The sequence below is a fragment of the Anolis sagrei genome, chromosome 9 (genome assembly GCF_037176765.1).
Source record: "Anolis sagrei isolate rAnoSag1 chromosome 9, rAnoSag1.mat, whole genome shotgun sequence".
NCBI lineage: Eukaryota > Metazoa > Chordata > Lepidosauria > Squamata > Dactyloidae > Anolis > Anolis sagrei.
The window spans coordinates 8,350,877-8,635,876 of NC_090029.1; the positions used below are offsets into that span (position 1 = coordinate 8,350,877).

The following is a 285,000-nucleotide window of genomic DNA, read 5'->3' on the forward strand; positions in this document are numbered from 1 at the left end:
AATGCCCTCACTGTGGAAGAAGATGCAGAGCAAGAATAGGGCTCCGCAGCCACATACGGACCCACAAGGAAATCCATAATGGAAGACCATCTTACTCATCCAACGAGGGATCGCCTAAGTAAGTAAGTATATGTATATTGTGTAGCTTGCTGTCAACCTTTGCAGCCTGAAAGACAGTTGCATCTGTCAGGTGGGAAATTTAGGTACCGCATATGCGGGGAGGCTAATTTAACTAATATACAACGCCATAAAAATCTCCAGCAAGCATGCAAAGAATGAGGAAGTAGGTTCTTGTGGGTTTTTTCGGGCTATAGAGCCATGTTCTAGAGGCATTTCTCCTGACGTTTCGCCTGCATCTATGGCAGGCATCCTCAGAGGTAGTGAGGGTGCTTGCCATAGATATAGGTGAAACGTCAGGAGAAATGCCTCTAGAACATGGCTCTATAGCCCGAAAAAACCCACAAGAACCTAGTGATTCCAGCCATGAAAGCCTTCGACAATACAATGAGGAAGTACTTCATCAGTGTCACAAATGGATGGTGATACTCAATATCCCCGGATGTCAACCCTGGTGGAGTTTGGGGAAAATAGTCCTTGACATTTGAGACATTTGTAGTTGCTGGGATTTATAGTTCACATACAATCAAGGAGCATTCTGAACCCCACCAACAATGGAATTGGGCCAAACTTGGCACACAGTTCTCCCATGACCAACAGAAAATACTGGAAGGGTTTGGTGCGCAGTGTCCTTTGGTTTCGGAGTTGTAGTTCACCTACATCAAGAGGTCACTGTGGACTCAAACAATGATGGATCTGGACCAAACTCTACACGAATACTCAATATGCCCAGATGTGGATACTGGTGGAGTTTGGGAAAAATAGTCCTTGACATTTGTGAGTTGTAGTTGCTGGGATTTATAGTTCACCTGCAATCACAGAGCATTCTGAACCCCACCAACGATAAAATTGAACTAAACTTGGCATACAGAACTCCCCTGACCAACAGAAAACACTAGAAGGGTTTGGTGGGCACTGACCCCCATGACCACCAGAGTGGGCCACAGCAACGCATGGCAGGGGATGGCTAGAGTTAGAATAAAAGTGTGTGCGTGATATACACACACATATACACACATGTGTGTCTGGTCAAATTTAAGGCTAGGACCTTGGATATAGCAGGTCCGTGCCTGGCAAGTGTTATGCTAAAAGCATGAAGATTGCATTTTATTTCAGTACCCTTTGAGAAACTATACATCATTGGGATAGGGGTGCTATGTTCAACGACATATAGATATAATATTTTTTAAAGGAGTTGACATGGCGGAAAGGTCGGCCAATGGAGGAAATGAAGGGCAATGGGACAATGGTTTCCCAGCGACGGCGGAAGCTGGAAGCAGAAACATTCCTTGGGTTGGACTGGAATTGCTCATTGACTTTGCTGGGAACATGAGCTTTCTTCTGCGGCTCTGTTATGATTGATCCCACCCATTCTCCATAGCTTCCAATGGTGGATCAATAAGTCCTATTTGGGGCCAAGATGTCACCTGGCTTCTCACTGACTGGCTGAATTCTCTTTGCAGAGGCAGGTAGGTATGTGAAATAATAATAATAATAATAATAATAATAATAATAATAATAATAACTATGTGCCATTAATGAGCAGGAAAGCGAAAGAAATGAATCCAAACTGAGGCCCCTTCTACACTGACATATAATCCAGATATAATCCTGGATTATATGAGTCTACACTGCCATATAATCCGGTTCAAAGCAAATAATCTGGATTTTATATGGCGGTGTAGAAGAGGCCTTAGATATGGAAACCCCACTTGAATGTTTATTATTATTATTATTATTATTATTATTATTATTATTATTATTTTAATAATCTTTATTCACATTTTTCATATACATATAGTTAAAAAAAGAGTACAGTCGAGATTATTATTATTATTATTGAATCTAAATTGAGATATGAAAACCCTACTTGAATAATATTAATTAATTAATTAATCTAAATTGAGATATGAAAACCCCACTTGAATAATAATAATAATAAATTAATAAATTAATCTAAATTGAGATATGAAAACCCCCCACTTGAATAATAATAATAATAATAAATTAATCTAAATTGAGATATGAAAACCCTACTTGAATAATATTAATTAATTAATTAATCTAAATTGAGATATGAAAACCCCACTTGAATAATAATAATAATAAATTAATAAATTAATCTAAATTGAGATATGAAAACCCCACTTGAATAATAATAATAATTAATTAATTAATCTAAATTGAGATATGAAAACCCCACTTGAATAATAATAATAATTAATTAATTAATTAATCTAAATTGAGATATGAAAACCCCCCACTTGAATAATAATAAATTAATTAATTAATGAATCTAAATTGAGATATGAAAACCCCACTTGAATAATAATAATAATTATTATTATTATTATTAATGAATCTAAATTGAGATATGAAAACCCCACTTGAATAATAATAATAATAATTGATTAATTAATCTAAATTGAGATATGAAAACCCCACTTGAATAATGATTATTATTATTATTAATGAATCTAAATTGAGATAAGAAAATCCCACCTGAATAATGATAATCATAATAATTAATGAATCTAAACTGAGATATGAAAACCCCACTTAATGATAATTATTATTATTAATAATGAATCTAAATTGAGATATAAAAACCCCACTTGAATGATAATAATTGTTATTAATAAATCTAAATTGAGATATAAAAACCCCACTTGAATAATCATAATAATAATTGTTATTAATGAATCTAAACTGAAATATGAAAACCCCACTTGAATAATGATGATAATAATAATTATTATTACTAATGAATCTAAATTGAGATATAAAAACCCCACTTGAATGATAATAATAGTTGTTATTAATGAATCTAAAGTGAGATCTGAAAACCCCACTTGAATAATGATAATAATAATAATTAATAAATCTAAATTGAGATATAAAAACCCCACTTGAATGATAATAATAGTTGTTATTAATGAATCTAAAGTGAGATATAAAAACCCCACTTGAATGATGATAATAATTGTTATTAATGAATCTAAATTGAGATATGAAAACCCCACTTGAATAATGATGATGATGATTATTAATAAAACTAAATTGAGATATGAAACCCCACTGGAATGATAATAATAATAATTATTATTCAAGTAATTAGTATTATCCATTATGATTTGATGGGCCTGATTGAAGCCATTGAAATCCACAAGCATGTGGACAATTTCAACAGAAAGGAAGAAACCATGAAAATGAACAAAATCCGGCTACCAGTATTAAAAAAACTCAAAAATTACAACAGCAAAACGACAGAGAGTAAACAATGAGGCACATCAAATCGCCTCCCAATAAAAGATTCCCCCAGGCACTCCCAAGCCATTAAATGCTAATCAAGGTGGTCAGCTGAAACATTCACACCTAGCTCCAGCAGACAAGAGTCCTTTGTCCCACCCTGGTCATTCCACAGATATATAAACCATTTTTCCTAGTTCCAACAGACCTCACTACCTCTGAGGATGCTTGCCATAGATGGAGGCGAAACGTCAGGAGAAAATGCCTCTAGACCATGGCCATATAGTCTGGAAAAACCGACAACAACCCAGAAGTTTTGGAAGTTTAACAAACTTTTCCCATGTTTTTGTGATAGAACTAATTAGGAAATGGCATGTATAACCCAGGACCAATATAATAAATCATATTACATAGTGTATTGAACTTTGTTTTGGATGTAGTAAATGAAAATAAAGTTGCCGTCAATGGAATCCAAAGAGAAATCAAAACCAAATGTAGATTCTGGAGAAGATGGGAAAACGAATCGGAAATCGACGGAGGACAAAAGTCCTAATGAAAATCCCCGAGAGGATGATTCCGCAAAGGAGAAATCGACGGATACGGAGCCCAAGGAAGACAAGGAAGGAGGCAACAATGGGGTAAGAGGAATTCCCCTTTAAGAGAATATATATATTTCCCCCTTTTAATTCTAAGGTTTGGAAGGTTTGAATTCATTCCAGACTTAGATCATTTACATGCAGAACATCAATATTAAATAATAATAATAATAATAATAATAATAATAATATGTTCTATTTGTGATTTTACGAAATCAGGATATATATCTCGTTTGCTGTATTTTCGTGTAGGTAAAGTAATAATAATAATAATAATAATAATAATATACCCAAAGCATATATCATGTATATTTTATAGTAATAATAACCAAAGCATAGCTCATTAGTAGTAGTAATAGTAGTAGTAGTAATGCTCAAAGCATAGATAATTTGTAATAAAAATTAATACCCAAAGCATAGATCAATTATATTAAATAATAATAATAATAATCATACGCAAAGCATAGATAATTAGTAATAAGAATTAGTACCCAAGGAATAGATCAATTACATTAAATCATCATCATCATACGCAAAGTATAGATAATTAGATAATTAGTAATAAGAATTAATACCCAAAGCGTAGATAATTAGTAATAAGAATTAATACCCAAGGCGTAGATCAATTACATTAAATAATAATCATAATAATAATCATATGCAAAGCATAGATAATTAGTAATAAGAATTAATACCCAAGGCATAGATCAGTTATATTAAATAATCATAATAATAATAATAATATGCAAAGCATAGATAATTAGTAATATGAATTAATACCCAAGGCATAGATCAATTATATTAAATAATAATCATCATCATCATACACAAAGCATAGATTATTAGTAATAAGAATTAATACCCAAGGCATAGATCAATTATCTTAATTAATAATAATCATACGCAAAGCATAGATAATTAGTAATAAGAATTAATACTCAAGGCATAGATCAATTACATTAAATAATAATAATCATCATCATCATCATACACAAAGCATAGATAATTAGTAATAAGAATGAATATCCAAGGCATAGATCAATTATATTAAATAATAATAATCATCATACCCAAAGCATAGATAATTAGTAATAAGAATGAATACCCAAGGCATAGATCAATTATATTAAATAATAATCATAATAATCATACGCAAAGCATAGATAATTAGTAATAAGAATTAATACCCAAGGCATAGATCAATTACATTAAATAATAATAATAATAATCATATGCAAAACATAGATAATTAGTAATAAGAATTAATACCCAAGGCATAGATCAATTACATTAAATAATAATAATAATAATAATCATACGCAAAGCATAGATAATTAGTAATAAGAATTAATACCCAAGGCATAGCTCAATTATATTAAATAATAATAATAATGTTCAACTTGTGATCTCGTGATATGAAATCAGCATATATATCTCGTTTGTTGTGTCATACTGTGTTTTTGTGTCAGTAAAATAATAATAATAATAATAATAATAATATACCCAAAGCATATATCATGTGTATTTTATAGTAATAATAAACAAAGAATAGCTAATGAGTAGTAGTAGTAGTAGTAGTAATACTCAAACATAGATAATTAGTAATAAGAATTAGTACCCAAGGCATAGATCAATTATATTAAATAACAATAATAATAATAATAATGTTCAACTTGTGATCTCGTGTTTTTGTGTCAGTAAAATAATAATAATAATAATAATAATACCCAAAGCCTAGATCAATTGTATTAAATAATAATACCCAAAGGCTAGATCATTATTAATTATAATAATTAATTAGTAATAATAACAAGAATATACCCAAAGGCTAGATCATTGGTATCAATAATAATAAAAATAATACCCAAAGGCTAGATAATTATTAATTATAATAATTAATTAGTAATAATAATAACAACAATATACGCAAAGCATAGATCATTGGTATCAATAATAATAATAATAATAATACCCAAAGCCTAGATCATTATTATTAAAAATAATTAATACCCAAAGCCTAGATCAATTGTATTAAATAATAATAATAATAATAATAATAAGCATATATCATTAGTAACAACAACAACAATATACCCAAACCATAGATCATTGGTATCAATAATAATAATAATAATACCCAAAGGCTAGATCATTATTAATTATAATAATTAATTAGTAATAATAATAATAACAACAACAACATACCCAAAGCATAGATCATTAGTATCAATAATAATAATAATAATACCCAAAGCCTAGATCATTATTATTAAAAAATAATTAATACCCAAAACCTATATCAGTTGTATTAAATAATAATAATAATAATGTTCAACTTGTGATCTCGTGTTTTTGTGTCAGTAAAATAATAATAATAATAATAATAATAATACTCAAAGCATAGATCATTAGTATTAAATAATATAATACCCAAAGCCTAGATCATTGGTATCAATAATAATAATAATAATAATACCCAAAGGCTAGATCATTATTAATTATAATAATTAATTAGTAATAATAATAACAAACAAGAATATACCCAAAGGCTAGATCATTGGTATCAATAATAATAACAACAATAATACTCAAAGCCTAGATCATTATTAATTATAATAATTAATTAGTAAGAATAATAATAGCAACAACATACCCAAAGCATAGATCATTGGTATCAATAATAATAATAATAATAATAATAATACCCAAAGCCTAGATCATTATTATTAATAATAATTAATACCCAAATCCTAGATCAATTGTATTAAATAATAATAATATCCAAAGCATATATTATTAATCATTTATATTAAACAAATATCTAAATATAAAGGTTTAATCTATAAAGGATATATATGATATAAAGTATATATTAAAATTAAATTAAATAGTTTGTCAAATATGTTGCCAAAAAAAGTATATATTAAAATTAAATAGTTTGCACAAGACTATTGTCAAATATATTGTCCAAAAAGATGGGCAACATCTGCCTTGCAAGCTGTGCCCTGGCCCTTTAAGTAGAGGCCATTTAAGGACACGAATGCGCATGCGGCCCAGGGATTTGGGAGAGGAAAAAAAATTAGAAGTGGGAGACACGCCTTCGCCTACGTCACGATCACATTCTACATAAGCCCCGCCCAAGCTACGCTGTTGCTTAGCAACGGAGAAAAGGCTTTCACTCCTCGGGAAGAAGAGGGGAGAAAGGGAAGAGAAAGGGGAGGAGCTTCTTCTTCCCTCAGCCCCGCCTTTGCTCCTGAGTTCTGGCGTTCTGATTGGCTAGCTGGTCCCCCCCTTGCTTCTCTCTCCAACAACCGACGCGCATCCAGACGCTTCCAGAATCGGCCGTGACGTCATGGCGGCGTACGTCACGGCGGCGCCTATAAAAGGGCCAGAGCTTCCGGGCTCTGTGCCAGTATCAGTTAGTTGTGTTTGGTGACGGGTCTTCTTCGACGGAGGAGTGAAGCCGGGTTTGGCCAGCAGGGGGCACCTCAGGTGGGATTTTCTCCTCCCAATGAGTGGCTTAGTTCTCAATACTGCCCAAAAATACATAATAATAATAAAGTAAAATAATAATAAAGTAAAATAATAACTTTAATAATGCAATAATGTTATTATATATTTTATTTTTTATTATTTAAATACAATAATATAATATAATAATAATATAATAATATTATATTATAATATAATAATATTAATAATATAATTGTATTACATATAATCTTATGAATAATATTCCATTTGAATATATATTATAATAATTGACATTATATTTAATCATTTAAATAATGTCAATTATTATAATATATATTCAAATAGAATATTGTATAAGTATGTATTATAATATAATTGTACATTCTATATTATATGTAATCTTACAAATAATATATGTAATCTTATGAATAATATTCTATTTGAATATATATTACAATAATTGATATTATTTAAATAATTAAATATATAACTATATATTAAATATAATTGTACATTCTATATTATATGTAATCTTACTAACATGTATTCTCTTTGAATATATATATCTTAATATAATATTCTATATTCTATAATATATTATATATATTATAATATATAATATAAGTATATATAATATAATATAAATGTACATTCTATATTACATGTAATATTACTAATATGTATTCTATTTGAATATATATTTTAATATTATATTCTATATTCTAATATATTATATATATTATAATATATAATATAAGTATATATTCTAATATAATTGTACATTCTATATTATGTGTAATATTACTAATATGTATTCTATTTGAATATAGATTTTAATATAATATTTTATATTATTTAAATAATATTTAAATATATTTATTATTTAGATAAATATATATTATGCTATAATTGTATATGCTATATTATTAATGATATTGTAGTATAGTGATGTAGTAAATACCAATCTTATGCTATGTTAATATAATATATGTACATATATTATATTGTAACACAGTATAATACTAATAATATTGCATGTAATATTATTTGTATTATACTGTATTACAATATAATATATGTACATTTATTATATGTAATATAATAGTACTATATTGTACTAATATTATACTAATAATGCAGTATAGTGTTAGTACAATATAGTAATATATAATACTGATATTGTGCTATGTTAATATAATATGTTGTCTGTACATATAATATTGATCATATTGTAATACAATATAATACTAATAATACGGTATTATATATTGTATATTACATGTAATATTACTAATAATATTACAGTATAGTGTTATATACTATATAGTATTATGTTAATATAATATATGTACATATATTATATTGTAATACAATATTATACTAATAATATTGCATGCAATATTACTAATAATGCAGTAGAGTGTTATAGTACAATATAGTAATATATAATACTAATATTGTGGTATGCTAATAATATAATATGTTGTCTCTGTATATAATATTGATCATTTTATAATACAATATAATAATGTTAATAATATGTTATAATTATATATTGCATGTAATATTGCTAATATTGCAGTAGAGTGTTATAGTACAATATAGTAATATATAATACTAATAATGTGCTATACTAGTAATATAATATATTGTATGTACATATATTGATCATATTGTAATACAATATAATACTAATAATAATACTAATAATAATATAATAATTATATATTACATGTAATATTGCTAATAATATTGCAGTAGAGTGTTATAGTAGAGTATAGTAATATATAATACTAATACTGTGCTATACTAATAATATAATATATTGTATGTACATATAACATTGATAATAATATTGTAATATACTTATACTAATATATTAAATGTAATTACTACTGATAATATATAATGATAGACTGTTTTATTATTGTATATTTGTATATTTTGAGTTGTAATGTTTTAGATTGTGAGGTGCGTAAAGTCTCCATAGGGAGAGCTAAAGCAGGATATAAATATGTGTTGTTGAAGGTTTTCATGTCCAGAATCATTGGGTTGCTGTGAGTGTTCCGGGCTGTCTGGACATGTTCCAGAAGCATTCTCTCCTGACGTTCCGTCCACATCTATGGCAGGCATCCTGAGAGGTTGTGAGGTCTGTTGAAAACTAAGCAAGTGGGGTTTATATACTTGTGGAATAATATCCAGAGAGGATGCTTCTGGAACATGGCCAGATAACCTGGAGAACTCACAGCAACCCAGTGATTGCCTTAGACAACACAAATCCGATGATGGATATATCATTAGATTGTCATTATATAATATTATTTATTTATAATGATGATAATATTATTATAATAATACAACATGTTATAGTAATATAAACAATATATTATTATATATTGTTTATATTACTATAACATAATATGTTGCATAATAATAATAATCATCAACTAGTTTCCTTGCCAGAAGGTCATGGGGGACCTTGTCGATTTCAGGAAGGACTCCGACAAGGTCCCCCATGACCTTCTGGCAAGGAAACTAGTCCAATGTGGGCGAGGCAAAACTACGGTGAGGTGGATCTGGAATTGGTTAAATGGATGAACCCAGAGGGTGATTCTCCCCAATGCTTCCTCTTCATCTTGGAAAGAAGTGACAAGTGGAGTGCCGCAGGGTTCCGTCCTGGGCCCGGTCCTGTTCAACATCTTTATTAATGACTTAGACGAAGTGCTAGAAGGCAGGATCATCAAGTTTGCAGACGACACCAAATTGGGAGGGATAGCCAATACTCCAGAGGACAGGAGCAGGATTCAAAACGATCTTGACAGATTAGAGAGATGATTGGCCAAAACTAACAAAATGAAGTTCAACAGTGACAAATGTAAGATACTCCACTTTGGCAGAAAAAATGAAATGCAAAGATACAGAATGGGTGACGCCTGGCTCGAGAGCAGTACGTGTGAAAAAGATCTCGGAGTCCTCGTGGACAACAAGTTAAACATGAGCCAACAATGTGATGTGGCGGCAAAAAAAGCCAATGGGATTTTGGCCTGCATCAAGAGGAGCATAGTGTCTAGATCTAAGGAAGTCATGCTACCCCTCTATTCCGCTTTGGTTAGACCACATCTGGAATATTATGTCCAATTCTGGGCACCACAATTCAAGAGAGATATTGACAAGCTGGAATGTGTCCAGAGGAGGGCGACTAAAATGATCAAGGGTCTGGAGAACAAGCCCTATGAGGAGCGGCTTAAGGAGCTGGGCATGTTTAGCCTGAAGAAGAGAAGGCTGAGAGGAGATATCATAGCCATGTATAAATATGTGAGAGGAAGCCACAGGGAGGAGGAGGGAGCAAGCTTGTTTTCTGCTTCCTTGGAGACTAGGACGCAATGGAACAATGGCTTCAAACTACAAGAGAGGAGATTCCATCTGAACATGAGGAAGAACTTCCTGACTGTGAGAGCCGTTCAGCAGTGTGGTGGAGGCTCCTTCTTTGGAAGCTTTTAAGCAGAGGCTGGATGGCCATTTGTCAGGGGTGATTTGAATGCAATATTCCTGCTTCTTGGCAGAATGGGGTTGGACTGGATGGCCCATGAGGTCTCTTCCAACTCTTTGATTCTATGATTCTATGATTCTATCATCATCATAGTATTATTATTATTATATGTTCAAAAGCAGCCCCAGACAGAGTGAGAGTTAATGGGAAGAATATCTCTTCTAGGAATCTTCTGGATTAAATGCATAATGTGAGACCCCTGAGCCTTCTGGTCCATCTCATTCAATATTGTTTACAATGAGAATGGTTTTGGACAGTCACAGAATAGTTGTCAGTTGATTTTCTGACTTTTTTGTGGTGAGCGTCGGCTTCAGTGTGTGGGCTTCATGTATGATTCAGAAGCTATAATAATAGATCCAGACGGATATACAACACGCTTAGCAGGTTAGTCCTGCTTCAGGCACATTGCAAGGGTGGAAGGCCTTCCTCCCATGATAATATTTCGCTGCTCCATGCGCTTCCCTCGCTTTCATCCCGTCATCCCTCCACATTTGCAGTTTTGACTGTTGCGGATTTGATTTCAATCTCTAGGTCCGCCATTACAGGGCTTCTCCGGCTTTTTTTCACCCGCGTGTCGCACTCCAGGCCAGGAAACACCTCTGTACTTAACCACCACACTCCAGTCCAAGTTGAGTCAGCAAGGCATTTATTAAAGATTATATAAAAAGCACTGAAGCCAAAACATAGTAGCAACTTCAAAGTCTATGTATTTTAATACAAGGTACATGTTGCAACCCAGAGCAGGAAACGAGACCCTAAGACAACAATCCACCACACGACTGTGGGAAAAACAATCCTTTTTTATTGATGAAAAATGGTTACAAAATAGAGGAAAATGCAAAGTCAAAAAGCCACAGTAAAAATCAGCAATCAGAAATGTCCATGAACTAGATCAAAAACCCAAAGCAACACTGTAAAATCCTGGAACCTGTTAGCAATTCACTAACCGTACTTGGAGCACTAGAAGCCTCTTGGGATGAAGGCCACGGGAAACGGGAGATCTGCCAAGGTAATGCCTCAGTCTAAAACGATGCCTGACCCGGCGAGAGGCACTTAAAGCCAAGGAATCTGTTTCGCGACACACCTCCAGGCTTTGAAGCCCTTGTTTCTTTTTCTTTCAATCTGGCTGACCTTCGCAAACTCTGTGATTCACCCCTGTTCTGCCAAATCTGTCCTCTTCTATCCTCATTAAGGATCCCAGGTGTTAGCTTCTCTGGAGAGCTAGAAGGGAGTGAAAGGTCACTGCTTGGCTCTGAAACATTCTCATGAGAATGTGTACTTTCACTTTCCAAGCCTGCAGGAGTTTCTTCTACACTGACCTCAGAATCAACATTTTCATTAGCATCAGGAAATACATTTTCAGTAGCATCAGGAAATACAATCAGAGAATCAGGTTCAGGTTCACACCCAGGCTGAACCCCAACAGTACAATTGTAATCCAAAATCCCAAAGCACGGGAATACAAGAAAACCAGGAACTACAAGGTAGCATAGAATCCAATACAAAAATCCAGAAACGATCCTTCAAACTTGGAAACATGAAACAGGAGCAAAGACATGGAACTAGAATTCCCTCGGAAAGCTTGACTACGGCTTAGCAAGAGCTGTTGCCTCAATTATCAACGTTGACTAGATTGACTAGAAAATCCCCCCGGCCTCTCTAATATACACATGAAATCATACCTTAGAATCATAGAATCAAAGAGTTGGAAGAGACCTCTTGGGCCATCCAGTCCAACCCCCTGCCAAGAAGCAGGAATATTGCATTCAAATCACCCCTGACAAATGGCCATCCAGCCTCTGCTTAAAAGCTTCCAAAGAAGGAGCCTCCACCACACTCCGGGGCAGAGAGTTCCACTGCTGAACGGCTCTCACAGTCAGGAAGTTCTTCCTAACCTTCTCCCATGACTTCCTGATATGTGTCTCTTCTCTAACAAGTGCTGTGACCTTTGGAGATTCTCTTGAGCAGCTCGAAGGTTACGAAAAAAGAGTCTCATATCAACCAGCTCAGTATCTTGTAACTCATTCCCTCCACCCGGGATTTCAGCCTCTGAATTCAACCTACCCCTGGACCTCTCTAATATACTCATGAAATCATACATCCTCCCATGACTTCCTTTCCTGATATGCGTCTCTTCTCTAACAAGTGCTGTGACCTTTGGAGATTCTGTTGAGCAGCTCAAAGTTTACGAAAAATGAGTCTCCTATCAACCAGGTCATTATCTTTCAACTCATTATTCCCTCTACCTGGGATTTCAGTCTCTGAACTCAAGTGCTGTTAACTTTTGGAGATTCTGTTGAGCAACTCGTAGTTTACGAAAACTGAGTCTCCTATCAACTAGGTCAATATCTTGTAACTCATTCCCTCCACCTGGGATTTCAGCCTCTGAATTCAACCTACCCCTGGACCTCTCTAATATACACACATGGAATCATACATCCTCCCATGACTTCCATTCCTGATATGGGTCTCTTATCTAACAAGCGCTGTAACTTTTGGAGATTCCGTTGAGCAGCTCGAAGTTTACGAAAATCGAGTCTCCTATCAACCAGGTTATTATCTTGCAACTCATTATTCCCTCCACCTGGGATTTCAGCCTCTGAATCCCCCGGCCTCTCTAATCTACACATGAAATCATATCTCCTCCCATGACTTCCTGATATGGGTCTCTTCTCTAACAAATCTGAGTCTCCTATCAACCAGCTCAATATATTGTAACTCATTATTTTCTCCACCTGGGATTTCAGCATCTGAATTCAAGTGCTGTTAACTTTTGGAGATTCTGTTGAGCAGCTCGAAGATTACAAAAACTGAGTCTCCTATCAATCAGGTCATTATCTTGCAACTCATTATTCCCTCCACCTAGGATTTCAGCCTCTGAATTCATGCCCCCCCCCCCCCCGGCCTCTCTAATATACACATGAAATCATACATCCTCCCATGACTTCCTGACATGAGTCTCTTCTCTAACAAGCACTGTGACCTTCGAAGATTCTGTTGAGGAGCTCAACGTTTACGAAAACTGTGTCTCCTATCAACCAGTTCAATATCTTACCTTCTCCCATGACTTCCTGATATGAGTCTCATCTCTAACAAGTGCTGTGACCTTCGGAGATTCTGTTGAGCAGCACGAAGTTTACAAAAACGGAGTCTTCTATCAACCAGCTCAATATCTTGTAACTCAATCCCTCCACCTGGGATTTCAGCCTCTGAACTGCCCCCATCCTGGGCCTCTCTAATATACACATGAAATCATACATCCTCCCATGACTTCCTTTCCTGATATGGGTGTCTTCTCTAACAAGCGCTGTGACCTTTGGAGATTCTGTTGAGCAGCTCAAAGTTTACGAAAACTGAGTCTCCTATCAACCAGCTCAATATCTTGTAACTCATTATTCTCTCCACCTGGGATTTCAGCCTCTGAACTCAAGTGCTGTTAACTTTTGGAATTCTGTTGAGCAGCTCGAAGTTTACGAAAACTGTGTCTCCTATCAACCAGCTCAATATCTTGCAACACAAGCAAAAAGTTGACAGATTGATTCAGGACAGTAGTTGTATCACTCAGAGAGAAATTTCAAGCATAACTGGCATTTCAATGGATCTGCACCAAACTTGGCACACTACCGATATGGCCAATATTAACTACTGGTGGGGTTGAGGGGGGGGGGTTGTTTTTGAGTTCTGGGAGTTGTCATTCATCAACACCAACAAGGATGAGGGCAGGCAGAGAGATCTTCAGCCTTCTCTGCCAAAAGGGTTCCTAAGACCATCAGAAATAGGTGTTATGTGATGGTCTTTGGCGACCCCTCTGAAACCCCCTTCCGACCCCCAGGTTGAGAAACACTGGTATAGTGCAATATAGTAATATATAACATTGATATAGTACTATGATAATGATATTATATATTGTATGAAAATATATATTGTAAGTCGATCTGAGTCCCCTTCGGGGTGAGAAGGGCGGCATATAAATGCCATAAATAAATAAATAAATAAATAAATAAATATTTGGGTCGACTTATATTTATTTTTTTTATTTAGGTTATTTCTACCCCGCCCTTCTCAGGCCCCGAAGGGGGGCTCGGGGCGGCTTCCAACTGGCATACGTTGATGCCTACAATTCACACAGTAAAATACATAGTAACAATAAATTATAACAGTTAAAACATTACATTAATACAATAAAAATACAATAAAATGGCCAGCCTGGTGGCCATCGTTTCGCCAAGTCCGTAATTAATAAATTCATTCCGTTTATCATAGTCCGTTTCCGAAGCTTTAGTCGTCATTGTCCATTGTCAGTCTGCCAGATTACCCAAAGGCCTGGTCCCATATTCATGTTTTTAATTTCCTCCTGAAAGAGAGGAGGGATGACCTACAAAACCCTATACGGTTCCGGCCCAGTGTATTTGTCCGAACGGATCTCCCTCTACATCCCATCTCGAAATTTAAGATCGTCTGGGGAGGCCCTGCTCTCGACCCCGCCACTATCACAAGTGAGGTTGGCGGGGACGAGGAGCAGGGCCTTCTCAGTGGTGGCCCCTCACCTGTGGAACTCACTCCTCGGGGAGATTAGAACAGCGACTTCCCTTTTGGCGTTCAGAAAAAAATTGAAGACCTGGATATGGAACCAAGCTTTTGGATATTCTGGCAGCTAAAGAAAGATCTGACGATAAACAAGGGCGAACGGAATGGAATGGATAAACGGACTCGGAACACTGAGCATGAGATTGTTTTGCTATTTTACTATGTATTAATGTTTTTAACTTGTTAATCGTTTAAATTGCTTTTATGTATTGTTTGTTTATTGATTTAAGCATCGACTTGTGCCTTCGTTTGTAAGCCGCCCTGAGTCCCCCCTCGGGGGTGAGAAGGGCGGGGTAGAAGTAATTGAAATAAATAAATAAATAAATAATGACGATGATCTAATTTCCCCGGGGAGTGAATTCCACAGGCGGGGGGCCACCACCGAGAACACCCTGTTCCTCGTCCCCACCAACGTCATTTGTGACAAGGGTGGGGCCAAGAGCAGGGCCCCTCCAGAAGATCTTAAATTCCTAGGTGGGATGTAGAAGGAGATACGTTTGGACAGGTACGCTGGGCCGGAGCCGTATAGGGTTTTATAGCTCAAAACTCGAGTACACGGTAAACTAGGCGTCCCCTTGAGCAAAATGTTGGTTTTCCACTTTCATGGAGATCCTAACCCCAGTAAATCTGGAGGTCTGACTCTTTGCATCTGGGTCAGTTTGGCCAGAGATTTCTAGGACGGTTGCAGCAGTCGGGTGTGGAAGAAATCTACGAGTACGTCCACTGACTTTGTTTTGATTCTTTCAGGCCACCATGGTGAAGGAGACGGGCTACTACGACACTTTAGGGGTGAAGCCCAATGCCACTTCAGATGAGATCAAGCGGGCCTACCGCAAACTGGCCCTGAAGTACCACCCGGACAAGAATCCCAGCGAAGGAGAGCGGGTACGGGCTGCGGATGGGGGGGAGGCGGGGGAGGCGGTATAGTGCTCATACAGGATGGGTCAGGGTGGGACCCAAGCTAAGGCCGAGCAGTTTTGTATTCCACGAGTACAGTACATCGTGGAATACAGGTAGTCCCCAAACAATAACTCTTCCATACACACACGCACATATACATACAACAATGTAACAACAACAACAACAATAACTTTTACCATGTCAGGCACATATACATACACATAGATACAATATATTATATTATTAGCATAGTACAATATCAGTATTAAATATTACTATATTGTATTATACCATTATATTGTAATATTACATGTAATTTAAATATATAATTATAATATCATATCATTATTAATAGTATTATATTGGCACAAATACCCCATACGCCCAAATTTGAATACTGGTGGGGTTGGGGGAGGGATTGGTTTTGCCATTTGGGAGTTGTTGCTGGGATTTATAGATCACCTGCAATCAAAGAGCATTCTGAACTCCACCAGCAATGGAACTGAACCAAACTTGGCACACAGAACTCCCAACTGAAAATACTGGAAGGGTTTGGTGGGCATTGACGTTGAGTTTGGGAGTTGTAGTTCACCTACATCCAGGGAGCACTGTGGACTCAAACAATGATGGATCTGGACCAAACTTGGCCCGGATACTCAGTATGCCCAAATGTGAATGCCGGTGTAGTTTGTGGAAAATAGACCTTTGTAGTTGCTGGGATTTATAGTTCACCTACAATCAAAGAACATCCTGAACTCCACCCACAATGGAATTGAACCAATCTTGCCACACAGAACTCCCATGACCAACAGAAAATACTAGAAGGGTTTGGTGGGCATTGACCTTGAGTTTGGGAGTTGTAGTTCACCTACATCCAGAGAGCACTCTGGACTCAAACAATGTTAGATCCGGACCAAATTTGGCACAAATACTCAATATGGCCAAATGTGAATACTGGTGGAATTTGGGGAAAATAAACCTTGACATTTTGGAGTTGTAGTTGCTGGGAATTATAGTTCCTCTCCAGTCAAAGAGCATTCTGAACCCACCAACGATATTATTGGGCCAAACTTCCCACACAGAACCCTCATGCCTTTAAGGGACCCGTTGCCATGAGCCTCCCTCCAGCTTTGCACGCTGGGGGAGATGGTGGCAGCGTACGAATAAAGTTTATTATTATTTATTATTTATTATTAAGCCGCTCTGAGTCCCCTTTGGGGGAGATGGTGGCAGGGTACAAATAAAGTTTATTATTATTTATTATTAAGCCGCTCTGAGTCCCCTTTGGGGGAGATGGTGGCAGCGTACGAATAAAGTTTATTATTTATTATTATTTATTATTAAGCTGCCCCGAGTCGCTGTTGGGGGAGATGGTGGCAGGGTACAAATAAAGTTTATTATATACTATTATTATTATTAAGCCGCCCCGAGTCCCCGTTGGAGGAGATGGTGGCAGGGTACAAATAAAGTTTATTATTATTTATTATTTATTATTTAGCCGCCCTGAGTCCCCTTTGGGGGAGATGGTGGTGGGGTACAAATAAAGTTTATTATTTATTATTATTTATTATTAAGCCGCCCAGAGTCCCCGTTGGGGGAGATGGTGGTAGGATGCAAATAAAGTTTATTATTTATTATTATTTATTATTAAGCTGCTCTGAGTCCCCTTTGGGGAGATGGTGGCAGGGTACAAATAAAGTTTATTATTATTTATTATTAAGCCGCCCCGATTCCCCGTTGGGGGAGATGGTGGTGGGGTACAAATAAAGTTTATTATTTATTATTACTTATTATTAAGCTGCCCCGAGTCCCTGTTGGGGGAGATGGTGGCAGCGTACAAATAACGTTTATTATTTATTATTATTTATTAATTAGCCGCCCCGAGTCCCCATTGGGGGAGATGGAGGCAGGGTATGAATAAAGTTCATTATTTTTTATTATTTATTATTAAGCCTCTCTGAGTCCCCGTTGGGGGAGATGGTGGCAGCGTACAAATAAAGTTCATTATTTATTATTATTTATTATTAAGCCGCCCTGAGTCCCTGTTGGGGGAGATGGTGTTGGGGTATTTATTTATTTATTTATTTAAAAGTTTTCTATACCGACCTTCTCACCTCTCTTGAGGGACTCAGACTGGTTTCCAACCATAATATCACATACAATCAATAAAACATCATAATACATATTACAGTAAAACATTAAAACAGCAATTACAATCAATAACTATAATGGTCAGTCGTCATACTAAAATCGTTGCTCATCATCCTCCATCCATATCTCAGGGTGTTGGCTCACTCGTCTCCATAACCAAGTCTTCACTTGTTTCCTAAATGTCAGGATAGACGGGGCGGTTCTGATCTCCAGTGGGAGAGAGTTCCAGAGTCGAGGGGCCACCACTGAGAAGGCCCTGTCCCTCGTCCCCACCAGACGCGCTTGCGAGGCTGGTGGGACCGAGAGCAGGGCCTCTCCAGACGATCCAGGGTATAAATAAAGTTTTTTATTATTATTACTTATGATATTAGCAATGTATTCCTAATTTTTAAGTTTTGGAAGCTTCCTTTCTCGCTTATGAGTCAGTTATTCAGAGGGTCTCTTTCTCTTATTAGTTTAAGCTCATATCACAGGCTTACGAAGTCCTCTCTGACTCGAAGAAAAGGGACCTCTATGACCAGGGTGGGGAGCAAGCGATCAAAGAAGGAGGCTTAAGTGGCGGCAATTTCTCTTCACCCATGGACATCTTTGACATGTTCTTTGGTGGTGGAGGCCGAATGAATAGAGAGAGACGAGGTAGGCCTTCGTGTGTGTGCGTGTGCAGTGTATGCTTGCTTACTTAGTTGTATCAATTCTTTTTTAAAAAAATATTTTTATTAAGAATATATAGGGGAGGGAGCCAAGGGTGGGGAGTGCAAAGGAAGAAAAGTACTGTATATGCTCGAGTATAAGCCTAGTTTTTCAGTCCTTTTTTTAGGCTGAAAAAGTCTCCCTCGACTTATACTCGAGTCAAGGTTTTTTATTATTTTACTCTATTATTATTATTATTATTATTATTATTATTATTATTATTATTATTACATTAATCATTTTACTCTATTATTATTATTACAGTTATTATTTTATTCTTTATTATTGTGATTATTACATTTATTATTTTACTCTATTATTATTATTATTATTATTATTATTACATCATTTTACTCTATTTTTTACTCTGTTTTACTCTATTATTATTAATACATTATTTTACTCTAGTTTTTCAGTCCTTTTTTTAGGCTGAAAAAGTCTCCCTCGACTTATACTCGAGTCAAGGTTTTTTATTATTTTACTCTATTATTATTATTATTATTATTATTATTATTACATTAATCATTTTACTCTATTATTATTATTACAGTTATTATTTTATTCTTTATTATTGTGATTATTACATTTATTATTTTACTCTATTATTATTATTATTATTATTATTATTACATCATTTTACTCTATTTTTTACTCTGTTTTACTCTATTATTATTAATACATTATTTTACTCTAGTTTTTCAGTCCTTTTTTTAGGCTGAAAAAGTCTCCCTCGACCTATACTCGAGTCAAGGTTTTTTTATTATTTTACTCTATTATTATTATTATTATTATTATTACAATTATTATTTTATTCTTTATTATTGTGATTACTACATTTATTATTTTACTCTATTATTATTATTATTACATTAATCATTTTACTCTATTATTATTATTACAGTTATTATTTTATTCTTTATTATTGTGATTATTACATTTATTATTTTACTCTATTATTATTATTATTATTATTACATCATTTTACTCTAGTTTTTACTCTATTTTACTCTATTATTATTATTATTATTATTATATCATTTTACTCTATTTTTTTCAGTCCTTTTTTTAGGCTGAAAAAGTCTCCTTCGGCTTATACTCAAGTCAAGGTTTTTTATTATTTTACTCTATTATTATTATTATTACATTAATCGTTTTACTCTATTATTATTATTAGTTATTATTTTATTCTTTATTATTGTTATTATTACATTTATTATTTTACTCTATTACTATTATTATTACAGTTATTTTATTCTTTATTACTGTTATTACTACATTTATTATTTTATTCTATTATTATTGGAAGGCTACGTAAACACATTTACACTGAAGAAGGTTAGAATAATGCTTTAATCAGAGGACAGTCTTATCTTATTTATTCAAAAACATTTAACCTACCGATGCCTTAATTAAGGCAATTTTATTGGTATCTATTTTTATTTTGGAATATACTAGTAGCTGCTGCATTTCCCACCTTCGGCTTATACTCGAGTCAATACGTTTTTTTCCCCAGTTTTTTCTTGTAAAATGAGGTGCCTCGGCTTATATTCGGGTCGGCTTATACTCGAGTATGTATGGTATTTTTTTTCTTATACAAGTAAAGTGGGAGAACAATGAAATACTACAAAAGTAGGAAAACCTATATTTAGGAAGAAAAATGAAAGAGAAAAAAAAATTAAAAAAAATTGGTGACTTCCATCTCGTCCTTTGCCTCTTTACTTTTGTTTTTACCTACATAATTAATCTAGGCATATGCAAATCCATGCTTCTAAATGGTTCTAAAGTACTTACAATTGATAATATTATAATCTATATAAAAACGTAATGTTCGTTTGTGGGATTAACAGAACTCAAAAACCACTGGATGAATTGACACCAAATTTGGACACAAGACACCTAACAGCCCAATGTATGTTCTTCACTCAAAAAATTGATTTTGTCATTTGGGAGTTGTAGTTGTTGGGATTTATAGTTCACCTACAATCAAAGGGCATTCTGAACTCCACCAACGATGGAATTGAACCAAACTTGGCACACAGAACTCCCATGACCAACAGAAAATACTGGAAGGGTTTGGTGGGCAGTGTCCTTTGTGTTAGAGTTGTAGTTCACCTACATCTAGAGAGCACTGTGGACTCAAACAATGATGGATCTGGACCAAACTCTGCATGAATGCTCAATCTGCCCAAATGTGAACACAGGTGGAGTTTGGGGAAAATAGAATCTTGACATTTGGGAGTTGTAGTTGATGGGATTTGTAGTTCACTTACAATCATAGAGCATTTTGAACCTCACCAGCGATAGAATTGGGCCAAACCTCCCACACAGAACCCTCATGACCACCAATGCGTGGTAGGGGACGGCTAGTAATGCAATACAATATAATACTACTACCAATAACATGATATTGTAATTATAAATTTTATATTAAATTTAATATTACTAAAAATATTACAGTATAATGTTATAGTACAATGTAATATATAATATTAATATTGTGCTATGGTAATAAAATAATATATTGTATTTACTTGTTACTTGTAAGCCGCTCTGACTCCCCTTTGGGGTGAGAAGGGCGGCATATAAATGTCGTAAATAAATAAATACAAAATTAAAATTCTGGTGGTGAAAACTAGGGGGCGCTGGTACTTTGCTTTTGCAGTGTTACTAAAGTTCTGGTGATGAAAATTTCAGAACTCTTAACAAAACTTTCAAAATTTCATTATTACTGTATATACTCTATTTTTTCAGCCCCCTTTTTAGGCTGAAAAAGCTCCCTTCGGCTTATATTGGAGTCAAGGCTATTTATTATTTTTCTCTGTTATTAGCATTATTATGGGGCAATCAGCAAAACAAAAAATTACAACAGCAAAACAACAGAGAGGAAACAACCAGGGACATCTAATCACCTCTCAACAAAAGATTGCCCCAGGCACTAACAAGCCACACCAAACAACAGCCAGGCCATCAAATGCTAATCAGTTGAAACATTCACACCTAGCTCCAGCAGACAACAGTCCTTTGTCCCACCCTGGTCATTCCACAGATATATAAACCCTTTTTCTAGTTCCAACAGACCTCACAACCTCTGAGGATGCTTGCCATAGATGCAGGCGAAACGTCAGGGGAGAATGCCTCTAGAATAGTGATGGGCAACCTTTTGAGCGTGGTGTGTCAAAATTCGCCAAAAAACTGAGCATAATTCAGGTGGTGTGTCACTTCAAGAAAAAAACCATAATTTCGCAATATTTAGTTTAAATAACCAAAAATATATAATTGTAATTCCCACTTTCTCTCTTATCATGTTGTTCTACCTCTCTTTATGTAGATAATATCCTTTTTGGAGTGTTTAATAAAAATATAATTTTAAAAACCCAACAAAATATTATTTATTTTTAATTTAATTTAAATGTATTTCTAGCATTTAATATGCTATTTAATGTATTTCTAATAATAATAATAATAATAATGCAATAACAGTAAAGTAACATTGCAAAATAATATTTTGATATTTTTATTTATATATATATATATATATATATATATTAAGGCATATATTAAAAATATTTAAAATGCATTAAATTAAATGTCAAATTAAAATTCAATTTACCATTTCATTTAAGGCATTCTGAAACATTTGAGTAATATAGCAAAGTATTATTTATCATTTAATTTAATTTAAATATGTAACTCCTTAATATTTAGGAAACAATGCAAAATAATATCCGTTTCCTTAATAATTAAATAAATCAATATTATTTTGCAATGTTACCTAAATATTAATAATAATTAAATATTTTTAAATTTGACATTTAATTTAATGCACTTTAATATTTGAATAATATCGCAAAGTAATAGTATTTATAATTCAGTTTAAATATGAAACTCCTTAATATTTAGGTAACATTGCAAAATAATAATTTCTTTCCTGTTTATTTTTTTTAAGTGGCATAAAATAAATAAACAAATAATATCTGGCGGGCACGTGTCAGTAGAAATGGCTACGCGTGTCAGTACTGTCATAGGTGTCATAGGTTCGCCATCACGGCTCTAGAACATGGCCGTATAGTCTGAAAAAAACGACAACAACCCAGTGAGTCTGGCCATGAAAGCCTTCGCCAAAAGGAAGAAATACTGTTTACCCACAAGCATAAAGAAATTACATATATTAGAAACCAACACTATTTTCCAGATCACCAGACTGGGCCACAGCAAAGTGTGGCAGGGGACGGCTAGTATACATATATAGCATCCCTACTTCGTGGATTTTCACTTTTCGCGGGTGGTCCTGGAACGTAACACTCACGATAAGTGAGGGAACACTGTTTACAATCAGAGACCTGGGTTTGTGCCCATAGAAGTCTTTACTTGGGGGAGTTGTTTGGTTCTTCCTGGTTTGAGTGAATGGGGAGTGTATCTGGAGCACAGATATTCCTTAGGAAGCTAAGCCTAGGCTCGTGGAATTCTGCACAGATTGTCGCGACCTGCCAGAGGCATTAATACATGCAAATACATTAATTTCCATTCCAGCTAACTTTAGGGAATGCTGGGAAAAGGATACATTAATATTCTAGAAACAGACACACACAAATGCATATTATTCCAAATTGGAGAGCGGCTTATTAGGTTGGCAAGAGGGAAGACCGGGGGAAAAAAGCCACGATCTTATTTGGATGTTCCTATTCTCTTAAGGGAAGAACGTTGTCCATCAGCTGAGCATATCCCTTGAAGACTTGTACAACGGAGCTACGAGGAAGCTGGCCCTTCAGAAGAATGTAATTTGCGACAAGTGCAAAGGTAAACAACTCTTTGAGATTTGAGTTGGTGTTGCGTCCCATGTTTCCATCAACAAGGAAATTAATTCATTGAGATGAGATGTTATGTTTCAAAATGAGTTTCCATCTGATTCGTATCTTCTGGGAACCGCAAAAATATACAGGAAACAACACTTTCAAGTCAGGAACATAATTTCTTTTCCAAATGTTGTAACATAGTGCAATCTGTTTATGGGGCAATATCAGTCCCTATGGAAGAGAGCTAACGTGATAATGGAAGTTCTAGATCAGTGGTTCTCAGATGTTTTTGGCCTACAATTCCCAGAAATCATAACAGCTGGTAAACTGGCTGGGATTTTTGTAGGCCAAAAACATCTGGGGACCCCAGGTTGAGAAGCACTGTTCTAGAGGAACTTCAGAGTTCTAGGTTCCCTAATGAAATGTGCAACTAATTGGGTGACATTGGGCCTATGTGCAAATGTCTTTGGACGTTCATAGGAAGGAGACATGAACACCATGTTGAGCTCAAAATCAAGACCATGAATAGGATTCATGTCTTGATAGATAGACAGGAAGGAAGGAAGGTAGATAGGAAGAGATAGATAGATAGATAGAGGACAGTAGATGATAGATAGATGGGTAGATAGATAGATAATAGAAAATCGATAAAAGGTAGATAAATAGACGATAGATAATAGAGGTGGATGATAGGTAGTTAGAAGACAGACAGATAGACAGTAGATAGAAAGATAAATAGATAAGTAGTAGAAGATGATTGATAGGTAGGTAGATAGATAATAGAAAATCAATAAAAGGTAGATAAATAGACAATAGATGGTAGATAGATAGGTAGTTAGAAGATAGATAGATAGGTAGATGGTAGATTGATAGACAGTAGATAGAAAGATAGAGAAATAGATTAGTAGAAGATAGATAGATAGATACATGGATGGATGGATGGATAGGATAGGATAGATAGAAAGATGGATGGATGGAGAGATAGATAAGAAGATAGAGGTAATTTTGTCAGCGCCAATTGTTTTTAATTGCAGGCCAAGGTCTTTAGGCACTGCACCCAGTGTGCCGATCACCACTGGGACCCCCTTGCAGCATCTGAGCTTGCTAATTATGATAGTACTACTACTATAACTATTACTACTACTAACAATAATAATAATAATTATTATTATTATTATTATTATTATGGAGCACAATACTCCTGACCTTTGGCTTGTGGCAAAGTCTTTGCAGTTCGATCTTTAAATCCTTGTATTGTGTCAGCTTTTCCAGTTGCTTGTCAATTTTGTTGTCACCTGGGATTGCAACATCGACGATCAATGTTTCTCCCCCCCCCCCCCCGCGATTTTGAGGTCAGGAGTATTTTGCTCCATTATTATTAATAATATTGTTAGTAGTAGTAGTATCATGATTATCAAGCTCAGATGCTTCACTTCACTTCACTTTATTTCTTAATTAGTCGCTCTGGATGTTAAGAATTGTGGGAGTTGAAGTCCAAAATTTATTATTATATATTATTTATTTATTTTTACTATATTTGTGTACCGCCCTTCTCAGCCTTTCAGGTGACTTAGGGCAGTTTACAGAGGCAACAATTTGATGCTCAAGAACATCATAAAATATTTAAAACACTAAACATGATATAAAACCATAACAAGAGTAATAAGAACATAATCATTTATGTCTCCTAATTAAAAACATGCCCAATCTTGCATGAAACATGTCCAGTCCAAAAATTCCTGATATTTTACACTGCCCTATCTCCCATAGTTTTGAAATTTTAATCTTTGAACTGGCGCTGCTTATTGTGTTCATTTTTAGTGGTTTAATGTTTTGATTTTATATTGTTGTGCTGTATATTTACATTTTGTATTTTATGTTATTTTATTTTCTGATTTTCTGTTGTGTTTTTGTGTTATATTGTGTTTCTGTATTGACGGGCATGGCCTCATTTAAGCCGTCCCGAGTCCCCTTTGGGGAGACTGTGGCGGGGTATAACTAAAGATGATGATGATGATTATTATTATTATCTCGTCGGTCGTTCCGTATTCCTATGTCTTTTACCCTGCATTTTCAAACACTTGCTCAAACAACCAAGTCTTAACTTTTTTCCAAAATGTCAAAGTGGGAGGGGGCCAATCTCATGTCCCTAGGAAGAGGGGCCACCACTGAGAAGGCCCTGCCTCTCATCCCCGCCAAATGTATTTGTGATGCAGACGGGATCGAGAGCAGGGCCTCCCCGGACGATTTTAAAGTCGTAGCAAGTTCATAAGGGGAGATGCGTTCAGACAGGTAAGTTGGGCCAGAACCGTTTAGGGCTTTATAGGCTAAAGCCAGCACTTTGAATTGTGCCCGGTAGCAGACTGGCAGCCAGTGTAGCTGGCAAAACAGAGGAATTGTATGCTCCCTGAACGTCGCTCCTGTTCGTAATCTGGCTGGACCATTTGAAGCTTCTGGACAGTCTTCAAAGGCAACCCCACGTAGAGTGTGTTGTGGTAGTCTATACCTGTATAGACTACCTGGAGGGGGGGAGGGGGGGGCAAAGTTGGACCCCTGCCTGGCAGGAGCATATGCTGTATTCCTGGGACGGGTTGCTGTGGCTTGGTGTGCTGCCACCGCCAGCAAAGGGCATTCATCAGCATACCTATGTTCCCCCCTCCCCAGGTTACGGCGGGAAGAAAGGCGCCGTGGAGAAGTGCCCCACCTGCAAAGGGAGAGGCGTGCAGGTGATTGTGCAGCAGATTGGGCCCGGCATGATGCAGCAGATCCAGACGGTCTGCCCGGATTGCAAAGGCCAAGGCGAGAGGATCAACCCGAAGGACCGGTGCATCGTCTGCAACGGCAACAAGGTGGTGAGAGAGAAAAAGATCATCGAAATCCACATTGACAAAGGTAAGAAGCCGAACCGTCTCTGTGCCCATCCCTGCCTACTTTTCATGGGAATGTTTCATTTGCAGCTCTGTAACGGTCATTTGTCCACGTTCCTGCATGATCAAAGGCTTGAGAAAACCCCAGGGCTTGATGAAATAGTTTCCAATTCATAAAAGTCCTTGAAAACCATTGACACATTGCACATTTTCTATTTAAGACTAGCTGTCCCCTGCCAGGCGTTGCTGTGGCCCAGTCTGGTGATCTGGAAAATAAAGTAATGAGAAAGTGTTGGTTTCTAATCTATGTAATTCCTTTCTGCTTGTGAGTAAACAGTATTTCTTGCTGTTTCTTTGTCAGTGTTGATGTGGAGAGTGTGTGGTTTGCCTCCTCTGCAACATATCAGTCCTTCTTTAAGGGTCTCTTTCAAATCTGTGATACTATATCTCTGTGTGTGAGAGAGAATAATATCTATCTATGTTTATGACTGGATGGCTCTTTGTCAGGAGGGCTCTGATTACATTTTCTTGTCCTGGTGAAGAGAGTTGGACTGGATAGCCTTAAGTATTTTCTGTTGGTCATGAGGGTTCTGTGTGGGAAGTTTGCCCCATTTCTGTCATTTTTGGGGTTCAGAATGCTCTTTAATTGTAGTGAACTATAAATCCCAGTAACTACAAATCCTAAATGTCAAGGTCTATTTCCTCCAAACTCCATCTGTGTTCATATTTAGGCATAAGGAATTTTTGTGTCAAGTTTGGTCCAGATCCATCATTGTTTGAGTCCACAGTGCTTTCTGGATGTAGGTGAACTACAACTCCCAAACTCAAGGTCAATGCCCACCAAACCATTCCAGTGTGTTCTGTTGGTCATGGAAGTCCTCTATGCCATGTTTGGTTGAATTCCATCATTGGTGGAGTTCAGAATGCTCTTTGATTGTAGGTGAACTATAAATCCTAGCAACTACAACTCCCAAATGTCAAGGTCTATTTCCCTTAAACTCCATCTGTGTTCATATTTGGGCATATGGAATATTTGTGTCAAGTTTGGTCCAGATCCATCATTGTTTGAGTCCACAGTGCTCTCTGGATGTGGGTGAACTATAATTCCCAAAGTCAAGGTCAATGTCCACCAAACCCTTCCAGTTTTTTCTGTTGGTCATGGGAGCCCTGTGTGCTAAGTCGGGCCAATTCCATCATTGGTGGAGTTCAGAATACTCTTTGATCGTAGGTAAACTATAAATCCCAGCAATGACAATTCCCAAATGATACAATCATTTTTTTTTTTAGTGGAGGACATAAATTTGACTGTTAGGTGTCTTGTGTCCAAATTTGGTGTCAATTCCCCCAGTGGTTTTCGAGTTCTGATGGTAGCACTGTGTTCTGTGCTGGATGGGGTCTGTGCTGGTCGAGTTCTGTGCTGGATGGGGTCGCACTCCCCTTGAAGGCGCAGGTTCGCAGCTTGGGTGTGACCCTGGACTCATTGTTGAGCCTGGATCCCCAGGTGTCAGCGGTGACCAGGGGAGCATTTGCACAGCTAAGGCTTGTGCGCCAGCTGCGCCCGTATCTCGGGAAGTCTGACTTGGCCACGGTGGTACACGCTCTGGTCACATCCCGCCTTGACTACTGCAACGCTCTCTACGTGGGGCTGCCCTTGAAGACGGCCCGAAAGCTTCAGCTGGTTCAGCGCGCGGCAGCCATGTTACTAACTGGAGCGGGTGGCAGGGAGCACACAACGCCCTTGTTGTCCCAGCTCCATTGGCTGCCGATTTGCTACCGGACCCAATTTAAGGTGCTGGTTTTGGCCTACAAAGCCCTAAACGGTTCCGGCCCAAAATACCTTTCGGACCGCATCTTGGCCTACGAGCCCACGAGGACCTTGAGATCGTCTGGGGAGGCCCTTCTCTCGATCCCGCCTGCCTCACAGGCACGTCTGGCGGGGACGAGGGAGAGGGCCGGCTGTGGAACACTCTCCCTGCACACATCAGACAGGCGCCCTCCCTCATGTCCTTCCGAAAAAGCCTCAAGACATGGCTGTTCGAGAAGGCATTTAATTAAGTGCTATAACAATGTGGTAAAGATGACTGGAATGGAACAAGGAATATGAGATTGGCTACGATTCCACTATGAGACGAAGCGGATTTTTAGTGTAGTTTTGCAATTGTTGTGTAGTTTATAGGTTGTTGTAATTGCCTCTTTGTAAATTGTCTTGTATATGTGTGTACACCGCCATGAGTCGCCCTAAAGGGCTGAGAATGGCGGTTAATAAATGCATCAAATAAATAAATAAATAAATAGCACGAACTAACATTACATTTTTATTTATGTAGAAGCTGTGATGGGCAGCTTCTTAAATGGAAAATGTGCAATGTGTCAATGGTTTTCAAGGTATTCCTAGCATGCACATCCGATCCTCACTGTGATGGCACGCTAGGGTAGAAGGAAAACTATATGTCTGGCTATTCCCGGTGGCTATCGGTATATCCTCTGATGTACTTCAGTTCTTTAAAAATAGAGACTCTTGAGACAGGATTAAAGTTAACCAAATAAGTTTCCTGGAAACAAAAGGCAAAAGTAGCTTCAGTCAGAGTTCTTGAAAGGCGAATCAAAATATTACAAAGACGAAGTTTGTTGATTGAATTTGGTCATGGTGGTCCAGGCTCTTGTTACATCAGGAATAGACTACTGCAACGTGCTCTATGTGGGGTTGCCTTTGAAGACTGTTCGGAAGCTCCAAATGGGCCATAGTGAAGAGAGAGGGGGCCAGGGGACAGTTCCATCTTGTCTCCTGTGCTATGGTAATAATATAATATGTTGTTGTTCATTCGTTCAGTCGTCTCCGACTCTTCGTGACCTCATGGACCAGCCCACGCCAGAGCTCCCTGTCGGCCGTTACGGCCCCCAGCTCCCTCAAGGTCAGTCCACTTCAAGGATGCCATCCATCCATCTTGCCCTTGGTCGGCCCCTCTTCCTTTTGCCTTCCACTTTCCCAAGCATCATTGTCTTCTCTAGGCTTTCCTGTCTCCTCATGATGTGGCCAAAGGACTTCAACTTTGTCTCTAGTATCCTTCCCTCCAGTGAGCAGCCGGGCTTTATTTCCTGGAGGATGGACTGGTTGGATCTTCTCGCAGTCCAAGGCACTCTCAGAACTTTCCTCCAACACCACAGCTCAAAAGCATCAATCTTCCTTCGCTCAGCCTTCCCTAAGGTCCAGCTCTCACACCCGTAGGTGACTACAGGGAAGACCATGGCTTTGACTAGGCGGATCTTTGTTGCCAGTCTGATGTCTCTGCTCTTTACGATTTTATCAAGACTGGACATTGCTCTCCTCCAAAGAAGGAAGCGTCTTCTGATTTCCTGGCCACAGTCTGCATCTGCAGTAATCTTTGCACCTAGAAATACAAAGTCTGTCACGGCCTCCACGGTTTCTCCCTCTATTTTCCAGTTGTCAATCATTCTTGTTGCCATAATCTTGGTTTTTTTGACGTTTAGCTGCAACCCGGCTTTTGCGCTTTCTTCTTTCACCTTGATTAGAAGGCTCCTCAGCTCCTCCTCGCTTTCGGCCATCAGAGTGGTGTCATCTGCATATCTGAGGTTGTTAATGTTTCTTCCAGCAATTTTCACCCCAGCTTTGCATTCATCCAGCCCCGCACATCGCATGATGTGTTCTGCATACAAGTTAAAGAGGTTGGGTGAGAGTATGCAGCCTTGCCGTACGCCTTTCCCAATCTTGAACCAGTCTGTTGTTCCGTGGTCAGTTCTGACCGTTGCTACTTGGTCCTTGTACAGATTCCTCAGGAGAGAGACTAGGTGGCTTGGGATGCCCATCCCACCAAGAACTTGCCATAATTTATTATGATCCACACAGTCAAAGGCTTTAGAAGAGTCAATGAAGCAGAAGTAGATGTTTTTCTGAAACTCCCTGCCTTTCTCCATTCTCCAGCATCCGGATATTGGCAATCTGGTCTCTCATTCCTCTGCCTTTTCTAAACCCAGCTTGAACATCTGGCAACTCTTGCTCCATGTATTGCTGGAGTCTTCCTTGCAGGATCTTTAGCATTACCTTACTGGCATGAGAAATAATATTATAATGTAATGCAATATAATACTGATACTAATAATACGATATTATAATTATATATTACATATTTAAATTACATGTAATATTACTAATAATATACAATATAATGGTAAAGTAACAGTTGTGTTGTTAAAGTGCGAAGTATGGAACCCTGCACAGACACTCAGTCAATGCGACTTAAGCAACATGCAGTCATTGAATTCCTGACAGCAGAAGGTGTCACCTCAACATCTTTAAACTTACTCGCCCAACGACGCACAGTACTCACATCAACACAATCACCATAAACAGCTTGCATTCTCTGATTAATCTCCTTTGGGGTGACACCTTCTGCCGTCAAGAATTCAATGGCTGCACGTTGCTTAAGTTGCTTTGACTGACCGTCTGTGCAGGGTTCTATACTTTGCACTTTAACAACCGTTCAATGCTAAGGCTTCCTGCCAAAATGGAACTGTAGAGGAGAGTCTACTGAACAAGCCAGTACCTGCCGCATACCAGTACTGCTATCTGTTGAGGAGGTACGAATGTGGAGGCATTACTTTGCACTTTAACAACACAATCGTTCAATGCTAAGGCTTCCTGCCAAAATGGAACTGTAGAGGAGAGTCTACTGAACAAGCCAGTACCTGCCACATACCACTACTGCCATCTGTTGAGGAGGTACGAGGGTGGAGGCATTACTTTGCACTTTAACAACACAACCTTTCAATGCTAAGGCTTCCTGCCAAAATGGAACTGTAAAGGAGAGTCTACTGAACAAGCCAGTACCTGCCACATACCAGTACTGCCATCTGTTGAGGAGGTACGAAGGTGGGGGCATTACTTTGCACTTTAACAACACAACCATTCAATGCTAAGGTTTCCTGCCAAAATGGAACTGTAGAGGAGAGTCTACTGAACAAGCCAGTACTTGCTGCATACCAGTATTGCCATCTGTTGAGTTACGAAGGTGGAGGCATTACTTTTCATTCAACCCTCATATGTTGGCATTGAATTTTTGCCATTAGTATGTTGTAAACCACCCTGAGTCCACCACCCCCCCCCCAACCCCGGGTGAGAAAGGCAGTATATAAATATAGTAAGTAAATGAATACATGATATACCATTTCTTGCTTCTGTGTTTTAACCGATCTGCTTTCCTTTCCCGAAAGGCATGAAAGACGGCCAGAAGTTAGTGTTCCACGGAGAAGGGGACCAGGAGCCCGACTTGGAGCCCGGGGACGTCATCATTGTGCTGGATCAGAAGGACCACCCGGTCTTTCAGAGGAGAGGCCAGGACTTGATCATGAAAATGAAAATCCAGTTGACGGAGGCGTTGTGTGGCTTCAAGAAGACCATCGAGACCTTGGATGATAGAGTCTTAGTCATACAGTCTAGGGCTGGTAAGGCTGGGGTCTGCCTCGCTTGTATTTTAATGTAATTGCTAATATAATTTTTGGGCAAAGTCCTGAAACAGCGTGGTGGCCTCACAACTCCAGGTATTCTTGGAAGACACGGATTATCTGGATCTGGCACAGTCTGGTTTCAGACCGGGACATGGAACCGAGACAGTCTTGGTCGCCTTAGTGGATAATCTGCACCAGGAGCTCGACAGGGGGAGTGTGTCCCTGTTGGTGCTGCTGGACCTCTCAGCGGCCTTTGATACCGTCGACCACGGTATCCTTCTGGGACGCCTCGCGGGGATGGGTCTCAGGGGCACTGTTTTACAATGGCTCCGGTCATTCCTAGAGGGCCGATCCCAGAAGGTGTTACTGGGAGACACCTGTTCAACCCCACAACCTTTGTTTTGTGGGGTTCCACAGGACTCAATATTGTCCCCCATGTTGTTTAACATCTACATGAAGCCGCTGGGGGAGATCATCCGGAGTTTTGGGGTACGGTGTCACCTGTACACAGATGATGTCCAACTCTGTCACTCCTTCCCACCTGCTACTAAGGAGGCTGTTCAGGTCCTGAACCGGTGTTTGGCCGCTGTGATGGTCTGGATGGGGGCGAACAAATTGAAATTGAATCCAGACAAGACAGAGGTACTCCTGGTCAGTCGCAAGGCCGAACAGGGCATAGGGTTACAGCCTGTGTTGGACGGGGTCACACTCCCCCTGAAGACGCAGGTTCGCAGCTTGGGTGTGATCTTGGATTCATCGCTGAGCCTGGAACCCCAGGTTTCGGCGGTGACCAGGGGAGCATTTGCACAGCTAAAGCTTGTGCGCCAGCTGCGCCCGTACCTTGGGAAGTCTGACTTGGCCACGGTAGTCCACGCTCTGGTTACATCCCGATTAGACTACTGCAATGCTCTCTATGTGGGGTTGCCTTTGAAGACAGCTCGGAAGCTCCAATTAGTCCAACGTTCGGCAGCCATGATTCTAACAGGAGCAGGACACAGGGAGCATACAACTCCTTTGTTGCACCAGCTCCACTGGCTACCAATTTGCTACTGGGCCCAATTCAAAGTGCTGGCGTTGGCCTATAAAGCCCTAAACGGTTCCAGCCCAAGATACCTATCTGATCGCATCTCTGCCTATGAACCCACTAGGACTTTGAGATCACACCTAGCTCTCGGTCCCGCCTGCTACACAAGCACGGCTGGCGGGGACGAGAGATAGGGCCTTCTCGGTGGTGGCCCCTCGACTGTGGAACACCCTTCCCACAGACATTAGATTGGCCCCATCACTAATGGTATTCCGGAAAAAGTGAAAACCTGGTTATTTGAACAGGCATTTGAATAGACAGTGCAATGATTGTAATGAACATAGGAACGGAACAATGGATGACTAATCTGGATCATGTTTTAGTTATGAGACGTCAGTGAATTGTTATTGTTGTTAATTTGTCTAATGTGTCTATGATGTTAATTTGTTTTTTATATACTGTGTGTTGTTGCATTGAATTTTTGCTGTTCTGTTGAGAACAGCGGTATACAAATAAAGTAAATAAAATAAATAAATAATAAGAATTTCTCGGGTTGTAAAGAGTTTAAGAAGTCTGGCCCATTGCCGTCTTGGGGGGGGGGGGGGTCTTTCTTTCCTTTTTTTAGCAAGGCAATAACTTAACATGTTTCCAAACAGGCGAGGTGATAAAACACGGAGACATCAAGTGCATCTTAAACGAAGGCATGCCCACTTACAAATCCCCCTTGGAGAAAGGCTCCCTCATCATACAATTCTTGGTAAGTCGTGTTATTAAGTATATTGGGGACTCCTCCCAGCTGTTAGGAATTGCAGGAGTTGAAGTCCAAAACACCTGGAGTGTCAGAAATATTAAAAATTAACTAGGTATTTTTAGTTACAAAAATGTAAGTCAAGCACTGAAAGGGTTAAATGGATGCAATTACTCAGCAAAAGCTGCACTTCAATATAAGCAGGCATGCCTGTATCTTAGTAGCCCTCAGTCTGAGAGAGGTCTCTGTGGGAGAAAGGCCTCAGTGTGTTTGTAGGCCTCAGTATGAGGAGGCCTCAGTGTTAGTTTACCTCAGTGGGAGAAAGGCCTCAGTGGGAGAAAAGTCTGAGTAGGCCTGGTGTGAGAAGCTTCAGTGAAAGAAGTCCATCGTGTGTGAAACTCCAGTGTGAAGGCTGCTGTGTTAAATGGATGCAATGATAAGGCAAAAGCTGCACTTCAGTATAAGTAGGGATGCCTGTATCTTAGCAGCCCTCAGTCTGTGAGAGAGGTCTCTGTGGGAGAAAGGCCTCAGTGGGTTTGTAGGCCTCAGTATGAGAAGGCCTCAGTATTAGTTTGCCTCAGTGTGAGAAAAGCCTTGGTCTGAGTAGGCCCGGTGAGAGAAGCCCCAGGTTGAAGGCCATCATGCGTGGAGCTCCAGTGAAAGCTGCTGTGTTAAATGGATGCAATGACTGGGCAAAAGCTGCACTTCAGTATAACCAGGTATGCCTGTAGCTTAGTGGCCCTCAGTGTATGAGAGTTCTCTGTGGGAGAAGGACCTCAGTGTGTTAGTAGGCCTGGTATTGAGAAGCTTTGGTGAGAGAAGCCCCAGGTTGAAGGCCATCATGTGTGAAGCTCCAGTGTGAAGGCTGCTGTGTTAAATGGATGCAATGACTTGGCAAAAGCTGCACTTCAATATAAGCTTAGTAGTCCTCAGTCTAAGAGAGGTCTCTGTGGGAGAAAGGCCTCAGTGTGTTTGTAGGCCTCAGTATGAGAAGGCCTCAGTGTTAGTTTGCCTCAGTGGGAGAAAGGCCTCAGTCTGAGTAGGGCTGGTGTGAGAAGCTTTGGTGAGAGAAGCCCCAGGTTAAAGGCCATCGTGTGTGAAACTCCAGTGTGAAGGCTGCTGTGTTAAATTGATGCAATGACTTGGCAAAAGGTGCACTTCTATATAAGCAGGTGTACCTGTAGATTAGTAGCTCTCAGTTTATGAGAGGTCTTTATGGGAGAAGGGCTTTTTGTGTGTTGGTAGGCTTCCATATGAGAAGGCCTCAGTTCACCTCAATGGGAGAAAGGCCTCAATTTTAGTATGCCTGGTATTTTGAAGCTTCGGTGAGAGAAGCCCATCGTGTGTGAAGCTCCAGTGTGACGGCTGCTGTGTTAAATGGATACAATGATTCGGCAAAAGCTGCACTTCAGTATAAGCAGGTGTGCCAGTAGCTTAGTGGCCCCCAGTGTGTAGAGGTCTCTCTGGGAGAAGGGCCTCAGTGTAAGAGAAGCCTCAGTGGAAGAAAGGCCTCAGTATTCAAAGGCCTGGTATTGAAAAGTTTTGGCGAGAGAAGCCCCAGGATGAAGGCCTGTGAATCTCCAGTATGAAGGCTGTTGTGTTAAATGGATGCATGACTGGGCAAAAGCTGCACTTCAGTATAACCAGGTGTGCCTGTAGCTTAGTGGCCCTCAGTGTGTGAGAGGTCTCTGTGGGAGAAGGACCTCAGTGTGTTAGTAGGCCCGGTATTGAGAAGCTTTGGTGAGAGAAGCCCCAGGTTGAAGGCCATCATGTGTGAAGCTCCAGTGTGAAGGCTGCTGTGTTAAATTGATGTAATGACTCGGCAAAAACTGCACTTCAATATAAGTAGGTGTGCCTGTAGCTTAGTGGCCCTCAGTCTGTGAGAGGTCTCTGTGAGCTCAATATGTTAGTAGGCCTCCGTATGAAAGGCCTCAGTATGTTAGTAGGCCTCAGCATGAAAGGCCTCAATATGTTAGTAGGCCTCAGTATGAAAGGCCTCAGTGTTAGTTCGCCTCAGTAGGAGAGAGGCCTCAGTGGGAGAAAAGCCTCCTCAGTGTTAGTAGGCCTGGTATTGAAAAGCTTCAGTGAGAGAAATCTGAGGCTGAAGGCCATCATGTGTGAAGCTCCAGTGTGAAGGCTGCTGTGTTAAATGGATGCAATGACTCGGCAAAAGCTGCACTTCAATATAAGCAGGTGTGCCTGTAGCTTAGTAGCCCTTAGTGTGCGAGAAGCCTCAGAGGGAGAATAGCCTCCTCAGGGTTAGTAGGCCTGGTATTGAGAAATTTCGGTGAGAGACGCCCTCAGTTTGTGAGAGGTATCTGTGGGAGAAGGGCCTCAGTGTGTTAGTAGGCCTCCGTATGAGAAGGCCTCTGTGTTAGTTTGCCTCAGTGGGAGAGAAGCCTCAGTGGGAGAAAGGCCTCAGTGTTAGTAAGCCTGGTATTGAGGAGCTTCAGTGAGAGAAAGCCCTGTTTGAAGGCAATCATGTGTTAAGGCTCCAGCGTTAAGGCTGCTGTGCTAAATGGATGCAATGACTTGTCAAAAGGTGCACTTCAATATAAGTAGGTGTACCTGTAGCTTAGTAGCCCTTAGTGTGAGAGGTCTCTGTGGGAGAAGGGCCTTGGTGTGTTAGTAAGCCTGGTATTGAGAGGTTTTGGTGAGAGACGCCCTCAGTCTGTGAGAGGTATCTATGGGAGAAGAGCCTCAGTGTGTTAGTAGGCCTCCATATGAGAAGGCCTCCGTGTTAGTTCGCCTTAGTGTGTGAGAAGCCTCAGTGGGAGAATAGCCTCCTCAGTGTTAGTCGGCCTGGTATTGAGGAGCTTCAGTGAGAGATGCCCTCAGTATGTGAGAGGTATATGTGGGAGAAGGGCCTGAGTGTGTTAGTAGGCCTCCGTATGAGAAGGCCTCCGTGTTAGTTCGCCTTAGTGTGTGTGAGAAGCCTCAGTGGGAGAATAGCCTCCTCAGTGTTAGTAGGCCTGGTATTGAGGAGCTTCAGTGAGAGACGCCCTCAGTATGTGAGAGGTATATGTGGGAGAAGGGCCTCAGTGTGTTAGTAGGCCTCTGTATGAGAAGGCCTCTGTGTTAGTTCGCCTCAGTGTGTGAGAAGCCTCAGTGGGAGAAAGGCCTCAGTGTTAGTAGCCCTGGTATTGAGGAGCTTCAGTGAGAGACGCCCTCAGTCTGTGAGAGGTATCTGTGGGAGAAGAGCCTCAGTGTGTTAGTAGGCCTCCATATGAGAAGGCCTCTATGTTAATTCGCCTCAGTGTGAGAGAAGCCTCAGTGGGAGAAAGACTTCAGTAGGCCTGGTATTGAGGTGCTTCAGTGAACGATGCCCTCAGTCTGTGAGAGGTATCTGTGGGAGAAGAGCCTCAGTGTGTTAGTAGGCCTCTGTATGAGAAGGCCTCTGTGTTAGTTCGCCTCAGTGAGAGAAAGGCCTCAGTGTTAGTAGCCCTGGTATTGAGGAGCTTCAGTGAGAGAAACCCCTGTTTGAAGGCCATCATGTGTGAAGCTCCTGTGTAAGTTCGATGTGAGAATGAAGCTATTTGTCTGCATGAGAAAGAAGTCCTTCATGGAAGCAAAGAAGGAAGTAGAAAGAACTTCATTTGTGTTATGGAAACCTTGTTCTCGTAAATATTATTTGACTACAAAGAAAATCCTCCTATGGAAGACGTAACATTGGTCTGTGTGTTTGTTTTTATCACGTTGGGCTACTGGTGCTGGGTCACGCTACTGCTAATACTTTATGAGGAGGAGGAGGATCTTTTGCTCATAAGGCCACTTGTTCCAGGTGGACTTCCCCGAACACCACTGGCTCTCCCCGGACCGACTACCCCTCTTAGAGGCGCTCCTTCCTCCCCGGGAAGAGGTCACGATCACCGAGGACATGGACCAGGCGGAGCTGGTGGAGTTCGACCCCCGGGAGCGGCCTCACCGCCACCGTCACGGAGGAGAGGCCTACGAGGAGGACGACGACAACGGCCCCCGGACAGGCGTCCAGTGCCAGACGTCTTGAACCCAAAGCGAGAAGCACGACGTACATTGGGACTTTCTAGGGCCCGTTTTTTGAAGGCCCGTTCTCATGTTCTGCACTGTGTGTTAACTCTATATATTTTCTAAGGAGTTCCATATTGAAGTGTTTTCTGTAAACTATTAAGCATGTGTAACCGAAGACTTGAACATCCTAGAACTTGATAGAGCGAGCAATTCCTGGGACTCTTAAAAGGAATAAGGGAGGAGGGAAGAGTTCGTCTTGCACTGTATGCTTTTGAAGTATTTCTTCAAATAAAACTTGAAAGGACCATTCTCATATTTTGGTTTATACTTTCAACATGCCCCTCCTTATGTACGTATACTTTTCATTCACTTCTGAATTCCCCTCTAAAATAAATTACCATTCTTTATTGGATTTACTGTATATACTCGAGTATAAGCCAAGTATAACCCCCTCGGCCTATACTCGAGTCAAAGTGATTAATCATTTTACTCTGTTATTATTACTTACTTTATTAGTTTTATTTTACTCTATTATTATTATTAAATTAATTATTTTACTCTATTAGTATTGTTATTACATTTATTATTTTACTCTATTATTACATTTATTATTTTACTCCATTAGTATCGTTATTACATTTATTATTTTACTCTATTATTATTACATTTATTATTTTACTCTATTAGTATTGTTATTACATTTATTATTTTACTCCATTAGTATTGTTATTACATTTATTATTTTACTCTATTAGTATTGTTATTACATTTATTATTTTACTCCATTAGTATTGTTATTACATTTATTATTTTACTCTTATTAAATTTATTATTTTACTCTATTAGTACTGTTATTAAATTTATTATTTTACTCTATCATTATTACATGTATTATTTTACTATTATAATTAATACATTTATTATTTTACTCTTGGAGTCTCTGGCAGTGCAGCGGATTAAACTGCTGAGCTGCTGAACTTGAAGACCAAAATGTTGGCGGTTCGAATCCACGGAGCAGGGTGAGCTCTCGCTGTTAGCCCTAGCTTCTGCCAACCTCGCATTTTGAAAACATGCAAATGTGAGTAGATCAATAGGCAGGAAGGAAACAGCGTTCCATGCAGTCATGCCGGCCACATGACTTTGGAGGTATCTATGAACAACGCCGGCTCTTTGGCTTAGAAATGGAGATGAACACCAACCCCCAGAATCGGACTTAATGTCAGGGGAATTATTTTACTACTATTATTATTGCATTTATTATTTTACTCTGTTTTTATTATTATATTTATTATTTTACCCTATTATTTTATTACATTTATTATTTTACTCTATTAGCATCATTATTACATTTATTATTTTACTATTATAATAAATACATTTATTATTTTACCATTGGAGCCTCCAGTAATGCAGCGGGTTAAACTGCTGAGCTGCTGAACTTGCAGACCAAAAGGTTGGCGGTTCGAATCCAGGGAGCAGGGTGAGCTCTCGCTGTTAGTCCTAGCTTCTGCCAACCTCGCATTTTGAAAACATGCAAATGTGAGTCGATCAATAGGTACTGTTTTGGCGGGAAGGAAACAGCGCTCCATGCAGTCATGCTGCCCACATGACTTTGGAGGTGTCTACGGACAACACCGGCTCATCAGCTTAGAAATGGAGATGAGCACCAACCCCCAGAGTCGGACTTAATGTCAGGGGAATTATTTTACTATTATTATTATTGCATTTATTATTTTACTCCGTTTTTATTATTAGATTTATTATTTTAGTATTGGAGCCTCCGGTAGTGCAGGGGGTTAAACTGCTGAGCTGCTGAACTTGCAGACCAAAAGGTTGGCGGTTCGAATCCAGGGAGCAGGCTGGGCTCCTGCTGTTAGTCCTAGCTTCTGCCAACCTCGCATTTTGAAAACATGCAAATGTGAGTAGATCAATAGGTACCGTTTGGCAGGAAGATAACGACGCTCCATGCAGTCATGCCAGCCACATGACTTTGGAGGTGTCTATGGACAACGCCGGCTCTTCGGCTTAGAATTTGAGATGAGCACCAACCCACAGAGTCGGACTTAATGTCAGGGGAATTATTTTACTATTATTATTATTGCGTTTATTATTTTACTCTGTTTTTATTATTATATTTATTATTTACTCTATTATTTTTATTATATTTATGATTTTACTCTATTAGTATCGTTATTATATTTATTATTTTACTATTATAATTAATACATTTATTATTTTACTATTGGAGCCTCCGGTAGTGCAGAGGGTTAAACTGCTGAGCTGCTGAATCCAGGGAACACGGTGAGCTCTCGCTGTTAGCCCTAGCTTCTGCCAACCTCGCATTTTGAAAAGATGCAAATGTGAGTAGATCAATAGGTCATGCCGGCCACATGACCTTGGAAGTGTCTATGGACAATGCCAGCTCTTCGGCTCAGAAATGGAGATGAGCACCAACCCCCAGAGTCAGACACAACTGGACTTAATGTCAGGGGAATTATTTTACTATTATTATTATTATATTTATTATTTTACTCTATTATTTCTGTTACATTTATTATTTTACTCTATTTTTATTATTATATTTATTATTTTACTCTATTATTTTAATACATTTATTATTTTACTCTATTATTTCTATTACATGTATTATTTTACTCTGTTTTTATTATTACATTTATTATTTTACTCTATTTTAATACATTTAATATTTTACTCTGTATAATTATATTCATTATTTTACTCTGTATTATTATATTTATTATTTTACTCTATTATTTCTACTACATTTATTATTTTACTCTGTTTTTATTATTATATTTATTATTTTACTCTATTATTTCTGTTACATTTATTATTTTACTCTGTTATTATTACATTTACTCTATTACTGTTATTACATTTCCATTAATTTACTCTATTATTATTTTTATTACATTTGTTTTTTTATTCTCTTTATTATTACTGGAAGGATACGTAAACCCATTTACATTGAAGGAGGTTAGAATAATGGTTAGATCAGAGTTGGACAATCTTGTCTTAAATTACAGTTTTTTGAAAATATTGAAAAACACTTAACCTAATGATGCCTCAATTAATCTAATTTTATTGGTATATTTTTTATTTTGAAATTGACCAGCAGCTGATGCATTTTCCACCCTCGGCTTAGACTTGAGTCAATATGTTTTCAGAGTTTTGTGGTAAAATTAGATGCTTTGGCTTATATTCGGGTCGGCTTATACTTGAGTATATACGGTATATCCTATATAATTTTTATTTACTACTCACAACTCTTCTAAAATAAATTACCAGTCTTTATTGGGTTTATATTGGCTGTGGTTCGTCCACTCTTCAAAAAGGCTTCCCTTGACTCCACGGTGCTGAACAATTACAGGCCAATCTCCAACCTCCCTTTTTTGGGCAAGGTGCTGGAGCGGGTGGTCGCCTCCCAGCTCCAGGGTTTTCTAGATGACAACAACTACCTAAATCAGTCACAGTCTGGTTTCAGGCCTGGTCACAGCACCGAGACAGCCTTGGTCGCCTTGGTGGATGACCTCCGTAGAGAGCTGGACAGGGGGAGTGTGACTCTGTTGATTCTCTTGGACATCTCAGCGGCTTTCGATACCATCGATCATGGTATCCTTCTGGGTCGACTCTCTGGGATGGGTCTCGGGGGCATGGTTCTGTCGTGGCTCCGGTCCTTCCTGGAGGGACGAACCCAGATGGTGAAGCTGGGAGATGCCTGCTCGGATCCCTGGCCTTTGACCTGTGGGGTCCCACAAGGCTCTATTCTGTCTCCCATGCTTTTTAACATCTACATGAAACCGTTGAGAGAGGTCATCCGGAGTTTTGGAGTTGGGTGCCCTCTCTACGCAGATGACGCACAACTCTACTACTACTTTCCACCTAATTCCAAGGAAGCCCCTCGGGTGCTGGACGAGTACCTGGCTGCTGTGTCTATCTGGATGAGGAGGAACAAGCTGAAGATCAATCCCAACAATACAGAGGTCCTCCTGGTCGATCGTAAACCTGACCGGGGTATAGGGTGGCAACCTGTGCTGGATGGGGTTACACTCCCCCTGAAGCCACAGGTCCGCAGTTTGGGAGTCCTCTTGGACTCATCGCTCACGCTTGAAGCTCAGGCATCGGCGGTGGCCAGGAGGGCTTTTGCACAATTGAGACTTGTGCACCAGCTGCGACCATACCTCGCGAAGGCTGATCTGGCCGGGGTGGTCCATGCCTTGGTCACCTCTAGATTGGACTACTGCAATGCGCTCTACGTAGGGCTGCCCTTGAAAACGGCTCGGAAATTCCAACTGGTCCAACGGGCAGCGGCCAGGATGTTAACTGGGGCTCCTTACAGAGAGAGGTCAACCCTCCTGTTCAAGGAGCTCCACTGGCTGCCATTTATCTTCCGAGCCCAATTTAAGGTGCAGGTGCTTACCTACAAAGCCCTGAAAGGTTTGGGACCAGCCTACCTACGTGACCGCATCTCCGTCTATGAACCCATGCGCTCACTCCGGTCATCTGGAGAGGCCCTGCTCGTGATCCCGCCCATGTCGCAGGCGCGCTTGGTGGGGACCTGAGACAGGGCCTTTTCTGTGGTGGCCCCCCCGACTCTGGAACGCCCTCCCGAAAGATCTTAGACAGACCCCTTCGCTGGCAGTCTTCAGAAAGAACTTGAAGACCTGGCTGTTCCGATGTGCCTTCTCAGATTAGGAACCCCAATACCAAGTCATAGAAGCACTTTAATAGAACTAAGACCACTGCACACCGCACACTGCACTACTTTATAATCCTACATACCTCCTGCCACATCAGCACTTTTAATCCTGTACCCATTACTCTGGCCTGGCCCAGTTTTATAGTGTCTTGATGTTTCAATGTATTGTTTTGCTGTTGTTTATTTCTGCTTAACTGTTTTAATTTGCTTTAGGTATTGTATTGTTGTATTGTGTTTTGAGGCCTTGGCCTTTGTAAGCCGCATCGAGTCCTGCGGGAGATGCTAGCGGGGTACTAGATAATAATAATAATAATAATAATAATAATAATAATAATAATGATATCTTATCCCCCCCCCCCCTTTTAAAAGTCTTAGATCCTCCCGCACACACTTTTAAAAGTATTTTGATTTACTTTTAAATCAAAAATAAAATAATGAACATTATTTTTGAAACATTATTTCATTTTTAATTGGGGGTGAAAAATCAACTGCATCTTAATAGGATAAGCATTTGGTTTTAAAAATGAGACTGCAAAATTCCCAATTACAATTTGACTTCTTAAAATCTAAAATAAAATTGAATTATGAAAATAGACACTTGTGAACTACATACACAGCCTTCAAACCACAACGACGGAGGGGACGATTAAACGGGACAGTCGTAAATATGGATTTCTTGGTCGTCGCCCACTGAGACGATTTTGGAGCCGTTCCCGTTGTATTGCACTCCCCAGACCTGTGAATGGAAAAGAAACAAATCCCACTTTAGGTTCAGTGGGTTCTAATGTTGGAAGGGGGGATTATGTTTAAATACCAAGACTCTCTTCTGATATATACCTGGTCTTGATGATCAAAGAAGGTATGGACGCAGGTTCTTGAAGGCACGTCCCACACTTTGACAGTTTTGTCTGAGGAACTGGAAAACACAATTAGATTTATTTATTTATTTATTGTTCTTATACCCCGCTACCATCTCCCGCAGGACTCGGTGCGGCTTACAAGAGGCCAAGCCGCACAACATCACAAAACAACCACAACATAACAATGAATAACTTAAAAGCAAAAACAATACAGTAATAACACGACACATTTTAAAAACATGAGGCAGGGCCAAATGTAGACATTTAAAGTTAAAAACTGGGGAGTTCAAGGGAGATAGGAGGAGTGTTTTGGGATAGGTAAACGTGCAGACATTTCTAAATCTCTCATAAGGTGCATGAGGGACATATTGCTTAGGATTCCTTATTCTGGGAAGGCACACTGGAACATCCATGTTTTCAAGCTCCTTCTAAAGACTGCCAGTGTTGGGGCATGCCTGATGTCCTTAGGGAGGGAGTTCCAGAGTCGAGGGGCCACCACCGAGAAGGCCCTGTCCCTTGTTCCCACCAGTCGTGCCTGCGAAGTAGGTGAGATCGTGAGCAGGGCCTCTCCAGATGAACGAAGTGATCGTGTGGGTTCGTATACAGAAATGCGGTCGCGAAGGTAGATGGGTCCCAAACCGTTTAAGGCTTTGTAGGTAAGCACCTGCACCTTGAATTGGGACCGGAAAATGAATGGCAGCCAAGGGAGCTCCTTAAACAGAAGGGTTGGAACCTTGCGAGACCCCACAGGTCAAAGGCCAGGGGTTCGAGCAGGCGTCTCCCAGCTTCACCATCTGGGATCAACCTTCTAGGAAGGACCGGAGCCACGACAAAACCGTGCCTCCAAGACCAGTTGCTCACTGAATTGCTTATTTCCAGATAGTCTTTGGCACTTAAAGGCAGGAAATGGAGCCCTGACTTTCAATCAAGGGATAAAACCAGGATATCTATCTTCTATTTATATTTTTAAAGTGAAAATATTTTGTATGTGTATATATACATATTTTATTTCCAAGATGGCTCCCACTTCCAGAGATGATTATATAATATATTGTATACTAACTATACCCGCCACACATTGCTGTGGCCAACCTTCCCTCCCTCTTTCTTTCTCTCCTTCCCTCGTTTTCTTTCCCTTCTTCTTCTTTCTTCCTTCTCTACCTGTTTCTTTTCTCGCTTCCTTTGCTCTTTGGTTCCATCCTTCCCTGTCTCTTTCTTTCTTTCCTTCCTTCCCTTGTTTTCTTTCCCTTCTTCTTCTTTCTTCCTTCTCTACCTGTTTCTTTTCTCGCTTCCTTTGCTCTTTGGTTCCATCCTTCCCTGTCTCTTTCTTTCTTTCTTTCCTTCCTTCCCTTGTTTTCTTTCCCTTCTTCTTCTTTCTTCCTTCTCTACCTGTTTCTTTTCTCGCTTCCTTTGCTCTTTGGTTCCATCCTTCCCTGTCTCTTTCTTTCTTTCTTTCCTTCCTTCCCTTGTTTTCTTTCCCTTCTTCTTCTTTCTTCCTTCTCTACCTGTTTCTTTTCTCGCTTCCTTTGCTCTTTGGTTCCATCCTTCCCTGTCTCTTTCTTTCTTTCCTTCCTTCCCTCCCTCTTTCTCTCTTTCGTTCCTTCTCTCCTTCCTTCCCTTTTTCACTTTTTATTTCATTCTGTCCCTCCTTCTCTCCTCCTTTCTCTACCCTTTTCTTTCCTTCTTTCTCTCCTTCCCTCCTTCTTTCCTTCCTTCCCTACCCTTCTTTCTTTCCTTCTTTTTCTCCTTCCCTTCTTCTTCCCTTCCTTCTTTACCTTTCTTTCCTTCCCCCCTTCCTTCCTTCTCTACTTCTTTATCTCCTTCCCTCCTTCCTTCTTTCTCTCCTTCCTTCCTTCTCTACCCTTTTTTCCTTCTTTCTCTCCTTCCCTCTTTCTCTCCTTCCTTCCTTCTCTACCTTTCTTTCTTTCTTTCTTTCTTTCCTTCTCTCCTTTCCCTCTTTCTCCCCCTCTTTCCCTCCTTCTCTAGTGTTTTATCTCCCAAATGAAGCAGAGTGTGTTTGAGAAGAGCGGAATATAAATACTGTAAATAAATAAATGCACAAAACTAGTAAATACAGTAACAGATTACTCCTTAAGTCTCACTAAAAAGAGATACCATGAGTATCAACCCCTCAATTCTTCACAATATAAGCATCAGTTACAAACAGAGAGAGAGAGAAATCACACTTTGATCAGAATCCTGTTAAATGCAATGCAGCATTGTTTACTCATCTTAAAAAATTGTTACGAGGAAGGAAAGTGGAACAGAAGGTATGTATAGAGTGAACAGAGGAAGGCTAGAATAAGGTAGTGAGAAAGAAATAGAAGATTAAATTTTGACCTACCTGGAAACGAAGTGGCTGTTGTCAGGACAAAATGCAACATTTAGTACCCAGGATGCATGGCCGCTCAACGTACCTGCCAGGTTTGCGTGTTGCCTGCAAAAAACCCACATTTTTTTATTTTAGAGAAAACTAAATACCTGACAGCAGCAATGCATATATATATATATATATATATATATATATATATATATTACTAGCCATCCCCTGCCACACATTGCTGTGGCCCAGTCTGTGTATAAGTGTTTTATGTGTGTATATATTTGTGTATATGTGTTTTTGCACATATGTGTGTGGTTTTGCGCATGTGTTGTAATGTAATTTTTGCTTTTTTGGCTTTTTAAGTCCCTTCTGCTGTGTTTTTCAGTGTTTTTATGAGCGATGGTCACTCATTGGCCTCTTACGTGTCTTGTGTCCAAATTTGGTGTCAATTCCCCCAGTGGTTTTTGAGTTCTGTTAATCTCACAAACGAACATTACATTTTTATTTATATAGACTAGCTGTCCCCTGCCACGCGTTGCTGTGGCCCACTCCAGTGGTCATGGGGGTTCTGTGTGGGAGCTTTGGCCCAATTCTATCATTGGTGGGGTTCAGAATGTTCTGTGGTTGTAGGTGAACTATAAATCCCAACAACTACAACTCCCAAATGTCAAGATTCTATTTTCCCCAAACTCCACCAGTGTTCACATTTGGGCATATTGAGTATTTGTGTAGAGTTTGGTCCAGATCCATCATTATTTGAGTCCACAGTGCTCTCTGGATGTAGGTGAACTACAACTCCAAAACCAAAGGACACTGCTCACCAAACCCTTCCAGTATTTTCTGTTGGCCATGGGAGAACTGTGTGCCAAGTTTGGTTCAATTCCATCGTTGGTGGGGTTTAGAATGCTCTTTGATTGTAGGTGAACTATAAATCCCAGCAACTACAACTCCCAAATGTCAAGATTCTATTTTCCCCAAACTCCACCAGTGTTCACATTTGGGCATGTTAAGTATTTGTGTAGAGTTTGGTCCAGATCCATCATTATTTGAGTCCAGTGCTCTCTGGATGTAGGCGAACTACAACTCCAAAACCAAAGGACACTGCCCACCAAACCCTTCCAGTATTTTCTGTTGTTCATGGGAGAACTGTGTGTCAAGTTTGGTTCAGTTCCATCATTGGTGGGGTTCAGAATGCCCTTTGATTGTAGGTGAACTATAAATCCCAGCAACTACAACTCCTAAATGACAAAATCAATTTTTGAGTGAAGGACATACATTGGGTTGTTAGGTGTCTTGTGTCCAAATTTGGTGTCAATTCCCCCAGTGGTTTTTGAGTTCCCACAAACGAACATTACATTTTTATTTATATAGATTATGGGATTATTTGCCTCAAACATTTACAATATATCACAATAGCTTGGGGGGGGGGAGCAGGGAAATGAGGACCAAAACAAGAGAATTGAAGCAGATGATGGAGGAGAAAAAGTTACTTTTGGTTTCTGAGGAAGAAGGATTACTTTGGGCCTTTACTCTGCTTTCACTGTCTTGCCTGCATCCTGGGATTTATAGTTTCGCAAGAGCTCCCCATCTGATAATCTTAAATATTCCCTAAATTCCAATATTTCACATAATGGAGACATGATCGGTAAAAGGATATGCTTATATCTTTTAAATTATTACATTTGGCCCGGCCACAGGTTTTTAAATGCTTGTATGTTATTGTTTATTTTTGTTTTGAGATTTATTTTACTCTTTTGTATTGATTATTTTGTTATTGCCTTCATTTTATTGATGTACTGCGGGCTCGGCCTCATGTAAGCCGCACCGAGTCCCTTGGGGAGATGGTAGCGGGGTACAAATAAAGTATTATTATTATTATTATTATTATTATTATTATTATTATTACAACTACATACTTTCATAGTAAGGGCTGCACAATTAAACAGGAAATCAGACTTTCAAACCAGGAACAAAACATCTGTCAAATTTTCTTACATAGCGCGATATACAGTGCAGAGCAAGTGGAAGTTCTCATACTTTAACTCCAGCTATTAAATCCTAATGGTTCAAGTTGCACACAAAACAAATACTTGCATGCAGAACATACAAAATTGAGTAGTGTTCTATTGCCAAATGCAGCAATGGCTGCCAACTGGTTCAGTTTTACGCTCCTATGTTATTGGTCCAAACTTTTCCTACTTACACATCATAAATCTTGATGTAGCCGTCGTCTGACGCTGTGACCAGCAACTGAGAGTCGGGGGAAAACGTTAAGGAGCGGATTGGCATGGCGTGGCCTGAAATTAGAAAAAAAATAATTATAATAATGCCAATTTTATCTATTGTGTACCTTTGAATTGTTCCTGAACTATGCCAATGCTATGGCGAAGCTATCAAAGGGTTCTCTTGGCTAGATGTCTTCAGAAAAGGTTTGCTTTTGAGGCTGAAAGTCACAGCTCTTTCACCTTTATCTATTGACTATTTTAATATACAGTCCCTCCAAATGTGCTGCTTTGCAAATTCGATTATTCACGGATTTGATTGAATATGTTTTTGGAAAATTTAGACATCCCTAGAGAGAATTTCAAAAAATAGCATTTCTTTATTTGTTGTGTTGTTGAAGGCTTAAAATGGCCGGAATCAATGGGTAGCTGTGAGTTTTCCGGGCTGTATGGCCATGTTCCAGAAGCATTCTCTCCTAAGCTTCTGGAACATGGCCATACAGCCCGGAAAACTCAGAGCAACCCACCTTTATTTATTGTTTTCACAAATAAAACACTGCCTGGTGGCTCAGTGGGTTAAACCCCTGTGCCGGCAGGACTGAAGATGGACAGGTCACAGGTTCGAATCCAGGGAGAGCGCGGATGAGCTCCCTCGATCAGCTCCAGCTCCTCATACGGGGACATGAGAGAAGCCTCCCACAAGGATGATAAAAGATCAAAACATCCAGGTGTCCCCTGAGCAACGTCCTTTGTTGTTGTTGTTCATTCGTTCAGTCGTCTCCGACTCTTCTTGACCTCATGGACCAGCCCACGCCAGATCTCCCTGTCGGCCGTCACCACCCCCAGCTCCTTCAAGGTCAGTCCAGTCACTTCAAGGATGCCATCCATCCATCTTGCCCTTGGTCGGCCCCTCTTCCTTTTGCCTTCCACTTTCCCCAGCATCACTGTCTTCTCTAGGCTTTCCTGTCTCCTCATGATGTGGCCAAAGGACTTCCACTTTGTCTCTAGTCTCCTTCCCTCCAGTGAGCAGCCGGGCTTTATTTCCTGGAGGATGGACTGGTTGGATCTTCTCGCAGTCCAAGGCACTCTCAGCACTTTCCTCCAACACCACAGCTCAAAAGCATCTCTCTTCCTTCGTTCAGCCTTCCCGAAGGTCCAGCTCTCACATCCGTAGGTGACTACAGGGAAGACCATGGCTTGGACTAGGCAATGGATCTTTGTTGCCAGTCTGATGTCTCTACTCTTGACTATTTTATCGAGACTGGACATTGCTCTCCTCCCAAGAAGGAAGCGTCTCCTGATTTCCTGGCCACAGTCTGCATCTGCAGTCATCTTTGCACCTAGAAATACAAAGTCTGTCACGGCCTCCACATTTTCTCCTTCTATTTTCCAGTTGTCAATCATTCTTGTTGCCATAATCTTGGTTTTTTTTGACGTTTAGCTGCAACCCGGCTTTTGCGCTTTCTTCTTTCACCTTGATTAGAAGGCTCCTCAGCTCCTCCTCGTTTTCGGCCATCAGAGTGGTGTCATCTGCATATTTGAGGTTGTTAAGGTTTCTTCCAGCAATTTTCACCCCAGCTTTGCATTCATCAAGCCCCGCACATCCTCGCATGATGTGTTCTGCATACAAGTTAAAAAGGTTGGGTGAGAGGATGCAGCCTTGCCGGACGCCTTTCCCAATCTCGAACCAGTCTGTTGTTCCGTGGTCAGTTCTGACTGTTGCTACTTCATCCTTGTACAGATTCCTCAGGAGAGAGGGAAGGGGGCTTGGGATGCCCATCCCACTAAGAACTTGCTACAATTTATGATGATCCACACAGTCAAAGGCTTTAGAGTAGTCAATGAAGCAGAAGTAGATGTTTTTCTGAAACTCCCTGCCTTTCTCCATTATCCAGCATCGGGATATTGGCAATCTGGTCTCTCGTTCCTCTGCCTTTTCTAAACCCAGCTTGAACGTCTGGCAACTCTCGCTCCATGTATTGCTGGAGTCTTCCTTGCAGGATCTTGAGCATTACCTTACTGGCATGTTGAGAAATAAGGGCCACTGTACGGAAGTTGGAGCAGTCTTTCGCATTTCCCTTTTTTGGTATGGGGATATAAGTTGATTTTTTCTAGTCTGATGGCCATTCTTGCGTTTTCCATATTTGCTGGCAAATGGCATGCATCACCTTGACAGCATCATCTTTTAAGATTTTAAACAGTTCAGCTGGGATCCCGTCGTCTCCTGCTGCCTTGTTGTTAGCAATGCTTCTCAAGGCCCATTCCACCTCACTCCTCAGGATGTCTGGTTCTAATTCATTCACCACACCGTCAAAACTATCCTCGATATTATTATCCTTCCTATACAGATCTTCTGTATAGTCTCGCCACCTTCTCTTGATCTCTTCAGCTTCTGTTAGGTCCCATCTTTGTTTCTTATCATACCAACGTCCTTGCAGACGGCCAATTCTCTCACACCAGAAGCGACTGGCAGTTTCTCAAGTCACTTCTGACACAACAAAAAAAACAAAACAAAACAAAAACAAATAAAGGCTGACTAAAGTATTGAAAGCATTCCCCACTTCACCTTCCAACGTATGGAGAAGCTTTCCTGTTGCGATATCAAAAATATTGATAATGCCATCGATGGCGCCACTGGCTAAATATTTTCCATCTGGGCTCTGCAAAGGAAAAGACTCAGATCAGCATCGATAACAGTCCTTCTGACATCCCCAAAACAAAAGCTAAACAATCAGGTGCTGGATTATCTATATAAATAAAAATGCAATGTTCGTTTGTGGGATTAACAGAACTCAAAAACCACTGGGGGAATTGACACCAAATTTGGACACAAGACACCTAACAATCCAATGTATGTCCTTCACTCATAAAAACACTGAAAAACACAGCAGATAGGACTTTAAAAGCCCCCAAAAAGCTAAATGACAGAAAGCTAAATGACAATACAGAAAAAAGGGAAGAAAGAGGGAGGGAAGGGGAAAGAGAAAGGAAGGAAGGAAGGAAGGAAGGAAGGAAGGAAGGAAGGAAGGAAGGAAGGAAGGAAAGAAAGAAGGAAAGGGAGAAGGAAGCATGGAGGCAAAGAGAGAAGGAAGGAAGGAAAGAGGTAGAGAAGAAAGAAAGGGGAGAAAGTGAGAGGGAAAGAAAAAGGGGGAAGGAAGGAAAGTTAGAAAAGGAAGGAAGGAAAGAAGGAAAGAAAAAAGGGAAAGAAGGAAGGAAAGAGGGAGCGAAGGAAGGGGAAAGATGTAGAGAAAGAGGGAGGGAAGGAAAGTGAGAAAGAAGAAAAGAGAGACAGCAGAAGAGAAAGAAAAAGGGGGAAGGAAGGAAAGAGATAGAGAATCATAGAATCAAAGAGTTGGAAGAGACCTCATGGGCCATCCAGTCCAACCCCATTCTGCCAAGAAGCAGGAATATTGCATTCAAATCACCCCTGACAAATGGCCATCCAGCTTCTGCTTAAAAGCTTCCAAAGAAGGAACCTCCACCACACTCCGGGGTAGAGAGTTCCATTGCTGAACAGCTCTCACAGTCAGGAAGTTCTTCCTCGTGTTCAGATGGAATCTCCTCTCTTGTAGTTTGAAGCCATTGTTCCGCGTCCTAGTCTCCAGGGAAGCAGAAAACAAGCTTGCTCCCTCCTCCCTGTGGCTTCCTCTCACATATTTATACATGGCTATCATATCTCCTCTCAGCCTTCTCTTCTTCAGGCTAAACATGCACAGCTCCTTAAGCCGCTCCTCATAGGGCTTGTTCTCCAGACCCTTGATCATTTTAGTTGCCCTCCTCTGGACACATTCCAGCTTGGCAATATCTCTCTTGAATTGTGGTGCCCAGAACTGGACACAATATTTCAGGAGTGGTATAACCAAAGCGGAATAGAGCATGGGGAGCATTACTTCCTTAGATCTAGACACTATGCTCCTATTGATGCAGGCCAAAATCCCATTGGCGTTTTTTGCCGCCACATCACATTGTTGGCTCATGTTTAACTTGTTGTCCACGAGGACTCCAAGATCTTTTTCACACATACTGCTCTCGAGCCAAGCATTGTCCCCTATTCTGTATCTTTGCATTTCGTTTTTCCTGCCAAAGTGGAGTATCTTGCATTTGTCCCTGTTGAACTTCATTTTGTTAGTTTTGGCCCATCATCTCTCTAATCTGTCAAGATCGTTTTGAATCCTGCTCCTGTCCTCTGGAGTATTGGCTATCCCTCCCAGTTTGGTGTCGTCTGCAAACTTGATGATCATGGAAGAAGAGACGGAAATACGGGAAGGAAGGAAGGAAAGAGGGAGTGAAGGAAGGAGGGAAAGAAGAAGAGAAAAAGGGGAAGTTGGCCACAGCAATGCGTGGCGGGTACTAGTATATATGTGTGTGGGTGTGTGTATGTATATATATTCATTCATTCCCATCATAGTCAACTGTGAATCGCACATATGGTAGTTTCTGCGCCTGAGCAGAAACTACCATATGTGTGAATTCACAGGTGACCACTCGGGAAACTACGGTTACAGGTAAGCAACCTACACACACACACACACACACACATATATATATTTCTGGAGGATCTAGAAACAACCTAGAGAGGACCTATTTTATCAGAGGCAGGTAAATGAAGCCCACACATAGGTTACATTGTATCTCTGGTACTTTTTATAAAATAACAACAACAATATAATAATAATAATAATCCTCATCCTCATCATCATCATCATCATCATCATCTATATAAATAAAAATGTAATGTTCATTTGTGGGATTAATGGAACTCAAAATCCACTGGACGAATTGACACCAAATTTGGACACAAGACACCTAACAACCCAATGTATGTCCTTCACTCAAAGAATTGATTTTGTCATTTGGGAGTTGTAGTTTCTGCGACTGATAGTTCACCTACAATCAAAGAGTATTCTGAACCCCACCAACGATGGAATTGAACTAAACTTGGCACAGAGTTCTCCCATGACCAACATAAAATACTGGGATTGGTGGGCAGTGTCCTTTGGTTTTGGAGTTGTAGTTCACCTACATCCAGAGATCACTGTGGACTCAAACAATGATGGATCTGGACCAAACTCTACACGAATACTCAACATGCCCAAATGTGAACACTGGTGGAGTTTGGGGAAAATAGAATCTTGACATTTGGGAGTTGTAGTTGCTGGGATTTATAGTTCACCTACAATTGCAGAGCATTCTGAACCCCACCAACGGTAAAATTGGGCCAAATATCCCACACAGAACCGCCATGTAGGCCACAGCAACGCATGGCAGGGGACAGCTAGTAATAATAATAATAATAACAATAATAATAATAAAAGATGGAAGATTGAAAAAATAAAATAAAGTAAAATGAAAATACTGTTTAAAACAGGTACGGGCACACCCAGGCCCGGGGACCAGATGCGCCCCCTTCGGCTCTTTTCTCAGGCCCTTCTCTCTCTTAGCATTCTATCCTGCCAATGGAGCTCCTTAAACAGGAGGGTTGACCGCTCCCTGTAAGTCGCTCCACTTAGTAACCGTTGTACCAATTGAAATTTCAGAGTCTTCAAGGGCAGCCCCACGTAGAGTGCATTACAGTAATCCAATCTGGAGGTGACTAAGGCAAGGTACAACATTGCTATAACAAAGGGGCACTATTAAAGGGCACGATATACAGAGTTAGAATGCAAGTACAGACGTACTGATTAATGCAGATTAAAATCCATACTCTAATAAATACAGGCAGAGAGAAGATCCTTACGTATGCAATACTGAGGATGAATTTGCCCCTGGTGTCCAAGGAATGTTCCTTCTTCCCAGTCTCAACGCCAAAAATGTTGACTTTCCCGATGTGGCTCCCAGTTGCGACATACTGGGAATCGGGCGAAAAAGCCAGAGACCAGGCGTCGACTGCATGAAGGGAGAGGAAAACAGTGAACGTCCAACACTCGCTTGGATTCACATATTGATACAATGCAATGCAAAATGTTCTCAGTTGCTCAAGGAGGCAGAAGATGTGTTCATCTGGAAGGAGGAGCTTTGCATCCACTCATCATTTACTCAGATGCAAATAATAAACACATTTTTGGGGAAATGCATCTTTTGTACAGAGCGCACCAAGCCTTACCTGGCCCAGCATCAATAGACTTGATCTGTTTGCCAGTGTCCAAGTCCCAAATGCGGATGTGCGCGTCTAAAGAACTGGACGCCGCCACGGTGCCGGTGTGGCTGATGTCCACCGAAACCACTCCCAGCTGATGACCTTCCAGGGTCCACTTCACGTCCAGCTTCTCCTCGTTCCTTTGCAAAACATAAATGGGAGAGAAGAAAAGGGAAACCAAACAGAAAGGTTTTTTTGAAATGTGTGTTATTTCAAGCAACTGAAATAAAAACTGTAAGAAGAAAAAGGAGAAGAGGAGGAAAAAGGGAGGAAGAGGAGGAAAAAGAGGAAGAAGGAGGGAGGGGAAGAAGAAAAGGAGAAGAGTAGAAAGGAGGAGGTGAAAGAGGAGAAGAGAAAGGTAGGAGAGGAAAAGGAAGAGAAGAAGAGGAAGGAGGAAGAGACAAAGGAGAAAGAAAAGGAGGAGATGCAGAAAAAGGAAGAGAAAATGAGGAGGAAAAAAGGAGAACTGGAAGAAGGAGATGAAGGGGAAAGTGGAGGAGGAAAGGGAGAAGAGGAAGGAGGAGGAGGTGAAGGAGGAAGAGAGAAGATAGAGTAGGAAAAGGAGAGGAGGAAGAAGGAGGAGGTGAAGTAGAAAGAGGAAGAGACGCAGGAGAAAGGAGGAAAAGATGAAGCGAAAAGGAGGAAGAGGAGAAAATGGAGAAGCAGAAGAAGGAGATGAAGGGGAAAGAGGAGGAAGAGAGGAAGGAGGAGACAGAAAAGGAGAAGAGGCAGAGGAGGAGGTGAAGGAGAAAGATAGAAGATGGAAAAGGAAGAGGAAAAGAAGAGAAAGCAGGAAGAAGAGGTGGAGAAAGTGAGAAGATGAAGGAGGAAAAGGAGAAGAGGAAGGAGAAAGAGGTGAAGGAGGAGTAGGAGAGGAAAAGAAGGAGAAGAGGAAAAAGGGGGAGGTGAAAGAAGAGAAGAGAAAGATGAGAAGACAATTGAAGGAGAAGAAGAGGAAGAGATGAAGGAGAAAGAAAAGGAGAAGATGAAAAAGGAATAGGAGGAGGAGGAGAAAAAGGAGAAGCAGAAGAAGGAGATGAAGGGGAAAGAGGAGGAGAGGGAATAGGAGGACGAAAAGGAGAAGAGGAAAGAGGAGGAGGTGAAGGAGAAAGAGGGAGAAGATGGAGGACATGAAGGAGCAAAAGGAAAAGAGGAAGGGGGAGGAAGAGGTGGGGGAGGAAGAGGAGAGGAAGAGAAAGAGAAGAAGAAAAGGAGGAGAAGAAGAGGAAGGAGGAAGAGATGAAGGAGAAAGAAGAGATGAAGAAAAGGGAAGAGGAGGAGGTGAAGGAGAAAGAGGGAAAAGATGGAGGACATGAAGGAGCAAAAGGAGAAGAGAAAGGGGGAGGAAGAGGAAAGGAAGAGAAAGAGAAAGAGAAAAGGGGGGAGGTGAAAGAGGAGAAGACAAAGGAAGGAGAGGAAAAGGAAGAGAAGAAGAGGAAGGAGGAAGAGATGAAGGAGAAAGAAGAGATGAAGGAAAAGGAAGAGAAGAGGAGGAGGTGAAGGAGAAAGAGGGAGAAGATGGAGGACATGAAGGAGCAAAAGGAGAAGAGGAAGGGGAGGAAGAGGTGAGGAAGAGAAAGAGAAGAGGAAAAGGAGGAGGTGAAAGAGGAGAAGACAAAGGAAGGAGAGGAAAAGGAAGAGGAGGAAGGAGGAAGAGATGAAGAAAAAGGAAGAGAAGAGGAGGAGGAGAAAAAGAAACGGAAGAAGGAGATGCAGGGGAAAGAGGAGGAGGGAGGAGGAAGAAAAGGAGACTAGGAAGGAGGAGAAGGAGGTGAAGGAGAAAGGGGGAAGATGGAGGGGATGAAGGAGGAAAATGAGAAGAGGCAGGAGGAGGAGGTGAAGAAGAAAGAGAGAATATGGAGGAGGAAGAGGAAAGGGGGAAGAGGAAGAAGGAGGAAGAGGTGAAGGAGAAAGGAAGAATATGGAGGAGGAAAAGGAGAAGAGAAAGGAGGAGGAAAAGGAGGAAGAAGAGACGAAGGATAAAGTGAGAGGATGGAGAAGGAAGGAAAGTAGAAGAGGAAGAAGGAGGAGACAAAGAAGGAAGAGAAGGAGAAGATGAAGGAGGAGGAGAGCAGTTTTGAGTACATGCTTAACATTTCTCCAGTTTGAAAATGAAGTTGATGTTTATTTTCTCTTGGTTTTATATCCCGGTTTTCTTCTGCTCACAAAAATCAGAGAGTTGAAAGGCTATCTAGTTCAACCCCATTCTGTAATGCAACCAATCCAATTCACTGAAGAATTTTTTAAAGTCTATTCCACAACTTATTTTACTCGTTTCTATTCTATTTCTATTCTTCCCCCAACCCCACCCCAAACACACACACTTTTTTTCTGGGACTATGTTTCTGATTTCTTTAGACGTCAATGAAAGAACTAGGAACTTTACCATTTCCAGACTTTCACGAGGTCATCCAGAGATCCAGAAATAACCGTCTCCGTCCCATCATTCCGGTTTCTCCCCCAAGCAACGGACCAAATGGCGTCATCGTGTGCTGGGAGAAAAACACAACATTTGAAAGTATAATATAGTTGGCTCTCCGTTAACCGGAACTCTCAAGCAACTGGCAAAAAAAGAATCACAGAAATAATACTGAATTCATAAAGCTCTTCTGATGATACAGTAAAACTTACATTGAATTATGTTTGCCTTTATTGGTTGTAATTTGCTTTTAATGACTGTATTTCAACATAATTATTAAGTCAATGAAGAGTTTATGGGATAGTATAGTATGGGATATATTATTATTATTAATTAATTACCATTCAGTTTTATGGAATGACATAGTATGGGTTTATTATTACTCTGCAGAGTTTAAGGGATGGTATAGTAAGCGGTACGTTATCATTATTCTGCTGAGTTAATGGAATGGTATAGTATGGGAATAATAATAATAATAATTATTATTATTATTATTAGAAACACAAGATGAGTCAACAGCAGACACTCTGCTGGCTGTTGTATTGGATCACACGTCGGACACTTCCCAAGTGTCTAGGACTGTGTGATGTATTATTATTATTATTATTATTATTATTATTATTATTATTATTATTATTATTATAAACACAAGATGAGTCCACAGCAGACACTATGCTGGCTGTTGTATTGGATCACACGTCGGACACTTCCCAAGTAATGTATCGGCGAATATTGTGTGCAGATCCCAGCAAGGTGGCCTTCTGAAGCTGGCAGATGGTAATTTTGTCAGCGCCAATTGTGTTTAAGTGCAGGCCAAGGTCTTGAGGCACTGCACCCAGTGTGCCGATCACCATTGGGACCCCCTTGACTGGTTTGTGCCACTCTTTGCAGTTCGATCTTTAAATCCTCATTTTATTATTATTAATAATAAAAATTATTTTTATTAATAATAAAAATTACCATCTGCCAGCTTCAGAAGGCCACCTTACTGGGATCTGCACACAATATTCACCGATACATTACTTGGGAAGTGTCCGACGTGTGATCCAATACAACAGCCAGCATAGTGTCTGCTGTGGACTCATCTTGTGTTTCTAATAATAATAATAATAATAATAATAATATCCCGCTTTATCTCTTCCAAAGACTCAAAGTGGTTCACATTAAAAATATTACCACACAATTCAGATATACAATTAAAACATAATTAAACAGAACAGTATTTTAAAGCTCACAGTTAAAATCCATGTTTTAAAGTCCATTAAAACATATTCAAAGCTCTTAATATTACTATTACGAAGAGCTTATGGGATAGTATAGTATGAGGGAAGCACCACGTGGCACAGCGGGTTGAACCGCTGAGCTGCTGAACTTGCTGACTGAAAGGTTGGTGGTTCAAATCCAGGGAGCAGAGTGAGCTCCCATTGTTAGCCCCAACTCCTGGCAACCTAGCAGTTCGAAAACATGCAAATGTGAGTAGAGCAATAGGTACTGCTCCAGCAGGAAGGTAACGGCGCTCCATGCGGTCATGCTGGCCACATGACCTTGGAGGTGCCTACGGACAACACCAGCTCTTCAGCTTAGAAATAGAGATGAGCACCACCGCCAGAGTCGACTAGACTTAACGTCAGGGGAAACCTTTATCTTTACCTTTTATATTATGGAGTATATTATTATGATTCCGCAGAATTCGTGGGATGGTATAGTATAAGGTATATTGCTATTATTATTATTATTATTATTATTATTATCATCATCATCCATTAGCATAGAATAAAACACTGACAGCATCAAAAATAAATAGCGAAACCCATCCAAATAAATGATTTTGGCCTATTTTCAAGACGTAATTCTCAAACAATCAGATACTACATTTATCTGGCACTGACCAATCTCCATGAGTGCCAGGTAACCGAGAGTCTCCTGTATATGGAAAGTAATACAAATAAAAACAGTTGTCATTAATGGGTAGTTGTGTGTTTTTGGGCTGTATGGCCATGTTGCAAAAGCATTCTCTCCAGATGTTTTGCCTGCATCTATGGCAGGCATCCTCAGAGGTTGTGAGGTTAATACATCAACACTATATATTGTCGAAGGCTTTCATGGCCGGAATCACTGGGTTGTTGTAGGTTTTTTCGGGCTATTTCTGGACCACTCTCAGCACCATTAAAGCCTTGGCAGACCGTGCAAAAAGAATCTGCGAAGCCCACCTCCTTCAAGAGGAACTGAACCACCTCAACTGGGCTCTCCAGGCCAATGGAGACTCCACCTCAGACATCAGAAGAGCTGCAAGACCAAGAACAAGCCACGAGAGTCAAGACAAAGATCCACCCAGAGGAAAAGTGTTCTTGCCAAACATCAAGGGAACCACTGACCGCAGAGGGAAGCTGATGAAGAAACACAACATACAAACTATCTACAGACCCACCAAGAAAATCCAACAAATGCTACGTTCAGCAAAGGACAAGAGGGATCCTCTCACTTCTGCAGGAGTCTACCGTGTACCATGCAGCTGTGGACAAGTCTACAGAGGGACCACCAAACGCAGCATTGCCCAGACACGCATCAAGGAACATGAAAGGCACTGCAGACTACTTCAGCCAGAGAAATCAGCTATAGCAGAGCACCTGATGAACCAACCTGGATACGGCATATTATTTGAGAACACAGAAATGCTGGACCACACCAACAACCACCATGTCAGACTACACAGAGAAGCCATTGAAATCCACAAGCATGTGGACAATTTCAACAGAAAGAAAGAGACCATGAAAATGAACAACATCTGGCCACCAGTATTAAAAAACTCTAAAAATTACAACAGCACAACAACAGAGAGAAAACAAACTAGGACATATAATCACATCTCAACAAAAAATTTGTTCCAGGCACTGTCAGGCCATTATATGCTAATCAAGGTGGTCAGTTGAAACATTCACACCTAGCTCCAGCAGACAAGAGTCCTTTGTCCCACCCTGGTCATTCCACAGATATATAAACCCTTTTTTTCTAGTTCCAACAGACCGCACTACCTCTGAGGGTGCTTGCCATAGATGCAGGCGAAACGTCAGGAGAGAATGCCTCTAGAACATGGCATATAGTCCAAAAAAACCTACAACAACCCATCAATACTATGTTGTTTAGCACTCTGTTCTCACCTTGTTCTTGCTTGAAGAGAATACTGTACTGAAAAGGGGGAGAAAAAGAGAGATATCTCTGTTATGAAGGAATAGAAATTTAATGAGGAAATGAAATTGGGATTTTTGTGTTACTCACCTGAGTCGTCATGTCTTCATTAGAAGAGAATAGTCATGGAAATAGACGGGAAGAGGACAAATTCTCAGCTCTGGGTGCGTCTGTACTGTAGAATTAATGCAATTTGATGCCTATTATTATTATTACTTCATTTATTTATATCCTACTTTCTTCTCTTAACGAGACTCAGGTGGCTCTCAAAATATTAAAACCAGTGGAGATAATATAAAAACATTAAATCCACAAGTCTGCTGTGCTAATAATTGTAATATAGTGTATGTATATATAATATCGATCATAATATTTTTAAAAAAAAAATTTTGTCATGTCAGGAGCGACTTGAGAAACTGCAAGTTGCTTCTCGTGTGCAAGTTGCAAGAAACTGCAAGTTGCTTCTTGGCCGTCTGCAAGGATGTTGCCCAGGGGACGCCCGGATGATTTGATGTTTTATCATCCTTGTGGGAGGTTTCTCTCACGTCCGCATCAGCTGGAGCTGATAGAGGGAGTTCATCCGCCTCTCCCTGGATTCGAACCTGCAACCTGTCGGTCTTCAGTCCTGCCGGCACAAGGGTTTAACCCACTGCGCCACCAGGGGCTCCATGATATAATGCTAATAATAAAACAATATAATATTATATATTATATATTACATGCAATATTACTAATAATATTGCAGTATAGTGGTATAGTACAATATAGTAATCTACAATACTAATGTTGTGCTATGCTAATAATATAACATATTGCACAAAAATATAATATTGATCATAATATTATAATAAGATACAATATAATACTAATAATATAATATAATTATATATGATACATTACATTTATAGTAATAATTGGGGCACCCAATGGCACAGTGGGTTAAATCGACAGGGTTTAACCCACTGCGCCACCGGGGGCTCCTATCATAATATTGTAATACAATAAATAATAATATTGCATTATAGTGGTATAGTACAATATAGTAATATATAATACTAACATTGTGCTATGCTAATAATATAGTATACTGCATGTACATATAATTTGTAAGCCGCTCTGAGTCCCCTTCGGGGTGAGAAGGGCGGCATATAGATGTTGTAAATAAATAAATAATAATAAGTGTTACAAATAGATAAAGTCAACTAAAGCTGTTTAAAACTACTAAATATAATATATATATAATATAACCTATATTAATTACATAAAAATAAACCAATAGGAATATAAAAAGTATATAAATGATATAAAACATAAAATAATGTAATATATACAGACACACATACATACCAATAGGAATATAAAAATAATATAAAACATATAAAACATAAAATAATGTATGTAGGTGTGTGTGTGTGTGTATATATATAATATATAAAACTATATAAATGATATAAAACATGAAAACATAAAATGTGTTATATATGTAAAACAATATAACATATATAATATAATATATAATAAATAAAATAATATATATAATATATAATACATGGAATATTGTATACATATAAAATATATGTAATAATAATATAATATACATATAAAATATGTATATTATATTATATTGAAATAATATAATATACATATAAAATGTAATACATGAGATTATTTCTATATAGCATCTCTAATACATAAAATCATATAGAATTATATACAAAAATAAAGCTAAGGCTTAAGAGACCAAAGGGGAAAAAAGCATGGCTCCGTTGCCATGGCGACGAGGCCTAGCACACCCCGCGAAGCCTGCCCTCCCAGGCTCCGGCCCTTACGGTTCTCCTCGGCCCCTTCTTCCCTCCCAAAGCGTCCTGCCAACATTTGTTTTACCTCCCAAGGATCCCGCCACGGCGTCTCTGCCCCCTGCCTGGCGCTTCCGGCGCCGTCTAATGACGTCAGAACCAGAGCGCGCCCTTTTTTTGCGTAGAGAAGTACAGCTGAGCGCTCTTTGTTGCCACCTGATGGGCGGGAAGGACACTGCAGGAAAGGAATGAAAGGAAGGAAAAGAGGAAAAGCATGATTTTACATATACATATGCAAAATACATATACACATTTATATATACATATACATGCTCACATATACATACACATGCTTACATATACATACATATACATATGCACTTATACATACATACATACCTATACACATGCATGTACATGTTTACATGTATTTACATACACATGCATACATACATATGCACATACATATAGACATACAAATACATGTACATGCACATACATATACTCGCATATACATGCATATACATATATACATACATATGCATACACATGCCTATATACATGTATACATACATATACATGCATATATACACATATGTGCATATACATGTATACATGCATACACATACATATATACATGTATACATTCACATACATATACATGCATAAACATATATACATGCATAAATATGCATACACATGCATATACATGCATACATATACATATATACATGCATACATATACATACACATGGATACACATGCATACATATACATTCACATATATATATACATGCACATGAATATACATGCATACATATACATTAACATACATATATATATAATATACATGCATATATACACACATATACGTGCATATACATGTATACATGCATACACATAGAAAGAACCAGGCTCTGAAAGAACCAGGCTCCATTTCGGCTCATCCTGGCTCCAGCAAAACCTAGGAAGCTTCATTTCATGTATACATACACATTCACATACTTATACATATACATGCATAAACATATATACATGCATAAATATACATTCACATACATATACATGCATAAACATATATACATGCATAAATATACATACACATGCATTTACATGCATACATATATATTCATATGCATATATACATGCATATATATACATACACATATATAGCTACATATACATGCATATACATATATACATGCATACATACATTCACATATGTATACATATACATATACATGCATATACACATATATACATGCATACATGCATATACATACACATGCATATATATAATATACATGCATATATACACACATACACATATATATATGCATATATATACATGCTTACACATATATATATATACAAGCATACATACATATAATAATATACATAGATATACACATCCATACATCCATATCTCTATCTATCTATCTATCTATCTATCTATCTATCTATCGAGTAGTTTAGAACAATCCACAGGCAATTCATTAAAGTATATATTAAATATTTTTCAAAAACATGAAACAATGGCGTTATAATGCATGTTAATATTGTCATGTTTACTGGTTTGAAAGGTATACATGGTTTAGTTGTGTGGCTTTTTAAAATGTCTATATTTTAATACATTTCTATAGTAGATTATTTGGTTTTGCATTCCATCAAGGCCTCCCACGGGCACGTCAGCCGGCCGTCATCCACCTGGCTTTCATGCGCCCTAGAGGACCCTTCAGAGTCCTTTTCAAAGGGAGAAAGAGACGTGGTTATTGTGCTTCGGGAAGTGACGAGTGAGTCCTGCAAGCATCCCGTGCAACTTTTATGAAGCGGATCGTCTTTCGGGGCTCTGAAAGAACCAGGCTCCATTTCGGTTCATCCTGGCTCCAGCAAAGCCTAGGAAGCTTCATTTCACACAAGGCTCAAGCCTATGAAATACCTGGAAGATGTAGTTTTATAAGGTCTTTGGCTCCAAAGAGGTTGAGCTCAATCCAAGGTCAGCTGGGAATTCGTTGGAGGTCAAGCAAGACCTTACTGTGGCCCACATGGGGGTTCTGTGTGGGACGTTTGGCCCAAGTCTATCGTTGGTGGGGTTCAGAATGCTTTGTGATTGTAGGTGAACTATAAATCCCAGCAACTACAACTCCCAAATGTCAAGATTCTATTTTCCCCAAACTCCACTAGTGTTCACATTTGGGCATGTTGAGGACACTGCTCACCAAACCCTTCCAGTATTTTCTGTTGGTCATGGGAGAACTGTGTGCCAAGTTTGGTTCAATTCCATCGTTGGTGGGGTTCAAAATGCTCTGTGATTGTAGGTGAACCACAAATCCCAGCAACTAAAACTCTCAAATGTCAAGATTCTATTTTCCCCAAACTCCACCAGTGTTCACATTCGGGTAGATTGAGTATTCGTGTAGAGTTTGGTCTAGATCCATCATTGTTTGAGTCCACAGTGACCTCTTGATGTAGGTGAACTACAACTCCAAAACCAAAGGTCAGTGCCCACCAAACCCTTCCAGTATTTTCTGTTGGTCATGGGAGAACTGTGTGCCAAGTTTGGTTCAATTCCATCGTTGGTGGGGTTCAGAATGCTCTGTGATTGTAGGTGAACTATAAATCCCAGCAACTACAACTCCTAAATGTCAAGATTCTATTTTCCCCAAACTCCACCAGTGTTCACATTTGGGCATGTTGAGTATTTGTGTAGAGTTTGGTCCAGATCCATCATTGTTTGAGTCCACAGTGACCTCTTGATGTAGGTGAACTACAACTCCAAAACCAAAGGGCACTGCTCACCAAACTCTTCCAGTATTTTCTGTTGGTCATGGGAGAACTGTGTGCCCAGTTTGGTTCAATTCCATCGTTGGTGGGGTTCAGAATGCTCTTTGATTGTAGGTGAACTATAAATCCCAGCAACTACAACTCCCAAATGAGAAAATCATATATTTTTAGTGAAGGACATACATTGGGTTGTTAGGTGTCTTGTGTCCAAATTTGGTGTCAATTCATCCAGTGGTTTTTGAGTTCTGTTCATCCCACAAACGAACATTACATTTTAATTTATATAGATAGGGTTCAATGCTATGGAATGCATGGAAGTTGTAGTTTTACAAGGGCTTCCAAACTGGAGAAGCTGGGCGCCATTTGAATTCTTCCGGGCTCAAGCAAATCTTTCATTTGCACAAGAGTCAAGGCTATGGAATGCCTGGAAGTTGTAGTTCTACAAGGTCTTTAGTTCTACATAAGTTGAGCTCTAATAGGACATCATTGTAGTTCAAGCAAGACCTAGATAGCATCCTTTCACATAAGGCTCAAGGCTATGGGATGCATAGGAGTTGTAGTTGTATGAGGGCTTCCACTCTGGAGAAGCTGGGCTCCATTTGGGTTCATCCAGTCTCAAGCAAAACTTTCCTTTGCAGAAGGCTCAATGCTATGGGATTCTGGGAGTTGTAGTTTTACAAGGTCTTTAGCTCCTAAGAAGCTGGGTTTGATTTGAGACCAGCTGGAGGTTCGTTGCAGATCAAGTAAAACCTGGGAAACTTCCTTGATCCTTTTGCAGAAGGCTCAATGCTATGGGATTCCGGGAGTTGTAGTTTTACAAGGTCTTTGGCTCCGAAGAAGCTGGGCTCAATTCGAGATCAGCCGGGGGTTCATTGCAGATCAAGTAAAAACTGGGAAACTTCCTTGATCCCTTTGCACAAGGTTCAATGCTATGAGATTCTGGGAGTTGTAGTTTTACAAGGTCTTTGGATCCGAAGAAGCTGGGCTCGATTCAAGGTCAACCGGGGATTCATTGCAGATCACGTAAAACCTGGGAAACTTCCTTGATCCCTTGGCACAAGGTTCAGTGCTATGGGATTCTGGGAGTTGTAGTTTTACAAGGTCTCCAAAGAAGCTGGACTCGATTTGAGATCAGCCAGGGGTTCATTTCAGATCAAGTAAAACCTGGGACACTTCCTTTTGCTCAATGCTGTGGGATCCTGTGACCCACTTTATGTCTAGGTGCATTTTGGGGGAGGGTGGACTACGAATAATGGGATTTGCAGTACCTTAACCCAATTCACAGACCACTGCGACCCTCGCGAATGATGAACCTGGACCACAGTTGTCACATAGACTCCTCATCACTAACAGAACATACTGGAGACATTTGGGAGAAGTTGACCTTGATTTATGGGAGTTATAGTTCACCTGCATCCAGAGAAACTGTGACACCCACCAACAATGGACCGGGACCACACTTGGCACAGAGAAGCCTGAAGATCAACTGAACATACTGCAGAGTATTGGGGATGTTTGGCCTTAATTTTGGGAGTTGTAGTGAAGTCGATAGGAATTTTAGAAGGAGGAGAGACCCTGCGGCCCCACCAAAGAGGGATCGTTACGTTGGTGAGCAAAGAGAAGCCTAATTTTAAGCAATTTATTTTCCCTAAGTTCCCAAAAAGAATCTCACCAAAGTTGAAGAAAGCGCCACCGAGATGATTTATTAGCGATTCAGCTGAAAAGGATGCAAAGCGGCAATCTTTCACCAAGTTAAGCATACATGTACACAAATAAATGCCATTTTTATAGGAAAAAAGAGTGTGTGGTTTGAATCTCCCACCCCCCACCCCCGCCGCCTAGCTTGAAGGTGATTGGCTCGCGCCTCAACAGCTGGGAGGAGGCTTGTCTGCCCCTTGAGCGCCTGGGCCAATCACAGAGCTTCTGCCGCCTTGGCGTGTCGACGAATCAGGAGGGAGGGAGGTAGGACAAGGGAATACAATGCATTCTTGAATGGATTATGGAGTTACAGGAAATGTCCAGGGGGCCAATCTATTGTGTCGTGATTGATCTGAGATAAGCATCAATGTACTGCAGGATATTGGGGATGTTTGGCCTTAATTTTGGGAGTTGTAGTGAAGTCGATAGGAATTTTAGAAGGAGGAGAGACCCTGCGGCCCCACCAAAGAGGGATCGTTACGTTGGTGAGCAAAGAGAAGCCTAATTTTAAGCAATTTATTTTCCCTAAGTTCCCAAAAAGAATCTCACCAAAGTTGAAGAAAGCTCCACCGAGATGATTTATTAGCGATTCAGCTGAAAAGGATGCAAAGCGGCAATCTTTCACCAAGTTAAGCATACATGTACACAAATAAATGCCATTTTTATAGGAAAAAAGAGTGTGTGGTTTGAATCTCCCACCCCCCACCCCCGCCGCCTAGCTTGAAGGTGATTGGCTCGCGCCTCAACAGCTGGGAGGAGGCTTGTCTGCCCCTCGAGCACCTGGGCCAATCACAGGGCTTCTGCCGCCTTGGCGCGTCGACGAATCAGGAGGGAGGGAGGTAGGACAAGGGAATACAATGCATTCTTGAATGGATTATGGAGTTACAGGAAATGTCCAGGGGGCCAATCTATTGTGTCGTGATTGATCTGAGATAAGCATCAATGTACTGCAGGATATTGGGATTGTTTGGCCTTAATTTTGGGAGTTGTAGTTCACCCTTATCCAGAGAGCACTGAACCCAGCCAATGTCAGATCTGGACCAAACTTGGCACATAGACCCAACATGGCGAAGTGAGCATACTGACAGGGTTTGGGGAGGATTGCCACATGATTTTGGGAATTGCAGTTCACCCACATCCTTATGCATTTTCTTACTAAACTATTATGACCAAATACCCCAAAACAAAACAAAAAAAGCCTCTTTAAAAAACAAAAAAATGGCACGACCGGGTCCCCAAGCTAGTAATAAATAATGTGCATGCACTCCGGACTTGGCATTGTCGAATGAATGTCGTTGGTGTTTCAAACGTTGGAAAGCGACTCGTTTGCCGCAGCATTTGCCTCCTCGAATCACGTCACATTAGCCATCGCTACGCTAGAAGGGAGATCCCCTCGAAGGTATGAAACCATATGGAAAATCCAGAGATGCTTCGATGCGCCAGCGATGTGCGAGGGACAGAGAGATATATGAAACACCTTCGAATTACCGTGCCACTCTATTCAGTTCGCAGTGTAGACGCAGTTCACAAGCTGCGTCTACACCGTCAAATTAACACACTTTGACGCCACTTGAGCTGCCATGGCTCAATGCCATGGGGTCCTGGGAGTTGTAGTTTGATGCACTCTTTGGGAAAGTAGGCTATAGATATTTCCCAGGATCCCATAGCATATAATGCAATTTGACCGCAAGATATGGGGCTACACTGGCCATATAATGCAATTCAACAGCAAAATATGGGGCTACACTGACCATATAATGCAATTCAACCACAAGATATGGGGCTACACGGGCCATATAATGCAATTCAACAGCAAGATGTGGGGCTACATTGACCACATAATGCACATGGGGCTGCACAGACCATATAATGAAATTCAACAACAAGATATAACACTGGTTTATAATGCAATTCAACCACAAGATATGGGGCTATGCTGAACCATATAATGCAATTGAAACACAAGATATGGGGCTACACTGGCCATATAATGCAATTGAAACACAAGATATGGGGCTACACTGGACATATAATGCAATTGAAACACAAGATATGGGGCTACGCTGACCATCTAATGCAATTCAACCACATTATATGGGGCTACACTGGCCATATAATGCAATTCAACTACATTATATGGGGCTACACTAGCCATATAATGCAATTCAACTACATTATGTGGGGCTACACTGGCCATATAATGCAATTCAACCACAAGATATGGGGGCTACACTGACCATATAATGCAACAACAAGATATGGGGCTACATTGACCATATAATGCAAATCAACCACAAGATATGGGGCTACATTGACCATATAATGCAATTCAACCACAAGATATGGGGCTACACTGGACATATAATGCAATTGAAACACAAGATATGGGGCTACACTGGACATATAATGCAATTGAAACACAAGATATGGGGCTACACTGGCCATATAATGCAATTGAAACACAAGATATGGGGCTACGCTGACCATCTAATGCAATTCAACCACATTATAGGGGCTACACTGGCCATATAATGCAATTCAACTACATTATATGGGGCTACACTAGCCATATAATGCAATTCAACTACATTATGTGGGGCTACACTGGCCATATAATGCAATTCAACCACAAGATATGGGGGCTACACTGACCATATAATGCAACAACAAGATATGGGGCTACATTGACCATATAATGCAAATCAACCACAAGATATGGGGCTATGCTGACTATATAATGCAATTCGACCACAAGATATGGGGCTACACTGACCATATAATGCAATGCAACTGCATATGGGACGACGCTGATTATATAATACAGTTAAGATGCAATGTATGGAGCTACACTGACTATATAATGTAGCTAAACTGCAATATATGAAACCATTCTAACCATATAATGCAATTCAACTGCAATAAATGAAGCTACACTGAACATATAATGCTGTTAAGATGCAATATATGGAGCTATACTGACGATATAATGCTGTTAAGATGCAACATATGGAGCTACACTGACCATATAATGCTATTAAGATACAACACATGGAGCTACACTGACCATATAATGCTGTTAAGATGCAATATATGGAGCTACACTGACCATATAATGCTGTTAAGATACAACATATGGAGCTACACTGTCCATATAATGGTGTTAAGATGCACTATATGGGCTACACTGACCATATAATGGTTAAGATGCAATATATGGAGGTACACTGACCATATAATGCTGTTAAGATGCAATATAAGGAGCTACACTGACCATATAATGCTGTTAAGATGCAATATATGGAGCTACACTGACCATATAATGCTGTTAAGATACAACATATGGAGCTACACTGACCATAAAATGCAGTTAAGATGCAATATAAGGAGCTACACTGACCATATAATGCTGTTAGGATGCAATATATGGAGCTACACTGACCATATAATGCTGTTAAGATGCAATATATGGAGCTACACTGACCATATAATGCTGTTAAGATGCAATATATGGAGCTACACTGACCATATAATGCTGTTAAGATACAACATATGGAGCTACACTGACCATAAAATGCAGTTAAGATGCAATATAAGGAGCTACACTGACCATATAATGCTGTTAGGATACAACATATGGAGCTACACTGACCATAAAATGCTGTTAAGATGCAATATATGGAGCTACACTGACCATATAATGCTGTTAAGATGCAATATATGGAGCTACACTGACCATATAATGGTTAAGATGCAATATATGGAGCTACACAGACCATATAATGCTGTTAAGATGCAACATATGGAGCTACACTGACCATATAATGCTGTTAAAATACAATATATGGAGCTACACTGTCCATATAATGGTGTTAAGATGCACTATATGGGCTACACTGACCATATAATGGTTAAGATGCAATATAAGGAGCTACACTGACCATATAATGCTGTTAGGATGCAACATATGGAGCTACACTGACCATATAATGCTGTTAAGATGGAATATATGGAGCTACACTGACCATATAATGCTGTTAGGATGCAACATATGGAGCTACACAGACCATATAATGCTGTTAAGATGCAATATATGGAGCTACACTGGCCATAGAATGCTGTTAAAATACAATATATGGAGCTACACTGTCCATATAATGGTGTTAAGATGCACTATATGGGCTACACTGACCATATAATGGTTAATATGCAATATAAGGAGCTACACTGACCATATAATGCTGTTAAGATGCAATATATGGAGCTACACAGACCATATAATGCTGTTAAGATGCAATATAAGGAGCTACACTGACCATATAATGCTGTTAGGATGCAACATATGGAGCTACACTGACCATATAATGCTGTTAAGATGCAATATATGGAGCTACACTGACCATATAATGCTGTTAGGATGCAACATATGGAGCTACACTGACCATATAATGGTTAATATGCAATATATGGAGCTACACTGACCATATAATGCTGTTAAGATACAATATATGGAGCTACACTGACCATATAATGCTGTTAGGATGCAACATATGGAGCTACACTAACCATATAATGCTGTTAAGATGCAATATATGGAGCTACACTGACCATATGGAGATCCACCTTGGAAGCCTCTTATTCATGGGGTCACCATAAGCCAGCTTGATGACATGGACAACTACCCATCCCCTCCCAAAAGGAATGGTACAAAAGTGGAAACATAATAAGTGGACACTAAAATATACCATGTTGTTTACCTTCTTCATGGAAATAGCCCTGCCTCATTTACCCCATTCGGGTCTATTTTCCCGAATCCGGTCCTTCTTGAGATGGAGCGAGCATCGCTCTCCAGCTCCATCCAGAAGACCCTCCTTCTCAGCATCTTTGCAACGGTATGTCATTATTTTCTATTTCTAGGATGATGATGCTCTTCCTTCCACACATCTGCTCAATGGCTCATCATAGTAGTCCTTCACCATAATGACGGCTCTGTCTCCTACTTTCATTTGTTAATTAGTCATTCATTAAAGGACCGTTAGAAAGAGCTGCATCCTCCTCTGGGCAGAGAGCTCATTCCAAGAAAAGCATGGCATTAATGCAGTCTGATGCTACTTGTACTGACTTAGCTCAATGCTATGGAGTCATGAGAGTTGTAGTTTGGGGAGGCATCAGCCCTCTTTGGCCAGGACCTTGTCAAACTACAGATCCCAGGATCCCATAAGGTGCATTCCACAGTGTAAATGCACCTTAAGTTTTGTATAAATAGTTTGTAGATGTTTATATTTATTTTTTTCCACTGGTTATTTGAGAGTTCTGCATTATAATTAAATAATAATAATAATAATAATAATAATAATAATGAAATAATAATAATACATAATAATATGTATAATAATACATCACACAGTCCTAAACACTTGGGAAGTGTTCAACTTGTGATTTTGTGATACCAAATCCTGAAAAATGAGACGAAGGAGGCCCTGATTCTGGTAGCCCTAGAACAAGCCATTCGAACCAATGCCACCCAAGCCAGAATCGAAAAGTCAACGACAGATCCCAAATGTAGACTCTGCAAGGAAGCAGATGAAACAATAGATCCCTTCCTCAGCTGCTGCAAGAAGATCGCGCAGACAGACTACAAGCAGAGGCACAACGCCGTTGCTCAGATGATTCATTGGAACTTGTGCCACAAATACCATCTGCCTACGACAAAGAACTGGGGGGATCACAAGCCGGAAAAAGTTACAGAGAATGAACACGTCAAGCTACTCTGGGACTTCTGGATTCAGACTAACAGAGTTTTGGAGCACAAGACTCCTGACCAAATACGGATTGTCGATGTTGTAATCCCAAGCGACAGCAGAATTGATGAGAACATCTGGAAAAGCTGACAGAGTACAAGGATTTAAAGATCGAGCTGCAAAGACGCTGGCACAAGCCAATAAAGGTGGTCCCAGTGGTGATCAGCACACTGGGTGCAGTGCCTAAAGACCTTGGCCTGCACTTAAACACAACTGGCACTGACATTATTAGCACCTGTCAGCTGCAAAAGGCCACCTTATTGGAATCTGCACACATTATTTGCCGAAACATCACACAGTCCTAGACACTTGGGATGTGACGGCGCGAGTGGCGCCACCTATGTGTAGAACTGTTAGTTGCAAGATTTAAACTTTTGTATCATGCTTAATCCTGCCCTTTTTACCCTGCTTATGTATAAATTGGATTGATTGGTTACTTATAGCTGTCAATCAGTATTGTTTGGCTCCACCTCTTCCTGGAGGAGGGGAGTGCTTCCCTTTTTCATTCTGCCATCAGAGTTTCTATCGGATGGACGTGAGTAAGAGACTTGGCTCTACAAGTCCCTGCTTAAATTACCTCTCAGCAACAGTTCTGAAGTTTTTTACCCTTGTGACTTATGCTTCATGTTCAGACCAACATGAACGATGTTGGAAGTCTCAAGCACCTTCAAACCAGTTCTTTTGGCACTAGAGGAAGATCCTGAGTCTTTGAACTGGGGTTGTGGTCTGCTCCGGCATTCACAGCCATTGAGGAAAGAGGAAACAGGAAAAGCTTCTCAGCTAAAAACTCCTTGGACTTGAGAGATTGTAAAGTATATTTCCTTTATCCCTGTTGAAACATCAAGCTTATGCCTGAGAAAGATAACTCATTGTGAACAATAAATACCATTTCGAGTTATCTGTTGTGTTTTGGTCTTTGGGAGTTCCAGTTTCCTAAAGGAGGGCAAGAAGCAATCCCCTGGGGAAAGAGGCCACGTCCATGCCTCTCTCATTAAGAGTTATAGCCCCCAGGCGTGACGGCACATGGGAAGTGTCTGATGTGTGATCCAATACAAAAGCCAGCTTTGTGATCTTGTTTGCTTTGCACTCATCTTGTTGTGTATCTAATATAATAATAATAATAATAATAATAATAATAATATTAATAATAATGATGTGGCTCAAGGTGGGATAGAACATCATTAAAAGAGATTAAAATACACTATTATCATACTGTATTATAATGTAACACTGAGGCCTTCTCATTCTGAGGCCTACTAACTCACTGAGGTGTTTCTCCCACAGAGGTAACACTATGTAACAAAGTTTGAAAAATGTTCTGTTACTGCTTTGAAAGTGTTATCTTCTGTTTGATTGTATGATACTTAGAATCATAGAATCAAAGAGTTGGAAGAGACCTCATGGGCCATCCAGTCCAACCCCATTCTGCCAAGAAGCAGGAACATTGCATTCAAATCACCCCTGACAGATGGCCATCCAGCCTCTGTTTAAAAGCTTCCAGAGAAGGAGCCTCCACCACACTCCGGGGCAGAGAGTTCCACTGCTGAACGGCTCTCACAGTCAGGAAGTTCTTCCTCATGTTCAGATGGAATCTCCTCTCTTGTAGTTTGAAGCCATTGTTCCTTTGCGTCCTAGTCTCCAAGGAAGCAGAAAACAAGCTTGCTCCCTCCTCCCTGTGGCTTCCTCTCACATATTTATACATAGCTATTGAAAAGAAGGAGGAACTGAGGGATGATTTATTGTTGTCACCAATTTGAAAGGAACCAGTATTCAGATTTTGCCCCAGTTCCCAATTTTAAAAAGACTTAGCCGATTTGCAATGGAGGTTGCCGATTAGGAACCAAATTTACCATCAAGTTAGGAGGGAGCCTGTTCAATTGCACCTCCTCCTTTATTAAGAAAGTAATAACTTAGTAGTAATTACACTGTATATACTGTAGCGTGACTGGAGAGAAGAATGTAGATTTATTTGGTTACTTTTCCCTACGTTTCTGCCACTACGTGAGGTAAGTTGTAATATTGTGAGTAATGGCACTTTGGACACAGAATAGACGTAGCTGAGGCAATCTTCAAATAAAAGTTAACAATTTTATTAAGTATACAACATGTGGTTGCAAGACGTAACTTTTCCTTGTTGCACATGGAATAATACTTGTAACTTTAACAGTTCATTCTTTCAAGTAACACGGTATCTTTCTGACGTAGAGCACTTGTTTCAGACAAAGTTTCCATACAGGGAAGTTTCCCTTAGTAGATCCTCCCTAGATCAAATACTAAGTAAACTATTCTTTAGCCTCTCCTTAGACTAAAAGAATACCAGCTATGCTTCACCATTCCGCTGCACTAGCCTGAGAAACTTCCAATAGCCAAACCCAGCTTTTCAAAGCCTCAAAGCTTTGCTTCACAAGTCACTCCGCCACCTTGTCCTTTCCTTCTCTCCCAACTCCTAACTCCTCACTCCTCTGAACCTAACTCCTGACTCCTCTGAACCTAAACCCAGACTGCTCACTCCTATAAACCTAAACCCTAACTGACTTTTAACTGTCGTTTTTTCAAACTCTCCCCTCTAAACTCCTCCCACTTCCCTCGGTCTCCATGGCAACGCACATGAAGGACTCCTCTGACTTAGGCCGCTCCAGCCTTACTACAGCCAATCTAAACACAAATACAGTTAAAATCATACAATTTATAATCAACTCCTGTACAGCTATCATATCTCCTCTCAGCCTTCTCTTCTTCAGGCTAAACATACCCAGCTCCTTAAGCCGCTCCTCATAGGGCTTGTTTTCCAGACCCTTGATCATTTTAGTCGCCCTCCTCTGGACACATTCCGGCGTGTCAATATCTCTCTTGAATTGTGGTGCCCAGAATTGGACACAATATTCCAGGTGTGGTCTACTTAAGTTGAAAGTAGTTGTTCTACTCCAGAAATGTTTTTTGTCACTGCCATAAACTATGTGGAATTGGTTGAGACTCGATGAGAGATTCATTGAAAAACTAGAGCAAAAAGTGCTGCAGGATATCTTCCAAAAAGCAAAGTTTTTTTTTCAGTTTAATAAAGTTCTCCTATGTTTTTATAATAGAACCAATTAGGAAATGATATTTATAACCCAGGAACAAAAAGTGTTTTATATTCCGTAATTAAAGAAGGAGAAAAGATTCCTAGGAGTTCTTCCGATTTGTTAATGGAGCTGCCTTAGGTTTTTGTAAAATTGTTCAGTAATTGGATCAACTTGGCTGCCCAACCCATCATCCTCGACCTCTGGAGCCAAAAAGGAACCTATCCAACCAAGAGACATCTTGGCCGATGACGCACAAGTAGGACACAAACAGCAGGGAATCCATCCTGTGGCCAAGATACCAATCGGGCTTCGCTTGGAAGGATCTGGCAGGGTTTTTCAGATGCCCCGTTCCAGTCCTGGGGTTTTGAAAGGAACAGATGCAAAATTCTGGCACAGAACGGCAAGCATTTTGGCGTCCCAATGAGAAATAGAGCAAGGTTGGGTTCAAGAAGGCCAGATATGCTACATCCACGGTGTTCCCTACTTCCCTACTTCCACCCAGCTTGAATTTTGCATAGAATTATGGGGAAAAAATAGACCCCTGTCTGATTCCATTTTCCATTTTGCTGCATTTTGCACCAGCTTCAGTTTCCGGATCACTGGCAAAGGAAGGCCAATGTAGAGGGCGTTACAGTAGTCAAACCTCGAGATGACTGTCGCCTGTATCACCGTAGCCAGGTCGTTCCTAGATAGGAAGGGAGCCAGTCGCCTAGCCTGACGTAGATGGAAAAACGCAGATCTGCTCACAGCAGAGACCTGGGCCTCCATTGTGAGCAGCGGGTCCAATAAGACACCAAGGCTTTTTACAGAAGGTGACGGACGTAGTGTCTCGCCATCCAGGGTAGGCAGCTGGATCTCCCTCCCACCCGGACGGCCCAGCCAAAGGATCTCCGTCTTCGCTGGGTTCACCCTCAACCTGCTGGCACGCAACCATCCAGTAACGGCCTCAAGGCACTGATGGAAATTTTCGGGTACGAAGTCTGGCCGGCCCTCCATCTTCAGAATGAGCTGAGTGTCGTCAGCGTACTGGTGGCACTCAAGCCCAAATCTCCGCACCAGTCGGGCAAGCGGTCGCATATAGATGTTAAATAATAGAGGAGAAAGAATAGCTCCCTGCGGGACCCCGCAAGTTAGCGGAGATCTCTCAGAAACCATCCCTCCCCTCACCACACGCTGTCCCCGATTCTGGAGGAAGGAGGACACCCATTTAAGGGCTATCCCCCTAACCCCAGTCACGGCTAGGTGGTGGGTCAATAGATTGTGATCGACCGTATCAAATGCTGCTCTGAGGTCCAATAACACAAGCAGCGCTGATCCGCCTTGATCCATCTGGCAGCGGAGCTGATCTGTGATGGCAACTAGCTCAGTCTCCGTCCCGTGCCCACTACGGAAGCCGAACTGGAAGGGATCGAGTCCAGCTGTGTCATTTAGGAACTGCTGCAACTGTTCCGCTGCTGCCCTCTCAACCACCTTGCCCAGAAACAGAAGGTTCGAGACCGGGCGGTAGCTAGAGGGAACCGAACGATCTAAGTCTATTATTATTATTATTATTATTTATTATTAACTTTATTTGTACCCCGCTAGCATCTCCCGTAGGACTCGATGCGGTTCACACAGGCCGAAGCCCCAAAACACAATACAACAGAACATAATACAACAGCAATACCAGAAGCAAATCAAAACAGTTAAGCAAAATAAACAATAACAGTAACAATACATCAGGACACTTTAAAACTGGGCCGGCCAGAGCAGTGGGTACAGGATTAAAAGTGCTGAAGTGGCAGGAGGAATGTAGGATTATAAAATAAGTGCGGTGTGCAGCGATCTTAATTCTACTAAAGTGGCTCGAGAGCAGTACGTGTGAAAAAGATCTTGGAGTCCTCGTGGACAACAAATTAAACATGAGCCAACAGTGTGATGTGACGGCAAAAAAAGCCAATGGGATTTTGGCCTGCATCAATAGGAGCATAGTGTCTAGATCTAAGGAAGTAATGCTCCCCATGCTCTATTCTGCTTTGGTTAGACCACATCTGGAATACTGTGTCCAATTCTGGGCACCACAATTCAAGAGAGATATTGACAAGCTGGAATGTGTCCAGAGGAGGGCGACTAAAATGATCAAGGGTCTGGAGAACAAGCCCTATGAGGAGCGGCTTAAGGAGCTGGGCATGTTTAGCCTGAAGAAGAGAAGGCTGAGAGGAGATATGATAGCCATGTATAAATATGTGAGAGGAAGCCACAGGGAGGAGGGAGCAAGCTTGTTTTCTGCTTCCTTGGAGACTAGGACGCGGAACAATGGCTTCAAACTACAAGAGAGGAGATTCCGTCTGAACATGAGGAAGAACTTCCTGACTGTGAGAGCCGTTCAGCAGTGGAACTCTCTGCCCCGGAGTGTGGTGGAGGCTCCTTCTTTGGAAGCTTTTAAGCAGAGGCTGGATGGCCATCTGTCAGGGGTGATTTGAATGCAATATTCCTGCTTCTTGGCAGGGGGTTGGACTGGATGGCCCATGAGGTCTCTTCCAACTCTTTGATTCTATGATTCTATGATTCTAGGACTTGGTGACGGGGATTCCTAATCTGAGAAGGCACATCGGAACAGCCAAGTTTTTAAATTCTTTCTGAAAACTGCCAAAGTAGGGGCCTGTCTGAGATCTTTTGGGAGGGCGTTCCAAAGTCGGGGGGCCGCCACAGAAAAGGCCCTGTCTCGCGTCCCCACCAAACGTGCTTGCGACGCGGGTGGGATCACGAGCAGGGTCTCTCCAGATGACCGAAGTGAGCGTGTGGGTTCGTAGACGGAGATGCGGTCACGCAGGTAGGGTGGTCCCAAACCGTTCAGGGCTTTGTAGGTGAGCACCTGCACCTTAAATTGGGCTCGGAAAATAAATGGAAGCCAGTGGAGCTCCTTAAACAGAGGGGTAGACCTCTCTCTATAATGAGCCCCGGTTAGCATCCTAGCTGCTGCCCGCTGGACCAATTGGAGTTTCCGAGCCGTTTTCAAGGGCAGCCCTACGTAGAGCGCATTGCAGTAATCTCCTCACAGATGCTCTATTGCCTCCTTATTCTTCCTTTTTCTACCAACGTAAGCAAAGAAGCCCTTATCAGCCCCCTGTGATAAATCCCTATATTAACCTTGATTGCCCCAATATTAAGAGTAAAAAACTTGGGCATCTATGGAGAATATTACCGACAATGGTGTTGTCCCTTCACTGCTATGATGGCTATATATGGTTAACTCAGATATAACTCCCAGTGCATCCCGAGGGTTGTTTTCCTTAACAGCATCCCTTCCTTCCTTTGGGGTCGCATCAGATCTCCCTTAATGCGCAATAATTGAGATAATTGGCTGATGCAGTTTCTAATTAGGAGAGAAAGATCGGCTAACCTTTGACTGACAAACTTGCTTAGGGAGCTCCGATGGGAAGGTCCTTTGGCACATACGCACACAATCCCAACTAACAAACAAACAAAGAGACAGATCTACCAACCTCTCTCCATCGCAGTGGCGCTCAACCTTCCTAATGCCGCGACCCCTTAATGCAGTTCCTCATGTTGTGGTGACCCCCAAGCATCACATTATTTTCTTTGCTACTTCACAAATGGGATGAATCGTAATGCAAATATCTGATATGTAGGATGTATTTTCATTCACTGGACCAAATTTGGCACAAATACCCGATATGCCCACATCTGAATACTGGTGGGGTTTCATTTTGTCATTTGGGAATTGTAGTTGCTTGGATGTATAGTTCAGCTACAATCAAAGAGCATTCTGAACCCCACCAAGGATGGAATTGAACCAATCTTGGCACACTGAACTCCCATGACCAACAGAAAATACTGGAAGGGTTTGGTGGGCATTGACCTTGAGTTTTGGAGTTGTAGTTCACCTACATCCACTGTGGACTCCAAACAATGATGGACCTGGACCAAACTTGGCACGATTACTCAATATGCCCAAATGTGAACACTGGTGGAGTTTGGGGAATACAGACCTTGACATTTGGGAGTTGAAGTTGCTGGGATTTATAGTTCACCTACAATCAAAGAGCATTCTGAACTCCACCAACGATGGAATTGAACCAATCATTGCACACATAACTCCCATGACCAATTGAAAATACTGGAAGTGTTTGGTGGGCACTGATCTTGGTTTGCGAGTTGTAGTTCATCTACATCCAGAGAGCACTGTGGACTCAAACAATGATGGATCTGGACGAAACGTGACACAAATACTCAATATGCCCAAATGTGAACACTGGTGGAGTTTGGGGAATACAGACCTTGACATTTGGGAGTTGAAGTTGCTGGGATTTATAGTTCACCTACAATCAAAGAGCATTCTGAACTCCACCAACGATGGAATTGAACCAATCATTGCACACATAACTCCCATGACCAATTGAAAATACTGGAAGTGTTTGGTGGGCACTGATCTTGGTTTGCGAGTTGTAGTTCATCTACATCCAGAGAGCACTGTGGACTCAAACAATGATGGATCTGGACGAAACGTGACACAAATACTCAATATGCCCAAATGTGAACACTGGTGGTGTTTAGGGAAAATAGACTTTGACATTTGGGAGCTGTAGTTGCTGGGATTTATAGATCACCTACAATCAAAGAGCATTCTGGACTCCACCAAGGATGGAATTCAACCAAACTTGGCACACAGAACTCCCATGACCAACAGAAAATACTGGAAGGGTGTGATGGTCATTGACCTTGAGTTTTGGAGTTGTAGTTCACCTACAGCCACTGTGGACTCCAAACAATGATGGATCTGGACCAAACCTGGCACAAATACTCAATATGCCCAAATGTGAACACTGGTGGAGTTTGGGGAAAATAGACCTTGACATTTGGGAGCTGTAGTTGCTGGGATGTATAGTTCACCTACAATCAAAGAGCATTTTGAACTCTACCAATGATGGTATATATATCAGGATACCACTCGAAACAGATTTTGACTTGCACTCCCTTCAATGTGCCTCAATGTCAACATTAGGGACACAGAACACAACACAGAACCCCCATGACCAACAGAAAATATTGTGTTTTCTATTGGTCTTTGGCAACTTCTCTGACACCCCCTCGTGACCCCTCCAGGAGTCCCGACCCCAGGTTGAGAATCCCTGATCTAAGCAATAATAAAGAACTTTGTTAAACTTTCCAAGTTTCTAAAGACTTTGTTTAGGAAAATCCATAGGGCCTCTCAGCCGAGGCACCCCAGCGTCCCACTGGGCACAAAGAGCACGTCCTGTTTTAAAAGGCAATTGCTATAGGCCCAGCAAGTTTCAGCACACTGTTTTTTAATAAAGTGCCAGGAATTCATATGACCCACACGCGATCCATGCCCCCATCATTGTTGTAAGGAACTAATAAGCGCAAATCCTAATATTTTTTGCAGCTGGACTTCTATTTCTCCTTGGTCTGCCTGGGAGAATCTCTGGATTTTTCCACTTTCAAAGCTAGCGTTTGAATGATAAACAGGCCAGGCACAATATCGGAATGGAAAACAGAAGGGAACGTGAATGACAACCTTTCCTTTCCTCCTCCTTCCCTCCCACCCCATAACCATCTAGGCCATTCCGAGAAGTCTCAAGACACCGCAGAAAGAGGTCGTAAATTGGGTTTAACCTTATATCATGTCATTTATATTCCCTCGGCGGGAGAAAAGGGCAGCTGAATGGAGCAGGTGGCTGCTTTTCATCCAAGGGTTGTTCTGGGAATATCGAAGGTTCCTTTCCTTCCGAACAAGTGATGATAACTGTTTTTGGCATAGGGAGAGCCGAAAATCAAGTCTCACCACCATTTGTTTATTCTGTCATAGAGGGATAGAATCATGTTCCGCCTTCCAGGAGCATGGTTTACATTGCCTTTTAGCTGCATGGGATAGCATTCCTTTGCATTTCCCCAGGGTTGCCTGTAGACCCAGCAGCACCCTGGAAGTTCAACAGTATCAGAGCCTGGAAAGCCAGCCTGCAGGCCCTCTGCAGTTATTGGTTTAGAAAGTATCTCTTTGGGTTTGGAGTCCGTCCTTTTTCCTGGGGTTGAGATCTCCATTTTGGAATCTCCCCTGCCTCCTTTAGTAGAGAAAAGAACCTCGGATGTGCTGTTGGTCAGGCAGAGATCTCAGAAAAACCCATTGTGAGTACTATTGAGTTATAGAGATATATTAAGATATTGAGACAGTAATTGAGTTATTGAGAAATAGAGAGAAATTGTCAAAAAAAAGTCAAAAAGAATGATTGACAACTGGAAAATAGAGGGAGAAAATGTGGAGGCCGTGACAGACTTTGTATTTCTAGGTGCAAAGATGACTGCAGATGCAGACTGTGGCCAGGAAATCAGGAGACGCTTCCTTCTTGGGAGGAGAGCAATGTCCAGTCTCGATAAAATAGTGAAGAGTAGAGACATCAGACTGGCAACCAAGATCCATTGCCTAGTCAAAGCCATGGTATTCCCTGTAGTCACCTACGGATGTGAGAGCTGGACCTGAGGGAAGGCTGAGCGAAGGAAGATCGATGCTTTTGAGCTGTGGTGTTGGAGGAAAGTGCTGAGAGTGCCTTGGACTGCGAGAAGATCCAACCAGTCCATCCTCCAGGAAATAAAGCCCGACTGCTCACTGGAGGGAAAAATACTAGAGACAAAGTTGAAGTCCTTTGGCCACATCATGAGGAGACAGGAAAGCCTAGAGAAGACAATGATGCTGGGGAAAGTGGAAGGCAAAAGGAAGAGGGGCCGACCAAGGGCAAGATGGATGGATGGCATCCTTGAAGCGACTGGACCGACCTTGAAGGAGCTGGGGGTGGTGACGGCCGACAGGGAGCTCTGGCGTGGGCTGGTCCATGAGGTCACGAAGAGTCGGAGACGACTGAACGAATTTACAACAAAAGAGAGAAATAGTTATTGAATACTATTGAGCATTACTTCATCTTCAAAACTGACCTTGTGCTTAGATAGGGGAAGACCTGTTCTTTCTAACCATAGCAGTTCAGGGTTAGGGTGAAATATCTCAGGATTTTTTCTACCATTTGGAGAAAGGTTACCTCAGTAATTCAAGAAAAGGGGAAAGAAAGAACATCTGTATGGTTTCTCAAATTGACTGTTTTTGTTGTAACTTTATCAAGCTGTGCCAAGTCTGCCAAGGACTTTGGAAATAACTATTTTGTTGATGTTCATATCTTGACTGGCATCAGTTGCTGAAAGTATTGAGTTATTGCTTCAAAAAAAGACCCCCAGCAGTTCGCCCAGATAAAGAGAGAAGCACATCTGAGTTTTAACGTTATAGCGGTGTGACGGCACAAATCATAAAGTTGGAAGAGACCTTGTGGGCCATCCAGTCCAACCCCATTCTGCCAAGAAGCAGGAAAACTGCATTCAAAGCACCCCCAGCAGATGGCCATCCAGGCTCTAAGCCTCCAAAGAAGGAGCCTCCATCAAACTTCGGGGCAGAGTGTTCCACTGCTGAACATAGAGTCATAGAAGTGGAAGAGATCTCATGGGCCATCCAGTCCAACCCCATTCTGCCAAGAAGCAGGAAAATTGCATTCAAAGCCAACATCACCACCCCCCCACCCCCCACCCCGGCAGATGGCCATCCAAGCTCTAAGCCTCCAAAGAAGGAGCCTCCACCACACTCCAGGGCAGAAAGTTCCACTGCTGAACATAGAGTCAGAGAAGTGGAAGAGTTCTCATGGGCCACCCAGTCCAACCCCATTCTGCCAAGAAGCAGGAAAATTGCAAAGCACCCCTGATAGATGGCCATCCAGCCTCTGTTTAAAAGCTTCCAAAGAAGGTGCTTCCACCACACTCCGGGGCAGAGAGTTCAACTTCTCTCACAGGAAGTTCTTCCTCATGTTCAGGTGGAAGCCTCCACCAAGCTCTGGGGCAGAGAGTTCCCCTGCTGAACAGCTCTCACAGTCAGGAAGGCTTTGTTTTCCCAAAGGCTAGAATTGCTTTTGCTCTAGTATTATTCTAGAGACTGCATCTATCAAAGATTGGCCATAGAATCATGTTGGAGGACCAAGCAAATGACTGGTTGGGAATTTCTAGGTCTTCCAGAGCAATTCTGTGGCCAAGTTCATCCAGAAATAGAATCCTAGAGTTGGAAGAGACCTCGAGGGCCATCCAGTCCAACTCATTCTGCCAAGAAGCAGGAAAATTGCATCAAAAACCTCCCCAACAGATGGCCATCCAGGCTCTGTTTAAAAGCCTCCAAAGAAGGAGCCTCCACCACACTCCGGGGGAGAGAGTTCCACTGCGTGGGGAAAAACGAAGTATGGATCATCAATGTTGCAATCCCAGGTGACAGCAGGATCACAGAGAAACAACTAGAAAAGCTGACACAATATGAGGATTTAAAGATTTAACTGCAAAGACTCTGGCACAAGCCAGTAAAAGTGGTCCCAGTGGTGATCAGTGTTTAAGACCTTGGCCAGTACTTAAACACAGAGGTGGTCCTAGATAATTTTCAACGGTAAGCAAACAGTATTTTGCCCATCCCAAACAATCACTGATATATATTTTCTATTTGTCGTGGGAGTTCTGTGTGCCATATTTGGTTCAATTCCATCATTGGTGGAGTTCAGAATGCTCTTTGATTGTAGGTGAACTATACATCCCAGTAACTACAACTCGCATATGTCAAGGTCTATTTTCCCCCAAGAGCGTCTCAAGAGCACCCCTGGGCAAAATCAACTCTACCGCGAATGCTTACTTTGCGTAATGGGTTGAGCTGCCCCTGGATCGGATCAACCCATTTGGCATCCCACTTCATTAATGCCTCCTTCCGTTAATTGCTCTGTTCTCTTCCCAGCCATCATCCCCATCAACTTGGCGCATCTTCTGACTTTCAGGGGAGATGTCCTCTTTAATTAATGGAGGTTTCACAGTCACCGAGCCCGCATGGGCAGGGACCAGCGTGAGCAGGAAAGGAGAAGGAAAGGAAGAAAGAAGCCTCTTTAATTACGGCCAACGAGGGCCGCCGTTAGTCATGGAATGATAATTCCATAATCAGATGCTTGAGCGATAATTCACTCAAGCTGTCCCTTGCTTTTGTGGGATTCCTTTCCCTCCTTTGAGGCTCTTCTTGTGATGTTGGGACAAAACCGATGAAAATGCCCTTTGTTTGCGGAGAAGGCGAAGCTACGAGGCTTCAAGGCAACCTTTCTTTGATGCCGCCACCAGGCTTTGTCAATTTGGAGACTTTTTTTTGGATGGCAGAACTTCGCTTTCCCGACATTTCCATAAGTTGGAATAGGTATCGGAACATGTATCGCACTGATGTTCATTGTCCGGCTTTGTTTGTTGGCTGCCTGGTGCAAAACAACGCCAACGCAGCCATATTGGATGGAGCAGATGGTAGAGTCGGGTAAGCCAATCGCAGATCGGATACGACGGCGATGCAGCCTATCGAACGCTTCCAACGCACTGCTAAGAATTGCGCTCGTAGAAGCTTCGAGATCGAGAATGTGCAAGCGCAGAAGGGCCAGTTTCGGCCTGCCTTCCTTGGCAGAGAATGCATTATTATTATTATTATTTTCCAAATCAGAAGTGACGCAGTGTCGCTTCTGGCTTTTGTGTTTGGCTGATTGCACAAGCGCCGGATTCGAGGACGTTCAGACAGAATCATAGAATAATAGAATCAAAGAGTTGGAAGAAGCCTCATGGGCCATCCAGTCCAACCCCATTCTGCCAAGAAGCAGGAATGTTGCATTCAAATCACCCCTGAGAGATGGCCATCCAGCCTCATAGAATCATAGAATCATAGAATCAAAGAGTTGGAAGAGACCTCATGGGCCATCTAGTCCAACCCCCTGCCAAGAAGCAGGAATATTGCATTCAAATCACCCCTGACAAATGGCCATCCAGCCTCTGTTTAAAAGCTTCCAAAGAAGGAGGCTCCACCACACTCCGGTGCAGAGAGTTCCACTGCTGAACGGCTCTCACAGTCAGGAAGTTCTTCCTCATGTTCAGATGGAATCTCCTCTCTTGTAGTTTGAAGCCATTGTTTCGTGTCCTAGTCTCCAAGGAAGCAGAAAACAAGCTTGCTCCCTCCTCCCTGTGGCTTCCTCTCACATATTTGTACATGGCTATCATATCTCCTCTCAGCCTTCTCTTCTTCAGGCTAAACATGCCCAGCTCCTTAAGCCGCGCCTCATAGGGCTTGTTCTCCAGACCCTTGATCATTTTAGTCGCTCTACTTTGGACACATTCCAGCTTGTCAATATCTCTCTTGAATTGTGGTGCCCAGAATTGGACACAAACAGGGAAGAAGAAGGGACGCAGGCCAACTCCATCATGGGATTTGGGGGTACCAAAATTCCCCATCCGTATCTCTCTCTGCGTGCTTGGGAAGGTCTAAATCATTATTTCTCAACCTTCCTAATGCCGCGACCCCCTTAATACAGCTCGTCATGTTTTCATAAAGCCATACAAAGACTTAATTTGGAATAAAACAGGAAAATGTTGTTTATTTTATTAATCATACTATCAAAGAGTGGGAAGAGACCTCATGGGCCATCCAGTCCAACCCCATTCTGCCAAGAAGCAGGAATATTGCATTCAAATCATCCCTGACAAATGGCCATCCAGCCTCTGCTTAAAAGCTTCCAAAGAAGGAGCCTCCACCACACTCCGGGGCAGAGAGTTCCACTGCTGAATGGCTCTCACAGTCAGGAAGTTCAGATGGAATCTCCTCTCTTGTAGTTTGAAGCCATTGTTCCGCGTCCTAGTCTGCAAGGAAGCAGAAAACAAGCTTGCTCCCTCCTCCCTGTGGCTTCCTCTCACATATTTATACATGGCTATCATATCTCCTCTCAGCCTTCTCTTCTTCAGGCTAAACATGCCCAGCTCCTTAAGCCGCTCCTCATAGGGCTTGTTCTCCAGACCCTTGATCATTTGAGTCGCCCTCCTCTGGACACATTCCAGCTTGTCAATATCTCTCTTGAATTGTGGTGCCCAGAATTGGACACAATATTCCAGGTGTGGTCTAACCAAAGCGGAATAGAGCATGGGGAGCATGACTTCCCTAGATCAAGACACTATGCTCCTCTTGATGCAGGCCAAAATCCCATTGGCTTTTTTTGCCACCACATCACATTGTTGGCTCATGTTTAACTTGTTGTCCACGAGGACTCCAAGATCTTTTTCACACGTACTGCTCTCGAGTCAGGCATCCACCATTCTGTATCTTTGCATTTCATTTTTCCTGCCAAAGTGGAGTATCTTGCATTTGTCACTGTTGTACTTCATTTTGTTAGTTTTGGCCCATCTCTCTAATCTATCAAGATCGTTTTGAATCCTGCTCCTGTCCTCTGGAGTATTGGCTCTCCTCCCAATTTGGTGTCGTCTGCAAACTTGATGATCCTGCCTTCTAGCCCTTCATCTAAATCATTAATAAAGATGTTGAACAGGACCGGGCCCAGGACGGAACCCTGCGGCACTCCGCTCGTCACTTCTTTCCAGGATGAAGAGGAAGCATTGGGGAGAATCACCCTCTGGGTTTGTCCATTTAACCAATTCCTGATCCACTTCACCGTAGTTTTGCCTCGCCCACATTGGACTAGTTTCCTTGCCAGAAGGTCATGGGGGACCTTGTCGAAGGCCTTCCTGAAATCCAGGTACGCTACATCCACGGCATTCCCCGCATCTACCCAGCTTGTAGCTCTATCGAAGAAAGAGATCAGATGAGTCTGGCATGACTTGTTTTTGATAAATCCATGTTGACTATTAGCGATGACCGCATTTCCTTCTAAGTGTTTGCAGACCGCTTCCTTAACAATCTTTTCCAGAATCTTGCCCGGTATCGACGTGAGGCTGACCGGACGGTAGTTGTTTGGGTCGTCCTTTTTTCCCTTCTTGAAGATTGGGACCACATTGGCCCTCCTCCAATCTGCTGGAACTTCTCCCGTTCTCCAAGAACTCTCAAAGATGGTTGCCAATGGTTCCGAAATGACTTCCACTAGTTCCTTCAATACTCTGGGGTGTAGTTGATCTGGCCCTAAAAGGGGACTTGAACTCATTAAGAGCGGCCAGGTATTCCTGGACGACTTCTTTCCCAATTTGGGGTTGGATGTCCTCCAATCCCTCATCCACTCCATCTTGCTGATGTTGAAGATGACTCTCTTTTTGTGAGAAGACCGAGGCAAAGAAGGCATTAAGTATTTCTGCCTTTTCCCTATCCCCTGTCAGCATTGCCCCATCTTCTCCTCGAAGAGGTCCTATCGCCTCCTTGTTTTTCCTTTTTCTACTGACATAAGTATAGAAGCCCTTTTTATTGTTTTTAATGTCCCTGGCAAGTCTGAGCTCGTTTTTTGCTTTAGCCTTGCGGACCTTTTCCCTACAGGTGTTGGCTACTTGTTTGAATTTTTCTTTGGTGATTTCTCCCTTTTTCCACTTCTTGTGCATGTCTCTTTTGTGTCTTAGCACAGTTAGAAGTTCTTTGAACATCCATTCTGGCTTCTTTGCAGGGAGTCTGTCAAGGTGATGCATGCCATATGCCAGCAAATATGGAAAATACAAGAATGGCCATCAGACTGGAAAAAATCAACTTATCTCCCCATACCAAAAAAGGGAAATGCGAAAGACTGCTCCAACTTCCGTACAGTGGCCCTTATTTCTCATGCCAGTAAGGTAATGCTCAAGATCCTGCAAGGTTTATGTACAAAATGTAATTGTATGTAATAAATGTGATAAATCAATAAAAAATTATTAAAAAAAAAAAGATCCTGCAAGGAAGCCTCCAGCAATACATGGAGCGAGAGTTGCCAGATGTTCAAGCGGGGTTTAGAAAAGGCAGAGGAACGAGAGACCAGATTGCCAATATCCGGATGCTGGATAATGGAGAAAGGCAGGGAGTTTCAGAAAAACATCTATTTCTGTTTCATTGACTAAAGCCTTTGACTGTGTGGATCATCATAAACTGTGGCAAGTTCTTGGTGGGATGGGCATCCCAAGCCCCCTTCCCTCTCTCCTGAGGAATCTGTACAAGGACCAAGTAGCAACAGTCGGAACTGACCACGGAACAACAGACTGGTTCAAGATTGGGAAAGGCGTCCGGCAAGGCTGCATCCTCTCACCCAACCTTTTTAACTTGTATGCAGAACACATCATGCGAGGATGTGCGGGGCTGGATGAATGCAAAGCTGGGGTGAAAATTGCTGGAAGAAACATTAACAACCTCAGATATGCAGATGACACCACTCTGATGGCCGAAAGCGAGGAGGAGCTGAGGAGCCTTCTAATCAAGGTGAAAGAAGAAAGCGCAAAAGCCGGGTTGCAGCTAAACATCAAAAAAACCAAGATTATGGCAACAATGATTGACAGCTGGAAAATAGAGGGAGAAAATGTGGAGGCCGTGACAGACTTTGTATTTCTAGGTGCAAAGATTACTGCAGATGCAGACTGTGGCCAGGAAATCAGAAGACACTTCCTTCTTGGGAGGAGAGCAATGTCCAGTCTCGATAAAATAGTAAAGAGTAGAGACATCAGACTGGCAACCAAGATCCATTGCCTAGTCAAAGCCATGGTATTCCCTGTAGTCACCTACGGATGTGAGAGCTGGACCTTAAGGAAGGCTGAGCGAAGGAAGAGAGATGCTTTTGAGCTGTGGTGTTGGAGGAAAGTGCTGAGAGTGCCTTGGACTGCGAGAAGATCCAACCAGTCCATCCTCCAGGAAATAAAGCCCGGCTGCTCACTGGAGGGAAGGAGACTAGAGACAAAGTTGAAGTCCTTTGGCCACATCATGAGGAGACAGCAAAGCCTAGAGAAGACAATGATGCTGGGGAAAGTGGAAGGCAAAAGGAAGAGGGGCCGACCAAGGGCAAGATGGATGGATGGCATCCTTGAAGTGACTGGACTGACCTTGAAGGAGCTGGGGGTGGTGACGGCCGACAGGGAGCTCTGGCGTGGGCTGGTCCATGAGGTCAAGAAGAGTCGGAGACGACTGAACGAATGAACAACAACAAAATATAAATGAAGGCTGTGAAGGAAGGAAGATTTCAAAAGGTTTTAAAAGATTCCTGTTTGAATTTCTACGTGTGGAACTTTGTTCTAAAGTATCTCAAGATATAAGTATCATGCTCTGTATTGAAGAAAAGCCTGACAAGTTATCTGCAAGCATTCAGCTTATTGACTAGGTTCTTGTAGGTTTTTTCGAGCTATAGGGCCATGTTCTAGAGGCATTTCTCCTGATGTTTCGCCTGCATCTATGGCAAGCATCCTCAGAGGTAGTAAGGTCTGTTGGAAATAGGACAATGGGTTTATATATCTGTGGAATGACTGGGGTGGGGCAAAGAGCTCTTCTCTGCTGGGGCTAGGTGTGAATGTTTTAGCTGACCACCTTCATTAGCATTTGAAGGCCTGGCTGAGCCTGGGAAAATGTTCTGTTGAGAGGTGTTAAGATGTGCCTGGTTGTTTCCTCTCTGCTGTTTTGCTGTTGCAATTTTAGAGTTTTTTAATACTGGTAGCCAGATTTTGTTCATTTTCATGGTCTCCTTTCTGTTGAAGCTGTGGACAAGTCTACATAGGGACCACCAAACACAGCATTGCCCAAACACGACTCAAGGAACATGAAAAGCACTGCAGACTACTTCAACCAGAGAAGTCAGCCATAGCAAAGCACCTGATGAACCAGCCTGGACACAGCATATTATTTGAGAACACAGAAATGCTGGACCACTCCAACAACCACCATGCCAGACTACACAGAGAAGCCATCGAAATCCACAATCATGTGGATAATTTCAACAGAAAGGAAGAGACCATGAAAAATGAACAAAATCTGGCTACCAGTATTAAAAAACTCTAAAATTGCAACAGCAAAACAGCAGAGAGGAAACAACCAGGCACATCTTAACACCACTCAACAGAACATTTTCCCAGGTTCAGCCAGGCCTTCAAATGCTAATGAAGGTGGTCAGTTGAAACATTCACACCTAGCTCCAGCAGAGAAGAGCTCTTTGTCCCACCCCAGTCATTCCACAGATATATAAACCCATTTTCCTACTTCCAACAGACCTCACTACCTCTGAGGATGCTTGCCATAGATGCAGGCGAAACGTCAGGAGAAATGCCTCTAGAACATGGCCCGATACATTACACTACATTAGGGAGAACTTCCTGGCTGTGAGAGCCGTTCAGCAGTGGAACTCTCTGCCCCGGAGTGTGGTGGAGGCTCCTTCTTTGGAAGCTTTTAAGCAGAGGCTGGATGGCCATCTGTCAGGGGTGATTTGAATGCAGTATTCCTGCTTCTTGGCAGAATGGGGTTGGACTGGATGGCCCATGAGGTCTCTTCCAACTCTTTGATTCTATGATTCTATAGCCCAAAAAAACCTACAAGAACCTAGTGATTCCAGCCATGAAAGCCTTCGACAATACAGCTTATTGACTGTTCAAAATAAACAACATTTTCCTGTTTTATTCCAAATTAAGTCTTTGTATGGCTTTATGAAAACACGAGGAGCTGTATTAAGGGGGTCGCGGCATTAGGAAGGTTGAGAAATAGCGATTTAGACCTTCCCAAGCGCGCAGAGAGAGATACGGATGGGGAATTTTTGGTACCCCAAAATCTGGTGATGGAGTTGGCCTGCGTCCCTTCTTCCTCCCTGTTTCCGGCCTCCGAGGCTTTGCAGAGACCACCCCTCTCTTCTGGGCCCATTCTTTTCTCTACCTGAATCCCCCCGGGGTTTTTCCCCCCTTTTGCAGATGGAGCTCATTCATCTTCCCAAAAGTGTCGCGGAGACAAAAGCGAGCCCCATATGTACAGATGGAGAAGGGGGCCGTTCAATCATCCGTCCAAATCCGGGACCGATAATGGGAACTGAAGTATCCCCCTGTGTTTATTGACTTGGGACGGTCGTGATCGGGGAGGTTGGAGGGCCGCCGACGTGGGGCTGGGGGGTCGGGAGGAAACAATGCCTTCGTCGGAAGAAGAAAGGAGCCACGGGGGCCCTCAAGACAACAAGATGGGGACCGGGGGAAGCCTCGAATCAATGGTCCTGTGTGACACAAATAAATGATACATCTGGAAACGCAAATGGCCGGCCGTAAATTTTGCCCCCAAATTAAATTGACAGCGGGTCTCCCGACACGACAATGGGTGAAATGTAAGCCGACGGGTGCGGAAGGAAGGGCATTTCCACACTCTCGCCTCGTATTGTCTATTAGAGCCTCATTAAAATGTCCCTGCATCATTAGGTTTTTGCATCTGGGGCATCCGTCCAGAAGAAAGGCCTTCTGCTAAAAATACGGGGCGGGGAGGAAGAAGAAGGGTCTCTCTTTCTCTCCCCCGCCCCATTTTACCCGCTGCGTAGAGTCACAAGGGAGCCTGACACGCAAGCTCGGACAAACGCGTCCCCTTCCTCTTACGTATGAACATTTATATCCCACTTTTCCTCCCACATGGCTCACGTTACGTGCAATTTGTAATACGATTTTTTTTCCGAAGCACGAAGCAACAATCCGCTTCAAAACATCCATTCGGAAAGCGATGACACCTGTCGCATCGCCCCATTGTGGAAGGGCTTGGCTTGCCATTCAAAGTGAGCAGAGAATGGGGCCAAGCAAGACTTTCTTGAGAGTGAATTGCAGCCACCAAAAAGGCCCCGTCTCCCAGAACCACAAATCAGGAAATTGCTACTATTTTGGACCACAGAGATCAAGTTTCTAGGAATGTTCTAGATCTTCCAGGATGGCTCTATGGTTATAGCCTGTGCTGGACGGGGTTACACTAATACACGCCAGCTGCACCCATACCTTGGGAAGTCTGACTTGGCCACCGTAGTCCACGCTCTGGTTACATCCCGTATAGACTACTGCAATGCTCTCTACGTGGGGTTGCCTTTGAAGACTGCTCGGAAGCGTCAAATGGTCCAGCGTTCGGCAGCCAGGTTGCTAACAGGAGCGGCACTCAGGGAGCATACAACTCCTCTGTTACGACAGCTCCACTGGCAGCCAGTTTGCTACCGGGCAGAATTCAAAGTGCTGGCATTAGTCTATAAAGCCCTAAACGGTTCTGGCCCTACTTACCTCTCCGAATGCATCTCCTCCTATGAACCGACTAGGACACTAAGATCATCTGGGGAGGCCCTGCTCTCAGTCCCATCTGCATCACAGGCGCGCTTGGCGGGGACAAGAGACAGGGCCTTCTCAGTGGTGGCCCCTCGGCTGTGGAATGCCCTGCCTGCAGATATCAGATCGGCCCCCTCCCTGCTGGCGTTTCGGAGGAAAGTGAAGACCTGGCTGTTCGAACAAGCATTTGATAAACAGTGTAATTGAACATAGGAATGGAATAATGGATGATGAGAGTGGATTCTGATTTTACTGTTCAGGCGCTAATGATTGTTATTCTGATGTTAATGATTTATGTTACAATTGTTTTTAATTTCCCTATACTTGTCTCGTGATGTTTTGTATCGATGTTGTTCACCGCTTTGAGTCGCCTGAAGGCTGAGAAAAGCGGTATATAAATAAAGTAAATCAATCAATCAATCAATCAATCAATCATAGATCCCAATGAAGACTCTGCAAGGAAGCAGATGAAACGATAGATCCCATCCTCAGCTGATGCAAGAAGATCACGCAGACAGTCTACAAGCAGAGGCACAACACCGTTGCTCAGATGATTCATTGGAACTTGTGCCACAAATAGCATCCTGCCTGCGACAAAGAACTGGTGGGATGACAAGCCGGAAAGAGTTACAAAGGAGTTTGGCAACACGCCACACTCCTCTGGGACTTCCGGATTCAGACAGACAGAGTTTTGGAGCATAATACTCCTGACCTCACAATCGTGTTAAAAAAACAAAGTATGGATCGTGGATGTTGCAATTCCAGCAAGATTGAAGAGAAACAACTGAAAAAGCTGACACGATACGAGGATTTAAAGATCGAACTACAAAATCTGGCACAAATCAGTAAAGGTGGTCCCAGTTGTGATCGGCACACTGGGTACAGTGCCTCAAGACCTTGGCCTGCGCTTAAACACAATCAGCGCTGACAAGATTACCATCTGCTGGCTGCAAAAGGCCACCTTACTGAGATCTGCACACATTATTCACCGTTACATCACACAGTCCTAGACACTTGGGAAGGTCCGACGTGCGATCCAATACAAGAGCCAGCAGAGTGATCTTGTCTGCTGTGCATTCATCTCGTGGTGTTTAATAATAATAATAATAATAATAATAATAATAATAATAATAATACCTTTATTTTTATACCCTGCCAACCATCTTCCCAAGGGGATTTCGGGGCGCCTTACAAGGGACTAGCCCAAAAATTACAATAAAACACAACAGGTGCCTCTGCTTGTAGTCTGTCTGCGCGATCTTCTTGCAGCAGCTCAGGATGTGACCTATTGTTTCATCTGCTTCCTTGCAGAGTCTACGCTTGGGATCTGTTGTCAACTTTTCAATTCTGGATTTGATGGCATTGGTTCTAATGGCTTGTTCTTGGGCTGCCAGAATTATTATTATTATTATTATTATTATTATTATTATTATTATTATTATTATGTTGGACTCATCGCTGAGCCTGGAATCCCAGGTTTCGGCAGTGGTCAGGGGAGCATTTGCACAATTAAAACTTATGCGCCAGCTGCACCTGTACCTTGAGACGTCAGACTTGGCCACGGAGGTCCATGCTCTGGTTACATCCCGAATACATTATTGCAACATGTTTGGTTTTTAAATCCTCATATCGTGTCAGCGTTTCCAGTTGTTTCTCTTCAATCCTGCTGTCACCTGGGATTGCAACATCGACAATCCATACTTTAGGTTCTTGTGGATTTTTCCGGGCTATAGGGCCATTTTCTAGAGGCATTTCTCCTGACATTTCGCCTGCATCTATGGCAAGCATCCTCAGAGGTGAGGTGTGTTGGAAATAGGACAAATCCATACTTTGTTTTTTAACACGATCATGAGGTCAGGAGTATTGTGCTCCAAAACTCTGTCTGTCTGAATAATAATTATTATTATTATTATTTATTTATTTACAGTATTAATATACCACTTTTCTCACCCCTGGGGGGACTCAAAGCGGTTTACACATAACTGACAAAACTTCAGTGCCATACATTGGACACTGACGCGGTGCCAAACCATAACAACCACAATAATAAAACCACAATTAAACATAAATCATAATTAGACAGTACATAAGCAATCATTAAAACAATCAATAATAAAAACAGTCTCGCCAGTCGTATTGTCATTCTAGTCCATGTCCTTTAAACTCTACAAACATCTACTGTCCGAAGGCCTGGTCCCAAAGCCATGATTTTAATTTCTTTCTAAAAACCAGGAGGGAGGGAGCAGATCTTACCTCATTTGGGAGTGTGTTCCATAGGCGAGGGGCCACAGCTGAGAAGGCCCTGTCTCTCATCCCCGCCAGACACATTTGCGCAATTGAAGGGTGCGAGAGCAGGGCCTCCCCGGATGATCTTAGATTACAAGATGGGACGTAGGGGTGGATGCGTTCGGACAAGTAAGCTGGGCCAGAACTGTATAGAGCTTTATAGGTCCAAACCAGCACTTTGATTTGGGCTCGGAGATGGACTGGCAGCCAGTGGAGCTGACACAACAGGGGGGTAGTATGCTCCCTGTATGTCGCCCCAGTTAGTAATCTGGCTGCCACCCGTTGGACTAGCTGAAGTTTCCGAACCGTCTTCAAAGGCAGCCCCATGTAGAGTGCATTGCAGTATTCTATTCGGGATGTAACCAGAGCATGGACGACCATGGCCAGATCAGACTTCCCAAGCACGAGTTTTAACTGTGCAAAAGCTCCCCTGGCCACCGCCGAAACCTGGCGTTCCAGGGTCAGCGATGAATCCAGAATCACGCCCAAGCTGCGAACCTTATTATTATTATTATTATTATTATTATTATTATTAACAGATAATCTGGGATCAGATCCTGGGATGTAGGGGCAGTGTGGAAGGGGCCTCACTCTAGTTCTATTGTCCACCCCAAGCAGCAAAATATCTGCCTGTCCAGCCTTGATTGAAAGCCAACTTGGCACGCTTTGGTGCAGCCTCACCCATTGGTGCCATTACTGCTCAAGCAGGGAGCTTTGAGACTGTAGAACAGAAGCTCTCCGAAGCTCTAGGTGCTCTTACTGCCTATTACAAGGAAAACCAGCTGATCCCTAATCCATCTAAAACACAGACATGTGCCTTTCATCTCAAGAACAGACAAGCATCCCGAGCTCTGAAGATCACCTCGGAAGGAATCCCACTGGAGCATTGCAGCGCACCCAAATACCTGGGAGTCACTCTGGACCGTGCTCTTCCCTACACAAGAAGCACTGCCTGAACATCAAGCAAAAAGTGGGTGCTAGAAACAATATCATACGAAAGCTGACTGGCACAACCTGGGGATCACAACCAGATACAGTGAAGACATCTGCCCTTGCACTGTGGTACTCTGCTGCTGAGTATGCATGCCCAGTGTGGAACACATCTCACCACACTAAAACAGTGGATGTGGCTCTTAATGAGACAGGCCGCATTATCATGGGGTGTCTGCGCTCCACACCACTGGAGAAATGACACTGCTTAGCCGGTATTACATCACCTGACATCCACCGGCAAGTAGCAGCCAATAGTGAAAGGACCAAGGCAGAGACATCTCCAGCTCATCCCCTGTTTGGGTATCAGCCAGCACGCCAATGACTTAAATCTAGACATAGTTTTCTAAGATCTTCAGAGACACTCGCTGGAACACCCCAGCAAGCAAGAGTCCAAAAGTGGCAGGCTCAAACCCAGCACCTCAACTAATGGCTGATACCAAATGAGAGACTCCCCCCTGGGCACACAGAGGACTGGGCGACTTGAAAGGCGCTGAACAGACTGCGCTCTGGCACCACGAGATGCAGAGCCAATCTCAAGAAATGGGGCTACGAAGTGGAATCCACGACATGTGAGTGTGGAGAGGAGCAAACCACTGACCACCTGCTGTGATGCAACCTGAGCCCCACCACATGCACAATGGAGGACCTCCTTGCGGCAACACCAGAGGCACTCCAAGTGGCCAGATACTGGTCAAAGGACATTTAACCAACTACCAAACTCACAAGTTGTGTATTTTTCTGTTTGTTTGCTTTGTTCTGTTAGAAATGTAATATAATGGACTGGTTGCTCTGACACGACAAATAAATAAACCCATTGGTTTGGGAAAACTTTTGGAGGAGAGAAGGCAGAAGAGAATCATAGAATCATAGAATCAAAGAGTTGGAAGAGACCTCATGGGCCATCCAGTCCAACCCCATTCTGCCAAGAAGCAGGAATATTGCATTCAAATCACCCCTGACAGATGGACATCCAGCCTCTGTTTAAAAGCTTCCAAAGAAGGAGCCTCCACCACACTCCGGGGCAGAGAGTTCCACTGCTGAATGGCTCTCACAGTCAGGAATCATAGAATCATAGAATCATAGAATCAAAGAGTTGGAAGAGACCTCATGGGCCATCCAGTCCAACCCCATTCTGCCAAGAAGCAGGAATATTGCATTCAAATCACCCCTGACAGATGGACATCCAGCCTCTGCTTAAAAGCTTCCAAAGAAGGAGCCTCCACCACACTCCGGGGCAGAGAGTTCCACTGCTGAACGGCTCTCACAGTCAGGAAGTTCTTCCTAATGTTCAGATGGAATCTCCTCTCTTGTAGTTTGAAGCCATTGTTCCGCGTCCTAGTCTCCAAGGAAGCAGAAAACAAGCTTGCTCCCTCCTCCCTGTGGCTTCCTCTCACCTATTTCTACATGGCTATCATATCCCCTCACAGCCTTCTCTTCTTCAGGCTAAACACGCCCAGCTCCTTAAGCTGCTCCTCATAGGGCTTGTTCTCCAGACCCTTGATCATTTTAGTCGCCCTCCTCTGGACACATTCCAGCTTGTCAATATCTCTCTTGAATTGTGGTGCCCAGAATTGGACACAATATTCCAGGTGTGGTCTAACCAAAGCAGAATAGAGGGGTAGCATGACTTCCCTAGATCTAGACACTATGCTCCTATTGATGCAGGCCAAAATCCCATTGGCTTTTTTTGCCGCCACATCACATTGTTGGCTCATGTTTAACTTGTTGTCCACGAGGACTCCAAGATCTTTTTCACACGTACTGCTCTCGAGCCAGGCATTGTCCCCCATTCTGTATCTTTGCATTTCATTTTTTCTGCCAAAGTGGAGTATCTTGCATTTATCACTGTTGAACTTCATTTTGTTAGTTTTGGCCCATCTCTCTAATCTGTCAAGATCGTTTTGAATTCTGCTCCTGTCCTAGTTCTTCCTAATGTTCAGATGGAAGAAGAAAGGGGACCTTATGCAAGATCCCATGTAAAAGGGTGAGGCTGGAAGAAAGGAAACAGAAAGCGTCCTTCAACACAACATATCCTAACTGGATGTTTGGGATGGATGCCTCCCCAGCTGGCAAAGCAGAGTGGGTTTGTGGCGAAGGAGGAAGAGGAGGAGGGAGTGGGCAACCTCCTGCCAGCCAGGGAAGCCCAGGAGTGGCAGGAGAGGAGCCCAAGTGATGGATGAGGTGCTTCTGGAGAGGCAGGGCGCAGTGATGGATAGGCAGAGGAGAGGCAGATGGATGGATAGATGGAGTCCTGGGGCGAAGGGAGGAGAGAGGCAAAGGGGGAGGGAAGAGAGAGAGAGAGAGGAAGGAGGGAGGGAGGGGGAACTGACTGTCAGTGGCTTGGCGAGCTCACAAGGTGCGTGGCCAGCAAAGAGGAAGGACGCTCGCCTTTCCTCCTCTGCGCCTTTGGAGAGATTCGCCTCTTCCTCCTTTCTTTCTACCTCTCCTTCTCTCTTTCTCTCTCTCACTCCTTTTCTCAGACATGCCCAACTTTGCCGGGACTTGGAAGATGAAGAGCAGCGAGAATTTCGACGAGCTGCTCAAAGTCTTGGGTAAGGAGAAAGGGGGTCTTTTGGGGGAGACGACGATGATTCCTGGCTGGTTTTCCCTGTGCGTAAAGACGCGCGAGGTTTTACGCATTGGGTTGGGAAGGGGAAGAACGCTTTGGGCTTTGTTTTCAAGGCGTTGGAGCCAATGCAGGCACCCCATCCAAGCACCTGGTGCTGTCCCATCAAGGTTGCTAATCAGGGACAGCCCTGGATAGCTCTTGGATGGGAGACCGCCAAGCAAAGGAGGATGCAGCTCAGAGGAAGGACCAGGACACCAAGGCACTAAGCTTCTAGGCTTTAGAATCATAGAATCAAAGAGTTGGAAGAGACCTCATGGGCCATCCAGTCCAACCCCATTCTGCCAAGAAGCAGGAATATTGCATTCAAATCACCCCTGACAGATGGACATCCAGCCTCTGTTTAAAAACTTCCAAAGAAGGAGACTCCACCACACTCCGGGGCAGAGAGTTCCACTGCTGAACGGCTCTCACAGTCAGGAAGTTCTTCCTCATGTTCAGATGGAATCTCCTCTCTTGTAGTTTGAAGCCATTGTTCCATTGCGTCCTAGTCTCCAGGGAAGCAGAAAACAAGCTTGCTCCCTCCTCCCTGTGGCTTCCTCTCACATATTTATACATGGCTATCATATCCCCTCTCAGCCTTCTCTTCTTCAGGCTAAACATGCCCAGCTCCTTAAGCCGCTCCTCATAGGGCTTGTTCTCCAGACCCTTGATCATTTTAGTCACCCTCCTCTGGACACATTCCAGCTTGTCAATATCTCTCTTGAATTGTGGTGCCCAGAATTGGACACAATATTCCAGGTGTGGTCTAACCAAAGTGGAATAGAAGGGTAGCATGACTTCCCTAGATATAGACACTAGGCTCCTATTGATGCAGGCCAAAATCCCATTGACTTTTTTTGCCGCCACATCACATTGTTGGCTCATGTTTAACTTGTTGTCCACAAGGACTCCAAAATCTTGGGTGCGCCTGGGAAGCATCAACACAGACAAAGGCATGAGCTTTAGTTTGGGATGCTTCATGAGGTCCAGCGCCTTGGAGAACATTTAATAGACGCCTATAGATTGACTCCTGAGTCTAAGGTGCCATTGGATGCAAAAACCCATGGGTTCCGACGCCTTGAAAACATCACCAATCTAACTGCCCTACAGATCAATTTCTATGGCTTTATACTCATCGGGTGCCTCAAATAAAGATATAGTTGTATTTCCTCAATTCTAATGCACATTTTCCCCTCCCATATAAACACCTCTATGACTGGACTGTGTATTTACACTTTCCTCTTTTAAACATCTCCATGGCTGGACTGTCTTTACATATATCGGGTGCCTTAAGTAAAGATATAGCTGTATTTCCTCAATTCTAATGCGCATTTTCCCCTCCCATATAAACACCTCTATGAGGAGGCGGAGTAGCCTTATATGTCAAAAACTCTTATGCTGCAGAAGAGATTCAAGACAGCAATCCGGGAAACCAGCTTGAAAGCATCTGGATAAGAATCAAGGGAACTGGGACTCAAAAAGATGTCGTTGTAGGCGTCTACTACAGACCCCCAAGCCAGGAGGAAGAACTTGATGAAGTCTTCTGCCAACAGTTGACCAAACAGGCACAGAGAAGAGATGTAGTAGTCATGGGCGATTTCAACTATCCCGATATTTGCTGGAAAACAAACCCGGCCAAGAGTACAAGGTCCAACAAATTCCTCGCTTGCCTTGCAGACAATTTCATGGTCCAGAAGGTCGAAGAGGCAACAAGGGGATTGGCCACTCTTGATCTCATCCTAACAAATACGGAGGACCTGATCGATGCGGTCGAAGTGGTAGGATCCTTAGGGGCAAGTGACCATGTGCTCCTGCAATTTGAGGTACAAAGGAAGGCCGGAACTAAGACAAGTCAAACCCGCATTTTGGACTTTAGGAGAGCTGATTTCCAAAAAATGAAGGAAACGCTGAGCAGCATTCCGTGGACACAGATACTAAAAGACAAGGGAGTTACGGATGGATGGGAATTTCTCAAGAGTGAAATACTCAAGGCGCAATTGCAAACCGTGCCAACAAAGAGAAAAAATAGGACAAGTGCAAAGAAGCCAGAATGGATGTCCAAAGAACTTCTAACTGTGCTAAGACACAAAAGAGACATGCACAAGAAGTGGAAAAAGGGAGAAATCACCAAAGAAGAATTCAAACAAATAGCCAACACCTGTAGGGAAAAGGTCCGCAAGGCTAAAGCAAAAAACGAGCTCAGACTTGCCAGGGACATTAAAAACAATAAAAAGGGCTTTTATTCTTATGTCAGTAGAAAAAGGAAAAACAAGGAGGCGATAGGACCTCTTCGAGGAGAAGATGGGGCAATGCTGACAGGGGATAGGGAAAAGGCAGAACTACTTAATGCCTTCTTTGCCTCGGTCTTCTCACAAAAAGAGAGTCTTCAACCTCAGCAAGATGGAGTGGATGAGGGATTGGAGGACATCCAACCCCAAATTGGGAAACAAGTCGTCCAGGAATACCTGGCCGCTCTTAATGAGTTCAAGTCCCCAGGGCCAGATCAACTACACCCAAGAGTACTGAAGGAACTAGCGGAAGTCATTTCGGAACCATTGGCAACCATCTTTGAGAGTTCTTGGAGAACGGGAGAAGTTCCAGCAGATTGGAGGAGGGCCAATGTGGTCCCAATCTTCAAGAAGGGAAAAAAGGACGACCCAAACAACTACCGTCCGGTCAGCCTCACGTCGATACCGGGCAAGATTCTGGAAAAGATTGTTAAGGAAGCGGTCTGCAAACACTTAGAAACAAATGCAGTCATCGCTAATAGTCAACATGGATTTATCAAAAACAAGTCATGCCAGACTAATCTGATCTCTTTTTTCGATAGAGTTACAAGCTGGGTAGATGCGGGGAATGCCGCAGCGTACCTGGATTTCAGGAAGGCCTTCGACAAGGTCCCCCATGACCTTCTGGCAAGGAAACTAGTCCAATGTGGGCGAGGCAAAACTACGGTGAGGTGGGTCTGGAATTGGTTAAATGGGCGAACCCAGAGGGTGCTCACTAATGCTTCCTCTTCATCTTGGAAAGAAGTGACAAGTGGAGTGCCCGGTCCTGTTCAACCTCTTTATTAATGACCTAGATGAAGGGTTAGAAGGCATGATCATCAAGTTTGCAGATGACACCAAATTGGGAGGGATAGCCAATACTCCAGAGGACAGGAGCAGGATTCAAAACGATCTTGACAGATTAGAGAGATGATTGGCCAAAACTAACAAAATGAAGTTCAACAGGGACAAATGCAAGATACTCCACTTTGGCAGAAAAAACGAAATGCAAAGATACAGAATGGGGGACAATGCCTGGCTCGAGAGCAGTACGTGTGAAAAAGATCTTGGAGTCCTCGTGGACAACAAGTTAAACATGAGCCAAGAATGTGATGTGGCGGCAAAAAAAGCCAATGGGATTTTGGCCTGCATCAAGAGGAGCATAGTGTCTAGATCTAAGGAAGTAATGCTACCCTTCTATTCTGCTTTGGTTAGACCACATCTGGAATATTGTGTCCAGTTCTGGGCACCACAATTCAAGAGAGATATTGACAAGCTGGAATGTGTCCAGAGGAGGGCTACTCAAATGATCAAGGGTCTGGAGAACAAGCCCTATGAGGAGCGGCTTGGGGAACTGGGCATGTTTAGCCTGAAGAAGAGAAGGCTGAGAGGAGATATGATAGCCATGTATAAATATGTGAGAGGAAGCCACAGGGAGGAGGGAGCAAGCTTGTTTTCTGCTTCCTTGGAGACTAGGATGCGGAACAATGGCTTCAAACTACAAGAGAGGAGATTCCATCTGAACATTAGGAAGAACTTCCTGACTGTGAGAGCCCTTCAGCAGTGGAACTCTCTGCCCCGGAGGCTCCTTCTTTGGAAGCTTTTAAGCAGAGGCTGGATGACCATCTGTCAGGGGTGATTTGAATGCAATATTCCTGCTTCTTGGCAGAATGGGGTTGGACTGGATGGCCCAAGAGGTCTCTTCCAACTCTTTGATTCTATGATTCTATTTCCTCAATTCTAATGTGCATATTCCCGTCCCAGATAAACATCTCCATGACTGGAGTGTGTCTTTAGGCACATCGGGTCCCTCAAATAAAGATATATCTGTATTTCCTCAATTCTAATGCGCACTTTCCTCCCTCATATAAACATCCCTATGACTGGAGTATGTCTTTACATATATCGAGTGCCTTAAGTAAAGATATAGCTGTATTTCCTCAATTCTAATGTGCATTTTCCCATCCCATATAAACATCTCCATGACTGGAGTGTGTCTTAGAATCGCAGGTGCATTTTTCATATATAAATAAAGGGTTTTTTTTACAATCGGTAGTAATAAAAATACTAGCATGTTTCTTACAATTGATGGTGTCTTAGAATTGAAGAAATGTGTGTGTGTGTGTGTGTGTATACACACACATACACATATAGAGAGCGGGGGTATATGTGTGTGTATATATATATATATATATATATATATATATATATATATCTGTATATATATATCTGTATATAATATATATATATATATATATATATATATATATATAATCTCTGTATATGCAGTATATGTGTGTATACACACACACACATATATATAATGCATACACAAAGATAATCAATTGTACATGTATTCACTTGTATGTGCACATATGTGTATCGCTATAGTCTATAATATATACCTACAGACATTTGTATCTGTATTCATCATTGTGTGTGTATGTGTGCGTGTGCGTATGCGTATATATATATATATATATATATATAGTATTTATATACCACTTTAGAAAGTGTGTGTATATGTATGTGTGCGTGTAGGCTGTATGCGCACGTTTATTTATTATAAACAGAGATACACATTTGTACATGGATTCACTCTTATATGTTCATGCGTGTGTATAGATAGATATATAGCCTATATCATATACCTACAGACACTTGTATCTGTATTCATCATTATGTATGTGTGCGTATGTATATATGTGTATGTGTACATGGTATCTTTATATATATAATATATCAGATATGTTATGTATGCATCTGATATGTGATATCACTCTTGTGTGTGTATGTGTGTATATATATATGTGTGTGTGTATGTATATATGTGTGTGTGTGTGTATATATATATATATCGTGTCTATATACTGCTTTAGAAAGGTGAAATTTTCACATCTGAACATTAATATTTAACAGCACATAATATATGATGCATCGTATTGTGTAAATTATCGGTGCTAAGATATCACATATCGGATGTATATGTGATGACATATCTGATATATTAATAACATATGTTATAGTATGAGTTGAGTTATTTATTCATATGAGAAACACTAATCTGAATGTTAATATTTTCGTTGGTTAGTCCTGGCTGTATAATAGTTGGGAGCCATATATAGATTCAATAGTTTCAACAGGGAAGATACTATATATTATATGCACACATATACTGTGCACAACTGTGTGTGTATGTGTGTGTGTATATATACATACCCACAGAGATGTATGTATATACATACACACACACATACACACACACACACATATATATACACACACATAGATGTATGTATATAACACACACGCATATCTGATATATTATATATAGATACCATGTACACACACATATATACATAAACACACATACATAATGATGAATACAGATACAAGTGTCTGTAGGTATATGATATAGACTATACTATGCACATCTGTTTGTATGTGTGTGTGTATGTATATACATACATCTCTGTGGGTATGTATATATACACACACACATACACACACAGTTGTGCACAGTATATGTGTGCATATAATATATAGTATCCTCCCTGTGTATGCATTATATATATATATATATACACACACACACACACACATATAATGCATATACAGAGATAATGCATATACAGAGATGTATGTATATACATATACACATATACACACACATAGAGAGAGAGGTATATGTAAATAACACAGAGATATATGCACATATATACTGTGCACATCTGTGTGTGTGTATTTATACATATGCACACAGAGAGATGTATGTATATACATATACATACACACATAGAGAGAGATGTATGTATATAACACACACATATATGCACACATATACTGTGCACATCTGTTTGTATGTGTGTGTATATATACATACACACAGAGATGTGTATATACATATACACATATATACACACACATAGAGAGAGGTGTATGTAAATAACACACACATATATGCACACATATACTGTGCACATCTGTGTGTATGTGTTTATTTATACATATGCACACAGAGAGATGTATGTATATAACACACACATATATGCACACATATACTGTGCACATCTGTGTGTATGTGTTTATTTATACATATGCACACAGAGAGATGTATGTATATAACACACACATATATGCACACATATACTGTGCACATCTGTGTGTATGTGTTTATTTATACATATGCACACAGAGAGATGTATGTATATAACACACACATATATGCACACATATACTGTGCACATCTGTGGGTATACATACATATAGAGATGTATGTATATACATATACACATATACATACAGACACATAGATATAGGATAGATGGATGTGTATATAGATGGAGAAAACAATAGGAATTCTATATAACTATATTGATACCCATCTAGATAGGCATCCAGTGACCATAATGACAGTGGGATTTGGCCACTTTTCAAACCAATCGGTGCATGCGATGTCCTCTTTAACCTTTGGAGAACATCACCATCGCATGACCACAAGTCCCAGACAGCTTGACCTTGCTGTAGGCTTGGTGTGACATGTCCGTGCCGTGGTTTCTCTTCCTCCCAGGGGTCAACGCCATGCTCCGGAAAGTGGCCGTGGCTGCGGCCTCCAAGCCGCACGTGGAGATCCGTCAAGACGGGGACCAGTTCTACATCAAGACCTCCACCACAGTCCGCACCACCGAGATCAACTTCAAGGTCGGGGAGAGCTTCGAGGAGGAGACGGTGGACGGGCGGAAATGTCGGGTAAGCCCAGGGCAAGGGTGGAGCCCCACGGCCTTCTAAAACTACAACTTGCATAGTTCCAAAGCTTGGAGTCTTGGCAATTAAGGTGGTGTCAAACTGCATTAATCCTACAGTGTAGATGCACGCCTGAGTGTGGCAAACCAGCAGGGCTTCTTTCTGCAGTGTGCCATGGACTGGCACCATCTTCCTTCTTCTCCTCCTTCTTTTCTTTTCTTTCTCCTTCCCCTTTTCTTCTCCTTCTCCTCCTTTTCTTCCTTCTCCTCCTCTTCTTCCTTCTCCTCCTTCACCTTCATTCTTTTCCTTTTCTTCCTTCTTATTTTTCTTCTTTCTTCCCCCTCTCTTCCTTTTCTTTTTTCCTTCGCCTTTCCCATTCCTTCTCTTCCCTTTCTTCCTTCTCCTTCTTCTTTCATTTTCCTCCTTTTCTTCTTTCTCCTTCCCCTTTCCTTCTCCTTTCCTTCTCCTTTTCTTCCTTCAGCTTCCTCTTTCCTTCTCCTCCTTTCCTTCCAAAGGAAGAAAAGTAGAAGGAAAGTGGAAGGTGAAGGAAAAGGGGAAGGAGGAGAAAAAAGGACTCCTTTTTTCTCCTCCTTCCCCTTTTCCTTCACCTTCCACTTTCCTTCTACTTTTCTTCCTTTCCTTCTTCATCTCTCCTCCTTCTTTTCTTCCTTTTCCTTCCCCTTTCCTTCTCTTCCTTTTCTTTATTCTCCTTTCTTTCGCCTCCTCCTTTTCTTCCGTGTCTTTCTCCTCCCCCTTTCCTTCTCTTCTTCTTCTTCTTCCTCTTCTTCTTCTTCTTCTTCTTCTTCTTCTTCTTCTTCTTCTCCTCCTCCTTCTCCTCCTTTTCTTTCTTCTCCTTTCTTTCTCCTCCTCCTCCTTTTCTTCCTTGTTTTTCCTCCCCCTTTCCTTCTCTTCCTTTTCTTCCTTCTCCTCCTTTTCTTCCTTCAGCTTCCCCTTTCCTTCTCCTCCTTTCCTTCCTTTCCCTTCTCCACTTCCTTTTTTCTCCTTCTCTTTCCCCTTTCCTTCTCTTCTCTTTCTTCCTCCCCCTTTCCCTCTCCTACTGTTCTTCCTTCTCCTCCTTCCCCTCTCCTTCTCTTCTTTTTCTTACTTCTTATTCTCCTTCTTTCCTCCTCCTCCTTTCCTTCCTTCTCCTTCTTTCTTTTTCCTCCTCTTTTTCTTCCTTCTCCTTGCCTTTTGCTTCTCCTTTCCTTCCTTCCTTCCTTCCTTTCTTCCTTCCTTCCTTCCTTCCTTCCTTCCTTCCTTCCTTCTCCTCCTTCTCCTTTTTTCTCCTTCTCCTTCCCCTTTCCTTCTCCTCCTTTTCTTCATATTCCATCTTCTTGCCTTCTCCTCCTTTTCTTCCTTCCCCTCCTTCCCCTTTCCTTCTCTTCCTTTTGTTACTTCTTATTCTTCTTTCCTTCTCCTTGTCCTCCTTTTCTTCTTTCTCTTTCTCATTTCCCTTTCCTCTTCTTTTCCTTCTCCTTCTTTCCTTCTCCTTTCCTTCCCCTTTCCTTCTCCTCCTTTTCTTCCTTCTCCTTCCTCTTTCCTTCTCTTCCTTTTCTTACTTCTTCTTCTTTCCTTCTCCTTGTCTTTTCTTCTTTCTCTTTCTCCTTTCCCTTTCCTTCTCTTCTTTTCCTTCTCCTTTTGTTCCCCTTTCCGTCTCCTCCTTTTACTCCTTCTCCTTCCCCTTTTCTTCCCCTTTCCTTCCTTCTCCTTCTCCACTTCCTTTTTTCTCCTTCTCCTTCCCCTTTCCTTCTCCTCCTTTTCTTCCTTCTCCTTCTCCACTTCCTTTTTCTCTCCTTCTCCTTCCCCTTTCCTTCTCCTCTTTTTCTTCCTTCTCCTTCTCCTTTCCTTCTCTTCCTTTTCTTCCTTCTCCTTCTCCATCTCATCCTTCTTTTCCTCTTTCCTTCTTTCTTCGTTCTTGATGTACATTTCCAGAACATAAGTGTATATCTATGGCGGTCGGTTTCAAATGGAGCATCCCCGCCGTTGTATTGGGAACACCACACCAAACTACACGGCACTTTGCTCATTTGAGTTGTTGGGCATCCCTTGCGAACCCCATACATCCCACTCCTGTGAAAATCTAGTTGAGCATCCCTTATCCAGAAAAAGCCAAAAATCCTCCAAGATGGACTACTTGGAGGGCTTTGCTTTCCGATGCATCAATGTACACAAACTTTGTGCACGATGTGATTGAAAACATTGCATCAGTGACCTCCAAGCTAGGTCTATGGGGCATCGTGTTTAGACTTGGGTCCCGTTAAGATCCATCATCGTTTGAGTCCACAGTGCTCTCTGGATGTAGGTGAACTACAACTCCAAAACTCAAGGTCTATGCCCACCAAACCCTTCCAGTATTTTCTGTTGGTCGTAGGAGTTCTGTGTGCCAAGTTTGGTTCAATTCCATCATTGGTGGCAGTCAGAATGTTCTTTGATTGAAGGTGAACTATAAATCCCAGCAACTACAACTCCCAAATGTCAAGGTCTATTTCCCCCAAACTCCACCAGTGTTCACATTTGGGCATATTGAGTATTTGTGCTGAGTTTGGTCCAGATCCATCATTGTTTGAGTCCACAGTGCTCTCAAGATGTAGGTGAACTACAACTCCAAAACTCAAGGTCAGTGCCCACCAAACCCTCCATCACTCTGTGTTTCCATTGATCCAGTGCGTCTTAGACGCACAACTGGACTTAGACCTGTCATTGTTGTAAGAATGTGTAATGCATTTGGCACCATAAAATAATGTCTAAGCATTCTTCACTCACAGTTTTAACCTTGGCTTCTAATTGATTGCCCGTTTGGTTCTTATCTCAGTTTACGGGCTGTCTGGCTATGTTTGGAAGCATGCTCTCCTGATGTTTCACCCACATCTCTGGCAGAGATTGTGAGGTCTTTTGGAAACTAGGAAAATGGGGTTTATATATCTGTGGAATGATGTCCAGGGTGGGAGAAAGAACTCTTGTCTGTTGGAGGTAGATGTGAATGTTTCTGCATCTATAATACATCTATGGCAGGCATCCTCATAGGTTGTGAGGTCTGTTGGAAACTAGGCAATACTCAAAACACAGAGGAATTCCAGACAAGAACCAATCAGGGCTAGCTAATCACCTCCCAACAAAGGATTCCCCCAGGCAGGAAGCAGTCATGCTTTGAAGCTGCAAAGCTATCCAATGCTAATCAAGGTGGCCAATTGCAACATTCACACCTGCCTCCAACAGACAAGAGTTCTTTCTCCCACCCTGGACATCATTCCACATTTGGTTCATTCCAACAGACCTCACAAACTCTGCCATAGATGTGGGTGAAACGTCAGGAGAGAATGCTTCTGGAACATGGCCATGCAGCCCGGAAAACGTACAGCCACTCAGTGATTCTGGCCGTGAAAGCTTTCGACAACACATTGTCCTTTTGGTTTTTTATCTCAGTTGTCTGGCCATATTCCGGAAGCATTCTCTCCTGACGTTTCACCTACATCTATGGCAGGTATCCTCATAGGTTGTGAGGTCTGGAAACTAGGCAATACTCAAAACACAGAGGAATTCCAGACAAGAACCAATCAGGGCTAGCTAATCACCTCCCAACAAAGGATTCCCCCAGGCAGGAAGCAGTGATCCTTTGAAGCTGCAAGTCTATTCAGTGCTAATCAAGGTGGCCAATTGCAACATTCACACCTGCCTCCAACAGAGAAGAGTTCTTTCTCCCACCCTGGACATCATTCCACATTTGGTTCATTCCAACAGACCTCACAACCTCTGCCATAGATGTGGGTGAAATGTCAGGAGAGAATGCTTCCGAACATGGCCAGACAGTCCGGAAAATACGCAACAACTCAGTGATTCCAGCTATGAAAGCCTTGCGCAACGCATCTCGGCTTAGTCTCCAGAACAAAGAGGGGCCATGAAAAAAATAATAAACATGTCTGGCTTCCCATCTCCGCAAACCAGATCCTTCCAGAAACCCCTTAATCCTTTCGATGCCCCATATTTGAAGGGTTTCGTCCCTTTATCCCTGATGCGTGCCTGAATTTGCATGAGGCGCTTATGCGGCGGTGGCAGCTGGCGACATTCGTGTCTGCCGAGCGCTTAACTCGCTCCGGAATTTAGTCCAAACTCTTCCATTCTTCCCCAGCTGTTTGGATAGACTTTGGCTGCATCGACACTAGAGAACACATTAAATTTGACTGCCACAACTCAATGCTATGGAGTCCTGGGAGATGTCGTTTTGGAAGGCCGCCTCTGTCAAAGGGTGCTGGTGCCTTACCAAACTACAACTTCCATTGGTGCATTCATTCTAACTTTGACTCATGGTGACTCCATCCAATGGTTTAATTCAGTGTTTCTCAACTTGGAGATTTTCCCCAAACTCCACCAGTGTTCACATTGGGCATATTGAGGATTTGTGCCTAGTTTTGTCCAGATCTATCATTGAGTCCACAGTGCTCTCTGGATGTAGGTGAACTACAACTCCCAAATTCAAGGTCAATGCCCACCAAACCCTTCCAGTATTTTCTGTTGGTCATGGGAGTTCTGTGTGCCAAGTTTGGTTCAATTCTATCATTGGTGGAGCTCAGAATGCTCTTTGATTGTAGGTGAACTATAAATCCCAGTAACTACAACTCCCAAATGTCAAGGTCTATTTTCCCCAAACTCCCCCAGTGTTCACATTTGAGCATATTGAGGATTCGTGCCAAGTTTGGTCCAGATCCATCATTGTTTGAGTTCACAGTGCTCTCTGGATGTAGGTGAACTACAACTCCAAAACTCAAAGTCAATGCCCACCCTTCGAGTATTTTCTGCTGGTCATGGGAGTTCTGTGTGCCAAGTTTGGTCCAGATCCATCCTCCAGGAGAAAATGCCCTAGAACATGGCCATATAGCCCGAAAAAACCCTACAACAACCCAGATCCATCATAGTTTGAGTCCACAGTGCTCCCTGAGTGTAGGTGAACTACAACTCCAAAACCCACGGTCAATGCCCACCAAATACTTCCAGTATTTTCTATTGTTTATGAGAGTTCTGTGTTCCAAGTTTGGTTCAATTCCATCGTTGCTGGAGTTCAGAATGCTATTTGATTGTAGGTGAACTATAAATCCCAGCAAATACAACTCCCAAATATCAAGGTATATTTTCCTCAAACTCCACCAGTGTTCACATTGGGGCATATTGAGGATTCGTGCCAAGTTTTGTCCAGATCCATCATTGTTTGAGTCCACAGTGCTCTCTGGATGTAGGTGAACTACAACTCCCAAACTCAAGATCAATGCCCACCAAACCCTTCCAGTATTTTCTGGTGGCCATGAGAGTTCTGTGTGCCAAATTTGATTCAATTCTATCATTGGTAGAGCTCAGAATGCTCTTTGATTGAAGGTGAACTATAAATCCCAGCAACGACAACTCCCAAATGTCAAGATATATTTTCCCCAAACTCCACCAGTATTCACATATGGGCATATTTAGTATTTGTGCCAAGTTTGATCCAGATCCACCAATGTTTGAGTCCACAGTGCTCCCTGGATGTAGGTGAACTACAACTCCCAAATTCAAGGCCAATGCCCACCAAACCCTTCCAGTATTTTCTGTTGTTCATGGGAGTTGTGTGTGCCCAGTTTGGTTCAATTCCATCATTGGTGGAGAATGCTCTTTGATTCATCATTGTTTGAGTCCACAGTGCTCTCTGGATGTAGGTGAACTACAACTCTCAGACTCAAGATCAATGCCCAAACTCATGTTGTGGTGAGGATCACCACAACATGAGGAACTGTATTAAGGGGTCGCGGAATTAGGGAGGTTGATTAACACTGGTTTAATTAAAGGGAAGGAGGAGGTGTTCATTTTGGAGAGTATGATTTGTATATAAGAATCTGGGGAGAGCGCGGATGAGCTCCTTTTGTGAGCTCCAGCTCCCCACACAGGGACATGAGAGAAGCCTCCTACAAGGATCATAAAACATAGAATCATAGAATCAAAGAGTTGGAAGAGACCTCATGGGCCATCCTGTCCAACCCCATTCTGCCAAGAAGCAGGAATATTGCATTCAAATCAACCCTGACAGATGGCCATCCAGCCTCTGCTTAAAAGCTTCCAAAGAAGGAGCCTCCACCACGCTCCGGGCGTCCCCTGGGCAATGTCCTTGAGGACGGCCAATTCTCTCACACCAGAAGCAAACTTGCAGTTTCTCAAGTCGCTTCTGAAAATTATAAGGTCAACCAAGTGGTGATTCGAACCCCGGGATTCGAACCGTGTGATGTTCGTAGTGGAACCTCAAAAGCGTGGCATCGCGGAAGCTCTCCGTTCTGGTCCCGATAGTCAAGCAAGCGCCGAAATAGGACAACGGCACCCGCCCCCACTCTCTAAACCCTGGGTTTCCATCATCCCCGCCTCATTCATCATGTCCCCAATATCTCTGTCGCTTCACAAATCCCTTTTCCATCTGGCTCTTCTTCTTCTTCTCACACAAGCATATCTCAGACATTAATGCTCCAACGTTGGGAAAGATGCGCGCAAACGGATCCTCGGCTCTCAAGGAGCCGATTGAGGGGTGTTTCCCTCTTTTCCTGAGTGTATGAGAATTCCCACTTGAGGGTATCGTTCATTATCATAATCATAATCTTCATAATCATCATCATCATCATTATTATTATTATTATTATTATTATTATTATTATTATTTGAAACACAACAAGATTTATTTATTTATTTATCATGTCAGTAGCAACCAGACATGTCCTTTGACCAGTCTCCGGCCACTTGGAGTGCTTCTGGTGTTGCTGCAAGAAGGTCCTCCATTGTGCATGTGGCAGGGCTCAGGGTGCATTGCAGCAGGTGGTCAGTGGTTTGCTCTTCTCCGCACTCGCATGTCAAGGATTCCACTTTGTAGCCCCATTTCTTAAGATTGGCTCTGCATCTCGTGGTGCCAGAGCGCAGTCTGTTCAGCGCCTTCCAAGTCGCCCAGTCCTCTGTGTGCCCAGGGGGGAGTCTCTCATTTGGTATCAGCCATTAGTTGAAGTTCTGGGTTTGAGCCTGCCACTTTTGGACTCTTGCTTGCTGAGGTGTTCCAGCAAATGTCTCTGTAGACTATTTCTTGATTTAAGTCATTGACGTGCTGGCTGATACCCAAACAGGGGATGAGCTGGAGATGTCCCTGCCTTGGTCCTTTCACTATTGGCTGCTATTTCCTGTCAGGTGGTGCAATACCGGCTAGACAGTGTAATTTCTCCAGTGGTGTAGGGCACAGACACCCAGTGATAATGCGGCATGTGTCATTAAGAGCCACATCCACTGTTTTAGTGTGGTGAGATGTGTTCCACACTGGGCATGCATACTCAGCAGCAGAGTAGCATAGCGCAAGGGCAGATGTCTTCGCTGTGTTTGGTTGTGATCCCCAGGTTGTGCCAGTCAGCTTTCATATGATATTGTTTCTAGCAATATCATTTCTTGATGTTCAGGCAGTGCTTCTTGTAGGTCAGAGAACGGTTCAGAGTGACTCCCAGGTATTTGGGTGTGCTGCAATGCTCCAGTGGGATTCCTTCCTAGGTGATCCTCAGAGCAAGGGATGCTTCTCTGTTCTTAAGGTGAAAGGCGCATGCCTGTGTTTTAGATGGATTAGGGATCAGCTAGTTTTCCCTGTAATAGGCAGTAAGAGCACCTAGAGCTTTGGAGAGCTTCTGTTCTACCATCTCAAAGCTCCCTGCTTGAGCGGTAATGGCACGATCATCAGCATAGATGAAACTCTGTCCCTTCTGGCAGTGGCTGGTCATTTGTGTAGATGTTGAACATGGATGGAGCAAGCACGCTCCCCTGAGGCAGGCCGTTCTTCTCTTTGCGCCATCTGCTTCTCTGGCCCTGGAACTCAACAAAAAAGCTCCTGTTTTGTAGCAGGTTTCCTATGAGACGGGTGAGGTGGTCGTCCTTTGTGATATTATACATTTTTCTCAGGAGGAGGCGGTGGTTCACAGTATCATAAGCCACTGACAGGTCTATGAAGACAGCTCCTGTGATCTGCTGCCTTATTATTATTATTATTATTATTATTATTATTATTATTATTATTAGAAACACAACAAGATGAGTCCACAGCAGACACTCTGCTGGCTGTTGTATTGGATCACATGTCACACACTTCCCAAGTGTCTAGGACCATGTGATGTATATTATTATTGTTGTTGTTGTTGTTATTATTATAATTTCAAACACAACAGGATGAGTCCACAGCAAACAAGGTCACTCTGCTGGCTGTTGAATTGGATCACACGTCAGACACTTCCCAAGTGTCTAGGAGTATTATTATTATTATTATTATTATTATTATTATTATTATTATTTGGAACACAACAAGATGAGTCCACAGCAGACACTGCTGTATTCGATCCCACGTCAGTCACTTCCCAGGTGTGTAGGACTGTGTGATGTATCGGTGAATAATGCATGCAGATCCCAGTATGATGGCCTTCTGCAGCTGGCAGATGGTGATCTTGTCAGCGCCGATTGTGTTTAAGTGCAGGCCAAGGTCTTGAGGCACTGCACCCAGTGTGCCAATCACCACTGGGATCATCTTGTGCCAGAGTCTTTGCAGTTCGATCTTTAAATCCTCCTATCGTGTCAGCTTTTCCAGTTGTTTCTCTTCAATCCCACTGTCACTCGGGATTGCAACATCAACAATCCATACTTTGTTTTTTTAACATGATTGTGAGGCCAGGAGCATTATGCTCCAAAACTCTGTCTGTCTGAATTCAGAAGTCCCAGAGTAGCTTGACGTGTTCATTTTCCGTAACTTTTTCAGTGGGAGTGCAACCCCGTCCAGCACAGGTTGCCACCCTATACCCCGGTCTGGCTTACAATCGACCAGGAGGACCTCTGTCTTGTCAGGATTAATCTTCAGCTTGTTCGTCCTCATCCAGACAGCCACAGCGGTCAGGCACTCGTCTAGCACTCGAGGGGCTTCTTGGAGTTAGGTGGAAAAGAGTAGTAGAGTTGTGTGTCATCTGCATAGAGATGGCACCCAACTCCAAAACTCCAGATGACCACTCCCAGCAGTTTCATGTAGATGTTAAAGAGCATGGGAGACAGAATAGAGCCTTGCAGGACCCCACAGGTCAAAGGCCAGGGGTCCGAGCAGGTGTCTCCCAGCTTCACCATCTGGGATCGACCCTCCAGGAAGGACCGGAGCCACGACAGAGCCGAACCTCCAAGGCCCATCTCGGAGAGTCGTCCCAGAAGGATACCATGATCGATGGTATCGAAAGCCACTGAGATGTCCAAGAGAACCAACAGGGTCACACTCCCCCTGTCCAGCTCCCTATGGAGAACACCCACCAAGGCAACCAAAGCCGTCTCGGTGCCATGGCCAGGCCTGAAGCCAGGCTGTGACTGGTTCAGGTAGTTGATGTCACTTTGGAATACATGCAAATACTCAAAGAAAGAAAAGGAAGTTGGGGCTCCTGGTACAGCCGTACCAGAACAAACCTTTCAATGGCTTCCCACCAAAATGGGGCTGTAGAGGAGAGTCTACTGAACAAGCCAGTACCTGCCGTCGCATACCAATACTGCCATCTGTTGAGGAGTTATGAACATGGAGGTATTACTTTTCATTCAACCCTCATACTATTGGATTTGCTGTTTACTATCAATTGGGATTGGCTTGCTTAAATGGGATTTCGAAAAGTGGAAATCCATGGCTTGCAATTGCCAATATCCCTCGTTATCTACTGTGGGCTCGTTATCTACCTCTTGGGCTGCCATGGCTCAATAGGATGGCACCCTGGGAGTTGTAGTTTTCTTTCTTTGGCTATCCTCTTAATCTTGACTGGTGTCTCCAGCCAAACGGTGCTTACGGCCTCTTGACAAGATGCAATGTGGCACTGGATGCATTTTTCATGCTAAAAGCCTTTGTAAACAAGAGATGTGGGACGCTCAGGGAGAACCACGGAAAGGCGCCAAGGAAGCCGGCGGATATGAAAGCAGGCCTGGGGGTCCTTCTCGTTCGGGTTTGGGGTTTATGGAGGGCAAAGCAGGACCCCCCCCCCCAAAAATCCCTCAAACCCAAGCCTGAGGGAGTTTTTGGGGTCCCCAGACTGCATTTCCCATTAGCTATGTTTGAGATCTATCTATCCGTCTATCTATCTATCTATCTATCTATCTATCTATCTATCTATCTACTTTCTATCTTTCTATCTTTCTCTCTATCAATCAATCAATTTATCTTTCTTTCTTTCTATCTTTCTTTCTATCTTTCTATCTTTCTCTCTCTCTCTATCTCTATCTATCTATCTATCTATCTATCTATCTATCTATCTATCTATCTATCTATCTGCCTGTCTGTCTACTTTCTATCTTTCTCTATCAATCAATCAATTTTTCTTTCTTTCTATCTATCATTCTATCTATCTATCTATCTATCTATCTATCTATCTCTATCTATCTATCTATCTATCTATCTATCTACTATCTATCTATCTATCTATCTATCTATCTACCTACCTACCTTTCTGTCTGTCTGTCTGTCTGTCTGTCTGTCTGCCTTTCTCTCTCTCCCCCCCCTCTATCTATCTATCTATCTATCTATCTATCTCTTCTATCATCTATTTATCATCTGTTTGCCTATGTTTCTATCATCCCTCTATTTTCTATCTACCTTTCTATCTATTTATCTATTTCCGATCATCTATCTTTTTTCTATCTTTCTATCCACTATCTATCTCTACCTTTCTATCTATTTATCTATCTCCGATCATCTATCTTTTTTCTATCTTTCTATCCACTATCTATCTATCCTTCTATCATCTATCTTCTATCATCTTTCTTTCTTTCTTTTAACAATCTATCCTTCTATCATCTATCTTCTATCATCTATCTATCTATCTATCTATCTATCTATCTATCATCTATCTATCTATCATCTATCTATCACCTCTCTGTTTTCTATTCTCTGTCATCTGTCTTCCTATATATCTACCTATTCTATCATTATCTATCTGTCTGTCTATCTCTCTCTCCATCCATCCGTCCATCCATCTCTTCTATCATCCATCCATCTATCTATCTATCTATCTATCTATCTATCTATCTATCTATCTATCTGTCTGTCTATCATCTATCCACTTACTTATCTACCTATCTACCTATCTTCTATCATCTATCTGTCTATCTATTCTATCATCCCTCTATCTTCTATCATCTATCTATCAATGGATCTTCTATCATCTGTCTACCTATCTAGTCTATCATCTATCTTCTATCAACTCTATCTTCTATCATATATCTTTCTATCTATTCTTCTATCTATCTATCCATCTCTCCCTCCCTCCCTCCTCCCTATATCTCACCCATTTATTTATTGCCTTTGCACGCCACCTTTCTATCCCCCCTTTTCTTGATTTGTGGCAATTGTTGGCTGCTTCTCTTCCAAGGCGAGTGCTTCTCCAAACTACAACACTCAAGTTGCCTTAGAATTGAACCAAGGAAATCAAAGTGGTGTCAAACTGCATTAATTTGATGGTGTAGATGTCCCCTTAATGAAAGGATCTCGCCTAGCAGAAGGAGGCATCTCATTAACTCACTTCTTTTTGGGGACTCTTGCAGAGTTTAGCCACTTGGGAGAACGAAAACAAGATCTACTGCAAGCAAACCCTTCTGGATGGAGACGGGCCCAAGACGTACTGGACGAGGGAACTGGTGGGCGATGAGCTCATTTTGGTAAGTTTTAGCATGACCTTTGAAACATTTTCGGTGATCTAAACTCTACAGGTCGGTTCCAGCTTGAGGAATCCAGCGCAACATTTGGCCTCTCCAAGCTCCTGAGCCATATTCTGCCTTCATATTAGGAAAAACTCATCGTTTGGTTTTTGGATTTTTTTATGAATGGAACCATTAGAAAATGCATAAGGATGTGAGTAAACTACAACTCCCATCACTGCCTGTCATTGCCCTCCAAATGCCACCACTCTCCAAAGTTGGTCATGTTGGGTCTGTGTGCCAAGTTGGGTCCAGATCCATCAACAGTTGGCTTCTTGATTGTGGGTGAACTATAACTCCCAACATCTAAGGACAATTCCCTCCAAACCCTTCTAGTATTTAAAGTAGATCATTCTGCGTGCCAAATTTGATGCAGATTCATTATTGGTTGGATGTGGGTGAACTATAACTCCCAACACACAAGGTCAATTTCTTCCAAACTCCGCCAGTATTTAAAGCAGGCCATTTTGTGCTCCAAGTTCGATCCAGATTCATCGTTGGTTGGGTTCACAGTGCTCTCTGGATGTGGATGAACTATAACATTAAGATGGTCCGCCCCAGGAGACTTATGGATCTGGACAGATTCCTGATGGCTCTTGGGGAATTCTCCGCCACTTCAGTAGGTGATCCTGTTGATGCTCTTGCCTCGCTCTGGAATAAGGAGATGACTAGGGCAGTAGACACGATTGCTCCAGAACGTCCCCTCTCGAGTAGCCGACCTAAACCTTCTCTTTGGTTCAACAAGGAGTTGGCAGCGATGAAGCGAATGAAGAGGAGTCTAGAGTGCGTGTGGCGGAAAAAGGCTAGCGAATCAAATCGAGCACGACTGAATGCCCACTTAAAGGCATACGCTGCAGCAATAGAAGCTGCACAGAAATCTTTCTTTGCAGCCAATATTGCGTTGGCAAAGAACCGTCTGGCAGAGCTATTTCAAGTAGTCACAGGACTGTTAAATTCCATCTCTCAAGATGGGATCCCTAACAACTCGGCAGCTGGCTATGAAGCATTTGCTCGGTTCTTTGCTGACAAAGTCACTGACAAAGTCGCTTTGTCTAGATCTAGGGAAGTAATGCTACCCCTCTATTCTGCTTTGGTTAGACCACACCTGGAATATTGTGTCCAATTCTGGGCACCACAATTCAAGAGAGATATTGACAAACTGGAATGTGTCCAGAGGAGGGCGACTAAAATGATCAAGGGTCTGGAGAACAAGCCCTATGAGGAGCGGCTTAAGGAGCTGGGCATGTTTAGCCTGAAGAAGAGAAGGCTGAGAGGAGATATGATAGCCATGTATAAATATGTGAGAGGAAGCCACAGGGAGGAGGGAGCAAGCTTGTTTTCTGCTTCCCTGGAGACTAGGATGCGGAACAATGGCTTCAAACTACAAGAAAGGAGATTCCAGCTGAACATGAGGAAGAACTTCCTGACTGTGAGAGCTGTTCAGCAGTGGAACTCTCTGCCCCAGAGTGTGGTGGAGGCTCCTTCTTTGGAAGCTTTTAAACAGAGGCTGGATGGCCATCTGTCAGGGGTGATTTGAATGCAATATTCCTGCTTCTTGGCAGAATGGGGTTGGACTGGATGGCCCATGAGGTCTCTTCCAACTCTTTGATTCTATGATTCTATGACTGTTGAATCCCATCTCTCAAGATGGGATCCCTGACAACTCGGCAGCCCGCTGTGAAGCATTTGCTCAGTTCTTTGCTGACAAAGTTGCTTTGATCCGCTCTGGCTTCAACCCCATGTTAACGGCAGTCTCTGAGGATGTAGCACGAGCATCTACTTGTCCGGTTTTAATGGATTCGTTTCAATCTGTGCAGCTTGAGGATGTGGACAAAAGATCCTTGGAGAAGCGAGGCCTTGTTGGGGTTCAGCCTGAGTTTGAACTTGAACCTGATTTTCTGTTTGTTCCTCCTGATGCTAATGAAAATATATTTACTGATGCTAATGAAAATGTACCTCTTGATGCCAATGCTCCTGAAATTAGTGAGGAAGAAACTTCTGTAGGTTTGGAAAATGCCAATGTTCCTGAAATTAGTGAGGAAGGAACTTCTGTAGATTTGGAAAATGAAAGTACCAGTGTTCATGAGAATGTTTTAGAGGGAAGCCATGACCTTTCACTCCCTTCTGCACCTGGTAACTTTAATGAGAACAGAAGGGGCCAGATTTTGCAAGACAGAAGTAAATCACTCAGCTTGCGAAGGTCTTCCCGATTAAAAGAAATACAAACAACGGCTTCAAAGCAGAGGGGCGGTTCACGGAACCAATTCCTCGGCTTTAAGTGCCTTCCGCCGGGCTGACTTTCTCAGTTCAGGCATCGTTTCAGATTGATGAAGACCTTGGCAGTTCTCCCGGTTTCCCTGGCCATGGTCTTGAAAGATTTCTAGGATATCAAGTACGGTTAGTGGATTGCTAACAGGTTCCAGTATTTTACAGTGTGGCTTTGGGTTTTGTTTTGTCCATTTAAATTCATGTTTGCTGATTTTGCTGTGGCTTTTGACTTGCATTTTTCCTTTATTTTGTAACCATTTTTCTTCAGTAAAAAAGGATTGTTTTTCACAGTCAAGTGTGGTGGATAGTAGGGCCTCGTTCCCTGCTCTGGATTGCAACAGGCCTATCACATGCATCCTAGACCCATCCTGGCTGATAAAGGAAAGCCAGAGGGAATTCGGCAAGGTGGGTGAAGGTGATGGTTAATGCGTCCCTTCGAGCTTAAAACAAGCTGTAATAAAACCCACACACACAGATAGATATCTACATAAAAACTCCAACCATCACCCAAGTCAAAAAAGAAGCACCATCAAAGCCTTGGCAGACCGTGCAAAAAGAATCTGTGAACCCCACCTCCTCCAAGATGAACTGAACCACCTCAACTGGGCTCTCCAGGCCAAGGGAGACTCCACCTCAGACATCAGAAGAGCTGCAAGACCAAGAACAAGCCACGAGAGTCAAGATGAAGATCCACCCAGAGGAAAAGTGTTCCTGCCATACATCAAGGGAACCACTGACCGCAGAGGGAAGCTGATGAGGAAACACAACATACAAACAATCTACAAACCCACCAAGAAAATCCAACAAATGCTACGTTCAGCAAAGGACAAGAGGGATCCTCTCACCTCTGCAGGAGTCTACCGTGTACCATGCAGCTGTGGACAAGTCTACATAGGGACCACCAAACGCAGCAAGGCCCAGACACGCATCAAGGAACATGAAAGGCACTGCAGACTACTTCAACCAGAGAAGTCGGCCATAGCAGAACACCTGATGAACCAGCCTGGACACAGCATATTATTTGAGAACACAGAAATGCTGGACCACTCCAACAACCACCATGTCAGACTACACAGAGAAGCCATTGAAATCCACAAGCATGTGGACAATTTCAACAGAAAGGAAGAGACCATGAAAATGAACAAAATCTGGCTACCAGTATTAAAAAACTCTAAAATTATAACAGCTAAACAACAGAGAGGAAAAAACCAGGCACAGATTAACACCTCCCAGCAACAGATTTTCCCAGGCTCAGGCAGGCCTTCAAATGCTAATGAAGGTGATCAGCTAAACATTCACACCTAACTGCAGCAGGGAAGAGCTCCTTGCCCCACCCCGGCCATTCCACAGATATATAAACCCATTTTTCCTACTTCCAACAGACCTCACACCTCTGAAGATGCTTGCCATAGATGCAGGTGAAACGTCAGGAGAAATGCCTCTAGAACATGGCTCTATAGCCCGAAAAAACCCACAAGAACCTTGTAATAAAACCGCTGTTGAAGAAACCATCACTGGACCCCACTCAATTGAACAACCTTCAGCCAGTTCCCAACCTCCCTTTCTTGGGCAAAGTCCTGGAACGTGTGGTGGCCTCGCAACACCAGGGATTCTTGGAAGACATGGATGATCTAGATCTGGCACAGTCTGGCTTTAGGCCGGGACATGGTACCAAAACAGCCTTGTTCGCCTTAGTAGATGATCTACGCCGGGAACTAGACAGGGGGAGTGTGTCCCTGTTGATTCTACTAGACCTCTCCGGTGGGAAGAGGAAGAGGGAGAGGAAATTTCCACCGGAGTGGAAATCATCTATCGGACAGACGGCAAGCTATTTAACCTCAGCAGACTGAAAGCCAAAACCAAGGTCACAACAACATCTGTTATAGAACTCCAGTATGCTGATGACAATGTCGTCTGTGCGCATACAGAAGAAGATCTACAAGCCACTCTTAACACCTTTGCAGAAGCATACACAAAGCTTGGCCTGTCACTGAACATCGAGAAAACCAAAGTGCTGTTCCAGCAGTCACCAGCCATCCCCTCTCCAATGCCAGAGATACAGCTTAATGGTGTAACATTAGAAAATGTCGACCATTTCCGCTACCTTGGCAGCCACCTCTCCACCAAAGTCAACATCGACGCCGAAATACAACACCGCCTGAGCTCTGCAAGTGCAGCATTTTCCCGAATGAAGCAGAGAGTGTTTGAGGACCGGGACATCCGTAGGGATACTAAGGTGCTTGTCTATAAAACTATTGTCCTCCCAACCCTGCTATATGCCTGTGAGATGTGGACTGTCTACAGATGTCACATGCAACTCCTGGAACGATTCCATCAGCGCTGCCTCCGGAAAATCCTGCAAATCTCCTGGGAAGACAAGTGGACAAACGTCAGCGTGCTGGAGGAAGCAAAGACCACCAGCATTGAAGCAATGGTCCTCCAACATCAACTCCGCTGGACAGGCCACGTTGTCCGGATGCCTGACCACCGTCTCCCAAAGCAGTTGCTCTACTCCGAACTCAAGAACGGAAAACGGAATGTTGGAGGACAGGAAAAGAGATTTAAAGATGGGCTCAAAGCCAACCTTAAAAACTCTGGCATAGACACTGAGAACTGGGAGGCCCTGGCCCTTGAGCGCTCCAGCTGGAGGTCAGCTGTGACCAGCAGTGCTGCAGAATTCGAGGAGGCACGAGTGGAGGGTGAAAGAGAGAAGCGTGCCAGGAGGAAGGCGCGTCAAGCCAACCCCAACTGGGACCGCCTTCCACCTGGAAACCAATGCCCTCACTGCGGAAGAAGATGCAGAGCAAGAATAGGGCTCCACAGCCACATGCGGACCCACAAGGAAACCCATGATGGAAGACCATCTTACTCGTCCAACGAGGGATCGCCTAAGTCCCACTAGACCTCTCAGTGGCCTTCGATACTGTGCCGTTACACCCAGACGTTATAAAAATAAAGCTAAGATGTGCTTCTCTCTATGTCTGAGTGAACTGCAGGTGTCTTTTTTTAGAAGCTTCAGATATTCAGCAACTGAGGCCATTAAGGGTTTTGAACATCAAGAGAGGGATATTTAGTCTTCAAAGTCCTTGCAGACTTGGCACAGCTTATCGAGGTTACAAACAGAACAGTCAATAGGTGAAACCATAGAGATATTCTTTCTTTTCCTTCTCCTCCAGTCACTGAGTTAACTTTTTCTCAGAAGGCAGAGAGATCCTGGAATCTTTTCGCCCTAACCCTAAGCTGTTACTTTTTAGAAAGACCAGGTCTTTCCCTATCTATGCTCATGGTTAGTTCTGGAGATAAAGCAATGAAGTCTCTCTTTCTATATCTATATAAATCAGTTTCTCAATAGTCTTTTCTATCTATAGTATTTCAAAGCTCAATCTTCAGTATCTATCTATAATATCTCAATCTTTAATTTCTCAATCAGCTATAACTCAATCACTCAATCAAGCTTAGCTATCGATAGTATCTTAATAGTCTTAATAGTACCTACAATGAATGGTGGGAGTTGAAGTCCAAAACACCTTGTGGCCCCCAATAATGTCAGAACAAGACCAAACTTGGCACACAGACCGCCCCCCCCCAAGACCCACTCTACATCTTGGTGCAGTTTGAGGGAGGATGGACCATGGATGATGGGACTTGCACTACTTTAACTCACTTCCTTAGAGCACTGTAGCCCACACTAATGACAGATCAGGACCAAACTTGGCACATAGAGGTCCAATGGCCCACTTGACAACCTGGTGCAGTTTCGGGCAGGATGGGCCACAAATGATGGGATTTGCAGTACCTTCACCCGATTAACTTCCCACAGAACATTGTAGCCCCTACAAATCACAGACCAGGCCAAAACTTGGCACACAGAACCCCCATGACCCACTCTACATCGTACTGCAGTTTGAAGAAGGATGGACCATGGATGATGGGACTTCCAATACCTTCACTCACTTACTGAAACCACTGCAACCCTCATCCAACGACTGATCAAGATCAAACTTGGCATACAGAGCCCCCATGACCCACTCTACATCATACTGCAGTTTGAAGGAGGATGGACCATGGGTGATGGGACTTCCAGTACCTTCACTCACTTAGTGAAACCTGCGACCCTCATCCAATGACTGATCAAGACCAAACTTGACATACAGAGCCCCTATCACCCACTCTACATCGTACTGCAGTTTGAAGGAGGATGGACCATGGATGATGGGACTTCCAGTACCTTCACTCACTTACTGAAACCACTGCGACCCTTATCCAATGACAGATCAAGACCAAACTTGACATACAGAGCCCCTATGACCCACTCTACATCGTACTGCAGTTTGAAGGAGGATGGACCATGGATGATGGGACTTCCAGTATCTTCACTCACTTACTGAAACCACTGCGACCCTCATCCAATGACAGATCAAGACCAAACTTGACATACAGAACCCCCATTATCCACTTTCTCTAATAACCCAAGCTAGTATATATATGAAAACAGATTCCACATTTTTGCAGAAAGTACATTGCAACAGAGTTACAAGGGTGGACCAGGGAGCATTTCTTACGCCGGCTTAGCATACTTCATGCGAGAGTGCAAATGCTTCAAAGCGAAGCATTCCTCCGCGATGAAAGCAAGTGTATATAAGCAGTTGCAAATGCAATTTTTCACGGTTCAAAGATCACACCAAAGCAGGTGAGAGGTGTCTTCAAATCAATTATGACCGGAGTCAAGAGTCGGTCTATCTGGGACAGGGAAATTGGCAAGCCATTTGACCCAAGGGAGAAAAAACATAAAGCAAAGGTAAAAAAGCCGAGGTTCACGCCACGCTGGATTAAAGTTGGCGAGGCTTCGCGGCGAATGGGCGGGCGGACGAGCGAACATTTCTATCAAGGGTGAAATTGAACACGGCAGGCGAGGAAGGTTCAAGGGACCCTTCGGAGGCCTTTGATCTCCCTTTTAAGACACGGTTGCGGTCGAATCAGGCTTTCATTTCCGGCCTTCGGTCTCCTCCTCGCCCTCCTTTTCTCCAAAGTCTAACACACCGAAGCTTGGGAGCATCTCATTCAATCTCGTTCAGTATTTCCAAGCTCAGGCGAGCATTGGTTCCAGCAAAATTTGGGGCATGATTTTGACATCTTTGTGGCTGGAGAAGGCCGCTCTTCATCTCGTTCAATTACCAAAGTGCAACTCAGAGTTATGGGTTCGTAACTGATTTATATTCGTGATTCCTGGGCATTCAGTAGTGTAGGGAATGCAAATGGACCTTAATATCCTCCAATCTTGAGTTCTTGGGCAGTAGCCACTGAAAGCGACACAAAATAATAATAATAATTATTATTATTATTATTATTATTCCTTGTTCCTCTTCTCCTGATTCTTTTGCTCCTCCTCTTCTTCTTACTCTTCTTTCTCCTTTCTTTCTCCTCCATTTTCTTCCTCTTCTTCCTTCTCTTCTTCCTCTTCTCCTTTTTCCTTCTCTCCTTCATTTTCTCTTTCTTCTTCCTCTTCTCCTCTTATTCTTCCTTGTTTCTCATCTTCTCCTGCCTCTTCTTCTTCCTCCTTTTCTCTTCTTCTTCTTTCTTTCTCCTTCTCATTTCTTCTTCCTCTTCTTCCTTCTCTTCTTCCTCTTCTCCTTTTTCCTTCTCTCCTTCATTTTCTCTTTCTTCTTCCTCTTCTCCTCTTATTCTTCCTTGTTTCTCATCTTCTCCTGCCTCTTCTTCTTCCTCCTTTTCTCTTCTTCTTCTTTCTTTCTCCTTCTCATTTCTTCTTCCTCTTCTTCCTTCTCTTCTTCCTCTTCTCCTTTTTCCTTCTCTCCTTCATTTTCTCTTTCTTCTTCCTCTTCTCCTCTTATTCTTCCTTGTTTCTCATCTTCTCCTGTCTCTTCTTCCTCCTCCTTTTCTCTTCTTCTTTCTTTCTCCTTCTCCATCTTCTTCCTCTTCTCCTTTTTCCTTCTCTCCTTCTTTATTTTCTTTCTTCTTCCTTCTCCACTTATTCTTCCTTCTTTCTCGTCTTCCCCTTCCTCTACTCCTTCCTTCTCTTCTTCCTTCTTTCTCTTCTCCTTCTTCTTCTTTTTCCTCCTCCTCTTCTTACTCTTCTCCTTTTTATTCTTCTTCTCCATCCTCTTCCTTTTCTTCCTTCTTTCTCCTCCTTACTCTTCTTCTTCTTTCTCTTCTTCCTCTTCTCCTTCTTAGCTTCTTTTTCTTCCTTCACAACCTCTGAGGATGCTTGCCATAGATGCAGGCGAAACGTCAGGAGAGAATGCTTCTAGAAAATGGCCATATAGCACCAAAAACCTACAACAACCTAGTGATTCCAGCCATGAAAGCCTTCAACAATACTTTTGTTTTTCTCTTTTTTTCCAGACTTTCGGGGCCGACGCCGTTGTATGCACAAGAATTTACGTAAGGGAATGACACAAAGGGGGGAAACTCACAAAGCCCGCCCACCGTTGGGAGACGAAACGAAGGGATTACGAAGCAGATGTTGTGCGGAGAAAAATATGGAAAACAACAATAATAATAATAATACTAACCCTGCATAGTAAACATCCGAAGATGCGTCTCGCATATGACCGTATGTGTCGTCTCCAATCCCAGCCGACCAGCCCCGAATCTCAGGCCGTTTCTCTTTCTCTCCCCTCCCCATTTTGGGTTAGAATTGTGTGTGTGAGTGTGTGTGTATGTGTGTGCAATTGTGTGCTTCCTTTTCCCTGCCCTGATCTCCCCTTGTTTATGACTTATTTTTTGCATTTGGTAGGTGCAAATGTGTATGATGTCCGCAACCATTAAATTTATTGTCCTCAATGCTTCCGAATCGTAATTATTGTCCTCTTTATCTTCCTCCTTTTCTCTTCTTCCCCTTCTTTCTTTCTCCTTCTCTTCTTCCTTTTTCCTTCTCTCCTTCCTTTTCTCTTTCTTCTTCCTTCTCCACTTATTCTTCCTTCTTTCTCGTCTTCTCCTTCCTCTACTCCTTTCTCCTTTTCTCTTCTTCCTTCTTTCTCTTCTCCTTCTTCCTCTTCTTTTTCCTCCTCCTCCTCTTCCTCCTCTTCTTTCTTTCTCCTTCTCAATCTTCTTCCTCTTCTCCTTTTTCCTTCTCTCCTTCTTCCTGTTCTCTTTCTTCTTCCCTCTCCACTTATCCTTCCTCCTTTCTCGTCTTCTCCTTCCTCCTTTTCTCTTCTTCCTTTTTTCTCTTCTTCTTTTTCCTCCTCCTCTTCTTCTTCCTCTTCTCCTTTTTCCTTCTCTCCTTCTTCCTGTTCTCTTTCTTCTTCCCTCTCCACTTATCCTTCCTCCTTTCTCGTCTTCTCCTTCCTCCTTTTCTCTTCTTCCTTTTTTCTCTTCTTCTTTTTCCTCCTCCTCTTCTTCCTCCTCTTCTTTCTTTCTCCTTCTCCATCTTCTTCCTCTTCTCCTTTTTCCTTCCCTCCTTCTTCCTGTTCTCTTTCTTCTTCCCTCTCCACTTATCCTTCCTTCTTTCTCGTCTTCTCCTTCCTCCTTTTCTCTTCTTCCTTTTTTCTCTTCTTCTTTTTCCTCCTCCTCTTCTTCCTCCTCTTCTTTCTTTCTCCTTCTCCATCTTCTTCTTCTCCTTTTTCCTTCTCTCCTTCTTCCTGTTCTCTTTCTTCTTCCCTCTCCACTTATCCTTCCTTCTTTCTCGTCTTCTCCTTTCTCCTTTTCTCTTCTTCCTTTTTTCTCTTCTTTTTCCTCCTCCTCTTCTTCTTACTCTTCTCTTTTTTTATTCTCCTTCTCCATCTTCTTCCTTTTCTTCCTTCTTTCTCCTCCTTAATCTTCTTCTTCCTCCTCCTCTTCTTCCTCTTCTCCTTCCCCCTCCTCTTCTTCTTCCTCTTCTTTCTTTCTCCTTCTCCATCTTCTTCCTTCTCTTCTTCCTCTTCTCCTTTCTCCTTCTTCCTGTTCTCTTTCTTCTTCCCTCTCCGCTTATTCTTCCTTTTTTCTCATTTACTACTTCCTCTTCTCCTTCCCTCTTTTCTCTTCTTCCTTCTTCCTCTTTTTTCCCTCCTCCTCTTCTTCTTCCTCTTCTTTCTTTCTCCTTCTCCATCTTCTTCCTCTTCTTTCTTCTCTTCTTTCACTTCTCCTTTTTCCTTCTCTCCTTCTTCCTGTTCTCTTTCTTCTTCCCTCTCCACTTATTCTTCCTTCTTTCTCGTCTTCTCCTTCCTCTTCTTCTTCCTGCTTTTCTCATCTTCCTTTTTTCTCTTCTCCTTCTTCCTATTTTCTTTCTTCTTCACTCTCCACTTATTCTTCCTTCTTTCTCATCTTCTCCTTCCTCTTCTCCTTCCTCCTTTTCTCTTCTTCCTTCTCTTCTCCTTCTTCCTCTTCTTTCTTTCTCCTTCTCCATCTTCTTCCTCTTCTTCCTTCTTTCTCCTCCTTATTCATCTTCTTCCTTCTCCTTCTTCCTTCTAGAGAATGAAGGAAGGAGAGAAGGAAAGAAAAAAAGAAAGGAAGGAAAGAGGAATCGAAGGAAGGAGGGAAAGAAGGAGAAAAAAGGGAGGGAAGGAAAGAGAATAGGAAGGATGGAAGCAAAAAGCGAAGGAAGGAAGGGAAGAGGTAGAGAAGAAAGAAAGGAGAGAAAGAGGGAGGGAAAGAAAAAGGGAGAAGAAAGGAAAGATAGAGAAGGAAGGAAGGAGAGAAGAAAAAAAGGAAAGGAAGGAAAGAGGAAGTGAAGAAAGGAGGGAAAGAAGGAGAAAAAAGGTAGGGAAGGAAAGAGGGACGGAAGGATGGAAGCAAAAAGCGAAGGAAGGAAAGCAAGGTAGTGAAGGAAGGAAGGAGAGACAGGGGAAGGGAAAGAAAAAGGGAAGAAAAGAAAGAGGTAGAGAAGGAAGGAAAGAAGGAAAGAAAGAGGGAAAAGAAGGAAAGAGGGAGCGAAGGTAGGAGGAAAAGAAGGAGAAAAAAGGGAGATATGGAAAGAATAGGAAGGATGGAAGCAAAAAGTAAAGGAAGTAAGGGAAGATGTAGAGAAGGAAGAAAGGAGAGAAAGAGGAAGGGAAAGAAAAAGAGAAGAACAGCCTCTGTTTAAAAGCTTCAAAAGAAGGAGCCTCCACCACACTCCGGGGCAGAGAGTTCCACTGCTGAACAGCTCTCACAGTCAGGAAGTTCTTCCTCGTGTTTGGCCCAACCAATCAACTCCCCAACACATTTTTGCATGCTCCAACAAATATTGTATGCAGATTCGAGCAGGGTGGCATTTTGCAGCTGACAGATGGAAAATAGGGTTTATAGATCTAGCAAGCTTCTGAACAGAAAACTTAAAACATGTAACTGTTGCCAAAAGTCCCAGGCTCAGCTAGCATCTGGGTCAGGCCCAAGCAATCAGCTTCGTGCTTTGCATTTTTCAGTTAACACACTCCCCAACAGATTTTTGCATGCTCCAACACATATTGAACGCAGATCCGAGCAGGGTGGTCGTTTGCAACTGCCAGATGGCAATTTTGTCAGCGCTAATTGTTTTTAAGTGCAGGCCAAGGTCTTTAGGCACTGCACCCAGTGTGCCGATCACCACAGGGACCACCTTTACTGGCTTGTTGTTGTTGTTTTTACTGTTACAGTAAAAGCAATGCAATATATATATGAAGGGAAAGGGTAGACGTATCTTAACCCCCTTATTTTGGGTCCAGCTCCCGCTTTAATGGTCCTTAGAGGAGTCCGACTTGGCAGAAATGGGAGCGTTCTCGTTCCATGGGATGTTCAGGGACGGAGCTGTCAAAATCCCGTCTCCGTTGCTCTTCCCTCCACCCCTGTTGCCTAGCAGATTATCGCTCCGCATCCAGGGCTTTAGGAGCATTTGAGGCCAAGGCACATGGATCACGTAGTCATCTCGGCAAGCTTGGGAGATGAGGCAGCCGCCTCTGCCTTCCGCCGCAAGCCGACGCTGGACAGATCCACTTAAGGGTTGCCATACATCCTGCAGCGGGCCTTAATCTTAATTTTGCATCCCTCCGAACGCAAGGAAACCGAAAGGAACGCGTACTTGCTTCCAAGAAGAATTCAGAGACCTAGTTCTGATCCATCAAGCTGCATAGGATTCCCAAAAGACAGTATATAATACATTACAGCCATTGTCTCGTTCGAAAAATCCATTTTCTCATGCGCTGAGTTTACAAACCGAGCGAGTATCAAAAATGCATCTGCTTCGTCGGCTTCTGCAGGTGCATCTGCACTGTAGAATTAATGCAGTTTAACACCACTTGAACAGCCATGGCTCAATGCTGTGAGATCAGTTGAATTGCATTATATGGTCAGTATAGCCCTATATATTGCAAATTAACTACATTGTATGGTCAGTATAGTTTCATATATTATAGCTGAATTGCATTATATGGTCAATATAATACCATATATTGCCATTGCAAATTAACTACATTATATGGTCAGTATAATTCCATACATTGCAGTTGAATTACATTATATGGTCGGTATAGCCCCATATATTGCAAATTAACTACATTGTATGGTCAGTGTAGTTTCATATATTGCAGTTGAATTGCATTATATGGTCAGTATTGCAGCTTAACTACATTATATAGTCAGTGTATCCCTATACATTGCAGTTGAATTGCATTATATGGTCAGTATAGCCCCATACGTTGCAGTAGAATTGAATTATATGGTCAGTATAGCCCCATATACTGCAAATTAACTACATTATATGGTCAGTGTAGTTTCATATATTGCAGTTGATTTGCATTATATGGTCAGTATAGCCCCATACATTGCAGTTGAATTGCATTATATGGTCGATATAGCCCCATACATTGCAGTTGAATTGCATTATATGGTCAGTATAGCCCCATACATTGCAGTTGAATTGCATTATATGGTCGATATAGCCCTATACATTGCAAATTAACTATATGGTCAGTGTAGTTTCCTATATTGCAGTTGAATTGCATTATATGGTCAGTATAGCCCCATACATTGCAGCTTAACTACATTATATGGTCAGTGTATCCCCATACATTGCAGCTGAATTGCATTATATGGTCAGTATAGCCCTATATATTGCAAATTAACTACATTGTATGGTCAGTATAGTATCATATATTGCCATTGAATTGAATTATATGGTCAGTATAGCCCTATACATTGCAGCTTAACTACATTATATGGTCAGTGTATCCACATACATTGCAGTTGAATTGCATTATATGGTCAGTATAGCCCCATATATTGCAAATTAACTACATTGTATGGTCACTGTAGTTTCATATATTGCAACTGAATTGCATTATATGGTCAATATAATATCATATATTGCCATCGAATTGAATTATATGGTCAGTGTAGCCCTATACATTGCAGCTTAACTACATTATATGGTCAGTGTATCCACATACATTGCAGTTGAATTGCATTATATGGTTAGTATAGCCCTATGTATTGCAAATTAACTACATTGTATGGTCAGTATAGCCCCATACATTGCAACTGAATTGCATATATTGAATTGAATTATATGGTCAGTGTAGCCCTATACATTGCAGCTTAACTACATTATATGGTCAGTGTATCCCCATACATTGCAGTTGAATTGCATTATATGGTCAGTATAGCCCTATACATTGCAAATTAACTACATTGTATGGTCAGTGGAGTTTCATATATTGCAACTGAATTGCATTATATGGTCAATATAATATCATATATTGCCATTGAATTGAATTATATGGTCAGTATAGCCCCATACATTACAGTTGAATTGCATTATAGGGTTGGTATAGCCCTATACATTGCAAATGAACTACATTATATGGTCACTGTACTTTCATATATTGCAGTTGAATTGAATTATATGGTTTCTGTAACCCCATATATTGCAGTTGAATAGCATTATATGGTCAGTATAGCCCTATACTTTGCAAATTAACTACATTGTATGGTCAGTGTAGTTTCATATATTGCAGTTGAATGGAATTATATTGTCAGTATAGCCCCATATACTGCAAATTAACTACATTATATGGTCAGTGGAGTTTCATATATTGCCGTTGAATTGAATTATATGGTTTGTGTAATCCCATATATTGCTGTTGAATTGCACTATATGGTCAGTATAGCCCCATACATTGCAGCTTAACTACATTATATAGTCAGTATATCCCCATACATTGCAATTGAATTGGATTATATGGTCAGTATAGCCCTATACATTGCAAATTAACTATATGGTCAGTGTAGTTTCCTATATTGCAGTTGAATTGCATTATATAGTCAATATAACACCATATATTGCAGTTGAATTTAATCATATGGTCAGTATAGCCCCATACATTGCAGTTGAATTGGATTATATGGTCAGTATAGCCCTATACATTGCAAATTAACTATATGGTCAGTGTAGTTTCCTATATTGCAGTTGAATTGCATTTTAGTCAATATAACACCATATATTGCAGTTGAATTGCATTATATGGTCAGTATAGCCCCATACATTGCTGTTGAATTGCATTATATGGTCAATATAACACTATATATTGCAGTTGAATTTCATTATATGGTCAGTATAGCCCCATATCTTGTGGTTGAATTGCATTATTTGGTCAGTGTCGCTTAACTGCATTATGTGGTCAGTGTAATCCCATATAATCTAGTTTAACTGCATTGAACTGCATTCTATAGGGTTACACTAACTATATAATTCAGTTTCAAGCTGTATTACATGGAAGTGTACATCCAGTCACAGTCTGCACCTACACTATAGAATTAATGCAGTTTGAACTGTCATCACTCAATTTTATAGCATCCTGGGAGATGTAGTTTTCCAAGTTCTGTAGCCTTCTTTCCCAAAGAGTGCATCAAACTACAACTCCCAGGGCCCCATAGCATTGAGCCGCAGCAGCTCAAGTGGCATCAAAGTGTGTTAATTCGACGGTGTGGACACATCTTGTGAACTCACCAGTGAATGGAATTGCACAGTAATTTGAAGGTGTCTCGCGCATGTCTCTGTCGCTCGCGCATTGCTGGCGCATTGAAGCATCTCCGGATTTTCCATATGGTTTCATACCTTCAAGGGATCTCCTTTCTAGTGTAGTGATGGCTAATGTGACGTGATTCGAGGAGGCAAATGCAGGTGCGTCTATACCGTAGAATTAATGCAGTTTAGCACCACTTGAACAGCCATGGCTTAGTGTGTTGCGCATCAAAGCATCTCTGGATTTCATACCTTCGAGGGGATCTCCCCTTCGAGTGTAGCGATGGCTAATGTGACGTGATTCGAGGAGGCAAATGCAGGTGCGTCTACACCATAGAATTAATGCAGTTTACAACCACTTGAACAGCCATGGCTTAGTGTGTGGCGCATTGAAGCATCTCTGGATTTCATACCTTCGAGGGGATCTCCCCTTCGAGTGTAGTGATGGGTAATGTGACGTGATTCGAGGAGGCAAATGCAGGTGCATCTACACCATAGAATTAATGCGATTTAACACCACTTGAACAGCCATGGCTTAGTGTGTGGCGCATCGAAGCATCTCTGGATTTCATACCTTCGAGGGGATCTCCCCTTCGAGTGTAGCGATGGATAATGTGACGTGATTCGAGGAGGCAAATACAGGCACGTCTACACCATGGAATTAATGCAGTTTATCACCACTTGAACAGCCATGGCTTAGTGTGTGGCGCATCGAAGCACCTCTGGATTTGATACCTTCAAGGGGATCTCCCCTTCGAGTGTAGCGATGGCTAATGTGACGTCATTCGAGGAGGCAAATACAGGCACGTCTACACCATAGAATTAATGCAGTTTAGCACCACTTGAACAGCCATGGCTTAGTGTGTTGCGCATCGAAGCATCTCTGGATTTCATACCTTCGAGGGGATCTCCCCTTCGAGTGTAGCGATGGCTAATGTGACGTGATTTGAGGAGGCAAATACAGGCACGTCTACACCATAGAATTAATGCAGTTTAGCACCACTTGAACAGCCATGGCTTAGTGTGTGGCGCATCGAAGCATCTCTGGATTTTCCATATGGTTTCATGCCTTCGAGGGGATCTCCCTTCGAGTGTAGCGATGGATAATGTGACGTGATTCGAGGAGGCAAATGCAGGTGCATCTACACCATAGAATTAATGCGGTTTAACACCACTTGAACAGCCATGGCTTAGTGTGCGGCGCATCAAAGCATCTCTGGATTTCATTCCTTGGAGGGGATCTCCCCTTCGAGTGTAGTGATGGATAATGTGACATCATTCGAGGAGGCAAATGCAGGTGTGTCTACACCATAGAATTAAAGCAGTTTAACACCACTTGAATAGCCATGGCTTAGTGTGTGGCGCATCGAAGCAGCTCTGGATTTCATACCTTGGAGGGGATCTCCCCTTCGAGTGTAGCAATGGCTAATGTGACGTGATTTGACGAGGCAAATGCAGGTGCGTCTACACCATAGAATTAATGCAGTTTAACACCACTTGAACAGCCATGGCTTAGTGTGTTGCGCATCGAAGCATCTCTGGATTTCATACCTTTGAGGGGATCTCCCCTTCGAGTGTAGCGATGGATAATGTGACGTGATTCGAGGAGGCAAATACAGGTGCGTCTACACCATAGAATTAATGCGGTTTAACACCACTTGAACAGCCATGGCTTAGTGTGTTGCGCATCGAAGCATCTCTGGATTTCATACCTTGAAGGGGATCTCCCCTTCGAGTGTAGCAATGGATAATGTGATGTGATTCGACGAGGCAAATGCAGGTGCATCTACACCATAGAATTAATGCGGTTTAAGACCACTTGAACAGTCATGGCTCAGTATGTTGCACATCGAAGCATCTCTGGATTTCATACCTTCGAGGGGATCTCCCCTTCGAGTGTAGCGATGGATAATGTGACGTGATTCGAGGAGGCAAATACAGGTGCGTCTACACCATAGAATTAATGCAGTTTAGCACCACTTGAACAGCCATGGTTCAGTATGTTGCGCATCGAAGCATCTCTGGATTTCATACCTTCGAGGGGATCTCCCCTTTGAGTGTAGCGATGGATAATGTGACGTGATTCGACGAGGCAAATGAAGGTGCGTCTACACCATAGAATTAATGCAGTTTAGCACCACTTGAACAGCCATGGCTTAGTGTGTGGCGCATCGAAGCATCTCTGGATTTCATACCTTCGAAGGGATCTCCCCTTCGAGTGTAGCGATGGATAATGTGACGTGATTCGAGGAGGCAAATACAGGTGCGTCTACACCATAGAATTAATGCGGTTTAACACCACTTGAACAGCCATGGCTTAGTGTGTTGCGCATCGAAGCATCTCTGGATTTCATACCTTCGAGGGGATCTCCCCTTCGTGTGTAGCGATGGATAATGTGATGTGATTCGAGGAGGCAAATGCAGGTGCATCTACACCATAGAATTAATGCAGTTTAGCACCACTTGAAGCATATCTGGATTTTCCATATGGTTTCATACCTTCGAGGGGATCTCCCTTCGAGTGTAGTGATGGCTAACGTGACGTGATTCGACGAGGCAAATGCAGGTGCGTCTACACCATAGAATTAATGCAGTTTAGCACCACTTGAAGCATCTCTGGATTTTCCATATGGCTTCATACCTTCGAGGGGATCTCCCTTCGAGTGTAGCGATGGCTAACGTGACGTGATTCGACGAGGCAAATGCAGGTGCGTCTACACCATAGAATTAATGCAGTTTAGCACCGCTTGAAGCATCTCTGGATTTTCCATATGGCTTCATACCTTTGAGGGGATCTCCCTTCGAGTGTAGCGATGGCTAACGTGACGTGATTCGTCGAGGCAAATGCAGGTGCGTCTACACCATAGAATTAATGCAGTTTAGCACCACTTGAAGCATCTCTGGATTTTCCATATAGTTTCATACCTTCGATGGGATCTCCCTTCGAGTGTAGCGATGGCTAACGTGACGTGATTCGACGAGGCAAATGAAGGTGCGTCCACACCATAGAATTAATGTGGTTTAACACCACTTGAACAGACACGGCTCAGTCCAAACCCCTGCCAAGAAGCAGGAATATTGCATTCAAATCACCCCTGACAGATGGCCATCCAGCCTCTCATAGAATCATAGAATCAAAGAGTTGGAAGAGACCTCATGGGCCATCCAGTCCAACCCCATTCTGCCAAGAAGCAGGAATATTGCATTCAAATCACCCCTGACAGATGGCCATCCAGCCTCTCATAGAATCATAGAATCAAAGAGTTGGAAGAGACCTCATGGGCCATCCAGTCCAACCCCATTCTGCCAAGAAGCAGGAATATTGCATTCAAATCACCCCTGACAGATGGCCATCCAGCCCCTGTTTAAAAGTTTCCAAAGAAGGAGCCTCCACCACAGCCCGGGGCAGAGAGTTCCACTGCTGAACGGCTCTCACAGTCAATAGGTGTTGGTGCCTCTCCAAACTGCAAATCCCAAGATGGCACAGCATTGTGCCAAAGTGGCGCCAAAGTGCATCAAATTGCGAAGTGCAGAAGCAAAGGTGTGAAAATTCATACCGTGTTTTAGTCGCGGGTTACGTGGTTGGCGCTCCCCAAACTCTGCTCCTCCAGGCTGTTTGGACTTCATCTCCCATGACTCCTGGCCACTGGACCAGATGGCCGGGGCTTCTGGATGTCACGCTCCATCGACCATCCTCGCCCTCCTCTTTCCGAAGCCATCTGGAATCGGAGCATCAAACGCTCGAGCTTGGGAACGGCCCTCGCTTTGAAGCCCGGGGCTGTTGTCGAGCCATTTCTGCCCCAACGCCGCCGCTGACGTTTTCCCTTGTTCGGGCCAACCGCTGCTCCGTCTACTTTTGACCCCCATCTTTTATTGTCCGAGGAGGGGAGGCTCTCCTTGAGTAATCCCGCACAATGTCGGATGCGAGGCGCTCACAACGGGCGCAGTGGCCTGTTAAATGAAGCTTGCCTTCATTCAGAGTTATGTTAATTTTATGAATACTTTGGGGCCGGCAATTACGATTCCGGTTCGTCATTAGGAGGCCGACCTAATTAGGGGGCCACTTTGCCAACTCCGTACTCCATGCCCTGTCGGCCTCTCGTAAGGGACATTACGTTATCATTGGGAAACTATTTAGAAAGTAAAAAATTACATAAAGATGATATTTATTTGTGAGTTTGGTAGCTGGTGAAATGTCCTTTGACCAGTATCTGGCCACTTGGAGTGCCTCCGGTGTTGCTGCAAGAAGGTCCTCCATTGTGCATGTGGCTGGGCTCAGGTTGCATTGCAGCAGGTGGTCAGTGGATTGCTCTTCTCCACACTCGCATGCCGAGGATTCTACTTTGTAGCCCCATTTCTGAAGGTTGGCTCTGCCTCTCGTGGTGCCAGAGCGCAGTCTGTTCAATGCTTTCCAAGTCACCCAGTCTTCTGTGTGCCCAGGAGGGAGTCTCTCATTTGGTATCGGCCATTGGTTGAGGTGCTGGGTTTGAGCCTGCCACTTTTGGACTCTCGCTTGCTGAGGTGTTCCAGCGAGTGTCTCTGTAGATCTTAGAAAACTATGTCTAGATTTAAGTCATTGGCGTGCTGGAGAAATTACACTGCTTAGCCGGTATTGCACCACCTGGCATCCGCCGGGAAGTAGCAGCCAATAGTGAAAGGACCAAGGCAGAGATATCTCAGCTCATCCCCTGTTTGAGTATCAGCCAGCACGCCATATAGATGATGATGCCACCACTTGGAGAAGCTGCAAAGGCATACAAGGGGCGGTCATTGAAGATCTCCCCCGACCCACTTCTATTTATCACAGGACGTTGAAACTGCACATGTGGAATGATACAAGTCTCTATGGGTTATGTGCCAATTTACAACTCAGAACTGACAACGGTCTTGATGTGACAACTGCTGAAGAGGTGTGAGGTTTAAGGATGGACCCCGTGGAATACAGACAGGGGCAGCTCAACCATTACGCAGAGTAAGCCTTTGCAGTGTAGTTGATGTTGCCCGGGGGAGCGCTCTTGAGACGCTCTTGGGGGAAAATAGACCTTGACATATGTGAGTTGTAGTTACTGGGATGTATAGTTCACCTACAATCAAAGAGCATTCTGAATTCCACCAATGATGGAACTGAACCAAATCATAGAATCATAGAATCAAAGAGTTGGAAGAGACCTCATGGGCCATCCAGTCCAACCCCATTCTGCCAAGAAGCAGGAATATTGCATTCAAATCACCCCTGACAGATGGCCATCCAGCCTCTCATAGAATCATAGAATCAAAGAGTTGGAAGAGACCTCATGGGCCATCCAGTCCAACCCCATTCTGCCAAGAAGCAGGAATATTGCATTCAAATCACCCCTGACAGATGGCCATCCAGCCTCTCATAGAATCATAGAATCAAAGAGTTGGAAGAGACCTCATGGGCCATCCAGTCCAACCCCATTCTGCCAAGAAGCAGGAATATTGCATTCAAATCACCCCTGACAGATGGCCATCCAGCCTCTCATAGAATCATAGAATCAAAGAGTTGGAAGAGACCTCATGGGCCATCTAGTCCAACCCCATTCTGCCAAGAAGCAGGAATATTGCATTCAAATCACCCCTGACAGATGGCCATCCAACCCCTGTTTAAAAGCTTCCAAAGAAGGAGCCTCCACCCCGTTCCGGGACAGAGAGTTCCACTGCTGAACGGCTCTCACAGTCAGGAAGTTCTTCCTCATGTTCAGATGGAATCTCCTCTCTTGTAGTTTGAAGCCATTGTTCCATTGCGTCCTAGTCTCCAAGGAAGCAGAAAACAAGCTTGCTCCCTCCTCCCTGTGGCTTCCTCTCACATATTTATACATGGCTATCATATCTCCTCTCAGCCTTCTCTTCTTCAGGCTAAACATGCCCAGCTCCTTAAGCCGCTCCTCATAGGGCTTGTTCTCCAGACCCTTGATCGTTTTAGTCGCCCTCCTCTGGACACATTCCAGCATGTCAGCATCTCTCTTGAATTGTGGTGCCCAGAATTGGACACGATATTCCAGGTCTCGTCTAACCAAGGCAGAATAGAGGGGTAGCATGACTTCCCTAGATCTAGACACTATGCTCCTATTGATGCAGGCCAAAATCCCATTGGCTGTTTTTGCCGCCATATCACATTGTTGGCTCATGTTTAACTTGTTGTCCACGAGGACTCCAAGATCTTTTTCACACGTACTGCTCTCGAGCCAGGCATCCCCCATTCTATATCTTTGCATTTTGTTTTTCCTGCCAAAGTGGAGTATCTTGCATTTGTCACTGTTGAACTTCATCTTGTTAGTTTTGGTCCATCTCTCTAATCTGTCAAGATCGTTTTGAATCCTGCTCCTGTCCTCTGGAGTATTGGCTATCTCTCCCAATTTGGTGACGTCTGCAAACTTGATGATCCTGCCTTCTAGCCCTTCATCTAAGTCATTAATAAAGATGTTGAACAGGACTGGGCCCAGGAATGATACAAGTCTCTATGGGTTATGTGCCAATTTACAACTCAGAACTGATAACGGTCTTGATGTGACCGCTGCTGAAGAGGTGTGAGGTTTGAGAATGGACCCCGTGGAATACAGACAGGGGTGGCTCAACCATTGCGCAAAGTAAGCCTTTGCAGTATAGTTGATGTTGCCCGGGGGAGCGCTCTTGAGGCACTCTTGGGGGAAAATAGACCTTGACATATGTGAGTTGTAGTTACTGGGATGTATAGTTCACCTACAATCAAAGAGCATTCTCATCTCCACCGTTGAAAATTATCTAGGGCCGCCTCTGAATACAGAGCAATCCTCAAGTTCCTTTATTCGAAAGGCATCCTGAGCTCAGAGCATCCCGAGCTCTGAGGATGAATATCCTAAATTTAGGAAGAACTTCCTGACTGTGAGAGCCGTTCAGCAGTGGAACTCTCTGCCCCAGAGTGTGGTGGAGGCTCCTTCTTTGGAAGCTTTTAAACAGAGGCTGGATGGCCATCTGTCAGGGGTGATTTGAATGCAATATTCCTGCTTCTTGGCAGGGGGTTGGACTGGATGGCCCATGAGGTCTCTTCCAAACTCTAGGATTCTATGATTCTACTAGCCGTCCCCTGCCACGCGTTGCTGTGGCCCACTCTGGTGGTCATGGGGGTTCTGTGCAGGAGGTTTGGCCCAATTCTATCGTTGGTGGGGTTCAGAATGCTCTGTGATTGTAGGTGAACTACAAATCCCAAATGTCAAGATTCTATTTTCCCCAAACTCCACCATGTTCACATTTGGGCATATTGAGTATTCATGCCAAGTTTGGTCCAGATCCATCATGCTGTGCTCTCTGGATGTAGGTGAGCTACAACTCCAAAACCAAAGGACACTGCCCACCACACCCTTCCAGTATTTTCTGTTGGTCATGGGAGAACTGTGTGCCAAGTTTGGTTCAATTCCATCGTTGGTGGAGTTCAGAATGCTCTTTGATTGTAGGTGGACTATAAATCCCAGCAACTACAACTCCCAAATGTCAAGGTCTATTTCCCCCAAACTCCGTCTGTGTTTATATTTGGGCATATTGAGTATTTGTGCCAAGTTTGGTCCAGATCCATCATGCTGTGCTCTCTGGATGTAGGTGAACTACAACTCCAAAACCAAAGGACATTGCCCACCAAACCCGTCCAGTATTTTCTGTTGGTCATGGGAGAACTGTGTGCCAAGTTTGGTTCAATTCCATCGTTGGTGGGGTTCAGAATGCTCTTTGATTGTAGGTGAACTAAAAATCCCAGCAACTACTACTCCCAAATGTCAAGGTCTATTTCCCCCCAAACTCCATCTGTGTTTATATTTGGGCATTATATTTGGGCATTTTGAACGGTTGTGTTGTTAAAGTGTGAAGTAATGCCTCCACCTTCGTACCTCCTCAACAGATGGCAGTACTGGTATGTGGCAGGTTCTGGCTTGTTCAGTAGACTCTCCTCTACAGTTCCATTTTGGCAGGAAGCCTTAGCATTGAAAGGTTGTGTTGTTAAAGTGCAAAGTAATGCCTCCACCCTCGTACCTCCTCAACAGATGGCAGTACTGGTATGCGGCAGGTACTAGCTCGTTCAGTAGGCTCTCCTCTACAGTCCCATTTTGGCAGGAAACCTTAGCATTGAACGGTTGTGTTGTTAAAGTGCAAAGTAATGCCTCCACCCTCGTACCTCCTCAACAGGTGGCAGTACTGGTATGCGGCAGGTACTAGCTCGTTCAGTACACTCTCCTCTACAGTCCCATTTTGGCAGGAAACCTTAGCATTGAACGGTTGTGTTGTTAAAGTGCAAAGTAATGCCTCCACCTTCGTACCTCCTCAACAGATGGCAGAACTTGAGGACTGCTATGGTTTCCACTGGGTCCATTCTCAAGCCTCACACCACTTCAGCACCTGTAGAATCAAGACTGTTATCAGTTCTGAGTTGTACGTTGGCATGTAACCTATAGAGCAGTGGTTCTCACCCTGGGGTCGGGACCCCTGGAGGGGTCGCGAGGGGGTGTGAGAGGGGTCGCCAAAGGCCATCACAGACAATGTTTTCTGTTGGTCATCCTCTGTTTCCGACCCAATTCTATTGTTGGTGGTCTTCTGAATGCTCTTTGGTTGTAGGTGAACTATACATCCCAGCAACTACAGCTCCCAAATGTCAAGGTCTAATTTCCTTGAACTTCACCAGTGTTCACATTTGGGCATATTGAATATTCGTGCCAAGTTTGATCCAGACCCATCATTGTTTGAATCCACAGTGCTCTCTGGGTGTAGGCAAATTACAACTCCCAAACTCAAGGTCAATGCCCACCAAACCCTTCCAGTATTTTCCGTTGGTCATGAGAGTTCTGTGTGCCAAGTTTGGTCCAATTCAATTGTTGGTAGAGTTCAGAATGCTCTTTGAAAGTAGGTGAACTATAAATTCCAGCAACTACAACTCTCAAATGTCAAGGTCTATTTTCCTCGAACTTCACCAGCATTCACATTAGGGCATAATTAATATTCGTGCCAAGTTTCATCCAGATCCATCATTGTTTGAATCCACAGTGCTCTCTGGGTGTAGGCGAACTACAACTCCCAAACTAAGGTCAATGCCCACCAAACCCTTCCAGTATTTTCCGTTGGTCATGGGAGTTCTGTGTGCCAAGTTTGGTCCAATTCCATTGTTGGTAGAGTTCAGAATGCTCTTTGGTTGTAGGTGAACTATCAATCCCAGCAACTACAACTCCCAAATGACAAAATCAGTCCTCCCATAACACTCCAATAAGAATACATCCTGCATACCAGAAATTTACATAAGGATTCATAACAGCAGCAAAATTACAATTATGAAGTAGCAATGAAAATAATGTTATGGTTGGGGGTCACCACAACATGAGGAACTGTATTAAGGGGTCGCGGCATTAGGAACGTTGAGAACCACTGCTATAGAGACTTATATCCTTATACATGGGCAGTTTCAGCATCCTGTGATAAATAGAAGTAAGTGGGTCAGGGGAAATCTTTAATGAACCCCCCCCCCCCTTATTTTGGTTCTTAAACAAGATGCTCGAGAGCACCACAAATGGCACATTGCAGGGCAACACGTCATGGGTTTCGTATGGGATGAAGTCACAAATGCCAAGCATCCATTACAACTCCAATTTTCACTCCGTTGCCTCTTTGTGAAAGCTTTAGCGTGACTCTTCCGTCTATGAGCTCAGTGTGAGAACTTACAGATTTGCTGGCATGCCGAACCCAATAAGCTTCCCAGTCCTTTGTGAGCTAATGATAATGATAATCAAGTCAGCAATGTCCTAAAGCTGGTGGTCGGGCGAAAGGGGCCGTGGCAGAGGACTTGGAAACGCACCTCGGCTGTGGCTAATTTGCATGTTTTATGCACACTTCATTAGCATAGTTTCTAAATCATGCCATTGTTGGTTTCGGCGTGGAAGGCGAGAAGCAACAAGCGTGGGGTTGTTTTTCAAATACTGTATGTGCAATTTCACAGAGACCATGATGGAGAAACAATATGGTCCATAAGGTGGCCATACGTTGGGGGGAAAAAACCCGAGAGTGCAGCTAGCTACTCTTGAATTAATTCAGCTTGGGTTGCTGTGAGTTTTCCGGACTGTCTGGCCATCTTGGGGATTTTGCTAGTGTACCGCCCACCCCGCGACTCAGCAGTCTCCCTGCCTGAGGTAGCAGATTTATTATGCTGTTGTTTTTTGATGTGTTGGGCCTCGGCCTCTTGTAAGCTGCACCGAGTCCTTCGGGAGATGTTAGCGGGGTATAAATAAAGGATTATTATTATTATCTCCCAGAAGCATTCTCTCCTGACATTTTGCCCACATCTGTGGCAGCCATCCTCAGAGGTTGTGAGATCTGTCGGAAACTAGGAAAGTGAGGTTTACGTTTCTGTAGAATGGTGTCCAGGATGGAAGAACTCTTGTCTATTTGAGGCAAGTGTGACTGTTGCAATTGGCCACCTTGATTAGCACTGAATAGCTTTGCAGCTGCTTCCTGCCTGGGGGAATCCTTTGTTGGGAGGTGTTAGCTGGACCTGATTTCCTGTCTGGAATTCCTGTTTATTTATTTATTGTTTTTTTAGTGTTGCTCTTTATTTACTGGAAGAGCACTGGTTTTCTCAATGTTCACAAACACTTGCACAGTTGAGCGGTTTCCAATGTCTCACTGTTGGCAATACAACTGATTCGGGGAGCAGGGCAGAATCCCTGCTTGGGAGATAAATCCCATTTTGTCCACCCCACCCTTGCAAAAAAACAAACAAACAAACAAAACAACAACACCCAGCCTGAATCCACAAGAAGGGAACCTTATGCAATGTATGGCACATATAACACATAGTGCTTCACGACCCAATTCCTCTTTTCTAGCTTTTAGGTGCCCCCTGCTGGCGGCTGGGAAATCTACAAGGAGCATCCCCCAACTTAAGAGTGGAGCCTCTATGGTCAATTCTGCAAAGGTACAGAATAGGGGACAATGAAAAAGACCTTGGAGTCCTCGTGGACAACAAGTTAGACATGAGCCAACAAAAAAGCCAATGGGATTTTGGCCTGCATCAATAGGAGTCTAGTGTCTAGATCCAGGGAAGTCATGCTACCCATGCTCTATTCTGCCATGTTCAGACCACACCTGGAATCACATGGTGTCCAATTCTGGGCACCACAATTGAAGGGTGATGTTGACTCTAAGCTGGAATGTGTCCAGAGGAGGGCGACTCAAAGGATAAAGGGACTGGAGAACAAGCCCTATGAAGAGCAGATTAAAGAACTGGGCATGTTTAGCCTGCAGCAGAGAAGAGACTTGATGATGACCATGGAACAATATGTGAGAAGAAGTCATAAGGAGGAGGGAGCAAGTTTCTGCTGCCCTGGAAACTAGGATGCGGAACAATGGCTTCAAACTAGAAGAAAGAACGGAGATTTCACCTGAATATGAGGAAGAACTTCCTGACTGTGAGAGCTGTTCAGCAGTGGAACTCTCTGCCCCGGAGTATGGTGGAGGCTCCTTCTTTCGAGGCTTTGAAGCAGATCCTGGATGGCCATCTGTTGGGGCTTTGGATGAGATTTCCCTGATTCGTGACAGAAAGGGGTTAGACTGGATGGCCCTCGAGGTCTCTTCCAACTCTAGGATTCTATTTCTGGACGAACTTGGCCACAGAATTGCTTTGGAAGACCTAGAAATTCCCAGCCAGTCGTTTGCTTGGTTCTCCAACATGATTCTATGGCCAATCATTGATAGATGCCATCTCTAGAACAATACTAGGGCAAAATCAATTCTCAGGGTGCTTTGGATGTGGGGAATGATGTAAATGAGGTTCAAGATGGCAATTGTTTGCTCAGTGATAATTATGCAAAGAATGACAGAGAGGCACCTGTTCCAAGTGTAGTTTCCCATGAGAATGTTCCTACAGAGTATAGGGATGATGGTTTACTCCCTGAATTGCTCCCAGAGTTCCCAGAATTTGGGGCTTGAAAACAACATGGCATCTATGGAGACTAATGAGCATAGAGATAGGCGGGCGGAAATTAGTCAAAACAGACAGGCCGAGCAAGGCCTTTGGCGTTCTGCCAGGCTTCAACAGAAAAAGATAAGGGCCGCTCAATGAAAGCGAAACCAGTTTCTGTGTGCTTGGAAAGGTTTAAGAGTTTCAAGCATGGAAAATATTACCAGATGAAGCATTGTTTAGAATCCTGCTAAGTTCTTGTTCTCACCTCATAGAAGCCTTGCTTGGAAGATTCATGCTTAAAGATTTATTTCCTGTTTGGTTTTTTGTCTCTTGTGATCAAAGCTTCCTGGTTCTTTGGATTTTGTTAGAGACTTGTAGACTTTGCTTTTGGACATTGCTGAACTCTACCTTGGACTAATTTGTTTCGCTTATATTCTTACCTAATTGGATTTACCTATTCCTTTAAAGCAGTGGTTCTCAACCTGGGGGTCGGGACCCCTGAAGGGGTCGCGAGGGGGTGTCAGAGGGGACATCATCACAGACAGTATTTTCTGTTCGTCATGGGAGTTCTGTGTGGGAAGTTTGGCCTAATTCTATCATTGGTGGGCTTCAGAATGCTCTTTGGTAGTAGGTGAACTATAAATCCCTGCAACTACAACTCCCCAATGATGGGATTCAGGTTCACAATCTGGTTCAAAATGTCCCTGTTATAGTCAATGATGAACAGGATGTGGAAGTTCAGTTTCCCACAGCAAGAAATGAGTTTGTCGATACTGAAACTAGCCAGGTGCAGGTGGAAATTGACTCAGAAAAGGAGGACAATTCTCAGCCTGATAATGAGCAGGAAGGCAAACTGGATAATACTAACAGACTGACGTTGACGAAATGGGAACCTTAGATCATGCTGACTGTTTGGAATTCAGAGTTCGAAGGAGTGCGAGAATAGCTAACAAGGAGGAGGTCAGAATGCCAAAGAAACGCCTTCATGTTTTGCAAAGGGTATTAAGCAGTGTGTTCTGTCACACGCTGGGCTTGAAACAAAATGCTTTTAAAACAGGATGTGCAATTTTAGCCCAGTGAGAAGCTAGGGGGCCTGAAGAGAAATTCGTAAGGATTTTCACCATAAACAGTCTTTAGAGGGCTTGTGAAATACAACAAAGTCTTATTGGTGAACAATCAACAGGAACTTGTTTTGTCTTCAAAAGGTTAAACAAATGCTTCCAGGCTTTTGTGCAACTAGTGGCTTCTGTTACTTTTACTCTAAAGCAGGAATGGGGAACCTTCGGCCCTCCAGGAGTGGTGGACTTCAACTCCCACAATTCCTTGAGGCCAAGGTAAGCCTTTGGGGCGAATGCCGAGCCTCAAGGAATTGTGGGAGTTGAAGTCCACCACACCTGGAGGGCCGAAGGTTCCTGACCCCTGCTCTAAAGGAAAATCCCTTTCCAAACTTCTCCCAGGCTAACTGTGAACCTAAACCTAACTGATGTGGGTGCCACTACTGGGTTGAACTGCGTCTCAAAGTATCGAGTGGACCTACCAGTAGGCCTGTAGTCACTTCAGCTGGAGTTCTTAGATATTCAAAGCTGTTTTTCCCTCCAAAATTCCTCAGAGCTTTAGGGCTGTTTCCCTGGGAATCTTTGGGAATCCTTTTGTTCTTAAGACTGTTCTCCCCCGGGAAGTCTTAAGGGTTGAAGCCTTTATACAGGAGAAGTCTGTACACGTCTTGTACATTGACTTTCCTTGCTGAGACTAACTGAAAATGGCTCCCGTCCCTTCTCAATTGTCCTGAACAGGGGAACCAAACTTAACGATGATGGACAGGGGGGCTGCCCTATAACTGCAAACTTTAACAGGAAGCCACCCTTCTGCAGAATTCCAAGCCTTGGGCTGCAAGCAAACACTTAATACAAAGTTGGAGCTTCTCGTACAGCTGTACCAGCACAGTGTGTTTGGGGCTAACCCTTTGTCAGAGTAACTTTTCGTTTAACCAAGAAGCTTGCATTTTGCTTGTCTGGATTAGCTTGCACTTCTTGTATTCATGGTTTCAGGACTGAGTCATGTTCTCATGAGATTTTACTTTGCTCGTGTCTTTTTGGATCATGCTTCAAAGTGTTATTTTGTATTGATCTTTTAGAACATTACTTTTGTTTTTAAGAACTTTTTATTTTTTTAATAAACTATAATGACTTCTGGCTGTGTGCCGTTTGGTGTTTTCAGCAAGGGGAACCAATTCTGAAGTGTGACAGAAATGACTTCACACTGCTTTGGACATACGAGGGGTATTTTTTAAGTAAGGTCCGTTTTGTTGTAGACACTAGTAGTTCGCGCGCATACCACAACGAGCGTGTGCGTCGTGTACCGGCATGCCTCGGGAACAACTGTGCTCAGTTTCCGCTCTGTAGCTAACCTGTACGGTTCTGTTCTGTGCTTTAAAAATGTTTAAGACTATCAACTCACCCTCCGCATGTGAGATTCGCTCAGTGATACGGTTTTTATCAGCAAGGAACCTGCCTGCTTCAGAAATTCATCGACAGATTTGTGAAGTGTACGGTGAAACTGTTATGAGTGAAAGCAAAGTGCGTAAGTGGGTATAATTCAAAGATGGCCGTGACAACATCCATGATGAGGACTGCTCCGGTCGCCCTTCTTTGATTACACACGATTTGGTGGCTTCAGTTGAAGCGAGGATTCGTGAGAACAGGCGCTTCACAATAACAGGTCTCTCAAACGAATTTCCTGACGTGTCGAGATCAGTGCTTTACAACATTATTTCTGAACACCTAAAGTTTAGGAAACTATGCTCCCGTTGGGTCCCGAAACACCTAACAGAGGATGAAAACGTGAAAATGGCAGTGAACTCTTGGTTATCGGAGCAGGCGGCAAGTTTTTATGAAGAGGGTATTTTAAAATTGGTTCAGAGGTATGGTAAGTGTTTGAACAAACTTGGCAACTATGTCGAAAAATAGAGTGAAGTATGTACTTTCTGAAAATAAATTTACTTTTTTGAAATAAACTTTCGTTGTGTACTTATGTTCAAACGGACCTTACTTAAAAATACCCCTTGTATATTAAATGGCAACTATTGGAGGAATAGGTTTATTTGTCTGCTGTTTTACCTTGAGTTTGTCAAAGACCGTTTTTGAACGGAAAATGTGTGAAAATGCCAACACGGTCCCCCCTTTTGCTCACCGCTCTTTGGGGGCCGAACCACTTGTGTTCTGGAAGGACGACCACCAACATCCGCACACACGGGTAGCCCTGATATTTTAATGGAAATACTGCACTACAGTCAAAAGTTTACAACATCTGTATAGAAATCATCATCACATGAAATAGGTGGCAAAAAAAAAAAGGAAAAACGAAAGGAAGAAAGAAGAAAAGAAGCACGTTACAGGAATACAAAAAGCAGTTCGAAATAAGGAAAAGCGTCCTTTTCCCCGCCCCTCCCCGCGATTTGTACAGGCCAGGGTTGGAGCTTGGAGCTCCGATGTCAGACATCAGGATTGATTTTGGGGGGAAAGAAGAGGCAGAGACATTGCAAAACCCTGCTGGGAACGAAAGAGTCGGACCCCATTCCAGGACTGGCCGGGAAAGGAGGAAAAATCCCTGACCCTGTTTCCTGTCCTGCTTTGCCCGGGCAAAGGCATCGAAGCTGCCGTTTTTCCCAACTCGGTGTTTGGTACGTGTAAAAGAAACTGGTATTTGAAGATACACAAAGAGGAGGACGACGATGGAAGGAGAGGCGAGCCAAAATGGAAGAGGGACACAATAGCGTTGTCGTTAATGCCCCGTTTTCCTACTAACAGGGCGACGGAAAGAGACTTGGGGGGAATACGTTAAGCTTATTGCTGGTATACTGTCTGAACTTCCCAACTCAAGTTTCCCTCCCATTTCCACTCTTGTTTTCTCCTCCTGTCTCCCCCCCCCCCCCCCTGTTGATTGTGTTGATGCTATATTTCTGAGAACTGGGGACAGATAATTTAAATTAACAAGTCTGGGGAGACCCAGCGAGCGCTCTCTCTCTCCCTATCTCGATATATATATATATATACACATACATACACACCTGGTAGAATCTCGCTTATCCGACCTTTGCTTATCCGACATTCCGTCTTATCTGATATTCCGTCTTATCCAACACCTTTCTTTTCCCCCAATTAAAGGAGCGCACCTCAACTCTCCATTCCCAATAAGTACAAAAGGAGGAGGAGGAGGGAGGAAAGGGGAAAAAGAGGAAGGACCAGAAGTGGAAGTGCCCTCCTTCCCTCTCCGATTTCCACGCTCCTCTTCCGCATCCGGGCACTTCCTCCTGAACCATCTAGCCCTGGGGTTTTGCCTTGCCTTAATTCTTTTGAGTTCCTGTTGTTATGATTCTAGGTGTCTAGCGTCACATCTGATGGGTAACAATAGGAGACTCCGTATCATCCGATATTTTCATTTATCCGACGTTCTGCCGGCCTGTTTATGTCGGATAAGTGAGACTCTACTGTATATATGTAAATATATATATGTGTGTATGTATGCATATATATATGTATATATCCTCCTTGTTAACTTTGTGCAAGAAGGGAAGCATGTCTCCTTGGAGAAGGACAACTTTTGTATCCACAAAAAAGAAAAATCCGCAGGTGCTTCTCGTAAAGGGAGACTCCGATTATCTTGCCTGGAAAAAGAGGCTCCGATTATCTCTGTCTTTACACATCCGACACGGTGAGCTTTCTAAAAATATATATATAGACATCCCTGCTTTTCGGCCACTAGACCAACGGGAAGAGATCGCCCTCTCTCTCTCGTTTTCCGTGGCCCAGCTTTCCCTTGTCGCATTCGCACACATAAAACATCCGCGCCAAAAGCAGCTCTCTCTGCCGAATACTGGTTTGGTATTTACGCAGGTTTTCCTTCCAAACACCAAGAAGAAACGCGCCATAAGCAACACAACGGCCGAAGCCCCAAACTGGACAGCTCAGCAGCACTTCCCAAAAGTGCGGATTCTCCGAGCCGGAAGACTTAAGAAGTGGATAGAAAGCTACCCACTAAAAAAAAAAAAAAGAAAGGAAAAGTATATATATAATACATATCCATATATTCAAACAAACTGCTTGAAATTAAAAAGACATTACAAATCATAATGCACTTCCACAGACTTTCTCTTATTCGCACAAGCACGCTCCCGTCTTTGTCTTTGTGAATCCCAGCTCGACGCAACATCCCCTCTCGAGAACCAAGATGTATTATTATTATTATTATTATTCATGTTTTTTGTTTCATTTTCTTTTTTTACAAAAAGGAGAAAACATTTTTTTTTTTTGTCTCACAAAGCACTACAATGATAACAACTCCCTTTGGTAGTAGAAAGTGTAATAAAATGCCACACTGTTGCTGCTCCTTGCCCTAAACAAACCCTGAAGCCACCTGGGTACGACTATGGTACACAAGAAGCTAGATCTCCTAGCACATCAAGCATACTTTTTTCTTCCTTTAATAGAAAAAAAATTGACAAATATGTACATTTATTTACAAAAATAAAGGGGGAGGAGGAGGGAAGAGGAGGGGAAAAAAAACAAAGTTGAAACTCATTGCTGTTGTGGAAGATTTTGCCTGGAACTGGAACGGCACGTTTTTGTGTTTTGTTATGTATCTGAATGTGTTTCCCACGTGTAAAAAGCTGGTGCATGGCACTAAAAAGAGACTAGTAAACAAGCAAGTACCAAAATAATAATAATAATAATACAAATAAAAAAATAATAAAACCCCAAATGGATAAAATAAGTTTCCACTGGCACTAAAGGAAGGATATGGTTGGATCTTAGGTGGTGTTTACGTAAGTCACAGGGAGAGACCTGGAAGAGAGACAAGACGGTGTCGGACTCAGATTTTCCGAAGTCGAGACGGATGGAAGATTTTGCAAAAAGCCAGGGATATCTCTGCGATCCCTGGAATATTCTGGCTCTAGGATTTCTTTTTTTTTCCTTTTTTTGTGGGGAAGAGGATTTTAAATGCACCAAATCTCGATGTCGTCAGGCTATCTTAAAGCACTCCCAAAAAAGAGGGAAGGAGGAGGGTTTCAAAATGCACCAAAAATATCTCGGTTTCGTCCCAAGTCCTCAGAGTCCCTCGATGTCGGAGAATATGCTGCTGGTGTGTCAAGGCAGGGCTGGTTGTCTGCACCGCTACCCACAACGTGTGCCATGAGCTGGGTTCCTCGGGGTCGACGTTTCCCTCAACTATGGATGCCGCGACGGAGTTATGCGGAGGAGGAGGAGGAGGAAGAAGGCGTTCCGCCTCCTCGGGTTTTGTGTCTCGCTTCCTCGATGTGCGCAAACACACACACAACAGACACACACATATCCCCCAACGCTCTGGCGTTCTCCCCGGCAGAGGGTTTCTTTTTTTTTCTCTTTTTCTATTTTTTAGGGAGTCTTGAATATTGTGGCGCCGTACTTGACGCGGTACTTGTTGATGCTCACAAAGTGAAGGTCCTCTGCGTCGCAGGTGGTGGTGCAAGGCACCAGACCTTCCAGGCCTTCGCCCATCAGCCACTTGTTCGTCTCAGCCGCCATCTCGCGGGTCACGTGCTCCTTGGTCCATCGGTCGACCCAGGCCTGGAAGCGCTGGTGCAGCCGCTTGCTCACCCGTTCGTGGGACTGCAGGGGGAAAGGAGAGATCAAAAGGTGAAAAGCGTGATGGAACCTCAGTATTCAGGTGTAGGGTAAGAGCCTACACCTGAAGACACAGGTTCACAGCTTGGGTGTTCTCCTGGACTCATTGCTGAGCCTGGAGAAAAACAAAGTGCTCTTCCAGCAGACTCCGGCCAATCCCTCTCCAATGCCAGAGATACAGCTTAATGGTGTAACATTAGAAAATGTTGACCATTTCCGCTCCCTTGGCAGCCACCTCTCCACCAAAGTCAACATTGACACTGAAATACAACATTCCTCCGAATGAAGCAAAGAGTGTTTCAAGGACTGGGACATCCGTAGGGATACCAAGGGGCTTGTTTATAAAGCTATTGTCCTCCCAACCCTGCTATACGCCTGCGAGACGTGGACTGTCTACAGACGCCACATGCAACTCCTGGAACGATTCCATCAGCACTATCTCTGGAAAATCCTGCAAATCTCTTGGGAAAACAAGCAGACAAACGTCAGCGTGCTGGAAGAAGCAAAGACCACCAGCATTGAAGCGATGGTCCTCCGCCATCAACTTTGCTGGACAGGCCACGTTGTCCGGGTGTCTGACCACCGTCTCCCAAAGCAGTTGCTCTACTCTGAACTCAAGAACGGAAAACGGAATGTTGGTGGAAAGAAAAAGAGATTTAAAGATGGGCTCAAAGCCAAGCTTAAAAACTCTGGCATAGACACTGAGAACTGGGAAGCCCTGGCCCTTGAGCGCTCCAGATGGAGGTCAGCTGTGACCGGCAGTGCTGCAGAAATTGAAGAGGCACAAATGGAGGGTGAAAGAGAGAAATGTGCCAAGAGGAAGGAGCATCAAGCCAACCCCGACCGGGACCGCCTTCCACCTGGAAACCAATGCCCTCACTGTGGGAGAAGATGCAGATCAAGAATAGGGCTCCACAGTCACCTACGCACCCACCAGAACACTGATCCTGGAAGACTACCCTATTCGGCCAATGAGGGATTGCCTAAGTAAGTAAGTAAGTAAGTAAGTACACTCCCCCAGAAGACACAGGTTCACAGTTTGCTGTACTCACAGAGCTCAGGCAGTGTTGTATTGCAGTGCCAATGTTGACTTTTGTGAAGAGGTGGCTGCCACAACAGGGTTGGGAGGACAATAGCTTTATAAAAAAGCCCTTTGGTATCCCTACGGATGTCCCAGTCCTCAAAACACTCTCTGCTTCATTTGGAGGAATGCTGCACTTGCAGAGCTCAGGCGGTGTTGTATTTTGGTGTCAATGTTGACTTTTGTGAAGAGGTGGCTGCCACAACAGGGTTGGGAGGACAATAGCTTTATAAACAAGCCCCTTGGTATCCCTACGGATGTCCCAGTCCTCAAAACACTCTCTGCTTCATTTGGAGGAATGCTGCACTCGCAGAGCTCAGGCGATGTTGTATTGCCGTGTCAATGTTGACTTTTGTGAAGAGGTGGCTGCCACAGCTTGGGTGTTCTCCTGGGTGTTCCCAGGTTTCGGCAGTGACCAGGGGAGCTTTTGAACAATTAAAACTTGTGTGCCAGCTGCGCCCATACCTTGGAAAGCAAGACTGGGCACAATCAGGGACAGCTAATCACCTCTCAACAAAAGATTCCCCCAGGCACTAACAAGCCACACCAAAAAACTGCCAGGCCATCAAATACTAATTAAGGTGACCTTATTATTATTACCATATCATGCAAATCTAATGTGCACCCTAATTGTAGCAAAGTGATTTAGGCCCCCCCCCCCTTTTTCCGGCCATAGGTGAGTGTTAACTCCGAGTAAATACCTACCTGATGGGCACGCAGCAGAGCGGTCCTCCGGTACATGTAATCCTCCGACTTGATGACGTACACCATCTTGTAGGAGTTGAGCTTGAACTTGCACTCCAGCTTGTCCAGGCTCTCCACATTCTCCAGGGGCTTCTTGCCGGCCCCCTCCTTGCCGTCCTTCTCCTGCTGCTGCTCCCGGCCGCGCTGGCACTTGCGGATCCGCCGCAGGTTCCTGGAAAGCAGAGAGCCCCTGCTGGGATTAGCATCCCATAATATCCACGGCCTTGGTTCCCTGCCCGCTTCTCCCTTTCCCCTCCGTTTGGCACAAGGAGCCCCTTCTTATCATTTGAGAATGAGGGAAAGGGCGTTCAGCATGCCACAAGTGAAGGAAGACGGCGAGAAGCTGGAATGTGTCTGGAGAAGGGCAACTAACATGATCAGAGATCTGAGAACTATGAATCCTGACTGTAATTAAAAGTTGCTAATGAGAACTGAAAAGTAAACTCTGATAAGAACTGGGACAGTGATAAGAGAAATGTTTACAATGTTAAGAAGGAAGTCAACATAATAATAAAAATAATAATAATAATAATAATTATTATTATTATTATTATTATTATTTCTACCTCGCCACCATCTCCCTGATGGGGACTCGGAGTGGCTTACATGGGGCCAAGCCCGGACAACATAATACAGTAATAAAAACATATACAACAGACAACAACATTATCAAAATGACATTAAAATAATAATAATAATAATAATAATAATAATAATAATAATAATAATTCCAATAGACACAATCACGATAGAGATGACAATGGGCAGGCCACATATTCTGAATTAAAAAAAACAATTAACAGACTATGATGAGATAAAATAGGAGCAGGATGTTTAAATGGAACTCATAAAACACACAGAGTTGTGGGACAGAACATCCTATTTGGAGGGCACGAACTCCATTAGCCGAAAACGTTGAGGGGGTGTAAAATATCATACTGAGCACCTACTCGCCAAAGGCGCAGCGGAAAAGCCAGGTTTTGAGGTCCTTTTTAAATGTTTCCAGTGAAGGGGCTTTCCTGATCTCCCCAGGTAAAGAGTTCCAAAGTCGGGGGGCCACAGAAGAGAAGGCTCTCTTTGACCCTCCCGACTTTGACTGCCTGAGACACAACACTCAGCAGAAGCAGCTATCTTGCCAAATGGCTGGCTGCCATTCACAGCCAAGAGCCAAGCGCCATCTCAGTTCACTCACCTTGGCAAAAAAACAGGCTTCTGGGCCAGTTGCTCCCGCAGTTCAGGAGAGGTCGAATCGGAGTTGACGTACCGATCCACATAGTCGGTCCAGCGCTGGAAAAGGAACAAAAAAGCATCTTGTTTTCTTGTGCAAGAAGCATAACTTTGACTACCGGTTTCATGACTGCGCAATGTTTACTTCCTTCCTTACAGCATTCATATTCTGCCCTTCTCACCCCGAAGGAGACTCAGGACGGATTACAGAACACACACACACAACAAACATTTGATGCCGTTACACAGACAGGCCAGACAACAGATAGAAGGATTATGTCTCCTGTGCTATGCTAATAATATAATGTAATATAATATAATATATTGTATATACATATATTACTTATAATATTATAATGTTATGCAATATAATATTACTACTACTAATAATAATGATATTATAATTATATATTTATATTACATGTAGTATTACTAATATTATTACAATACAATGGCATAGTACAATATAGTAATATTTAATACTGATATTGTACTATGCTAATAATATAATATATTGCAGGTATATATATCTTGTAATGCAATATACTACTACTACTAATAATAATATTATAATTATATATTTATATTACATGTAATATTACTAATATTATTACAATACAATGGCACAGTACAATATAGTAATATTTAATCCTGATTGTACTATGCTAATAATATAATATATTACAGGCATATATATCTTGTAATGCAATATAATATTACTACTAATAATAATGATATTATAATTATATATTTATATTACATGTAATATTACTAATATTATTACAATACAATGGCAAAGTACAATATAGTAATATTTAATACTGATATTGTACTATGCTAATAATATGATATATTGCAGGTATATATATCTTGTAATGCAATATAATACTACTACTACTACTACTACTACTAATAATAATGATATTATAATTATATATTTATATTACATGTAATATTACTAATATTATTTCAATAGAATGGTATAGTACAATATAGTAATATTTAATACTGATATTGTACTATGCTAATAATATAATAAATTGTATGTATATATATCTTGTAAGCCGCTCTGAGACCTCTTTGGGGTGAGAAGAGCGGCATATAAATGCAATAATAAATAAATATGTCGGCATTTGTTGGGGTTCAGCCTGCGTGTGAACCTGAACCTGATTCTCTGATTGCTGAACCTGAACCTGATTCTCTGATTGTATTTCCTGATGCTAATGAAAATGTATTTTTCCCTGATGGTAATGAAAATGTTGATTCTGAGGTCAGTGGCTTGGAAAGTGAAACTACACATTCTGATGAGAATGTTGCAGAGCCAAGCGGTGATAGCTCTTCAGAGGAGTTGGCACCTGGGTTCCTTAATGAGGATAGAAAAGGACAGATTTGGAAAAACAGGAGTGAATCGCAGAGTCTGCGAAGGTCAAGCAGATTAAGGGAGAAGGAAACACAGGCTTCAAAGCCTGGAGGCGTGTCACGAAACAGCTTCTTCAGTTTTAAGTGCCTCTCGCCGGGTTGTCTCGTGAGATCAGGCATCATTTTGACTGAGGCATTACCTTGGCAGATTTCCCGTTTCCCGTGGCCTACATCCCAAGAGGCTTCTAGTGCTCCAAGTACGGTTAGTGAATTGCTAACAGGTTCCAGGTTTTTACAGTGTTGCTTTTGGATTTTGGATCTAGTTCTTGACTGCTGATTTTTACTGTGGCTTTTTGACTTTGCATTTTCTTCTATTTTGTAACCATTTTTCATCAATAAAAAGGGATTGTTTTTTCCCACAATCAAGTGTTGTGAATTGTTATCTTATGGTCTCGTTTCCTGCTCTGGGTTGCAACAACATTGTTTTCCCAACTTCGGCGTCCTGGAGGCTGTGCTCAATTCCGGCCAGAGGGGGGGCTGTCGCCCCATCCTCTCTGACGAAGAGCCTTGATCACAGGCTTCCTCCTTTCTTTGATTGCTGGCATTTTCTGGTATTTCTTTTTATGGTGCCGTAAAATACCTCTCAGTTTAAGAGGGGCCAAATTTATCTACTCAATAGCTTACAGCTGTTTTCGAACTGCTTAGGTGGACAGTAAGCTGAGCTGAAGGTCAGGTGCTCTCCCTGACCTGGTCTTCGAGCTGCCAACCTTTTCATTGGTAAGATCGATCGCTGATGGTGATTAACCAGCTGTGCTAAAGCCCAGCCCTTAATCTCGAGTACTGAGAGAATCCAGTCTATTTATTATTCTCCGATTCCCTGAAGTGCATAAGAAGCATCTGTGTATAGCTCAGTTAGTAGTAGTAGTAGTAGTAGTAGTAGTAGTAGTAATAATAATAATACTCTGAAAAAGGAGACAAAGGAGGGCCTGATTCTGGCAGCCCAAGAACAAGCCATTAGAACCAATGCCATCAAAGCAAGAATTGAAAAGTCGACAACAGATCCCAACTGTAGACTCTGCAAGGAAGCAGATAAAGCATCATGTTTTCCTTCTTCGACTGCTTGTTTTCCTTGTGAGAGTCCTCTTCCCCCAGACTTTCTAGGCAGATAGAGCCAGTCAACATCACTACGAGGATGTAGTGAATTATGAATGGTCAGGAGTTTTCTTGTTTTTCTGTCCAAATTGTCCAGTTCTGCCTGCGTCCATTATTATTATTATTATTATTATTATTATTATTATTATTATTATTATTATCAATTAGATTTAGGCCCTTAATAGATGGAGGGAGGCGTGAGCTGTGAAAGGAAGTCGCAAACCTCTCCAAGTTTTGATGGAGCCACTCAGTACCTACTTCTGCTACACCTGAAAGGTTTAATTAAACAGGTAAACGCCTCATTTTGGCAACACATTCAAGAATGCCTTTAAAACACAAGCAGGGCCTTCTCACCTCGGCTTCAACAGGATCGTCGGAGTTTTCTTCTTCGGTGTCGAGCAGCTCGATAGTTAACTGGACGTGGCCTCTGCTCTGAATGAACATCAGCTATGGGACAGCAAAGAGGAGGGCTCAGTTAATAGGGAGTCCAATTGTGGTTGGAGTAGTACAGTGTTTCTCAACCTGGGGGTCGCAAAGGGGTGTCAAAGGGGTTGCCAAAGACCATCAGAAAACACAGTATTTTCTGTTGATCATGGGGGTTCTGTGTGAGAAGTTTGGCCCAATTCTCTCGTTGGTGGGGTTTAGAATGCTCTTTGATTGTAGGTGAACTATAACTCCCAACAATTACAACTCCCAAATGTCAAGGTCTATTTTCCTGAAACTCCACCAGTGTTCACATTTGGGAATATTGAGTATCTGTGCCAAATTTGGCCCAATTTTATCATTGGTGGAGTTCAGAATGCTCTTTGATTGTAGGTGAACTATAAATCCCAGCAACTACAACTCCCAAATGTCAAGGTCTATTTCCCCCAAACTCCACCAGTGTTCACATTTGGGAATATTGAGTATCTGTGCCAAATTTGGCCCAATTCTATCATTGGTGGAGTTCAGAATGCTCTTTGATTGTAGGTGAACTATAAATCCCAGCAACTACAACTCCCAAATGTCAAGGTCTATTTCCCCCAAACTCCACCAGTGTTCACATTTGGGCATATTGAGTATTCATGCCAAGTTTGGTCCAGATCCGTCATTGAGTCCACAGTGCTCTCTGGATGTTAGTGAACTATAACTCCAAAAGATCAAGGTCAACGCCCACCAAACCCTTCCAGTATATTCTGTTGGTCATGGGCAACTTGGAAGGCACTGAACAGACTGCGCTCTGGCACCACGAGATGCAGAGCGGAAGTTTGTGTGGGAAGTTTGGCCCATTTCTCCCATTGGTGGAGTTCAGAATGCTCTTTGATTGGAAGTGAACTATCAATCCCAGCAACTACAACTCCCAAATGTCAAGATCTATTTTTCCTAAACTCCACCAGTGTTCACATTTGGGCATATTGAGTGTTCGTGCCAAGTTTGGCCCAGATCCATCATTGTTTGCGTCCAGAGTGCTCTCTGGATGTTGGTGAACTACAACTCCAAAACTCAAGGTCAATGCCCACAGAACCCTTCCAGTATTTTCTGTTAGTCATGGGGGGTTCTGTGTGGAAAGTTTGGCCCAATTCTATCATTGGTGGAGTTCGGAATGCTCTGTGGTTGTAGGTGAACTATAAACCCCAGCAACTACAACTCCCAAATGTCAAGGCCTATTTTCCCCATACTCCAACAGTGTTCATATTTGAGAATATTGAGAATCTGTGCAAAGTGTGGTCCAGATCCATCATTGTTTGAGTCCACAGTACTCTCTGGATGTAGGTGAACTACAAATCCCAAACTGAAGGTCAATGCCTACCAATGCCTTCCAGTATTTTCTGTTGGTCATGGGAGTTCTGTGTTCAATTCCATTCTTGGTGGAATTCACAATGCTCTTTGATTGTAGGTGAACTATAAATCCCAGCAACTACAACTCCCAAATGTCAAGGTCTATTATTATTATTACCACATCCCTGGAAAAAATTGTACTATGTAACTCACTACCTCTGAGGATGCTTGCCATAGATGCAGGCAAAACGTCAGGAGAAAATGCCTCTAGAACATGGCCATATAGCACGGAAAAACCTACAACAACCCAACATTTGAATAACCTTTTTCCTGGTTTGAAAGTGTGATTTCTTGTTTAATTGCACGATACTTACTTTGAAAGCCGTTGTTCTACTCCAGAAACTGCGTTTTTGTGGCTGCCACAAACTAGGTTGAACTGGTTGAGATGGCCATTGTTTAATAAACTTTCCCCATGTTTTTATGATAGCGCCAATTAGAAAATGATGCTTTTAGCCCAGGAACAAAAACTGTGTTACAAAGTGTTGCTGGGGCTATTTCATACAAAATACCTCTCTCAATTAAGTGAGAATTATGGAAATGTAAGAAAAGGAAACTCCTCCCTTTGCCAACTAAACTAAAAAGTTCTATCTGTACTTTGAAGCTCACCAAGAGCTCCCTTGTTTACTTTGAGAAGACTCCAGGGCTCTCCTTGCCTTTTTCTGCTGCCAAAGAAGATTTCTTACCTTAAAGCAGTTTTCATCCTGCATGAGCTGCTCCGCTTTGCGCTGGTAGGTTGTCTCCACGAGAGATCGAGATGCCTGGGAGGAGAGTAGGCCGCCGGTGGCTCCACTGTTGCTCTCGGACAGGTAGAGCTCGGTCACCTGGACGCAAATCTCGTCGCTCACAATGTGCTGGAGCTGGGCGGAAAGGGAGAATCATAGAATCATAGAATCAAAGAGTTGGAAGAGACCTCATGGGCCATCCAGTCCAACCCCATTCTGCCAAGAAGCAGGAATATTGCATTCAAATCACCCCTGACAAATGGCCATCCAGCCTCTGCTTAAAAGCTTCCAAAGAAGGAGCCTCCACCACACTCCGGGGCAGAGAGTTCCACTGCTGAACGGCTCTCACAGTCAGGAAGTTCTTCCTCATGTTCAGATGGAATCTCCTCTCTTGTAGTTTGAAGCCATTGTTCCATTGCGTCCTAGTCTCCAAGGAAACAGAAAACAAGCTTGCTCCCTCCTCCCTGTGGCTTCCTCTCACATATTTATACATGGCTATCATATCTCCTCTCAGCCTTCTCTTCTTCAGGCTAAACATGCCCAGTTCCCTAAGCCGCTCCTCATAGGGCTTGTTCTCCAGACCCTTGATCATTTTAGTCGCCCTCCTCTGGACACATTCCAGCTTGTCAATATCTCTTTTGAATTGTGGTGCCCAGAATTGGACACAATATTCCAGGTGTGGTCTAACCAAAGCAGAATAGAGCATGGGTAGCATGACTTCCCTAGATCTAGACACTATGCTCCTATTGATGCAGGCCAAAATCCCATTGGCTTTTTTTGCCGCCACATCACATTGTTGGCTCATGTTTAACTTGTTGTCCATGAGGACTCCAAGATCTTTTTCACACGTACTGCTCTCGAGCCAGGCATTGTCCCCCATTCTGTATCTTTGCATTTCGTTTTTCCTGCCAAAGTGGAGTATCTTGCATTTGTCACTGTTCAACTTCATTTTGTTAGTTTTGGCCCATCTCTCTAATCTGTCAAGGTCGTTTTGAATTCTGCTCCTGTCCTCTGGAGTCTTGGCTCTCCCTCCCAATTTGGTGTCGTCTGCAAACTTGATGATCCTGCCTTCTAGCCCTTCATCTAAGTCATTAATAAAGATGTTGAACAGGACCAGGCCCAGGACGGAACCCTGCGGCACTCCACTTGTCACTTCTTTCCAAGATGAAGAGGAAGCATTAGTGAGCACCCTCTGTGTTCGTCCACTTAACCAATTACAGATCCACCTCACCGTAGTTTTGCCTAGCCCACATTGGACTAGTTTCCTTGCCAGAAGGTCATGGGGGACCTTGTCGAAGGCCTTACTGAAATCCAGGTACGCCACATCCATGGCATTCCCTGCATCTACCCAGCTTGCATTTGTTTCTAAGTGTTTGCAGACCACTTCCTTAACCATCTTTTCCAGAATCTTGCCCGGTATCGACGTGAGGCTGACCGGACGGTAGTTGTTTGGGTCATCCTTTTTTCCCTTCTTGAAGATTGGGACCACATTGGCCCTCCTCCAGTCTGCTGGAACTTCTCCCGTTCTCCAAGAATCACTGTGATCATTGCATGGCTAAGCATGACCTTCCTTCAACACTAAAATCTAGTTATTTTTTTATCTATCGTGTCACCAGCAACCAGACATTTGTATTACATTTTTAACAACCCCCCCCCCAAAATTTATTTATTTATTTATTTCGCGCATTTCTACCCTGCCCTTCTCAACCACCGAGGGGGGACTCAGGGCAGCTTACAAAAGGCACAATTCGATGCCAACAACAAACAATAAAACATGTATCAATAGCCATTATAAACAATTAAAACAAGCAAAATATATATCACAATCAATAAAACCAATCTAATGTTCAACGTTCGCCAGCTCAGAATCCGTAAGTTCATTCCACATTGTCAAAATCCTATCCAATTCTAGTCTTCATTGTCCTTTGTCTATCTGCCAGATTACCCGAACGCCTGGTCCCATATCCATGTTTTTAGTTTCCTTCTGAAAGAGAGGACCTGATTTCCCCGGGAAGTGAATTCCACATGCGAGGGGCCACCACCGAGAAGGTCCTGCTCCTCTTCCCTACCAATCTCACTTGTGATAGAGGTGGGGCTGAGAGAAGGGTCTTCCCCGAAAGATCTTAAACTCCGAGGCGGGACGTAGAAGGAGATGTGTTTGGACAGGTACGCTGGGCTAGAGCTGTATAGGGTTTTGTAAGTCAAAACCAGCACTTTGAATTGTGCTCGGAACTGGATCGGCAGCCAGTGGAGCTGATATAACAGAGGGGTGGTATGTTCCCTGTATGAGGCTCTGGTGACTAATCTGGCTGCCGCCCGTTGGACTAATTGAAGTTTCCGAACAGTCTTCAAAGGCAACCCCACGTGGAGTGCGTTGCTGTAATCTATTTGGGATGTAACAAGAGCGTGGACCACCGTGGCCAGATCTGACTTCCCAAGGTACGGGTGCAACTGGCGCACAAGTTTTAATTGTGCAAAAGCTCTCCCAGCCACTGCTCAGTGATAGGTCCAGGATCACTCCCAAGCTGCGAACCTGCGTCTTCAGGGGGAGTGTAACCCCGTCTAACACAGGCTGTAACCCTATGCCCTGTTTGGCCTTATTATTATTATTATTATTATTATTATTATTATTATTATTATTAAAACATTCTCTCTAGGAATGTCCAGGTCCTCCAGTTTGACTCTTATGGCCAACTTCCTTCAGTCCTAAAAAGGTAAAGGTTTCCCCTGACATTAAGTCCAGTCGTGTCCGACTCTGCGGGGTGGTGGTCTTCTCCATTTCTAAGCCGAAGAGCTGCCGTTGTCCGTAGACACCTCCAAGATAATGTGGCCGGCACGACTGCATGGAATACCGTTACCTTCCTGCTGGTGCGGTATCTGTTGATCTACTCACATTTGCATGTTTTCGAACTGATAGGGTGGCAGAAGCTGGGGCTAACAGCAGGAGCTCACCCCGCTCCCAAGTTCAGCAGCTCAGCAGTTTAACCCACTGTGCCACCATAAAGTCATTTTATGGTCGGTTCCCAGCAGAAATCAACCACAGAGTCATGCTGGGTGACCTAGGAATGCCTAGAAAGCTATTCTATTCTATTCTATTCTATTCTATTCTATTCTATTTATTTACTTATTTACAGCTTTTTATATTCCACCCTTCTCACTCCGCAGGGGACTCAGGGTGGATTGCAGTGTATATAAATACGCATATATGGCAAACATTCAATGCCAATTTTGACATACAAACATATACAGACATACACAGAGGCTATTCAACTTTTTCTGGCCGCCAGGGGAGCTGTCGCTTTCATCGTCCATCTGCGACGCTGATGAAGCGCTTCCGCATTCCCCGCATGCTTCCCTGCTGGAATGCTTTGCTGGAGTCTTCTTTATGGCTTCATAAATTAGTTAATTTAGCCTCCCCACACTTTAAGGTGGTACCTAATTTTCCTACTTGACAGATGCAACTGTCTTTCGGGTTGCAAAGGTCGACAACAGGCTACACACAATTGGTTGGAAACCCACTCCAACCCGGGCTGGCTTCGAACTCATGACCTTTGGGTCAGAGTGATCTTAATGCACCTGACACGCAGCCAGCTGTGCCACATTATTATTATTCCTTTTTAAAAAAACTTTCAAGGGGTTCCCGTGCATACATAAATACATGTTTCCACCCACATCCCACTCCTGCCTTGCCCCCCCTCCCAAAAAAAAGTACACTGATAGGATTACCTGTCTGACGATGCTCTGGATCAATTTGTCCATGGTAAAGGCAATGTAGGCATGAATGGTAAACATCTCCCGAAGGGAATCCTCGTACTGGGAAGAGTCCATGTTGCCATCCAACAAGTTCCGCACCATGTCTAAGAAAGCTGGGTAATAGTCTTCCACGTCGATGTCCACTAGAAATGGGAAAGACAAGACGGACCCTGGGAAATTATTATTATTATTATTATTATTATTTTACTGACACAAAAGCACAGTATGTCTCAGCAAATGAGATCTATATGCTGGATTTCATATCACAAAAATCACAAGTCGAACACTTCCCAAGTGTCTAGGACTGTGTGATGTATTACTATTATTATTAGTATTATTATTATTAGAAACACAACAAGATGAGTCCACAGCAAACAAGATCACGCTGCTGGCTGTTGTACTGGATCACATGTCGGACACTTCCTGAGTGTCTAGGACTGTGTGATGTATTGGCGCATAATGCGTGCAGATCCCAGTAAGGTGGCTTTTTGCAGCTGGCAGATGGTAATTGTGTTTAAGTGCAGGCCAAGGTCTTGAGGCACTGCACCCAGTGTGCCAATCACCACTGGCACCACCTTGATTGGTTTGTGACAGAGTCTATTATTATTATTATTATTATTATTATTATTATTATTATTATTTTGCTGACACAAAAATACAGTATGACACAGCAAACGAGGTATATACACTGGATTTCGTACCACAAAATCACAAGTCGAACACTTCCCAAGCGTCTAGGACTGTGTGATGTATTTCCGAATGATGAGCACAGATCCAAGTCAGGTGGCCTTTTGTAGTTGACAGATCGTGATTTTGTCTATTATTATTATTATTATTATTATTATTATTATTATTATTATTATTATTATTATACTTGTGTTTCAAGCTGCCGAATATTAGGGAATCTGGGTTGTTGTAGGTTTTTCGGGCTGTTGTAGGTTGTTGTAGGAATCTGGGTTGTTGTAGGTTGTAGGATCTCACAACCTCTGAGGATGCTTGCCACAGATGCAGGCGAAACGTCAGGAGCGAATGCTTCTAGAACATGGCCGTCTAGCCCGAAAAACCTACAACAACCCAGTGATTCCGGTCATGAAAGCTTTCGACAATATTATGGAATCAATATTACTGGTTTAGATGCAAACTTTGATCAAATTTAGGGTGCATCAAAGGTAAAGGTAAAGGCTTCCTTTTGACATCAAGCCTAGTTGAGTCCAATCCTTGAGAGTGGTGCTAAGCCGAAAAGCCGGCATTGTCCGTAGACGCCTCCCATGTGGCTGGCATGACTGCATGGAGCGCCATTGCATTCCTGCAGAATTGCTCTACTCTACTCACATTTGCATGTTTTCTAACTGCTAGCTTGGCAGAAGCTGGGGCTAACAGAGGGAGCTCACCCCACTTCTCGAAGTTGAACTGCTGTCTATTTAGCATCGTCTCTATTTGTCTGTGTATTTCTGTCTTTCGCCTTATGGTCAATCTGGTAGGTGGACTAATCAATAAGCAGGTCTGAAGCCTGCAAATCTTAGCTATGCTTGATGTGATTTTAATAATATGTTTTTATGCCTAATGCCATCCATTTCAATGCCTATACGTTCCAGGATTTAATTTTTACTCCTGTAAAACAGTCACGAGCCAACTTTGGCCCTCCCTCCAGGTGTTTTGGACTTCAACTCCCACCATTCCTAACAGCCAGTCCTCGGACCCTTTCCGTTCCCCACTCAACCGCTTAAGCTGAGTGCTGGGCCCATAACCAAAGTTAAGCTCTGTTGCCTGTGAGGACTGCAAGGAAGCTTCCTCTCTAGCAGGCGTGGGCAAGCTTTGGCCCTCCCTCCAAGTGTTTTGGACTCCGACTCCCACAATTCCTATCAGCCTTGCACCCTTTCCTTTTCCCCCTCAGTCGCTTGAGCTGAGTGCTGGACCCATAACCAACATTAGGCTCTGTTGCCTGTGCAGAGTGCAAGGAAGCTTCCTCTACAGCAGGCATGGGCAAGCTTCGGCCCTCCATCCAAGTGTTTTGGACTCCGACTCCCACAATTCCTATCAGCCTCAGGCCCTTTCCTTTTCCCCCTCAGCCACTTAAGCGGAGTGTTGGGCCCATAACAACTGTTAAGCTCTGCTGCCTGTGTGGAGTGCAAGGAAGCTTCCTCTACAACAGGTATGGGCAAACTTTGGCCCTCCCTCCAAGTGTTTTAGACTCCAACTCCCACAATTCCTATCGCCTTTTCATAAATATAGACACAAGATACCAAAGACCAATGAAGACTAGAGGGAAGTCAACACACATACACACACGCACACACAAACACACACACACATATAAATAAATTAAAAATAAATAAAAATAAATAAAAATGTAATGTTCGTTTGTGGGATTAACAGAACTCAAAAACCACTGGGGGAATTGACACCAAATTAGGACACTATACCCCTAACAACCCAATTTATGTCCTCCACTCAAAAAAATTGATATTGTCATTTGGGAGTTGTAGTTGCTGGGATTTATAGTTCACCTACAATCAAAGAGTTTTCTGAACCCCACCAACGATGGAATTGAGCCAAACTTGGCACACAGTTCTCCCATGACCAACAGAAAATACTGGAAGGGTTTGGTGGGCAGTGTCCTTTGGTTTTGGAGTTGTAGTTCACCTATATCCAGAGATCACTGTGGACTCAAACAATGATGGATTTGAACCAAACTCTACAAGAATACTCAATATGCCAAAATGTAAACACTGGTGGAGTTTGGGGGAAAATAGAATCTTGACATTTGGGAGTTGTAGTTGCTGGGATTTGTAGTTCACCTACAATCATACAGCATTCTGAACCCCACCGACGATAGAATTGGGCCAAACCTCCCACACAGAACCCACATGTGGGCCACAGCAACGCTTGGCAGGGGACGGCTAGTGTGTGTGTATACACACACACACACACACACACACACACACACACAAAAGCCATCCCCTGCCACGCGTTGTAATAAAAAATAATAAAAGGGAAAAAAAGTAATAAAAAATAAATTCCAGAAAAAGAATATATATATATATATATATATATATATATATATATATATATCTTTTTCTTATATATACTTCTTTTTCTTATATATATTTCTTTTTCTTATATATTTTTCTTTTTCTTTTTTTGGAATTTATTTTTTATTACTTTTTTTCCTTATTATTATTTTTTATTACAACGCGTGGCAGGGGACGGCTTTTGTGTGTGTGTGTGTGTGTGTGTATACACACACACTAGCCGTCCCCTGCCACGTGTTGCTGTGGCCCACATGGGGGTTCTATGTGGGAGGTTTGGCCCAATTCTATCGTAATAAAAAAAAAGTAATAAAAAATAAATTTTAGAAAAAGAATATATATATATATATATATATATATATATTTCTATTTCTTTTTCTTATATATACTTCTTTTTCTTATATATATTTCTTTTTCTTATATATATTTCTTTTTCTTTTTCTGGAATTTATTTTTTATTACTTTTCCCCCTCTTCTCAATACTATTCTTTCTTTTCCTACTATTCTCTTAATTATAACAACAATGTTCCCCCACTTTCGATGTAAAAAACATTTTCTTTTTAAATCTTATTAAACACTTCAATAAAAATATTTTTTTAAAAAAGGAATTGTGGGAGTTGAAGTCCAAAACACCTGGAGGGAGGGCCAAAGTTAGCCCATACCTGGTGTAAAAAGATTCAAAGCAGCGAATTCACATTGTAAGTTCCATTCGGGAGACAGGCAGAATTACCGATTGAATTTTTGGGGGACGATGATGCAATACTTACTGGGGTCCTTGAGCCGCAGCTGGATGGCGGGGCTGTCCCCCTTGTCGCGCTTGAGGCCCAGCACTTCCCTCTCCCACTCTCTCTCCCGGCTCTCCTCCTCAATCTGCCGCTCGGCCTGAGCGTAGATCCGAAGCAGCCGCAGGCACAGGATCTGGTGCAGGCGCAGGAAGATGTACCAGTTGTTGTTGACGTAGAAGAGGTTGTAGGCCTCGTCCAGGTTGCGCAGCTTCTGGGCCGCTGTGTTGCCGAAGAGCAGTTTGGCCTTCGGTGGGCTGCTTCCGCCGACGCCATTGTGCTTCTTCACAGGACCCGAGCCGCCGCCACCCTCCTCCACATCCATCTCCTCCTCTTCCTCCTCCTCCACGTCGGAGAGCTCCCCCCGCTGAGAGAAGAGCAGATCCGGGATGAAGTGGTACATGATCTGCTTGATCTTGTACTTGTCCTCTTTCTGGATGCCGGTCTGGCGCTTGACGTGGTGGATGATGAGCGAGGCCGCGTCGTCCAGGATCTGCTTGTCTTCGTAAGCCAGGGAGAGGTGAGGGCCGCCGTTGTCCTCGGAGGTCTGCTCTTGCCTCTGGAAACCAAGAGGAAAACCAGCGTGAAACCCCTTTCCCCCAGGGGCCAGGGGACAGTTCCATCTTGTCTCCTGCATATGTCATCACTTGGGGACCCCTCCCCCCAGCACCAACTGCCGCTCTGGGCCAGAGTGAAGAGAGAGGGGGCCAGGGGACAGTTCCACCCTGTCTCCTGCATATATCATCAGTTGGGACCCCTCTCCCTAGCACAAACTGTCACTCTGGGCTAGAGTGAAGAGAGAGGGGGCCAGGGGACAGTTCCACCCTGTCTCCTGCATATATCATCAGTTGGGACCCCTCTCCCTAGCACAAACTGTCGCTCTGGGCCAGAGTGAAGAGAGAGGGGCCAGGGGACAGTTCCATCTTGTCTCCTGCATGTGTCATCACTTGGGGACCCCTCCCCTCAGCACCAACTGCCGCTCTGGGCCAGAGTAAAGCGTTAGGGGGCCAGAGGACAGTTCCATCTTGTCTCCTGCATATATCATCACTTGGGGACCCCTCCCCTCAGCACCGACTGCCGCTCTGGGCCAGAGTGAAGAAAGAGGGAGCCAGGGGACAGGTCCATCTTGTCTCCTGCATATGTCATCAGTTGGGGATCCCTCCCCTCATCACCATCTGCTGCTCTGGGCCAGAGTTAAGAGAGGGAGGACTACGGGACAGTTCCATCTTGTCTCCTGCATATGTCATCAGTTGGGGACCCTTCCCCTCAGCACCAACTGCCGCTCTGGGCCAGACAGAGTGAAGGGAGAGGGGGCCAGAAGACAGTCCTACCTTGTCTCCTGTGCTATGCTAATAATATAATATAATATAATATAATATAATATAATATAATATATTGTAAATGCATATAATATTTATAATATTATAATGTAATACAATATAATACTAATAAAACTATATTATAATTATATATTTTATATTACATGTAATATTACTAATAATATTACAATATAATGGTATAGTACAATATAGTAACATTTAATACTGATATTGTACTATGCTAATAATATAATGTCTTGTATGTATATATATATATATATCTTGTAAGCCGCTCTGTCTCCCCTTTGGGGTGAGAAGGGTGGTATATAAATGTCGTAAATAAATAAATATGGGTTGCTTACCTGTGAACATAGTTTCCCGAGTGGTAGCCTGTGTATTCACACTAATGGTATTCCCTGCGCTCGCGCAGGCCAGCAACGGACACTCACGAGCTAACACACTGACCATTAGGTAGCCCTGCCCCTTTCTCTCCACTCCATAAATAGCCCAGCCGCGGGGCTACCGGCCAGTTCTGTTAATCCGCCTCAAAAGGCAGCAAGGACAACACTAGTTGCTCGTGAGTGTCCGTTGCTGGCCTGCGCAAGCGCAGGGAATACCATTAGTGTGAATCACAGGCTTACCACACGGGGAAAATAAATAAACATGATGCATCAGCTAGCATATGTGTGCACTTCACAGCGATCACGAAGGAGAAATGATGGTTGCTTAACTGTAACCATGTTTCTTCCAGTGGTCACCAGTAAAATTCGCAAATATGATGCATCAACTACCATATGTTTTTATGTTTTTAAACTGTATACTGTTGTTTGTTATAAGTTGTTGTAAACCGCGTTGAGTCGCCGGCTAGGCTGAGAAACGGCGGTATACAAGTATAGCAAATAAATAAATAAATAAATATGTGTGCATTTCACAGTGACCACGAAGGAGAAATGATGGTTGCTTACCTGCCACCATGTTTCTTCAAGTGATCATCTGTGAAATTTGCCCATATGGTAGTTGATGCACCATATGTGCACATTTCACAGAGACCATGAAGGAGAAAAGCATATTTATGAGTAAATTATTATTATTATTATTAATAATAATAATAATACCCCACTTTTTCTCTCCAGAAGGAGACTCAAAGTGGCAAAGGACTTCTGATAAGACATTCTTTTTGCTCTGGTATAATACCAACCAATAAACAAAAAATAGAAAAAGTTTTCATTACATAGAAATACTCTTATGGATTTTATTAGTTTTATTAGTATGTGAATTGGAAATGGCTTGAAAGCACACGAAAAGGAATGAGAGGACACGTACCTCATCGTAAATAGTCTCAATCTCACTGAGAAGGCTTTTGGATCTCAAGACCTTGGTGTCGTTCTGCTTGAAGTTGATCCCTTGGTGGTCGAGGGACTTCAGGTAGTACTTCTCGTTCTGTTCCCGCCAGACTTTGTTGAACCCTCTCTGGGCTTCTCTCCACTCTTCTTCTTTCATTTTTAACCTGAGGAAAAGCAAAATAAATAAATAAAAGGAATAGAGGGTGAGGCAGGAGGAAATGAGCCTCTTGGTAAATGAGGACAGGCGGTGGTTTCCGGATCCAAACGCAGCCCTTACCTCTTCAACACAATGGGAACTGCCACGGCGGGGTTCTTCCGGAGGCCGTCGATGATGTCGGCTGCCTTGTCGGCATATATCCTCTGCAAGGCCTTGCGGTGTATGACCTCTGAGGAGCCCCCTAAAGTGTTGTCCAGCCGGAACTTGGCTTGCTCCTCCGCTGATAAGCGAGAGAGCTTCTTCTGTATCGTCTCCAGGACCCGGATGGTGGCCAGGTTGGTCTCCAAGACAACATCCAGCTGGAAAGGAAAAGATTTGTTGTTGTAGCTCCACATCATGCCATCCACCTTCTCACTTTCTCTTTTCCTTCTTCCCTTGCATGCTTGCTGGAGATTTTTATGGCATCGTAAATTAGTTAAATTAGCTTCCCCGTATACACGGTACCTAAATTTCCTACTTGACAGATGCAATTGTCTTTCGGGCTGCAAAGGTCGACAGCAAGCATGCAATCTTTCCCCATCTGCTTGCTTGCTTTTCTTTCTTTCTTTCCTTCCTTCCTTTTCTTTCTTTAGCCCTTTCTTCTCTTCTTCTTCATACTTTTCCTCTTCCCTCTCTTCCTTCCATTTTTATTCTCCCTTCCTTCCCTTTTCCTTTCTTTCACTTTTTTTTCTCTTTCTTTCCTCCCTCCCCTCCTCTTTCCCAGTGATATCACTGAGGGCCACTGCACTCAGCAAAAGCCAACCCAGTGACAGAGGGCCACTTCACCTAGCAACAGCCTTTGTGGTACAAACTAAGAAACAAAATACTTTGACACACACACACACATATATACATATACACATACATACTAGCTGTCCCCTGCCACACGTTGCTGTGGCCCAGTCAGTGTATATGTGTTTTGTGTGTGTGTATTTATATATACTGTATATACTCGAGTGTGAGCCTATTTATTTATTTATTTGCTTTATTTCTATACCGCGTTTCTCAGCCTAATTAGGCGACTCAATGTGGTTTACACAATGTAAATTAACATAACAATAACAGTTAAAAACACATCATACACAATAACAAAATACACAATTTTTAGGCTGAAAAAAATCCCCTCGGCTTATACTCGAGTCAAGGTTATTTATTATTTTACTCTGCTATTAGTATTATTTGTATTACATTTATTATTTTACTCTATTATTATTACATTTACATTATTTTACTGTATCATTATATTGATTGTATTTATTATTTTACTCTACTATTGTTATTATTACATTTATTACTTTATTATTATTATTGTGTTATTATTACTTCCTGACTGTGAGAGCCGTTCAGCAGTGGAACTCTCTGCCCCGGAGTGTGGTGGAGGCTCCTTCTTTGGAAGCTTTTAAACAGAGGCTGGATGGCCATCTGTCGGGGGTGATTTGAATGCAATATTCCTGCTTCTTGGCAGAATGGGGTTGGACTTGATGGCCCGTGAGGTCTCTTCCAACTCTTTGATTCTATGCTTGTGTGTGTGTGTGTGTGTGTGTGTGTGTATATATATACACACACATACACACACACACACACCCACACACACACACACTAGCTGTACCTGCCACGCATTGCTGTGGCCAACCTTCCCTCCCTCTTTCTCTCCTTCCTTCCCTCTTTCCTTCCTTTCCTCTTTTCTTTCCCTGTCTCTCATCTTTCTTCCATCTCTACCTGTTTCTTTCCTCCCTTTCTTTGCTCTTTAGTTACATCCATCCATCCATCCTTCCTTCCTTCCTTCCTTCCTTCCCTATCTTTTGTTCCTTCTCTCCTTCTTTCCCTCTCTTTTTCCTTTCACTTTTTTCATTCTCTCCTTCCTTGCTTCTCTATCTTTCTTTCTTTCCTTCTTTCCCTCCCTGTTTCTCTCCTTCCTTCTTTCCCTTTCCCCCTCCTTCTCTTATTACTTCTTGACTGTCCCTTCCATTTAATATTGTATTTATATCTTAGAAAGAAGTAAAGGAAGAAGGAAGGAAGGAAGGAAAAAGAAAGGGAGGGAGGGAAGGAAGAGAAGGAAGGAAAAGAAAGAAGGAGGGACTTGAAATGAGGGAGGAAGGAAGGAAGGAGGTAAAGAAAGGAGGGGGATGAAGAAAGGAGGAAGGGAAGGAAATGAAGGGGAAGGAAATGAAAAAAGGGAAAGAAGGAGGAAAGGGAGGGAGGAAGGAAAAGAAGGAAAGGAAGAAGGAAGGAGGGACAGGAAAGAAGGAAAAAGGGAGGGAGGGAGGGAAAGAAGGGAAGGTAGGGGAAAAAGGAGGGACAGGAAGGGAGGGAGGGAGGGAGGAGAAGGAAGGAAGGAGGGAAAGAAAGGAGGGGGAGGAAGAAAGGAGGGAGGGAAGGAAATGAAGGGGAAGGAAATGAAGAAAGGGAAAGAAGGAGGAAAGGGAGGGAGGAAGGAAAAGAAGGAAAGGAAGAAGGAAGGAGGGACAGGAAAGAAGGAAAAAGGGAGGGAGGGAGGGAAAGAAGGGAAGGTAGGGGAAAAAGGAGGGACAGGAAGGGAGGGAGGGAGGGAGGAGAAGGAAGGAAGGAGGGAAAGAAAGGAGGGGGAGGAAGAAAGGAGGGAGGGAAGGAAATGAAGGGGAAGGAAATGAAGAAAGGGAAAGAAGGAGGAAAGGGAGGGAGGAAGGAAAAGAAGGAAAGGAAGAAGGAAGGAGGGACAGGAAAGAAGGAAAAAGGAAGGGAGGGAGGGAAAGAAGGGAAGGTAGGGAAAAAAAGGAGGGACAGGAAGGGAGGGAGGGAGGAGAAGGAAGGAAGGAGGGAAAGGAAGGAGGGGGAGGAAGAAAGGAGGGAGGGAAGGAAATGAAGAAAGGGAAAGAAGGAGGAAAGGGAGGGAGGGAGGAAAAGAAGGAAAGGAAGAAGGGACAGGAAGGAAGGGAAGGAGGGAAAGAAGGAAAGGAAGGAGATGGAAGAAAAGGAAAGAAAGGAAGGAAAGGGAGGAAAGAAGGGAAGGGAGGGAGAGAAGGTAGGTCCTTCATTCAAGCACCGTGGACCTTCCTCGCCCCGCCTCCCCCTCTTCCTAAATGAGACTCAAAGCTCAAGGTCTTAAGTCCTTAATAGCAATATGCTTTTCACAACGCGTAAAGTGCTGTCGTAGCTACCTCAAACCGTTCGTCTTCACACCGGTAAATATGTTCTTCGTACTGGGTCTTCTTGGAGCTCACAAACGTTGAGTCTTCAGACCAGGATGGAAAAGAAACCCAGGTGTCATTCAGCACCTGAGAAAGAAAGAAAGAAAGAAAGAAAGAAAGAAAGAAAGAAAGAAAGGGGGAAAACAACACAATTTATTTGTGAACAGAGAGATTATTCCAGTTGCTATATCAAACTTGACTCTCAGGACTTTTGAAAACAGATACAGGAGGTAATAATAATAATAATAATAATAATAATAATAATACTTTATTTGTACCCCGCTAGCATCTCCCCAAGGGACTCGGTGCGGCTTACATGAGGACGAGCCCAAACACAACAATACAAGCAATTATCACAACAATACAAGCAATTAAAATAAGAACATAAACATATAACATTATCAATAAGACAACATACAATTTAAACTATTGGGAAGGCCAAATGTAAAATTAAAATTGGAAATAGTGCTGAACATGGACGAAAAGTTGATAGTGGCGTTTGTGGAAAGACATATGAGCAGACCTAAAAAATGTAGAGTGCTTTAGAGGGACAAAGTGCTATGGGATCATTAATCTGGGAAGGCACACTGGAACAACCACGTCTTCAAGCTCCTCCTGAAGACTGCCAGGGTTGGGGCCTGCCTGATGTCTTTAGGGAGTGAGTTCCAGAGTCAAGGGGCCACCACCGAAAAGGCCTCTCTCTCGTCCCCACTAATCGTGCCTGCGATGCTGGTGGGATTGAGAGCAGGGCCTCTCCAGATGAATGAAGAGATCGTGTGGGTTCGTATACAGAGATGCGGTCACACAGTTAGGCGGGTCCCAAACTGTTGAGGGCTTTGTAGGTAAGAACCTGCACCTTGAATTGAGTCCGGTAGATGAATGGCAGCCAGTGGAGCTCCTTGAACAGGAGGGATGACTGCTCCCTGTAAGGAGCCCCAGTTAACAACCTGGCTGCCGCCCGTTGGATCATCTGAAATTTCCGGGCCGTTTTCAAGGGCAGCCCTACGTAGAGTGCATTGCAGTAATCCAGTCTAGAGGTGACTAAGGCGAGGACCACCTTGACCAGATCCGCCTTCCCAAGGTACAGTCGCAGTCGGAGCACGGGTTTTAATTGTGCAAAGGCCCTCCTGGCCACCGCCAATGCCTCAAGCGTAAGTGATGAGTCCAGGAGGACTACCAAACTGTGGACCTGTGACTTCAGGGGGAGTGCAACCCCGTCCAGCACAGGTTGCCACCCTATACCCCAGTCTAGTTTATGATCGACCAGGAGGATCTCTGTCTTGTCGGGATTAATCTTCAGCTTGTTCATACTCATCCAGACAGCCACAGTGGCCAGGCACTCGTTCAGCACCAGAGAGGCTTCCTTGGAATTTGGTGGAAAAGAGTAGTGGAGTTGGGTGCCATCTCTTTGCAGACTCCAAGTAGAGTTGTGTGTCATCTGAATAGAGATGGCACCCAACTCCAAAACTCTGGATGACCTCTCCCAGTGGTTTCATGTAGATGTTAAAAAGCATGGGAGACAGAATGGAGCCTTGTGGGACCCCATAGGTCAAAGGCCAGGGGTCCGAGCAGGTGTCTCCCAGCTTCACCATTTGGGATCGACCCTCCAGGAAGGACCGGAACCACGACAGAGCCGTACCTCCAAGGCCCATCTCGGAGAGTCGTCCCAAAAGGATACCATGATCGATGGTATCGAAAGCCGCTGAGATGTCCAAGAGAGCCAACAGGGTCACACTCCCCCGTCCAGCTCCCTGCGGAGATCATCCACCAAGGCGACCAAAGCCGTCTCGATGCTATGACCAGGTCTGAAACCAGACTGTGATGGGCAAAAAGTCCTTATAGCGGAGTCGCGTCTAAACAAAAAGCCCGGGAGGTCGACAACTAACACAAGGCAGTTTCCGATCGGCTCTCGTACCTCTTTACACAGCGGAGTCCGTCCCGTGCATTTGGGCTGCTGGTAACTCTTGGGCAAGGCCCGGTAGCTGGAGCCCAGCCTCTTGCAGGAAGCGTAGTCGATCTCCATTGCGATCCCTTCCGTGGCTCGCTCCTTTGGAAACGACTCCAAGTGGGAAGACTCTTTGTAGCCCAGGAAATTCTTAAACCAAGTGAACAACTCTGGGAATTTTCTATTAAAAAAAAAAAAAAGAAGTGGGGAAGGAAAGACAGGAAAAGAGAAATGAGTTTATTTTAGACCATGCATGGGCCAACTTTGGCCCTTGGGGTGATTTGGACTTGGCAGTTTAATTCACCTCCTCCATGTTTTTAATGATAGCTCGCATTAGGCAAATGGCATTTGTTATATTATCTGAATTGTTGTGTTTATTTATTTATTTATAGCATTGATATTGCGCCCTTCTCACCCCAAAGGGAATTCAGTATACATACGGCAAACATTCAGTGCTGGGACATGAATTCATATACACATACATACATCTATATATATAAAAATGTTCTGTGCACTATGAGTACCTTAAAAACAAAAGTACCAGTGAATGAAATCACACCAAATTTGGTAACAAAACGTCTCACAGCACAAGGAGTGACCATCACTCAAAAAAATATGATTTTGTCATTTGGGAGTTGTAGTTGCTGGGATTTATAGTTCACCTACAATCAAAGAGCACTCTGAACTCCACCAATGATGGAATTAAACCAAACTTAGCACACAAAACTCCCATGACCAACAGAAAATACTGGAAAGGTTTGGTGGGCATTGACCTTGAGTTTGGGAGTTTTAGTTCACCTACATGTAGAGAGCACTGTGGACTCAAACAATGATGGATCTGGACCAAACTTGGCACAAATACTCACTATGCCCAAATATAAACACAGATGGAGATTGGGGGAAATAGACCTTGACACTTGAGAGTTGTAGTTACTGGGATTTATAGTTCACCTACAATCAAGGAGCATTCTGAACCCCACCAACGACAGAATTGAGGCAAACTTCTCACACAGAACCCTCATGACCAACAGAAAATACTGTGTTTTCTAGTAAACATTAAAAACATTTTATCTCAATATTAATATATACAATTTAAAACCATCCTGGTCATCTGCATAATCTTTCCTATTGCCGCTTTATTGCCCTGTCCTGAAAGCTTGGTCCCACAGCCAAGTTTTGACCATCCTTCTAAAGGACAGGAGGGAGGAGGCCGACCTGATCTCACCAGGAAGGGAGTTCCATAGTCAGGGGGCCATCACCGAGAAGGCCCTTTCTCTCGTCCCCACCAATCGCACCTGTGACAGTGGTGGGACGGAGAGCAGGGCCTCCTTGGAGGGTATTAATCTCTGTGATGGTTCATTGGGGGAGATGCGTTCAGACAGGTAAATAGGGCCGGATCCATTTAGGGCTTTATAGGCCAAAGCCAGCACTTTGAATTGTGCCCGGTAACAAACTGGCGGGGGGAGATGCGTTCGGACAGGTAAAATGGGCCGGGCCGTTTAGGGCTTTATAGGCCAAAGCCAGCACTTCGAATTGTGCCCAGTAGCAAACTGGCAGCCAGTGGACTTGGACACAGTAGTCGACACTCTGGTTACATCCTGTATAGACTACTGTAATGCTCTCTACGTGGGGCTGCCTTAGAAGACTGTCCGGAAGCTTCAAATGGTCCAACGGACAACAGCCAGGTTGTTAACAGGAGTGGAGCTCAAGGAACACACAACTCCTCCGCTGCGCCAGCTCCACTGGCTGCCAGTTTGCTACCGGGCACAATTTAAAGGGCTAGCTTTAGCCTATAAAGCCCTAAACCAGTGGTTCTCAACCTGGGGTCCCCAAATGTTTTTGGCCTACAATTCCCAGAAATCCTAACAGCTGGTAAACTGGCTGGGATTTCTGGGAGTTGTAGACCAAAAACATCTGGGGACCCAAGGTTGAGAAGCACTGCCCTAAACGGTTCTGGCCCAATTTACCTGTCCGAACGCATCTTCCGTTATGAACCATCTAGGACTTTAAGATCATCCGGGGATGCACTGCTCTCGATCCCGCCTTCACCACAAGTACGTTTGGCAGGGACAACAGACAGGGCCTTCTCTGTAGTGGCCCCTCGGCTATGGAACACCCTCCCTAAGGAGATTAGATCGGCTCCTTCACTACTAACGTTTCGGAGACAAGTTAATACAAGATATATAGAGATACAATATATTATGTTATTAGCATAGTACAATATCAGTATTAAATATTACTATATTGTACTAAACCATTATATTGTAATATTATTAGTCATATTACATGTAATATAAATATATAATTATAATATCATATTATTAGTATTGCATTAATAATACTATAAATATGATATCTATATACAATATATTATATTATATAGAGAGATATTATATTATATTATATTATATTATATTATAAGCATAGCACAGGAGGCAAGGTGGAAATGTTCCCTGCACCCCCCCCCCCACCATAATATATATGTGTCGTTTTGATAATTTTATGCTTATGTTGTTTTGATAATTCTATAAGTTATTTATTTGTTACTTGGAAACCGCCCGAGTCCTCTTGGGGAGATAGGTAAAAGGTAAAGGTAGTCCCCTGACATTAAGTCCAGTCATGTCTGACTGGGGTGTGGTGCTCATCTCCATTTCTAAGCCGAAGAGCCAGCGTTGTCCGTAGACACCTCCAAGGTCATGTGGCCGGCATGACTGCATGGAGCGCCGTTACCTTCCCGCCGGAGCGGTACCTATTGATCTACTCACATTTGCATGTTTTCGAACTGCTAGGTTGGCAGAAGCTAGGGCTGACAGCGGAAGCTCACGCCGCTCCCCGGAATCGAACCTGCGACCTTTCGATCAACAAGCTCAGCAGCTCAGCGCTTTAACCCACTGCGCCACCGGGAGATGGAGCGATATATAAATAAAGTTTTATTATTTATTTATTATTTATTATTTATATTATATTATATATTATTTATTTATTATAATAGCTCAGATTCCCCAACACAAATATAGTGACTAGCATTAATGTGGAAACCACTGGATCCAAATGTTGCTAAAGCAGGTGCTCTTTTTCTCCCAACACACCCCACTTACCCCAAAAATGGAGACACCAGCTGAACAAGTTCGGCTCGGGAGATCACCTCCTGATTAAAAATGACCAGACAACGGAGGAAATTCTCATAGGCTTCTGTGCTGCGCAGGGCCTTCCGGACCTTGTCAACCAAAGGAAAGAAGAGTCGGTGAGTAATGGGGAAAAATTCAATGGGATATTGTCCTAATAGTTACCGAAGCCTAAAGCTTTCCTAAAACTGACTTACATCTATATATATTATGTCAATGTTTGTATGCGGCAGGAGGGAGGGCAGTGTGGCAGCTTTCTGATTGGCTCCCACTTCCACAGGCCACTGCGACCTGCACGGATGATGGACCTGGACCAAACTTGACACACAATAATCCCCATGACCCCATTTACATTCTCCTGCGGTTTGGGGGGAGACAGACTACGGATGATGGGATTTGCAGTACTTTCAAATGCTTCGGCTCCCACAAACCGCTGTAGCCCCCACCAATCACAGATCAGGACCAAACTTGGCACTTAGACCCACCATGATCCACTTTACATCCTGGTGTGGTTTGGAGGAGGACAGACCATGGATGATGGGACCTGCAGTACCTTCACTCACTTCCTGAGACCACTGTGACCCACACCAATGACTGATAAAGACCAAACTTGGCACAGAACCCCCATGACCCACTCTACATTTTGGTGTAGTTTGGAAGAGGGCAGACCATGGATGATGGGACTTGCAGTACTTTCACTCACTTCCTGAGACCACTGCCACCCTCATCCAATGACTGATCAAGACCTAACTTGGCACATAAAGCTCTCATGACCCAGTCTAAATCGTGGTGCAGTTTGGAGGAGGATGGACCATGGATGATGGGACTTGCAGTACTTTCACTCACTTCAGGAGACCACTGCCACCCTCATCCAATGACTGATCAAGACCTAACTTGACACACAAAGCCCTCATGACCCAGTCTAAATCTTGGTGCAGTTTGGAGGATGGACCATGGATGATGGGACCTGCAGTACTTTCACTCACTTCCTGAGACCACTGTGACCCACACCAATGACTGATCAAGACCTAACTTGGCACACAAAGCCAATTTGACCCAGTCTACATTTTGGTGCAGTTTGGAGGAGGATGGACCATGGATAATGGGACTTGCAGTACTTTCACTCACTTCCTGAGACCACTGCCGCCCTCATCCAATGACTGATCAAGACCTAACTTGGCACACCACACCCTCATGACCCAGTCTACATCTTGGTGCAGTTTGGAGGAGGATGGACAATGGATGATGGGACTTGCAGTACTTTCACTCACTTCAGGAGACGACTGCGACTCTCATCCAATGATTGATCAAGATTAAACTTGGCATAGAAACCAACCATGACCCACTCTACATCCTCCTGTGGTTTGAAGGATCATGGACTATGAATGAACTTACTTCCTGAGACCACTGCAATCCACAGCAATGACTGATCAAGACCAAACTAAGCACACTTGGCACACTTGGCAATATTCTGGTGCAGTTTGGAGGAGGATAGACCATAGACGATGGGACTTGCATATGGAAGTTGTAGTTCACACGCACCCACTGAACCCAGCTGACATTGGACCTAGACTCAATTTGGAGAGCAGACAAACAACGCCTTTCCCAAATAACCCAGACATCGCCAAATAACCCAAGCTAATCTATATAAATAAAAATGTAATGTTAGTTTGTGGGATTAACAGAATTTAAAAACCACTGGACCAATTGACACCAACTTTGGACACAAGACACCTAACTACTCAATGTATGTCCTTCACTAAAAAAATGATTTTGCCATTTGGGAGTTGCAGTTGCTGGGATTTATAGTTCACCTACGATCAAAGAGCATTCTGAACCCCACCAATGATGGCATTGAACCAAACTTGGCACAAAGTTCTCCCATGACCAACAGAAAATACTGGAAGGGTTTGGTGGGCAGTGTCCTTGGATTTGGAGTTGTAGTTCACCTACACCTAGAGATCACTGTGGACTCAAACAATGATGGATCTGGACCAAACTCTACACGAATACTCAATATGCCCAAATGTGAACACTGGTTTGGGGAAAATAGAATCTTGACGTTTGGGAGTTGTAGTTGCTGGAATTTGTAGTTCACCTACAATCACAGAGCAAACCTCCCACACAGAACCCCCATGTGGGCCACAGCAATGCGTGGCAGGGGACGCCTAGTTGGAAATAAAATGGTATCGACCTTTTTCTGCATTGTAAACCTTGATGCAGGCAAACATTGCTGGGATTCTATTGTAAGCCAACAGCCGGGACACAACAAGTAATTTCTGATGTTGCCTCACCTTGTCAAAAAAGAGAGACTCTGTCCCATGTTTACCAGCTTCTGCCACTGATGGGTCCTTCAAATTAAGGAGCTTTGGTTTCTTCTGCAAATAAGAAAAAAAGAGAGTTTTTAGTGTGTGTGTGTTTTTTTAAGTTCTGAAAGATAACACATGAGTGATGTTTATTCCGTTGGTTCATTTTTCTGAGCCACTGTTTAGGAAAGCAAGATGAGTGAAACAACGCTGTCATTTAAATAAGGTGTAACATCTGTCACTGAAAATAATCATGGCATTGCACATTTTAGAAAGCAGGCCATCTAACCATACAGTTGGAAATGTAAAGATCAAGAGGGTAGTTTCTTTCATATGTGGTGGACTTGCAAAGAAGCAAAAAAAATAAAAATGGGAAAAGATCCATGCAGCAAACCAACAGATTTTCAAATTCAAAATTCCTATGAAGCCAGAATTTTATTTATTAGGTATAACTATAATGAACTGACTAGGTATAATAAATTGTGGCAAGCTCTTGGTGGGATGGGGAAACGAAATCACCTTGCCTCTCTCCTGAGGAATCTGTATAAGGACCAAATAGCAACAGTAAGAACTGACCATGGAATAACAGACTGGTTCAAGACTGGGAAAGGCGTACGGCAGGGTTGTATCCTCTCCCCCAACCTATTCAACTTGTACGCAGAACACATCATGCGATGTGCGGGGCTTGAGGAATGCAAGGCTGAGGTGAAAATTGCTGGAAGAAATATTAACAACTTTAGATATGCAGATGACACCCCTTTGATGGCCAAAAACGAGGAGCTGAGGAGCCTTCTAATCAAAGTGAAAGAAGAAAGCGCAAAAGCCGGGTTACAGCTAAACATCAAAAAAACCAAGATTATGGCAACAAGAATGATTGACAACTGGGAAATAGAGGGAGAAAACGTGGAGGCCGTGACAGACTTTGTATTTCTAGGTGCAAAGATTACTGCAGATGCAGACTGTAGCCAGAAAATCAGAAGACACTTCCTTCTTGGGAGGAGAGTAATGACCAATCTCTATTAAATAGTGAAGAGTAGAGACATCAGACTGGCAACAAAGATCCACATAGTCAAAGCCATGGTATTCCCTGTAGTCACCTACGGATGTGAGAGCTGGACCATAAGGGAGGCTGAGCAAAGGAAGAGAGATGCTTTTGAACTGTGGTGTTGGAGGAAAGTTCTGAGAGTGCCTTGGACCACCAGAATCATAGAATCATAGAATCAAAGAGTTGGAAGAGACCTCATGGGCCATCCAGTCCAACCCCATTCTGCCAAGAAGCAGGAATATTGCATCCAAATCACCCCTGACAGATGGCCATCCAGCCTCTGCTTAAAAGCTTCCAAAGAAGGAGCCTCCACCACACTCCGGGGCAGAGAGTTTCACTGCTGAACGGCTCTCACAGTCAGGAAGTTCTTCCTCATGTTCAGATGGAATCTCCTCTCTTGTAGTTTGAAGCCATTGTTCCGCGTCCTAGTCTCCAAGGAAGCAGAAAACAAGCTTGCTCCCTCCTCCCTGTGGCTTCCTCTCACATATTTATACATGGCTATCATATCTCCTCTCAGCCTTCTCTTCTTCAGGCTAAACATGCCCAGTTCCCTAAGCCGCTCCTCATAGGGCTTGTTCTCCAGACCCTTGATCATTTTAGTCGCCCTCCTCTGGACACATTCCAGCTTGTCAATATCTCTGTTGAATTGTGGTGCCCAGAATTGGACACAATATTCCAGTTGTGGTCTAACCAAAGCAGAATAGAGGGGTAGCATGACTTCCCTAGATCTAGACACTGTGCTCCTATTGATGCAGGCCAAAATCCCATTGGCTTTTTTTGCCACCACATCACATTGTTGGCTCATGTTTAACTTGTTGTCCACAAGGACAACCAGTCCATAAATCAGGAAATAAAGCTTGACTGCTCATTGGAGGAAAGGATATTAGAGACAGAGATGAAGTACTTTGGCCACATCATGAGGAGACAGCAAAGCTTAGAGAAGAGAATGATGCTGGGGGAAATGGAAGGAAAAAGGAAGAGGGGCCGACCAAGGGCAAGATGGATGGATGGTATCCTTGAAGTGACTGGATTGACCTTGAAGGAGCTGGGGGTGGGGACGGCCGACAGGGAGCTCTGGAGTGGGCTGGTCCATGAGGTCACAAAGAGTCGGAAACAACTGATGAATGAACAACAACATAACTGACTCAGTCGTCCCATTGGACTCCAACGATTGATATTTTGTTTACGTATTTGACCACAGCGGCCAGAATTTGCTATGCAAGGCTGGGGAAGCAAAAAAGAAATGCCAGAGATAGATGAATGGTTTCAGAAAGTGAGAGAGACTAAAGACATGGATAAACTAACTTTTTTGCTGAAGAGAAACTCGGGGAATCCAATCAGATACTCAGATTGGTCCAAGATAGAGGAATATATAAAAAAAGAGAAGCAAATCAGACTCATTAAAAGACATTAGTATGTAAGGGAAAAACAAGAAGAGCCGATTTATTGTATTGGAATGTTACAAAAGCCCACTCTGACTATCTTCTATATATAAAAAAATGCTCTGTGCATAATGAGTACCTTAAAAACAAAAGAACCAATGAACGAAATCAAAAATTGTTTCTTCTTCCCTTTGTGCCCCCCACACTTGGTCCCCTCTCCCATATTCTTAACAAAAATAGTTTAAAAAAAGAAAGAAAGCAGGCCATCAAATACGACGCCATCCTAAATCTCTTGAACTTGTTCACTGGTGATGGCAGTGGCCAATGGGTTCTCACCTTCACCGGAGGAGTGGTTCCTGTGGTGGCATGTCGCCGGATCTGGCAGCCATTCTGGTTCGGTCTCTGCTGCTTGCTGTTCAGCTGCGGCTTTTTGATGGTACCCCCATGGTCATTTCTTACCGACTCCACTTTCTCTGCAGTCGTCTTGCTCAGCAGCTGGTTAAGGAGAATTACAGACAAACCCATTATTGGTTCCAATCTTCCATAACAGAACAAGAACAAGCAAATACCTACCTACCTACCTACTAGGCTTGGGCAATCCATGGTTCTAAATGGTTCTAAAGTACTTACAAAACTAAAGTTCTGGTGGTGAAAATTTCAGAACTCTAACAAAACTTTCAAAATTTAATTATTACTTCATTATTGGTGATTTTAATGACAGAACCAATTAGGAACTGCGATTTATTATGAAATTTTGAGAGTTTTGTTAGAGTTCTGAAATTTTCACCACCTGAATTTTAGTTTTGTAAGTACTTTAGAACCATTTAGAACCATGGATTGCCCAAGCCTACTACCTACCTAATCTATCTATTTATCTATTGCTTGCTTGCTTGCTCGCTCGATCCATCCATCCATCCATCCATCCATCCATCCATCCTTGTATCTATCTTTCCTTCTTTCCATCTATCTATCTATCTATCTATCTATCTATCTTTCTTTCTTTCTTTCTTTTTTTCTTTCTATCTATCTATCTATCCATCTATCTGCCCATCTATCTGTCCATCTTTCTATCTGTCCATCTATCTATCTATCTATCTATCTATCTATCTATCTATCCATCTATCTGTCCATCTTTCTATTTGTCCATCCATCCGTCTGTCTATCTTCCTTCCTATCTATCTATCTATCTATCTATCCGTCCAGTCATCCATCCATCCATTTCATCCACTTATTATCTATCTATCCACTTATTCATCCATCCATCTCATCCACTTATTATCCATCTATCTATCCATCCATCCACCCATCTAGCTTTCTATCTATCCTATCTATCTTTGTTTCTATCTTACTATCCATCTTTCTATGTATCTTGATTTCTATCTATCTTTCTTCCTTTCCATCTATCTATCTATCCATCCATCTAGCTTTCTATCTATTTATCTTTCTATCTATCGTATCTATCTACCTATCTAGCTTTCTATCTTACCATCTATCTATCTATCTATCTATCTATCTATCCATCCATCTATCTATCTTGATTTCTATCTATCTTTCTTCCTTTCTTTCTATCCATCCATCCATCTAGCTTTCTATCTATTTATCTTTCTGTCTATCCTATCTATCTACCTATCTATCTAGCTTTCTATCTTACCATCTATCTATCTATCTATCTATCTATCTATCTATCTATCTATCCATCCATCCATCCATCCATCCATCCTTCTTTCTTTCTATCTAGCTATCGATCTATCTATTTTCCTTTCTATTCATCTACCTACCTACCTACCTACCCACCCACCTTTCTATGTATCTATCTATCTTTCCGTCTATCTTTCCGTCTATCTTTCCATCTATCTATCTATCTATCTATCTATCTATCTATCTACCTACCTATCTACCTACCTATCTATTTCCAGTCAATGTAATTCAGTCCTTGATTGTGCCTTAATGAGGAAGTGGATCATGGGATTTCTGGGCCTGCTGAGCCTGCGAGCCAGCATGAGATTTTAATTCCTGAAACTGAGCATTCGGTGTCTCCTGCAGTTAGTGAAGGTGAAGGTCACATTCCAGAGAGGGTGTTGTGGTCCAGCGTGATTATGGGTCTGAGATGTTCTCTGATGATGAGGATGATTGGATTCAGATTCCTGGCTCTTTTTCTGTGCCTCAGATCCCTGGGCCTGCTTCTGAGGCTCCCACAGACAGTGCAGAGTCAACAATGTGGTTTTCAGAAGAAAAGAATGTTAATGAAGTAGATAGCGAACAGGTGGAAAGGCCTTTGCCTTCCCACACTGATAGTGAAAGTGCAGAAAGTCTTGATAGTGACCTGACCCAGCAAGCCCATCTTGATTTGTGGGTCAGGTGGAGTTCTCGCCTGGCCAGCAGATGAGACACCAGCTCGGGGAAAGGTCATCGCAATGCTTTCATGTTGATGAGAGCATAATGTTTTGATGTCAGCAAAAAGTATTTAGCCTTCTTGTAAACGAAGGGAAAGTGTCAGTTCAACGTAGCTTGTTAGCCTGGAAGCTCCATGGAATAACCTTAGCTGGAAAGCAGCACATTTGGGATTTCTTGCATTGTGATTTTTGGGGCAATTGTTTCACTGTTTGAACCACGGACTCTGTTTTGAACTTTGCCTAAAGGATTGTGCCTCTTGTTTTTACCTGAAGATCTTTGGAACTATATTCTGCATTTAACCTAAATCTTTGAAACTTTGTAATGCTTACTCTTTATTTTGACTTGGACTTTTTCCTCAATAAACTATAAAACTACCGCTCTTGTGTGGTGGTGTTTGGAAGCAAGGCAAAGCTTACTCTGAGTTGCAACAGAAGGGCCCAGAGAAGTCTTTCTCAAGGGAAACAAGTTAGAAGATGAACTGCCAGGTTATTTATTTATTTATCGTATCAGGAGAAGTAGTATTACATTAAAAACAGTTGTATTGCATTAAAAAACAAACACAAACAAGCAAACAAAACACAACATTTGCAGACTTGGTATTCTATTAAATGTCCTTTGACCAGTATCTGGCCACTTGGAGTGCCTCTGGTGTTGCTGCAAGAAAGTCCTCCCTTGTGCATGTGACAGGGCTCAGGTTGCATCGCAGCAGGTGGTCTGTGGTTTGCTCTTCTCCGCACTCGAATGTCATGGACTCCACTTTGTGGCCCCATTTCTTAAGGTTGGCTCTGCATTTTGTGACGCCAGAGAGCAGTCTGTTCAGCGCCTTCCAAGTCACCCAGTCTTCTGTGTGCCCAGGGGGGAGTCTCTCATTTGGTATCAGCCACGGATTGAGGTGCTGGGTTTCAGCCTGCCACTTTTGGACTCTTGCTTGCTGGGGTGTTCCAGCAAGTGTCTCTGTAGATCTTAGAAAACTATTTCTTGATTTAAGTCATTGGCGTGCTGGCTGATACCCAAACTGGGGATGGGCCGGAGATGTCACTGCCTTGATCCTTTCACTATTGGTTGCTACTTCCTGGCGGATGTCAGGTGGTGCAATACTGGCTAAACAGTGTAATTTCTTCAGTGGTGTAGGGCGCAGACACCCTGTGATAATGCGGCATGTCTCAACTACCAGATGGAGAGGTTTATGAGCGGATAGATAGGAGACTTGGTTTTTGCAAACTCTGAGCTGCTTCACAGACTTGGGAAAGGTCACAGCACTTGTTAGAGAAAAAAAGCCGTTATCAGTTTGCCAGGAAAAACAGAATGATTTCATGGCTTTATTCGAGAGACCAGAGGGATTTTTCAGCCGTCTGGTCAATGTTGGAGTTTGAAGCAACATCTCTTCTCAAGTCCTAAGGGAATTCTACTTTCATGTTTCCAGTTGTTTATGTTCCATACTTCCAAGTTTAAAGGATTGTTCCTGAATTTTGTGCATTGGATTTTATGCTGCCTTGTGTATCCTGATTGTTTTGCATTCCTGGTTTCTCATGCACTCTTGTACCTACAGTTGATCTTAGCCAAAAGGCAAAGAAGCTGTAAATCGTCTCCTCTCATCCCCTCTTTAGAGCCTCCCAGTGGTTTGATATCTCCTATTAGCTGCCCCCCTCTTTTAGACTCATAGGAAAAGGTAAAAGTTTTCCCCTGAGGTTAAGTCCAGTCATGTCTGACTCTGGGATGTGGTGCTCATCTCCATTTCTAAGTCAAAGAGCAGGCGTTGTCCGTAGACATCTCCAAGGTTATGTGGCCAGCATGACTGTATGGAGCGCTGTTACCTTTCCGCCGGAGCGGTACCTATTGAACAACACACATTTGCCTGTTTTCGAACTGCTAAGTTGGCAGAATCATAGAATCCGTAGCACCCCCTTCCTGGCCAGTGGCGAGAGTGAGATCTTGGACCTGGACAGTGAGATGTACCTGGGGGGTCTTCCTGAGAACCGCCTGGATCTCATCTTGCCCCCGGAAGTGTGGACGGCCTTCCTGAACTATGGCTACGTGGGCTGTGTGCGGGACCTCTTCATCGACGGCAAGAGCCGGGACGTGCGTCGCTTGGCCGAGGTGCAGAGCGTGACCGGCTTTTTCCAGTTGGAAGAGACCTCATGGGCCATCCAGTCCAACCCCATTCTGCCAAGAAGCAGGAATATTGCATTCAAATCACTCCTGACAGATGGCCATCCAGCCTCTGTTTAAAAGCTTCCAAAGAAGGAGCCTCCACCACACTCCGGGGCAGAGAGTTCCACTGCTGAACGGCTCTCACAGTCAGGAAGTTCTTCCTCATGTTCGGGTGGAATCTCCTCTCTTGTAGTTTGAAGCCATTGTTCCGCGTCCTAGTCTCCAAGGAAGCAGAAAACAAGCTTGCTCCCTCCTCCCTGTGGCTTCCTCTCACATATTTATACATGGCTATCATATCTCCTCTCAGCCTTCTCTTCTTCAGGCTAAACATGCCCAGCTCCTTAAGCCGCTCCTCATAGGGCTTGTTCTCCAGACTCTTGATCATTTTAGTCGCCCTCCTCTGGACACTTTCCAGCTTGTCAATATCTCTCTTGAATTGTGGTGCCCAGAATTGGACACAATATTCCAGGTGTGGTCTAACCAAACCGGACTAGAGGGGTAGCATGGCTTCCCTAGATCTAGACACTAGGCTCCTCTTGATGCAGGCCAAAATCCCACTGGCTTTTTTTGCCGTCACATCACATTGTTGGCTCATGTTTAACTTGTTGTCCACGAGGACTCCAAGATCTTTTCCACACGTACTGCTCTCGAGCCAGGCATCCCCCATCCTGTATCTTTGCATTTCGTTTTTCCTGCCAAAGTGGAGTATCTTGCATTTGTCACTGTTGAACTTCATTTTGTTAGTTTTGACCATTCATCTCTCTAATCTGTCAAGATCGTTTTGAATTCTGCTCCCATCCTCTGGAGTATTGGCTATCCCTCCCAATGTGGTGTCATCTGCAAATTGGGAGGGATAGCCAATACTCCAGAGGACAGGAGCAGATCTGGAATACAACAATCCATGGCTATCTCTCTCTCTCTTTCCAATCCATGTATGTCTGTCTGTCTATCCATCTATCCATCCATCCATCTTTTAGGCATATAACCACACCGAAGGGTAAACTCACAACGGAGCTATTGGCATCTGGCAGGAACTGTCCGAATTCAGAGAGCAGGTCCTCCTGGTTCTTGAAGAGACGGGCCACTTGGGCGTAGACCTCCTGCTCGGTCAAGGCTGGCGTGTAGTTGCCTCCCGCTTCCTTGGCATTTCGCTGCTCTTTCTGTCAGGAGACAGAATGGGACAAAGAAGAAGGTAAGAATTTATTATTATTTATTTATTTACAATTTTTATATTCCGCCCTTCTCGCCCCGCAAGGGAACTCAGGGCGGATTACAATGTACATATACATGGCAAACTTTCAATGGCATAGACACACAACATATATAGACAGACACTCAGAGGCTATTTAACATTCCAGCTTCTGGCCACCAGGGGAGCTGTCGCTTCACCCTCTGTTTGTGATACTGATGAAGTACTTCCTCATTCTTTGCATACTTCCTGGAGATTTTTATGGCCTCGTAAATTAGTTAAATTAACCTCCCCACATAAGTGGTACCTAAATTTCCTACTTGACAGATGTAACTGTCTTTCGGGCTGCAAAGGTCGACAACAAGCTACACGATTTTGGTCGGAAGCTCACTCCGACCCAGGCTGTGTTCGAACTCATGACCTTTCGGTGAGTAGTGATCTTAATGCAGCTGACTCCCAGTCAGAGAAGGCAGAAGATCTCTCAGCCTGTCCTTCTCTTCCTTTCTGGAAACAGACGGTTAATCAGACACACAACATATATAGACAGACACACAGAGGCTATTTAACATTCCAGCTTTTCATGAGGGTATTCTGGCCACCAGGGGAGCTGTCCCTTCACTGACCATTTGTGACACTGATGAAGTACTTCCTCATTCTATGCATGCTTGCTGGAGATTTTAATGGCATCGTAAATTAGCCTTCCTGCATAAGCGGTACCTAAATTTCCTACTTGACAGATGCAACTGTCTTTCAGGCTGCAAAGGTCGACAGAAAGCTACACAAATTGGTCAGAAGCTCACTCCAACCTGGCTGGCTTTGAACTCATGACCTTTTGGTCAGTAGTTATCTTAATGCAGATGACTCCAAGCCAGCTGCTGTAGAGTCCTGGTGCTCTGTTTCGCTGCACCAGGCATGGACAAACTAGAGCTCTCCCTCCAGGTGTTTGGGACTTCAACTCCCAAACACTTGGTTTTTATTTATGGTTTTTATTGTGTTACTGATGTTAATTGTAATGAATTTTTTACCTGTGTGGCGCAGCTGGCTGAGTGTCAGTTGCATTAAGATAACTCTGACCAAAAGGTCATGAGGTCGAAGCCAGCCCGGGTTGGAGTGGGTTTCCAACCAATTGTGTGCAGCCTGTTGCCGACCTTTGCAACCCGAAAGACAGTTGCATCTGTCAAGTAGGAAAATTAGGTACCACCTTAAAGTGTGGGGAGGCTAAATTAACTGATTTATGAGGCCATAAAGAAGACTAAAACAAAGCATTCCAGCGGGGAAGCATGCGGGGAATGCGGAAGTGCTTCATCAGCGTCGCAGATGGACGATGAAAGCGACAGCTCCACTGGCGGCCAGAAAAAAGTTAAATAGCCTCAGTGTATATCTGTCAAAAATTGGCATTGAATGTTTGCCATATATGTGTACACTGTAATCCGCCCTGAGTCCCCTGCAGGGTGAGAAGGGCGGAATATAAAAAGCTGTAAATAAATAAATACATGTGTTAAATGTTTTTAATGTTTAAATTATTTTTGTACTGTTGTGGGCATTGAATTGTGCCATTTTGTAAACTGCCATAAGTCGCCTTTGGGCTAAGAATGGCATTATAGAAGCGTAGTAAATAAAGAAATAAAGAAATAAACACCTGGAGGGAGGGCCCAAATTTGCCCATGCTTGAGATGCACCCTAGGTCAATTCATTCCCTCTGATTTCATCTCATGAATGTATTGCTAGCTCTAGCAAAGTGTCTCCCTGGACTTGAGCTTCCAACTGACCTGATAGGTGTGAAGGATCTCCAAGAAGGCCTTGTAAATATCCGGTTGCCCCTGGAAGCGGTTCTTGATCTTGTTGACGTAGTTGATGGCGTGGTTGAACTCGACCGGCTGGTTGTTCTGGAGGGACGGTGTGGTTCCGAGGGAGATGGCCACCGGCGTGTGCGGCTGCACCGGAGGGGAGCGAGGGGACGCATAGGGGATCGGAGGGGTCTGCTGGCTGTTCGGCGTATGAGCCTGCAGTTGGGAAGGCTGCGGAGGAAACATTTCCTTGTTGAACTGAGATAAAGAACTTAGATACTAAACCAGTTCCCTTCACAGAGCCAGATGGAAACAAGAAGAAATACCAGACGAAGATGAACGGCTGACGAAAATACAAGAGATCAGAAACATGGACAGACTCACTTTCATCATGTCAAAGAATAAAAAAATGAGAAGGGAAGAAACAGACTGAGAAAAAGTTACTGAATACTTGAAACAAAAAAAGAAGAAGACGACAATTTTGATCTAAAAATTGGAAAAAACAAAGAAAGAGATGGTAAAAAGAAAGGGAAAGAAATAGAAAAGAAGGAGAAGGAGAGGAGGAAGAGAGAGAGAAGAAAGGAAAAAGTAAAAAAAGACCCCTAGACCAGTGGTTCTCAACCTTCCTAATGCCGCGACCCCTTAATACAGTTCCTCATATTGTGGTGACCCCCAACCATAACATTATTTTAATTGCTACTTCATAATTATAATCTTCATAGACCTGTCAGCAGCTTATGATACTGTGAACCACCACCTCCTTCTGAGAAAAATGTATAATATCACCAAGGACTACCACCTCACCCGCCTCATAGGAAACCTGCTACAAAACAGGAGCTTTTTTGTTGAGTTCCAGGGCCAGAGAAGCAGATCGCGGAAACAGAAGAACGGCCTGCCTCAGGGGAGTGTGCTCGCCCCATCAATGTTCAACACTTACACAAATGACCAGCCACTGCCAGAAGGGACAGAGAGTTTCATCTATGCTGATGATCGTGCCATTACCACTCAAGCAGGGAGCTTTGAGATGGTAGAACAGAAGCTCTCCGTAGCTCTAGGTGCTCTTACTGCCTATTACAGGGAAAACCAGCTGATCCCCAACCCATCTAAAACACATACATGTGCCTTTCATCTCAAGAACAGAGAAGCATCCCGAGCTCTGAGGATCACCTGGGAAGGAATCCCACTGGAGCATTGCAGCGCACCCAAATACCTGGGAGTCACTCTGGACCGTGCTCTGACCTACAAGAAGCACTGCCTGAATATCAAGCAAAAAGTGGGTGCTAGAAACAATATCGTACGAAAGTTGACTGGCACAACCTGGGGATCACAACCAGACACAGTGAAGACATCTGCCCTTGCGCTATGCTACTCTGCTGCTGAGTACGCATGCCCAGAGTGGAACACATCTCACCACACTAAAACAGTGGATGTGGCTCTTAATGAGACATGCCGCATTATCACGGGGTGTATGCGTCCCACACCACTGGAGAAATTACACTGTTTAGCCGGTATTGCACCACCTGACATTTGCCGGGAAGTAGCAGCCAATAGTGAGAGGACCAAGGCAGAGACATCTCCAGCTCATCCCTTGTTTGGGTATCAGCCAGCACGTCAATGACTTAAATCAATAAATAGTTTTCTAAGATCTACAGAGACACTCGCTGGAACACCTCAGCAAGCGAGAGTCCAAAAGTGGCCGGCTCAAACCCAGCACCTCAATCCGTGGGTGATACCAGATGAGAGACTCCCCCCTGGGCACACAGAAGACTGGGCGACTTGGAAGGCGTTGAACAGACTGCGCTCTGGCACCACGAGATGCAGAGCCAACCTCAAGAAATGGGGCCACAAAGTGGAATCCATGACATGCGAGTGCGGAGAAGAGCAAACCACTGACCACCTGCTGCAATGCACCCTGAGCCCTGCTACATGCACAATGGAGGACCTTCTTGCGGCAACACCAGAGGCACTCCAAGTGGCCAGCTACTGGTCAAAGGACATTTAATCAACTACCAAGCTTGCAAAATTTGTGCTTTTTAAAATCTCTTTGTTTGTTTTGTTCTGTTAGAAATGTAATACAATGGTATGGTTGCTGATGACATGATAAATAAAATAAATTATAATTTTGCTACTGTTATTAATCATAATGTAAATATCTGATATGCAGGATATATTTTCATATACTGGACCTAATTTGGCACAAATACCCGATACGCTCAAATTTGAATACTGGTGGGGTTGGGAGGGGATTGATTTTGTCATTTGGGAGTCATAGTTGCTGGGATTTATAGTTCACTTACAATCAAAGAACATTCTGAACTCCACCAACAATTGAATTGAACCAAACTTGGCACACAGAACTCCCATGGCCAACAGAAAATACAGTAAGGGTTTGGTGGGCGTTGGCCTTGAGTTTGGGAGTAGTAGTTCACCATCATCCATAGAGCACTGTGGACTCAACAATGATGGATCTGGACCAAACTTGGCACGAATGCTCACTATGCCCAAATGTGAACACTGGTGGATTTTTGGGAAAATAGACGTTGACATTTGGGAGTTATAGTTGCTGGGATTTATAGTTAACCTACAATCAAAGAGCATTTTTAACCCCACCAATGATAGAATTGGGCCAAACTTCCCACACAGAACCCCCATGACCAAAATAAAATACTGTGGTTTCCGATGGTCTTTGGTGACCCCTCTGACACCCCCTCACGACCCTCTCGGGGGTCCCGATCCCCAGGTTGAGAAACGCTGCCCTAGATGGTACCAGGAAGTAAAAATCTTTTTAAAAAATTATTTAAAATCTTTTTTTTCTTTTCTTTTCCCTTCTTTCTTTATCTGTCATTCTTATGTTCCACACACAGTTTCTCCTGCTTTGGCTTACTTTGATCTCTCTGTTTTTAAATTGACTTTGTACATTAAATTTTTGTTTTGTTTTGTACTGTTTTGTACTGCTTTTAAATGAAAATTTCAAATAAAGATTACCGTATATACTCGAGTATAAGCTGACCCGAAAATAAGCTGAGGGACCTGATTTTACCACAAAAAACTGGAAAAACGTATTGACTTGAGTATAAGCTGAAGGTGAGAAATGTAGCTGCTCCTAGTAATCATCAGCAGGTTAAATGTTTTTGAGTATTTACACAAAACTGGAATTTAAGATAAGATTGCCCAACCCTGATTCAACCATTATTCTAACCTCCTTCAATGTAAATGGGCTTACCTATTACCTATAATGATAGAATAAAATAATACATGTATTAACATGTAATAAAAATAATAAAGTAAATAATGGAAATTCAATAATAATAATAATAATAATAATAATAAAGAAATAAATGTAATGATAACAATAATAGAGTAAAATAATAAATGCAATAAATATAATAATACAGTAAAATAATGTAAATGTAATAAAATAGAGTAAAATAATAAATGTAATAAAAGTAATAATAGAGTAAGGTAAAGGTAGTCCCCTGACATTAAGTCCAGTCATGTCTGACTCTGGGGTGTGGTGCTCATCTCCATTTCTAAGCCGAAGAGCCAGCGTTGTCCGTAGACACCTCCAAGGTCATGTGGCCGGCATGACTGCATGGAGCGGCGTTACCTTCCCGCCGGAGCGGTACCTATTGATCTACTCACATTTGCATGTTTTCGAACTGCTAGGTTGGCAGAAGCTAGGGCTGACAACGGAAGCTCACGCCGCTCCCCGGAATCGAACCTGCGACCTTTCGATCAACAAGCTCAGCAGCTCAGTGGTTTAACCCACTGCACCACCGGGGGCTCCAATAATAGAGTAAAATAATGTAAATCTATATAAATAAAAATGTAATGTTCGTTTGTGCTATTCACAGAATTCAGAAACCACTGAGGCAATTGACACCAAATTTGGACACTATGTCCCTAACAACCCAATGTATGTTCTCCACTCAAAAAACAAAGAAAACCAAAAGCAGAAAGGACTTCTAAACTACAGAGACCCATGGCCATGCCCCCCCCTCCTCGCGGGGAAACAGCCGGCCGATAAAGTCAGGCGTACATGAACGGCCACACACAAACACACAGGCGAGTAGAGTGGAGGAGGTGGAGGCAGTCTCCTCCTCCATTCCCTGTTGGAAGAGGAAAGGGCGGATGAGTGCCAGCAGCAGCAACGGAGCAAGGAAGAAGGGGAGGGAGAGGGGGAGGAGGAGGCGAGGAAGGTCCACGGTACTTGAATGAGGGATCTTCCTTCTCTCCCTCCCCTTCTTTCCTCCCTTTCCTTTCTTCCCTTTTCTTCTTTCCTTCTCCTTCCTTTCCTTCTTTCCCTCCTTCCCTTCCTTCCTGTCCCTCCTTCCTTTCCTTCTTTTCCTTCCTCCCTCCCTCCCTTTCCTCCTTCTTTCCCTTTCTTCATTTCCTTCTTTCCCTCCTTTCTTCATCCCCCTCCTTTCTTTCCCTCCTTTCTCCCTCCTTCCTTCTTTCTCCTCCCTCTCTCCCTTCTTGTCCCTCCTTCTTTTTTTTCCTTCCTTCCCTTCTTTCCCTCCCTCCCTTTTTCCTTCCTTCCTGTCCCTCCTTCCTTCTTCCTTTCCTCCTTCCCTCTCTCCCATTCCTTCTTCTTTCCCTTTCTTCATTTCCTTCCCCTTCATTTCCTTCCCTCCCTCCTTTCTTCATCCCCCTCCTTTCTTTCCCTCCCTCCTTCCTCCTTTCTCCTCCCTTTCTCCCTATTCCTCCTTCTTTTTTTCCTTCCTTCCCTTCTTTCCCTCCCTTCCTTTTTCCTTCCTTCCTGTCCCTCCTTCCTTCTTCCTTTCCTTCTTTTCCTTCCTCCCTCCCATTCCTTCTTCTTTCCCTTTCTTCATTTCCTTCCCCTTCATTTCCTTCCCTCCCTCCTTTCTTCATCCCCCTCCTTTCTTTCCCTCCCTCCTTCCTCCTTTCTCCTCCCTTTCTCCCTATTCCTCCTTCTTTTTTTCCTTCCTTCCCTTCTTTCCCTCCCTTCCTTTTTCCTTCCTTCCTGTCCCTCCTTCATTCTTTCTTTCCTTCTTTTCCTTCCTCCCTCCCATTACTTCTTCTTTCCCTTTCTTTATTTCCTTCCCCTTCATTTCCTTCCCTCCCTCCTTTCTTCATCCCCCTCCTTTCTTTCCCTCCCTCCTTCCTTCTCCTCCCTCCCTGTCCCTCCTTCCCTTCTTTCCCTCCCTTCCTTTTTCCTTCCTTCCTGTCCCTCCTTCCTTCCTTCTTCCTTTCCTTCTTCCTATGTAAGATATAAATACAATATTAAATGTAAGGGACAGTCAAGAAGTAACGAGAGAAGGAAAGGAAACGAGAGAAAGGAAAAGTGTGGCTTTTGTTTTGTATTTTTTCAGTATAGAAATTCTTGTGTCTTATTTAAATAAAATTATTAGGACAAAACCACATACCAAAAAAAAAAAAAAGAAGTAACGAGAGAAGGAGGGAAAGAGGGAAGGAAAGAGAGAAGGAGGGAGAGAAAGAAGGAAAGAAAGAAAGATAGAGAAGCAAGGAAGGAGAGAAGGAAATAAAAAAGTGAAAGGAAAAAGAGAGGGAAGGAAGGAGAGAAGGAACAAAAGATATGGAAGGAAGTATGTAACCAAAGAGCAAAGAAAGGGAGGAAAGAAGCAGGTAGAGATGGAAGAAAGACGAGAGATAGGGAAAGAAAAAGAGGAAAGGAAGGAAAGAAGGAAGGAAGGAGAGAAAGAGGGAGGGAAGGTTGGCCACAGCAACGCGTGGCGGGTACAGCTAGTGTAATAATATTAATAGAGTAAAATAATAAATGTAATAAAAATAATACTAATAGCAGAGTAAAATAATAAATAACCTTGACTCGAGTATAAGCCGAGGGGATTTTTTTCTGCCTAAAAAAGGGGCTGAAAAAGGAGGCTTATACTTGAGTATATACAGTATTATAAAAAACAAAACAAACAAAAACAAACAAAAAACAGAGCCGCTCTCTGTCCAAACAACATGCCTGCCTGCTCCTAGGCGAACGGCTACTACTCTGGCTCGGTCATTCATTACCTTGCTGATCTTGGCCGGAGGCGGCTGGGGTGCCGGCTGCGCAGGGGTCGGGACAGACTGTGCCGTGGGCTGAGACGGATGAGCCGGCTGCGGGGTCGGCTGAGGCTGCAGGCCGTGGGCCGGGATCTGGTGGACCTGCCCCGGCGTTGTCACGTTCACCATGTCGTTCGTCTGCACTTCGATTTTGTAGCCGGGGGGCAAAAAGGTGTTGAAGCCCATGATCAGGTCGGGGTGGCCCTTGAAGAGCTGGGAGACGCGGCTGATCACCCCCGGAGTGTCGATGCTGCGCAAGGAAAAGGACGGGGGAGGCGGAAAAGAGGGTCAGGTACGTTGGAAACAAAGGAAGCGTCCATGTTTGTCTATAGATCAGGCATGGGCCAATTTTGGCCCTCCCTCCAGGTGTTTTGGACTTCAACTCCCACAATTCCTAACAGCCGGTAGGCTGTTAGGAATTGTGGGAGTTGAAGTCCGAAACACCTGGAGGGGCAACGTTTTTGAGTTATAGGTAAATAGATAGATTTGTTTATTGATTAGTCCACTGCCCATATCTCAACAATAAAAGACCAAAACAGAAACACACAAGCAAATAGACACCAATTACTCTGCTAAAACTCCTGTAATGGTGAACTAAAATAACTTATAATACAATAAAACTCAATTAAATAAGAAGTTTAGTAAAATGGGATTAAATTACAAGATGAAAGCAGGAGGAGTAACAAGTGTAAGCGATGGGCATGTGCAATCCATGCTTCTAAATCAGCGTTTCTCAACCTGGAGGTCAGGACCCCGGGGGGGGGGGGGGGTCACCAGGGGGCGTCAGAGGGGTCACCGAAGAGCATCAGAAAACACAGTATTTTCTGTTGGTCAAGGGGGTTCCGTGTGTCAAGTTTGGTCCAATTCTATCGTTTGTGGAGTTCAGAAAACTCTCTGATTGTATGCGAACTATAAATCCCAGTATTTACAACTCCCAAAGGTCAATGTCTATTTTTACCAAACTCCACCAGTGATCACATTTGGGCATATTGAGTATTCATGCCAAGTTTGGTCCAGATCCATCACTGTTTGAGTCCACAGTGTTCTCTGGATGTAGGTGAACGACAACTCCAAAACTCAAGGTCAATGCCCACCAAACCCTGCCAGTATTTTGTTATTTTGTTCATGGGAGTTATGTGTGCCAAATTTGGTTAAATTCCATAATTGGTGGAGTTCAGGATGCTCTTTAATTGTAGCTGAAGTATAAATCCCAGAAACTACAACTCCCAAATGACAAATGACTGCCCCCAACCCCACCAGTATTCAGATTTGGGTGCATTAGGTATTTGTACCCAGACTGATCCAGTGAATGAAAATACACCCTGGATATCAGATATTTACATTACGATTTATAACAATAGCAAAATTACAGTTATGAAATAGCAACGAAAATAATGTTATGGTCGGGGGTCACCACCACATAAGGAACTGTATTAAGGGGTTGCAACATTAGAAAGGTTGAGAACCACTTTTCTAAATGGTTCTAAAGTACTTACAAAACTAAAATTCTGGTGGTGAAAACTAGGGGGAGGTGGTGCTTTGCTTCTACAGTGTTGCTAAAGTCCTGGTGGTGAAAATTTCAGAACTCTGACAAAACCTTCAAAATTTCATTATTTTTTCATTATTGATTATTTTTTATGACAAAACCAATTAGGAACTGCCATTTATACTGAAATTTTGAAAGTTGTGCTAGAGTTCTGAAATTTTCACCACCAGAACTTTAGCAATACTGTAGAAGCAAAGCACCAGCGCCCCCTAGTGTTCACCACCAGAACTTTAGTTTTGTAAATACTTTAAAATCATTTAGAAGCATGGATTGCACATAATTGCACATAATTTTATTAATATTAATATATTAATAAAATTAATATATCTATATATATAAAAATCTTACTGGCGTCCAACGAGGAAACAAAACTCAAAAACCCCCCAACAGAAATTAACCAAAATTCCCATGCACATACCTCAACCCACTAGGTACAAACAAACCCAATCAAAATTAAAAACAACACAACACCACACTCACAAAACGGCAAAACAACTGAGCATGCGCATTGGCACCCAGCCGCAAGTTCCCTGGCACGCGCACATGTCCTGGCGGCCAACGTTCCCTCCGCGCAAGCCACGCCCCCATCCTCACGCCGCGCCGCTTCCCGCCCTGTCAAAACCATCGCAACTCATCCTCCTTCATCCTGCTCACGCCGCCTCACACACACACTCACGCCGGTAAGACACGCCCCCTCCCTCCCTCCCTTCCCCCCCACCCCTTCCCTCCCTGTCTCACTCTTTCCCTCCTCCCACCCTCCGCCGGTAAGACATGCCCCCTTCCCTTCCCCCCACCCCTTCCCTCCCTGACTCACTCCTCCCCGTCGCAAACATACACACACACACACACACACACAACGCACCTTTACTCCTCCCCCCGCCGCCCACACATCTTCCGCCACACACACACACATTCACGCCAGTAAGACATGCCCCCTTCCTTCCGGCACACACACACACACCTGCGCGGCACACACACACACAGGCTCCCTCACTACCTGTTGGGAAAACAGCAGCAATGGCAGCAGCAACGGAGCATCCACGCAAGGAAGAAGGGGAGGGAGAGGGGGAGGGGGGGAGGAGGAGGAGGAAGGTCCACGGTGCTTGAATGAAGGACCTTCCTTCTCTCCCTCCCTTCCCTTCTTTCCTCCCTTTCTTTCCTTTTCTTCCTTCCTTCTCCTTCCTTTCCTTCTTTCCCTCCTTCCCTTCCTTCCTGTCCATCCTTCCTTTCCTTCTTTTCCTTCCTCCCTCCCTTTCCTCCTTCTTTCCCTTGCTTCATTTCCTTTCCTCCCTCCTTTCTTCCCCTCCTTCCTTCCGTCTCCTCCTTCCCTCCCTCCCCTTTTCCTTCCTTCCTGTCCCTCCTTCCTTCTTCCTTTCCTTCCTGTCCCTCCTTCCTTTCCTCCTCCTTTCCCTTTCTTCATTTCCTTCCCCTTCATTTCCATCCCTCCCTCCTTTCTTCCCCTCCTTCCTAACTCCTTCCTTAGATCTCCTCCCTCCCTCCCTCCCTCCTCCCCTTTTCCTTTCTTCCTGTCCCTCCTTCCTTCTTCCTTTCCTTCTTTTCCTCCCCCCTTTTCCTCCTTTCCCTTTCTTCATTTCCTTCCCCTTCATTTCCTTCCCTCCCTCCTTTCTTCACCCCCCTCCTTTCTTTCCCTCCTTCCTCCCTCCCTTCCTGTCCCTCCTTTTTTCCTTCCTTCCCTTCTTTCCCTCCCTCGCTTTTTCCTTCCTTCCTGTCCCTCCTTCCTTCTTCATTTCCTTCTTTTCCTCCCTCCCTTTCCTCCTTCTTTCCCTTTCATTTCCTTCCCCCTTATTTCCTTCCCTCCCTCCTTTCTTCATCCCCCTCCTTTCTTTCCCTCCTTCCTTCCACCTTCCTTCTCCTCCCTCCCTTCATGTCCCTCCTTTCCCCCCCTTCCTTCCCTTCTTTCCCCCCTCCTTTTTTCCTTCCTTCCTGTCCCTCCTTCCTTTCCTCCTTCTTTCCCATTCTTCATTTCCTTCCCCTTCATTTCCTTATTAAATGGAAGGGACAGTCAAGAAGTAATGAGAGGAGGGAAAAAGGGAAGGAAGGAAGGAGAGAAGCAGGGAGGAAAGAAGCAGGTAGAGATGGAAGAAAGATGAGAGATAGGGAAAGAAAAAGAAGAAAGGAAGGAAAGAGAGAAAGAAGGAGAGAAAGAGGGAGGGAAGGTTGGCCACAGCAACGCGTGGCAGGGCACAGCTAGTTATTAATATATTAATATTAATATAGCATATTAATATTAATATGTTAAAATAATGTAAAATATTAAAATTAATATAGCAAAATATTAATTTTAATATATTGAAATTAATATTTCACAGATTTTCACTTATCGCGGGTGGTGCTGGAACGGAACACCCGCGAGAGATGAGGGAACACTGTATAAAGAACTTTGTTCATGCTACTGAAACCTTGTTCTTGTAAACATTACAACCATATCACTTTGCTAGAAAAAAGCCTCCTAAGAAAGAGATAACATTGGTCTGTGTGTTTTTGTTCTATTTATCATTTTGGACTACTGGTGGAGGGTCATGTTGCTGCAAAGTTACTTGGGTGTGCATTTATGGAGAGGATCCGGACATGCAGAAACGTATCACCATGCTAATTCTAAAGGTCTGTGTCCTGCCAATCGTATTTATTTAAATAGGAGAACAGATTGAATTTGCACAATCTCTACATCGTCCTTTAGTTTTTGATTCACACAATAACAACATGAAACTCCCATCCATAATGTATATACTTTGAATAGTCCACCCAAAATGTTGACGTATGTGGGGGGGGGGGGGGGGGGGGGGGGGAAGGTAAAAATGGACAGTCCACTATACCTTTGAGATTTAAACTCCTTCATTATGTCCAAGAAGTCGTTGTAAACTTGAGGCTGGCTACCAAACTGTAACTTCACTTGGTCAAGGTAGGAGAGGGCATCTTCCACCTGAGGGCAAAAAAAAAAAAAAAAAAAAAAAGACAAAGTGAAATACATCTTTAAAATTATTATAAGTATTACTATTACTATCATCATGCTGCAAGTTGCAAGTTCTGGTGTGAGAGAATCTGCCTCAGAAAATCTGCTACAAAACAGGAGCTTTTTGTTGAGTTCCAGGGCCAGAGAAGCATGGCATAGAATCATAGAATCCAAGACTTGGAAGAGACCTCATGGGCCATCCAGTCCAACCCCATTCTGCCAAGAAGCAGGAATATTGCATTTAAATCACCCCTGACAGATGGCCATCCAGCCTCTGTTTAAAAGCTTCCAAAGAAGGAGCCTCCACCACACTCCAGGACAGAGAGTTCCACTGCTGAACGGCTCTCACAGTCAGGAAGTTCTTCCTCATGTTCAGATGCAATCTCCTTTCTTGTAGTTTGAAGCCACTGAAGCATGTCGCAAGGAAGCGTGCTTGCTCCATCAATGTTTAACATTCACACAAATGATCAGCCACTGCTAGAAGGGACAGAGAGTTTCATCTATGCTGATGATCGTGCCATCACTGCCCAAGCAGGGAGCTTTGAAATAGTTGAACAGAAGCTCTCCGAAGCTCTAGGTGCTCTTACTGCCTGTTCCAGGGAAAACCAGCTGATCCCTAATCCATCCAAAACACAGACATGTGCTTTTCATGTTAACAACAGACAAGCATCCCGAGCTCTGAGGATCACCTGGGAAGGAATCCCACTGGAACATTGCAGTGCACCCAAATATCTGGGAGTTACCCTGGACCATGCTCTGACCTACAAGAAGCACTGCCTGAACATCAAGCAAAAAGTGGGTGCTAGAAACAGTATCATACAAAAGCTGACTGGCACAACCTGGGGATCACAACCAGATACAGTGAAGACATCTGCTCTTGCGCTGTGCTACTCTGCTGCTGAGTATGCATGCCCAGTGTGGAACACATCTTACCATGCTAAAACAGTGGATGTGGCTCTTAATGAGACATGCTGAATTATCACGGGGTGTCTGCGCCCTACACCACTAGAGAAATTACACTGCTTAGCACCACCTGAAGTAGCAGCCAATAGTGAAAGGACCAAGGCAGAGACATCTCCAGCTCATCCCGTTTGGGTATCAGCCAGCACGTCAACAACTTAAATCTAGATATAGTTTTCTAAGATCTACAGAGGCACTTGCTGGAACACCTCAGCAAGCAAGAGTCCAAAAGTGGCAGGCTCAAACCCAGAGCCTCAATCAATGGCTGATACCAAATGAGAGACTCCCCCCTGGGCACACAGAAGACTGGGCAACTTGGAAGGCACTGAACAGACTTCTCCCTGGCACCACGAGATGCAGAGCCAACCTTAAGAAATGAGGCTACAAAGTGGAATCCTCGACATGCGAGTGCGGAGAAGAGCAAACCACTGACCACCTGCTGCAATGCAACCTGAGCTCTGCCACATGCACAATGGAGGACCTTCTTGCAGCAAAACCAGAAGCACTCCAAGTGGTCAAAGGACATTTAATCAACTACCAAACTCACATATTTTGTATTTTGTCTGTTTGTTTGTTTGCTTTGTTCTGTTAGAAATGTAATATAATTGACTGGTTGCCCTGACATGACAAATAAATTATTGCTAATAATATTACAGTATAATGTTATTGTACAATGTAATGTATAATATTAATATTGTGCTATGGTGATAATATAATATACAGTATTTACTTTTTACTTGTAAGCCGCTCTGAGTCCCCTTCGGGGTGAGAAGGGTGGCATATAAATGTCGTAAATAAACAAGCAAACATCAATTCACTTCTGACACGATAAATAAAACTATCGTAATCCTCATCATTTCAACAAGACCTTTCAGCTTGAATCCTGAAAGCTGTAAGTAGCAATGTCGCTAAAAAGAAGCAGATATTTTTTGGAAAATATTACAGGTTCAGAGGAGTAAAACAAATAAATACACATATACACATAACTCAAATTCCTAGGCGTCTAAGCACCGAGACGCTTACGGCTTTCCTGGCTCTGAAAAAAACAGATTGTTGGTGTTGGTATCCATGGAGACGCGAGAACTAACATCAACAGGAAATATTATCTTTCAAAAGACCTTCCATTTGCTGCCATTACAGAAAAAGCAATTTTCCAAAGTGGGGAAAGGAAGCTCGCATTTCGACTACGGTTCACAGTTCAACTCCTTCTAGGGATCGAGAGCCTTCTATTTTCCCCAAGAGACGTTATCGCAAACATTCTAAGAACGGAGCCGTCTTCGCTCCAACGGCTTTTCTGCTCAACGCAACGCTCCAAAGGAAAGGGGATTCGATGTTCATGGGCCTCACATATAAACTGCGAAAGCAAACCCATCACTTCCAAAGTCAGGCGCGTTCGTGCGCTTTATTATTTCGTGACAAAAGCATGGCACAAATAAATAGTTGGAAATAGCAACCTCCAAGCCTCCAGGAACTGTTTGCAAATGTGTATAATTGTTAACCTATATTGTATGTATATTTTGGTTTGCCGGTTTTACTGGATCTCTTTAATAACAGTAAAAGGAGTAAAATGATAAATGCAATAAAATAATAATAGAGTAAAATAATGTAAATGTAATAGTAATAAATAGAGTAAAATAATAAATGTAATACGGCACCGGCCCAGCGTACCTGTCCGAACATATCTCCTTCTATATCCCGCCTAGGAATTTAAGATCTTCTTGAGGGGGTCCTGCTCACGGCCCCACCCTTGTCACAAACGAGATTGGCAGGGACGAGAGACAGGGCCTTCTCGGTGGTGGCCCCCCGCCTGTGGAATTCACTCCCCGTGGAAATTAGATCATCATCATCATCCCTCCTCTCTTTCAGAAGGAAATTATAAACATGGATATGGGACCAGGCCTTTGGGTAATCTGGCAGACTGACAATGGACAATGACGACTAAAGCTTTGGAAACTGACTATTTATTTATTTATTTATTATTTGAACGTATATGCCGCCACTCCCCTGGGGCTCGGAGCGGCTTACAAGAATAGCTAAAATCTAACACAATTTAAAAGCAATTTAAAACAATTTAAAAACAACAATATCAAACATTAAAAGCCTGTCGAAACAGGTATGTCTTACATGCCCTGCAGAAAGCTGGTAAGTCCCACAAGGCACGGACGTCAGGTGGCAGAGTATTCCAGAGTGATGGTGCCACTGCTGTGAAGGCTCTGCGTCTGGTTGCTGTTAGACGCAAGGCCTTGACACTGGGAATTTCCAACAAATCTTGGTCCTCAGAACGGAGGGATCTCTGGGGTTGGTAGGGGGTGAGGCGGTCCCTCAGGTACATCGGCCCCAGACCATGCAAGGCCTTAAAGGTGAGTACCATCACTTTGAAAGTGATCTGGTGCTCAATTGGTAACCAATGCAGCTGTAGTAAGATTGGTGTTATGTGGCATCTCATCGGAATTCCCGCAAGAAGTCGAGCAGCTGCATTTTGTACCAACTTGAGCTTCCGGATCACCGACAGAGGGAGGCCAATGTAGAGGGCGTTACAGTAGTCCAGTCTTGAGATGACCGTGGCCTGGATCACCGTAGCTAGGGGGCCAGCCGTCTAGCCTGCCGCAGGTGAAAGAAGGCGGTTCTGCTCACGGCGGAGACCTGGGCCTCCATTGTCAGCAGAGGGTCCAAAAGGACTCCCAGACTCTTGACCAATGGTGACGGGTGTAGTGCCTCGCCATCCAGGGTAGGCAGCTGGATGTCCCCACTGCCTGGTTGATCCAGCCATAGGATCTCCGTCTTTGCTGGATTCACCCTCAACCTGCTGGCACACAGCCATCCAGTAACGGCCTCGAGGCAATGATGGAAATAATCGGGTACAGTCGGCCTTCCATCTTCAGCACCAGCTGAGTGTCATCGGCGTACTGGTAACACTCCAGCCCAAAACCTTGAACCAGCTGAGCAAGTGGGCGCATATAGATGTTAAACAACAGAGGGGAGAGAATGGCCCCCTGAGGAACCCCACAGGATAGAGGGGACCTCTCAGAGACCAGGCCTCCCCTCTCCACTCGCTGTCCACAGATGTGAAGAAAGGAGGACAGCCAGTTTAAAGCTCTCCCCCTGACTCACTCCAACAGCAGCAAGGCGGCGGGTTAAAAGATTGTGGTCGACTGTGTCAAATGCTGCTGTGAGATCCAATAACACAAGCAGCGCTGACCCGCCCTGGTCAAGCTGGCATCGAAGGCGATCCGTGATGGAGACCAGCACAGTCTCTGTCCCGTGCCCTGCATGCAAGCCGGACTGGAAGGGATCTAGTCCGGCTGTGTCGTCTAGGAATTGCTGCAATTGCTCCGCTGCTGCCCTCTCCATCACCTTGCCCAGGAACGAGAGATTCGAAACTGGGCGGTAACTGGAGGGAACCGAAGAATCTAAATCTGGTTTCTTCAGCAGGGGAGAGACCACCGCCTCTTTTAAACCCTCTGGAAAAACTCCTTGCTCAAGGGAGCTATGATAAATGGAATGAATTTATTAATTACGGACTTGGCAAAACGATGGCTTTTTATTGTATTTTTATTGTATTACTGTAATGTTTTAATTGTTATAATTATTGTTACTATGTATTTTATTGTGTTGAATTGTAGGCATCAACGTATGGAAGCTGCCCTGAGTCCCCCTTAGGGGGTTGAGAAGGGCGGGGTAGAAGTACCCGAAATACATAAATAAATAAATAAATAAATAAATAAAAACAATAATTGGGAGTAAAATAATAAATGTAACAACAGTAGAGTAAAATAATGTAAATGTAATAACAATTGTAATGAATTGTTTAATTATAATATGAGTTTTTGTAAATGTTTATTAAAGGAATATATATGGCAAGCTGGCCAGTTTAAACTGCAGCTGCTTGTTGGCTGCATTGCCATAGCAACGTAGTTTGCAACAGAAATGTATCCACCCAGCGCAGGAGCCAAAGGGGGTGGAGCTAACTGTCAACTGTTATTGGGGGCAGGGGTGGGCTAGAAAAAGAGAGGTCCCTCCTGCCACACCAACGGCCTTGGCCTATGCAACAACAACAACAATAATAATACATAGAGCAAAATAATAAATGTAATAAAAACAATAACAATAACAGAGTAAAATAATAATTAACCTTGATTCGAGTATATGCGGGGGGAAGGGGGCTTTTTTTATTTATTTGTTTGCTTTACTTCTATACCGCTTTTCTCAGCCGAGATGGCGACTCAAAGTGGTTTACATAATACAGGTTATCACAACAATATCAAAAGGCAGTTAAAACACATTATACAAGACATACAGATCAAAAACAATCATTATCATAATCGTAGCGCCTTAAATTTTTTTAGCCTTAAATTGATCTGAAAAGCTCATACTTGAGCATATACAGTATTATTATTATCATTATAAAAACAGATGAGTAAATTCTTTGGTGAGATACAAAGTTTGAAGCAGATATCCACTAGCACTAAAAACTAACATTTTGAATATGCATAAAAAGTAGATATAACCACAATGTTCCTGCTCTCAACCACAGTAGCATTGGCTAAATATCCATAAAGTGCATAAAGTTCATTTGAATCTTTTTTTTTTTCCAAGGAAAGAGCTGTTGCTGTTTCCACCCCGGAGGCCCTCTTACCTTGAGCCTCTGGAACTGCTGTTGCCCCTGGACTGGAGCCGCTGGGGGCGTGGAGTGAGCATGGCTCTGCACCACTTGGTTCCCGTGGGGCTGGACCGGCGTGGGGTGGTGGTGCCCACTGTGGACTGCGGCCAGAGCGGGGCCGTGGCTGCTGGAACTCTGTGTTACGGCGGATACCTGCGAAGGGGAGTCACAACCAGGCGTTAAGGTTTGTTCGTCAAACATAGGAGCAGAGACTTTGAAGGTTTTTTTGTTGGCCTTCCGTCTCCATGGATTTTCCATTTTTCCATAGATTCAATGGCTCTTTGAAGGCTGATACGGCCCTCTATGAAAATAAATTTGACACTCCTACATGCCTACTTTCTTATTTTCGTCTGTTTCCTGGAGCTATGTAAGAAATGGCGTTTTACTAACATACAGCCCATAGTGGGAGTTATCTGTCCAGTAAAATCTGCATTGTGTTGCATTATAGAGCAAAACTAGGTTCTTGTGGGTTTTTTCGGACTATAGGGCCATGTTCTAGAGGCATTTTCTCCTGACGTTTCGCCTGCATCTATGGCAAGCATCCTCAGAGGTAGTGAGGTCTGTTGGAAATAGGAAAATGGGTTTATATATCTGTGGAATGGCTGGGGTGGGGCACAGAGCTCTTCTCTGCTGAAGCTAAGTGTGAAACTGTTATTTACTTTCAAGTGAGAGTGTTAGAAAATCCTTTCTCACATACAGGCCGGTAGAGCTTGTCAGAAATATTAAATACTAGCATTTCCCTGCCACGTGTTGCTATGGCCCAGTCTGTGTATATGTGCTTTGTGTGTGTATATATGTGTTTGCGTATATATGTGATTTTGCGCATGTGCTGTAATTTATTATTTTATTTTTTGGCTTTTTAAGTCCCTTCTGCTGTGTTTTTTAGTGTTTTTATGAGTGATGGTCACTTGTTAGCCTGATATGTGTATTGTATCCAAATTTGGTGTCAATTCATCCAGTGGTTTTTGAATTATGTTAAGCCCACAAACGAACATTACATTTTTATATATACACTAGGAAGGAAATAAGGAAGGAGAGGAGGGAAAGAAGAAGGGAAAGAAGGAGAGAAAGAAGGGCAGAGAAGGAAGAAAGGAGAGAAGGAGGGAGAGTAAGAGAGAAAGAAGAAGGGAAGGAGAAGGAAGGAGAGAGAGAAGGAAGGAGCGAAAGAAGAAGGGAAAGAAGGAGAGGAGAGAAAGAAGGGCAGAGAAGGAAGAAAGGAGAGAAGGAGGGAGAGTAAGAGAGAAAGAAGAAGGAAAGGAGAAGGAAGGAGAGAGAGAAGGAAGGAGCGAAAGAGGGAAAGAAGAAGGGAAAGAAGGAGAAAGGAGAGAAAGAAGGGCAGAGAAGGAAGAAAGGAGAGAAGGAGGGAGAGTAGGAGAGAAAGAAGAAGGGAAGGAGAAGGAAGGAGAGAGAGAAGGAAGGAGCGAAAAAGGGAAAGAAGAAGGGAAAGAAGGAGAGAAAGAAGGGCAGCGAAGGAAGAAAGGAGAGAAGGAGGGAGAGTAAGAGAGAAAGAAGAAGGGAAGGAGAAGGAAGGAAGGAGAGAGAGAGAAGGAAGGAGCAAAAGAGGGAAAGAAGAAGGGAAAGAAGGAGGGAAAGAGAGAAAGAAGGAAAGAAAGAAGGGAAAGAAGGAGGGAAGGAGAGAAAGAAGGAAAGAAAGAAGGGTAGAGAAGGAAGGAGAGAAGGAGAGAAAGAAAGGCAGAGAAGGAAGAAAGGAGAGAAGGAGGGAGAGTAGGAGAGAAAGAAGAAGGGAAGGAGAAGGAAGGAGAGAGAGAAGGAAGGAGCGAAAAAGGGAAAGAAGAAGGGAAAGAAGGAGAGAAAGAAGGGCAGCGAAGGAAGAAAGGAGAGAAGGAGGGAGAGTAAGAGAGAAAGAAGAAGGGAAGGAGAAGGAAGGAAGGAGAGAGAGAGAAGGAAGGAGCAAAAGAGGGAAAGAAGAAGGGAAAGAAGGAGGGAAAGAGAGAAAGAAGTAAAGAAAGAAGGGAAAGAAGGAGGGAAGGAGAGAAAGAAGGAAAGAAAGAAGGGTAGAGAAGGAAGGAGAGAAGGAGAGAAAGAAGGGCAGAGAAGGAAGAAAGGAGAGAAGGAGGGAGAGTAAGAGAGAAAGAAGAAGGGAAGGAGAAGGAAGGAAGGAGAGAGAGAAGGAAGGAGCGAAAGAGGGAAAGAAGAAGGGAATGAAGGAGGGAAGGAGAGAAAGAAGGAAAGAAAGAAGGGTAGAGAAGGAAGGAAGGAGAGAAGAAGGGAAAGGAGGAGGAAAGGAGAAAAAGAGGGAAAGAAAGAAGGGTAGAGAAGGAAGGAAGGAGAGAAGATGGGAAAGGAGGAGGAAAGGAGAAAAAGAAGGAAAGAAAGAAGGGAGGGGAAGGAGGGAGAGAAACAAGGAAAGAAGGAGGGAAGGAGAGAAAGAAAGGTAGAGAAGGAAGCAAGGTAGAGAAGGAAATAAAAAAGTGAAAGAGGGAAGGAGAGAAGGAACAAAAGAGAGAAACAGAGAGGGAGTAAAGGAAGGAAGGAAAGAGACAAGAAAGGATGAAATCAAAGAGCAAAGGACGAAAGGAAGGAAGGAAGAAGGGAAAGAAAAAGAAGGAAGGAAGGAAAGAGGGAGGGAAGGTTGGCCACAGCAACGCATGGCGGGTACAGCTAGTTTTGCTATAAATAAAACCCCGCTATAACATTGGCCTGTGTGTTTTTGTTCTTTTTATCACTTTTGGCTCATGCTGCTGCTAAGAAGTTACTCTGCTGTGCAATTACGAGGAGGGTCTTTTGTTTATAAGCCCACTCGCCCAACAGAGCTGACCACCTACATTTACAGGCTTAGCTTTTGCAGGATTGATTGTTTTTGGATTTGATTAATATAGTCCCTCTATAGCAGTGGTACATTTTGGTTTGCCAGTTTGACTGGACCTCTTTGGTGTGGGAGATAACTTAAGATAATTAAAGATAATTTGTCAGGTTTTACAATGTATTGTAATGTAATATAGCTGAGTCATGCACTGCTAATGGGCTTCTATTGGAAATCCTGAGTCATGCATTAACTGTATATAGGGAATCATTTGGGGAATGTGTTCTGGCCTAGTCCAGGTGATTGTGAATGATGTAATCCTGGGTCTGAGTTAAGTCAATGAGTTGGGAACCAATCAGAGGTTGTGATGTGTGATTGTATAGAATTGTATATAAGGAAGTCATGTATAGTGTATATTTCTCCTTATGCTGTGATGTTGTTCGTCGAAGGCTATATGTGTGATTGTATAGAATTGTATATAAGGAAGTCATGTACAGTGTATTTCTCTTCTTATGCTGTGATGTTGTTTGTCGAAGGCTATATGTGTGATTGTATAGAATTGTATATAAGGAAGTCATGTACAGTGTATTTCTCTCCTTATGCTGTGATGTTGTTCGTCGAAGGCTATATGTGTGATTGTATAGAATTGTATATAAGGAAGTCATGTACAGTGTATTTCTCTCCTTATGCTGTGATGTTGTTCGTCGAAGGCTATATGTGTGATTGTATAGAATTGTATATAAGGAAGTCATGTTCAGTGTATTTCTCTCCTTGTGCTGTGATGTTGTTCGTTGAAGGCTATATGTGTGATTGTATAGAATTGTATATAAGGAAGTCATGTACAGTGTATTTCTCTCCTTATGCTGTGATGTTGTTTGTCGAAGGCTATATGTGTGATTGTACAGAATTGTATATAAGGAAGTCATGTACAGTGTATTTCTCTCCTTATGCTGTGATGTTGTTCGTCAAAGGCTATATGTAATTAAAAGAACCTGTCTGCTAAGACAAGATATAGCTGTATGCTGTGGTAAGTTTGTAATGTCATCTAGACTGGGGGAAAGACAATGGTAAAACTGACAATGGCCGGGCATGTGCTCAAGTGTATGTAAAAGGTTCCAGAGTGACTGCAGGCTGTGGGAGCAATTGACTGAAAATACTGTGCAGGAAGAAGCTACTGGAAAGCGCTGAAGTTGTGCAACTGATCTGCTGCTGAATTGTGAAGTTAATCTCAATTTTATATTATTATTGTTTTTATTATTATAACATTATTATTATTATTTTATTTAATATTATTAAATATTATTATTATTATTATTATTATTATTATTATCACTTTGCAAGGGCTCATGTACTGGTAATCCCAATGAATTTAAAGGGGAGCATGAAGGCACAACATGGCAGCCCCACCTGGTAGCTCGGGGTGACCGAGTACTGGATCCCCGTGGCAGACTGCATGGTCTCTGAGACGGACTCATAGACGGGCGGCGCTGGAGCGAGGACCCGGTGCTGGTGTTGGAAGGGCTCCGTGTTGCTGGCAATGCGCCTCTGCTGCGACGCATAGACAGGCGACTCCTGTTCATCCAAGCGCCGCTTCATTCTGAATTCATGCTCAGGAAAGCCCTACAATATCTGTCAAGACAAGGGAAAAAACAAGAGGTTCGTCAGGAACCATATCTAGGCCTCTTAGTCAAGAACACAAAGATAGGTAAGAAGAAGCCTTCTGAATGCATTGGCAGGTGTTTTGGACTACAACTCCCACAATTCCTAACAGCCCAAACACTGCCAATGTCCTCCCCAAACACTACAGCCCACCACCCAAGGAATGCTTTCATTTGGGGAGAATGTCAAACTTCTTGTGTTTGCAGGGATCTTGCAAATTCCACACAAGGAACCCTGGGATGCCACAGGCAGGCATCCCAGGGTTCCTTGTGTAGAATTTGCAAGATCCTGCCCACTGCCTCTCCCTTATGTATGTGTGCATGTGGCAGAGGTGTCCACTTACACAGACAGCCTCTGACCTCCACAAACAGGCTATAGTTCCAAGTGCTGAGAAGCCTCCAACGGCACCCTCTCAACTGACATTGCAGGTCACAGCAAGCGCCATGAACATGTCGTTGTTGTTGGATTATAGTTGTTGTTTGTTGTTGTAACCCAGCCCAACCACTATGACGCACCACCCAAGGAATGCTTTAATTTCGGGACAATTTCATCCTAGATTTGACGCATTTCCTCCACCACAGGCAGGCATCCCAGGGTGCCTTTTGTGGAATCTGCATTACCCCACACACTGCATCTCCCTTAACCCTTTCCCACCTTTTCCTATAACAAACAGCAAACACAGAGGAATTGATCAGCAACAGACTGGAGGGGCTCTATAGCCCGAAAAACATGGCTCTATAGCCCGAAAAAAACCCACAAGAACCTATTGCACTAATTATTGGAACACCTGCTCAAACAGCCAGGTCTTCACTTTTTTGCGGAATACCATTAGAGATGGTGCTAGTCTAATGTCCGTAGGGAGGGCGTTCCACAGCCAAGGAGCCACCACCGAGAAGGCCCTATCTCTCGTCCCCGCCAGCCGAGCTTGAGAAGCAGGCAGGATTGAGAGCAGGGTCTCCCTGGAAGATCTCAAAGTCACTGCCCATTTGTTATCCAAACTGAATTGCTGTCAGGGTTTGCCATTTTAAAATATCTGCAACAATAAATCTGTCCGCAAAAGCTGCTGATGTGTAAAATCGGTATTTAGCAACCTCGTGCTTTTAATTTAGAATCAGTTTAAGGACCATGGAAACTGTAGTTTATTTCCCTATGCAAGTCACACTCTCTCAGCCTCAGAGGATACCATACATCTGACAAATCTCACAGGATAACCCTGTGGCAGGTTTGCCTTGGGGTTACCGTACGTAGGAAATGACTCAAAGCTCCACGACAGAAACAATTAGTATTTTGCACATCTCCTAAATTATACTCTATGCATCCTTCCTCCCACACAAATACACACTTGGACATCAACAAGAAGACATACTGTTGATTTGCTCAGACTTTCGGCAAGGTCAGGCAGCTGTTGTAACTCACACCCTTTGAATGGCAAAAAGAAGGCTTGCTTTTGAAAATTTTAAAGCAAATATTTTCAAGCCATGGGTGGTTGAATCTTATGGATACAGACTGCATTAGCAACGACAGCTTTAGGAAGGAAGGCAATGCATAAGGCATCGATTCTACCTGGAAATGCCTGAATAATCATAGATTTACCTGGGTATTATTTCCCATAATGACAAAACCTATGTATGTAATTGGAAAAGATGGGGTTCTGGTTGCTCGCTGCACACAGAATGGTTACATCTCAATAATAATAATAATAATAATAATAATAATAATAATAGAGTAAAATAATGCAAATGTAATAATAATAGAAAAATAATAAACATAATAAAAATAGAATAAATGTAATAAAAATAATAGAGTAAAATAATGCAAATGTAATAAAAATAATAGAGTAAAATAATAAATGTAATGGTAATAGAATAAATGTAATAAAAATAATAGAGTAAAATAATAAACGTAATAATAATAGAATAAATGTAATAAAAATAACAGTAAAATAATGTAAATGTAATAATAATAATAGAGTAAAATAATAAATGTAATGATAATAGAATAAATGTAATAAAAATAACAGTAAAATAATGTAAATGTAATAATAATAATAATAGAGTAAAATAATAAATGTAATGATAATAGAATAAATGTAATAAAAATAATAGAGTAAAATAATGCAAATGTAATAATAATAATAGAGTAAAATAATAAATGTAATGGTAATAGAATGAATGTAATATAAATAATAGAGTAAAATAATGCAAATGTAATAATAATAGAGTAAAATAATAAATGTAATGGTAACAGAATAAATGTAATAAAAATAATAGAGTAAAATAATACAAATGTAATAATAGAGTAAAATAATAAATGTAATGATAGTAGAATAAATGTAATAAAAATAATAGAGTAAATAATGTAAATGAAATAATAGAGTAAAATAATAAATGTAATGATAGTAGAATAAATGTAATAAAAATAATAGAGTAAAATAATGTAAATGTAATCATAATAATAGAGTAAAATAATAAATGTAATGGTAATAGAATAAATGTAATAAAAATAATAGAGTAAAATAATGCAAATGTAATAATAATAATAGAGTAAAATAATAAATGTAATAACAAAATAGAGTAAAATAATAAACATAATGAAAATAGAATAAATGTAATAAAAATAATAGAGTAAAATAATGCAAATGTAATAATAGAGTACAATAATAAATGTAATGATAATAGAATAAAAGTAATAAAAATAATAGAGGAAAATAATGCAAATGTAATAATAGTAATAGAGTAAAATAATAAATGTAATAATATAATAAATGTAATAAAAATAATAGAGTAAAATAATGCAAATGTAATAATAATAATATGTGTAAAATGTAGTAGTAATAATAATAGAGTAAAATAATAAATATAACGATAATAGAATAAATGTAATAAAAATAACAGAGTAAAATAATGTATATGTAATAATAATAATAATAGAGTAAAATAATAAATGTAATAATATAATAAATGTAATAAAAATAATAGAGTAAAATAATGTAAATGTAATAATAGTAATAATAATAATAATAGAGTAAACTAAAAATATAATCAAAATAATAACAATAACCCAGTAAAATAATAAATAATACTGAGTCGAATATATGCTGAGGGGGGCTTTTTCAGCCCTAAAAAAGGGCTGAAAAACATGGCTTATACTCAAGTATATACAGTAATTTGTTTTGTTTCTTCCCTTTTCTGGAATGTTGATATTTATCCCCATCAGTGTAAAAGTAACCCTTATTTTTACGTTTATTATCATGCCAACGATTTTCACAATGAACGAATACATTCATTCTCTCTGCTCTGCTCTTGCACAGACAGAGACAAATTTTGCATTGAGTCCCTGTTAAGTAAATAAAATGAAAAACAAACAACTTTCATACTCAAGATACAAAGCCAGCTCAATTATTTCAATTTCTATTTGGCCTGAAGGCAAACAACAACCTCATTTGTCATTTAAACTAATCAGAAGCACATATTTCAAAGACGCGTAGTCCCACTTTGGCTCATTGGACACGGTTCCATTTTGCACATGCAAATAATATACTGTATATACTCGAGTATAAGCCAACCCGAATATAAACCGAGGAACTAATTTTACCGCAAAAAACTGGGAAAATGTATTGACTTGAGGATAAGCCGAGGGTGGGAAATACAGCAGCTACTGGTAAATTTCAAAATAAAGATAGGTTGCAATAAAATTATACTAATTGAGGAATCAGTAGGTTAAATGTTTTTGAATATTTACATAAAACTGTAAATTAAAATAAGACTGTCCAACTCTGATTAAACCATTATTCTAACTTTCTTCAATGTAAATGTGCTTACGTATCCTTCTGATAATGATAGAGTAAAATAATAAATGTAATAATAATAATAAATTAAAATAATGGAAATGTCATAACAATAGAGTAAAATAATAAATGCAATAATAATAATAAATAGAGTAAAATAATAAATATACTGATAAGTAATATAATGGAAATGTAATAACAATAGAGTAAAATAATAAATGTAATAATAATAATAATCAAGTAAAATAATACATGTAATAATATCAGAGTAAAATAAGTGTAATAATAATAATAAATAGGGTAAAATAATAAATGTAATAATAATAACAATAATAAAGTAAATAAATGTAATAATAGCAGAGTAAAATAATAAATGTAATAATAATAAATAGAATAAAATAATAAATGTAAAAATAATAAGTAAAATAATGGAAATGTAATAACGATAGAGTAAAATAATAAATGTAATTATAATAATAATTGAGTACAATAATACATGTAATAATATTAGAGTAAAAAATAAGTGTAATAATAATAATAATAATAATAATAGAGTAGAATAATAAATGTAATAATAATAGAGTAAAATAATAAATGTAATAACAATAATAAAGTAAAAAAATACATGTAATAATATCAGAATAAAATAATAAATGTAATAATAATGATAATAGAGTAAAAGATTAAATGTAATAATAATAATAATAAAGTAAAATAATACATGTAATAATATCAGAGTAAAATATTACATGTAATAATAATGATAATAGAGTAAAATAATAAATGTAATAATAATAATAATAATAATAAGTAAAATGGAAATGTAATAACAATAGAGTAAAATAATAAATGTAATAATAATAATAAAGTAAAATAATACATACAATAATATCAGGGTAAAATAAAAAGTGTAATAATAATAATAAATAGGGTAAAATAATAAATGTAATAATAATAATAAGTAAAATAATGGAAATGTAATAACGATAGAGTACATAAAATAATAAATGTAATTATAATAATCAAGTAAAATAATACATGTAATAATATCAGAGTAAAAATATATATGTAATAATAAGTAAAATAATGGAAATGTAATAACAATAGAGTAAAATAATACATGTAATAATAACAATAAAGTAAAATAATACATGTAATAATATCCAAGTAAAAATAAGTGTAATAATAATAAAGTAAAAAATAAATGTAATAATAATAATCAAGTAAAATAATAAATGCAATAATATCAGTAAAATAATAAGTGTAATAATAATAATAGAGTAAAATAATAAATGTAATAATATAGAAATGTAATAACAATAGAGTAAAATAAAAATGTAATAATAACAAAGTAAAATGATGAATGTAATAATATCAGAGTAAAATAATAAGCTTAATGAAAATGATAATAATAATTAATAGAGTAAAATAATTAATGTAATAACAACAACTTACTACTACAGAGCAAAATAATAAATAACCTTGACTCAAATATAAACCAAGAGGGACTTTTTCAGCCTAAAAAAAGGGTCAAAACTAGGCTTATACTTGAGTATATACAGTATGTGTTGTTGTGATAATTTTATGCTTATGTTGTTTATGTATATTTAGGTATAAAGTGTTTCAGTGTCTAGGTAAGTGCTCTGCACACTTCTATGGTCAATTTCTATTTGTATGGATTTGGTAGGATGCTGGCAGCTTATTTGCAAAATAGAATGTATTTTTTAAAGGAGCGTATATGCTAAATGACACACAGCCCATCTTAAAAACAATCTGATATGATACAGAGATGAAAACCTGAAACGGATGCACAAAGCGACCCTCCTCCTTTATGGGCAGGGCTCTGTGTTCTCTACGTGCAAGTCTTTCCTTTCCCCAAATTCCCCAAAGAAGGCTTAACCCATGTGCAACGGAGGACGGAAGAAAGCACGCAACCTGCTTCCTCAAACCTTCATCTACACGCGATATGCCCCAAGGAAGTGTTCCGTATTGATAGGCGGCTTAGGGAATATTCTGCTCTAAAACTGCTGGAGCAGCAAAAGCACAATAATCCAGAATTGTATCAAGGGAAGGATACGCCAACTGGTCTTGGCTGCTGAGGTCTAGGCAGAGTCAATTAGGAGCAGCTGACAATACTGTCAATGCAAGGCACAACAACCATAGAATATAAATGTAATGCAGTATCATATATATATATAAAGTATATAAAAGTAATGCAGAGATACAGCTTAATGGTGTAGCATTAGAAAATGTCGACCATTTCCGCTCCCTTGGCAGCCACCTCTCCACCAAAGTCAACATCGACACCAAAATACAACACCGCCTGAGCTCTGCGAGTGCAACATTTTTCCGAATGAAGTAGAGAGTGTTTGAGGACCGAGACATCCGTAGTGATACCAAGATGCTTGTTTGTAAAGCTATTGTCCTCCCAACCCTGCGATACACCTGCAAAACGTGGACTGTCTACAGACGTCAACGTCGACACTGAAATACAACACCGCCTTGAGCTCTGCGAGTGCAGCATTTTTCCAAATGAAGCAGAGAGTGTTGGAGGACCGGGATATCTGTAGGAAGACCAAGATGGTTGTTTGTAAAGCTATTGTCCTCCCAACCCTGCCATACGACTGCGAAATGTGGACTGTTTACAGGCATCAACATTGACACTGAAATACAACACCGCCTGAGCTCTGCGAGTGCAGCATTTTTCCGAACGAAGCAGAGAGTGTTTGAGGACCGGGACATCCGTAGGGAGACCAAGGTGCTTGTTTATAAAGCTATTGTCCTCCCAAGCCTGCTATAAGCCTGTGAGACGTGGACTGTCTACAGATGTCACATGCAACTCCCGGAAGGATTCCATCAGCGCTGCCTGCTATAAGCCTGCGAGATGTGGACTGTCTACAGATATCAACATTGACACTGAAATACAACACCGCCTGAGCTCTGCAAGTGCAGCATTTTTCTGAATGAAGCAGAGAGTGTTTGAGGACCGGGACATCCGTAGGGCGACCAAGGTACCTGTTTATAAAATTATTGTCCTCCCAACCTTGCTATATGCCTGCAAAATGTGGACTGTCTACAGACGTCAACATTGACACTGAAATACAACACCGCCTGAGCTCTGCGAGTGCAGCATTTTTCCGAATGAAGCAGAGAGTGTTTGAGGACCAGGACATCCGTAGGGCGACCAAGGTGCTTGTTTATAAAGCTATTGTCCTCCCAACCCTGCTATATGCCTGCGGGACATGGACTGTCTACAAACGTCACATGCAACTCCTGGAATGATTCCATCAGCGTTGCCTCTGGAAAATCCTGCAAATCTCTTGGGAAGACAAGCGGGGAAACGTCAGCGTGCTGGAAGAAGCAAAGACCACCAGCATTGAAGCGATGATCCTCCGCCATCAACTCCGCTGGACATGCCACGTTGTCTGGATGCCCGACTACCGTCTCCCAAAGCATTTGCTCTACTCCGAACTCAAGAATGGAAAACGGAATGTTGGTGGGCAGGAAAAGAGATTGAAAGATGGGCTCAACGCCAACCTTAAAAACTCTGGCATAGACACTGAGAACTGGGAAGCCCTGGCCCTTGAGCACTCCAGCTGGAGGTCAGCTGCAGAATTTGAAGAAAGAAACGTGCCAAGAGGAAGGCGCATCAAGCCAACCCTGACCGAGACCGCCTTCCACCTGGAAACCCATCGCTTCAATGCTGGTGGTCTTTGATTCTTCCAGCATACTGACATTTGTCCGCTTGTCTTCCCAAGAGATTTGCAGGATTTTCCGGAGGCAGCACTGATGGAATCGTTCTAGGAGTTGCATGTGACGTCTGTAGACAATCCACGTCTCGCAGGCGGTTGGAAGGACAATAGCTTTATAAACAAGCATCTTGGTATCCCTACGGATGTCCCGGTCCTCAAACACTCTCTGCTTCATTTGGAAAAATGCTGCACTTGCAGAGCTCAGGTGGTGTTGAATTTCAGTGTCAATGTTGACTTTGGTGGAGAGGTGGCTGCCAAGGGAGCTGAAATGGTCAACATTTTCTAATGTTACACCATTAAGCTGTATTTCTGGCATTGGAGAGGGATTGGCTGGTGACTGCTGGAAGAGCAATTTGGTTTTCTCGATGTTCAATGACAGTCATTGAAGTTTATATATCTATGGAATGTCCAGGGTGGGAGAAAGAACTCTTCTCTGCTACCACATCAGGCTACACAGAGAAGTCATTGAAATCCACAAGCATGTGGACACTTTCAACAGAAAGGAAGAAACTATGAAAACAAGCACAATATGACTATCAGTATTTTAAAAACACCAGAATCAAGACAGTAAATAAAGAGCAACACTTAAAAAAAAACAGCCATATATCCCAGTTCAAAGCAGATAATGTGAGATTTTCTGTATTTATATTCTGGGATATAAGGCTGTATGGAAGGGACCCCAGTGACTCCGGCCATAAAAGCCACTGACAACACATTATGCCTCTGAATTTTTGGCCAGTCGCTTCAGAGTTTGTGTTTCTTGAGCGTCACTTAATCGCGCTGTTACAGTTTGTTATAATAATAATAATAATCTTTATCTGTACCCCGCCACTATCTCCCCGACGGGGACTCAGGGCAACTTACATGAGGCCAAGCCCAACAACGCAATACAATAAATACAATCCAAACAAAAACAACAACATAATCAATTACATAAAGCAAAAACTATAACGTATTGTCGAAGGCTTTCATGGCTGGAATCACTAGGTTCTTGCGGGGTTTTTCGGGCTATAGGGCTATGTTCTAGAGGCATTTCTCCTGACGTTTCGCCTGCATCTATGGCAAGCATCCTCAGAGGTAGTGAGGTCTGTTGGAAATAGGACAATGGGTTTATATATCTGTGGAATGGCTGGGGTGGGGCAAAGAGCTCTTCTCTGCTAGAGGTAGGTGTGAATGTTTCAGCTGATCACCTTCATTAGCATTTGAAGGCCTGCCTGAGCCTGGGAAAACTTTTTGCTGAGAGGTGTTAAGATGTGCCTGGTTGTTTCTAAACACCTTAACACCTCTCAACAAAAGGCTTTCCCAGGCTCAGCCAGGCCTTCAAATGCTAATGAAGGTGGTCAGTTGAAACATTCACACGTAGCTCCAGCAGAGAAGAGCTCTTTGCCCCACCCCAGCCATTCCACAGATATATAAACCCATTGTTCTAATTCCAACAGACCTCACTACCTCTGAGGATGCTTGCCATAGATGCAAGCGAAACGTCAGGAGAAATGCCTCTAGAACATGGCCCTATAGCCCGAAAAAACCCGCAAGAACCTAAAAACTATAACGCTTTTGTATTTGGTTAAAATACATATTAATCATATCTATTACTTATTTAAACTCCGTCCACTCATTAAAATCATCCACTGCAGTATAGTTAGAATTGGATTGAGTTCATCCTCAGTTACAGCATCTATTTTTAAAGTTTTAACTATTATATTTGGCCCGGCCATAGGTTTTTAAATTCTTGAGTTTTACTGTCTACGTGTGAGTTATACTAATTGTATTGTTTATTTTGCTTATTGTTATTTTTATTGATGTGTTGTTGGGCTTGGCCTCATGTAAGCCGCTCCGAGTCCTTTGGGGAGATGGTGGCGGGGTATAAATAAAAGAGAAGAGAGGAGATTCCATCTGAACATGAGGAAGAACTTCCTGACTGTGAGAGCCGTTCAGCAGTGGAACTCTCTGCCCCGGAGTGTGGTGGAGGCTCTTTCTTTGGAGGCTTTTAAACAGAGGATGGATGGCCATCTGTCAGGGGTGATTTGAATGCAATATTCCTGCTTCTTGGCAGAATGGGGTTGGACTGGATGGCCCAGGAGGTCTCTTCCAACTCTTTGATTCTATGATGATGATTATTATTATTACACTTCCCACTCTCTTGGTCCTATCTATACTGCCTTACCATACAATTTCTGAATTATCTCCTTAGGACTGGGTTATATGCATCTGCACCACCATGTAATCCAGTTCAAAAGAGAAACTGGATTATATGGTAGTGTAGTTCCATCCTGGGGTTGTTGTTGTTTTTTTTCAATCTATGGAGGTATTTAATCTCCATATTCCTTAATATAGGCATCCCAACAGTGGTAAACACATGCCAGTCGCCTCACGTAACCAACACAATTATGGTATTCCCTCACTTATCGTGGGTGTTACATTCCAGGATCACCCGCAAAAAGTGAAAATCCGCAAAGTAGGGACACTATATTTATTTTAATATTTATACATTATTTTAGTAGTTATACACTATTTTAATTTATTATTTATTTATTTACTATATTTGTATACTGCCTTTCTCAGCCCTCAGGTGACATAATAATAATAATAATAATAATAATAATAATAATGCTTTATTTATACCTCGCCACCATCTCTCCAAGGGATTTGGAGCGACTTACATGAGGCCAAGCCCAACAGTACATCAATAAAACAAAGCAATAAACAAAAACAATAACTCTATATATATAAAAATGCTCTGTGCATAATTAGTACCTTAAAAACAAAAGAATCAATGAATGAAATCACACCAAATTTGGCAACAAAACGTCTCACAACACAAGGAGTGACCATCACTCAAAAAATTATGATTTTGTCATTTGGGAGTTGTAGTTGCTGGGATTGATAGTTCACCTACAATCAAAGAGCATTCTGAACACCATCAATGATGGAATTGAACCAAACTTGGTACACAGAACTCCCATGACCAACAGAAAATACTGGAAGGGTTTTGGTGGGCATTGACCTTGAGTTTGGGAGTTGTAGTTCACATACATCCAGAGATCACTGTGAACTCAAACAATGATGGATCTGGACCAAGATCTACATGAATACTCAATATGCCCAAATGTGAACACTGGTAGAGTTTGGGGAAAATAGAATCTTGACATTTGGGAGTTGTACTTACTGGGATTTATAGTTCACGTACAATCACAGAGCATTGTGAACCCCACCAACGATAGAATTGGGCCAAACCTCCCACACAGAAACCCTATGTGGGCCACAACAACGCGTGGCAGGGCACGGCTAGTACAATACAATTAAAGAAATCACATATAAACAATGACCAATAAACAATAACACACATAGATTTAAAAATCTATGGCCGGGACAAATGTAATAATTTAAAATTAAAAAATAAACGCTGGGCATGAACAAGGTAGGATATATCTGGTATAGGATTTTTAAAAAATAACCCTCCCTGAACGTGTTGTTCACGTAATCCTCACCACCGGCGGTCTCTCCATACAGAAAAATGCTCTTAAGTCCATAGCACTTCTGAAATTTATCAAACCAGCCCTTGCAGGTAGTGAATTTGCCTGATTTGGTGGGAGAGCCAGTTGATGTCGATGGTCAAGTACCACAAAAACCCACCAAACAGCAAAAATACAGAAAAAAATATTTTACATTCATAGTTATTGAAAAATCACGAAACAGCGAGTCCACGAAACGCAAACTCGAAGTAGCGAGGGATTACTGTATATATAAACAGCCCATTTCCAGAAGATGTCGATGGTAAAGTACTGCAAAAACCCGCAAAACAGCGAAAATACTAATAAATATTTTACATTCAGTTATTGAAAAATCGCGAAACAGCGAGTCTGCGAAGTAGCGAGGGATTACTGTATATTTAAACAACCCATTTCCAGAAACAGAACCATCCCTTTGGAAGAGCTGGTTGAAGAGCAGAGAATCCCAATTTGACACACCCCAATGCCCAGGTGTCACTAGCAACTGCCCTTCTGCTTGTTCACACAGGGAGCAAACAAGGACACTAAAGCTTCAAGGCAAAGAGGCGGGGCATGCAGGTGACTGGCGGCCATGCAAGCCAATGGCTGTGTGAGAAAGCACACAGATCTCCAATAATGGTCCTAGTGACCCCAGATAGTATCTAAAGCAGGTATGGACAAACTTGGGTCCTCCAGGTGTTCTGTATTCCAACTCCCGCCATTCCTAACAGCCTCAGGTCCCTTCCTTTTCCCCCTCAGCCGCTTAAGTTTGCCCATTCCTGGTCTACACACTGACCTAACATTGGCTATGGGCCCAGCACTCAGTCTAAGTGGCTGAGGAGGAAAAAGAAAGGGCCTGGGGCTCTCAGGAATGGTGGGAGTTAAAGTCCAAAACATCTGGAAGGCCCAAATTTGCCCATGCCTGGTCTACATATTGACCTAACATTAGTTATGGGCCCAGTGGCTGAGGGGGAAAAGGAAAGGGCCCGGGGCTCTCAGGAATGGTGGGAGTTGAAGTCCAGAACATCTGGAGGGCCCAAATTTAACATGCCTGGTCTACACACTGACCTAACATTAGTTATGGACCAAGTGGATGAGGGGGAAAAGGAGAGGGCCCAGGGTTCTCAGGAATGGTGGGAGTTGAAGTGCCTGGTCTACACACTGACCTAACATTGCTTATGGGCCCAGCACTCCATTTAATGGGCTGAGGTGGAAAAGGAAAGGACCTGGGGCTGTTAGGAAGTGTGGGAGTTGGAGTCCAAAAAATTTGGAGGGTCTGAGTTTGCCCATGCCTGGTCGATATGCTAGGCCCATTGGCTCTGGGCCTAGCACTAAGTTTAAGCATCTGAGGAGGGAAAGAAAAGGGTCTGGGGCTGTTAGGAATGGTGGGAGTCAGAGTCCAGAACACGTGGAGGGCCCTAGTTTGCCCATGCCTGGTCTGCACACTGACCTAACATTGGTTATGGGCCCAGTGACTGAGGGGGGAAAGGAAAGGGTCTGGAGCTCTCAGGAATGGTGGGAGTTGAAGTCCAGAACATCCAGAGGGCCCAAATTTAACATGCCTGGTCTACACACTGACCTAACATTAGTTATGGGACCAGTGGCTGAGGGGGGAAAGGAAAGGGCCCGGGGTTCTCAGGAATGGTGGGAGTTGAAGTGCCTGATCTACACACTGACCTAACATTGGTTATGAGCCCAGCACTCCATTTAATGGGCTGAGATGGAATAGGAAAGGACCTGGGGCTGTTAGGAAGTGTTGGAGTTGGAGTCCAAAAAATTTGGAGGGTCCGAGTTTGCCCATGCCTGGTCGATATGCTGATCTAACATTGGTTATGGGTCTAACACTCAATTTAAGCGACTGAGGGGGGAAAAGAAAGGGCTTGGGGCTGTTAGGAATGGTGGGAGTTGGAGGGCCCAAAATTGCCCTTGCCTCACATAACTAAATATGATAATAATGTTTCTCTCTCGTCCTCTTTCATTCGAAAGCCTAAATCCTGTCATAACACTGCAAGAGAGAGGGAAAATATTCTCAGTCTACTGACCCCTTCAAAGAGGCCCAAAGGACCCAAACAAAACCACTGGTGCCTTCAAGACAATGGCAAGAGAGGAGGAAAAGAACTCTGAGTGTATCTGCAAAAGCAAGCAAGAACCAGGAAATGAAGGGGGGAAAAAAGGAAGCTGTTGTTTGTAAAGGGAGCGGGGCCAAGAGCTGGCCCCGCCCACTTCCGCCCGGGCTATATAGGTGTTAAAGGGCGGAGACTAGCTTACTTCCTGGTCTCCCGGGCCAATGGGACCAAAAGGGGGCGGGGCTACGAGACGCTCCGCCCATTCTGTGTTATCGATGCAGGGATAGGGTAGAATTTGGGAAGGGGCGGGGCCCAAGCTAAGCCCCGCCCACGGCTTCCTTCCAGTCTCCAAGGCCGGCAGGAGAAAATGGAGCGTTTTGAAAAAGGCGGAGCAAAGCAAGCTCCGCCCCATCTAAGCGGGACCAATAGGAGAGAAGGGGCGGAGCTCGGCTCCAATAGGAGAGGCGGGGCGAGGTGAAGCTCCTCCCACTCCCTGCCGTTCAAGGCGAATAGAAGGGGCAGAGCGAGATTAAGCCCCACCCCCTTTCCACATGGCTAATAAGGAGAGATGGAGCGGGGCCAGCTGGAGCCCCGCCCCCTCTTCAGTCTCATTGGCTAGGAGGGAAGGGGCGGGGCCAGACATAGCTCCGCCCACGCCTCTTCGCTGATAGAAGGAAAGAATAGAAGAGGCGGGGCCACTTTACACAAGGATTACAGAGGAGGGGCGGGGCTTCTCTAGCCTCTTCGCTGATAGGAGGAAAGAATAGAAGAGGCGGGGCCAGATAGAACCCCTCCTGTCCCTTTACCACAAGGGTAATACAAAAGGGGCGGAGCTAAACCGAGCCCCACCCACCCAACCCCGACAAAATACGACAGAAGGGGCGGGGACAAGCAAAGCCCCCGCCCATTCCTTTACTACAATAATAGGGAAGGGGCGGAGCTAAACTGAGCCCCGCCCATTTCCCCGGACAAATACGACAGAAGGGGCGTGGACAAGCGAAGCCCCGCCCATTTTCTTTCCCTCGTCTCCGCTGTTTCTTCTGAAGGCTCCAATAAGGGGCGGGGCCAAGCGTAGCTCCACCCACTTCCTTTCCCCAAGACTTGGAGAAGAGGCTCCCGCCCACTCCTCCTTCAAGGCTAACAAAAAGGGCGGAGCCTTGTAGGGACACGCCCACTCCTGCCACCGCAAGGTTAAAGAAGGGGGCGGGGCCACACCAAGCCCCGCCCCGCGCTCATTTTCCCTCTTCCACAAGGCTAGAGGGAGAAGGGGCGTGGCAGAGTCGAAAAGGGGGCGGGGCTTGTCCGCTGCGCCTTTTGTGATTGGCCAAGGGGGGCGGGGCTTGACCGCTGCGCCGTTTCTGATTGGCCCGCGCGGGCTCACAACCCGCGAGCGCGTCCTGCCTCAGGCCCCGCCCCCCTCCGGCTGCCCGCGCATGCGCGCTCGGCTCGCGCTCTCTCAAGCGGGCCCCCCCCCTCCCCACACGCCGCCTCCCCGCCTCCGTCCCTCCGCAGCCGGCCCGGCTCGGCCTCACCTCAGTCTCGGCGCCCTCCTCGGTTCTCTTCGCGGCTTTCTCCGCCTCAGGAGATTGGAGAGGCGGGAGGGACGAGGCAGCTGCCTCAGGGCTTCCCTCCGTCGCGTAGGCGCGGGCGCCGAGGCTTCCGCAGCCGCTCCAGACCAACCGTCGCCTCAGGACAGTCGCCGCCGCTGAGCACTGCCCGCTTCTCTGTTCCCTGAGAAATCCCGCCCCGCTCCCCTGCCCCGGGAAGGCCTCCCGCGCGCCGATTGGGCCGCCCCCACGTCCCTCAGTCGCCTCCGCCAATCAGCGCTCGCCTCCCGCTCGCCTCCGACTCCCCGATTGGACGGCCAGCTTCCCAGGAAGGGGATGCGAGAGGAGGCGGGGAAGAAGGAGAGGAAGGAAGGCCCCGCCCCTCCTGCGCGCCCATTGGTCGGCCCGCCACGGGGAAGGCGCCGCCTGTAAGCCCGCCGAGCTGTCAATCCCGGCCTCCCTCCCAAAGGGGGCGGGGACAAAGGAGGAGGCGAGGGAAGGAACGCGTCCCCGCCCAGCGCCAGGCCACGCCCACCGGGCTGCCAGCAGGCCACGCCCCCTCCTCCTCCCCCCTCCCCTTGGGGAGCCTTTTGTGGAATGTTTACATCCGCCCGGGTTGGCAAAATGAATGCCCAGCATTGCAGGGAGGGAGTCATCACTCTCTCATACAGATAGATAGATAGATAGTGTGATAATATATATGCATATATATATAGAGAGAGAGAGATTGATGGGGAGTGTGTGTGTATATGTGTATATATATATATATATATATATACACACACACACTCCCCATCAATCTTTCTCTCTATATATATGTATATATATTATCACACTATCTATCTATCTAGTGTGATAATATATATATACATATATATATATAGAGAGAGAGAGATTGATGGGGAGTGTGTGTGTATATATATATATTTATATACATACACACACACTCCCCATCAATCTTTCTCTCTCTATATATATGTATATATACTATCACACTATCTATCTATCTATCTATCTATCTATCTATCTAGTGTGATAATATATAAACATATATATAGAGAGAGAGATTGATGAGTGTGTATATATATATATATTGACAACCAGTCAATTATATATATATATAATTGACTGGTTGTACACACACACACACACACACACTCCCCATCAATCTCTCTCTATATATATGTATATATATTATGTATGTATATAATCACAGTCAATTATATATATATAGAGAGAGAGAGAGAGATTGATGGGGAGTGTGTGTGTGTGTGTGTGTATATATATATATATATAATTGGTTGCCCTGACACGACATATATATACACACACACACACACACACATATATTATTCCATCTATATACCTCGATGGATGAGGATATACACACACACAGTCACACACACACATATATATACATACACACACACACACATATATATCCCGTCACTATATATATATCTATATGTATAACTCGAGGGATGAGGATATATATACATATACACACTCCCCATCAATCTCTCTCTCTCTATATATGTATATATATTATCACACTATATCTATATATCTATATATCTATATATATCCCCATTCCTCGAGTTATACATATAGATATATATATACTGATGGGATATATATATATATGACTGTGTGTATGTATATCCCCATCCACCGAGTTATATAGATTTATTACAGTGATGGAATAATATATATGTGTGTGTGTGTGTGTGTGTGTATGTGTATATATATATATGTCGTGTCAGGGCAACCAGTCAATTATTTATATATATATATATATATATATACACACATACACACACACACACACACTCCCCATCAATGTATTGATATATATAATTGACTGTGATAATATATATATACATATATAGAGAGAGAGATTGATGGGGAGTGTGTGTATGTGTATATATATATATATAAAATTGACTGGTTGCCCTGACATGACATATATATATACACACACACACACACATATATATATTATTCCATCACTGTAATATATCTATATAACTCAATGGATGGGGATATACACACACACAGTCACACATATATATACATACACACACACATATATCCCGTGACTATATATATATCTATATGTATAACTTGAGGAATGGGGATATATATATATATATATATATATATATATATATATAGTGTGATAATATATATACATATATAGAGAGAGAGATTGATGGGGAGTGTGTATATGTATATATATCCCCATCCCTCAAGTTATACATATAGATATATATATAGTGACGGGATATATATATGTGTGTGTGTGTGTGTATATATATGTGTGTGACTGTGTGTGTGTATATCCCCATCCATCGAGTTATATAGATATATTACAGTGATTGAATATATATATATGTGTGTGTGTGTGTGTGTATACACATAGATACATACACACACACACACACACATATATATATATATTCCACATATACACACACACACACACACACATATATATATATATATATGTGTGTGTGTGTGTGTGTGTGTGTGTGTCGTGTCAGGGCAACCAGTCAATTATACCCCCATCCATTGATATATATATAGATATATATACCCATCCATTGATATAGATAGATAGATAGATAGATAGATAGATAGATAGATAGATAGATAGAGTGATGGGATAAATAGATATAGGTATATCCTGATCCATCGAGTTATAAATACACACACACACGTATATATCTATGTATGGTGACGGGATATATATGTGTGTGTGTGTATGTATATATATGTGTGAGACTGTGTGTGTGTGTATCCCCATCCATCAAGTTATAGCTATAGATATATTACAGTGATGGAGTATATACAGGGTTAGTCAAAATGCATAGGCCAAACATACATACAATTGTATGTATGTTTGGCCTATGCATTTTGACTAACCCTGTATATATATACATTCCCATCCATCGATTTATAGATATATGTATGTATCTATAATGACGGGATATATATGTGTGTGTATGTATGTATGTATGTATATATATGTGTATCCCCATCCATCGAGTTATATAGATATATTACAGTGATGGAGTGTGTATATATATATATATATATATATATATATCCCCATCCATCGATTTATAGATATATGTATGTATGTATAGTGACGGGATATATATGTGTGTGTGTGTGTATGTATGTATGTATATATATGTGTATCCCCATCCATCGAGTTATAGATATATTACAGTGATGGTATATATATATATATATATACACACACATACCCATCCATTGAGGTATATATATATATATATAGAGAGAGAGAGAGAGATGAGATATATAGATATAGGTATATCCCCATCAATCGATATGTGTGTATGCATGTATGTATGTATATGTGTATTCCCATCCATCGAGTTATAGATATATTACAGTGATGGTATATATATCCCCATCCATTTATATAGATAGTTATACAGATAGATAGTGATGATATATATAGATATAGGTATATCCCCATCCATATATGTATGTATATATGTATGTATGTATAGTGACGGGATATATATGTGTGTATGTATGTATATATATGTGTGTGTGTATATATCCCCATCCATCGAGTTATATATATAGATATATTACAGTGATGGAACATATATATATATATATAGAGAGAGAGAGAGAGAGAGAGTGATGGGTTATATAGATATAGATATATAGATATATCCACATCCATTGAGGTTTATATATATATATATATATATAGAGAGAGAGAGAGAGAGAGAGAGAGAGAGAGATGGGATATATATATCCACATCCATCAAGTTATAGATATAGTGATGGGATATATATATATCCCCATTCATCGAGTTATATAGCTATATATATAGTGATGGGGTATATGTGCGTGTGTGTATATATATAGTTAGATAGATATAGATATATAGATATATAGATATATAGATATAGATATATATGTACATATGCACACACATATACAGTATAATATATATACACACACATATACACACACTTTTTGGAGAATATATTCCAGAAACAAATGTAAATCAGGAGCTGGATGAAAATGGCCGTATACAAATTATTTGGTTACCCTGCAATCTTATTTGACCCAGCTTCTATCTTTGGAGAGGGAGATACATGCACACAGTATGTATGTGTGTAATTATTATTATTATTATTATTATTATTATTATTATTTACCCACCTCGAGCCAGGGCATAACTGAGTTAATAATAATAATAATAATAATAATAATAATAATATTAATAATATTTTAACCGCCTCGAGCCAGGGGCACAACATAACAAATAATAATAATAATAATAATAATAATAATAATAATAATAATAATAATAATAATACCATAAATATTATTTCACCTGCCTTGAGCCAGGACACAACATAGTAAATAATAATAATAATAATAATAACAACAACAACAATAGCAATGTCACCATACCAGGAAAAACTCAGCTGTTATCAGGACCTCAAAAGTGAACTGCAAATGGTCTGGCACAAGCCAGTCAAGGTGGTCCCAGTGGTGATCAGCACACTGGGTGCAGTGCCTAAAGACCTTGGCCTGCACTTAAAAACAATCGGCGCTGACAAAATTACCATCTGCAGAAGGCCACCTTACTGGGATCTGCACACATTATTCACCGATACATCACACAGTCCTAGACACTTGGGAAGTGTCCGACGTGTGATCCAACACAACAACCAATAGAGTGTCTGTTGTGAGCTCATCTTGTGTTTCAAATAACAACAACAACAACAACAATAATAATAATAACAACGTGTGATCCAATACTATTATTATTATATAATATAATATATTATATATTATATAATTATATAATAATTATACTCTTATTATTATGATGATGCTATTATTATATTATATATTACATTATATAATTATATAATAATACTCATTATTATTATGATGCTATTATTATATTATATATTATATTATATAATTATGCAATAATAATACTCTTATTATTATGATCCTATTATTATATATTATATTATATAATTATGCAATAATAATACTCTTATTATTATTATGATCCTGGTATTATTATTATTATTTACATCCCACTTTTTCTATCTAAAAGTAGCTTAACGTAAAACTGATGCAATACAATGTAAAAACCTAAACAAACCTATGCAGGCGTTAAAATAGAATTAAATATTAATGGTATTTAAAAACAAACAGTTAAAATCTATGAACTCCTGCTACGGAAGATACCACCATGATATATCAAACCAGCAAAAAACCTTAATCCAACATTGGATTTTGAAAATTCAAGCCACCTCTGAGTCTTGATTGCCTATATCCACATAGATTTAAGTATAGGATGCACTATATACACAACACACAACCTATAAAGTTGACGATTGGCTTGAATACACACACATACACACACATATATACACACATACATACACATATAATATACACATACACTTAAATGTAGAATATATTATATACACAACGCACAACATATTAATTTGATAATCGGCTTGATTATATATACATATATACACACGCACACATACACTTAAATGTAGAATACATTATATATACAACACAACGTATTAAGTTGACAATCGGCTTGAATACACACACGCGCACACATATACACACACATACATACACATATACACATACACTTACATGTAGAATACATTATATATACAACTCAACCTATTAAGTTGACAATCAGCTTGAATATATATATGTATATACACACACACACACACACACATAAACACACACATATATACACACATACATACACATATACACATACACTTAAATGTAGAATACATGATATATACAACACAACCTATTAAGTTGACAATCAGCTTGACTATATATATGTATATATATATATACATACATACACATAAACACACACATATATACACACACACATACATACACATATACACATACACTTAAATGTAGAATACATTATATACAGAATTCATAACCTATTTAGTTGACCAGTGACTTGAAGACACATATACTTCCAAACCACAAGTGCGGACTACATATACATACATACATACATACATACATACATCCAAATGAAGTCAGTTTGAAGTCGTATACTTCCAAAACTGTGTGTCTACATGTATATTACACACACAGAGCCTATTAAGCCAAACTAAATATATGATGTTATATGACAGTAACAGTATAGATCAAGGAAGTGAGGACTAGCCAATCCTTCTACACTGTGAGATTAATGCAGTTTGACCCCACTTTAACCGCTATGGCTCAAGGCTATGGAATCCTGGCAGATGTATGTATATCTATATATGAGGGATGTATGTATGTATGCATGTGTGGGTATACATATGTGTGTGTGTGTCTATATATATATATAGGAGATGTGTATGTGTATAGGTGTCTTGGAGATAGATGTGTGTATATGGGAAGTCTATATATATGTATATATGTGTGTATATATATATGGGAGATGTGTATGTATGTATGGGAAATGTGTGTGTATATATGTGTGTATGCATATATGTTTATATATAGAGAGAGGAGATGTGTATGTATATGTATATATAGTAGATGCATGTGTGTGTGTGTATGTATATGTATGTATGTATGTATGTGTGTGTGTGTGTGTGTATATATATATATATATATATATATATATATGGGAGAGGTATGTGTATATATATAAGAGATAGCCGCCCCGAGTCCCCTCTGGGGAGATGGTGGCAGAGTATAAATTTTATTATTTTATATTTATATATGTGTGTTTGTGTATGAATACATGAGAGAGGTACGTATATATATGTGTGTATATGAATATGGGAGATGTATGTTTGTATATTTGTGCATGTGCAGCTATATACATATATATAGATATGAGAGATATATGCATTTATTTATGTGCGTTGTGTGTGTGTAGATGTAATAAATAAATAAACATATATAGGAAGATGCCAGTATGCAGTGTATACATGCAGTGTATGTGTGTGTGTGTGTGTGTATGTATACATGGGAGAGGTATGTATATATATGTGTGTGTATGAATATGGGAGATGTATGTTTGTATATTTGTGCATGTGCAGCTATATACATATATATAGATATGAGAGACATATGCATTTATTTATGTGCGTTGTGTGTGTGTATATGTAATAAATAAATAAACATATATAGGAAGATGCCAGTATGCAGTGTATACATGCAGTGTATATGTGTGTGTGTGTATGTATACATGGGAGAGGTATGTATATATATGTGTATATTAATATGGGAGATGTATGTTTGTATATTTGTGCATGTGCAGCTATATACATATATATAGATATGATATATGCATTTATTTATGTGCGTTGTGTGTGTGTATATGTAATAAATAAATAAACATATATAGGAATATGCAGTGTATACATACGTGTTTGCTATATATATATGTATGTATGTATGTATATGTATGAAACAACTGACCCACAGGTTTCCGATGCAACTCCAAAGCCGAATTATTTCTCAACCCAACCTTTGGACAGGGAAGGCGAAACTCCGAGCACCTCATAGTCTTGAGCCTGGGCAGTCTGAGTGGGGTCGAAACTGTGTTAAAATTGCAGTGTAGACGCATCTAGTAAATTCATGAACATGTAACACTACGCCAGAGGCGATGATGCATGGTTCATATAAGTAATAGCTGACAGGGAAGACCTTTTATGCCGTGCATGAATGTATTATCTTAGAGATCCTGAGGCAGGGAGTTCCGCAGGTCAACAGGAACTGTTTTTTCCCCATAGCATCATATAGATCTTAGAGATCCTGAGGCAGGGAGCTCCATAGGTCAACAGGAACTGTTTTTTCCCCATAGCATCATATAGATCTTAGAGATCCTGAGGCAGGGAGCTCCATAGGTCAACAGGAACTGGTTTTTCCCATAGCATCATATAGATCTTAGAGATCCCGAGGCAGGGAGTTCCACAGGTCAACAGGGACTGTTTTTCCCATAGCATCATATAGATCAGGCATGAGCCCACCCTCCAGGTGTTTTGGACTCCAACTCCCACCATTCCTAACAGCCTACCGGCTGTTAGGAATGGTGGGAGTTGCAGTCCAAAACACCTGGAGGGAGGGCCCAAGTTGGCCCATGCCTGATCTATATGATGCTATGGGAAAAACAGTTCCTGTTGACCTGTGGAACTCCCTGCCTCGGGATCTCTATAGATCAGGCCCATGCCTGATCTATATGATGCTATGGCCCAATGCAATGGGATCCCCAGACTGGAGAGCCACAAACAACAGGGATCGAGTGGATCCTTCCCCATCTCCCTCCCCCAAACAGTCCCCCCAAAAATCTCCCCCCTGGAGATCAAGGAAAACAAGCCAGCCGCCCAATCAGGAAGCAACGTGAGCATCCTCAATGGGGAAGCAGCTGTTGCCTACCTTGCCAAGCCCAGCCAGGATTCCTGAATGGGGAAGGAACGCCCCTCGAAGGGGATTGGCTGGGGGGAGGGGAGTGCGTCACAGCCGTGGGCGGGGCGGGGCGGGGGGAAGCCACGCCCCCTTCGTCTAGTGGGTTTTTGGGAAGCTAGAGAGAACTAGATAGCAAGATGGATAGATAGAAAGATAGATGGATGGATAGATAGATAAAGAAATCAAGATAGATAGAAAGGTAGATAAATAGATAGGATAGATAGAAAGATAGATGGACTGATAGATGGATGGATGGATAGATAGATAGGTTGGATAGATGGACAGACAGATGGACAGATAGAAAGATAGCTAGATGGATGGATGGATGGATAGGTAGGTAGAAATCAAGATAGAAAGATGGACAGATAGATAGATGGATAGCAAGATAGAAAGAAAGCTAGATAGGTAGGTAGGTAGATAGAAGGATCCCGCCTGCCTCACAGGCACGTCTGGCGGGGACGAGAGAGAGGGCCTTCTCGGTGTTGGCCCCCCAGCTGTGGAACTCCCTCCCTGCTGACATCAGACAGGCGCCCTCCCTCATGGCCTTTCATAAGGGCCTGAAGACGTGGCTCTTCGAGCAGGCTTTCAACTGAGTGCTATGTTACTGGAAATGACAACCGGAATGAATTTACGACTACGAGATTGATTATGATTCCATAATATGACGCAGCGGATTTTTAGTGTAATTTAAATGTTGTGTATTAGTGATGTTAGTTTGTTGTCCTGATTGCTTTGTAAAGTGTCTTCTTTGTATTGTACACCGCCACGAGTCGCCCTAGGGCTGAGAGCGGCGGTTAATAAATGCAAGAAATAAATAAATAATAAATAAAATAAATAGATAGATAGGATAGATAGATAGAAAGATAGAAAGCTACATAGAAAGCTAGATGGATGGAAAGATAGATAGAAAGGAAGAAAGATAGATAGATAGGAAGATAGATAGAAATCAAGATAGATATAGATAGATGGAGCCCCCGGTGGCGCAGTGGGTTAAAGCACTGAGCTGCTGAGCTTGTTGATCGAAAGGTTGTAGGTTCGATTCCGGGGAGCGGCGTGAGCTTCCGCTGTCAGCTCTAGCTTCTGCCAACCTAGCAGTTCGAAAACATGCAAATGTGAGTAGATCAATAGGTACCGCTCTGGCGGGAAGGTAACTTTGCTCCATGCAGTCATGCCGGCCACATGACCTTGGAGGTGTCTACGGACAATGCTGGCTCTTTGGCTTAGAAATGGAGATGAGCACCACACCCCAGAGTCAGACATGACTGGACTTAATGTCAGGGGACTACCTTTACCTTTACCTTATAGATAGATAGATAGATAGATAGATAGGTAGATAGATAGATAGACAGTAAGAAAGAAAGACAGACAGACAGAAAGATAAAGAAATCTAGATAGGTAGATAGATAGGATAGATAAATAAATAGATGGACTGATAGATAGAAAAATGGATGGATTGATAGATAGGTTAGGTAGATGGACAGAGAGATAGATGGATAGATAGAAAGATAGAAAGCTAGATGGATGGATGGATGGATAGGTAGATAGATAGATAGATAGATAGTCAGGTAGAAAGATGGATAGATAGAGAGAGAGAGAGAAAGATGGATGGACAGATAGTAAGATGGATAGATAGATGAATAGTAAGATAGAAAGCTAGATAGATAGGTACACAAATAGATGGATGGATGGATAGATGAATGGATAGATAGAAAGGAAGAAAGGTAGAAATCAAGATAGATAGATAGATAGATAGATGGATAGATAGATAGAAGGCTAGATAAATAGAAAGAAATCAAGATAGAAAGATAGATAGAAAGGTAGATAAATAGATAAGATGGATACAAAGATAGATGGATAAATAGAAAGAAAGAAAGCTAGACAGATAGAAAATAACTAGATAGATAAATAGAAAGAAATCAAGGATAGATAGCTAGATAGAAAGATAATAGAAAGATGGATAGATATATAGATGAATAGATAGAAAGATAAATAGAAAGATAGAAAGAGCGCTAGATAGGTAGATAGATGGATAGATAGAAAGATAAATAGAAAGATGGATAGATAGGATTGATAGAAAGATGGATAGAAAGCTAGATAGATAGATAAATAGAAAGATAGACAGAAAGGCTAGATAGATGGATTAATAGAAAGAAATCAAGGATAGATAGCTAGATAGAAAGATAAATAGATAGAAAGGTAGATAGAACTGCTAGGTTGGCAGAATCTGGGGCTAACAGCAGGAGCTCACCCCACTCCCCAGATTCAAACCTGCAACCTTTCGGACAGCAAGTTCAGCAGCTCAGCACCACAGGAGGCTCCATATACTGACAGTGTATTTTATATATTGTGGTATAATAATATAATAAAATATAATAATATATGACAACTGTATATCTTACATGTAATATTGCTAATAATATTTCAGTATAGTGGTATAGTACAATATAGCAATATATAATACTAATATTGTGCTATGCTAAAATATTGTATGTATAATATTGATATTATAATGTAATACAATATATATAATAATATATATAATGGCTTAAACCTCTGTGGCAACAGGACTGAAGACCGACAGGTCGCAGGTTCGAATCCGGGAAGAGTGCGGATGAGCTCCCTCTGTCAGCTCCAGCTCCACATGTGGGGACATGAGAGAAGCCTCCCACAAGGATGGTAAAAAATCAAAACATCCGGGCAACGTCCTTGCAGATGGCCAATTCTCATACCAGAAGTGACTTGCATTTTCTCAAGTCAGTCCTGACACGTGTGTGTGTATATGTGTATATATATATATGTGTGTGTGTGTATTGGTATAATATAATTATATATATAATATTATATTATATATATATAATATATATATTATATATATTAGTATATAGTAATATATACTAATATTGTAGTATGCTAATATATTGTATATACATATATTGGGATTATAATGTAATACAATATACTAATACAATATATATAATATAGTAAAACAAATATAGTAAATATAATTACTATTGATAATATATGCAATATTGTTTTATTATTGTATATTTGAGGTTCTAATGTTTTTGATTGTGAGCCGCTTTGAGTATCTGTATGGAGAGCTAAATTGGGATATAGATAAATAAATGTACACCTAGTGGGAATTTGTAAATTAATTATTATTATTATTTTATTTAATAATAATCCCTTTTCTAAACTGTTTGGAACTCTTTGGCGCTCCCAGTGGACACAGTGAAAACTGCACCCTTGATCAAAGCAGATAAAATGTGCCTCTATGCCGCCCTCTTGAGGCCACATTGGAAATCGCACTGCTTTATTTATTATAATTATATATATTATTATTTTATAATATTTATATTTATAATATAAAAGGCACTGCCACAATAAAGAGAAGGGGAAAAAAGAAGTGAAAGAAGAGAGGAGGAAATAAAAAAAGAAACAAGGAACAAGAAGCTTTGATTGGATAGAAAAGGTACATTCGACACATCCGGAAATGGTGAGTTGTCTGTATACTTTATTTCCGTAAATACAAAACAAAAAAACAAAACCCCGAAACAAAAACGGATGTCGCCATACAACAGCGAACTGAGAACATTTACAGTTATCTCCAATTCGGATTTGATCAAGTTAATGTTAAATATTTTGTTTATTAAAAAAAAACAAGGAAAAAAGAGAATAGATTGTAGTAAATAAAAATGAAGAATATGCACATTCAATAGAGCTTATTTTCCAGTAAAAAGTTACTGAGGTTGGTTCGGATGCTGCTCTCTTCTCCAGGGAATAGAAAAGGAATGAGGAAAAGCCAACAGAAGGAAGGAAAGTGGGGCAAAAATAATGTTGTGTTGGGATACCTAGAACCCATTGTACTGGGACACCTGGAATCCATGGCAAACACATGGCATTGGGATATCGAGAACCTCCCTGCAAAGAATAAGAGGCTTCTTTACAGCCTCTCCCATTCCATCATCCTTGGGTTACCTAGAACCCATGGAATTGGGATACCTAAGACTCACAAAATTGGGATACCTAGAACCTATGGCACTGGGATAGATAGGACCCATAGCACTGGGATACCACAAACCCATGAATTTGGGATACCTCGCTGCAAAGGGAGGCTTCCTTAGTCTCTCATTCCAACACCGTTAGTCTTGGTTGTAGGTTTTTACGGGCTGTATGGCCATGGTCTACAGGCATTCTCTCCTGACGTTTCGCCTGCATCTATGGCAAGCATCCTCAGAGGTAGTGACGTCTCTTGGAACTAGGAAAAAGGGTTTATATATCTGTGGAAGCCTTTGACAATACCATTAGTCTTTCTCATTCCAGGCTTCCTTAGTCTCTTTCATTTCAGCACCATTTGGTTATCTAGAAACCCACAGCACTTGTATACCTAGAACCCTTGGGATTTGGAGATATAGAACTTTTAACATGAGGGAGCCTGGAACACATGGCACTGGGACACCCAGAACTTCCCTGTTAAGGTGAACAGGCTTCGCTAGTTTCCCCAATTCCAGCACCACTGTTACCTAGAACCCATAGCATGTGGATACCTAGAACCCATAGTTTGCACACCTAGACCTCACAAAATGCTGGCACCTGGAACACAGGGCATTTGGATACCTTGACCCCCTTGTATAGGTGACCAGCTTCTTTAATCCCTATTCCAGTACCATCGGTTTACCTAGAACCCACACCATCAGAACACCCAAGACCTACCACATTGTGGTACCTAGAACCCATGACATAGGGACACCTGGAACCCAAACTGCATTGATTCGACAGCGTAGATGCACTCATTAATGTTTGGGGATTGTAACCTGCAGGTCAAGAGAGGAGATGGACTGAAGGAATGGACAGAGCGAGAAAGGAAGAGCGAGCGGAGGAGAGCGTGCCGACCCATGGTCCACTGCAACACTGGAGCTTGTGCCACCGATTCCCAAGTCCCGGCGTCTATGCGTCTGCCTTGGCTAAGAGCGGCTATCTCCAAATATAGAACAGGAATACTGACTACATCTCCATATATTTATGTACACAAGTAAACACACACACACACCCAACACGTGGGTTGAGTGATGCCTCGAGTCCAAAAGAGTCGGTCGGGTTTTCGTCCGTTGTGGTTTTTGGGGAGCGTTGGAAAGGCGGCCTTGGCTCGCCTGCAATGTACGAAGAGTCCAAGCCAAGGCGGGAAACACCTCTCTTTTGGGTTTTGTGTATGTTTGTGTGTGTTTCACAATAAGGCACAGTTCAGTCCTAGGTGCAAGCCCGGCGTCAACTCATCCGAGGCGTTCTTGGTCCAAAGGGAAGGTCCCCGCGAAGAGGAGTTGCTTTGTGATCCGGGCTTACGAGCCACGGTGGAGCGAAAAGACTCTTGACGCATCCGGAGTGGCCGAAAGAAGGAAGAGAAGGAAGGAAGGAGGGAAGGAGCTCGGTGGCCATGGCCTGCTCCCCTGGAGCCCTTCGTGGTCGAAAGGAAAGGTTCAGGTCAAGGTGAGTTGCTTTGGAGTCCAGTCTTTGTCAGCAATGGTGGAGCAAAAGGGTTTGACACGTTTGAACTGGAAGGAAGGAAGGAAGGAAGGAAGGGAAGGAGGAGAGAAAACAAGAGAGAAAAGAAAAATAAAAGAAGGAAGGAAGGGAAGGAGGAGAGAGAGAGAGAAAAGAAAAATAAAAAGGATGGAAGGAAGGAAGGGAAGGGGGGAGAGAAAGAGAGAGAAAAGAAAAAAGAAAAGAGAAATAAAAGGATGGAAGGAAGAAAAAGAAGGAACTTCGAGAGGGAGAAAAGAAGGGAGGGAAGAAGGAGAGAAGGGGAAATGAAGAAAGAAAAGGAATAAAAGAAGGAAAGTAGATAGGGAGGGAGAAAGGAAGGAAGGGAAAAAGGGAAAGGGAAAGGAAAGAAGGAAGGAAATAAAAAGAAGGACGGTAGAAAGGGAGGAAGGAGAGGAAGGGAAAGGAAAGGGAAGAGAAAAGAAGGAAGGGAATAAAAAGAAGGGAAGTAGAATGGGAGGAAGAAGAGAGGGTAGGAAAGGGGATGGGAGGGAAGAAAGAAAGAAGAAAAAAGGGAGGAAGAAGAGAGGAAAGAACAAGGAAGGGAAGGGAAGGAGAAAGAAAGAAAGTAGAAAGGGAGGAAGGAGAAAGGAAGGAAGGAAAGAAAGGGAAGAGAAAAGAAGAGAAAATAAAAAGAAGAAAAATAGAAGGGGAGAAAGAAGAGAGGAAGGAAAGAAAGGGAAAGGGAAGGGGGGAGGAAGGAAGGAAGGGAATAAAAAGAAATAGAAAGGGAGGAAGGAAAGGAGAAATAGAAGACAGAAAGGAATCAAAGAAGGGGAAAGAAAAGAAAGGAAGGAAAGGGAATAAAAAAGAAGTGGGAAGGGAAGAAGGAGAAGAAAGAAAAAAGAGAGGAAGGAAAGAAAGACAAAAGAAAGAATAAAATGAATGAAAGTAGAAAGGAAAGAAGAATAAAAGAACTATTGTCATTGTACATTGTACAACGAAGGGAGGGAGGGAGGAAAGGAAGGAAGGAAGGAAGGAAGGGGAGAAGAAAAGAAAAGTAGAGAGGGACGGAGAAGAGAGGAAAGGAGGAAAGAAGAATAGAATAAGTTGTCATTGGCCATTGTATAATGAAGGGAGGAAGGGGGGGAAGGGAAAAGGAAGGAAAGAAGGAAGAGAATAAAGAAGGGAGGGAGGGAGAAAAGAAGAGATGACAAAAGGGAATAAAAAAAGAAGGGAATGAGGCAGGGAAGGAAAAAGTGTGGGAGGGGAAACCGGAAAGAAGAAAGAAGCTCTGATACATCTGGAGTGGACAAGAAGGGAAAGAAGGAAGGAAGGAAGGAAGGAAGAAAGGAAATCTTCAGAGCTCCAACTGCAACTCCTATGAGGGATTTTTGGTGATCTGGTCTTATAAGCAACTCTGATGCATCTAGAGCGGTTGAGGAAGGAAGGAAGGAAGCTGGGTTGCTGTGAGTTTTCCGGGCTGTCTGGCCATGTTCCAGAAGCATTTTCTCCTGACGTTTCGCCTACATCTATGGCAGGCATCCTCAGAGGTTGTGAGGTTTTGGAAACTAGGAAATTTGGGTTTATATATCTGTGGAATGATGTCCAGGGTGGGAGAAAGAACTCTTGTCTGTTGGAGGCAGGTGTGAATGTTGCAATTGGCCACCTTGATTAGCACTGAATAGCCTTGCAGCTTCAAAGCATGACTGCTTCCTGCCGGGGGGAATCCTTTGTTGGGAGGTGATTAGCTAGCCCCGATTGGTTCTTGTCTGGAATTCCTCTGTTTTGAGGAATCCTTTGTTGGGAGGTGATTAGGTGTTCCTGATTGTTTCCTGGCTGGAGTTCCCCTGTATTTATTTATCATGTCAGGAGGGAGCCAAACAGTTGTATTGCATTAAAAACAAACAAACAAACAAAACACAAAGTTTGCAAGCTTGGTAGTTGATTAATTGTCCTTTGATCAGTATCTGGCCACTTGGAATGCCTCCGGTGTTGCTGCAAGAAGGTCCTCCATTGTGCATGTGGCAGGGCTCAGGTTGCATTGCAGCAGGTGGTCAGTGGTTTGCTCCTCTCCACACTTGCATGTCGAGGATTCCACTTTGTAACCCCATTTCTTAAGATTGGCTCTGCATCTCGTAGTGCCAGAGCGCAGTCCTCTGTGTGCCCAGGAGGGAGTCTCTCATCTGGTATCAGCCATTGGTTGAGGTTCTGGGTTTGAGCCTGCCACTTTTGGACTCTCGCTTGCTGAGGTGCTCCAGCGAGTGAAATAGAAAACTATGTCTTGATTTAAGCCGTTGACGTGCTGGCTGATACCCAAACAGGGGATGAGCTGGGGATGTCTCTGCCTTGGTCCTTTCACTATTGGCTGCTACTTCCCGGCGGATGTCAGGTGGTTCAATGCCGGCTAAGCAGTGTAATTTCTCCAGTGGTGTAGGGCGCAGACACCCCGTGATAATGCGGCATGTCTCATTAAGAGCCACATCCACTGTTTTAGCGTGGTGAGATGTGTTCCACACAGGGCATGCATACTCAGCAGCAGAGTAGCACAGCGCAAGGGCAGATGTCTTCACTGTGTCTGGTTGTGATCCCCAGGTTGTGCCAGTCAGCTTTCGTATGATATTGTTTCTAGCACCCACGTTTTGCTTGATGTTCAGGCAGTGCTTCTTGTAGGTCAGAGCACGGTCCAGAGTGACTCCCAGGTATTTGGGTGCGCTGCAATGCTCCAGTGGGATTCCTTCTCAGGTGATCCTCAGAGCTCGGGATGCTTGTCTGTTCTTAAGGTGAAAGGCACATGTCTGTGTTTTGGATGCATTAGGGATCAGCTGGTTTTCCCTGGAAAGAGCACCTAAAGCTTCAGAGAGCTACTGTTCAGCTATTTCAAAGCTCCTTGCTTGGGTGGTGATGGCATGATCGTCAGCATAGATGAAACTCTCTGTCCCTTCTGGCTGTGGCTGGTCATTTGTGTAGATGTTGAACATGGATGGAGCAAGCACGCTCCCCTGAGGCAGGCCGTTCTTCCGTTTCCGCCCTCTGCTTCTCTGGCCCTGGACTCAACAAAAAAGCTCCTGTTTTGTAGCAGGTTTCCTATGAGGCGGGTGAGGTGGTCGTCCTTGGTGATACTATACATTTTTCTCAGGAGGAGGTGGTGGTTCACAGTATCATAAGCCGCTGACAGGACTATGAAGACAGCTCCAGTGACTCTTGCTTGCTGATATGTTCCTGCGAGTACCTCTGTAGATCTTAGAAAACTATTTCTTGATTTAAGTCGTTGACGTGCTGGCTGATACCCAAACAAGGGATGAGCCGGAGATGTCACTGCCTTGGTCCTTTCACTATTGGTTGCTTCCCGGTGGATGTCAAACGCAGGGGAACTCCAGACAAGAAACAATCAGGAACAACTAATCATCTCTCAACAAGGAAATTTCCCAGGCAGTAAGAAGCCAGACCTTGAAACTGCTAAGCCATCAAATGCTAATCAAGGTGGCCAGTTGAAACATTCACACCTAGCTCCAACAGACAAGAGTTCTTTCTCCCACCCTGGATATTATTCCAGATATATTTATTTATTTACGAATCCACCACCATCACAGTCTCGTTTGCTGGGAACGAGAGACAGGGCCTTCTCGGTGGTGGCCCTTCAGCTGTGGGACTCCCTATTATTTATTTATTAATGGCATTTATATGTCGTCCTTCTCACCCCGAAGGGGACTCAGAGCGGCTTACAAAATATACATAAATACAATATATTATATAATTACCATAGTACAATATAAGTATTAAATATTACTATATTGTACTATGCCATTATATTGTAATATTAAAAGAGGTAAAGGTAGTCCCCTGACATTAAGTCCAGTCATGTCCAACTCGGGTGTGGTGCCAATCTCAATTTCTAAGCCGAAGAGCCGGCATTGTCCATAGACACCTCCAAGGTCATGTGGCCGGCATGACTGCATTATTATTATTATTATTATTAGTAATATTACTACTGCATTATTATTATTATTATTATTATTATTATTATTATTAGTAGTAGTAGTAGTAATATTACTTTGAGTCACTCAAGGGCTGAGAAAAGCAGTATATAAATATAGTAAATAGTAAATAAATAAATGTAATATAAACATATAATTACAGTATCATATTAGTAGTAGTATTAGTATTGCATTACATTATAATAATGGGAGCCCTCGGTGGCACTGAGCTGCTGAGCGAAACGTTGCAGGTTCGAATCCGGGGAGCAGGGTGAGCTCCTGTTGTCAGCCCCAGCTTCTGCCAATCTAGCAGTTTAAAAACATGCAAATGTGAGTAGACCAATAGGTAGGAGGTTGCAGGTTCGAATCCAGGGAGCGGGGTGAGCTCCTGCTATCAGCCCCAGCTTCTGCCAATCTAGCAGTTCAAAAACATGCAAATGTGAGTAGACCGATAGGTAGGGAAGGTAACGGCGCTCCATGCAGTCATGCCGGCCACATGGCCTTGGAGGTGTCTACGGACAACGCCGGCTCTTCGGCTTAGAAATGGAGATGAGCACCAACCCCCAGAGTCGGGCACGACTAGACTTAAATGTCAAGGGGAAACCTTTACCTTTACTTTTAATGTACATGTAATAATCAGTAGAGTAAAATAATAAATGTAATAATAAAAATAATGAATAGATTAAAATAATAAATGAAATAATAATAAGGAATAGATTAAAATAATAAATGTAATACAAATAATAATAGAATAAAGTAATGTAAATGCAATAATAATAATAATAATAATTAGTAGTAATAGTACATTTTATTGATTAGTCCTTAGGCCGTATCACAATTTAAGGATTCCCTTCCCCCCCAGGCAGGAAGCAGCCAAGCTTTGAAGCTGCAAGGCTATTCAATGTTAATCAAGGTGGCCCCCCTCCGCAAATAACCTGCTTCTCTGTGTTTTTTATCAGTCTTTAATTAGTTTTTAAAAAAATCATTTTCTTGCACATGTAGCCTGCCCATTGTCATTGCGACTATGTTTATTGTAATCTCATATTGTTAATATATTCATATATTTTTATGTAATTATGATGTTGTTGAGTTTTTGGTTTTATTTTGGTGTAATTTGCTGTTCGGGCTCGCCTTCATGTAAGCTGCCCCGAGTCCCCATTGGGGAGATGATGGCGAGGTATAAATAAAGTATTATTATTATTATTACTTAATGTCAGGGGAAAACCTATTACCTTATTATAATATTATAAATATTATATGTACACACAATATATTATATTATACATCATTATTATCATTATCATTATTATCATTATATTATTATTATTTTATTATTATTATTACTTAATGTCAGGGAAAAACCTTTACCTTATTATAATATTATAAATATTATATGTACACACAATATATTATTATTATTATTATTATTATTATTATTACTTAATGTCAGGGGAAAACCTTTACCTTATTATATTATAAATATTATATGTACACACAATATATTATTATTATTATTATTATTATTATTATTATTATTATTATTTAATGTCAAGGGAAAACCTTTCCCTTATTATAATAATATAAATATTATATGTACACACAATATATTATTATTATTATTATTATTACTTAATTTCAGGGGAAAACCTTTACCTTATAATATTATAAATATTATATGTACACACAATATATTATATTATACATTATTATTATTATTTTTTTTATTAGTCAGGAGAAAACCTTTACCTTATTATAATATTATATGTACACACAATATACTATATTATATTATTATTATTATTATTTAATGTCAGGGGAAAACCTTTCCCTTATTATAATATTATAAATATTATATGTACACACAATATATTATATTATATTCACTAAACCCCATTTTCCAGTTTCCAACAGACCTCACAACCTCTGAGGATGCTTGCCACAGATGCAGGCGAAATGTCAGGAGAGAGTGCTGCTAGAACATCTTGAAAAAACCTACAACAACCCAGTGATTCCGACCATGGAAGCCTCTGACAATACGAAGGAAGGAAAGCTTCTGCTGTCCGCCGTCCGTAGGTGGGGGAGTCCATCGGCGGCCCCCATTAGCTCCTCTCTCCGCTGGCCCAAAGGCGGGAGGCGGGGAGGAGGTTCTCCCTCTGGGCGTACTCGATGACGGCCATGTAGCAGAAGTAGTACTGCTCGGGGGTCTGGATGCTGAAGGCGCGCTGCGTCCTCATCCGCACCACCGTCTGGAAGACGTTCAGCGTCCCCACGTCGTGGAGCTGCGAGAGGCAGATGTCCAGCGCGCAGAACGTCCCTGGAGGGAGGAAAACGGCACCGGCGTTAGACGAGGAGGGCGACCACGATCAGTTGGCCACTTCTCCCACTCAAAAAGACGAGAGAGGCCTGTAATTGACATCATAGGTAGACCTCAACTATTTATTTATTTACAGTATTTATATTTTGCCCTTCTCACCCCACAGGGGACTCGGGGTGGATTTCAATGTAGATATACATGGCAAACATTCAATGCCATAGACACACAACATATATCGACAGACACTCAGAGGCTATTTAACATTCCAGCTTTTTCATGAGGGTATTCTGGCCACCAGGGGAGCTGTTGCTTCATCGTCCATTTGCGACACTGATGAAGTACTTCCTCATTCTTTGCATGCTTGCTGGAGATTTTTATTGTGTTGTAAATTAAGTTAAATTAGCCTCCCTGCTTAAGCGGTACTTAAATTTCCTACTTGACAGATGCAACTGTCTTTCGGGTTGCAAAGGCCGACAGCAAGCTACACAAATTGGTCAGAAGCTCACTCCGACCCAGGCTGGCTTCAAACTCATGACCTGTTGTAACTCAGGGTAGTTTTTACCTTGCTCCCAAACACCACCACACCAAAGCTGTAGATTTTGTAGTGTATTGAAGAGAAGGCAAAGTCAAAACATAGTTTGAGAAATGCAAAGTTCCAAAAAGGCTTAAATGCAAAGGCACAGTTCCCAAGATCCAAAGGCAAAACATGAAACATAATCTTTTAAGCCAGTGGTTCTCAACCTGGGGGTCGGGACCCTTGAAGGGGTTGCGAGGGGGTGTCAGAGGGGTCACCAAAGACAATCACAGACAGTATTTTCTGTTGGTCATGGGAGTTCTGTGTGGGAAGTTTGCCCCAATTCTATCATTGGGGGGCTTCAGAATGCTCTTTGGTAGTAGGTGAACTATAAATCCCAGCAACTACAACTCCCAAATGTCAAGGTCTATTTTCCCCGAACTTCACCAGTGTTCATATTTAGGCATATTGAATATTCATGCCAAGTTTGATCCAGACCTATCATTCTTTGAGTCCACAGTGCTCTCTGGATGTAAGCGAACTACAACTCTAAAACTCAAGGTCAATGCCCACCAAACCCTTCTAGTATTTTGTGTTCGTAATGGGAGTTCTGTGTGCCAAGATTGGTTTAAGTCCATTGTTGGTGTAGTTCAGAATGCTCTTTGAATGTAGGTGAACTATACATCCCAGCAACTACAACTCCCAAATGACAAAATCAATCCTCCCATCCCAACCCCACCAGTATTCAAATTTGGGCATATTGGGTATTTGTGCCAAATTTGGTCCAGTGAATGAGAATACATCCTGCATATCAGATATTTACATAACGATTCATAACAGTAGTAAAATTACAATTATGAAGTAGCAACAAAAATAATTTAGTGTCTGGGGGTCACCACAACATGAGGAACTGTATTAAGGGGCCGCGGCATTAGGAACATTGAGAACCACTGCTTTAAGCAATGGTCAAACAATAGTCCACAAAAAACAGTTGAACACAAGAACCCAAAATCCCAGACTCAAGAAGCCAGAAGCGTGCTGCTTAAGGCCAAGGTTAATCCATAGAAGTTTGCATGGAAAGAGCCACGTTGAACTGACAACGCCTGTGTGTCAGTGAGAAGGCTAAATACCCTTTGCAGACATGAACGCATTGCAATGACCTTTGGCCAAGCGAGAGCTTCTCCGGACCCTAATTGCAGACGATCTTGCCTGCTCATTAATTCGTTATCTTCAAGGCTCTCTAACCCCTTATCATCTTGGTCCAGCAGCTGGACCGGATCACCGTGTGAAGGCAAAGGAGGCAAAGACATCTCCACCTAGCCGTGTGGGAATTCACTCTCGTTATCATTATGGGATAGCAATGTTTACCTGTCCGGCCAATCCCGGCGCTGCAGTGCACCACAATGGGTGGACCACCCGGATGCCCTTTGTATCGTGGTCCGAGGGCGCTGACCGCCACTCTCTGCTGGTGCTTGACGGCCCCCAGGAAGTCGATGAGCGTCGCTGCCGAAGAAGGGACCCCGTAGTCAGGCCAACTCAAGAACTGGAAGTGGGTCACCAGGCGCCGCTCGCGACTCTGGAGCGAGGAAGAACCCGACAAGACGACACATTATTTATCTATTTACGACAATTATACACCGCCCTTATTAGTATTATATTACATTATAATATTTTAAATATTATATGTATATACAATATGTTATATTTAATACTGATATACTATTTATATGTTACTAGCTGTGCCCTGCCACGCGTTGCTGTGGCCTATAGTAAAACTTATCAAAGTTGAGGTAGATATCTGGACTATTATGAAAGAGAGGTCCCTACCTATTCCTTGGGAGTTTCGTTGGGGGATTTTTTGAGTTTTGTTGTTTTGCCGTTTTGTGAGTGTGTTGTTGTGTTGTTTTTCATTTTGAGTAGATATGTTTGTACCTTGTGGGTTGTGTTATGGGCATGGGAATTTTGGTTAAGTTTCGTTGGGGTTTTTTTGAGTTTTGTTTTTTTGCCGTTTTGAGTGTGTTGTTGTGTTGTTTTTCATTTTGAGTAGATATGTTTGTACCTTGTGGGTTGTGTTATGAGCATGGGAATTTTGGTTAAGTTTCGTTGGGTTTTTTTAGTTTTATTCTTTTGCCGTTTTGTGAGTGTGTTGTTGTGTTATTTTTCATTTTGAGTAGATATGTTTGTACCTTGTGGGTTGTGTTATGGGCATGGGAATTTTGGTTAAGTTTCATTGGGGGGTTTTTGAGTTGTGTTTTTTTGCCATTTTGAGTGTGTTGTGTTGTTTTTCATTTTGAGTAGATATGTTTGTACCTTGTGGGTTGTGTTATGGGCATGGGAATTTTGGTTAAGTTTCGTTGGGGGGTTTTTGAGTTGTGTTTTTTTGCCGTTTTGAGTGTGTTGTGTTGTTTTTCATTTTGAGTAGATATGTTTGTACCTTGTGGGTTGTGTTATGGGCATGGGAATTTTGGTTAAGTTTCGTTGGGGGATTTTTGAGTTTTGTTGTTTTGCCGTTTTGTGAGTGTGTTGTTGTGTTGTTTTTCATTTTGAGTAGATATGTTTGTACCTTGTGGGTTGTGTTATGGGCATGGGAATTTTGGTTAAGTTTCGTTGGGGGATTTTTGAGTTTTGTTGTTTTGCCATTTTGTGAGTGTGTTGTTGTGTTGTTTTTCATTTTGAGTAGATATGTTTGTACCTTGTGGGTTGTGTTATGGGCATGGGAATTTTGGTTAAGTTTCGTTGGGGGATTTTTGAGTTTTGTTGTTTTGCCGTTTTGTGAGTGTGTTGTTGTGTTGTTTTTCATTTTGAGTAGATATGTTTGTACCTTGTGGGTTGTGTTATGGGCATGGGAATTTTGGTTAAGTTTCATTGGGGGGTTTTTGAGTTGTGTTTTTTTGCCATTTTGAGTGTGTTGTGTTGTTTTTCATTTTGAGTAGATATGTTTGTACCTTGTGGGTTGTGTTATGGGCATGGGAATTTTGGTTAAGTTTCGTTGGGGGGTTTTTGAGTTGTGTTTTTTTGCTGTTTTGAGTGTGTTGTGTTGTTTTTCATTTTGAGTAGATATGTTTGTACCTTGTGGGTTGTGTTATGGGCATGGGAATTTTGGTTAAGTTTCGTTGGGGGATTTTTGAGTTTTGTTGTTTTGCCGTTTTGTGAGTGTGTTGTTGTGTTGTTTTTCATTTTGAGTAGATATGTTTGTACCTTGTGGGTTGTGTTATGAGCATGGGAATTTTGGTTAAGTTTCGTTGGGTTTTTTTAGTTTTATTCTTTTGCCGTTTTGTGAGTGTGTTGTTGTGTTGTTTTTCATTTTGAGTAGATATGTTTGTACCTTGTGGGTTGTGTTATGGGCATGGGAATTTTGGTTAAGTTTCGTTGGGGGATTTTTGAGTTTTGTTGTTTTGCCGTTTTGTGAGTGTGTTGTTGTGTTGTTTTTCATTTTGAGTAGATATGTTTGTACCTTGTGGGTTGTGTTATGGGCATGGGAATTTTGGTTAAGTTTCGTTGGGGGATTTTTGAGTTTTGTTGTTTTGCCATTTTGTGAGTGTGTTGTTGTGTTGTTTTTCATTTTGAGTAGATATGTTTGTACCTTGTGGGTTGTGTTATGGGCATGGGAATTTTGGTTAAGTTTCGTTGGGGGATTTTTGAGTTTTGTTGTTTTGCCGTTTTGTGAGTGTGTTGTTGTGTTGTTTTTCATTTTGAGTAGATATGTTTGTACCTTGTGGGTTGTGTTATGGGCATGGGAATTTTGGTTAAGTTTCATTGGGGGGTTTTTGAGTTGTGTTTTTTTGCCATTTTGAGTGTGTTGTGTTGTTTTTCATTTTGAGTAGATATGTTTGTACCTTGTGGGTTGTGTTATGGGCATGGGAATTTTGGTTAAGTTTCGTTGGGGGGTTTTTGAGTTGTGTTTTTTTGCTGTTTTGAGTGTGTTGTGTTGTTTTTCATTTTGAGTAGATATGTTTGTACCTTGTGGGTTGTGTTATGGGCATGGGAATTTTGGTTAAGTTTCGTTGGGGGATTTTTGAGTTTTGTTGTTTTGCCGTTTTGTGAGTGTGTTGTTGTGTTGTTTTTCATTTTGAGTAGATATGTTTGTACCTTGTGGGTTGTGTTATGAGCATGGGAATTTTGGTTAAGTTTCGTTGGGTTTTTTTAGTTTTATTCTTTTGCCGTTTTGTGAGTGTGTTGTTGTGTTGTTTTTCATTTTGAGTAGATATGTTTGTACCTTGTGGGTTGTGTTATGGGCATGGGAATTTTGGTTAAGTTTTGTTGGGGGGTTTTGAGTTTTGTTTCCTTGTTGGATGCCCCTAACAAATTTATATATATAGATATTACATTATTACCATAATACAATATCAGTATTAAATATTGCTATATTGCACTATACCGCTCCCTAGGCAGCCCCCTCTCCACCAAAGTCAACATCGACACTGAAATACAACACCGCCTGAGCTCTGCGAGTGCAGCATTTTTCCGAATGAAGCAGAGAGTGTTTGAGGACGGGGACATTGATTTATTTATTTACTTTGCTTGTATACCGCAGTTTCTCAGCCCGTAGGCGACTCAACGCGGTTCACAACAAGAGCAAAAGTCAGTCCACAACATACAATATTAAAACCATTAACAGTATAAAATACAAACTAATGACATCTCAATAACAACACATTAACGTCTCGTAACTAAAATCGTGATCCAATTCGTCATCCATAATTCCGTTTCCTATATTCATCGTGTTCATTACACTATTTATCGAACGCCTGTTCAAACAGCCAGGTTTTTAGTTTTCTTCGAAACACCATTAGCGAAGGGGCTGATCTAATGTCCATGGGAAGGGCGTTCCACAGCCGAGGGACCACCACAGAGAAGGCCCTGTGCCTCGTCCCCGCCAGCCATGTCTGTGATGCAGGCGGGATCGAGAGCAGGGCCTCTCCAGAAGATCTTAGAGTCCTGGTGGGTTCATAGGCAGAGATACGTTCGGATAGGTAGCTTGGGCCAGAACCATCCATAGGTATACCAAGGTGCTTGTTTATCAAGCTATTGTCCTCCCAACCCTGCTATATGCCTGCGAAACGTGGATTGTCTACAGACATCACTTGCAACTCCTGGAACGATTCCATCAGCGTTGCCTTCAGAAAATCTTGCAAATCTCTTGGGAAGACAGGCGGACAAAGGTCAGCGTGCTGGAAGAAGGAAAGACCACCAGCACTGAAGCGATGATCCTCTGCCATCAACTCCGCTGGACCGGCCACATTGTCCGGATGCCCAACCACCATCTCCCAAAGCAGTTGCTCTACTCCGAACTCAAGAATGGAAAATGGAATGTTGGAGGTCAGGAAAAGAGACTGAAAGATGGGCTCAAAGCCAACCTTAAAAACTCTGACATAGACACTCAGAACTCGGAAGCCCTGGCCCTTGAGCGCTCCAGCTGGAGGTCAGCTGTGACCAGCAGTGCTGCAGAATTTAAAGAGGCACGAATGAAGGGTGAAAGAGAGAAACGTGTCAAGAGGAAGGCGCATCAAGCCAGTCCAGACCGAGACCGCCTTCCACTTGGAAACCAATGCCCTCACTGTGGGAGACGATGCAGGTCAAGAATAGGGCTCCATGGCCAACTACCCCCATGGTCAACTACCTCCATGGTTAACTACCTCCATGGCCAACTATCTCAAGGTTCTCCTCCAGACAAGGAGGAAAACCAGATATCTAGAGGTCCGTCCAATGCAATTTCATGGCCATCTTTCAGCAGAATTTGACCACAGAGTTGTAATGGAAGATCTAGAAATTGAAATTATTGTTATTGTTGTTGTTGTCCTAAACTGGCCACAAATCAGTCACAGTATCTGCTCTCACCTCGCAATGGTAAATCTCCAAAACGGTCTTCTTGTAATGGTTGAGGTTCTCCACTCCCAAATTGGTGACAGTCAGCGTCCCGTAGCAGCACTGAAAGTCCTTCTCCAAGGGCCAGTACTGGCCACACTTCCTCCGGCCACCTTCTTCGAGTCTACAGCACACCAAAGAGGCAATGAGAAGGGAGTCAACATTTCCACATATCAGGGAAGACAAAGCTAAAGCCAAGGCCACCACGGCGAAGCTCTCGAGCAAAGTCCTTCCAGAAAGGAAGAGGGGAATGATCAAAGACCCAACCCATGTGCCTTCACTCTCACCTTGTGGTCATGACAATCACCAAGACATTTTGCTCCCACACCATGCGCCAGAAGTCACTGTAGGTGTTTTCTAGTGGCCCTTAAAAGAGAAAACATCATCTTTGCAGGGAGGTTCTAGGTATCCCAATGGCATAGGTTCTAGATATCCTAATGGGACACTACAGAGTTGACTATGAAGGCACAATGTGGTCATGCTTACCTTGAGTTCCAATGTAAGCGTTCCAACAGGGGATACTTAATTGACATCTTTGCAGGGGGTTCTAGGTATCCCAATGACATAGGTTCTAGATACCCTAATGGGACACTACAGAGGTGACTATGAAGGGATAAATGTGCTCATGCTTACCTTGGATTCCAATGTAAGCATTCCAACAGGGGATACTTAGTTGATAGCATCATCTTTGCAGGGAGGGTCTAGGTATCCCAATGGCATAGGTTCTAAACATCCCAATAGGACACTACAGGGGTGATTATGAAGAGGCAATGTGGTCGTGCTTACCTTGGGTTCCAATGTAAGCGTTCCTCTGTTTGTAGCCATCCATGAAACTGGCGTTGATGTAGTCGGTCAACTGGAGGAACACAATGGAAAATGATTAAGGCGAACTTGGCCTACTATTTTTTCTTTCATCACCTGAGGCCATGGAATTGATCTGGAGAACCTAGAAATGCCAGAAGAAGCCCTCTATCTCAGGATGCCTGAGTCCTTACATGAGGTTCTAGAGCTCTAGATGTACCTAGACCGTGTTATCTCTAAAGATTTCAAAGTCCTCCAGTGCATTGCTATAGTCAACTGTTACCTTCTATTTCAATGGTTAACTTCCAGAAATGGTGCTGAAGCACAAAGAAGTGCACCTATCAAAATGTTGTCATTTGGAAGTTTGGGATTCTTTCATTTGGGAGTTGTAGTTGCTGGGATTTATAGTTCACCTACAATCAAAGAGCATTTTGAACACTATCAAAGATGGAATTGAACCAAACTTGGCACACAGAACTCCCATGATGAACAGAAAATACTGGAAGGCTTTGGTGGGCATTGACCTTGAGTTTTGGAGTTGTAGTTCACGTCCACTGTGGACTCAAAACAATGATGGATCTGAACCCAACTTGGCACAAATACTCAATATGCCCAAATGTGAACATCGTTGGAGTTTGGGGGAAATAAACCTTGACATTTGGGAGTTGTAGTCACTGGGATTTATAGCTCACTTACAATCAAAGAGCATTTTGAACCCTATTAAAAATGGAATTGAACCAAACTTGGCACACAGAACTCCCATGATGAACAGAAAATACTGGAAGGTGGGCATTGACCTTGAGTTTTGGAGTTGTAGTTCACCTGCATCCACTGGGGACTCAAAACAATAATGGATCTGGACCAAGCTTGGCATGAATACTCAATATGCCCAAATGTGAACACTGGTGGAGTTTGGGGGAAATAGACCTTGACATTTGGGAGTTGTAGTTGCTGGGATTTATAGTTCACCTACAATCCAAGAGCATTTTGAACTCCAACAATGGAATTGGACCAAACTTGACACAAATACTCAATATGCCTAATTGTGAACACTGGTGGAGTTAAGGGGAAACAGACCTTGACATTTGGGAATTGTAGGTGCTGGGATTTATAGTTCACCTACACTCAAAGAGCATTTTGAACCCTATCAAAGATGGAATTGAACCAAACTTGGCACACAGAACTCCCATGATGAACAGAAAATACTAGAAGGCTTTGGTAGGCATTGACCTTGAGTTTTGGAGTTGTAGTTCACCTGCATCCACTGTGGACTCAAAACAATGATGGATCTGGACCAAACTTGGCATGAATACTCAATATGCCCAAATGTGAACACTGGTGGAGTTTGGGGGAAATAGACCTTGACATTTGGGAGTTGTAGTTGCTGGGATTTATAGTTCACCTACAATCCAAGAGCATTTTGAACTCCAACAATGGAATTGGACCAAACTTGGACCAAACTTGACACAAATACTCAATATGCCTAATTGTAAACACTGGTGGAGTTAAGGGGAAACAGACCTTGACATTTGGGAATTGTAGGTGCTGGGATTTATAGTTCACCTACACTCAAAGAGCATTTTGAACCCTATCAAAGATGGAATTGAACCAAACTTGGCACATCGAACTCCCATGATGAACAGAAAATACTGGAAGGCTTTAGTGGGCATTGACCTTGAGTTTTGGAGTTGTAGTTCACCTGCATCCACTGTGGACTCAAAACAATGATGGATCTGGACCGAACTTGGCATGTCTACTCAATATGCACAAATGTGAACACTGGTGGAGTTTGGGGGAAATAAACCTTGACATTTGGGAGTTGTAGTTGCTGGGATTTATAGTTCACCTACAAACAAAGAGCATTCAGAACCCCACTGACGATAGAATTGGGCCAAACTTACCACACAGAACCTCTTTGACCAACAGAAAATACTGTGCTTTCTGGTGGTCTTTGGTGACTCCTCTGAAACCCCCCTCACAACCCCCAAGTTGAGAAACTCTGATGTAGACCATATTCTTTCTAGGTGTTTCTAGGTCCTCCAGTGCAATTCCATATAATCAACTTCCATAAAAATCATTCCAAAGGATCTGCCCCATAGCCTTGAAACCGTAGCAGTTGAAGGTGACGTCAAACTGCATTAATTCTCCAGTGCAGATGAACCTACACTTTGGCATGCTTACCTCCTGGTAGCTGAACTGTTTGGACAACTTCACCCTGGTTTGGTCAAGGCAGGGGACGTCGCCGTATCGGTTCTTCTCCTGGTTAAAGGGAGCTCTGCAAAGAAGGAATCGGGCCAAATTAAATCCAGATCTTGCCCCCACCATTCAGAATCCCACCCTGCAAAATGTCCCGGATTTCTAGCATTGTAGCATGTTGACATCAACTAGCATTTGAATTTTGGAGTATGACTCAGGAGAAGTTGTTTTTCTCAGAACGATCTATACTCATAATAAAAGTATTATAACTTTGACTTGATTATAAGCCAAGAGTGGGTTTTCAGCCTTAAAAAGGGGGTGAAAAACTCTGCTTATGCTTGAGTATATAGAATACATTTCTTAAGTGTAGCTCCATATATATATATATATATATATATATATGTATATATATACTAGCCATCCCCTGCCACGCGTTGCTGTGGCCCAGTCTGTGTATATGTGTTTTGTGTGTGTATATATATGTTTATATATATATATATATGTGTGTGTGTGTGTGTATATATATATGTTTATATGTGTGTGTGTATTGGTGTATATATGGGTGTCTGTTTGTTTGTTTGTATGTATGTATGTGTGTATATATATATATAGGTGTGTGTGGGTGTATATATATGTGTGTATTTGTGTGTTTATATGTGTACATGCATATTGTGTATATGTGTGTGCTTGTCTATATGGATATATGTGTGTATGTATGTGTATATGTATATGTGTACAGGTGTATATGTATGTGTGTATATTTGTGTGTGTTTGCATATATATGTGTGTGTGTGTATGTGTATGTATATATGTGTGCATGAATGTGTATGTGTGTATGTATGCATATATATATACACACACATATACATACGTGTGTGTATGATTGTATGCATGTGTATATGTATATATGTGTATATATGGTGCATTTTTAAGTCTGTTCCGCTGGGGTTTTGTGTGTGTGCGTGTGTGCATATACACACACACACACACACAAGTGTGTATGAATGTGTGCATGTGTATATGTATATATGGTGTATTTTTCGCATTTTTAAGTCTGTTCCGCTGGGGTTTTGTGTGTGTCTGTGTGTAAGAATGTGTGCATGTGTATATGTATATGAGTGTATGTGTATATATGGTGTTTTTTTTGCATTTTTAAGTCTGTTCCGCTAGGGTTTTGTGTGTGTTTGTGCATGTATGTATGTATGTACACACACACATACGTGTGTATGAATGTGTGCATGTGTATATGTATATGAGTGTATGTGTATATATGTATATATGGTGTATTTTTTGCGTTTTTAAGTCTGTTCCGCTGGGGTTGTGTGTGTGTGTGTGTGTTTGTGCGTATGTGTATATATATATATATATATATATATATATATACACACACACATATACATACACACACACACACACGTGTGTGTGTATGGATGTGTGCATGTGTATATGTATATGAATGTATGTGTATATATGGTGTTTTTTTTGCATTTTTAAGCCTGTTCCGCTAGGGTTTTGTGTGTGTTTCTGCATGTATGTATGTATGTACACACACATACGTGTGTATGAATGTGTGCATGTGTATATGTATATGAGTGTATGTATATATATGTATATATGGTGTACTTTTTGCATTTTTAAGTCTGTTCCTCTGGGGTTTTGTGTGTGTGTGTGTTTAGGGGTGATGGACACTCGTTGGACTGTTAGGTGTGTTGTGTCCAAATTTGGTGTCAATTTGTCCAGTGGTTTTTGAGTTATGCTAATCCCACAAACGAAAATTACATTTTTATTTATATAAATATGTAGTTGTGTGTGTGTGTATGTATACATACATACATACATACATACATATATATAATTTATATGTGTATGTATATGGCTGGTTGGCTCAGCTTTGGATAGCGAAGGTTTAATACCCCTGTGATGTTTTCTTTGCTGTCTGTGCCACTGTTTGGAAGTTTCCGCCTCACTATCTGCCTCTGTGATAACTCTATGTATCACGATTTTTGTTCCTGGGTTATCTATGCCATTTCCTAATGGGTTCTATCATAAAAACATGGGGAAAGTTTATTACATTCATAGAATCATAGAATCCAAGAGTTGGAAGAGACCTCATGGGCCATCCAGTCCAACCCCATTCTGCCAAGAAGCAGGAATATTGCATTCAAATCACCCCTGACAGATGGCCATCCAGCCTCTGTTTAAAAGCTTCCAAAGAAGCCTACACCACACTCCGGGGCAGAGAGTTCCACTGCTGAACGGCTCTCACAGTCAGGAAGTTCTTCCTCGTGTTCAGATGGAATCTCCTCTCTTGTAGTTTGAAGCCATTGTTCCGCGTCCTAGTCTCAAGGGAAGCAGAAAACAAGCTTGCTCCCTCCTCCTCCCTGTGGCTTCCTCTCACATATTTATACATGGCTATCATATCTCCTCTCAGCCTTCTCTTCTTCAGGCTAAACATGCCCAGCTCCTTAAGCCGCTCCTCATAGGGCTTGTTCTCCATACCCTTGATCATTTTAGTCGCCCTCCTCTGGACACATTCCAGCTTGTCAATATCTCTCTTGAATTGTGGTGCCCAGAGTTGGACACAATATTCCAGGTGTGGTCTAACCAAAGCGGAATAGAGGGATAGCATGACTTCCCTAGATCTAGACACTATGCTCCTATTGATGCAGGCCAAAATCCCATTGGCTTTTTTTGCCGCCACATCACATTCCTGGCTCATGTTTAACTTGTTGTCCACGAGGACTCCAAGATCTTTTTCACACGTACCGCTCTCAAGCCAGGCATCATCCCCCATTCTGTATCTTTGCATTTCGTTTTTCCTGACTAAGTGGAGTATCTTGCATTTGTCACTGTTGAACTTCATTTTGTTAGTTTTGGCCCATCTCTCTAATCTGTCAAGATCATTTTGAATTCGCACAAGCTTTGTTTCTGCAGGAGGGACATCCTGCTATAGCACACCTCCACCAATTCAGCCACAAAAACAACAAAGTTCCTGGATTAGAAGAACTATTTTCAAAGTAAGAACTGCAAAACTAAACAGGAGCATAATAATAATAATAATAATAATAATAATAATAATAATAATGTAATTGAATTTTGAGCCAGGACTCACAAGGAGCAGGCGAAGGTGCCGGCGGGGCTCCTCCTGCGGATGCCGTCGTACTCCTCGTAGAGCCCGCGCTTCTGCTTCTGCTCAACGTGCTCCAGCACCTCCTGTACCGTCATCCCCCTGGGCCCGGGGACGTGGACCGAGCCATTGTCCCGGGGGGAGACCAAGGGCACCAGGATCAGCTCGTCCAGGGGGTCCGGGTGGCCGTTCTGCTGTGGGAGGAACCGGCCGTTCCAGCTGACGGGATCCAGCTTGAGGGATCCGCCGAGATACTCCGGGAGACACTCCTGTGGGAGGTGTTCCTTCAGCTCGGACATCTTCACCATCTGGACCTGCAGGAAACGCATAGAGAGGTGTTGCACTCCAGGACAGGAAAAGCCCTCTGACTTTAAACACCACACCGTTGGATGGGAAACAATCCTTTTACTGAAGATAATTAAAAAGCAGTACAGTAAAAAAACACTTTAACGAAATAGGTAAATCCAATTAGGTAGGAAGATAAGCAGGAGCAAAGTAGTCCAGGGTAAATAGTCCAGCAAAGTCCATAAAAACAAAATCAAAACTTCCCAAATAAAATGCAAGAAATCAGGAAGCATGAATATAAAAGCGAAGAATCCAAGAATCAAAACCATGAAACAAAGACACTTAAAACATGGATTTTCCAAGCAAAGCTTCCATGAAACAAGGACGAGATCTTGACTTGATTCCAAACGATGCTTCATCTGACTACATCTCCTGTACTGGGAGTTTTATCTCCTCATTAGCTATGTCTCTAATGCTCAGAAACTGGTTTTGCTTTAGCGGGAACACCTCAGCAAGCGAGAGTCCAAAAGTGGCAGGCTCAAACCAGGACCTCAATCCGTGGGTGATACCAGATGAGAGACTCCTCCCTGGGAACACAGAAGATTGGGCGACTTGGAAGGCGCTGAACAGACTGCGCTGTGGCACCACGAGATGCAGAGCCAACCTCAAGAAATGGGGCTACAAAGTGGAATCCACGACATGCAAGTGTGGAGAAGAGCAGATCTTGACTTGATTCCAAACGATGCTTCATCTGACTACATCTCCTGTACTGGGAGTTTTATCTCCTCATTAGCTATGTCTCTAATGCTCAGAAACTGGTTTTGCTTTAGCGGGAACACCTCAGCAAGCGAGAGTCCAAAAGTGGCAGGCTCAAACCAGGACCTCAATCCGTGGGTGATACCAGATGAGAGACTCCTCCCTGGGAACACAGAAGATTGGGCGACTTGGAAGGCGCTGAACAGACTGCGCTGTGGCACCACGAGATGCAGAGCCAACCTCAAGAAATGGGGCTACAAAGTGGAATCCACGACATGCAAGTGTGGAGAAGAGCAGATCTTGACTTGATTCCAAACGATGCTTCATCTGACTACATCTCCTGTACTGGGAGTTTTATCTCCTCATTAGCTATGTCTCTAATGCTCAGAAACTGGTTTTGCTTTAGCGGGAACACCTCAGCAAGCGAGAGTCCAAAAGTGGCAGGCTCACACAAAGAACCTCAATCAATGGCTGGTGCCAAATGAGAGACTTCCCCCTGGGCACACAGAAAACTGAACGACTTGGAAGGCGCTGAACAGACTACGCTCTGGTACCACGAGATGCAGAGCCAACCTTAAGAAATGGGGCCACAAAGTGGAATCCAAAACATGCGAGTATGGAGAAGAGCAAACTACAGACCAACTGTGATGCAACCTGAGCCCTGCAACATGCACAATGGAGGACCTCCTTGCAGCAACACCAGAGGCACTCCAAGTGGCCAGCTACTGGTCAAAGGACATTTAAATCAACTACCAAGCTTGCAAACTTTGTGTTTTGTTTGTTTGTTTATTACAAAATGCAATACAACTGTTTTGACTCACAAGGAGCAGGCAAAGGTGCCGGTGGGGCTCCTCCTGCTGACACAATAAATAAATAAGCTGAGAAGTTATTATCTTTTTCTCTCGGAGCCTGGCAGAACGCCGAAACCGCTGTTTGGCTCTCCTGTTTTGACTGATCTCCTTCCATCTATCTATTTGCTCATTAATTTCTGCAGCTGGGCCAGGTGCCGAGCTGTTTTCATGTTCCCTCTCATGGCGACTCTCTGCTAACAATTCAGAAAGCACACCATCATCCCCACACCCCTCAGGGACATTCTCATGGGAAACAACACTTTGAACAGGGATCTCCTGGTCATTCTCTGCATCAATATCACTGACCACACCATTGCCATCTTGAAACTCATTGATATCACTCCCCACATCCAAAGCACCCTGATCCTGGAACACAATCACAGGCTGAGCTCCAACAAGAGGGTCCACAACACTATTTAACAAAATTTGAAAAATGTCCTGTTCCAGGTTTGAAAGTTGTTATCTCCTGTTTAATTGTGCGGGCCTTACTTTGAAAGCATTGGAAATTCCATAACCTATTGGAAATAAGTGCCCCATATTTATCATGTCATCAGCAACCATACCATTGTATTACATTTCTAACAGAACAAAACAAACAAACAGATAAAAAACCACAAATTTTGCAAACTTGGTAGTTGATTAAATGTCCTTTGACCAGTATCTGGCCACTTGGAGTGCCTCTGGGGTTGCCGCAAGAAGGTCCTCCCTTGTGCATGTGGCAGGGCTCAGGGTGGATTGCAGCAGGTGGTCAGTGGTTTGCCCTTCTCCACACTCGCATGTCGTAGATTCCACTTTGTGGCCCCATTTCTTAAGACTGGCTCTGCATCTCGTGGTGCCAAAGCGCAGTCTGTTCAGCGCCTTCCAAGTCGCCCAATCTTCTGTGTGCCCAGGGGGGAGTCTCTCATCTGGTATCACCCACGGATTGAGGTGCTGGGTTTGGGCCTGCCACTTTTGGACTCTCGCTTGCTGAGGTGTTCCAGCGAGTGTCTTTGTAGATCTTAGAAAACTATTTCTAGATTTAAGTCGTTGACGTGCTGGCTGATACCCAAACAAGGGATGAGCTGAAGATGTCTCTGCCTTGGTCCTTTCACTATTGGCTGCCACTTCCCGGCGGATGTCAGGTGGTGCAATACCAGCTAAGCAGTGTAATTTCTCCAGTGGTATAGGGCGCAGACACCCCGTGATAATGCGGCATGTGTCATTAAGAGCCACATCCACTGTTTTAGTATGGTGAGATGTGTTCCACACTGGGCATGCGTACTCAGCAGCAGAGTAGCATAGCGCAAGGGCAGATGTCTTCACTGTATCTGGTTGTGATCCCCAGGTTGTGCCAGTCAGCTTTCGTATGATATTGTTTCTAGTGGCCACTTTTTGCTTGATGTTCAGGCAGTGCTTCTTGTAGGTCAGAGAACGGTCCAGAGTGACTCCCAGGTATTTGGGTGCGCTGCAATGCTCCAGTGGGATTCCTTCCCAGGTCATCCTCAGAGCTCGTGATGCTTGTCTGTTCTTAAGGTGAAAAGCACATGTCTGTGTTTTAGATGGGTTAGGGATCTGCTGGTTTTCCCTGTAATAGGCAGTAAGAGCACCTAGAGCTTTGGAGAGCGTCTGTTCAACCATCTCAAAGCTCCCTGCTTGAGTGGTAATGGCACGATCATCAGCATAGATGAAACTCTATTCCCTTCTGGCAGTGGCTGGTCATTTGTGTAGATGTTGAACATGGATGGAGCAAGCACGCTCCCCTGAGGCAGGCCCTTCTTCTGTTTCCACCATCTGCTTCTCTGGCCCTGGAACTCAACAAAAAAGCTCCTGTTTTGTAGTATCATAGAATCATAGAATCAAATCAAAGAGTTGGAAGAGACCTCATGGGCCATCCAGTCCAACCCCATTCTGCCAAGAAGCAGGAATATTGCATTCAAATTACCCCTGACAAATGGCCATCCAGCCTCTGCTTAAAAGCTTCCAAAGAAGGAGCCTCCACCACACTCCGGGGCAGAGAGTTCCACTGCTGAACGGCTCTCATAGTAGGTTTCCTATGAGGCGGGTGAGGTGGTCGTCCTTGGTGAAGTGCCCCATAAGGTAAAAATGATGTCACGTCCGTTTGGCCAGGATTGAAAAATCAGCGGATGACCCAAAATGCAGACTGTGCAAGGAAGCTGATGAAACCATGCATCGTCTCCTCAGCTGTTGGAAGAAAATTGCACAGACGGACTACAAACAGAGGCACAACTCTGTGGCCCAGATGATTCACTGGAACGTATGTCACAAGGACTACCTGCAGTAGGAAAGAACTGGTGGGATCATAAACCTGGTTCACTTCCATTCCATACTAAACCCCACCAAACCGGACTTCAATCTCTCACCCTTTCCCGGAGTTTCTCCTTAAGCAAGAGGCTGATGATGGAGTAAGGCACCCGGAACCACATCGGAGCGCCCACGATGAAGACCTTCTTCAAGCGAGCCGGGAAGGCTCCCTGAGAAGAGACAAAAAAGGGATTTTGGAGACAAAAAGTATAAGCCGACCCGGATATAAGCCGACCCGGATATAAGCCGAGGCACCTAATTTGACCACAAATAATTGGGAATACGTATTGACTTGAGTATAAGCTGAGAGTGGGAAATGCAGCAGGTACGGACGGGTACATTTCAAAATAAAAATAGATACCAATAAAATTACATTAATTGAGGCATCAATAGGTTAAATGTTTTTTTTAATATTTACATAAAGCTGTAATTTAAGATAAGATTGTCCAACTCTGATTAAACCATTATTCTGACCTTCTTCAATGTAAATGTGCTTATGTATCCTTCCAATGATAACAAAGAGAGTAAAATAATAGAGGCAATAATACAAATAGAGTGAAATAATGGAAATGTAATAATAACAGTAATAATAGGGTGAAAGAATGGAAATGTAATAACAGTAATAATAGTGTAACATAATAAATTTAATAATAATAAGAGTAGAATAATGTAAGTGTAATAATAATAATAATAATTGGAGTAAAATAATAAATGTAATAATGATAGAGTAAAACAGTAAATGTAATAATAGTAAGAGTATAATAATGTAAATGTAATAATAGAGTAAAACAATAAATGTAATAATAATAATAATAAATGGATTAAACAGTAAATGTAATAATAAATGGAGAAAAATAATAAATGTAATAATAATAAGAGTAGAATAATGTAAATGCAGTAATAGAGTAAAACAATAAATGGAATAATAATAAATGGAGTAAAATAATAAATGCAATAATAATAGAGTAAACCAGTAAATGTAATAATATTATTAAATGGAGTAAAATAATAGATGTAATAATATTATTAAATGGAGTAAAATAATAGATGTAATAATAATAGAGTATAATAATGTACATGTAATAATAAGAGTAAAATAATGTAATAATAATAATAAATGGAGTAAAACAATAAATGTAATAATAATAGAGCAAAACAATAAATGTAATAATAATAGAGCAAAACAATAAATGTAATAATAATAGAGCAAAACAATAAATGTAATAATAATAGAGCAAAACAATAAATGTAGTAATAATAGAGCAAAACAATAAATGTAATAATAATAGAGCAAAACAATAAATGTAATAATAATAGAGCAAAACAATAAATGTAATAATAATAATAAATGGAGTAAAACAATAAATGGTAATAATAATAGAGTAAAACAGTAAATGTAATAAAAATAAATGGAGTAAAATAATAGATGTAATAAAAATGGAGTATAATAATGTAAATGTAATAAGAGTAAAATAATGTAAGTGTAATAATAATAAATGGAGTAAAACAATAAATGTAATAATAATAATAATAAAAATGGAGTAAAATAATAAATGTAATAATAATAGAGTAAAACAATAAATGTAATAATAATAGAGCAAAACAATAAATGTAATAATAATAGAGCAAAACAATAAATGTAATAATAATAATAAATGGAGTAAAACAATAAATGTAATAATAATAGAGTAAAACAGTAAATGTAATAAAAATAAATGGAGTAAAATAATAGATGTAATAAAAATGGAGTATAATAATGTAAATGTAATAAGAGTAAAATAATGTAAGTGTAATAATAATAAATGGAGTAAAACACTAAATGTAATAATAATAATAATAAAAATGGAGTAAAATAATAAATGTAATAATAATAGAGTAAAACAATAAATGTAATAATAATACGAGTATAAGAATGTAATAATAGAGTAAAACAATAAATGTAATAATAAATGGAGTAAAATAATAGATGTAATAATAATAGAGTAAAACAATAAATGTAATAATATTATTAAATGGAGTAAAATAATAGATGTAATAAAAACGGAGTATAATAATGTAAATGTAATAATAGAGTAAAACAATAAATATAATAATAATAAATGAAGTAAAATAATAAATATAATAATAACAGTAAAATGATAAATGTAATAATAATAGAGTAAAACAATATATATAATTAAAAATAATAGAGTAAAATAATAAAGGTAATAATAATAATAAATGAAGTAAAATAATAAATGTAATAATAGAGTAAAACAGTAAATATAATAATAATAATAATAAATGGAGTAAAATAATAGATGTAATAAAAATGGAGTATAATAATGTAAATATAATAGAGTAAAACAATAAATGTAATAATAATAATAGAGCATAATAATGTAAATGTAAGAGTAAAATAATAAAAGTAATAATAACAGTAAAATGATAAATGTATTAATAATAATAGAGTAAAACAATATATGCAATTAAAAATAATAGAATAAAATAATAAATGTAATAATAATAATAAATGGAGTAATATAATAAATGTAATAATAATAGAACACAATAATGTAAATGTAATAATAAAGAGAGTAAAATAATAAAAGTAATAATAACAGTAAAATGATAAATGTAATAATAATAATAGAGTAAAACAATATATGTAATTAAAAATAATAGAATAAAATAATACATGTAATAATAATAATAAATGGAGTAATATAATAAATATAATAATAATAAATCGAGTACAATAATAAATGTAATAATAATAGAGTAAAATAATGTAAATGCAATAATAATAGAGTAAAATAATAAAAATGATAATAATAGAGTAAATTAATAAATTTATTTAAAAATATTAATAACAGAGTAAAATAATAAATAACTTTGACTTGAGTATAAGCCTAAACTCTGCTTATTCCCAAATATATATGGTATTGCAGTTTGTCACCACTTGAACTGGCTTGGCACCAATCTATAGAATCCTAAGACGTGTAGTTTGGCAGTCTCCGGTATTTATTTATCGTTTCATCAGCAACCATACCATTATATTACAATTCCAACAGAGCAAAACAAACACACAGATTAAAAAGAAAAAGAAAAAAACACACAGATTTTGCAAATTTGGTAGTTGGTTAAATGTCCTTTGACCAGTATCTGGCCACTTGGAGTGCCTCTGGGGTTGCCGCAAGAAGGTCCTCCATTGTGCATGTGGCAGGGCTCAGGCTGCATTGCAGCAGGTGGTCAGTGGTTTGCTCTTCTCCACACTCGCATGTCGAGGATTCTACTTTGTAGCCCCATTTCTTAAGATTGGCTCTACATCTCGTGGTGCCAGAGCGCAGTCTGTTCAGCGCCTTCCAAGTCGCCCAGTCTTCTGTGTGCCCAGGGGGGAGTCTCTCATTTGGTATCACCCACGGATTGAGGTGCTGGGTTTGAGCCTGCCACTTTTGGACTCTCGCTTGCTGAGGTGTTCCAGCGAGTGTCTCTGTAGATCTAAGAAAACTATTTCTTGATTTAAGTCGTTGACGTGCTGGCTGATACCCAAACAGGGGATGAGCTGGAGATGTCTCTGCCTTGGTCCTTTCACTATTGGCTGCTACTTCCTGGCGGATGTCAGGTGGTGCAATACCGGCTAAGCAGTGTAATTTCTCCAGTGGTGTAGGGCGCAGACACCCCGTGATAATGCAGCATGTCTCATTAAGAGCCACATCCACTGCTTTAGTGTGGTGAGATGTGTTCCACACTGGGCATGCATACTCAGCAGCAGAGTAGCACAGTGCAAGGGCAGGTGTCTTCAGTGTGTCTGGTTGTGATCCCCAGGTTGTGCCAGTCAGCTTTCGTATGATATTGTTTCTAGCGCCCACTTTTTGCTTGATGTTCAGGCAGTGCTTCTTGTAGGTCAGAGCACGGTCCAGAGTGACTCCCAGGTATTTGGGTGTGCTGCAATGCTCCAGTGGGATTCCTTTCCAGGTAATAATCCTCAGAGCTCGGGATGCTTGTCTGTTCTTAAGGTGAAAGGCGCATGTCTGTGTTTTAGATGGATTAGGGATCAGCTGGTTTTCCCTGTAATAGGCAGTAAGAGCACCTAGAGCTTCGGAGAGCTTCTGCCGTCTCAAAGCTCCCTGCTTGAGCGGTGATGGCACGATCATCGGCATAGATGAAGCTCTCTGTCCCTTCTGGCCGTGGCTAGTCATTTGTGTAGATGTTGAACATGGATGGAGCAAGCACGCTCCCCTGAGGCAGGCAGTCTCTGGTAAAAAAAGTCCTTGCAAAACTACATCTCCCAGGATCTCCTAGCACTGAACCATAACAGCTCAAGTGGTGCCAAACTGCATCCATTCCAGAGTGTAGATGCACCCTTATTTTGTCTTTTTTAATCTCACGGATATATTTATAGTCCCATCAAAGCCCTTTATTATTTTTTTCAAGGGTCATTCGCAAGACAGGAAATGCCTGCTTTGGACTTTTCCGGGAACTGGCTGCAAAAACACCTCGGATGAACTGCGGAGACGGACTGTTTACGACTAACGCCGCCGGATTTCGGATGTCGCAGCAAAGAACGCGAGCCCTTGGGGTGAAAAGTCGACTTTTTTGCAATTGCAACACAAATGCCCGTTTGTGGTTCTGCTTGGGAGCGGAAAAATGGGGGAAATAAAGCGCTTTCTGACCTTCAGTAAGTTGAGGATCTTTTTGCTGAGATCGAGTTCGAAGTTGGTATAATGGGACCCCGCCATGTCGTATATAAACACCAGGCCGTTCCGTTGGGTTTCAAAGCTACGTGCAAAAGAGAGGAAAGGTTAGGGATTTGGAGCACGGAACGCCAAATTCACGCGCGATTACCAGGGAAAATGGTCCTCAAACGCCATTCGGACTCACCTCTCCACGGCCCGGTCCAGCAAGTAGAAGAGCGCTTGGAGCACCACATGCTGGACACTCTTGTTGGGGTGGTGCAACTTGGCGGTGAAAAGGGCAATCGAGGCGCCAGACGGGTCTCGCACGCTCTGCAAAAGGACGGAGAGATCAGCCGAAAAAGGGAAAGAAGACGAGGAAGACAGCCAACACTGACTCCGGCAAACGTAATTAACAGTACAAAAGTCCTCTCCAGTTTGGACTATGGAAAATGCAATGAAAGGTACAAAACCCTGTCTAATTTGGACCATGGCAAACTTAATTAAAGGTACAAAAGCCCTCCCCGAATGTTGACCTTGGAAAACTTAATTAAAAGTACAAAGACCCTCCCCAATTATTGACCATGGCAAACTTAATTAAAGGTACCAAAGCCCTCTCCGAATGTTGACCGTGGCAAACTTAATTAAAGGTACCAAAGCCCTCTCCGAATGTTGACCATAGCAAACTTAATTAAAGGTGCAAAAGCGCTCTCTAAATGCTGACCATGGCAAACTTAATTAAAGGTACCAAAGCCCTCTCCGAATGTTGACCGTGGCAAACTTAATTAAAGGTACAAAAGCCCTCTCCGAGTGTTGACCATGGAAGACTTAATTAAAGGTGCAAAAGCGCTAAATGTTGACCATGGAAGACTTAATTAAAGGTACAAAAGCCCTCTCCGAGTGTTAACCATGGCAAACTTGATTAAAGGTACAAAAGCCCTCTCCAAATGTTGACCTTGGAAAACTTAATTAAAGGTACAAAGGCCCTCTCCGAATGTTGACCATGGAAGACTTAATTAAAGGTACAAAGGCCCTCTCCGAATGTTGACCGTAGCAAACTTAATTAAAGGTGCAAAAGCGCTCTCTAAATGCTGACCACAGAAGACTTAATTAAAGGTACAAAAGCCCTCTCCGAGTGTTGACCATGGCAAACTTGATTAAAGGTACAAAAGCCCTCTCCAAATGTTGACCATGGAAAACTTAATTAAAGGTACAAAAGTCATTAGCTATATTGAAAGACACCAAAGACACCTGCAATGTTGACCATGGCAAACTTAATTAAAGGTACAAAAGCCCTCTCCAAGTGTTGACCATGGCAAAACTTAATTAAAGGTACAAACGCCCACCTCCAAATGTTGACCATGGCAAACTTAATTAAAGGTAACAAAGTCATCAGCAATGTTGAAAGACACGAAAGCCACCTTCAGTGTTGACCATGACAAACTTAATGAAAGGTACCAAAGCCACCTGCAATGTTGACCATGGCAAACTTAATTAAAGATACAAAAGCCCTCTCCAAGTGTTGACCATGGCAAAACTTAATTAAAGGTACCAAAGCCACCTGCAATGTTGACCATGGCAAACTTAATGAAAGGTACCAAAGCCAGCTCTAATGTGGACCGTGGCAAACCTAATTAAAGGTACCAAAGCCAACTTCTATGTTGACCGTGGTAAACTTAATTAAAGGAACCAAAGCCACCTCTAATGTTGACTGTGGCAAACTTAATGAAAGACACCAAAGCCTTTTCCAATGTTGACCATGGCAAACTTAATTAAAGGTACTAAACCCACCTCTAATTTTGACCTTGACAAACTTAATGAAAGACACCAAATCCACCTCTAGTGTTGGCCATGGCAAACTTAATGAAAGACACCAAAGCCTTTTCCAATGTTGACCATGGGAAACTTAATTAAAGGCACCAAAGCCACCTGCAATGTTGATCATGGTAAACTTAACTAAAGGTACCAAAGCCACCTCCAGTGTTGACCATGTCAAACTTAAAGGTACAAAAGCCTTCTCCGAATGTTGACCATGGCAAACTTACTTAAAGGTACAAAAGCCCTCTCCAATTTTGATTCTGGACAACTGAACTAAAGGTACCAAAGCGCTTTCAGTTTTGATTCTGACAAACCTAATTAAAAGTACCAAAGCCCACTACAGTTTTAATGAAAGGAACCAAAGCCCTTTCCAATGTTGCCCATGGCAAACTTAATTAAAGGCACCAAAGCGCTCTCCAGTTTTGAGCAGCCTGTAAGAGCCCAAGGCAATGCCTGACTCACCAGGATGGTGAACTTGCCGCTCAGCAGCTCCGATCGGAGGGGCTCCTCGTGGGGCTTCAATTTCACAATCCCTTCCTTCAGCCTGGTTTCCTGCGTGACAAGGAGACAGTGGTCATGCACCACGGAAAAACAAAAGGATGTACCAATGTGGTTTATTCCGGTCTTACACATGGCCAGCTGGGGAATTCCCCGCTACCTTTCAGGAACCCCCCCCCCCCCCCCCCCCCGGGTCAAACTTGTCTAGCCAGCTTTTGTAAGAATGGACATAAATAATATCCACCAAGAGTGAGAGAATTGTGTTGTCGAAAGCTTTCAGGGTGGGAATCGCTAGGTTGCGGTGAGTTTTCCGGTCTATCTGGCCATGTACCAGAAGCATTCTCTCCTTACGTTTTGCCCACATTTATGGCAGGCATCCTCAGAGGTTGTGAGGCCTGTTGGAGACTAGGAAAATGTTGACCATGGCACTTAATTAAAGGTACAAAAGTCCTCTCTAAATATTGACCATGGCAAATTTAATTAAAGGCACAAAAGCCCTCTCCAAGTGTTGACTATGGCAAATTTAGTTAAAGGTACAAAAGCCCTGTCTAAATATTGACCATGGCAAACTTAATTAAAGGTACAAAAGCCCTCTCCGAATGTTGACCATGGCAAACTTAATTAAAGGTACAAAAGCCCCCTCCAAATGTTGACCATGGCAAACTTAATTAAAGGTACAAAAGTCCTCTCTAAAGATTGACTATGGCAAACATAATTAAAAGTACAAAAGCCCTCTCTAAATATTAACCATGGCAAACTTAATTAAAAGTACAAAAGCCCTCTCCAAGTGTTGACCATGGCAGACTTGATTAAAGGTGCACAAGCCCTCTCCAAGTGTTGACCATGGCAAACTTAATTAAAGGTGCAAAAGCCCTCTCTAAATATTGACCATGGTACACTTAATTAAAGGTACAAAAGCCCTCTCTAAATATTGACCATGGCAAACTTAATTAAAGGTACCAAGGCCCTCTCCAAATGTTGACCATGGCAGACTTAATTAAAGGTACAAAAGCCCTCCCCGAATGTTGACCATGGCAAACTTAATTAAAGGTACAAAAGCTTTCTCCAAATGTTGACCATGGCAAACTTAATTGAAAGTACCAAAGCCCACTCCAATGCTGGTATTGGCAAAATTAATGAAAGGTACAAAAGCCCTCTCCGAATGTTGACCATGGCAAACTTAATTAAAGGTACAAAAGCCCCCTCCAAATGTTGACCATGGCAAACTTAATTAAAGGTACAAAAGTCCTCTCTAAAGATTGACTATGGCAAACATAATTAAAAGTACAAAAGCCCTCTCTAAATATTAACCATGGCAAACTTAATTAAAAGTACAAAAGCCCTCTCCAAGTGTTGACCATGGCAGACTTAATTAAAGGTGCACAAGCCCTCTCCAAGTGTTGACCATGGCAAACTTAATTAAAGGTGCAAAAGCCCTCTCTAAATATTGACCATGGTACACTTAATTAAAGGTACAAAAGCCCTCTCTAAATATTGACCATGGTACACTTAATTAAAGGTACAAAAGCCCTCTCTAAATATTGACCATGGCACACTTAATTAAAGGTACAAAAGCCCTCTCCAAGTGTTCCCCATGGCAAACTTAATTAAAGGTACCAAGGCCCTCTCCAAATGTTGACCATGGCAGACTTAATTAAAGGTACAAAAGCCCTCCCCGAATGTTGACCATGGCAAACTTAATTAAAGGTACAAAAGCTTTCTCCAAATGTTGACCATGGCAAACTTAATTGAAAGTACCAAAGCCCACTCCAATGCTGGTATTGGCAAAATTAATGAAAGGTACAAAAGCCCTCTCCAAATATTGACCATGGCAAACTTAATTAAAGGTACAAAAGCCCTCTCCGAGTGTTGACCATGGCAAACTTAATTAAAGGTACAAAAGCCCTCTCTAAATATTGACTATGGCAAACTTAATTAAAGGTACAAAAGCCCTCTCCAAGTGTTGACCATGGCAGACTTAATTAAAGGTGCACAAGCCCTCTCTAAATTATATATCTGAAGAATGATGTCCAGGGTGGGAGGAAGAACTCTTGTTTGCTAGAGGCTAGTGTGAATGTTCTAAATGGCCAGTTTGATTAGCACTGAATGGCCTTGCAGCTTCAAAGCATGGCTGATTGCTGCCTGTGGGGACCCTTTCTTTGGAGGTGTTGCCTCCAACTTCTCCTACCCTGGACATTCCACAGATATGCAAACCTCACTTACCTAGTATCCAACAGACATCCCAACCTCTGAGGATATCCTGCCATAGATGTGGGCGAAATGTCAGGAGAGAATGCTTCCGGAACTTGACCAGACAGATCGGAAAACTCACAGCAACCCAGTGAGAGCCTATTTAACTTGGGAACGATGCGCCTGCTTTGTACGCCACGCTTACCCGATAGGAGTGGAAGAGCTCGATCGCTCGGAGGACGTCAAACTTCCTGGCCATGAGGAACTTGACGGCCACGTTCCAGGAGAGCGGAGAGACATTGTATTGGACCGTCCACTTGTTGATCTCTTCCAAAAACTGCTTGGTGGCCTTTTTTAGGAAAAGAAGGAAAAAGGAATGGGGGGGGAAGAAGGAGAAGATGATATAGTGTTTGTTCAAGATCCCCATCTTTGCACAACTTAAGATGATATGATGGGATTTGAAGCAGCTCACAATTGTATAAACAAGGGTTGAATGGAAAGTAATGCCTCCACCTTCCTAACTCCTCAACAGATGGCAGTACTGGTATGTGGCAGGTACTGGCTTGTTCAGTAGACTCTCCTCTACCGTTCAATTTCGGCAGGAAGCCTTAGCATTGAATGGTCGTGTTGTTAAAGTGCAAAGTAATGCCTCCACCCTCGTACCTCCATAACAGATGGCTGTACTGGTATGTGGCAGGTACTGGCTTGTTCAGTAGACTCTCCTCTACAGTTCCATTTTGGTGGGAAGCCTTAGCATTGAACGGTTGTGTTGTTAAAGTGCAAAGTAATGCCTCCACCTTTGTACCTCCTCAACAGATGGCAGTACTGGTATGTGGCAGGTACTGGCTTGTTCAGTAGACTCTCCTCTACAGTTCTATTTTGACGGAAAACCTTAGCATTGAACGGTTGTGTTGTTAAAGTGGGAAGTATGGAACCCTGCGCAGACCGTCGGTCAATGCGACTTAAGCAATGTATGTGGCAGGTACTCGCTTGTTCAGTAGACTCTCCTCTACAGTTCCAGTCTGCCAGGAAGCCTTAGCATTGAATGGTCGTGTTGTTAAAGTGTGAAGTATGGAACCCTGCGCAGATGGTCGGTCAATGCGACTTAAGCAATGTATGCGGCAGGTACTGGCTTGTTCAGTAGACTCTCCTCTACAGTTCCAGTTTACTGGGAAGCCTTAGCATTGAACGGTTGTGGTTCTGGCTAACATTTTTGAGTTATTACTATATTCGAAAAACTCCCTTTTCAAATATTTCAAATTCTTTTGAACCTCATCTATTTCTATCTTACCTAGTTCTTCTTTCTTTGCTCTCAATTCGATATATATTTTTATTATATATTGTTTTTATAATATTTCCATGTCCTTTTCCAGTTTATTTTTCCTTTCTTCTTGTCTTTTTTAAAGATTATACATTTCTTTTATACATAATCCTCTTGCCACGGCTTTCATAGTGTCCCAGAATATATTTCTTGATACAGTGCTATTATTTATATCCCATATTTCTTGCCAATCAGATCCAATTCTCCTAATAATTTCCTCATGGTTTAGTATATTGGAATTTAATCTCCATCTTATTTCTTCATAATCTTGTTTGTTTATAATTTCTAAGTTTACTATAGCATGGTCTGATATTCTTATTATTCCTATTTTTGTGTTGTTAAAGTGCGAAGTATGGAACCTTGTGCAGACGGTTGGTCAATGCAACTTAAGCAATGTATGTGGCAGGTACTCGCTTGTTCAGTAGACTCTCCTCTACAGCTCCAGTTTGGCAGGAAGCCTTAGCATTGAACGGTGGTGTTGTTAAAGTGTGAAGTATGGAACCCTGCGCAGACGGTCGGTCAATGCGACTTAAGCAATGTATGTGGCAGATACTGGCTTGTACAGTAGACTCTCCTCTACAGTTCCAGTTTGCCGGGAAGCCTTAGCATTGAACGGTTGTGTTGTTAAAGTGGAAAGTATGGAACACTGCGCAGACAGTCGGTCAATGCGACTTAAGCAATATATGCGGCAGGTACTGGCTTGTTCAGTAGACTCTCCTCTACAGTTCCAGTTTGCCGGGAAGCCTTAGCATTGAACGGTTGTGTTGTTAAAGTGTGAAGTATGGAACCCTGCGCAGACGGTCGGTCAATGCGACTTAAGCAATGTATGTGGCAGGTACTGGCTTGTTCAGTAGACTCTCCTCTACACTTCCATTTTGGGAGGAAGCCTTAGCATTGAACGGTTGTGTTGTTAAAGTGGAAAGCATGGAACCCTGCGCAGACGGTCGGTCAATGCGACTTAAGCAATGTATGCGGAAGGTACTGGCTCGTTCAGTAGACTCTCCTCTACAGCTCCAGTTTGCCGGGAAGCCTTAGCATTGAACGGTTGTGTTGTTAAAGTGGAAAGTATGGAACCCTGCGCAGACGGTCGGTCAATGCGACTTAAGCAACGTGCAGTCATTGAATGTTTGACCGCAGAAGGTGGCACCTCAACATCTTTAAACTTACTCGCCCAACGACACACACTACCCACATCAACACAACCACCATAAACAGTTTGCATTCTCTGATGAATCTCCTTTCGGGTGACAGAAAGAAAGAAATTGTATAAACAAGGGTTGAATGAAAAGTAACGCCTCCACCTTCGTAACTCCTCAACTGATGTCAGTACTGGTATGCGGCAGGTACTGGCTTGTTCAGTAGACTCTCCTCTACAGTTCCAGTTTGCCGGGAAGCCTTAGCATTGAACGGTTGTGTTGTTAAAGTGGAAAGTATAGAACCCTGTGCAGACGGTCGGTCAATGCGACATAAACAACGTGCAGTCATTGAATTTTTGACTGCAGAAGGAGGCACCTCAACATCTTTAAACTTACTCTCCCAACGACACACACTACCCACATCAACACAATCACCATAAACAGTTTGCATTCTCTGAGGAATCTCTTTTGGGGTGACAGAAAGAAAGAAAGAAAGAAAGAAAGAAAGAAAGGAAGGAAGAGGGAGGGAGGAAAAGAGGGAGGGAAGGATGGAACCAAAGAGCATTAGAAGGAAGGAAACAGGTAGAGAAGGAAGAAAGGAGAGAAAGAAGGAGGGGGGGGGGAGGAAGGAAAGAGGGAGGGAAGGAGAGAAAGAAAGAGAGAGAGAGAGAGAGAGAGAGAGGGAGGGAAAGGATGGAACCAAAGAGCATTAGAAGGAAGGAAGGAAAGCAGTAGAGAAGGAAGAAAGGAGAGAAAGGGGGTGGGAAAGAAAAAGGGGGAAGGAAGGAAAGAGAGATGGAAGGAGAGAATGAAAGAAAAAAAGAAAGAAAGAAAGAAAGAAAGAAAGAGGGAAGGAAGGAAAGAGAAAAGGAAGGATGGAACCAAAGAGCATTGGAAGGAAGGAAAGAAAGAGGTAGAGAAGGAAGAAAGGAGAGAAAGAATAAGGGGGAAGGAAGGAAAGAGGGACGGAAGGAGGGAAAGAAAGAAAGAAAGAAAGAGAAAAGGAAGGATGGAACCAAAGAGCATTGGAAGGAAGGAAAGAGGTAGAGAATAAAGGAGAGAAAGAGGGAGGGAAAGGAAAAGGGGGAAGGAAGGAAGGAAGGAAGGAAGGAAGGAAGGAAGGAAGGAAGGGGAGAAAAAATAAAGAAAGAAAGAAAGAGGGAGGGAAGGAGGGAGGGAGGGAAGAAAAGAGAGAAGGAAGGATAGAACTAAAGAGCAAAGGAAGGCAGGAAAGAAAGAGAAGGAAGGAGAGAAAGAGGAAGGGAAAGGAAAAGAGGGAAGGAAGGAAAGAGGGACGGAAAGAAAGAAAGAAAGAAAGAGTGAAGGAAGGAAGGAAGGAAGGAGAAAAGGAAGGATAGGACCAAAGAGCATTGGAAGGAAGGAAAGAAAGAGGTAGTGAAGGAAGGAGAGAAAGAGGGAGGGGAAGGAAAAGGGGGGAGGAAGGAAGGAAGGAGAGAAAGAAAGAGAGAGAGAAAGAGGGAGGGAGGGAAGGAAAGAGAGAAGGAAGGATGGAACCAAAGAGCAAAGGAAGGAAGGAAAAAAGAGGTAGAGAAGGAAGGAGAGAAAGGGGGAGGGAAAGAAAAAAGGGGAAGGAAGGAAAGAAGGAGATAAAGAAAGGAGGAGAGAAAGAGAGAGGAAAGGTTGACCACAGCAACACATGACGGGTACAGCTGATAAATAAATAATAATTTTTTTTCCCAGATTGCCACGACTCAAGTGGATTTATAGTTTGGCGAAGCACCAGCACTCTTTGGCAACGAAGGCTAAAGACCTTATAAAACTATAACTCCCAGGATTCTATGGGAATACCAACTGTATTCATTCGACAGTGCAGAACCGAACTCCAAATGCATTATTGTCTTGCTGACATCTCCCATGGGAGGGCAAGGATGCCAAATCCCATCATGTTCCATCTGAACATTAGGAAGAACTCCATCTGAACATTAGGAAGAACTTCCTGACAGTGAGAGCTGTTCAGCAGTGGAACTCTCTGCCCAGGAGTGTGGTGGAGGCTCCTTCTTTGGAAGCTTTTAAACAGAGGCTGGATGGCCATCTGTCAGGGGTGATTTGAATGCAATATTCCTGCTTCTTGGCAGAATGGGGTTGGACTGGATGGCCCATGAGTTCTCTTCCAACTCTTTGATTCTATGATTCTATCCCCTCTCGAGGCGTCGAGGAAAACTTTTGGACCGTTGCTGGTCTCTTCCCGGAAAATCAGAGGAACGGGATTGCAATGCCTTTCAGGCCGCTTGAGTCCTTCTGGGCTTTGAAAGGACAAACATATTTGAGGAATGACTCATGGAAAACAAGCCGGGTTTGGGCTCCCTTTGCAACAAACTTCTCTTTGGCAAAGGGAGATCCGATCAAGGTCTCAAATTTTGGAGTTGTAGTTTACCTACGACCAGAGAGCACTGTGGACTCAATAGATCCAGACCAAACCTGGCATGGATACTCATATGCCCAAATGTGGACACTGGTGGAGTTTGGGGTAAAATAGACCTTGACATTTGGGAGTTGTAGCTGCTGGGATTTATAGTTCACCTACAATCAAAGAGCATTCTGAACTACACCAATGATGGAATAGAACCAAACTTAGCACATGGAACTCCCATGACCAACTGAAAATACTGGAAGGGTTTGGTGGGCATTGACCTTGAATTTGGGAGTTGTAGTTCACCTACAACCACGCCGCTCTGAGTCGCCTCCGGACTGATATGAGTGGGGTAGTAATAATGCAAATAAATAAATCCAGAGAGCAATGTGGACTCAAAATGATGGATCTGGACCGAACTTGGCACAAATACTCAATATTCCCGAATGTGAACACTGGTAGAATTTGGGGAAAATAGAGCTTGATACTTGGGGTTTGTTATTGCTGGGATTTGTAGTTCAGCTACAATCAAAGAGCATTCTGAACTCCACCAATGATGGAATTGAACGAAAATTGAACACAGATCTCCCATGACCAACTGAAAATACTGGAAATGTTTGGTGGGCATTGACCTTGAGTTTGGGAGTTGTAGTTTGCCTATATTCAGAGAGCACTGTGGACTCAAACAATGATAGATCCAGACCAAACCTGGCATGAATACTCAATATGCCCAAATGTGAACACCGGTGAAGATTGGGGAAAATAGACCTTGACATTTGGGAGTTGTAGTTGTTGGGATTTATAGTTCGCCTACAATCAAAGCGCATTCTTATCTCCACCAATGGAATGGAACCAAACTTGGTACACAGAACTCCCATGACCGACTGAAAATACTGGAAGGGTTTGGTGGGCATTGACCTTGAATTTGGGAGTTGTAGTTCACCTACATCCAGAGAGCAATGTGGACTGAAAATGATGGATCTGGACCGAACTTGGCACAAATACTCAATATTCCGAAATGAGAACACTGGTAGAATTTGGGGAAAATAGAGCTTGACATTTGGGGGTTGTTATTGCTGGGATTTGTAGTTCATCTACAATCAAAGAGCATTCTGAACCCCACCAACAATGGAATTGAACCAAACTTGGCACACAGGACTCCCATGACCAACTGAAAATACTGGAAGGGTTTGGTGGGCATTGACCTTGGGTTTTGGAGTTGTAGTTGCTGGGATTTATAGTTCACCAACAATCAAAGAGCATTCTGAACCCCACCAACAATGAAATTGAACCAAACTTTCACACAGTTCTCCCATGACTGACTGAAAATACTGGAAAGGTTTGGTGGACATTGACCTTGAGTTTGGGAGTCATAGTTGCTGGGATTTATAGTTCACCTAGAATCAAAGAGCATTCTGAACTCCACCAATGATAGAATTGGGCCAAACTTGGCATACAGAACCCCTTGACTTGAAGTGACTCACTGGCGTGACCCTCCCTCCAACCTCACACGCTCTCCCTCGCCCGCACATGCGCACCACATTGCCATGAGCCAAGCATAACTGCTCTCCCCTCTCTGTTTGGAGTCTCAGAAAGAGCCCTCGCCTTGGCTTTTGGTGGGAGGACTTGCTATACGTTTCCAAAAAGGAAGAGGAGGACAGGCATAGAGATCCTCAGCTTTCTCGGCCAAAGATCATTCAGAACTACAACTTCCAGGGGTCAAACTGCATCAAGGAACACACTCCTCCCCAATCATCCCCAGGCTGAAAACTCCCCTCCAACTTTGGTCCAAAACAGGTGTCAAAAGTCGTGCTACTCCGAACAAGGACAGCGCATCCGGTTTTGCGGCAGCGGCAGCAGCAGATGGCATGCAGTCCAGCTGGGTGGGCGAGGGGAAGGAGAAGAGAGGCAGGAAAAAGGAAACGTCCCTTTGGGGCACAGCAACACACACTTCCCCAAAGCAAGGCAACTAGACTTCTCCGAGGAAGTTTCCTGGGTTGCCAAGCTATTTATTTATCGTGTCAGTGCAACCAGTCGATTATATTACATTTCTAACAGAACAAAGCAAAAAGAACAGACAAAATACAGAATTGTGAGTTTGGTAGTTGATTCAATGTCCTTTGACCAGTATCTGGCCACTTGGAGTGCTTCCGGTGTTGCCGCAAGGAGGTCCTCCATGGTGCATGTGGCAGGGCTCATGATAGATCCAGACCAAACCTGGCACAGATACTCAATATGTCCAAATGTGAATACTGTTGGAGTTTGGGGAAAATAGACCTTGACATTTGGGAGTTGCAGTTGCTGGGATTTATAGTTCACCTACAATCAAAGAGCAATTTGAACTCCAACAATGGAATTGAACCAAACTTGGCACACAGAACTCCCATGAGCAACTGAAAATACTGGAAGAGTTTGGGAGGCATTGACCTTGTGTTTGGGAGTTGTAGTTCACCTACATCCAGAGAGCACTGTGGACTTAAATGATGATACATCTGGACCAAACCTGGCATAGATACTCAATATGTCCAAATACGAACACTGGTGGATTTGGGGGAAAATAGACCTTGACATTTGGGAGTTGCCGTTGCTGGGATTTATAGTTCACCTACAATCAAAGAGCATTCTGAACTCTACCAATGATGGAATTGAACCAAACTTTGCACACGGAACACCTATGACCAACTGAAAATACTGGAAGGGTTTGGTGGGCATTGACATTCAGAGAGCACTGTGGACTCAAACAATGATAGATCCAGATCAAACCTGGCACGAATACTCAATATGCCCAAATGTGGATACTGGTGGAGATTGGGGAAAATAGACCTTGACATTTGGGAGCTGTAGTTCTTGGGATTTATAGTTCACCGGCAATCAAAGTGCATTCTGATCTCCACCAATGGAATGGAACCAAACTAGGTACACAGAACTCCCATGACCAACTGAAAATACTGGAAGGGTTTGGTGGGCATTGACCTTGAGTTCTGGAGTTGTAGTTCACCTACATCCAGAGAGAATTGTTCTGGAGTTGTAGTTCACCTACATCCAGAGAGAATTGTTCTGGAGTTGTAGTTCACCTACATCCAGAGAGAATTGACAAAATACAGAATTGTGAGTTTGGTAGCTGGTTAAATGTCCTTTGACCAGTATCTGGCCACTTGGAGTGCTTCCGGTGTTGCCGCAAGGAGGTCCTCCATTGTGCATGTGGCAGGGCTCAGGTTGCATTGCAGTAGGTGGTCTGGGGTTTGCTCTTCTCTACACTCGCATGTCGTGGACTCCACTTTGTGGCCCCATTTCTTAAGATTGGCTCTGCATCTCGTGGTGCTAGAGCGCAGTCTGTTCAGCACCTTCCAAGTCGCCCAGTCTTCTGAGTGCCCAGTGTGGTCTTGATTGGTCATTAGAAGAGGGTTGCAGCAGTCTTGGGAAGTGAGTGGAGGTACTTAAAGTCCCATCATCCATGGTCTGTCCTCCTCGAAAGTACACCAGAATGTAGAGTGGGTCATGGGGGCTCCATGTGTCAAGTTTGGTCTTTGTCGGTCTTTCTTGGGGACCACAGTGGTCTGTGGGAACCGAAGGGTTCGAAAGTACTACAAATCCCATCATCCTTTGTCCGTCCTCCCCCATACTGCATCAGGACGTAAAGTGCATCATGAGGGTTATGTGGGCCAAGTTTGGTCCAGGTCTGTCGCTCATGCAAGTCAGAAAGGTGCCACATACACTTCCGTCCTCCCTTCCTCCCTCCGCATACATACATACATACAAACATTCTCTTTTATTATATTGATAGATAGATAGTGTAGATATATATCAATCCTATTATATATATGCACACATACACACATTTTCTCTCTATATATGTATATAGTAGAAGATGGACATATGTTGGGGGATTGATACATATCTATACTATATAGATAGAATTATGCATGCACATATATGCATATATATTGTAGGATGGAGATATATATATATCTCCATCCATGTTCAACGTCTACACAAATGACCAGCCACTGTCAGAAGGGACAGAGAGTTTCCTCTATGCTGATGATCGTGCCATCACTGCTCAAGCAGGGAGCTTTGAGGTGGTTGAACAGAAGCTCTCCGAAGCTCTAGGTGCCCTTACTGCCTATTACAGGGAAAACCAGCTGATCCCTAATCCATCTAAAACACAGACATGTGCCTTTCACCTTAAGAACAGACAAGCATCCCGAGCTCTGAGGATTACCTGGGAAGGAATCCCACTGGAGCATTGCAGCACACCCAAATATCTGGAAGTCACTCTGGACCATGCTCTGACCTACAAGACGCACTGCCTGAACATCAAGCAAAAAGTGGGTGCCAGAAACAATATCATACGAAAGCTGACTGGCACAACCTGGGAATCACAACCAGACACAGTGAAGACATCTGCCCTTGCACTATGCTACTCTGCTGCTGAGTACGCATGCCCAGTGTGGAACACATCTCACCACACTAAAACAGTGGATGTGGCTCTTAATGAGACATGCCGCATTATCACGGGGTGTCTGCGCCCCACACCACTGGAGAAATTACACTGTCTAGCCAGTATCGCACCACCTGACATCCGCCGGGAAGTAGCAGCCAATAGTGAAAGGACCAAGGCAGAGACATCTCCAGCTCATCCCCTGTTTGGTTATCAGCCAGCACATCAATGACTTAAATCAAGAAATTGTTTTCTTAGATCTACAGAGACACTCGCTGGAACACCTCAGCAAGCAAGAGTCCAAAAGTGGCAGGCCCAAACCCAGCACCTCAATCCGTGGGTGATACCAGATGAGAGACTCCCCCCTGGGCACTCAGAAGACTGGGCGACTTGGAAGGCGCTGAACAGACTGTGCTCTGGCACCACGAGATGCAGAGCCAACCTTCAGAAATGGGGCCACAAAGTGGAATCCACAACATGCGAGTGTGGAGAAGAGCAAACCACTGACCACCTGCTGCAATGCACCCTGAGCCCTGCCACATGCACAATGGAGGACCTTCTTGCGGCAACACCAGAGGCACTCCAAGTGGCCAGATACTGGGACATTTAAATCAACTACCAAGCCTGCAAACTTTGTGTTTTGTTTGTTTGTTAAAAATGCAATACAACTGTTTGGCTTGCTGCTGACACAATAAATAAATAGGCCGAGAATTTCTTATCTTTTTCTCTCGGAGCCTGGCAGAACGCCGAAGCCACTGTTCGGCTCTCCTGTTTCGACTGATCTCCGCCCGTCTATCTATTTGCTCATTAATTTCTGCATTTCTGTTTGTTTGTTTTTGTTAAACATGTAATACAAATGTCTGGTTGCTGATGACACGCTAAATAAATATTTTATATATATATATACTAGCTGTGCCCTGCCACGCGTTGCTGTGGCCTATAGTAAAACTTATCAAAGTTGAGGTAGATATCTGGACTATTATGAAAGAGAGGTCCCTACCTATTCCTTCCCCCTTTTCCTCCCCCTTTCTCTCCTTTCTTCCTTCTCTCCCTCTTTCTTTCTTTCCTTCTTTCACTACTTGGTTTCATCCTTCTCTCTTTCCTTCATTCCCTCCCCCTTTCTTCCTTTGCCTTTCTTCCCTCCCTGTTTGCTTCCTTCTTTCTCTTTTTATTTCCTTTTATTTCACCACCATCATAACAATAACAAGAATGCAATGCATTGCCTCCGGGACCTGACTCCTCTCCCATTCCCCCTAAAAGGGTCTCAGAGGAACAATAGCATCATCATAATAATAATAGAAATAACAACCTTTACCCGCCACGTGTTGCTGTGGCCAATCTTCCCTCTTTCTCTCCTTCTTTCCCTCCTTCCTTCCTTCCTTCCTTCCCATCTTTCCTTCTCCTCTTCTTTCTCTATCTCTTTCCTTCCTTCCCCCTTTTTCTTTCTTTTCTGCTCTCTCTTTTCTTTCCTTCCATCTTTCCTTTTCTTTCCTTTTCTTCTTCCTCTTACTTTCCTTCCTTCCCTCTTTTTCTTTACCTCCCTTTCTCTTTCTTCCTTCTTTCCTTCCTTCCTGTCTTTCCTAGATTTTGACAGGGCGGGAAGGGGCGGGGTGGGGTTTGGAGGTGGCCTGAAGTAAAAGGAGGTAAGATTGGGGCGGGGGAGTGATGGAGCCTGGGGTTGCGTGTGTGTGTGCGGCGGCGGGGGGAGTGATGGAGCGTGGGGTTGCGTGTGTGTGTGCGGCGGCGGGGGGAGTGGGGTTGCGTGTGTGCGTGCGGCGGCGGGGGGAGTGATGGAGCGTGGGGTTGCGTGTGTGTGTGTGTGCGGCGGTGGGGGGAGTGATGGAGTGTGGGGTTGTGTGTGTGTGTGCGGCAGGGGGTGTGTGTGTGCGGGAAGCGGCGCGACGGGGCTTGGAGTGAGTTGTTTTTCATTTTGAGTAGATATGTTTGTACCTTGTGGGTTGTGTTATGGGCATGGGAATTTTGGTTAAGTTTCGTTGGGGGATTTTTGAGTTTTGTTGTTTTGCCGTTTTGTGAGTGTGTTGTTGTGTTGTTTTTCATTTTGAGTAGATATGTTTGTACCTTGTGGGTTGTGTTATGGGCATGGGAATTTTGGTTAAGTTTCGTTGGGGGGTTTTTGAGTTTTGTTTCCTCGTTGGATGCCCCTAACAAATTTATATATATATAGATAGATGCACACATACACACATTTTCTCTCTCTATATGTATATAGTATAGGATGGACATATGTTGGGGGATTGATGCATATCTATACTATATAGATAGAATTATGCACACGCGTGCACATGTATGCATATATATATTGTAGGATGGAGATATACATATCTCCATCCAACAATTGTATCTCCTTTCTCTTTTCTCCTTATTGATTGAATAGATATATTAATCAATATTAATTGTCTGCGGAGATTGAAGAATCCGCCTGGGCTTGGCGACGACCCAATGGGCCTGTATAGCTTTCTATAGATTTCTAACATCCTTTTGAATGACTCAAGAAAAGGGCGGCAGGAAGCCTGGAAAGCAAGACATACGTCACTCGAAAAAGAAGAGGAGGAGGAGGGGGAAAAAAGGGAGAGAGAGAACCGGATCTTTCCCAAAGGAAAAGAAGAGCAAGGCTGGAAAACGGAGAACAGGAAACGTTTGCCAAAAAAAGGATGCAAAAGTCAAAAAGTCAAGGCAGCAAATCCCTCTAAAAAGGGGAAAAAATGCAAATATACATATACATATATGTACAAATATACATATATACATATACATACATACATACCCAAATATATATATACATATACATACATACATACCCAAATGTGAATGCTAGTGGGGTTGGGGGAGGATTGATTTTGTAATTTGGGAGTTGTAGTTGCTGGGATTTATAGTTCACCTACAATCACAGAGCATTCTGAACTCCACCAGTGATGGATTTGAACCAAACTTGGCTCCCATGACCAATGGAAAACACTGGAAGGGTTTGATGGGCATTGACCTTGAGTTTGGGAGATGTAGTTCACCTATATCCAGAGACCACTGTGGACTCATGCAATGGTAGATCTGGACCAAACTTGGCACGAATACTCATTTGTTGGTGCGTATACATACATACATACATACATACATACATATATGCGTGTGTGTATGTGTGTGTATCAGTGTTTCTCAACCTGGGGGTCGGGACCCCTGAGGGCATCATGAGGGGGTGTCAGAGGGGTCGCCAAAGACCATCAGAAAACACAGTATTTTCTGAAGGTCATGGAGGGATTCCATGTGGGAAGTTTGAGCCAATTCTATCGTTGGTGGAGTTCAGAATGTTCTTTGATTGTAATGAACTATAAATCCCAGCAACTACAACTCCCAAATGTCAAGATCTATTTTCCCCAGACTCCACCAGTGTTTACATTTGGGCATATTGAGTATTCGTGCCAAGTTTGGTCCAGATCTACCATTGCATGAGTCCACAGTGCTCTCTGGATATAGGTGAACTACAGCTCCCAAACTCAAGGTCAATGCCCATCAAACCCTTCCAGTGTTTTCCATTGGTCATGGGAGCCAAGTTTTATTCAAATCCATCGCTGGTGGAGTTCAGAATGCTCTTTGATTATAAGTGAACTATAAATCCCAGCAACTACAACTCCCAAATTACAAAATCAATTCTCCCCCAACCCCACTAGCATTCACATTTGGGTGTATTAGGTATTTGTGCCCAGTTTGGTCCAGTGAATGAAAATACATCCTGCATATCTGATATTTACATTATGATTTATAACAGTAGCCAAATGACTGCTATGAAGTAGCAACAAAAACAATATTATGGTTGGGGGTCACCCAAATCTGAATACTTGTGGGGTTGATTTTATCATTTGGGAGTTGTAGTTGCTGGGATTTAAAGTTCACCTACAATCAAAGATAATTCTGAACTCCACCAACGATGGAATTGAAGCAAACTTGGCACACAGAACTCCCATGACCAACAGAAAACACTAAAAGGGTTTGGTGGGCATTGACCTTGAGTTTGGGAGTTGTAGTTCACTTACATCCAGAGAGCACTGTGGACTCAAATGATGAAGAAACTGGACAAAACTTGTCACAAATACTCAATATGCCCAAATGTGAATACTGGAGGAGTTTGGGGGAAAATAGACCTTGACATTTCGGAAATGCAGTTGCTGGGATTTATAGTTCACCCACAACCAAAGAGCATTCTGAACTCCACCAATGATGGCGTTGAACCACACTTGGCACACAAGCACTCCCGTGACCAAGAAGAAATACTGGAAGGGTTTGGTGGGCATTGATCTTGAGTTTGGGAATTGTAGTTCACCTACATCCAGAAAGCACTGGGAACTCAAACAATGATGGATCTGGACCAAACTTGGCATGAATAAACAATATGCCGAAATGTGAACACTGGTGGAGTTTGGGGGAAATAGACCTTGACATTTGCAAATTGCAGTTGCTGGGATTTATAGTTCACCTACAATCAAAGTGCATTCTGAACCCCACCAACAATGGAACTGAACCAAACTTGGCATATAGAATTTTGGAAGGGTTTGGTACACATTGACCTTGAGTTTGTGAGTTGTAGTTCACCTACATCCAGAAAGCACTGTGGACTCAAACAATGATGGATCTGGACCAAACTTGGCACGAATACTCAATATGCCCAAATGTGAACACTGGTGGAGTTTGAGGG

At 42.3% G+C, this 285,000-nt stretch overlaps 5 protein-coding genes across 10 annotated transcripts in view; 2 read left to right on the plus strand and 3 right to left on the minus strand.

Moving 5' to 3' along the window:
* The first annotated feature begins 7,376 nt into the window (after positions 1-7,376).
* Positions 7,377-38,511, plus strand: DNAJA4 (DnaJ heat shock protein family (Hsp40) member A4). The gene is made up of 8 exons (XM_067471256.1): positions 7,377-7,454; positions 16,321-16,458; positions 19,080-19,260; positions 24,007-24,111; positions 26,772-26,999; positions 32,204-32,434; positions 34,118-34,218; positions 37,991-38,511. Exons 2-8 carry the CDS (start codon positions 16,327-16,329, stop codon positions 38,213-38,215), a joined length of 1,203 nt encoding a protein of 400 aa, XP_067327357.1. The 5' UTR covers positions 7,377-7,454; positions 16,321-16,326; the 3' UTR covers positions 38,216-38,511.
* Positions 38,512-43,357: 4,846 nt separating this feature from the next.
* Positions 43,358-62,046, minus strand: SKIC8 (SKI8 subunit of superkiller complex). Of its 2 annotated transcripts, none has more exons than XM_067471257.1 (11): positions 61,947-62,046; positions 60,153-60,237; positions 60,035-60,062; positions 56,844-56,949; positions 54,425-54,597; positions 54,059-54,207; positions 50,888-50,981; positions 48,303-48,396; positions 46,121-46,213; positions 43,754-43,832; positions 43,358-43,652 (listed from the first exon to the last, which is right to left on the minus strand). In XM_067471257.1, the coding sequence occupies exons 2-11, from the start codon at positions 60,162-60,164 to the stop codon at positions 43,563-43,565; spliced, it is 918 nt and encodes a 305-aa protein (XP_067327358.1). In that variant the 5' UTR covers positions 60,165-60,237; positions 61,947-62,046; the 3' UTR covers positions 43,358-43,562. The 2 variants fall into 2 exon arrangements, with proteins under 2 accessions (XP_067327358.1, XP_067327359.1); XM_067471258.1 differs by having other exon boundaries at positions 60,153-60,232; positions 61,947-62,015.
* A 35,830-nt stretch (positions 62,047-97,876) lies between these two features.
* On the plus strand, positions 97,877-125,966 carry CRABP1 (cellular retinoic acid binding protein 1). Its single transcript, XM_060755745.2, has 4 exons — positions 97,877-98,104; positions 104,998-105,176; positions 116,745-116,858; positions 125,526-125,966. Exons 1-4 carry the CDS (start codon positions 98,035-98,037, stop codon positions 125,574-125,576), a joined length of 414 nt encoding a protein of 137 aa, XP_060611728.2. The 5' UTR covers positions 97,877-98,034; the 3' UTR covers positions 125,577-125,966.
* Positions 125,967-147,251: 21,285 nt separating this feature from the next.
* Positions 147,252-233,415, minus strand: SIN3A (SIN3 transcription regulator family member A). 5 transcript variants are annotated; one of them, XM_067471260.1, is made up of 21 exons: positions 233,371-233,415; positions 210,024-210,245; positions 205,829-206,005; positions 200,096-200,202; positions 195,683-195,965; positions 189,662-189,910; positions 187,711-187,863; positions 182,495-182,653; positions 179,720-179,803; positions 177,399-177,517; positions 174,271-174,481; positions 172,326-172,442; positions 169,270-169,508; positions 168,973-169,156; positions 166,316-166,889; positions 162,493-162,689; positions 158,728-158,901; positions 156,581-156,673; positions 153,681-153,775; positions 152,450-152,678; positions 147,252-150,648 (listed from the first exon to the last, which is right to left on the minus strand). In XM_067471260.1, the coding sequence occupies exons 2-21, from the start codon at positions 210,210-210,212 to the stop codon at positions 150,415-150,417; spliced, it is 3,867 nt and encodes a 1,288-aa protein (XP_067327361.1). In that variant the 5' UTR covers positions 210,213-210,245; positions 233,371-233,415; the 3' UTR covers positions 147,252-150,414. The 5 variants fall into 5 exon arrangements, with proteins under 5 accessions (XP_067327361.1, XP_067327362.1, XP_067327360.1 ...); XM_067471261.1 differs by lacking the exon at positions 233,371-233,415 and adding an exon at positions 224,904-225,137 and having other exon boundaries at positions 152,450-152,660; XM_067471259.1 differs by lacking the exon at positions 233,371-233,415 and adding an exon at positions 224,904-225,137.
* An 11,232-nt stretch (positions 233,416-244,647) lies between these two features.
* PTPN9 (protein tyrosine phosphatase non-receptor type 9) overlaps positions 244,648-285,000 on the minus strand; it is a 48,440-nt gene continuing 8,087 nt past the window's right edge. The window contains exons 2-13 of the mRNA XM_060755740.2: positions 271,232-271,375; positions 268,801-268,890; positions 266,729-266,853; positions 266,521-266,626; positions 261,925-262,035; positions 257,658-257,986; positions 254,531-254,624; positions 252,335-252,404; positions 251,836-251,914; positions 251,522-251,672; positions 247,052-247,259; positions 244,648-245,169 (exon numbers count right to left, since the gene is read on the minus strand). Of these exons, the coding sequence (XP_060611723.2) occupies positions 244,955-245,169; positions 247,052-247,259; positions 251,522-251,672; positions 251,836-251,914; positions 252,335-252,404; positions 254,531-254,624; positions 257,658-257,986; positions 261,925-262,035; positions 266,521-266,626; positions 266,729-266,853; positions 268,801-268,890; positions 271,232-271,375 (1,722 nt within the window). The 3' untranslated portion in view covers positions 244,648-244,954. The remainder of the gene's footprint in view (positions 245,170-247,051; positions 247,260-251,521; positions 251,673-251,835; positions 251,915-252,334; positions 252,405-254,530; positions 254,625-257,657; positions 257,987-261,924; positions 262,036-266,520; positions 266,627-266,728; positions 266,854-268,800; positions 268,891-271,231; positions 271,376-285,000) is intronic.

Coding starts and splice junctions, on each gene's coding strand:
- DNAJA4 (XM_067471256.1), top strand. CDS start 16,327: ATGGTGAAGGAGACGGGCTACTACGACACTTTAGGGGTGAAGCCCAAT. Junction 19,261..24,006: donor AATGAATAGAGAGAGACGAG/GTAGGCCTTCGT, acceptor TATTCTCTTAAG/GGAAGAACGTTGTCCATCAG. Junction 32,435..34,117: donor AGTCATACAGTCTAGGGCTG/GTAAGGCTGGGG, acceptor GTTTCCAAACAG/GCGAGGTGATAAAACACGGA.
- SKIC8 (XM_067471257.1), bottom strand. Junction 48,397..50,887: donor GCTTCTCCATACGTTGGAAG/GTGAAGTGGGGA, acceptor TTCTAATTTCAG/GCCACGCCATGCCAATCCGC. Junction 43,833..46,120: donor AACAGCCACTTCGTTTCCAG/GTAGGTCAAAAT, acceptor TGTGTTTTCCAG/TTCCTCAGACAAAACTGTCA.
- CRABP1 (XM_060755745.2), top strand. CDS start 98,035: ATGCCCAACTTTGCCGGGACTTGGAAGATGAAGAGCAGCGAGAATTTC. Junction 98,105..104,997: donor CGAGCTGCTCAAAGTCTTGG/GTAAGGAGAAAG, acceptor TCTTCCTCCCAG/GGGTCAACGCCATGCTCCGG. Junction 116,859..125,525: donor TGGGCGATGAGCTCATTTTG/GTAAGTTTTAGC, acceptor CTTTTTTTCCAG/ACTTTCGGGGCCGACGCCGT.
- SIN3A (XM_067471260.1), bottom strand. CDS start 210,212: ATGAAGCGGCGCTTGGATGAACAGGAGTCGCCTGTCTATGCGTCGCAG. Junction 169,157..169,269: donor GTTCCCATTGTGTTGAAGAG/GTAAGGGCTGCG, acceptor GCTTTTCCTCAG/GTTAAAAATGAAAGAAGAAG. Junction 166,890..168,972: donor TTGAGACTATTTACGATGAG/GTACGTGTCCTC, acceptor CTTGGTTTCCAG/AGGCAAGAGCAGACCTCCGA.